Source organism: Vanessa atalanta, chromosome 12, assembly GCF_905147765.1.
Source record: "Vanessa atalanta chromosome 12, ilVanAtal1.2, whole genome shotgun sequence".
Taxonomy (NCBI): Eukaryota; Metazoa; Arthropoda; class Insecta; order Lepidoptera; family Nymphalidae; genus Vanessa; species Vanessa atalanta.
The window spans coordinates 3,167,221-3,455,578 of record NC_061882.1 but is presented as its reverse complement, the minus strand read 5'-3'; the positions used below and the strand labels follow the sequence as shown (position 1 = coordinate 3,455,578).

At 30.8% G+C, this 288,358-nt stretch overlaps 7 protein-coding genes across 12 annotated transcripts in view; 3 read left to right on the top strand and 4 right to left on the bottom strand.

Annotated features, from left to right (window-relative positions):
* Nucleotides 1–4,329, bottom strand: part of LOC125067679 (neither inactivation nor afterpotential protein G) — an 8,403-nt gene extending 4,074 nt beyond the window's left edge. The window contains exons 1-6 of the mRNA XM_047676393.1: nt 4,166–4,329; nt 3,685–3,887; nt 3,274–3,492; nt 2,302–2,514; nt 1,368–1,531; nt 458–618 (exon numbers count right to left, since the gene is read on the bottom strand). Coding sequence (XP_047532349.1) covers nt 458–618; nt 1,368–1,531; nt 2,302–2,514; nt 3,274–3,492; nt 3,685–3,887; nt 4,166–4,292 — 1,087 coding nt within the window. The 5' untranslated portion in view covers nt 4,293–4,329. The remainder of the gene's footprint in view (nt 1–457; nt 619–1,367; nt 1,532–2,301; nt 2,515–3,273; nt 3,493–3,684; nt 3,888–4,165) is intronic.
* Nucleotides 4,330–5,222: 893 nt separating this feature from the next.
* Nucleotides 5,223–6,897, bottom strand: LOC125067654 (probable ribosome biogenesis protein RLP24). The gene is made up of 3 exons (XM_047676356.1): nt 6,765–6,897; nt 6,325–6,647; nt 5,223–5,617 (listed from the first exon to the last, which is right to left on the bottom strand). The coding sequence occupies exons 1-3, from the start codon at nt 6,843–6,845 to the stop codon at nt 5,446–5,448; spliced, it is 576 nt and encodes a 191-aa protein (XP_047532312.1). The 5' UTR covers nt 6,846–6,897; the 3' UTR covers nt 5,223–5,445.
* Nucleotides 6,898–109,421: 102,524 nt separating this feature from the next.
* Nucleotides 109,422–214,129, top strand: LOC125067781. Of its 2 annotated transcripts, XM_047676543.1 has the most exons (5): nt 109,422–109,640; nt 146,569–146,617; nt 184,752–184,887; nt 210,480–210,574; nt 211,567–214,129. In XM_047676543.1, the coding sequence occupies exons 3-5, from the start codon at nt 184,852–184,854 to the stop codon at nt 212,102–212,104; spliced, it is 669 nt and encodes a 222-aa protein (XP_047532499.1). In that variant the 5' UTR covers nt 109,422–109,640; nt 146,569–146,617; nt 184,752–184,851; the 3' UTR covers nt 212,105–214,129. The 2 variants fall into 2 exon arrangements, with proteins under 2 accessions (XP_047532499.1, XP_047532498.1); XM_047676542.1 differs by lacking the exons at nt 109,422–109,640; nt 146,569–146,617; nt 184,752–184,887 and adding an exon at nt 185,881–186,190.
* Nucleotides 214,130–214,256: 127 nt separating this feature from the next.
* Nucleotides 214,257–218,881, bottom strand: LOC125067780 (zinc transporter ZIP1). The gene is made up of 4 exons (XM_047676541.1): nt 218,073–218,881; nt 215,066–215,278; nt 214,691–214,847; nt 214,257–214,400 (listed from the first exon to the last, which is right to left on the bottom strand). Exons 1-4 carry the CDS (start codon nt 218,607–218,609, stop codon nt 214,384–214,386), a joined length of 924 nt encoding a protein of 307 aa, XP_047532497.1. The 5' UTR covers nt 218,610–218,881; the 3' UTR covers nt 214,257–214,383.
* Nucleotides 218,882–219,868: 987 nt separating this feature from the next.
* On the top strand, nt 219,869–226,334 carry LOC125067908. Its single transcript, XM_047676804.1, has 9 exons — nt 219,869–219,958; nt 221,175–221,409; nt 222,062–222,198; nt 222,628–222,741; nt 224,238–224,381; nt 224,591–224,849; nt 225,052–225,155; nt 225,266–225,398; nt 226,121–226,334. The coding sequence occupies exons 1-9, from the start codon at nt 219,869–219,871 to the stop codon at nt 226,261–226,263; spliced, it is 1,359 nt and encodes a 452-aa protein (XP_047532760.1). The 3' UTR covers nt 226,264–226,334.
* A 648-nt stretch (nt 226,335–226,982) lies between these two features.
* Nucleotides 226,983–229,923, top strand: LOC125067594. Its single transcript, XM_047676246.1, has 6 exons — nt 226,983–227,082; nt 227,671–227,896; nt 228,146–228,273; nt 228,489–228,569; nt 228,673–228,709; nt 229,571–229,923. Exons 1-6 carry the CDS (start codon nt 226,987–226,989, stop codon nt 229,879–229,881), a joined length of 879 nt encoding a protein of 292 aa, XP_047532202.1. The 5' UTR covers nt 226,983–226,986; the 3' UTR covers nt 229,882–229,923.
* Nucleotides 229,924–229,948: 25 nt separating this feature from the next.
* Nucleotides 229,949–285,343, bottom strand: LOC125067593. 5 transcript variants are annotated; one of them, XM_047676242.1, is made up of 12 exons: nt 285,154–285,343; nt 282,084–282,159; nt 247,286–247,381; nt 244,856–246,850; nt 243,326–244,770; nt 235,437–235,601; nt 234,585–234,821; nt 234,154–234,291; nt 232,879–233,164; nt 232,487–232,675; nt 231,789–231,973; nt 229,949–231,544 (listed from the first exon to the last, which is right to left on the bottom strand). In XM_047676242.1, the coding sequence occupies exons 3-12, from the start codon at nt 247,311–247,313 to the stop codon at nt 231,491–231,493; spliced, it is 4,722 nt and encodes a 1,573-aa protein (XP_047532198.1). In that variant the 5' UTR covers nt 247,314–247,381; nt 282,084–282,159; nt 285,154–285,343; the 3' UTR covers nt 229,949–231,490. The 5 variants fall into 5 exon arrangements, with proteins under 5 accessions (XP_047532198.1, XP_047532201.1, XP_047532196.1 ...); XM_047676245.1 differs by lacking the exon at nt 282,084–282,159 and having other exon boundaries at nt 243,326–244,236; nt 244,480–244,770; XM_047676240.1 differs by lacking the exon at nt 282,084–282,159.
* Nucleotides 285,344–288,358: the final 3,015 nt, after the last annotated feature.

Genomic DNA, 288,358 nt, shown 5'->3' with positions numbered 1-288,358 from the left:
TTAAACATCTGTTATCTGTTATCATTCTGATAAATTATTTTTCTTTTTCTGTTAAAAAATATAATACGACAACGCCAATAGGATAGCGGGAAGCGAGTAATTATGACAACTGTAGGTAAAAATAATTGCAATAGAGACAACAAAAAGTGGGTATAGCAACTTATTAGATAATGAACCGAAACTGCATTCATCAATGGTGTAGTTGCATAGTGCAACTTTTGCTATAAACATATCTTTTTTCTGTTATTCTTGTAAATAATTCTAGATTGAAATATATTTTAAAATTTGGTCTAGAACTTTGGTCTAGTATTATTAATAACCAAGGACAATGTTCAATATGAATATTTAAAGACTACAGTCGAAGTTGTTAATTATGAATATTTATAAAATTGTTAAGCTATTCATTTTATATAAAATAAAAAACGATTTTTAGTTTTGTGAATAATGAAAATATTACCGCTATTATTCCAAAAATAATCAACCAATGTACTCGCGCTGAATACTTTAGCCAAGGTCACACTGATTGGCTTCTTGATGCTAACGTAGATGGGAAGGTTCATGTGATCGTGAAGATTGCGGCCGACCCACTCGTTATCGGTTATCAGGTTTATTTGTAAGCTTGAAATTAACAGTAATAATAATTAAATTAATTAATTAAAGCTATGGTATTTACTATGATGACGAAATTTAAACAAAAGTTGCATGTTGAAAATTTATCAAAAAACTTTTTATTTTGAAAACCCAATTTATATTTATACCTCATCTTGTACAGGAGGTTTTGGAAGAAAATAAAAAAATATTGATTATTAATAATGATATAATTATTGTATTTTGGTAACTGAACGTGATAATTTCGCCAACGCCTACGACGGCTAATCTCAAGGTAGATCGGCTTAAACGCTGGAAATCTTATAGTGAACAAGTGTGTGCGGAAACACAGGTGCACTCTCCATTCTCTGACTCCGTTGTGTCGGACAATCCGAAAAGAATTCTAGGCACGAGAAGTTGCCCAGTTCCACATTCCAGACTCCTGGCAAAACCCAATAACTTTTTATCGGCACGACCTGGGGTTTGAACCCAGGACCTTGGAATATGCGGCATTATAACTAAAATTCGTAATGGAGCCTTTCGTGCCCAACTTGATCTTGTAGAAGAGTTGTTTTCTAAGAAACATATATTCTATTATTTAAATAATAATTCTTAAGAATGAATTACAAATACATTCTGACCAATAGCATATTTTGATCTAAGATTAATGTATAAGATCCAACCTGTTGTCAACAACAAATGTTGTCACAAGTGGGCGAGTTAACAAAAATTGTTTTATGGCCTAATGTTAATGTTACATTGTTACTAAGATTTCTTACCTTTTAATTAAATTTCTTGGGCCGATACCAGATAACATCAAGATTTGGGGCGTCTTGACTGATCCAGCGCTTAAAATTATTTCCCTGTTAACGAATATGTTGTCCAGATTCCTGTGGTCTTGTAAAATATAAAGAGACGTAGCCTTTTCCTCTTCAAACCGTATCTACGTGACATAAAATCTTAAATATAATACAAAAATAAATGCTTGTTTTTGTTCCTATGTTACGAGTTTACACATCGTTCAACTGACAGACTTATAAGCGTGTACACTGAACAGTAATTGTTGGGGCTCGGTGTAGGCTACTGGTATAGTATATCATTACAATAATTAACTTATAATAGCCGGTGCACGAGGTTTTTTATGATAAACTTTAGCGGACGGGCAAATGGGACTGATGGTAAATGGTCATGACTGTCCATAGACATTAGCGCTGTACGAAATATTAATCATCATTTACATTGTCAATGCGCCACCAACCATAGGATAATATTACCAAGATACTATGTCCGTTGTGCCTGTATTTACACTGGCTAACTCACCCTTCAAACCGGAACATAACAATAGAAATTCATGTTTGGCGGAAGAATATCTGATGAGTGGGTGGTATCTACCCAAATGGACTTGCACAAAGCCCTATCCACATGTAAAGTGATTTGGAAAAGGTTAATTGTCTACAAAAATAGGTATTGGAGACAAATATGCAGTACAACAAGTTTATAATTAATATTATATTATTTTGATTGTAAAGTGTTTTCTTTATTTACAAAAATAGATATATCTTGACTTAACATGATTGATGTTCATAAAACGATCTTCCTACATTAATTATAATTTTTATGCTGTTTGCATAACGAAAATATTATCTAGTCAAAATTTTAATACTTAAATAATGGAACTACTTATAATTATAATTAAGACTGTTATAAACTTACTGATATAGCTTGCGTTTTTAACAAGACGTGTAGGTTTTTTCTCTTAAGCGCTGGTTTTAGATAAGCGTCGTATGATTGATATCTGCTGCCGTCTTTGACATTTGCTGTTGCTTTTCTAAATAACGTGTTTTTAGCAGCGAGAGCTGAAGACGCTTGCTTAAATATTGACATAAGCTCATTATCTTCATGTATTAGCTTCAGTTTCATAGGAGCCTAAAAAATAAATCGACACTTCACTTTTGTGCTTAATCCACCAAGGTAGTTCAATATGGACTGGTACACATGTGGCAGAATTTTATTGAAATTAGATACCTGTCCTACAGAATACGCAAATAAGAATTATAATTACGCATGAAGTATATGAAAATTCATTAAATATATACGATTTGCAATCATCGATCAACAAACGGTTTCTAACAATTAAGCCATCTCGGTCATATAAATCGGCTTATAAATTTCTGTAATTAAGCATAGCCAAAACTATATAATATTAGATTATATATTTTATATTTATGAGGTTTATGTAAAGGTAATTTCGAGGAATATTGAGCTAGTTGAATATTTTTTGGTTCATACGTGTGACCGCACAAATACTGATGCACTATAATAATACACTCTCATAATCTGAACTGAATCTGAAAAATCATGAACTGACACGACAGTTTATAGATCATACGAGGGGCTGGAGTTACATATGCACGGATGTGTAAAATTTCAAACATCCTATCTGTGAGCCGTTTACTAATTTCATTAGACCAACAGTAACATTGTACAAAAAGTATGTTAACGGTTATACTATACGGTATAAACTACATACCGGACAAACCTTTTTTTAAGATTCCAAAGTGCTTGTAAATTGTTAGAGCAGAAATACGTAAGTGTATTTTGTTTTTGCTTCTTAAAAAGGTATTTCAATAATAAATTTCATATTTATCTTTTTGTTAGTTCTATTCTTGACGACTTGTTACAAACCTTTGCACACACCCCTTTTGCCGGGCAGCTATCGGAGTCGAATTCGCTCCTAACAGTTCCAAAAGCCTTTAAGAAATATGGTTTCAGATCATCCATAGTCCAACCCTTAAAACCGAGTCTCGACCATCTATTGTAATCTTCAGGAAGGCCGAAACCATGGAGAAGAAAATTGATTTGTCCAGATCCACCAGGACCTTTGCCACGTGGAATTATCGGGGTCTTAAAAAAATTAGGAGTATTATTTACTTAATATAAAGGAATACATGTAAGTACATAATTAATATACTTTCATACTATAAAAATGAATGAATTTGTAAATAAACTATTTATTCTAAGTAGGCGCTTAAATACATTATTTTTATTTGTAAAATATTCTATAATAACAGAAACATTCTTATCTATTATTATTACCTGATTCCAGAGCCCGAAGGACGAGTACTTCTGAGGTGTAGCTCGTACGGACCAATCATTTGACCCCTGCTGTGAGGCAGTGGAAGTCAATGGTACTTTGGAGAAATAGCCCATATGATCTCCAGCTTCAACCAGTAGTACCTTAACTTTAGGATCCTCTGAGAGACGAGAAGCGAGCACACAGCCCGCTGTACCCGCACCCACTAAATATAATACATTATTAGCACTTAACCTTAAGAAATACCTTGTAATTAACATTAATGAAGGATTTATATAAAAATTCTACATAAACTGTTTTTTCTTTTCAATATAATCTAAAAATATATACAATAATATTGCTTGTGTGATTTTAAGTATAAATAGGTTGAAATATAGCACGCCTGACACGATTAAATAGCAAATTAACATATTTAAAAATTATTTCTTAAATATTTAACGGGATTCAATATAAGTAGGATGTCGCAATTTAGTGCTTTCTTACCGATTATGTAATCATATCTCTTCACTGGCTTAGTTATAAAACTCGTATAAACGTTTGCATATTTTTGATACACTATGTAAGAAACAAAAGCTACTAATATGCTTATTGTGTATGAAAAAATCGACATTTTGTTTCATATCACAGCGAACTAGCTGCCGTGCGTAAAAAATTACTCCTCTAACTGTTACTTAATCCAGACATTGCTACCGATACTAATTGAATTAGACAGAGCAGACAAACCTTTCAGTTTATTTCATTAAAAAAAGATGTATTTAAATAATAATTCAAGATATTGGCAATATGATTTTTTTTCTATTTGTTTATTTATATTACCTATGTGTACGTTAAATTCAACGATTCAATATTGATAAATTTCTTACAAATGTTGTGGAGTAAAGTAACTTTTTTACTTTTAAATAATCCTTAGCTTATACTCTTTTAGAATTGAGTTCAGAAATCTTTAATAATTTCGAATAAACCTCATTTTACGAAAAGGTTTGCCACCTCTGAAAGAAAACCTAAGGGGATTAAGCTATTTGATGGCGATGAAAATCAATACTTTATTTATATGATGCAATTCTTTACTTTGTCATACAGCCTTACAGCTGTATTCATTCATATTTGTAAGAACAACAAAATACAGTACAATTAATTTACATCTTTTGCTAAAAGTAAAAAAGGTAAAGTTTTGTCACATTATTTTATTTCAAAGCTATTGACATGATTTTAGTTTTTAATAACAAATTGTTAATGACTTATCTGTAATATGGTATAATGTTGTTTTATTTTTGATATTATGGTAATTGTTATACAAATAAATAAAATGATTGTAAACAAAATGGGGGAACTACGTTTAATAGTAAAAAAATATATTTTTTACAAAAATTTAGATTCATTTTCAGAATTTTAATGAAAATGGTTAAGAATTTGCATTAAAATTAAAATGCTTAATGTAGACTTGATCTTTATATGATAGGTATTTTAATAATACTTTGATCACGCCTATAGATTTATGTTCAGATAGAAAGGATAATTGTAAAAGTACCAAAACAATAAATATGGTTATAAACACATTTCTTTAATTACAGAATGAAGTATTGTATGGTATTAAATTACAAGTGTATAAAAACTTTAATAGAATGGTTTTATTTCTTTTATTTTCGAATAATTGTTAACAAAATCATAACCCCTACAATTGTGTATACTAAACTTGTTTATTTCGTTTGTATTTATGTAAAATTCAGTCAACATTTATAACAAAATGACATTATATGGTTTTGTTATAATACAACATCTCCTCCATCTTCAATCATTTCACCGGTAGCCGGAACCATGACAGGAGCTTCAATAACTTGCTTGCGACCTTTAGCATCAATGACCTGGATTGTTTCTGGTTCGACTTCCATCTCAGTATCTTCTGCTTGTTTTTGCTTGAGACCAGCAGCAGGTGATCTAGAAGGCAAATTCAGAGTAATATTTATATTTTATTAATGTTTATATTTTTTAAACAATATATACACCAATATAGATCTATTTGCTTATAAGACAATATTGGTTCACCCAGAGAAAACAATGCTTCGTTTATATTTTATCAATTCATCAAACATTCAATAAAAACTGATTTTACAATTTACTTCAAGCGTAAACTCTGAAACTCAATAAAAATTTCTGTTTATATATTTTTTTTAAAAAATCATATCATATAAGTATGTTTCACTTTGTGGTAGGGCTTTGTACAAGACTAATATGCTTCACTTACTCATCACATTACCTACCATCAGAAGATGTACCAGAACAAAATGAGATATTGTATTACTGTGTTTAGGTTTGAAGATGGCATGAGTCAGTTTAACTTCAGACACAAAGAAATTAACATCTTAGTTCTCAAGATCGGTGGTGCATTAGTGATGTAAGGTATTGTTTATATTTCAAATGGCACCAATATTAATCTTTACGACTACTTATAATTAGTTGGACAATAAGGCAATCCACATATAATTAAAATAATTAAAAGGTAATAAATTATTAAAGCCAGTAAAGTATCTAAGGGCAATAAATATAAAACAACATATTATAAATTACTTAAAATGAAACACATATTGGAGTAATTAGTGGAATATTTCACAAGTTTTAATCTCATACAATAAGCATTTACATACCTGATAAGGGATATATCTCGTTGAACTTCTCTGACATCTCTCTGCCACTCAACTTCACGTCCTTTCCTTAATCTCTGCATAATATGGTTGTTAGAACGTCTCTGTCGGATCTCCTCGACTTTCTTCATGGCCTCAATGGTCTTTGTCCAGAGTTCTCTGTTATATTTGACGGGAACATGACGGCGTTTTTCGAACTCGAACGATGGATCAATAGCTAATTCTTTCCCAGCAGTCTTACGGTAAGCTTTCGTCCATTTAGTTTTACGTGGGTTTTTCTTCTTTTTGAATGCTGCATGGCATTTTGAACGACAGAATCTGAAAATCTAATTTATAATAAAGATTATTTACACTTGATGCAATATTATGTCAAAAATAGGTGTTTCTTTTAAGTAAATATTGTGCGGAAATGTTTTGATGTAATTGAGTTTTTGGTAATTTACCTTGCAGTCGTTTCTCACGAATTGTATGCCATGGCCAGGATATATCCTGGAGGAGCAGAAATAACAAGTTTCTATACGCATTATAAACACGTGCTGTTTTGATCGTTTGACAGCACGTCAAAAAAGAACAAAGATGGTGAAATTATAGATTAAGAAGTTTGTGGTGTTGCTTCCCTTAAAATAAATAAGTTATTTCAAATTACGTAATAACAAATAAAATAAATGATAAATATTATTTTTTAATTCATTTAAAATAATATATATTAACATACATATCTGTTTATTTATATTTTAATAACGTATTTTGTTATGCAGAACCATCTAGCGGTTGTATGCGTAATATTTCCTACAAGTAATTTAACTACTGCATGATAGATGTCGCAAAACACATTAATTATTATGAGACTTAATTTTGTTAGCTACCAATAAGTTACTCGTAAAACGAGTTGGTTAGCCGGAATACCACAAAGCTGATAGGTAATTTAACTTTTCAGTTGACTGCCCGATTTATAGCTTTCCTAAAATACCGGCATGTTTACTTCGACCGTTGGATGTTAAGTGTGTAATTACTCGAAGCAACTAAGTACACTACATTTTGTATGCTTAAAACAGACCGTTACGAATGTATTTTTCACCTTATAAAGATAATTACGTAATACGGACTAATGTTTCTCCTAAATTTGGTATTATTAAGGAAAGAGAGAGTCCATAACCTTTGTTGTTTAATTTATGAACGCTTTATTTGTCAGGCTGTGTCGATGAATAACACTAACATAATGAAGGAAGTGAAAATTGTTAGTCGAATGTTTTCCTGAGAACCGCGAGCTGCGTGTTAATTTATTGATTTTGTATGAGAGCGGCCTTTTGGATCTTGGTTCACTTCATTGCTATTCACATGGCAAATGTTAAGATTGTTTTTACTGTTCGATTTATGAGTGAAATTTGTGTCAAAATTTAAAAAAGAGTTCGTGCCATAACCTTTGTGACAAGTTCTATATTTTCGGTGTCTTATTTAAAAATAGCTTTTAACTGCGTGCTAAATTAATTACGACAAATAAAAATTAACTTAATGATAAATGTATTTTGTGTTGTAGTGAACAAAGAATGTTCACTACTACTACAACACTCACTTCCATGCATGTGAATTTTTCTATTTCGAGCGACTTGACACTTAACTGGCGACGGTGACTACTTACCATCCGGCGGACCTTCTTGTCGTTTGCCACCTATAATAAAATAAAATAAAAAAGCAGTTCGGGTTAGAGAATGACATATCGACAGCAATTGTTTTGTGACATTCCTGCCAGTATGTTCATCACCTATTTTAACTTGAACTGGTAGTTTCGATCATAGGTTCGAACTAACAGTTATTCCATCCTATGCCTCACCTGATAGTACCAGCTGTAATTGTATGAACGCATAGGGCATAAAAACCCTTTAAATATAAAAACCCAATATACCTTTAATAACGGCATACAAAGTTCAAGAGCACTATGTGCATCGTAAATGTGCTTAGAAAATATTCGATTCGTTTGAATGAATGAATGATAAAACATTGATTTCTTGTAAACGAAAACGAATGCAATATTACGTTTCTCATGCAGTTATATTAATTTGCGATTCAGCGTGCGATTTATGCAAATAAAAAACGATGAGAGATTTTTTTTTTCGCAAAACTTTGGCATTATGCATGTAAAAAAATACACGTTGTGCTGTCAGTGGTGACAAACGAGGTGACATGGAAAATTACGAGAGTTGCATTGTAATCCGTAGCGTTGGTATCGAGGAATCGTTACGTAAATATTTTTACAGGATATACACCTTTAGATCCTGTTGTAAAAAGGTGAAATTCGTTTGTTTTTATTAATATTATTACATCTGTTACTTCGTTACAGAATGTACAATGAAGAATTTGATGTGGGATGCATTCGGTTCTGATCCAGGCGCCATCTTAAATATCAGCTCAAGCCAAATAACGGATTATCTTTGCTTCCATGAATATTGGATGGATATTGTTCTTATCTACAACACCACAAACACGAAGGTCTGTTAGTTAGTGGAATCGAAAATAAACGTTTTTTAAGTACACTACCTCCAACTGTATTTGTTTTAGCATAAATAACTATAAAACAGAATACGACGGGATGTGCTCCTCATTTATTTATCTTTTCTGTAACTTTATTAACTTTAATATTGAAGTTACGGAACAAATATATCATCATGTTGGAAAGACGATTTTTCAGTTTAAAGGCCTATTATATTTATTTTTATGAGTCTAAAATTAATTTAAGGACATTGAGCTCTGCAGATTTGAAAACGAGATTGTCCTAGAAAAACGTGACGTATGGCCATGCTGCACGTGCCTTATACATACTCTGGATCACATAAATGTTCCAGTAAGTATTAAATAAAAAGTGATCCATGAAAAGTAAAAATCCCTACGACCCAACGAAAAACATAACACATTGTGCACTCCATTTGCCGTCTGTTGTATATTTACAAAATGAGATTTTTGTCAATTTTTCCATTGCGTTTAATTCGATTTAAAGCAATAAGTATATTTCATACTTATTTTAACTTTTAAAGTACCTATGTTATTTAATTATATATATATATATATACATAATTTCATTAATATTCACGTCTAGTAATGAACGAAAGTATTCATTATGAAAATATAATAAGGTACTTATAGGTATAACTTTATAGAGTTTAATTATAAAGTATTATTTATTTTGGAGGACTTAGTCAGATCACCTTTTATATTATAATATTATTTGAAATAGCTGCCATAAAAAATATTTACGGCACATATTTTTTTCTAATATCTTGTAATAGTCTAAAATTAATTATAACCGTTATTATAGCCTTTACACGTATGGACATTTTGCCTCAATGGCTTTCATTATTATGTGTTAAAAGTCGCCGATCACCAATAGTCAGAACGGTGGATATATAAATCAACTTGTCTCGTTTTGTAAACATAACACATATTAACAAAGAAATGGTTGTATTATTCAACGGGAGTTAAAGTTACATAGGTATCTATGCATGAGATAAAATATTTTGAAACTAGCGAGCGCATCGTTTTCTGATTGTATATCGGCCTTTATAAATTACTTGAATTACAGTGTGCAATAATGAAATGAAAAATATATAACAAATGATAACAAAAAGGACTTCATTTAGTTTTAGTTAGGCGGACGGGCAAATGAGCCAAGCTAAGTAAAGTAAGTAGTCAAAAAAGATATTACTATAACCATTATAACCATTCCTTACTAAATACCACTAATGCGCCACCAATCTTGAGAACTAAGATGTTATGTCCCTTGTGCCTGTAGTTTCGCTGGCTAACTTACGCTAAGAGTGATTGATGCTTGGTGGTAGAATTTGTGATGTAGTGGGTGGTACGGACGGCGTCGGGTTTGCATAGAGCCCTCCAATTTAAATGGGACCACACGGGAAGTAAATGACGGAGTTCTGACATAAAAAAGGTCTTCTTTTTTTTAGTTTTTTTAATAAAAAAATAATGCTCTTAAATAGTAAATGAATTCGTTATAACAAAATGCCGGATAGTTTCGTTAAGTAATTTTGATTTCTTACTTTTGTACAATTATGAACCAAAGTTTGAATAAATTAGAGGTTATTTAGGATCTCAGAGTGGAGTTCGAAAACGATGCTACAACATAAAAGAGCAGGAATAAAGAGTCTCTCAATTAATAGGATTTATTTTATGAAATTGTAATGATCGCACTAAACTTATCTTTTATTCCTCGTCCGCATTTGTTTTGGATAATGCATTTCGGTTAGGTATTCTTTTATGAAATGCTAATTAAAAAAACTTATGTAAAAACGATTATTTTAACTTAAGCTTTAAGTGTAACAAGACTAGTCGACTCATATGAAGTTCGACTTTCTTTTTTTGGATTGAGTATTTTTCCGAAACTGAGGATTACTGTGTATATACATAAGTTAATGAAGGTTCTACTGTCCCTGCGTCACGGAGCATGCGGAAAGCAATACTGTGCCGCCCACCGAAGAGACGGATAGGGTACCGTTGTTTTTTTAGTGAGTATTCCGGTGTACTAAGCACTAAGCTTACTGGGCATTGGTGAATCCCACATACCCCCACCCCCCACATCATATGGGGGAAACGCGTAATGTGTTTTTCCAGCCAGTAAAAAAGGCTCGACTCTCCCGTACTGCTAGAAGGAATCCATCTCAATGCTCCCATGAAATTATCTCGACAATCTTAGTATCTATTTTCAAGAAGTGTCCCAAACAGCAGTCTAGGCTATATTTTAACGAAACGTACATATTATATTATTCTGCCGGTATTAACCAGTAGTAAACAAATGCGAAACATGACGCTAATCCCGTTCCGCGGTCACGTCTTTAATAATCCTTAGTTTTTTTTGTGTGATTTCATTGAATCATGTCATTGTATAGAATATATTCCAATGGTTTTATGTTTGTTATATTGATTATATTAATTCACCACTCTATTAATGTTTTTGATTTCGCTATCCTCTTGTGGTCCCTGACTTACTTCGAGTTTTATGTTAACATTTTTTAAGACAGCAAAAGACAATTCTAAGGCTTTTGTTGTCTTAAAAAAATTTAAATAAGGATGTACTACTCCGTTCAATCGTTAACTTTTTTAGAAAACATCTTGGTCTACCTTTCTGTGTCCAATAAACATTATCAATATCGTAATAATATCGACTTAAACTTTTTGTAGCTCAGATGAATATTCCTTACTGTACGAAAATGCTCTTAATAATATTTAAAACGTCCCAACCAAAATTTCCTTTTTACCTAAAAACGAATATACTTTTCAATTACTTAAAATTATTTTAATTAAAAAAATGGTGTTTAGGAGGGAAAACAGGGGAAGAGTATATGTATATTTGTGGGATATGGAAGTGAGAGTGAAAACGATATATGAGCTTCCTTATGCATAACAATAATTCCAGTAATGTCGGCTTAATAGAAATTATAGGTCAAGTCTGAAACGGGCTTACATTGTAACGGTTCCGTATTAAAGAAAGTTTGCATTTATTCAATTGTTGGTCGAAGTCTTTCGAATTGTACCGCGGTAAACGGTTGGGTTCTGTACAAGCGTAGTTGGATATTCATGATTTGCTATTATTTTAAAGCCAAAGATAATTTGTTTGTAATGAAACATCCTAATATGAAAATAAGTCAATATAATAGCACTATAATGTAGAATAATTTAAATAGTCTCGACAATATATATATATATATATATATATATATATATATATATATATATATATATATATATATATATTTATTAAAATTAAAATGAAAAATTATCTAGAGAATAAACCTTTTTTTAAAATGTATTATATATATTTAAAGTCAATAATGAGAATATGACCGAGAAATGTGGTACGAAATTGTACGTAGAAACGAAAATATACTATACAACTTCATTCAGAACTAGAAAGAACTGAACTAAAAAACTTTCTTAAGTACTGAAGACGCAGAAGGATTTTTTATATGAACATGGTACTCCAAAACCGGCCTAAGTTCGCGGCGTTAATGTCACGCTCGTCACGCACGAACTGTCTAGACGCAGTACTTCAATACCCCTGTCCCGCTGACAGCGCTGCCCTTAAACTGTCAGCGACAGATTTCATATTAATTCATCAACTTTTAACGAGACTCATTTATCAAGTGCTATTTATGCTAGTAACGGTTTGAATTTTAAGAGAACATTAAATTTCAGATTTTATTCGATTTTTTTATGGGATGAAAATAATCGCTGCATTTTTATTTTCGTATAATTAATATAAATTATTAATGCAAGTCGACCCCACAGATTGTTATTAGAAATATTTTAAAAGCGTAACAGATTGGAATTTATTTAAAAAAAAACCAAAATAATGTGTCTCGCCTCCTAAAATGAAGAGGAAGGAAGGAGCGGGACGTTTATAGGCTGTTACTATATTTTCTCGTTTTATAATTAGGAAGAAACATAAATCTAGTCGAATTGTAAAAGGCAAGATTCCACGGCGAAGATGCGTATCTGTCGAGTCCCAGCTTTATTCACTAAAAGGTTACTCAATATTGGTTCTCAGAACAAGACAGTTATCAAGATATAAGATCTCAATTATTATTATTATTATATATAAAATATTAATAATTTATTAGAGAATAAATATTAAGAAGTTGGCAACCTTCTAGAAGTGCTTGCATTTAAGAAATATATATACTTAGGACTTAAAAAATTATGTAATATAATATAGTTACTATGGACATTATTTTAATCATGTGGGTTGCAATAAGAGTTTATGTAGTATTCTTGCAGAATTTTTCTTGTCTCTGGATACTGATCTTTCTTTTTCGGTATTTTCCTTTCTGTACTCGACAAATTACTATTGTTAACAGTGTCCAATATTATGTAAAAATATAAAAAAATATATAATAATTGTTTTTCCCACTAAAAAATAATAAGAATCGATCGATGAGTGACCGATAATAAAACGCACTTAATCTATAATAAATTTTCGAAATGCGATAGTCAATAATAAAAATCTAAATTCTTATTATTTTTGGAGCTACATCTAATAAAAACTTATATTGTGTGCGTCCACTCATTCATATGGACGACACGTGTTTTTATTATAAAGTTTATCATCGATTATTGTCTTTTAAATGTATTTAGCTGACTTAATTAACTATGTAAATGAGATTAAAGTTATATTTTTATTACTTGATTGATAATTAAAATGAAATACATTTACCCATTTTTCGCTTTAAAATTTAAAATTAACAATGCAATTCATGCTATGATTGATTTAATTTTCCAATTACCATTCCTCCTTATCTTTGGTCCGTGTTAGTAACTATGATTCTACGGTCTTAGGGTAGCATGAGTTGATTTCAATGCACCGTTACTGTTTTTTTACATGTTCCGATACGTTTTATAGCTTATTCAGCTCAAATGCCGATGTTGTAGATTAAGTCCCTAAGTAAAACCTGGAGATATTAATTTGGCAGAATACAGTCCAATGTCTTGAAAAGTACTTAAAGTGGTTGGGAAGATGTTTTAGTTTCATTCCGGTCATGTCGGTTCGCCATCCCATCGGATTATAAGAGACAAAGAAATAAAGGTACGATCACAACAGCCAAAGCATCAATAGCTGGATCAGATCGATACTTACATCGTATTTTCTTCCAACAGCTACTCGGCTTGCGACGTCGAGTCTCCAGACACATGGTTGTATATTTGCTTACAAAATTAAGATACTTTCGCTATGCCTTGTCGTGGATTCCTCTTTTCTTGGGCGAGTCACAGTACTTGCCCATCTAAAAGATGATACTTTCAAGTGCCCAATAAGAATACAATAATAATGTCACCATGTTCAGAAGTCAGAGCTCGTTGAATAATTTTGCGATGTTATTACTATAGTTAGTCTATAATACACACACATCATTTATTACAAAATGAATTCGAGTATGGTATGACTATACTCTAAAAAGCACATAAACTAAAATTTTAAGTTCGTAAATTAGTGCAATGTCATATTGTAACATTCGAGTGAAACTAATATTGGTGCAAAATTTACACCACACATAGTGAATTTCACAAAAAATATTATTTTTATAAAATATAATAAAAACATATATTATATTAAAAGATACGATGTTTTACCGTAAGCGTCACGTGACGGCTAAGTTGTATCTTATCAGAGTATTCGTAAACGCATAATCTATGATTGTCCACGCGTCATTAAATGTCTCGGAAGTACTGAGGGTTATCTCCTTAACTTTCTACATAAAGTCGGCTGTATCTGTTTCTAAGCTTTAATGCGATCTAGTTTACCGCCTAACTAGATTTGCTTAACACTAGGTTTTGGTCTGATTTCTAACATTTTCCTGTAAAATGTTTTAGCATAAAACATATCTGTTGTAATTTATAGTATAAGGTTATTGATATAAAATAAAAAACGATAAATAAAATATATGAAAAAAAATATTTGAAATTAAAATGAGTCTAAAGATCTTTCTGGTCGTGTTGGATTTGCCGTTGCATCAGATTATGATACTGTACCTGTGTGTGAGTGTGTGTGTTAGCGTACACACTTGCGCCGTATAATATGTCCTGCGCTCCTGCGTTGCTGTTTTCCTTTGGGATAGGACGCCGTGTCTGAAAACAGACAGGATGACGTCATCATCAGAGTCCAAGTCTAAATTATATGAAGATGGTGAAATGTTACAGCTGTCATTATTAGTGTTAGCATTTAAATAACATTTACAACTACAGCTTTATTAGTCGTTTTGAAGACCTTGGTATTGTGTAAGCTATACATAATTAGTATATAAGTACATTTTTTTAAAACTATCAGGTAATATTACAAATGAATTGACGTAATGAGTTCGCTACATTAGCGATTAACAAGCCATTATGATATAAACTGAGTTGTTTATTACTTGGAGATCAAACATGTGCTGGCAACATTTCAAATAATGTGCACATATTAATTATGTTACAGTTAGCCGTTTATTATCAGAGCGTTTTACTACATGCTGTATAAAACTAAACCCAATACCATTACGAACACTCAGGTACATACGTCAGCTGTCCATATAATAAAACTATATTTGTGTTTAACTAAACATATTTGTATATTAGTACAATAACAAAAACGAGAGTTGGTGCGAGGACACGAAACGAAATTTATTTCGTTATACATGACGCATTGAATAAACGGCATCATCTAAAATAAATAAACACAATAAAAAAACGAAGAATGGTATGTTAATAAAATTGAATACTTTTTCAAGTTTATTGTAAAACTTTATTGTCCGCAGGGTCGTTTCAGGGTTTGTCGTCAGAGCCTAAGTATAAAAAAGTAGTCCTGAATCTTGTCTTACTTTTCAGTTCAAGCTTGCTTCATTCTAAATTTCATCAGATTTAGTTCAGTGGTTTGGTCGTGAAAGAGCAACAGACAGACAGAGTTACTTTCGCTTTTATAATATTAGTAGCTAGATTAGCTTAGACACAGTTTGTATCTTGACGGTTAAAGTTTTTACATTTACTTCGGCTTATCTCCTCTTCGCCAAGAGTGTACGTTTAGAAACCATGTTATCTTCCTTGTTCTTGTAGTTACACTGGCTCACATACCCTTAATACCGCAAAACAACATTACTAATTAATTGCCGTTTGACAGTAGAACATCTGATGAGTCGACAGTACCTGCCCAGGCTGGCTTGCAGAAATCCTTACCGTTAAGGATTATTTTAAATACATCACTGTAAGAAAGTAGTAAGGAGAAAATAATAAGTGGATATATTCCATTTATCATGTGGAATATTAATGTTCTGGTTCCAACATAATATTATACAGTACTTTTTATACAGAATGAAACGATTCTAAAGAGTTTTTAGTATGCCTCAAGTTCTATGAACGTAATTTATACATGTGATATTCATTACCTGCTTTCTCTAGGTTAATTTCGATATATCGAATAGTTTATTATTCGACCTTGACATCGACATTACGAATAATTTACGATCGTAATCGATATAACGCTCGTAAAAGCACAGTTTGAACGTAATCGAGAATTAAACGAATGACGCTGTGTTTTTGATAGGCTGATTGTACACGTTGCGACAATGACTGCGTGTCGCACAGTATTTAATATATTTTTATTTTCCTTAAAAATATAATATTTATAAATATATATATTTTTTAAATTAAACTAGAATTTTATTATTGTAGTTTAAATTATATTGTTGTAATGTTTTTAATGGGCTAATCAGTATGAACAAAAGTTTATTTTTTATTATAAATTTATTTTTTATTTTTGAAGTCTGACAATATATTATTATTAGGTATGATAATTTTTCAATTTAAAGTACTTAAGTAAATTGGTAGTTAATATTAATAAAAAAAAGATGCATTAAATTAACAGCCATAAAGTGTAAGCTACAAAATTAAAATAGTTTTGCATCAGAAGTGTTATATTTTTTATGCTATCCGAATTCAAATTCCAAAAAATAAATTAACTACAATAAAAATTCTGACAAAAAAAAACCGGATTAAATTGTCGAACATATTAAAAAAAAAAAAAAATTGGCGATCGAAAACAAATTTGTCGCATCTTATTTGTATACGCAACCTAATCAGAATATCCGAAACACTTGACTGTTGCTTGTAATATAATTCAAGGATATAAAATTTAAATAGGTTCTTATTGAACGGATTATCGCTTAACTTAATTATTATCCTAAAAATACCTAGGTTCGTTTGAACTTTTGAAATTATGTTCCTCATTAATTGTACTACAACTATACGAGAGTCTTATGAGTAAAAATAAGTTCGTAATGAGTCGCGTGTGGATGTTTTTCTGAAGAATAAACTCAGATAATAAATTCTTTGTTTTTATATACATGTATAAGGAACCTGTAACATGAAGATAGGACTTATAGTTAAGTTTAGATCGACAACAGGTTTATTTGAAATGCAGATAAATTATAATCCAAATATAATTTTGTCATTCTAGAGGATTATATTAAATTTAAAGTCAGCACCGGATCGGAATTTAGGTTTTACCGAACTGAAGTATCGACATCGACACAGTAGTTACCTAATAAGTTTCCGATGATACAAGAGTAATCTTGTCCGACAATTCATTTACATAGGAATTTAAATTTAGCAAAAACATTTACTGTGTTATTGTATTTCCGTTTTTATTTAAGACTTTCTCATTGTATTATCGACGACAAAATTGTTCATGATTTAAATATCTTTTGTTTTTATATTTTACATAGCACCCAAAATATAAACCATCTCTTGAACAATGGGTTCATTTACATTTACCTAGCTATCTAGTCTATATTTGATATCTGTATTGTCATATATGATGCGTATGAGTTTGATGTCTCTAAATAGTATAAAACAAAGTCACTTCCGTCCGTCAATGCCCTTATATCTTTTAGGCTGCGCAACAGATTTTAATGCGGTTTTCATAATTACACAGAACGTTTCAAGAAGTAGTTTTAAATGTATTACATATCCATATTATATTAGAGAAAAGCCAAGAATGTCAACTTTCCTAGCCAGAATAAAAACAAGATTTTATATATTTATGTTAGTTTTTAATTTAAAAGTTATATATATGTATATATACCCTTATTGTACCCGTGTGAAGCCGGGAAGGGACGGGACGGGATAGATAGTCGTCACGTATAATACGCATGAGTTTGATGTATAAATAATAAAGCGTTATCAGTAGCAGTACTATCAGCAACAGTTCGTAAATGTGCCACTTGTGGGCAAATACCTCTAGGACCACACTCCTCAACAGTGGGTGCCTATATACGTATTGTTAGGATCTCTCCGACACTTGCAGGTTTTCCCATACGTTTAGCATCAACGCTGAACATGAAATTAATTATAAAAACAAGTAACAATATATAATATCATATTTTTATGTGATTTATTCATTAGTAAAGTATATATAAATTAATTTTACTTTATATTTAAATATATATTTATTCATATGCATTTATGGAAAACGATATTTTGATGAATTATTTCATAACAACAAAAACGCTATTAACGTCTTTTATGTAATGTCAATTAGCCGAGATGGCCCAGTGGTTAGAACGCGTGCATCTTAACCGACGATTTCGGGTTCAAACCCAGGCAGGCATCACTGAATTTTCATGTGCTTAATTTGTGTTTATAATTTATCTCGTGCTCGGCGGTGAAGGAAAACATCGTGAGGAAACCTGCATGTGTCTAATTTCAACGAGATTCTGCCACATGTGTATTCCGCCAACCCGCATTGGAGCAGCGTGGTGGAATATGCTCCAAACCTTCTCTTCAAAGGGAGAGGATGCCTTTAGCCCAGCAGTGGGAAAATTTACAGGCTGCTAATGCTAAAAAAATGTAATGTCAAATATCAAACAATTGTTTAAGTTTGTATTTTAAGTATAAGGGCGGAATAAATCATAAAATGAGACAGAGCCGGACAGGAACGTGTTAAGTGACATTCATCATTATTAAATTTAAATGAAATCATCTTTGACTTTATAAATACTATCAGATGAAAAAGGATCATCAGAATTGGTTCATAATAGACGACGATATCGAATAATATTTTAAAAACGAATTACACACCTTTTTGTTCTTGCTTGTAAAAAATAAACTGTTACACTATCGTAAACATATTTAGTTACACCAATACTATGAATTGTAGATATATATTTCGCATGACGCTTGTTATAACTTGTTTAGAATACAGGACAATCAAGTCGGCTCTTTTGAATTTTGCACAAGCACATTAGATTTGTAGCGAATTTAAAATCTTTTAAATCAATAAGCTGTAATACTGAATATAAGATGAGTGGGTGGTACATAATCAGACGGGCTTCCAAAAAGTTCTACCTCCAAGATAACTGGGAACTAATTCACCAGCGAAAGATGCGTTCAATACAGCTTGCACATGTGTCGAGCCTAAATATACAAGAGCATTGATGTACAAAAATCATATTACATTTCTTTATGTATAGATAAGGGCAAACATATTATGACGATGACGAAACGTGACCCTACCAGACACTTCAAATAAGTTGGTTAAAAAATTACAGTCCAGAGTAGATCAAAGTTTATTAAAAAAAAACACACAAACAATTTTTGCATATTAATCATAATATCGAATACCATATATACTAAATTCATACCTAGATCTTATGTCTCCGGAATAGTGGTTATTTTTCAATGATTTTTTCGAAGAGCAATTTCACCTTAAATTTTCCCCCCAGGGTAACAGACTACACATCGGAATGCACAAATACTTTACAAGGCAAATATGTTCATGATATATTAATCTCTCTGAGCATACAATATATTTCATTATTGCGTGTATATTATTAATATTGTAATTGTAAGAATTATTGCGAAAAAAAAAAATGGTTGCTGTTGTGTTTATTTGACGTTTCGTTAAACGATTTTTTAAGGGATAATTTTCATTTATATTTTTTATATTCTGTGGTTTTTAATAGAGTTAGGACAAGTAAGTTAGTCAATCCAAATTAAATCTCATTTTTTTATGTAAATGTTAATATGTTGGATAATATGATAAAATTCATTTAATTATTGTGTGGTAAAAGAAAATATGAAGAGAAAACTCTATATTACGAACAAATATCTCAATTTACACTAGCTTGCATGATAAGTGAAATATGCAATTAAAATTATATATTATCTTTATATATATATATATATCTTGTAAAGTATAATAACGTACAATCGAATACTCATTTATTGATTCTATACTAAAGTCACTTTTTTGAAATTTTAAATATTAATATCCATTCTAAAAATCAAAATATGAATAGACTATAAAGTATCAAATCGAACGATGTTTTACTATTAAAACTACGTGTACAATGGCAATGGATAGGCGATTTTCTTTCCAATGTTGGGCTTAAAATGACGATTTTAAAACAAACATTAAATATTTAAATCCAATACTTTATGGAAGTCTTACGTCTTACGAAGTCACAAGCCGATCATAAATAGAGAGACGCATTCGTGTCAAAAGTGAACATGCGCCCGCGGTCAAAATCGGATGAAAAATTCGCCGCGCCAAATTTCCGAACTAAGGATTATCCTGTCAAATTTGACGCGCGCAAATTAAGAGCACGGTGGTCGGGTGAGCTTCAAAGGGAACCGGGCGAGGCGTCAATCTCACTTCGCCGATTTTTAGTTAGTTTCAAAATAAATGAAAAAAGTATTCAGTTTATTGCTGTCTCGCATCGGTAGCTCAGTTCGAGGTTCGAACGCAGCGCGCGCGCGCGTTCTTGTAATGACATTTCCCGCCTAGAAACGTAATTCGAATTTCAAATTTTTTAATTGTTAATATTTAATTTTTTTTAGTGTACTGTGCTTGTGATCAACTCTTTTAAGTGGTGTGTGTGATTGTGTGACTATTCCGTTACATAAGATATTGTATGTGCGTCTCTTAGTTAAACATGAAAATTATAGCTGCGAAACTTACTTTATATGGGGTGAGTAGAAATAAAAAATAATTCATCATTTATTATAAATATATATATCCATTTTAAATCAACTGTTAGTGATATTCTACTTTAGAAATTTTATCAAAACCCAAATTAATTTATGTCCAAGCAGGTATAACCCATTATATTTAACCAAAAAGGATTATAAAGGAATTTGCGTAAATTGCTTTTAATTAATTAAAAGAAAAAAAATTAAAAAAAAAAATCTTTCCGGAATAAGAATAAAATTCAGACACGACGAAAACATTCAAAAAACTTCGTCTTGAAATTACTTACTGCAACGTAAGTAACATTGTGGTAAGTAGTTTTAAGTTAAAAATACTTAAACTTAACATTCAAACGAGGAAAATGAATTAAACAGGTTATCTAAAGATAAATAGTAACAGTATTATCTCTTGTTTTCTCAACAGTACCGCGCTTATATATAATTGTTTTCATAGATTAAATGGATTTATCTCACTATGTAAATATCTAACTTTCTTCGCAAATATAACTGATATTAATACAGTTCATTTCAAATTGATGTCACAAGGAAATTAATTAATTTTAATATATAATAAATTAATTCATTTATTTAATTAAATTATGTATTAAAATTCCGTAACCGAAATATTCGTATATTATGCTCTTGTATATTAAGTTTTGTGGATTAAGGCAAAGTAAATAAAAAAATTAACTGAAGCGGGTGGCAATTATTGGACAACTTTGCAAATGCTTGGAAATTAATTATTTATCTTTTATTTTTATCAAAATGAAACAATAAAATGTTATAGATTTTTTATACTATTGCTTCAAAAAAAACCTAACCTAACAACAGGCATACAACAATAAATACCTAGCAAAAATAACCACAGAAGGCAATCAAAATCTTATTCCTGAAATATCGATTCTGATGTCAAAATGATACTTTTATCAAATTACTAATTTCTTCGAGCAAAATCATAAAAAAATATACCAAAAACAAAAAAACGTCTTTGGAAATTTGTTCCTTCAAAGACGAAAAGTATTTATGTTTGTACGCTTGATTTACATAATTTTCTTTTCTTATCTATTTAGGATTTATACAACGTACGAGCTTTATATTAAACTTTGACATACACATCGATTTTCACACTAGCATTAATTATGTAAAATTTCGACGTCCGAAGTTGACTAAATGAATAAGAAATACACCTAATTGGATGTTTGAGTATATATTTTGACAATCCACGAAGCTTATTAACATATACTGCATTACATTACGTATAGATTTATGATTATTACTTTTAGTATTGATTAAAACATTATTCAACAAAAAAAGGAACACTAGCAGATGGTAAGATCCCGCTCCATACACTTACCACTTGCACTGGAAGGGTAAGTTCAAGCTATATTTTATTTCGTTTTATTTTCATAGTTAGGCCGACACAGCTTCAGATAGTTTAGTTCCAGGCATTCAAATTTGGATTTGACCGATGCTATTTTTATCTGTATTTATAAAAAACAGTGATTTTTATGTATTTCAAGATAATTATTAAAAACACTTAGTTACCATAATAATGTACATAAGGACTATATCAATGATCGATTTAAAAAAGAAAAAATGGGTCATTTTTTTAGTACTAAGTCTGTTGAATCGTTGGTTAAAAGCTCAAAAGGTTCAATCGACTAGGCCAGTTCAGCTCTTCCGAATACGGACGAACAATCACGAACGAAATGTTCCAAATGCTTAGGATAGTTGAATGCGTTCAAAATTAGTAGCGTCACGTGCGTATGCACTAGAAGTACAACTAGAATGTTTATACGGCTTCCCTAGACCGTTGTATGCCTTTTTGTATTCGATTTTCAAAGTAAGGTGTCGTCTGCGCCCGTGTGTTGTGACCCGGTAGATCATGTTATTTCCGATTGATGTTGACTTCTTAATTGCCGAAGTTGTACGAATTAGATTTATATAATCTTTTTATAATAGAAATTTTATCGGAATTTAATTTTAATTTTAATAGTTGAAAGGTATTTTTCGTTCATTTAATTAGCATAAATTTAATACGTTTGCAAAAATATCTGTTGTATTTCTTTAAATTTGAAATAAGATTTGTCGTTTTGTGAATATATAATGTATCATTTCTGACACCAGATCTTTAAAAAATACGAAATATTAATACAAAAATGTACTGTGGGATAAAATTATAATTAATGCACTTTTTAAAATGATAAAAAAAGGTTCATGTTAATAATGTCATTAATTGAATATGCAAATAATAATATTTTTTATTCGTTGAAACGTCCAGTTATGTTAATCAAAGTACATACCTTCATTTGGAAGTAGGCAAGTGTTGTTGAATATTAAATGTCCGTGTCAAAATAACCCCACTTAATAAGCGTAAACAATGCGAGGCTACCGTGTACAATCATTAACAGTATTTACCATGTAAATAAGCTTCGAAACTTTCTTGAAGGTACAGGCGAGTGAAAAATTATAACGAACTTGAATTGTTTGTTTTTTTTTTTTAATTTTCTAATTTAATTTAGATAGATACACTGGTAAATGAGCCACCCGATGTTAAGTGATCTTCTCTGCCCATAGACATCAGCACTATAAGAAATATTAATCATTCGCATGCTTCGAATGCAACAACAAGAGTGGTCCTATATTTTGCGTGCCTCGTGCCTGTAGTTATATAAGCTCACTCACCCTTCAAACCAGTAAAATACTCAGTATTGCTGATTGGAGGTATTATATATGACAAGGGAGTGGCGGGTTGATACAAAGACCTACTACCAAGTAAAAAGTTTTATTTAGTGAAAAAATCGATAATATTATCACTCGATAGCGACAGGTTACTCTTACACCAAGATAGTTGAACAATACCAAACCTGAATTAAGTAATTACAATGTTTCGCATATTCTTCAAACCGTAACGGAGAAAAGTAAAATATTGCTCTATGGTCATAGAATAAGTGATACGTGGGTGGTACCCAGATAAGCGTGCACATAGAGTGCATTTTTTAACAGTACTTCAAAAGATATTGGGCATACTGAACGATTTTGAATAGAATTTTATGAATAGATATAATTCTGTAAAATGAATCAGAGACAAATCTTTAATGTGAAATAAATATCCTTTATAAATATTCACCACATAAAACATATCGTTTATGTTACTGAAGCATGTATCAATATATCACGGATCGTATCTTTGGTCTAGACCAAATTTAATTAGAGAAAATCGATTTAATTTTTTTTATGGTATCGGTAGGTGGTGGCAATCTAATGGTAAGTGATCACCATCGTCCATAAAAAGTGGCGCTGTATGAAATATTAACCATTCCTTACATCACCAATGCGCCACCAACCTTGGAACTAAGATGTTATGTCCCTTGTGCCCGTAGTTACACTGCCTCACTCAAACCGGAAACCCTTCAAACCGGAAAACAACATTACCGAGTACTGCTGTTTGGCGGTAGAATATCTGACGAGTGAGTGGTATCTACCCAGGCCGGCTTGCGCAAAGCCCTATCACCAAGTAAAATAATTAATTAGATTTTCTTAATTAGCTTATCGTTATATCGTTTAAAGAGTCGCAAATTAACCAAAAAAACATATTGATATGCTTTTACTCTCACGTACATTGTACAATGTACATGTTTCTGAAGTACGGTGAAATGGATGCTATTTCTAGTTGCGATAGAGTGATTTCTAATTTGCAGCAACCAAGTTTAATTAATTAGAATATAAACGAAATAAACTTAATATTTTCTCTGCATTGATGTAAGCATAGTAAATCGTGTGAGTGTCATGTATTAATTCAACATCACATTATTATGTGTTCCCCCAAAGTACACTTACCGACACATCCTTGTGTGTGCTCAAGAATAAAATAGTTGTTATCACACACTCGCATTTTGGTCATTACTATTCAACTGATTGTCATGAAATTTTGCATACAGGTTGTATGAAAATTCACACGCGTAATAATAATGTAATTGTATTAGTATTTATTTGTCACGATGTTGCTTAAAAACTGCAATATTAATAAAGAGTGTTATTCATAATAATATCATGTTAGTCATAATAAATATTGTTGAGCATTTTCGTTTCAACTGTACATTGTTTACTCCAAACTTCGTCAGATTTGAGAAGGAGAAAAGTTTACACTTAGACGTCTCGTATCTTGTTTGAGACTGATAGATGCCACTGAACTTGGAATCAATAAAGGTTAATTGTATGTAATTCATCTTTTATATATGTATGATAAGAATATTATACTATATTAATTCCTTTTTTAAAACTTTTTTGATAAAATCTGTCGTCCTTACTTATAAACATCGTTAAGCGACTGCTTAGTTAAACATATATTTGTCTCTTCCTATTACCTTTGATTTGACTTTCGAACGAAGAAGACAGAGTACGATTTCTCAAATCACACTTCTAAGAATAAATAGTATTGGGATTAAGTTAATATCAAATACTACGAAATATTTTTATAAAATGCAACACTTTCCATAAAAGGTATCTATTTCATAAATTATATATTAAAATATTTTTTACGATCGAATTTAAGTCGAAAGGTTACCTTTGCAATTCAATCGTATAACAATACTATATATTTAAATGTAAACTGTACTTACCAAGTTCGTATCTAAGTTTAGTTAAACCTATTTACGCTCAGTTCCTGAGCAATAAATTTGATCCCAGATTAAGTAAAATTGGTAGAAATCTGACAGTCGACAGTGGCAATGAATGTCGTGCACACATCAATTAATTGTCCAATGCAATTAGCTATACATTTAGGTAGAGTTATAAATATGAACCTTAATACTATTAGCATAAGAACTATACTGAAAACAAACATTATGTCTACCGGTCGTTGCAATAGAAGATAAAGCTACATGCGAATTTGGTATTTATTGGTTTTGTAATTTTGGTCTATAATTGTGTGAATAATTTATCTCTGTGATAGTAAATAAGACTAGAAAATAATGTAAACTAATAATAAAGTAGTTGATACAAACGGGGTTTGGGCGGTAGAAGTGAAATATTTCTTCCTTAGTGTTCATAAGTCAAGAACCAATTTGTTAACTTCTGCGGCGATATGTAAACACTGAATTGTGTTTTGATAGGGTTTTATATTAATTGTTAGTGTATAAAATTATTGATATTTAGTAAGCCACATTAAAAGTGCAGTACCTAGTAGTATAATAAACAATCTTAATTTAATCTATATATTATTTTTATCCACTGGATAATCCTTTTCAGTATTTTCTATAATTCTGATTAGAAAGCAAATGTGCAAAATTTCAATTTAAAATTATTTAATTAAATATAACTGTGTCGTACATAGTCTTTATTTTTTATGTCCGTTGAAATATTATATGTAATTCGTTTCCGAATTCGTTTTATTTTTATCCAATAAAACAAATTATGGAAATTGTATTATTAATGATCTTTGAAACGGTACAATATAATTATGACCGATTTCGGTTCCTAAAAGAGTTTCTAAGCTGCGCTGGAGATCACATTTAGTGAGTAACTAATTTGCACTTTGTATTCCTTCACAATACGACATGAATTGAGAGAATTAACGCGCAAGACGGCTTTACGTACTCTCTGAGATACGGAAATCTGAAGCACTGCCGACCTTTAAGCTCTGAAATACTACTAAAAATTTCTTGACCGAAAAATCTATAGTTTTTTTTCTAACATGGAATTTGGACCAAAGACCTTAAAATATGCAGCCTCATAAGCTAGCCAACAACAAGACATTCGTCATTGAAATTATTTTGTATTTGTACAGAGAAAGACATTTATTTGTGTAAATTGTAAAAAAAAAAGAAAAAAATATTGTGAAATATATCTGTCTTCTAATCACGTGTCAATGACCTCATTATACACATCGGTACTTCATCTATTTTCAAAATACTCCAAATTGAACCTTATCGGAACGGCATAAGACTATAGACAATTGCAGAACTCATACACAGACCAGACTCCCACAATGCAAGCACATCCCTAGGGATTAAGTTTTTATTTATATTAAATAATAGTCTCCTTATGTTAGACAAGCTACAAATAACTAGTTATATCCTAAAAGTATTATGACGATATAGTAAACATGTGATTTGTTGAGGATTTACATCTTAAAAATAAGCTAGAGATCTCGAAATCGGAATTGTTTCGCTTACAGTGGTGTAAAATATAATTTTAATAATATGTATGGTGATAAGCAGACGTATTAAAATATTTCTTATTTTATCAGGTTAGAAAAACATAATTATGCGTTTCCTCCACATGAATTATGGGGTATGTGGGTCTCAATGGCTGTAAGGCCGTAGGAATAACCAATATAAATTCCAGTAGTAGTCACTCTATTCCGAGAGCATCGGAGTATTTTGGTGTCACAACGGTTGGCTCACGTATGTGGCTCTTCAAGCTGGGGTTACCGGAGTACGGAGATACTTACTAACTCAATCAATATCTACGTGATTAGTGCAATGCTCGGTGGCGCTCTCGCTCTCCACCGACTACCACCATCAGAGAATGTTTCCGAGCTGCCCACATGGATGGATGGATATGGTGCATTACACTCGTGGTAGGAGAGTGATACCTGTCGCCTTGGTGTCCTGGATAGATAATTACCGAAAGAACCATGTCCAGTTAAGTAGTTTCTTCAGTCTGTAGATCAAATAGATAGATCTGGGGGCAGTTTACCTCTATTATCGCCAGGTCTGCTGAAGCTCTTATTATCCCCAACACCACGGAAACTAGACAGTGCTCGCCCTGGCTTCCACCCGAAACCGGTATACTTTTGTGAGTACCTTCACCTGGAGATCCAAGGCGGTTCGCTCGATATCAGTCTATATACATGTGTCTATATTTACACAGGCGCTCACAGTTATAACTGAACACAAAAATATTAAATATGTATTACGGTTTGGTGAACGGGCTTAGCACATAACGACAGCACGACTAGGTGAACTGCTTCTTTTTCTTCCCTTTGACTATTTAACAAAAGTAATTAAAAACAATATAAGGAAATAAAACCCTATTTACTTCCTTATAAAATATTTTGAGAGAATTAGAGCATGAGAAATACTGAATTCAAGAAAATACCTTATCGATCGAAACATTTATATTTTTAAATTATAAATGTTCTTAATAAAATATCCGTTAAGTACATGAAAATAACTGTGTATTTTTTATATTTCAAATACTTAATTAAAGTTATGCTGTCTATGTGCCAAAGTACCGCGGCTTCTTTGATCTTCCGAATCTCGACTTCGTAAACCTTCGCAGCTGAGAATTTATTAAAGAATAATAAATTCAAAATAATGACCTAAGGATTAGATAATTCTGCACTACATACGAGCAATGAAATAAATTTTGGATAAGATTCTAAATAAGAGAAAGTCGTTGATTATGTTATTGAAGTCAAAAATATTTATCTTTTACTAATTACGTATATTAAACAACTGCGTTACTGAACTACATTTATAATTTAGCCACATTAGCTAATACATTACGGTCTCATTGTATCAAATATTTACATTATATTGTATACAATTATAAAAATTATTCATCAAAATAAAATTTGTTTCATAATATGAAATGCAAAGCAATTTGAATAAATTTTATTAATAAAACGCCATTACAAAGAAAAATCGAGACACTAGTTACGATATTTAGGATTCAAAAGAAATAAATAATTCAAGTACGAGTATACCTACATATGTAGGTAATACATATAAGTTCATTTCAATATCTCAACGTATCGTATTGATAATATAATTGTACATTTATAATTTGCAAACTTGTGGGATTAAAATCTCTTATCGAGCGACGGATATTTCCTTTTTGCAACGGTGCACCAACAAATACAAAATAAGCTGTAGTTTTCCAATAAAATAATTGCGAAGCTTATCTAATACGACTATGATTAAAATGATCAATCATGTATTACGTAAATCATTTAATAAACATATATGTGTAAATTAGTAGAAAAGAGTAACTACTGATATTCGTGAAGGTTCTTGGTAAAATCTACGTTGCGAACAGGAGTTAGATTTACATTTATATTCAATAATGTAAAAAGACGACGACCTTTTATGATACTTTAATGAAGATTTTTTTATTTTAGTTTAGAATGGATGTTATGTCTTGCAACGTCTGGATGCATATTGTCTCAGAACAGGCGGTAACATATCAATTTAACTATTTACGTAACATATTCTAGCATCGTAGTTCGATAGATACTATAGTCAAGAAATGAAATTAATCGTTTTCATAGACGAGAAGATAAACAAAAAGCGAGTTTTTTATTTATCGAAAATAGTGGATCATACGTTATTTTTATTGGTGTCTCGGCCAATTAACCACTTAACACTATAGGTGTTGAAGATTTCCATCAGACAACGACCATAAACAGGTCCAACGAGTTAAAATACTTAACGAGACACGGAGGATGTGGCAATATAAATATTTAATAATGCCCTAAGATGCAATTACTCGATTTAACTACCGTTGCCACTTTTAAAGTTCAAAGGGTACAGATTTGTGCTCATGGATATTTACTGCTGATGTCGCTTTCCGGAGGAATACGGATTATTGAAGCTTAAATCATTTAGTTACTAAGAATTTTCGTATTTGTTTCTTTTTTTTTAATACAGGTTATCTATGGCAAGTGCTACGGCAAGTAGACATGATTTTTTTTAAATGCTAATTTAACTGATATACGTACAATACAATCATTATTATCTGCAATTAAACATAAATCAATTAAAACGTTCCATAAAAAAATCATCCAGTTGGCATGAAATTTTGTAAATGATTGCTACGCGATCACGGCTTTGTGTGCTATGTTCAGAATTTTAACAACACTATAAGCTCTTTTCTGATTTACAGACTTTCTACGGATCTAGATCGAAATAGCATAGCTAAGATGGAAGCGATGCATTGTTGTGATTTGTTAATTTAAAGTTATCAATCATCAGTACATAATTTGAATATACCACTTTAATTATAATACCACTTTAATAACTGTTTGTAAATCTAACATATTTATGTGTGTTGCACTTGATATTCCACTATTAATAAAATTGAAGTATCCTGAAATATATCAAGTAAATGCTGTATTCTGATGTTTTTTATCACTAAGCAGTTTTATAAATTATAATATGTTGCTTAGGTTGTACCGTGTAAGGTATCTACGGATAACGGGTTCGATTGAACATTTACGTCCGTGAATATTTGTGTCTCTACTATAAATATTCGGGCATAATGCCAAATATTATTATGGGTATATTCACTTAAAACCTTAAATTAAATATTATGTATCTTTCAAATTGATTGTATATTGTTTTCTAATCTTTGTATTTAACATAGACCTCTGTAAAAGTAGTTTACGATGCTTGATTAACTGCTACTTATTTAAATTAACAGATTACTAAAGTAATAAAATAACGATTTAATTCCGTAGTAAATTTGTAGAAATAGCTTAATTACTGAGATCTACTTTAACTATATCAATATATCTGTGACAATCAATGCTATTGACTAAAGTGACTAAAATTGAAATTCCTTAAAAAACGTGTTACTTTCATTTGTTTTTCTTTGAAGGTGAGATAAAGGTAGAGTTTGTAATTGTAGCCGAAGATCAAAATATAAAAAAAAAAAATTTTTTGAGGCTATATATATACGTATTTGTTAATTTGGGCTTAGTAAAGGCTAGTATTTTAGTTTACTTGAATAATCACGAATCATGCAACTATAATAACTTTACTTATGTCAGTGTTATTATTAGTTAACATGGAAATAAAAAAAAATATTGGAAAAAATAATAATAAGTAAAGTAATATTAAAGTACATTCGCTTATATATGTGTCATATATGTGATCTGTACTCGTATGTGTAGATAAAAGATATGTTAAAACTGTGACAATAGTGGACTGATACGTAATTCGTTTATTTTTAATCTCGTCTACAATAAAATACTACCACATATGCGAGATTAAGTGGTCAGTGCTTCGGCCACGGATATTGAAACTATGCCAATCGTGGGCTTCATCGCGGAACTCGGCTAATTTAATTGCAATGGGAGAGACCATAAATGTTGGAGAATTATCAAGGGAATTTGTGAATTCTTACTGAATATTCAATAATAATCATTCTTTAAAGGCATCATATGAGACATAAGTATAAATATGAGATAAGCAGATTAATCCTCAAAGGTGAAACGAGCTTAAAAAAATGGTATTTTTTTGAAATATGAAAAAAAATTGAATGTTTTTCTTTTTCTTTTATTTGCAAGCATGTAGATATATAATTAGATATTAGTATATCTACAACAATCGGGTCACAGTGTCTTGTTACCAAAAACTTTGTTATTAGTTGGTATGATTCTGTATTTTATTGCGTGACATATTTTTAAGTTAAATTATATATAGTATGTAAGAGCCACTATTTCAGATCTGAAAAATGTTAAGAAAATTGGGAATTGTTCCGTGGTGACGACATTGTATTCGATGTAACGGCTCATATCGCGATATTAACAGAAACATGTGAACTAGCGTGTTTGTTTAAACGTATATCTTATTTATCTTGCAGTGATGAGAATTTAGTTGAAATTAGAAAATTATTTTCTTAAAGACTAGGTATATTTAATCGTGGGATTGCCTGTGGCATCATCATTTTGAATATGCGAACCTGTTAGTATTATATGAGTCTACATTTCTACATTTAGTTTTGCCAGATTATAATTTAAATTTAGTTTACTATTTAATAATGATCTTAGTATCTTGTGCGATCGCTGTATCCGGCTAGAAGGACCAATTGACTTATTGTCCAACCCACACTCTCAAGCCCACTTGCTATCACTACTATGATTCAAATAAATAATAAATTAATTATTACTAAATATTATTCTTGTTAATAATATATGTGCCTACCTAAAACAAACAGAAACAAAATTAAAAAAAATAGTATTTTCGACATGCATTCAAAGAATATATATTTTTTTAATTTTACAATTTATAAAGTTTAAAATAAAACAACTTTGACTTTTTTAAATTTCTTAACATGTAACGGCCAAGTGACCTTAGAGTGGTACTATTAATAAATAATTATTATCTAATATGCAATACAGGACGTGATTTTGAAAACATGTTTGGATAATACTGCTATATTAAAAAGCGTGACCTGCCCATATAGTTTCATACTGACTGTAGTATATATATTCTGCAGTAAACTTTCATCTTCATTCAACATCTTTGTCACTCGGAACCCGTTCACAACCGACTTAACTCGTAGTTCGTAATCTCATTGCATATTAATTTATAGTGAATTTAAATTAAAAGCAGCTTAAAAGGTAACGTTATTTATCTGACTAGTTAGTTCGGATGCCATTAATAATATCCGTTCGATATTAAACACTAATTTCAGATAGAGAATATGGTTAATTTAATTTTATGTTTTTAATATTATTAGCAAAATATTCCATTTTACAACTAACCGTTTGTATAAAGCAGGATAACAGCAAAACTGTTTTATAAATAACGGAATGGATTTTAATGTGCATATAGAACATAAGTAAAAAAAAATACATGTTTTATTTAAGTAGGCTGTCTTCAAATCAACATATTGCAGAATTAAATTTAATACATCGGTACAATCGACAATTTTAGCAATTAGAAAGTAACTTAGTAGATATTCTTTTTATCAAATAACATATATATCGAATTTAGGATAGGCAGTTATTTAAAAAAAATACGCAGAACCGCTGACCTTGTTCTGGTCATCGGCTCTGCTATAGTTATAACAATTTTATGTTTATATTGAAAAGCAACTTTAAGATATCGTCGGCATTTATTTGATTTAAAAATAAAAAGGTGAGTATTAACAAAAATAAGCAATAGTTCAAAATAGTTAGTTTTATTTAATCAACACAGCTTTTTCTTATTTAACCAACATAGATTTTACTTACAATGTTTTCTCTTCCGAAGTCGGTAGCAAAGTGCCCCGCGTACTTAAATCGACCCTCTTTTATTAAATCGCCCGCCCCACCAGAGGCGGACATCAATAATAAAAACACTTCATTATTAAACAAACGGATGTTATAAAATCACTGTATTAGAAAATGGTTTTGACAATTCTTTTTATAAAATAATTTAATAATTTTAAATGATAATAATTAAAAGTAATTTAAACCGAATTACAGTAGCATTATCTAATTAGTAACTAAATAATTAATTTTAACAATTCATTTACACGATTAATCAATTTTTATAAAATCAATACTGAGCATATTTTAACCATACAATCATTTTAACATTTACAATAATTTTATTTAGAGTATAATAAAATTAACCTTAACAGCTAAATAATATTTGCGGCGACATATATAGTCTTTTTATGATATAGGTAGGCGGACGAGCAAATGTCAGCTGATTAGTAGTGAGTCAGTGGTCACTTTGTGGTAGAGTAGGTAGTGGTAGTCCATAGAAAATGTCCTTGTAATAAAAGTTAATCATTCTATATATCGCCAATGCGCAAACAACCTTGGGAACTAATATATTTAATATTATATCCCCTGTGCCTGTAGGACAGTGGTTCACTCACCCTTTATACCAGGACATAACAATACTGAGTACTGCTAAAAATTACATACACTTTTAATAAATTTTTATAACTAACGTTTAAATATAATAAGGTCATGGCTGAGTTTGAACTTAATGAGATATCAAAAGTCTATAAAAATATCATCAATTTAGTGACGGTTTTAATGTGAGTTTCAATGTAATTAAGATAATTTCCAGATGAAGATTAGATTATTATTCGATGATAAAAACAGATTAATGATGTTTTTCGGAGAATATCGTAAATTTAGTTTGGAGTGCATATGGAAATATATGGAAAATTAATTGTTATATTTAAATATCACAGTCAGTAAGTTGTTGTTGTTGTCAATATTTTTATTGTATTTATGCAGATATATAGAGGTATAGAGATACGTGTAAAGGTAACATATACTTTATTATAAAAAAAAACACTGTAGAATCGAATTTACAAATAGAAATGACTGTTTTCTTTACAATTTCAAGTTAATTTATTTATTTAAAAATATGTAAACACTGTATATTTTGTTTAGCCGATTGAGACAAAACTTCGGATATTTGCTCTTGGCATTTGCGTGTAGGTTTCTTACATAGTTACTACCAGGCCTAAGCCGCTAATTTATAAAAAAATAAATAAAAAGGCATTGAAACACACATGTAAGTAAGAGGTCGTTATAAATAAAATAAATAAAATATACCAAGCAATGATCAAATAAATAAACACATGTAAGAAAATTATCAAAGAAACCGTGATAAAGATAATCGCAACTAATTGATGGGAAGATCTTTTCTTTGTTGTTTTCTTTGTTGTTGTTGAAGAAAATAGTAAGCTGCATCTGCACTAGCTGCATGGCATAGTATTTTAACTTACGCCATAACATGCAACGCCTTTCAAAGAAGGTTTTAGTAAATATGTACCTACGATTTGTAGTATCACCCGCTTTCAGTTTAGACTACTGCCGTGACAAGCGTGCCTTTCATGTTCTTGTAAAGATTTGCCGTAATAATTTTAAAACGTTTACAAACAAAAACATTTGTTTCATACCACGACACATTTACTTTTAAAAAATCGTAACTGTATCCATGTTTCCCGCATAACAAGTATCAACACTATCATTTGCCGTGTCGATAAACCAACAGAATGGGAGATTGACGGAGTTTTAACAAGTGCTCATGGAATATGCATGAGGCGCCCGGGGAAGGATGTACGTAATCACGCATCGCTGCAGATTCTTAATCGATCAGGGCTGCCTGTTATTCAATTATGACTGCTTTTTCCTTGTCAAAGATAGCCCACAAATGTATTTAGTAAAGTAACGTCAGATACATACATCTTTTTCATACAATAAATCTATCAAAAAGATTATATTTAAATTAAAAAAATCTCTTAAATATTATTCGTTATGTCGTTACATATTTTGACGCTGATTATAAACTTAAACATTGCAACGGCTAGGTTAGGAACATACGGTAATGTTTACTAATATGACAGTAGCAAAAGTAACATGTAGTCAAGTTTCGGGGGCTTCAATTAAACTTTTTAAAAATTATTTAAAAATTAAATTGAATTTTGAAAAGCAAGTAAAACTTAATTATAAAATGAATACATGTGATAGAATTGGATGCCAATCATGTAATGATGATTTATACGCTTAAAACTATACATTGTTAAATTTAAGGAATCAGCAAGTTATTGGAAACTCACGGAAGGTTTGGTTCCCGGAGATTCCTTAGTTGGCAGAAACGGTGTACTGCGCAACATAACTACGTAGTATATTGTTTATTTATAAATTTTATATATTAGAAATAGCGGGAAGCTTATAATATATTTATTACATATAAACATTGATATATTTTTGTTTACTTTTATATTTATAGATATATTGAATAAAGTACCTAAAGCTTAATGTAAAGAGCGAGACAACTTGTCAGCTAAATTAAATACAGATGTACTAAAAATACAATTTTACCCGACCCTATGCAGTTATCGTAACCTGGGAAAGCTTATAGATAAGAAAACTTTGTGCTGATAAAAACGTAACTGGCTAAAATAAACTATAAATAAATATAAGAAAAAATTACAACACTATAAACAATTTATATGTTTCGTTTTAAATGTGTCATATTGAAAAAAAAAAAAGTAAAATATCGATGTGCATTCCCTTGTCTACTAGTAGTAAATTATTCCTTACAGTACAAACATATGTTGTAATAATAACAGCTGGAACTCGTAGTACTATTTAAACGGAACGAAAAGTATGGTGTCGTAAAAGCCTTATGTTTTTAATTATTGTCTTATAATGTTGATTAAAAAACTACGCCGCGTGAACTTTATTATTAAACAACAAAATCTACTATCTACTTACATCAATTAATACACGTAGGTTAAAAAATATCTTTATTAAATTTGTGTACAAATACTTTCCTTTCGTATAATGTACTATAAGTACATATTAATTTTGTAACATACAAAATGGGGAACGGGTTACTCCTTAATACAGATTATTTTATACTCTATCTAAGAGTACAACACTTCATCCACCTGATTGGAATTGAAGAGTACAAACGTTTTTTTATAATCACTACTAGGTATGTTCTATTAAATAAATTTTATTATTAATAATTATTAAAGTAGGTTTGAAAAATCACACACATACACACGTTGAGAGTACTGCTCAAATGCAGTTTGTGTATCAATATATATTTAGACATTCTTGAGAGACAAAAGTTTCACCGCGGTAATTTTACCATCCTCGGTATGCAAATTAAATTTACTGTTTATTTTTCTTAATGAATCACTCGTGTTACTCGTATACAAGACTAGTATATAAGTAATAAAATGGTTTTGGCTGAATAACTATGACCTTTGCTCATGATATGCGTTGGTTCAAATCATCACTTTTCTTGTTCTTATTAGATTCATTTTATTGGTGCATTGAGATTTTCTCTTCCATTCATCCCTATTTTGTAGTCATATTATAACTAATATGACTACAAAATAAGGGTAACCCCTTTACACATGTAAACCCTTTTAATTTTCGTCGTTTTTCCGTCTTCCTCTCGCATTAACTGTAACGCAAAACAATTTAAAAAAAAGACAACGTGTTCGTAAAGTCTCAAGTAGTAAATACGTGTGCATAAATATTGCAACTGTCACGATGGAAGTGATATTAATCACGTCACCGTCAACATAAAATTGAATGTACCGTGTCGTTTGAGTGATTATAAACATAAGTATTTAGGCGTCGTTGACATGAATCGAAATGTATACTAGCTCCTACACTATTCGAGATATGCGGGGCTTGTCGCGTGCTAAAATATACCTTGTTTATTTATAACGTTGGCCAATCAAGCTTCGTGATATAGAAAGTGTGTTAGAGCTTATCTTATCAGAGTTTAATGAGTCAGGCTGTGTTTAGTCTGAATCATAAATCTATTATTATAAAAATATAGCGTGTTCTGCATTAAGCTCGCTGTTCTTGGCATTACTTAGGCTGTTGTCACGCTTAGATAGTTGAGTGGGATACAAGTAGTATGATCCTAGATATTTATACATAAATGTTGAGGTGTTCATTGTTTTAATATACGAATGATATTATGCGATTCTAATTCAATCAAAATGTTTTAAATATATTAAATAACTTTAATTAAATGACATAATTAAATCTCTCCATTCTCACGTGATGTTCTTAAATAAGAATGTTAGCAATCACTCCTAGTATATTTCAACATGTCGGTAGTTAAATTAATTGTAATATTGAAAAAACAGGTGATATACATATACCTACATATATATATATATATATTATTAATACAATATTGAGTGCACTTCTATATATATAAGTCGTTTTGCTTTTATTCCACTGCGTACAGGACATAAACTCGACAAGATATATGAAATTAGAAAAAAATCAATTTTATGAAGTTACATTTCACTTGAATACTCTCCTATAAAGTGGTCAAATTTAAATACTAAAAATATAAGTACAGTACATAGCAGGAAGAAAATACTTATTATTTACGTAAATATGTACTACCAACGGTTACTTTCAGAGATCACCGAATGATTTTATGAAGGATATTATTCATACAATACTTAAATATGTTTATCATTAAATATAAAGTGATTACTGCCCTTATCCTTATTTATTGTCCTTAAACAAACAGTATTTTGCAAAAGATGAATAAGTCGCTGTGGCGATTTATATTTTGCTACAGAAAATAATCTTTCTGTATGTCATGAACTATTTATTATAATGTCTATTAAAATGATGATGATGTCCTATCAGACCAGTTTTGACCACAGACAATTTCAACGAGAACAGGGAAGTTGTTGTAGTATTCAAGTGTGTGTTCTGTCAATTCCTTAACCCTTATAATACCTACTATGGACTATCTTGTATAAATATAAATAAAAATGACTTAAAAGCAAGACACTGACAACGGCAATGACAATGAAACAAGCTCTGTTGACATTGGGTGCTTCTCTAGGCGCGTGTTCGAAATACGGCAAATTTCTAAACAAAAACAAGGGAAACTCTATATTATTATACTATATTATTATTTATATACTAGATCACTCGGGCAGATTTAATTTAAATATTAGAATACTATTTTCATGTCGAGCGAAGGTTTTAGCTTGATGTTAGGCAGTTACCATTCTAACTGCCTTGTTATAGTGTTCACAACTAAATATAACTAATAATTATTATTCGTGCATAATTGTTGTAGATGTAATAAAAGATACATTGGCTTTTAAAAGATGCGTAAATGAAACATTTGTTCCTGTTAAAAGTAATGTGTCAATAATGTACAATTGCTGGATGATTATTTACAAACATTGTTAAATTTTATTAATTTAAGACTGAAAGTAATGTAGTTAAATCTGGTCTGAGCAACAGCTGAAGTATAATATCATTATAAAACAATACAATACAGTTGTGAGGACAATTGCTATTAATATTGTACACCTTCATAAAAGTCATAATATTTAATTATAAATGTCACAATAATTCTCTTTTCAGACAGGTGAATATTGGCAACCCTACAAGTGACGATATTAAACGCGTTTGATATTATCGTGCGTAATTGCAGTATAGCGCCTGCGCCGAATTGAAGGCGCCCGACAGTTTGTTTAATATACGATAACTTGGTATATGGAAATGGCACGTATCGAAAATATTTATATATATAGTATCACAAGAGTAGTAAGGTTAAGTTTGATAGTAAGTTTTTTATATATTTATATTTTTCAACGATTATATTAATATAATCGGCACTGCATAATACTTTTTTACCTACTTTCTCAATTTTAATAACATACATAGAAAAATTGTAACTTAATAAAAGAAAATTGATTCGGCAAACAATTTCATAATCTTTATCTCATCGAGCTCATTTATCGAATTAATTGAATTTCGATCTATCTCTCGACGAAAGCATTTTGCGATGATGTTGATTTAACATTATTTCTAATAATCTCTCAATCTAAGGTTCAATGTGAACATATTGTGTTAGCAAGTGTACGTATGAGTGAACGTGCGCGTGCGCAGTGACATTTGTAACGATGTAACTAGTCGGATCTAAATGTCGTTTAACTGGGTACAGACACGTTGATTTTGTTTAGTTGAATTCATTCTATATTTAGTCAAATTGGAGATCACCGATGTGGAATTCGGGAAGTGATTATCGATCTTACGAGTGAAAATAAATCAGCTGTTAAGCGAATTGGCCACGATATTTAAGCGAATACAAAAAAATAGTTTATTCTTATAACGGTTCATCCAATTTTGACGTATTGTGATCGTGTCTTAGAGTACAAAAGTGTTGCGTGACTCAAGTACATGCAATTGACTACTACTCAAGTAGCCAAGCTCCATCTATAAAATGTTTCACGGTTATATTTTTAATATCAACACAACTACTTTTTAAAGACCAGACATTTGCTAGACTTGCGGCATGCGTGTTTTAAAACCAGTTTTAATTATATTTTAAAAGGTTTCGCATTTATTTTAACGAAAAGTATTTCATTTAGGATTTATTGAGTGGCAAAATATATAAGTTTGACTCGTAGTGGCTAGCGCAGTAGCCTGTACGTCTCGACGTCCTGGGTTCAAGCCACGGGTCGGTTTCTTCTAAAAAATTCTAAGCAGTATCTCGGAGTTGAAGGTTGACAACGTTTACACTCTCGTGCCTCAGAAAGCACGCATGAATGCCTGAACTCTTTCTAGTCGTGTTGAGTATGAGACATCAGACCATGAAAGTACACTTGTGTTGTCGTACTAACTTGTGTAGTATAGTAATCTCTCTTGAGATATCGCCGTAACCAAAATTAACTAAGATCGACGCTACTTTTTTACGCATATATTAGGTTATATTATTAATTTCAACTTCGTTAAGCACTTTTGATAAAAAAAGTGCTCATTAATTATGATCAATGTGCTCATTAGTGTTATACGCCTCAAACATATTTTTCTTTCTTCTTCATCGTCTTTGTTAGTAGATTGAGGATAAATGTTTTATAACGGGTCTCCTTAATTATGACAATACACGATTATATGTCTGTCGTCTTTAAATTCCTCCACAACTATGCCACGTAAAAATATCATGATCGTCGCCCCACTATTTATAAAACAATAGTGTTTCCCAGAAATCGTATCTACGATGCTATTGACGGCGATTCGGTTTATTTGCGGAATAAATTGTGAGTTTTTTCATGACGTTTCCATGTCATTTGGATCGAAGCCAGATTGTTGAGATGAGGAAATTTAGATAACACAGGATTAGTAGATATGCCTTATAAAGTGTTTGGATATACCGCGAGTTATATGGATATGTTTCTAAAACAAATACTTAATTATTATAAAAATTAAACTACATTGAACTATGAATTACTTCATACCGCGGGAGGCGCAAATCTAAATACAAAATGTATCACGGTTTTTTATATTATATTTAATATTATACACAACATAAGAAATCAATAAACAAACTCATTCGTATTTTGTGAAAGAACATTAAAAAAATCGAATTATATGTTTTAATTATATTCCGTCATTAAAGTCAAGAAATACTAAGTGATGTGGATGTAAAATTTAATTGGTTAATAGTATTAATTCATGCATAACAAACGACATAATATATGAACAATTCATTCGATCAGATTAAAACCAATGTCGGCTTGTTAAATACAAATTATAATAACCAATTATCTTCGACTTCTCCAAGTTAGGGTATTCGCACATCGACCGAGACATAATTTATCGTATGCGTTTTAATATTCCATAAATACAAATAAACTTATTGACGCACGCTTTCACTATATTTTGAAATTCTCGGAGTGATAACGTATATCTAAGAATTATTTTATTTATATAATGATTAAAGTGTCAGACATAGCTTATTACATCTTATTTTGATTTTGCATACATTCAACATTAAAATTATTGATGGAGCTGGAACACTTGCTATACATTTTAACTTCATAAGTGAAAAAGAGAAAGCGATGATTCTCATCCGATCGAAATAACAAATAGTTTAGTTAAGACATTGTGAGGTACCAGAATCTGATATACGGCATATATGAATCGCCATAAATTAAACAGAACAATACAAGCTAGACGTTCACAGGTCGTCGAAGGTTTTAGTTAGTATTTTTTTTTAATTTTTAGATGAAAAACGTATATTATAACAAACTGTCCAATTTTTAGCTTATTAAAAAGGTGGAATTTCTATGTTCGATGCCTGTCATATATATGTTTGGTGATTTCTAAGAAACGATTTGACATATTTATATTAGATATAAAAATCCATCTTTATTAAATTGTATGAATGAATGTATTCTCTATGGTATGATTATGCCTATGATATTTTTGGTCATTAGTAGCTCTTCAAATATATATAAACTCAGGCTTCAGTTCTCTTTTTATAGTGTATGTATATGCTATATGCTACGACATATGTGCAAAGACCTTTACTGACAAAGAATATCTTATCTGATTTCACATTTGAAATAGTTCGATTGACCGATATAACCGTTACTAAAATTCATATTTATGTGTCAGTTATTGCTTGTATGTAAATTAAATGTGTACTGTAAACATAATAATGTCCTTTTGACCGATTTCGTTCTTAGCGGTAATGTTCAACGAATTCTAGTCCGCTGCACCTTTACGTCATAGTTCACAAGTATTAGAAGTGATAACTGCAAGTATTAATAGCATAAAAGACGAGCTTAGTTGACGAATGACCATTTTTTTCAGAAACGACTTTAGTTGTTTAGTAGGTACTTATTTGGCCAACGTTACGTGCGATGGAGAAGAAACGAAGATATTCAATCCAAGACATTTTAGTTACAAGTTGAATTTTAGTTAAATAATAACAGCAATTTTATTTGTTAAATATTATTCAAAAGTTCATAGTTATAGTATTAATTAGTAGTAATAATACTTTTGGTAAAATCGGCTCTTAGTTAAAGCAGATATTTTTTTTATTTTCGCGTTCAGTCATAGTGTGAAACCTACCAAGGGGTATTTATGTCACTCAAATGAATAACCTAAATCCAAAAACAAGAATAAAACATTCTTTTTTTTTGTACGTTTAAGTTCTCAGTTTCAAAAAGTTCGTTTTAACGCAAGGTTTTGAAAAAATAAGTTATCGTATCGTGTTACCGTATAGACAATATATACGCAAAACGCAAACAATGTATCCATAGAAAATAATAACAATTTTAAATCTGCATTACAATACAAATCCAAAAAAATTAGAAAATAAATAAAATAGAGAGAAATCCTAATAAAATAAATAAGTGTACTCTCAAAAAAATGAAAGTCTTATATATATTAAACCGATGTTTCTACTTAGATACAAATTCACATAATATTATGTTAGTTAATTAACAGTAAGCTTGTTATATAATAAGGAAACATCGTCTGGATGTAGTAATGCAATAAATAATATCAAATAAAAAGACGCATTTATTGAAGACGGCAATTTTCAAGTGATTTAAATTAAATGCAATGTTACTATTTGGATGCTAACGAGACGAAAAAACTCAGAAGGCACTTTCTCACACTGATATATGTTGAGACTATCAACTGAACGTATAATACATAATTTTTATAATGTAAACATCCACTATGAAATATTTTTAAAAGTTTTAACCTACAGGGGTAACTTAGTATGAATATTACCAGTAAGAATTCAATTTCAATGTCAATGTAGGGTCAATATTGACAATATTATCCATATAATTTGATTAAAAAATATCCAAATTCTATTGCTGTTTAACTATGAAAATAGATTTTGAACAGATTTATGTCCATATTTTAGGCTCATGTTATTAGCTTCGTAAGGTTAAGCAGCAATTTACTGAAAATCTTATTTATTGGTAAGATTAAGTAATAAATACAGATTTCAACGGTGTTGTCTATTGGCAAAAATATTATATACCAATAATTTGACGAGAATATCCCATTAAGTAAAATGATTTGAATATAAATAAACTTGCTTTATGTTAGTTATAGCTTAATGAGACATCAGTTTGTGATAAAATTGTTATTTTCTCCAGACAACTCCTAATCTTTGAGGAATTGAAATATTTGCTATATAAATTAATTTACCGTTTTAATTTTTTTGGAAACATGTAATACCGAAAAAGAGACTTTATGGAGATTGATAACAAAAGAGTGATCTTCAAGACCTGATTAGTCTTTGATAATGAAGAAAGCTAACAATATTTTTAAGGGCCATCTTTTTCTGTATTTTCGGATGAGTTAGGACCACAAAACTTCTTGTTACATTGGAAGACACATTTGTTAGAAATACCTGATCTTCCTACTAGACTATACATATGACTTACATGACATATGACTTTTTCAAAGAATGAAGGCACGTCATATAGTCACATTGTATAAAATCACGCCACGAGATCTTAATATGCCACGTTGCAGGCCTACGACGAGATTTAACTGCGATAATTCACGCTGCATAGTATGAACTACATCTTACCATTCAACGTGGCATGTTACGGTTTAAGGAAAAAGCACATTTTGGATAGAGTACTTTCAATATATTGTAATTGTTGATAGAGAAACAATCCGTGGGAAGCTATATGACTGACCTTTTATTCATATTTAATTAAATATAAAAAAAAATAACATCTAACGGAATGCCAAGTCCTGATGTGTCAGTTATTAGAACCTGTTCTTAACTGGCGGTCTTGTATGCAAATTTAGGCTAATAATGTAATTTTTTCACATGATGTATTTGTATGAATAATATATAACGAATTATGTACCACATGTGTACATACTTTTATCGACATGTTTGTGTGTCAAAGATAAAACTCCTTAATTAATATGGCGTAACACATGCGTATCGATTGATATAAGTCTATAACTAGTCTCGGAAAGAAGTACCTCAGATAGGAGAAGAACCGATGAAAGAAACTCAGCCAGATTGACTACCTCAAATACCTCAATTATGTTTGACAATTAGATTAATGATACGATATTTATATTCGAAAGGCGTGTCAATTTCTACGATGTGCTATCATATAAGTACTCATCTATATTAATAAAGCATCATTTTAATATATCTACGTTGAGTATGTATAAAAAGTATTGTAGTATATATCTTGGGTATGCGGGAATTTCACGGTTGAATCACACACGCGCCCCGGTTTACCTGAGCAGGAAAACCTGTCAGGTATGCCATTGCGTGCATAGCCATCATTAAAATAACTATGTATGCTAAAATGTAAATAAACACATTTATTTTTTGTTTAACGTTATTTGCTAGTTTTATATTAATTATATGATAAATTCAGCCATCATTTAGGAGATAATAGCCAACATTTGTCACAATTAGCAAACCAAATTTAATTAACTGATTATATATTTTTTCGGGATCATAATATTAACGTTATTAATAAATGAGCTATTTGTCTATATTCAAATTAATATTATGGAAATATTTTAATGATGTATGGAACAGGAATTTGCTGTTTTTTTACGCTTTCGCTACACGACATGTCCGACATTATAACTGTTCTAGATTATATTATGCTGTAATTTACCTTATAAGGTACCATTTTTTTAATAAGATTAGTGCTAGCAAAGATAACATAGATTTTTAAGTGAGTATTGACGTGCGTGAGTTTATATTAATAATTTATTCCGGAATAAACTTCAAAATGCACAAGATTGTTTGAATGAGATAGTACACAGGTGTTGAAATGATTTATTTCACTACCGGTATCGGCGTATCTATGGACAGAAATGATCACTTACTGTCAGGCAGATTACCTGCATATTTGTCTTGCTACGAAATAACAATTATATGTAACTAGTTGCCGCCCGCGTCTACGCCCACTTGGTATTATCTGGTTAGTATATCCGCTTTGTGATAGTGTAGATAATATACTACATTTTATGTTTTAACTTTTAAAATTAACAACAAAGAAAATCCACAAATTTGAAATTTATGTTAAAAATGACGTCATAGGCCATTGACCTTTAATAACTAGATATTACAATAATATTTTTATTAAATACAATTATTCTCAAATTATTTTCCAGCTACGGTATGCTTAATAACCGCGTCATGGTTAAATACTTGATAGATGCATCGTGTACTTTGGTGTTTACATGAGGAATAAAATGATTGCTTCAAATTTTAGCCTTTTTATAATTTTGCTAATTCAAAATACTACAGAAAATTGCAAATAAAATAGACAATCGCATATACCTTATTTCAATATTCTAACGATGACAGTTTGGTATTTATTACTCGCGTTATTTTTATTTTTTACGTTGTAGGTTTTTTTTTCGGTTAGTTATTTGGTTTAGTTAATAGCATTAAAGAGTACAAATGACAAGAATTATTGATGAAAAACACGTAGACCTAAACTATAGTCTCGTAAGTACCAGTAGCATGGTGATTCTACTTGGCCATTACCTAGGTTAGGATTTAATTTGTTACTGGTTTAAACTTCTATAAAAAAATCTCTGCAAAACGAATAAAATAATCACTGGACTACTATAAAAACTGTTTTTTCCAAAATATTTTTGGTACCATCAGCCAATAATGAATGGATATTAATGTCAAAATATTGCTTATGTATTGCTGTATATAATATAATCTTTCTGGATATATATGTATATGTTCAGGGAGGTTAGAAACATACTCGTAGGTAAAAATATTAACAAACACGGTGTTCCTCGTGGCATAGTGATGTACGTAGCGAGCGGCAAGAATATTCTTTGGACATGTTTAGTGGTGTTCACGTCACGTATCGATAAAGTACGCATTTTATTAGTTTCGGTAGACGTAATTAGGTACGGTGAAAGTAAGATAAAATCTATCTCGCACTGATATATGTTATTCTTGTGACTGGAGATAGACATTTTTGAATGGATATGATCTGAGGTGAACGAACTTTTTATAATGCTGCGAGATTAGGAACAAACTGTTCCTTATTTTGTTTTGATGTTGTTCTTTATTATTTCTTTCAATTTCCATTTAGTTTACCTATAGAATATAGGTAAACTAAACAGATCACCATTTTGAATATAAAATATTAGTTTATTTGTATATACAAGCACAGACGCAGAATATAATGTTTGAGAATAAAAAAACGATTATTTTATGTTTGCAAATTTCGCAGATCTATTTATATAGTACAAGTGATTTAGGATCGAATCTGCGACTTTCACTTAACCAAGGTAGCTAAGAATATATTTGAGTTATAATAATGATAAAGGCGTGTCAATATCAATCGACAAATTTTATTTTCTAATAATACTTAATTGTAAATAGTTACTGAGCCCGCTGATATTATTATTATATAATAATAATGTTATATTAAATCGCGAAAAACTCAGTAATTAATGTTACGTAAACTCTTAATTGTTGTTAACACCGTTTCGAAACATTGAACAAGTCCGAGTGTGAATGTTTTGAGAAGCGATACATTTCTGTGAATCGAAACGATTCGATTGTCTCGATTGTTGATTAAACAACGCATTGTTTTATAGAATCGACGTTTTATAACATCGAAAAGATGTTTTGATTAAACTTTTTAATTTTATATTTGAGTGATTTTCGCCCGCGTGTGAAAGGGGAGAAGGGTACAAGTATTGGGTATCCTAAACCATATATGCAAACTTAACCTAACAGTTTAATGCCAAATATAATAGTGATCAGTTGAGTTGTTTATACGCAAAAGAGTAACAAATCAACATGTAAACGTACTCTCTTTCGCATTATTGGTATTAGTTATTTTTTGTTTTGTAACATTGTCTAACTCACCAGGTAGTTAGTATCTCCTGTGTGATACAAAGTCACATTTTTGTCTTCGGTAAAGTAATATTTGACATTCATAAATCTATTTCCTGATGATACACACTAGAACCTCCAATGACGACACTACGGAGGATCTATATCTTCGATGGAACAAACCAGCTTTTAATCGTATTTACTGAAGAGTACTAAAGGCGTAAGTCTTAGTTTTGAAATATATCAGAAATAATAATATATTTTATTTATTATTATTAAAAAAATATACAACAGCTCAGTTAAATATGTAACGGAATATTGACCATTATACACTTCCTTGACCATAACGTAAGCATTAAACCTTAAATCACGACGTGACGTCTAAGATCATATCGTTAACCAGACGATTTCGTTATCGATAGTTACAATGGCACAAACCAGATCTGTATTTGGTAATCGTGTTTAGCCACTTGGTGATAGCAATACTGAGAATCATTAATATGCCTCTCAATTTATTTATATATTATAACTACGAGAGTTTCGTCTGTACCTACATCATTTTTTTTAATAATTATTTTCTTCTTTTTCTTTTCGGGCTTATTCCACCACTTCGTTCTAATAAATGTTCATAGATATACAATATATAGAAGATTTTTTACGACATCTTCCTTAACGCCCGAGCGCAAAATGAATTATAAACTGACAATTAAATGATGCTAATCTGGATTTACGATTTTTGTGTTCTAATCACTAAACCATCTTGAAATCTCGATTGTAATCTTTTCTAATTAAGGTGCTATTGTTGTGGTTTACTTAAAAATAGGTCGCTGTATAAAAATAAGGGTAAAGGTTTTAAAAATAAATGTACAAAGATGTTACAATATGCAATTACAAATAATAAATTTGACGGTTAGCTGAGGATTACTAGCGGTAGATGAGTAATAAAATATACACAAATGAGGTTGTATAACTCAACAGAAAACGAACAGAGTAGATACACGTCTCTAATTGCACTCTACGTCATAAATTGGTAGGTGGTAGTCACTCATAATCAAGGCTAAGGGTCTCTCAACAAGTTTCCATAGCTCACACTTAAGACGTCTCGGATTAAAATTATAATTTGCATTAGCTGCCTTTATAAGTAAATTGAAAACGTAATTGATATTAATTATAGAAATATAAATGTTAAATAAGTGAGTATATTAAAACATTATAATATCGTACGCTGGGTATAATTCCGTGCTGTCGTTTCTAGATAACGCCGAACACTTAGCTATAGCTTGTTAGTATCAACTAATCTGATTTATCTCTTGATTGTGATCTTGCGAGTCAGCTGTCGAAGCAGTCACGTGACTGTGCTTTATTAATGAAAAATATCCGTTTATTTTATGATATTTAGTTACTTTAACGGCTTCATACTGTTACATTTTTGTGTACTTGGCAATGTTGCAGATGCTTGTGGTAAAGATTTTCAAATAGAAAGTAATTTGCTTATGTTTGCTTTTTGGTTCTGTATGTGCTAACTTTCCAGTGGTATACATATTATGTAATTTTTCATTGAAATAGGTCTTAAATAAATTTCTTCGAAAATATCTAAAATTTTACCAACACTCCTAATTCCTACTAACTTAAGAAAGAGATAAATTGCTTTTCTATTAATTTTTACAGAGTTTTTTCGAGAGTTTCTCTTTTTTTCTCTACCCTCTATCCCCGAGTGCATGCCGTTTATCTCAATAACATTCAATTTTTAAATTGTATATAACAATTCCAAGTACACACAGCATAACAAAATGTGACCGGTCTGGTCACATTGTAATCAAAAAACACTTTAATATATTTACTGTGAGAATACATAAATATCTTGATATCCCTGTCTTCCCACAATCATTAGCGTTGTAAGAGGCATTAATATGAAACATCACAGTTCAGATGACAACCACGGCAGCTGACACTATACTGAATCAACTGCCTTCTTACTTGCACATAGCAAAGCGTTGCGTTTGTGTTGTATTATAACCGGTGAGTAGGTGGTACGAGACAGTTCTATTACCACTAAATAATATAATTAAACACATTAAATCGTGCACCATAAGCAATGCAAAACACAAAGTTACAGTCACAAATGTAGACTGAACATGCAATTCGTATACATTACGATCGTAATGTCATATTTACACTCCTAACTAATAATATATGTATTTTATTAATTAATGCAAATACTTCTAAGAATTTTAATTGAATTGGTGTTTCGTAATATGTTTGATTGAAATTTGTAGCTTGATTTTTAATTATATTTACAAGCATAAATAGTCCAATGACAAATTATGTGAACGACGCTGTTTAGAAAACGACATGAAATATTTTTGGGTGACAGTTATTTGTAATTTCATTGTAAAATACGTCATTCGTTTTTATTATCAGTGAGCCGAACTTGTGATGTATGATGCTAAATTTACTGTCTGTTTTAAATAAATAAATGAATATTGGACAACATCACATACATTACTCTGATCCCAGTGTAAGTAGTACATAAGTAAAGTACTTGTGTTATGGAAAATCAGAAGTAAAGACGGTACCACATACACACAGACCCAAGACAACATAGAAAACTAATGAACTTTTTCTACATCGACTCGGCCGGGAATAGAATCCGGGACCTCGGAGTGGCGTACCCATGAAAACCGGTGTACACACAACTCGACCACGGAGGTCGTCAAATGTTTTAATGTCTCACTCACCACTAGAACCGCTGAATCGATTGATATGCCTATTCCTTTATAGACCAATATTATTGATTGCGTAAATTAGATAAGATACTGAGTTAATCTTTTCCTAATCCAATATCATTGTATCGATAGCTAGACAGTTGGCGTTTGAAGCTTTGTCATAACTTTGGTTCGAGTAATTGGTAGATTACGAATCCGAAAGTGTACGCGTGAATGATTTCTATTCGTTTTCAGGGAACTGTGTTCGTAATTGCAAATTTCTGTCTGAATATTTCATATTTAATCGCGATAAATTATGTTAGCAATGAAGGCGCCGTTAATACTTAATTCAAAACCATTAAACAAGTAATCTGCTCAACATGGCGAGAGCTTGCCACGCTGCAATATTAATTCCATTAGTTTATTGTGTAAATTAATATCGTCTTTGATTCATACGCATATTATATACATAATACTTGTATGTATTTGTTTAATTGATATTTATTGTAAATTTGTAAAGAAGAATTGTTATCACGTCTTTTTTTTTCGTCTCTGATAAATTTAATACTGTTAAAGTTGTAAGTACCGTTCGGATTAATTAGAAGGATTTGTAGTATACGTCATTAAATAATTTGTACTTTAATAAGTAATATCATAATAAAATTTGTCGAATATTTTTTAGTTATTATTTATTACTAACATAGGGAAGAGATAGCTCACATAAAGAATCGCATTACGTCCAAAAACAACTTATCTTGACCACATCGTTGCCTGTATATTTTATTATATGAAATATAAGAAAGCTGATATCTTAGCGTTAACAATGCTTCGGAATATTATATTTTTCATTCATATTCATAAATCTTATAAATTATAAAACAATTCCTTGAACTAGTAAACATTCTTTTTCTTTTTATTTGAGAGATATATATTTCTTAATAATTTATTCATTATGCGGTTGAAATTAGCCTAATGGCATAACTTACTTGATTTTTTTTCTTTCTAATAAATGCTCTCACGAGTTAACATTAAGCGATTGCTCCACTATTAGGCCTTCAAAACCTTGAAGTGAATTATTACCACCCTATTAGCGCTTTTTATTAAATTCTAACGTTATACAAACTTCCGAGCAGTAAATATTGTCAATTAAAATTTATGAAATCTCGAGAAAAAATACGACGTCTAAAGGAAACGTGCCTACCGGCGATCTGTAAAATGCATGGCATCCGCGCCATTAAGCTATGGATACAGTTAGGGTCCGGTTACACTTGTTTCGAAGAACTATATTTCATTTAATATAATAATAACATTAATGTATTATTATTGCTTATCATAATATTTATTTCATATTGTACCTAAGATATACCTAATGATTTAAGTTTATAAATAATTAGTTCAGATTATATTAAAATAACTGAAATGTAATTTTTCATACCGAACACCTTTGCCCCACTTAATAAAACCCGTAGTTATATATTGTATAAGTTAGGCTTACGTAATAGTAATTTAAATGAATTCAATAAAATACTGATGTGTGCACATATTCTATTCCTCTCTTTATACAACAAGTTTGATACACGTTAAGTTTATTACGCAGTCCACGTCTTTATTTCCATGATTTTATCTGGAATCCAATAATTGCTCATTTAGACAAGAAAAAATTCCGCTAACTTGTATCACAGTGTCGTAATCAGAACGCGGTCTTAATAAGCAGTTGTTGGACTTGTTTTTTTAGCAACCAATGGTATACGATTTGGTGTTAGCGCATAGCTTGAAGCTAATTGATTGGCTAGCTATTTGCCTAATCAGATTGACAAGAGTCTTCATTGGAAGATGCATTTTATGATCATTGATCACGATCGGTCTAAATTATATTAAGATTTTCGGCCATGGCATATATTTTATAAAAAATATTTGTTAATATTTAATGTCTAGTTAAGTATTGGCAATGAGACTACCTTTTATAATATATTTTACTAAACTTATCTTGACTTCACCGTCATTGACTTTTCACATACCCTTTTCATGAAATTTCTCCAAATCTTCCTCTCTCTTTCCATTCATAAATACTCATTTACATTTATAAATGGAATGAATATTTGGAGTATATTTGTTACTCAAGTCAATTTTGTAAAATATTTTATTCGTATTAAACGTATGTTATTGTTTTTTAGCAGTGTAAACGCAGCGTTAATGAAGCAGTGGTTCGACTTGTTTGTTAGGAACCAATGGTATACGATTCGATGTCAGCGCATAGCTCGAAGCTGATTGGTTGGTCACAGCTGTTTACTTAATCGGATTGACAGCTGGGTATGTACGTGTGAAGCAATTATATAATTCGAAGTTGTTTCAGTTAAAATGTCGTTGTAGGTGTCTTAAGGACGAGATCGTGTTTCGCAGTGCTATTTTTGGCGTCACCTTAACGATCTTAAAGATAGTTTCGACATGAACCACTAAGAGCTATTAAGTCAAGTAATAAATTCGATTCTCATTTTTGTAAAATTATGCTTTACAGGCTAAGGCATAGATCGTTGTATGTATACATGCATAATACACATATACTTATTAGTACAACTTTGATCAATTGTAAGATGCTATATATTGAGGCCAAATATTTTGAGGTTCTAGATTCAAAACCCAGATCGGGCCAATAAAATGTTATCGAGTTTCTGTCTTTAAAATCCGGTAACAGCTTGAAGCCTAGAATTGTGTATACCTACTCGAATGCCTCAGAAAGCACGTAAAGCTATTGATCTTGCGCCTGAACTAAGAATTTCCGGTATTATGAGAGAATAAATAATGCACCTATTTTTGTATCATTATTTACATTGAAGTATTAGCAACTATTTGTAATGTATTTGATTTAGTACCTTCACATCACAATTATAAGATATTTTTAGATATTCAATTTTTGAGTGATAATTTTAATTATTTAATGTAGGCAAACACATATTATACATTAATTAAAATTAAATTCTCTAACAGCTTTATTTGACAATATTTAAGAGGTAACTATATTTGGTAATGCCTTAATGCATTTGTTTCCAACTAACTTACATATGTATAAATTTAATTTTCATTTATTAATGACTTATGTTCCTCAGAAAATTTGAATTAATCGCGAGCGTTAACTAGTAACGCTCGCGATTCAGCGTTGAGAGAGGAAAGTTTGTCAGCTGATTGGATCCTTATGCCCTTCTCTGCACCCATGATGACATTTATACTTAATGTGATAATGATCGGATGAGTAATTAAGAAATGAAATAAACTCACATTTTCCTTTGTAATATTCGCTGTTCTATCACATTTACATTCATTTTACAAGTTTTGGTATAGTTTTCTTATTCGAAATACAATCTTCATAAAATGTAATTTTGAATCAGTGGTTTGCTGAATATATTTCGTCATTGATTACATAAAATTATGTAAGTATGCGTGTAAGATGTAATTGTTTATTTGTAGGCTTCTTTAAGGCATTGAAACATAACTTAATGTAACCCTAAAAGGGCCATTGCGTGAATACTTGATTTATGAATGCGTTTCAGGAACTAGTAGATTTATTGTAAGCTTTATTGAATTAATGTTGTAGGTCGAGAATATATTTGCATAAATAAACATTAGTAAGAGAAAGTTGATGTATGGAAAATTTAAATCTCATGGATAACGTCTTATTGAGCTTTGTCACGGTATACGGGTGAATACGGTAGTTGTGTTGATTTTTTCCATATTGGAATTGAATATTATAGATATGAATACCAATGCTCCTTAGTTTACCTACTTACCTACCTACCTACTACTACTCAATTACGTATGTTAGTAATTAAGACGTTCTACACTCTTTAAAGTTAAATTATTTTTATAATTAATGTTTTGTTAAATATACAATTACCATTTTTACTTAGTGACAACTTCGTGACAAATAGTATACAATATTATTCCATCGTTCATTGGGTATTCCACGTGGTGTGAAATCGATGATGTAGATGCATATATTACTTTCAGCCTTAATTTTTTACAAATTAGTTGATATGGGGATATTAAATGTGTTTTAAAATTTTTTTTGTGCAAAAGGTCTGAATTGGTATATTTTATTGCAATGTTTTGATAAGATAACTAAGACAGTATTATTCCAGACACAAGATATATGGAACAAAGAATTTGAGACATATTAAATATTATAATGGGCAACGTATTGGCATTGCTTATATTCTTTAGAGCACCTAACCTATCGAATCCCACGGCCGGGCAAAGGTCAATCCTTCTTGTCCTATTGATCTTATTAAAAGTAATAAAATATTTTTTTACAAAATATAAGTAAATCAGTTTTTCCTCTTAACTGACTGTCTATGCTGATACAGCACAGCTGTTTAATTCTGTGACATATATGTACTGTGTGACATAGACTTGGACATGTATCTGTGTGCGTAAGACGACTAAGAGTATAGACATTAAAATATACTATTTAGATTGTATTTTTAAGTTTATTTTATTTAAAAACCGATAACTTAACGTAGATAGGTGGACCTTTGTGCAATGAATAGATTTTTAACTGCCTATACATTAGTTATGACGCTGAAAATAGTTTTTCCAACTTCAGATTATTATTATTATTATTATATTTTATTTTTTTAACAGAGTGTATGAACATTATAACATTTCTAATTTTTTTATTCAAACTTACAATATCTCCTTATCACTCGTAATTTTAATTAGTTATAATGTTATACCATTAGTTGCACCAATTATTTTTACTCACGTTTAAATTTATGATATCTGTCGGAATTCGGATGAAAATTTTATATATAATTATTTATAATTCGTTAATTATGAAGTTAATGCATTTTATTACTAATACTTTTATATATAGTTGAAGTGTGTATTCACTAATTGAAATTTAATTGGATTATGAAAGTAATGAGTATTTTAAGATTCGATAACATAATTATGGAAACTTAAAAATGTTATGGCTAGTAAAAGCTTATTTCTTGAATAGGTTTAAGTTGATATGAATAGAAGTGTAATCAATTTTAAAGGCGAAAGGCGGTAAAATTTACAAAAAACTCCACGAGATGAGCTCCTCCGAGCCACGAACTGAACACGAATCTTCGTCGAAGATGGCCATCGCAATGCTATAAGTAGGTGAGAATCCCAAATAATCTGGTTACCAAGGGGCCTGGGTACCTTTCTGAAGGTTTCCAAAGGGTAAAAAGCAAAGAGTTACAAGTATAAATTGCGAGTGATATCTAACTCAACAGTAGATGAAGGAATATAAATCAAATTCAAGTCAATTAATTTTAACAGAAACTGCATTCAATAGATGTAGGTAGGTATTTTGCGCGTTGCCATATACCATTATTTATAATAATGAAGTTAATTATATACAGTTTTTGTACACGTCCAGATGGAATAAACTGTATTTACACCTATTTCCATTTGACCAATATTGTATACCTTAATTAGCTTAGGTTTTGCGTTCAGGTCAGTTTCTTTAAAACAATAGGGCACGTATTTCTTGTCCTATTGGCTAAATCATTACTTCAAACCTTATGAGTTTATAAATAAGATTTAAATTGCAATAACGTCGTAAGTTGAACCGTAATTCGATCAAAACAATGAGCGGTAGCAGCGCAATAAAACGGTTGAAATCTGACTTACTATTTACATTGAGCCAATTTGCCGTTGGTTTCCTTCGTTTTTTAATTATGGCCTTTTCGATATTTCCAGTGATGTGAATGTCAATATATCGACACCTTCGGCTTAGGTTTATCACTTCGTTTCTTGTTTTAAAATATTCAAACGAGTTTTGAATTTATCTATACAAACATATTAATCATAATATTGCACGATAATTTGAAAAGTTAGTTGCGATAACAGAACTAGTTCAATGGTTCAATTTGTAAGAGTACATTAAGTTATTTTATCTTTTAAAAATTACTCGAATGAATTAATATCGATTATTGGTTAACTATGTCCTGTTAATGTTATCTAAAATATAGTATTTAAGTATATTTCATGATATAATGCAAGAACAGTATTAAAGTTATCGATAGAAGAAGTTTAAGTTTCGGCATCTCTATTACCTTTTTTCCTCTTAGGTTTTAAAAATTAAAAACAACTTTTAAATCATCGTATATGATCTAATGAGAAACGCAAAGGTTGACTCAGGCGCAGAAAATGCGTTGTTAAATACAAAATCATGAAGTTATGAGTAACATTTTTTTTAATCGATTCAGGCTTTTTTTTATAATATGAAATGTTATGTAATAAAAAAATTAAAAGGCCTTTTTAAAAGCAACTATAGGTAACTTATCACAAAATGACGGAAATAATCTTTTTATCTGCGATTGATTTTTCTATGAAACACAATTTTTCAAGTCCCACCCGAATCCTTATAAACAAGTAAGTATAAAGTTAAGTATAATAGTACTTCTGATATAATGATACTTCCTACGTGAACTAAAAATGCTTATCGAAGACGTGTGTCGACTTCAATTTAATAAATTCTATTTTTACGCCTTATGACGTTATCAAATTTTTGGCCAAATAAATAATCGCAGTAGAGTAACTGTCAGAATATTTTTAAGCCATTTCATTGTGCTCAACAGGAATGTCTACCTTAACCTACTTTTCTAAAATTTACTTTCACCCTAAATTAACTGTGATGAAAAGGATTTTGATTTAAAATTTATATTTAATAGCTCAATAGTTCAACGACCGCCTGAGTTATATTAAAAACACGATCAATCTTGACGTTACCGCTACTAAAGCTGTTTAAATAGGTAATTGTACGTTTTTTATTTCAGCTAGCTGCCTCCCTGTCTTCAGGTACTAGATATGTAGCCGATGTGTTAAGTTAGAATAGGAACAATTTATATTCCAAATTTTATCTAAATCGGTTCAGTCGTTTCTGTGTGATTCAGTAACAAACGTTAAACATACAGACTTACAAATTTCCAATATTAGTAGGATTTGTTATTGAATAATTGATAGGCAGCGTTGTCAAAATATAATCGCTACAAAAGAAATAATTGTTTCTGTTGTAAATTAACAATGTGATATTAAGAGAACATATAAAAATAAATCGAAAGATTATTCTAGAATATAATCCCAATACGAAATTATGTTGTTATTATTATTATTAAAATTTCGTACTGTGATTCCAATTTCAAATTTTAGTTTCTGTCAAAGCTCTAAAAACTTCAGAATATAATAATCTCCTATCATCTTGTTACCTCGTTAAATCATTAATATCATGTAAACTCATTTCAAAACCACATTGCAGCCAAAAAAACATCGTAAAAACGTCATTCGTTCTAGGTTTACCCGCTAATTTGCCACAAGTCTGTCCACGCTTAATTAAATGTAACAACAGACAAAAGTACTCGAAATATCTTGTTAGTTATAAATAAGTCTATTAAGAAATGTAGACATCGTTTTCGCAGACGACTTGTTCCCAACGAGCTGTGACCAACGAACGACAAAAAAATATTGATACTACTTTTTCACAGAAGTTGTCACTTCGTTGAAATTTTAATTTTTGATCATAAATAAACTTTGGTACATTTAAGATTGAATTAGCCTTATAAATATATTTTTACTTAATTAGATTTAAAAAACTAATTAAAATACTAAACACCACGAAAAGAGGTGTGTAAAGATTTACAGTATACCGTTTTTAGACCTTTGCTGATAAAAGTAGGTATAAGCTGTAAGTATGGCTTAAACTATTAAAATTGTCTCGCTGACGAGCTGGCTAGATGTTTTATACTGCAACACAATAACAAAATAATATGCCGCTATGAATATATTCTGTTAAATAATCGATACTTTTGAAGTGAAATCTATCTTTATACGATAGAGGCTATTTGAGTTATAAGCCCCTTATAATTAATAGTCTAAGGTCTAAAGCCTTACTGTAAATTAAATACAATAAATTTAAAAAAAATCTATTGAACGTTTTTCGGCAACGGCTGTCATAGTCTACAATGTAGACTCTACATGATGTAGACGACACACAAAAATACACAAAAGCGGATGCAATTTCCATTCCCTTACTCTCTAGTCTGATAGGACGGCGGTCCGAAATGACCGTGCTTTCCGAGATAAAGGAGCAGTTTACTGCCAACTTACTGACTACTGACCACTGAGCTACTGCTGAGAAATCATTATTCCAATATTTTTTTGATTGATGCGAACCCGAGAATCATCTTAGTCTGATAATATAGCCAACAGACCAATACGGATGTTAAAAAGCAGAAACTTATCAACAAATAGCTGTCGTTTTAATTGACCACAAGATTACACAATAATGATATACAGTACAGAATTTATTTAAGGTATGAACATATTTTACTAATTTTGTATACATTTTTAGGATCTGGCAGCCCTATTGGCTTACTACGGCCGTGCCGCGCGACGTCGTCGTACGATGACGCGTCTGCAGACTAAATAATGATGCAATAAAGTGTCGCGACTCGCGGCGGACCACACGGGAGTTGCATGCCGTGTCACCTGGACGACTGTTTTATTTTAATCTCGTGCATGTAGTTACCGCTTAGATATAGTTCAAAATAATTAGGACGAGCGCTTGAGGACATCGTATCAATAACAAATTTGTAGATCTTTGTGGACTGCATTGTGGCAAATTTAGATTTTTGAGGATTCTAGTTTATTTTAAATTGGATATTTATAATTATCAAACGTGATTTGAATCTAGAATCTGCTTTAACATTAATGGACAGGCGAAAAGACCACCTAATGCTAAATGGACATCGCCGTCCATGGATTAACTCTAATTAATTTTTAAATTTCCTTTTACTACGAGAGCTAAAATTTTATGTTTCTGTAATAGCACTGGCTCGTTTGATATAATTGAAGTGGGTGCTGCCATCCCAGACAGTCTTGCGCAGAACTAATAGAAACACAATGATGTCGTTATTTCATATTCAAAGATCAACGAAATCGAGATGTTGAAGACAATATAATACAACAACGATATTATTAAAAACAACTACTACAGTCTCGTTAAAATCTGGCTGTGACCCAGAATTTTTTATTTCATGTTTAAAGTTTATTGTGCGGTAAATTCGAATAGTGGCAAATATAAAACTGTCAACAGATCACCAAGAAAACTGCCGCGATATTTCACTCACACGCCTCTGCAGTCTAGACTAGAACGTACAGAGGACTTTCCGATGATAAATTTCATATTTTATTATCTTTATATTGTATTTCTGATAACTTCATCACATTTAAAGACAGTTGTATGGATAGTAACTTATTTACGCAATAAAAATGTGAAACTAGCCTGTAAATACGGCGAACATCATAATAAACTCGGATACTCGGATAATTTATTGCACATTTTCAAAATTCGGACATTCGTCTTAAGAGTTTATTATAAACGCGTGCCGCTTTAGCGTTTGATTTTGTTTTAATGGTTCGTAATTTTGATATAGAATTCACATTTTTTCGAGTAGCTTGCCAGGTTATTCAACATTTGATCGGACAGCTAGACAACATATATTCATATTATTCTAGATTTACGGGCACAACGATTCGCTGAAGTGAACACTTTCTCTTATAGACGTGCACACAAATCACAATACAAAATAAAAAAAAAACTAAGAAACTCTTGTCATTGCACAACATTTTACAATAATAACAAACAAATAAATAACCTGAAAGCCTTCTACATTATCGTTCGTATTCCCGTGCCCTTCGAATTAAAATCAGCAGCTACCATTTTGACATTTAGACCAAAGTTTCGTTTCGTGTAGTGCTATCTGTCACCTACACATGCGTTGTACCATCCAATTCGCCGAAGCATCCAATGCGTTGATGAATATATTTAATATAATATATCAGTCTGGTTTATTATACCAAATTGTATTATGTAACTATTCGATACATTATAATCGTGATAATCGGATGAAATTGACATAGACTATTGGTTATTTTTACACGATTTTAAATATAAAAAGAGCCGAGATGGCCCAGTGGTTAGAACGCATGCATAATAACCGACGATTTCGGGTTCAAACCCAGGCAGGCACAACTGAATTTTCATGTGCTTAATTTGGGTTTATAATTCATCTCGTGCTCGGCGGTGAGGGAAACCTGCATGTGTCTAATTTCAACGAAATTCTGCCACATGTGTATTCCACCAAACCGCATTGGAGCAGCGTGGTGGAATATGCTCCAAACCTTCTCCTCAAAGGGAGAGGAGGCCTTAGCCCAGCAGTGGGAAATTTACAGGCTGCTAATGTAAATATAAAAGTAGATACGAATAATACTTAGATCGTTGACGTAATTGTCGAGAAATAATTACATATATTCCTGTTTATTACCTTTTGTCTAAGCCTTCGGAATGTCCAACAGTACTTTCAGTAATAGATTATCTTCCACCAAAATGCAGTAAAAATAAAACGCTTTGTTTATAATCGCCGATACGTTGTACTTTTTAATTTTTACTTATTAATTTTATATAATTAAATATAAGCCGAGCTTATCATTTAATAAATTAGTGCTTTAGAATTGATCTTTTGTAAATGTGAATTATATTCATTGTAAATTTCTCAATATTGCCTAGATCTGACTTTATGTTAGTTCATCCGTATCTTTCTCAGCATTTTCCATCTGAATTACAATATGAAATCTTAAAAGTCGTGTGATTGATTGTCACTATCAGAATATGACAAATGACACGCAAGAGAAATTCAACCAATCCTACTTTCGGAAATAGTGAATATGAAGTAATATAATGAATAAATAAAGATATTCGCTTCACGACAGACAGTTTATTTAAGAATTTTTCGCCGCGATTGGCTTGAAAAGAAATATAACGCCGTAAATCGTTTTCGCTTCTTTGACGCTGAGTTTGCTGGCTAATTGTAATAAAGTGTTTCTTGGTTATTAATCAATGTCAGGAATAAACAAGAATGGCGTAAACATACAGTAGGTACTAACGATTCTGATTAGTAAATATACTTATGCTTATTGTATTTGGATTTTTATTAATGGTATAGGTAGATGGACAGGCAAATGGGCCAGCTGATGGTAGGTGGTCACCACCACCCATAGAAACTGGCGCTGTTGGAAATATCAGCCAATCGTTATATCGCCAATGCGACACCAACCCTATGAACAAAGATGATATGTGTCGGTAGTTACACTGGCTCGCTTATCCTTCAAACCGAAACAATATTAAGTATAAGATTTGAAATTAACATGGTTATTTTTATTACTACAAATTTTTAAAACGGTATATTTACCATGTTTTTTTGTTATTGGGTGGAGTTCGATATTTCGACATTATCTCACGAATCACTTCACTGTAGATTAGTGAAAAACATGGTAAATATCCCGTTTTAAATACTTGTAATATCAAGTATTCCTTTTTTGTGGTAGAATATCTGATGAGTGGATTGTATCTACCTAGACGAGCTTGCACAAAGTCCTACCACCGAGTAAAAGTTACAAAATATAAGTTCAACAGGCGCACTTTAATGGGCGTAAAAAGATCGTCTAATGTATTTAGAGACAGGGGCAAAATAAGCAAATACATTCTCCCATATTTTTAAAACTGATATTATGTATACACATTGAGATAAAAAGTATCTCACTATAGATGTCTTATAGTACAATCTGTATGAAGAAATATATACCACGCTATACTATATTCGCTGTACTATCTAAAGGTAGATCTAACCAGAGAACCCATATCCTTAACAAGGAAGAAAATGACAATCGTAACTACGTCACATCAGTTGACACATACGGTAGTTTTATTCTGGCGCCAGAGGCCGTAGCGCCATGATTTATTGATACTGAGCGAATAATAATAAATAATAATAATTAAAGTAGAACTGACTAGCTGTGCTCGCGGATTTGCCCAAATTGAATTGAACGTGTTCATACGTCCATATATATATATATATATGCATAAATCTGCTCGGTAACCCTTTTTCTTCTGGTTTGCTTTTCTAGTATCATTATTTCAGCCATAAATATTATTACGGCAATAAAATATAGTCTATAATATCGTATACAGCTTTCTAATGGTTAAAGAACTATTAAAATCGGTTCAGTTGTTACAGAGTTTATCGATTACATTGGATATGCTACCGCCATGCAGCAGTATTCTTGTGTTCCGGTTTCAGCGTGAGTGAGCAAGTGTAACTTCAGGCATAAGAGACATAACATCTTTGTTCCCAAGGCTGGTGATGCATTCGTAATGTTATGTTAATGGTTAATATTTCTTACAGTGTCATTGTCTTTGGGCGTTGGTAACCATTTACCATCAGTTGGCCTATATGATCGTCTTTTGTCATAAAAAAAAACTAATCTTTATTTTTAAAATATTAATATAGATAGAAAACGTTAACTCCGGCTTATGACTTTTGTGACATTCTATCCATAGAAGTCCCTAGAAGTGTTCATAGGTTGAATTCCAAATCCTTAATATGAATAAGATACATATTCGTCTTTATTAATAAAGTTGCTTCGCTTCAGCTGCAAGAACATACTCTCTGTGTCGAAGAGTCAGAATTCCAAGTTTGTGCAGACGAAGTCGCAGATATCAGTTTGTTTTAAATAATTGTAAATAACAAGTTATTATTGAACGAGTTAATTTACACATATATAATCCACGAGCATGCCGTTTTATGTAAATAACATAATATCGAAACTTGTATTACCATAAAGATAAAATTTATTCATCATTTGAACAAAATATGAATGATTAAGTTTGTAAATGTGATTAATCGCCGGCTGACAATGAACAAAAATAAATGCGCCGTTTATTGGTAATTATAAAATAACTAAATGTTGCAGAATGCTAAGGATGTGATAATTTGTATAGACTACAGCTTTTTTACATTAAAAGCCTGTAAATTTCCCACTGCTGGACTAAGTCCTCCTCTCCCTTCGAGGTAAAGGTTTTGGAGCACATTCCACCACGCTGTTCCAATGCGGGTTGATGGAATACACATGTGGCAGAATTTCGTTGAAATTAGACACATTCAGGTTTTCTCAAGATGTTTTTCTTCACCGCTGAGCACGAGATGAATTATAAACACAAATTAATCACATGAAAATTATTATTTTTATTTATTGTTAATTGGTTCATAACTGCTCAAAAACATAGGGTTTGTAACTAACCAACTCTGACATTACCTTGGGGACTAGGTGTTATGTTCTTGTGCCTATAGTTACACTGTCTCAAACATATTTCAAGCTGGAACACAACAATACTAAGTATTATTGTTTGGTTGTTGAATATATGAGGGGATGGTACTTGGTGGTAACCTATCACCAAATATCATACACTAATAGTAGGATGGCGCATTGGCTATATAAAGAATGGTTAATAGTTTTTACAGCCTCGATGTCTATGGGCAGTGGTGACCACTTTACTACCAGGTAGCTTAGTTGCCCGTCCACTTACCTATACTAAAAAAAACCCAATCGACATTTTTCCCAAAGTTCTAACACCAAGTAAATTTTCAAGCTAACTTCAATAAGTTCTATGGATTTGTTATTAGTCTCATGGAATGAGTTGGATTCGGAAAATATTCTTCTTACATTATTAAATAGTTATTTTATTGTATTCTATCATTGTTTTATCTCACATTTAATTTATAATGTAATGTATAAAATACTTTAAAATATCATGTAATTTATCTATACCGTTAAAAGAAGACCGCTCTCAAAAAAATATACTGAATAAAAAAGTCTTTATAAAGATAAAAAAAATATTCATTATATATATATATATAATTTAACTTATTTTATAAACTATCCTAAACGTGTGACCAATGTGTTATAAGCGACAATGGTTGTTTCCGCTACGACGATGATGTATTCAGGAAAAAATCCTGTCTATCCATAATGAAAATACAAAGTAATTTTAAAATAGCATCATACTGCGCGTACTAAGCTATTTGCAATAAACTCACATAATTAAACAATCTTAACAACATAAGACTCGCAAATCATTAAGTATATTAACTATAAATAAACATCTTATGATATTTACGATCGAATATAAGAAGACGTGATAATAAATATAGAGAATCAAAGTTTTAATACACTTTCTCTCATCATAATGTAGCATTATAACTTAGGATGATAAATTTTGAAGATGCGTAAACAAAATAGAGCTCTGTTGCAAAGAAATAATGCATATTATAGCTTGAAAGTTTAATAACTCAGATAGGCTATACGGAATCAATATCGATTTGTTATATTAATAATAGATGTAACCACGTTAATCGTATAAAATGTAACAATACTTTTGTTTAATTATAATAAATAATAAATTATTTAAATGCCTTATTCTACGCCATAATCGATTTCTATATTAATTAGTTAAAAATTAATTGATCAATGCTATTCAATTGAAACATAAAATATTTGCAAGAGAAATGACAAGCAAGTTGTTATAGTTCTTTAACGCTTTAAAGTGAGCGATTCTAGCGATTGTGATAAAATCGTTTTAAATGATTCATAATTTTTACGTAAGGTAATAAAATATAAGGAAATATATTATCTAAATTTAATAATGATTAACGTCAAAACATATATATATGCAATTTTAAATGCTGTTAGATTAAAATTTACATCTAAATAAGGTAACTGTTTTACTATTAGGTACAAACATTTTCCGTTAAATTAGGTACAATAAGCTTGTAATAAATAGTAGTGCAGTGGGAATGTACAAGTTACATATCAATTTCATCATATTTGTATTTGTAGAAAACACTATAATTTTAACAAATAGAAATTACATAATATATCGATTCGTCACGTGATCAAAGAAAGCAGTGTAGTAAACTTTGACAGTTCAATAGAGGATTGCTCGAACATTAACTGTTTTATTATTTTTTAAGACAGTGAAATCATATTTCCTTTCTGCTAAATTAGTTTAACAAGACAGTTGTGCTCAAACTTACATAAATGAGAATTAATATTATATTTATTGTCACTTATTCTAAAGCCCTTAATTAAGCTATACCACAATACTACAACGTGCTAAAGACCACTATTTAGTATTGTTGTGTTCCCGTTTAAAGGAGATTCAGCCAGTGTGACTACAGCTTCAAGGATCGTAACATCTGAGTTTCCGAGGTTGGTGACGTTATGGGCGTTGGTGATCACTTGCCATCAGACCCAGTGTCAGTCAGTAAAAAGTGCTGTTTTTAGTTACACCTTGTTGTAATCAATGGCACACAAAATAATCTGGATAATTGTTATCCTTTAATACTATTTGCGCTAGTACTATGAAATTCAACAAATAATGGAAAATATCTACCCTAAATGAATTCGGTAAAACAGTGGCATAGTATCTTTCATGTTTTCTTCGAACTTACTATAGATTAAATATAATATTTGAAGCCGTTATTGATTTTTTTGTCAAAATAGAAACAGCTATATTATATACATATAAATTAATTAGTAACATACATGGTAAGTTTGCTTTATTTGAAATGATAATTAAATTTATTTAGAACAAATATAATAAAATGAAAGTACACGTAATACTTAATTCTACTAGAGAATTAAGTACTTTATAAGTCATGGATTAATTCATTTATTTGAAAAAAACAATTCTATCGAACACACACCATCCATTACCATTAAAATTAAAAGTTAACATTGAAGATGAATCACACTTAGTAGCAATATTTATTCAAAAATTGATTATTCAAAATGCTGCTTCATACAGATTCAAAAATAGGTATCCATAAGATCTATACCTAAATCGATCTGACCCATCTACCCCCGTATAATCTATGATCAAATACCCGCAGACATGCTGGATCCCTCCATATATCAATCACAAGCGATCCGCCGACATTTATTTACAACTTCACGTATTTTAACCCGTGTCTATTTTCGATTGAGTAAATCCGTGAACGTATTTGGGCTGTTTTTGTTGATGGTTAATGTTTGGTACCGGTTGGTTTCATGTTTTTGTACGGTTTAGCAGCTTTGAATGTGTATCTGCCAATACCGATTTGAATATGTTTTTTGATTCATGGCAAATTGATCTTAAAATACAATAATCTTAGGTTCATATTTGATTGTACAGTGGTTTTTAATATCTTAATTTTCCGTATTGTCTTTACTATTTGTACCATACGAAAGGAAATCAAGGATATGCTGAGGATCAGATAAATTTTCTTCTTAAATTTGCATTTGAAATTTTTGTTTCCCTACAATATTATCAATTTTAATTATTATTATTTGGAAAATAAAAATGATATGCGACTTTGTTTCAAGATATTTATTTTAAGCCCTGTGAACTGATATTATCAGCAAAATAACTTACAAGATCTGTTGGTATCGCTCACTATTACTACTAACGTATTGTATATCTGAAGCAACTCAAATTTCAAAGAGGTTTGGTAGTTACTTGATATAAACAATATAAAGATGAACATGAAAGAGTAAAATCTTTTAAATTACTTAAATATCTTAAAAGTTTGAATAGGGTGTGATAGATTGAGTTGCATCATGGATAACAGGAATCCCTTTGCAGTCCTCTCTCGCATAAAGTTTATTTGTTTAAAATATTTATATTTGCAATCTCAAAGCTTCCTCGAGCACTAAACGTCAAATTCTAAACTTATCCTGGGGTATTTACTTTCTCTGTTGCGTAAGCGCTGCGAAAATTCAACACTTCGTAACCTTTGTGTACAGTTGTGTCAGAAATGTCTGCAGATCAAAAGAAGACTACATATATAGAAGATACTTCAGTGTATGTCTGTTTGTGTTTTCAACTGACGCTTTTGTTTATGATCTGTCGCAACGAACCCATGCTGGTCGTCCGTTCAGAGAATTATTAAGTAAGTTTTATGTTTGCTTGAGATAAATTCGTTGTATCTTTATTTTCACATATTTTGGGAGTTTGTGCAATCAATTAGTTTGAATCGTAAAATCTTTAGTATTATCTAATGGAACAGCGTTTGTTCACAAAAAATTAAGTAAAGTAACGGCTAGTGAATGTGAAGCTGGGAAAGGTCCACTCTCTTGACAGATGCTGCTACGGCTGCGCTGCTCTAATGGCGGTTGATTTTTTATAAAATGGCGGATGGGCAAATGTGGCTCCTAAGTCATAACTGCCCATAGAAATTGGAAATTTTGACGTTTCCCTGCATCGTTAATGCGCGAGCAACAATAGAAACTAAGATGTTATGTCCCTTATGACTGTTGTTACATTTTCTCTACAAACCTGAACACAACAGTAAGTATTGCAGCTTTGCTGTAGAATAAATGATGAGTAAGTGGTACTTACTGGTAGAATTTCAACCTAAGCATACAACCTGTATATTTTCAGTCCAATGTATTTTTCTCCACAGCCGAGAAGAATTATAAAGACAAATAAAGCAAAAACAATAAAAAATATTACAAAATGGAAACTCAGTGGTGCCCGTGTTTTGGTCAATGTGTCATGTTCCCATTTTTTGTTTTTGTTTATACTTATATTTTATATATCAAATAACGGATTAAGTACACGACATTGCAGTATATATTTGTCCCAGTTTATAATCCAAAAAATATTTTCTTGTATTTATTATATCTATGAGGTTTTGAAAATATAGTATAAATTAAAAACATGTTATTTGTTCGCCTATAATCCATCTTATTGAGAAGACATCCATATTATTATTATACCATAAATGTTTATATTATATATTAAATCACCTTCTGAAGTAATTGTAAAATAATTAGGAAAATCTGTAATATAACCTAAAAAATAAGAAGATCTAACATGACATAACCAGTATAAATAATATGTAAAATGCTTTGACTAAGCGCAGTAGTATGTTTGTAAAAATAATGCATTTTATTGTTATTCTTGTTTTCAATGAAGTAAGTTCTTGACATAATTTATACTCAAATACCAATAACCATATTTCCATTCGTCGTGTTAATATTTGATACAATACTATTTTTAGAGTTTATTACGACACTACGTATATATAAATAGATTCTCAAACAAAGACGCATGGTAGATTTGAGCTCGAATTGATTAAGAGTTAAAAGTCAATATCCATAAAGTTCTTATGACTTTGCTGTTATATATTTTCAACCTTAGTTCTTTGAAATAAAGGTGAAAACAGTAGATGCAGTAGTTTTCAGTAGTATAGCTGTAAATTAAGCTAAATTAAAACCTTATGGCATTGTATTAGGTGCTGGAGTTATAGATGATGCTGTAGGTTGTGAAATTTATATAAAGGATGAAGTACTAGTGGGCGACCATTATGTTTACATTGACCAAAACAAGTAGCGATACTTAGGCAAGGTATCAATTATTTAGTGTCTTACAAATTGTAATTGCATTTTGAGTGTTTAATTACAATAGTTGTAAGTTTTCTCCAAGCTGATCTTTAATAATAATGGGAGTTATAATTATATAATTAGTTCAATATGACGTCCAGTATTTTCTAAGATAGCGTAAATTGTCACGGAGTATTTGAAATAAGTTTTGTGTATCTTCTTTGAGTTTTCGATGATTTATTATTTACAGATTTATATATTCTTAGAAGGATCATTCCGATCATTCAGAACGAAAATTCTCGTATATTAACTAATTATACGCGAAATTTGAAGGGACTTCTTCGGTTGATATAAATAGTAATTACCTTTAAAAACGTCTATCTGCTAAGCAAAGGTAATCATCTCCTCTTAAGTAGAAAGTTGATTCTAATTCCACAACGCTACTCCAGTATGTTTTGAACCGTTAAGTTCCAGTTAAGTATTCTATCCATCTCAATCTTAATGGATATTCGAGTAAATTCCTTTATTTCCTATAAAACCATCTTCTGCGGTCTTATTTTTAGTAGTTTGAAATGTTTTACTTTGACGCTAGTAAGTTAGAGTAGCTTGATAAAATGTCTTAACTATTTAATTAAATGCGAAAATATGTTTTGTATGTACAATTTACGTCTTAACTAACCGACCGATCGTCACGAAATTTTGGACACTCGTCGTTAAGGGCACAGAAAAGGACATAAGATACCTAACATTCCCTCTTTCTCCTTTATACGCGAAACAAGCTCTGGCGGAAATTAGTTGTTAAAATATTTATTTTAAACACTTTGCTATAACCTACCCCACAACGATTACCCTCTCGTATTATATTTTATTTATTAATATCACTAAGTACAACCACGTGGTATTAAAGATTAACGATAATTGTTTGACAAACAACAAAGTTACCGAGAGCTAAAAGCAATAATTCGTTTATTGATTGTGAGTCATTTGAAATATTTTGATTATTTGAGGGTCAAAACCAACACTGCTCGGAACCCAGTATCGTGAGATATTACGCAATATATCAAATTTATGAGGACGTTGAATTGATATTGTAAATTCTGAACCACTGCTACCATTCAATTTTATTTGTATAAAATAAATCAGGGGCGTAAATGATACTTAATACTTTACCATTATACAATTAATTAAAACCGTTTAATCAATTGAAAACATCATCCACTTTCTTTGTTTAAACTAATAAGCTTAGAGCTTATTACATACATGAATAGTAATGAATGAACAAGGGGAGTAGTATTAAATCGCTTGTCAGCGTTAACTATTCCATTGTGCAAACTTTTTCATACGTGACCCTAATTGACGTTCTCGGCAGTGTGATTTTTGCTTTACGAGTTTTAAATGAATTAAAATCTGACAGAATAAGAAGTTCTACCTCTAGTTGAGATTAGGAAGTGGTTTTTTTTTACATAATTTAATAGTAAACCTGAAAATATAAAGTAAAAAATATATGCGATTATGTAACACTGTAATATTATTATATGCAGTTAATAATTGGTTATAACTATATTGATCTTGGCTTGAAAGTAAAATTTTAGAAATACTGTTTGATGAAAGATGAGACAAAATATATCACAGGCAAAGAATCATCAAGGAATAAAAACATAAGCTGAAAAAATAAATATATCGTTAGCCAGTAAAATTAAAATATATAAAATATGAATTTTGTTTACTGAACTAAAATGGTGGAAAAGAGTAAATACTGAGTTTCTTGCCGGTTCTTGGTATACCTTCCGAACCAATGGTAGCTTTAAATTTAATTTAAGAGTGCAACATGACGATTCAAAAGTGCCTTCATGAGCCTACTTAAAAGAATATTTTGATTTTGATTTGACGTGGATCTCGATTATGATACTCGATCGTATTTCGAGCGATTTTAACATGAACATGTATAATAATATAAAGCGATAAGACACAAAATTGCGTTCACACTTTTTTTTCAACTCTTTATCTATACTTTGTGGAATGTAGGCGTAGTCGAATCAAATAAAATGCCATATTAATTTAACAAACGTCAAAATTTTAAAGAAGAATGGTAAAATTTTGACTTGTTTAGCAATTTTCAAATCTATTCATACCGTATTAGAGCCCATATTAGTATTATCATGTTATGTGTATGTTTGTTATGATTGCGTTGTACAGATAATCTCTTAAAATATAGACAATAAAATTTACTATTTGGTAGATTAAACTATAAATTACTGTAAATTAAGAATTGTAGCCCGCTAATATTATGCCTAATAGTTTATTTACGCTATAAATTTAATATCGGTTTAACGAAACGCAAAAACAGCTATGAAAGTAATAACTAATTGGTATTTAGAAAGTACGGGAAAACAGATTAAATATTGATAATAATCACCATAAATGCGAAATAAATCGGTCTACGTAGCTTCGATTTGCATCGTAAACGAGCTCAATGGATCTCACACGCGGACTCGATACTTATCGATTACAAATCGATATTTGTCTATCAACGCACGTATAAACGATTTGCAAGAGACATTTAATTCGCCCCATCCCGTTGTTAAACAGGACGGAATGACAAATGGAAAAAGGAAAGGCACCGTTCATACCATTTAATGTGCAATTTGTATGAATACCACCGTTGAAATGAGCCAATATTGTGACAAGTTAAAGACAGAGTCCGCTCGCGTATGCCAAAACAAATATTATACTTTCCACTCTTCAAATTGTGATCACCCGATTTTAAACCTTATTACAAAGTCATAAGTCATACATAACCCAAAAATAAATACATCAATATTCATTGGTAGGTTTGTATAACAGAAGGTGGCGCCACTGTCCAATATGACATTGTGTGACATGTACAGACATTCCGTAGGGCTTGGATAGGTTGAACAAAAATACTGCTTACGGAGCACATTGTAATGAACATAAAATTAGAGTTACCCATTGTTTCAGTTGCCGAATGAATGACATTTGGTAAATAATTTAAAATTTAGCTAATTGTTTTATATATATTTTATCATTACTTCCCATATATATAAATTTAACTTAATGAATATATTTCTCGTATAGTCCTATAATATGCTTCATTACGGAATATCTTGCCTATTAATTATTGTCGGTCATTGAACATTTTTGATTTCGATACAAAAAACAAAATAGATATACCTTACCGAGAGAAGACGGGTCTAAATTTGCTATTATCAAACTATCAAGCAACTGACCGGTTATGCAAACAGACTTGCAAATGTGAATCAATGCACGGTGGTCCAATACTTGCATACACACGCCGACTACGGGCGACGCCCGTCTAGACTCACGACGCCAATTTATTTTATGTTTATTCCAAACGCACTACGAATTCCTTACTAACAAATACCTATGTCATTAGATTTTTATATTTATAACTCGAGTGATCGGAATAACGATTTTATTAAATCGATTAAATTTTAAAATGTCAGTACACATAAAAACTTTTTTTGTTTAATAAATTTAAATCTATAATATCTTTACAGGTTATGATAAGCTGAGATGAAGGAGAGGATATCGTGTGAGTATTATTACCTTTTTATTTAACTAATTTAAAAATCAAAAAGAAATGATTTAACTTAAATTAGAAGGTATGCAAACTATTTATTATAGTAATAATAAATTAATTTAATTGTAGTACAGTACAATGAACAGACTGTCCATCTTCTTCTTTCTTTTTCCTTTCCTGCCCTTACATAAGTAACATAAGCAGCCCGTAAATGTCCCACTGCTGGGATAAAGGCCTCCTCTCCCTTTGAGGAGAAGGTTTGGAGCATATTCCACCACGCTGCTCCAATGCGGGTTGGCGGAATACACATGTGGCTGAATTTCTTTGAAATTAGACACATGCAGGTTTCCTCACGATGTTTTCCTTCACCGCCGAGCACGAGATGAATTATAAACACAAATTAAGCACATGAAATTTCAGTGGTGCCTGCCTGGGTTTGAACCCGAAATCATCGGTTAAGATGCACGCGTTCTAACCACTGGGCCATCTCGGCTCATTCATCGGCTCATTCCTGCCCTTGTCCCAAACTATTTAGGGTCGGCGAAGCATCTGATCGTTCACATCCATTTCTCTCATATTAATCTTTGTACACTCCATCCATGTCTTCCTTCCTTTACACTCAGCCTTTTATATGGGACAATAAAAGGATAAAATCTTGAAAGACTTTCGTGTTGGTAAGAAATATCCTTAGCAAACAGTTATAGTAATTGAGCCAACGTTGTAATGAAAGACCGATGTCATTCAAATAAAACGAACATAAAGGTTCAGTGATAGAAATACAACGCCTTCAAATTAGTAACAGTAATCTATTATAATTATGTTATACGTAAATACGTCATCAAATTTTCCAAAATAAATATATCCCTAAATAAAAAGTCAAGCTGTATTTTTCAAAAGTACGTAACATTTGTTTTAACTAATCATAACAAATGGGTTTCTTTGATCGTATCTGTTGAGCTTCAAAACCTTTAATGTCGTCTGCATAGGAGCTTTTTTGGTTTGACAATATTGTACACTATAGCCGTAAATTGCTAGGCCTACCTAATGAGATTGCTTCGGTTTACAAATTGACGATAAATTATTCGAATTAAATAAAGTTTTGTCAAAGAAAATAGGACTGTTGATGATCTAGTTTATGCTTATAACTTATAATTAAATTGAATGAGCTGTCTAGGAACGTAAGAAATAAACTGACATATGATAAAGGCTTCATAATAATATAATATATATACGAAATACTACACGACTCTAAAAAAATATTTTTTTAAGATAAAGAGAAAATGTATTGAGCTAAATAGGTTTACCTTTCGTTTTTTAAGTTTTAATAAGTTAAAATCAAATACTTAATATCATTAAAAAAACTCAACTTTAACATAATATTACAAATATTTCTTTATTTAATTGATTACATGCATCTAAAAAATTCTAGAAGACATAACACTAGCAAATAGCAGCGTCAAAGTTTAACCGTACTAGTTGAGTCACATTCGAAAATAGTACGTAGCGTGTACAATACATTTATTTGCAAACTATATCATAATATTATATTTATTTTTTAGAATATTCTAGAATATGTAGGTACTTATTTTAGTACATTCTTGATGAAAGGAATTGTGTTTTTCTATTTTTTATTTTATGATATTCGAGATTGATCAATGTTAATAATTTAAGGAAAACATAATATTTTATGATTTGTTTTTTTTTTTCTTCACCTATTTCCAAATTTTTCGCCTATTTCAAGTTCACCAATGAGTACCAAAAAAATAATTGCTGACAGAGTTTTGTCTTTGCCTATTTATAAATAGAGACACTTAACCTGTTTAACGACCTAAATTCTAATTTCTTATATTAAAAAATTAAACCGGGCAAATGCCGTTCCGACTCTCGCGCACTGAGGGTTCCGTACCTCCAGATGGATAGGCAAATAAACACAGATATAACAACAAATTTATCACTTATCGATTTTTTTCTTATGCTTTTTCTATAAGATATTGCTTCTTGCCAAATTTGATGATTCTAGGACCTAGAATCTAAGGCAACGGGAAGTACCCTATATGCGACATAAACGGTATCTAATATATTTACTAGCGTAAGCCGATTTTTGTCCCAGAGATGATAGGACGATCGATGCACTTAAAAAATTAGTTATGGTCTCATTTTGAAGAGCACCAGCCGTAGATGTGCAAAAAAATAAAGATGATTCTTAATTGCAATTCACTAAATTGTTACAATTCAACAAATAATTAATTTTAGAGAGTGGAAAATAGTTACTGGCCGGTTAACGGTTAACAAAATTCAAGTAAATTGTTAAAGAAAAACTCCAATTCTTGCAGTTTACAATTAAATAAAATAAAAAACAATCTTTTGAATAATCGCAAAGTTTCGCGGGCTACCCCCACTAGTGTATCTTGATATGGCAGATCTCTGTATATGGCATTAATTTAACTTAACACCTAAATCCGTTCCTGAGAAAGAGTGTTAACTGACTGAAAAACAAATGAACAGAAGGACAAGGAATTGATGTTAAGGGTTCCTTTTTTCTTTTAAGGTACGGAACCCTAAATATGTTTATCTCATACTATTAGTAGAAAAATAAATAATTAGTCGATAATTGGATTCTTTCGATATATCGATATCGCCGTTAGTCGATAGGATGACAAAATTGTATAAACATAGCTTTAGTATATATTATATTGGTATTAACTGTCTGCTGATGAATTATGTAAACTTAGATATTTAGCTGATCTATCTGGATCTATTAGGAGAGAGCAGAACTAAGAATAAGAACAAAAACAGATTTTATAGATGTTTACCTGTCCTAAAGCTTATTATGCACTGAATATACATTTTTAATATCAATTTAATACGTAGTTGATACAACAAACATTTCGTTTCCAATATTGTTCCATAAATATATCAAGAACTAGTCACCCTTACTCCAAAAGCATTCCTTAGGGAATCGTTAAGTTTACGAGAATTCTGAGGCCTGTCTGAAAACGCATTTCTGAAATTCTACAACTTAAAACATTGTCAAGCAATTGTCAATAGTAAACTATTAAAGCTTTTATTCTTTACGTAATAGAGGTGACGTTTGTCTGATTCAAATTTTGATTAGAAAATTGTGAAGTTTGTATCGTGGCTATGGAATTGTGTCAAAAGATCACCATTGTATGAGTGTTGTTTGGTGTATTTCTGTCTTGATGGTGTCGATGTAAATGACAAGACGGCGGTATTTTAGTACTAGTTGTTCTTATGTCGACTTTCACTTTGGATGCCTTTGTTTATTTGGTTTTAATTAGGTTTTTGGTAGATCTTCTTTCATAGTAACAGCTGCGCGCCTGTTAATCAACAAAATTTATGGTAACTGGAGTTTTAATTGAGTTTTTGTACTTTAAAATATAGGTTATAGATAGATCGATGGGTTTTTTGGCTTAGATTGTAAACGACGTTCTCGCTGACGATGACAAAGAATTATTTTAAATGTGAATGAAAACGATTGAAAGTAGTCGACTTGGCCAATCATTGATTTATATCCCCTGTTTTGAAAAACATCGATTAATACGGCTTGTTGCTCGACAAAAGACTATATTGGTAATAAAAACATATAAATAAGAAACCGAGGATTTTATTTGAGATAAATAATTATGTAATTTCATTCATATATATATATATATATATATATAAAAAAAACACTTAATTGGTGGAAATGAGTTTCTTGCCGATTACGTAGTTGTACGTTCGCTATAATCCTGTTAAATGGCTCTAAAATTACTACAAAGTGTTTATAAGAAAATCTTTAAATAAAAAAAGAATCATTGTATACTATTGGTTGGGCTTTTTGCAAGCTAGTAGTAGCAGCATTGTGGTATCTACATGAACTGCACTGTGATACCCATCAGTCGTTTCTCTGCCAAAGATTCAGACTGTGTTTTGAGTGAATGAGATGTACGAGGGTCATAACATTAGGTAGCTCAGTGAAGGTTCCTAAGCACTAAAAAGAAAATATAGTAATACAATTTGCTTGCTATAAATTTTTCCATAGGATATAAAGAGCAGTACAAATATTTATGAATATTATCTTTTAATGGATTAAAAAAAACACATTAACATTTTATTATAATTATTAAACTCCTACATATTCTTATTTATAATGCAGGATCTTGTTTAATGAATAAATTTATTTACTCATTCATAACGCTTGGCGCCGAGGTACTTCATTATCTAAGGTTTCAGTATATTTATAGATTAGCATTTTTATTTTGATTATAATATATTCTATTGATACATTTATTTATCGATCGTTGCATCAAGCATGAAATACTAAAAGTAAACCTTATTTGTATGTACTCAAGGTTTTCTCTAACGGACTTTAAACTCTTTAATAATAATATTTGCATATAAATGTATTTATTTAGTACCGACAAATATATATAGAATAATTATAACTTATTTTACGAGTGAGAACAAATATACAAATATACAAGAAAGGTTAAATAATCTTCAGAATCTACTAAATAAGATTTATGGACAAAACTGAATTTCTGAACTGATCGGTTCAAATTCGACCATAAGCGTAGCTGGTCATTTTCAAAATGCTATTTTTATGAGAGCTTAAATGAAAAAAATCTAAGTACCTTTGGTCATTTTTATCACTTTTTAACATTATAACATTTTTCAATGAGACAAATAAAGCGATTAATATTCTTCCTTAACTTGAGGCTATTTGTCCAGATTACACATCATCAGGGTTTGACTTTAGAAATATATCATAATAGACTGCATAGTAAAAGTCCAAACGAGTATATAGTAGAGCCCATATATTTAATCAATATTAAGCTCAGAAGCAAAAATATTATATATTTATGTCACTTTAATAAGACCTGTGGTAGGTGGCTGTTATTGGCGAATGACAACTGGTCCCATAATCTAAGTTCAGATAAAATCAAATCGTTTAAGTTACGACCTGTTCCAACATGTCTTGGACAGACTTTAGTGTCATTTACATTATTTATAAGCGAGGTTTTTAAATATAAACATATTAAAGGGCGTTTAAGATTATTTTAAATACAAATTAACATACGGTGTAGGTATATGCAATACGGTAAAGGAAGTCAAGTTTTCTTGATGGTTTGCTATTATTGTTCCTATGTTTCAAGGTATTATTATCCCTATTAAGTAAGTATGTATATAATATAAGTTTTTTGAATCATTTATTAAAACATAGTTATTCATAGGTCCTACTCTTACATAGCCTTCTAGCATACCGTAAAACAAAATACATAGATACAAACAAATCAGGAAATAAGATTTTGCCATTAATAAACTTAGTACTTTTTAACTATTTCAAATATTCGTAACAAGTAACAAGATTATTTGCCACAGTTTCAACCTAATGATGTGGCAGTAGCATTATAAAATATAGTGAGCTAAATTTCTTGTGCCTCTGCACTGGTGTGTGCATTATCAAAAAAATTAATATTCCCAAATGTCACAAAATTTTTGGCTTTTATTCATTTATATTAAGGAGATAAACAATTAGAAAAGTTGAATGAAGTTGATGCTAAGTCACCATTCTATATAATCTGGGATAGATGGAGTCACCTTTTCGTGTTTCCCCCTCATTATAATGGGGGGGGGGGGTTAATTTTTTGACATAAATTACTATAACTATTTCGCCTTTAGTTTGGCCTAGCACTAGCACTTCGTAATCTGCGGCTAGGAGACCATTGAGGCACTCATTTATTAATTTACTAATAATTTCAATTCAACTTAAACCCAACCGTTAAAAGACTGACCATGTAAAATTTTCGATTGGCTGACATTTAATTTAATATGTGTAATTACAGTCATTATCTTTAGTATGATTGTTCCTATCAATTGAGATTAACAGTTTTTAATATAGATTTTGTTATCGAATTTATTTCATAAAAGTGAAGGTTGAAATTTTGTTATTTATCTTACCGACCAACAAATTGCTGCAAATTTTTTGATAATCGATATATAATCGATTTGATCGTACTGCCGCCCCGAAGACGTGTACAAATGCTTCAGGCGATACAAAAGGAACTAAGCAAAGCAGTTCGAATTAACAAACATCGAATCTTAACACACCCATAAATTCTACTTAATCGGTACCAATTGAGATATCAGAATTTTGGGCATACAATGTTTTTACAAATTTGAACTCTATAACTTCGGCTAATATTGGCTATATTTGATAATCAAACTCAGTCATTTTCGTCTTCTTTATCTCACGCCGATGCACGAGCATCTGCATTGTCTCGATTGATTTTAAACTCAATATCGTTTTGTTAAGTTTCAAATTTCGAATATAACATCGCTATTGAAATTTGGTCCGAGAAGTCTTAAGGCGGTCTCACACGTCGTGATCGCTAAGGTACACGGTAATCATAAATCGAGGTCCAATAGTTAGCTCGCGTAGCCCTAAGGCGTGTGAATGAACCTTCAAAGTGGTTGCCAATATATTTTTGCTCTTTTGCGATTTCCTTGTAACTCGCTTACTTTCTTTTGAAGATGAAATCTCAAATATTTAATTTAAATGATTTATGTCAGACAGATGTGTCAGTGCTGTCAAAATTTCATTTTTTAACTTTAAATTGGAATTCGTTATGAAAATTGTGATATATTTATGATATTTATTACTAAAATTCTAGAATTTTAAATGATTTATAATTAAATTTTTGTAGCATATTGGAAATTATCATTAATAATAACATTTTGCTAATGGTAGGGATATGTGCAGTTGTCTGCGTACCACCCATTCACTAGTTTATAATATACTTCGTAGCAATGGAATGTTGTATTTCAATGGTAAGTAACAGTTTAAAAAATATATTGAATTTAATATCGCTAATAAGAAGAAAATACTGAATGGACTATCATAATTATTACTGCATATAAAAAAAATAATAGCAATGCTGTTGACCTTGAAAGAGCTCCCTCATCTGAAATCAATTCTGGGTACAATATTAGGTCTAGCTAATCACAAAAAGTACTTAGGTAAACTTCTCAGGTTAAGTTGTTCTAATTCTGTTTGCAAGATGTGACCTAAACACACTTTCACACTATATTGACACACAGATTTTATAATTAGCTCAATAAATTAATGACGAGTCATTAAAATATATTCTATTATATAAAAATATATGTGCCAGTTCATTGACACTTTCAATATCGTAGTTTGTAAATGTATGGTTTTATCGCAATCGTAAAAATGTCGTAAAATACGACACTAGAAGATGCACGTGCCATATCCCTGTTTTATGTGAAAATGATAGTATGGTGAAAACTGTTTTGTTAATCTACATGTGGCATTTAGAACTATTTTAGGGCGTTAATGCCACGGATTCGTGTGTTATGAATAAGGAAATAAGTTTTTATAACACGGAGTAACTAAAGCGTGGGTGCTATCTTCAAGGTCGGGCTTTCATAGAATCCTACCACTAGTATTGAAATTAAGATAAATATGTAAATTGTTTTGATTTTTTTTGTGCCTCTTAAGAGTTTTTACTCACTTACATCGTTTGATATGTTGTGAACATAAAACAAGCTTTAGCTTTACATTTGGAAATCGCACAACCAAAACAACATCCCCCCCCCCCCTCATTACACCTTATGCTATACCAAATGTTATTATTAGAAATAATCAACGCGTGAAGTTAATTTTATTATTAATGAGTGAGTAATTCAGAATTATTTAATTATCTAATAATAATTTTATACCATGAATTATAACAATCTATTTAGATTATTAACTTATTACTAACAAAGATATAAACAATACAAAAATTTTATAAACCTGTTATGTAGCTACAACAATATCGCTTATGAGAATCATTGGGAGCGGGCTCTATATTCGATAAATATAAAAAAAAACATTAAAATAAACTTTGTAGTAATTTTGTAAGAGCTGTTCATTAACAAGTATTTAAATAAATCACCGTCAATAGAAAATTACAGTAATAAAGTTTAAAACGCAATTAATGTATTGAACGGCGATTTAGAGGTCGTAAAGTAACCCATAATAAAAGTTAACCGTAAAATTTGATACATTTAAAACGTCTCATTCAATGTTTACATTTGAAGAATTCTAATTATTTATCTGTGGAATGTTTGACATTAAAGAGTTATAACCAAAAGGACATTGTTCTGCTTCACACGTGTAACGCGTCACTTAGAAAATCAGGCTTGCCGCGCTCTAATAAAAATGCTGTGTTTTTGAAAAAAGTGATTTCAATAGATTTCATATTCTTGGTTTATAGTTTCCCAATTTGCACTTTCATAATAAAAATAACTTATACATTTTTAGTTAAAAAAAGGCTTTGATCTATATCACACAGTAACAGACTTATATTCTAATTCTTATCTGAATATGTTTTCATTGAATTTAATTAGTACTAAAAGTTATATAACGAAGCCGTAATACTTTTTTTTTTAAATATTATATAAAGTACGTTGTGTCTTCTTATACTTTGGTTACATATCAAATTTCTATCTTTTTTTTCTTAAGTACAGATGTTGGAGGTCCTTATTAAATAAATAAATCTTCCCAGTTCTTTAGTGTCATTGCATGACAACGATACAAACTATAGTTAACTTCAATGAAGTGTTGACCGTGTGTAAACTAAATAGCTTTGATTTTTGAATATGATTTTTAATATTTTGTAACAGAGAACCGAAACATAATTTCATAACCTTACCTTAAATAAAATCAATAAATGGTTATCAGATATCAGAAACCAGTATATGGTGAATTTCACTTTCAGATTCTTCATTTAATATAATTAAATAAGTACTGTAAGATTAATGTTGCCATTTTTATTGAAATAATGGTATTGTTGAAAAACATTTCTTTAAAAAAAAATGACCAAATACATTTTTTTTGAACAAAGTATTTACTTACTGATTATATGTTATACCTAATAAGAACACCATACCAACATTTATTATTTTCGATTCCAGTGATTTAGTCTGTCCCATATTTAACCACTAATAAGTACACAATTTTCAGTGATATAAAATAATTTGATCTGTATCTCCTTTGAGATTGTGAACATTTTCGGAGACGTCCACTTGTCGTATAAAAAATATAAAAATTTACATTTTCTAAAAACTGATTGCTCACTTGCTAAGACGAGAAACAGGTTTGCTACATAAGCCTCTGCCTCCAGAACGATGGACTTGACTCTCGCTTTACTTCATGCATTTTTCAGGATATCGTAATGAATATAATCAGCGTAACAATAGCTAGCGTAACAACCTCACCTCGAAAATTTAAAATATTTCTGTAACACTTTTGTTCTCTGGTTGCAATCATTTTTAAATTTTCAAATATTCACATTAAAAAAATCACTTTTATTCAATTATTTTTGATGTTTCCAATAAGCTAATATATCCGTAGCATCTATTTGTCCCTAATAACTGTGTTGAGGAGTTTTTTTTATTTGTTTGAATGTTTGATATTATGTGGTACATATTCTGACGAGCCAACAAAAGCTTTACTATTAAGAATTCGAGCCGATCAACGTTCAAAGTCCCGCACCTTACTACCAATAAAGTTGTATCCCATTGTATTTTGATATTAAAATATCTAAGTTAAGACCTTATTATTTCATAAACTCTCTATATCACTGCCTATCTATACAGGAAACTGCTACGTCTGATTTCATTTGCTTTACGTTCTCAGGGTTTTATTTATCACACATGGAACCCTAAAAAATAACATATCGTATGCCACAAATCAGTCAACTGTTCGTAAAGTTACACATTTGTAGAAATTAGTCATTTTAAATGATATCCACGGTAAAAATACTAATTAGAGTCATTTTTCATTGGATTTTATTTTTATTTTTCTTAATGAGATTTTTCAGTTTAGTTTGTAAGTGAGGACTTTTTTTATGAAAGTCTGGTTGTTTTAATCGGTGCATTATTCTTGTTATCGTTTTGCACGCTGATCTGCACAGTCTCGGAAGACTGATCTGAGTATCAATATTCATCGAAAATATTATTAATGTTATTTATTTCGGCACCTTTGTCGTTAACCTCAAACAAATTACATTTAAATGAATATATTTTATGCGTTAGCCCTGTTAGTTTTATTTCGATATATGTTCATTAATATCGAAGAAATGTCGCCACATTTCAACCATAAAACCGCATTGCCTGATAAGTTTTGATAAATAAACGCATAAAAGAAATAAAAAGGATTTTACGACTGAATGAGATGCGGTGTAAACATGTCGACAGATTAAGTAATAAAATACGCTTTTTACTAGCGTAAAATGAGAGACCAAATCATATAGGTAGCTTAGGTGCCATTTTATTAATAAATAAGGTTCAAGGTATTAAGTCTTTTATTTAGAACTAGATGGCGCCTCTGTACTTAAGGGAGTATTAATAGAGAAGCTGGTTTTTGCGGCTTTATTTTCTTCACATTCGAAGATAATAATTTTAATCTAGCGGAATTAAATTTCAAGTGAAGAAGTCCGATATGAGGAAATGCTATATATTATGCAGGTTAACATATATTAATAATATTTTTTTAAAGGTTTTCTGGTAACAATTACCGAGAATAGGTCATCATCCATAACCGAAATTTTGCTATTTCACGTACATCCACGACTTAAACACGTGGCCAAAGAGATAAAAATACCTAGATTGATTTTTATTTTCATGCAAAAACATTATATGTGATAGTAAAAATAGTAGTTCCGTTTTGACCGAATGCATTATTCCGATCCCAGCCGTAAACTCCTTACGATTGAGTATTCTCTGAAGCAAACGTGTGATGCATTTATTATTTCAAAGTTCTATTTTGTAGGGCTCTCGTAATGTTTTCGTAGAATTTATTTCTTACCTAGTTCCCATGATGTATTTAATATTTTCTCGCACAATTCAAAAATATATATCGCACATAAAATTTGATTCAACTCTGAGCATTTTATCTCTTTTCTTGACACATATCCAAAATGTGACAGCAATATTTAATTGATTCGATTGCTGCGCTAATTATGACGTTAGCGAGCGAAGATCTCGCTGAGAATACAGTGATAAATGAAACGATAGAAGGAGCTACACTTCGTTTTTCATTATGTCAACAGATCTAGTTATATTTAAACTACATCATAAATCTCGTTTGATAGATTTTACGATGGTTAATTACATCGCAGTATCGGACTTTAAAATATCTGAAAATATTTCAAATTCCATCATATCGTGATAATTATCGTTGTCATTTCTTAATATTACGTAATAATGTATAATATGAATTAGCCCTGTACATAATAAAGTAAGATTCGAATATAGAGTTTGTTAAATAATTAAAAAAGAAATATAACAGTAGGATGAATTTACTTTATAAAATAACAAAAAAGTTTCATGGAGTGACACCCCACGACTTCATAACATAATCTAATATACATTTCGTATCTGCAATATTGACCTACTGTTTGCAATAAAATAAGCATACATATAAATAATACAATGAATTGTATGCAAGTGATAATTATTTAAATTAGTTGTGAAATTATAATACAAGAAGCAATAATGCAATATTTGTTAAAACTAAATGTACCTCTAACTGTATGCAACGTGAGAAAAATACTTATCTAGAAGATTATCTCAGATATTCCTTAGTACCGTATATTTTTCGTAAATAATATTCATTGATAACATATATATGTATACAGTTAAATATTATAGTTAAATACTATAATATTAAATTAAAAAAAAACCCTTACCAATTGCTCGTAATCGTAAAGTAACGGGATAAAATCTTTCACGAAAGTAATTTTATTATTAGTGACAATATTAAATCAATACTAATCAAAGTTTCACTCCCTTGAGTCACACCGATCTATGACTCAATGGAAATTATGATGTATAGCTTTCAGATAAAGGTGGTTGCGAAATCTTGTCGTGTAGCTTGTCAAATGTAATTTAGATATCTCAAGTATTGTGTCATACGTGTGAAGTGTTAACGTCAATTACTGATGGAAATATTCTATTAAATGTTCGTTCTTTGGAATTTATTTCACACTTTATTGTAGAACAATAAATATATATTGTACTAGAGTTGGGCTTAATGCTGAAAGCGTTTGCAATGCAGAAATATGTACTCATACATACATATAAAGTCTAAGAATCACGAAGAAAATATATATTAGAAAAACTCAACTTGTCTTTTAGAGGAGTCGAGTAAAGGAGCCTTCGAATTATCATTCGAAGGCTCCTTAATAAGATACGAGAATAAAAATAAATACATATATAGTATCCTATATATGTATTTATTTTTATGATACAATTTGTATGGTTTAAAAAGATATTACACGATTTTTTTTATTAATATCATAAGAGCAAGAAGATATATTAGCTCTTTTATGACCTCATAATTATTATCTAAAGATATGCTACGCGTATGTGCTCCTATGGAATATTCGTTAGTGTTAACGATACATAATTAAAAAGTTAATGATTGTCATTAGTTCAGCTACCTATTTTCTTTTATAATTATTCACGAAATATACATCTAAAATCGGTAATATAGTATTAATCGGTTACTAATAATTATTAATTAAATAAATGTAATTTAATTTATTTGAATTTGCGATCTTTACCTTCATTTTTCTATTTATATTTAAATTTTATTCAGTAACATCATTAAATGTACGACAATGTATTCGAAATTACAGTGACTTCAATTTCATGCTCATTTAAAGCCGATCAAGCGAATTAACGATGAAATCAATTCATCCAACGGAGACTCGTACCAAAACGGAATAAGCGTTCTTAGAAATTTAAGATACTAATACATACACGAGTTTTATTGATACTTCAGATCATAAAAGGCGTAAAGGATATTTGCGGATAATATGTTCTCGATGATTTAAATTTTTCAACTCCATCGAACTGTATGCGAACGTTCGCGAATTTCACCAAAAATAGAATTAGAAATCGAAATAAGGTAAATACCGTTAAACATAAAAAAATATAGACATAAGTTGAATTCCATATAAACTTCTATTTATCTGATTTGGATTTTCTGTCCTCTTAAAAAGATGTATATTTACTTTACGCATATCATATAATAAGATAAGACAACATATTTTCTAAAATTTTCTTTAATGTTATTTATTCATAAATCTCTGAAGATTTAATACTTATGCTAAATTTGTAAATTGTAAATAATTTATAATGGCAATGTATGTATGAACATTATTATAGAGACACAAGACTCAAGGTCCGACTTTAGTTTGATTTCAAGTTCAATCAATTCATATCTGGCAATAAATGTTATTGAAACGACAGCTGTATAATTCATCTATACTTCAAATAAATCTTCGGATAAGGCCTATTTGAAATTGCATTTAGAATTCAAATTAGAAAATTTAACGTCTATCTTATTCTTTCATTTTAAAAGTCACACAGATAAAGACAGTACATCATCAAACTTGCATAGACACCTCAATTTAAATCTAGTTCGATTCACATCAACAAAGCCTTTTGTTTTATTAACCATAAATGTTTCCGGATTTTCATTACAAAATGGAAGTGGCATTTCCAGAGTGCATAGAAACATGTTTAGACTTAATTGTATGGCTGCTTGATACGGTTGCCTGTCCTTCATACCAAATTATCTGGGACGATATAAATTCTGAAATAGCTACTTGGGTGAGAATTAAACTTAGCTACAGTCATGCTGTTTTCTCTGTAAATACTTATTTATAGAGCATATCTATTGTTTATCGATTTGCTTATTTTAATTCTCAAATCTATGTTTATATGATTAAAGTATACTTAAGCTTATTTGTTATATATTTAGTAAATTAAAAAAAATCTTTGTTCGTTATTTATAAGAAAATCCTTAAGTCTTATGGACATTTCATTGTGAACAACTCTTTGTACTAAAGATAATATTTAACAAAAACCAAACGAAAACTAAGAAAATAAAATGCACTGTAATCAATATAAACTTCATCATAATAAACGCGGTAGAAAAACATTGACAGTGACACGAGTAAACGCGATATTGGCGCGAATAAGGCTCAAGTTAAATGGAGTATTATCGGATTTACGATTAAGACTTACCTTAGTAAAACTGGCTTTAGTAGATAAAGAAAAAGCTTTGTGCCATGTTCCAACACTAAAGTTACGAGAAGCATTTGCTACACTGACACTAGCGTCCATAGAATTATAATTCACGTGTATTATACGACAGCAGCTTATATCATTTCTATGGTGGAGTTCAGTTTTGTCATGTCTGGATTTTCTTAAGCGTTTCATAACATATTAAGAGAAATGCTTTTACCATACGTTATAAATATACTATATAAATTGTATTATTGTTATTAAAATAGTTGTTTTTTTTTTGTTTTTGAAAGTATGATTTCATTGCAAGTTAGATATGTAAAATTAAATTAAGTGTTTACGCCCATTACGCTACGGAGCATAAAATTAATCTCGCATAAATAAACCTATCCAATTATACAACGTGTCAAATTGTAGATAACTTAATGATTCAATTTAACATGGTCCTAGACCACACGCAGATGGCTTACGTCCTCCCGCGCAAAGATCTATTGGCTTAGAACGTTTGTATACGAAGCGTACGCGCGTGGGCCGGATAGCTGCCTTGAGGCACGCCCGGCTAGTAGCGGTGCACTTTGTGACTCACTAAACTATAATGAAACTCTTTAGAACAACAATCGAATCAAACGTATGTATAATCATGTACAATATCTTCACATACATATATCGTCACATTTGTGTATTCCTATCCTTGCTAGTACGAGTAGGTCTATCAAATGCTCGCTATAAAACTATTTTTAGAATCGTTCGTAAAAGTACTTTAAAATAGAGTGACATCACTTACCTTAATTTAAACAGACTAAATATAATTCGCGATGCGATGCAAACAAGGGACCATTAGGTTTTATGTGAATCATTTGATATTTTATGGTGCCATTTCATGTTGTATAGATTGGACTCAATACGTATTAACTATAATTTACTCGATATTGACCTATAAGGCAATCTATCCGGGTGGTTGCAAATTTAACGAACGATTGTTCTCTTACAATTTAAAATTCTTTACTGTATTCATTTCTTAAATAGTGTCTCCGCTAAAAGGATCCATAAATTATTCAAGAGCTGTGTTAGAATATGGCGTCATAAAACAGATATCTTACTTCGATTCGTAAATAGCTGAGAGATCCTCTAGCTGCGGAAGAGTATAAATGAATCAAAATAGTTTTAGTTGTTCTTTCGTTTATTTATATATTCTTCTTATTTAATGCTTACACTTTTTTCGTCATAGTTTATAAACTATCACCGTTGATCATCGTTATATTTTTATATTTAAATAATAGTAATGCTTTGAAATTTTGATTTATTTTTTTCTTATAGTTCTTTATACAGAATATATAATTTCAAATGAAAGAACTTTGTATTTGGAAATGTTTTTTATAATTATTGTCGTTAAAAGCAGTTGACTTTAAAGATTTCTTAAAAGATCTTTATCTATAAAAGCTTTTTATCTTAAGATAATTGATTTTTGATTGTACATATAAAGTCGCAACTACATTAATGTAGGCATTTTTCGAGTCATTTAAATTCTTATTTTAACGCTAATTACACGCCCTTAACACTTAATCCTTATTAATCAATTTAATTATACCAGTCTCCATTTAATTATACCAATGTTAGAGCTTTATTGCCTTGTATACACCCACGGTTGATGTTTAAAGACTTTGATTAGCCGTTTTGTTTAAGATTTAAATCGGTTGACAATAGTTGCGTCATGTTTGAAAGTTAACGCATGAATCGAACTAATCTCATAAAAGAAAATTCGTGTGGTGATTCAAATGAGTGGGTTATTTTGTTGCTTAAGAATAACTTTTTCGTAATGCTTACAAATTTATTTAATACAAACACATGTCAAGATATAAAAATATTTAGATTTTACAAATAATAAAAATGGAACTAAAATATATATCAATTAGGAATCGGAAAATTGAATACGCGTAGTGTTTTTAATGCTAGAAAATTATGAAAAATGCGTATTTGGCTACAAGGTATAACTCTTTATCCCGCAGTCTTGATTTTAGAAATAAAATTAACTTCTAAATATGTATTTTATATAGACAAAATGTAAATTTGTGTATTTTGCTGTTGAATGTTAATAAGGCAAGCCCTGCAATAACCAGTTAAAAATACATTGATTTAATGCCATACATGAAGTAATTAGTAAAAGCTCATGTTTTTTAATTTAAAAATAGTGTTCTTATACCTACTGTTTAATTAATAAAAGGTAGCAAGTTCTCAGGCAAAAACTAAATTGTATAATTGTGTGCCTACGACTTCCTAAAGCGTGTTCAATGCGCTCTCGAACACTCCTTTTATTATTATTTATTACAATACATATATTAGCTATTGCAGCAGACTTGTCATACAGTTTACATAATATAAACCTATGTCCATTGTTATAATTTTTTCTAAGTGAGACATAATATTGATTACGACAATAGAAATTAATTCAGTGTGCAAGTGCAAGGAGCTAACTCGACTTGGTCTATTTCTGTCCAGATTATTTCTGAACCCAACGAGCCGTGCTTGTCTGCTGATTTGTGCCATTTATTATAAGCGTTTACTGAGGTATTAATTATAAATATACAAGCGACGACTAATCACGAAAATTATTTACGATTTGTCTTAAATGATGACGCCCGGTCGCTAAGACTAAATAGATACACAGTAACGGGAGTATTGCCATGACACTAGAACATATGGCTTTTAATTAAGATACATATTGATCGCTATATAGCGGCGCTATGGATTTTCTATTATGAAACTTTTAAAATAGTTTACTTTCATTATTTATTTAATGTTAACCAGTATTTTCAACAATATAGACCCCTTTGTCTTTATTTACCTTTTTATATTGTATAATAAATTAGCCGAGTACGACAAGTTTATTGCTGTTTACTAAAAAATAGTGCTGCTCAGTTTTATTACCAATCTGAAGTCATCAATATTATTATTGCTAACACGTATGAAGACAATCGTATATCAGAATGAAAAACGAAACAGCTGAGTTAATAATTTGTAAATAATAATTATATATACAAATAGGCAAAGATTTCAGTACTTTTTCTCAAGAAAGAAAAAATATTATTAAAAAAATGGACGTACAAAAAAATATGTCCGAAACTTGCAAATGAATATATCTATGTATATTTTACAAAAAATTTCGATAATTTGTAAGATCACATTTCAACCGCTGGGCGAATACTAGATAAAATATACGTTCCTAAATCGTGACGTATTCGTGTCGTTTAAACTAAACGATACACGTCATCTTATTAACTGTTTAAAATAAACGCTAGCGCCAGAGCGTATGTTATTATTATAAGCCATTTTACTAAATAATAGCAAATCCTGTAACTAATAGCATTGTAGAATGAAGAATAATGAAAATTTATATGACACTTTAACCTGATTATCTATTGTATACACAGATAATAATAAAAGATAGATAGATAACAGTCATATCAAAGTTGTCTGTGACACAACGGCTCTCGTTCACTAATAACCTGATCCTAAGCTTACAATAATAATAATACGTTGTTCTATTAAAACGGTTTAATTGAGCCATACAGCAAGTAATGTCTAAAACAGTTACATAATTTAAGAGATGTTATGAAATAACTGCTGAATATAAATATTTCTGTTTATACTGTCGACATACGATCAAATCGATTGACACTCAATAAATCGAATCGATATTTATTCGAGATGTTGATGGATGGAGTAAATATCGATTATTCGCAGAAGCTTTCGCGAAACAGCTGTCATCGTTGTTTGATTGATTATTCAAGTGGTTCAGGAAAGTGTTAGCAGTATTTATTCAAAACGTCTAAGCTCATATTACATAATTGATAAATACATTTAAATAAACTATTTCAATAAACTAAAATGTAAGCAGAAAACAGATTACAATTTAAAAATACAACGGTCGCTTGAAGGGAACAAAGACATCAATCATCGTTAAAACGGCACCGACAGTTTGTGTCTAGTAGGTTTATTGACATAGAATATTGGGCACAATACTACTAAGTAATTTGGTTTCAAGACTAACTGTACTGCATCTATGGTAAATTCACATGAATAGTTAAAACTTAATTATAATAACCGATTTTGAACAATTTTTTTTTTGAGGAAATCAAAAAACTATGTTTATTTTTTATAATTAAAAGATTTTGATTTGAAGGTATAGGATCTAAAATATTCGTAACACTGCAACAATGTAATACACAGGGAATAAATATAACATCTTAGCCATATATTATGATATTGACCGATTTTTGAAATATGGCGCGTCTAAGATACAATTTGGTATCAGATCATGGGAAAGCTTTAGAAATTTATCGTTCAGGACATTATATATATTTTATTGCATCACGTGAAATCTAGGTTATATGTAAAAATATGAGTAACTCTATTAAATCTTATTATTTTTTTGACTATATATATATGTTTTTAATGTTATTGTTGTATCTCCTCAGACGTGCTGTCCGCGGCGTTAAATATTACGAATTTTAATTATGTTTTATTAATGTGTTTGCATGGTCTTAATGTAATGAAGTATATCAATAACCTACAGAAACAACATTTCCAATATTATTGAAATTTTGCCATTATTAACGTCGCAGTGAAGAAAATCCTGACAAACGTTTAGGTTCCGCAAATTTGGCAATAGTACAAGCCATAATGCATTGGTTTACGATAAGTAGATTTAAGTCTTTAAAGTATTACGTAAATGTTATTGAAGCAAAGACTTACAGAAGTAGCTTCAACAAATAATCTCTAAATAAAATATAAATAAATGAATTGGCATTTTTTATTTTAAGTCTACAATTAAATTTGACCTATATAGTAATTATTAAAGTTTTGAAGAAAAAGGAATTACTCAGTAACGGAAACGGGATTTTTATCAACTGCAATTAGTCCTCTAGTAGTGTAGTCTATATTGCCTAAGTCGTAGTCCAATGAGATGAAATTAGACACGGCAGGAAAGAGATCAGGCGCAACACCAACAATTCTACGTACTTTCCAAAACACGGAGGTGTAAAACTGCCAACGTCCTAACTGAGTTGCCACTGAGAATTTCTTGGCAGAAAATCTAATAAATTATATTGGTCCGACATCGTTTTACAAACCGGAGCTTTATGACCTGCAGCCTTATTAGCTAGCCCCTAGACCGACGGTGTAGTTAAGTTAATCATTACAAATAATAACACTATGCCACTTGAAACATTTATATCACCATAATTCAATTTCATATAAATTAACCGTATTTATTGTTACGAACACGCCCCCAGGACACGTTGAACCAATGCGATGGGCTGATGGATTGGACGAATGAATCACATTTTTAGTCACTCTACTTTGGTGTACATTTAGATAATAATAAAACATGCTCCATAAACATATCAAAGCGGCTGTAAATCTCCACATCCATTCTTTTCTGTTTGGTCAATGCCGAATAAATGCGCAAAAACGTGGTCTTATTGTGAAACAATCCGCCGGCCCAACATCGGCTAAACACACTAGCCAAAGATAATAAATGAAGAAATAAGACATTTTATTAAAATACGTTTTAAACGTAATACCAGCTGAATGTAATAACTCATTTACGAATATTATGGCTTAATAGAAAAATTGTGATAATTTGTCTTGTTTCGAACCAAAAATAATTCTGATTGAAACCTACTTCTACTATAACAATGTAAAAAAAAAAACAAAATTCCCAAAAATATCTCAAAAGATGGCGAAGAGTAATATTATATTTAAAATAGGGACACCCATGTAAGTAAGGTGTATCATGAGATCATTCACGTGATACTCCTTATGTTGTTATCTTAGGTATGCATTTGTTTTAAGTATTTATTAACGCAATTATAAATTTTCTCGTGAACAGCGGAATGTAGCAAGAATAACAATTAATTTTGATTTTAATCATGTTGACGTCATTAAGAATTTGTCATTTTGCATGGTAGATCGAATCTGTACTGAAAATTTTCATTAAGCTATATTCCTACAATAGAATACGATAAAACATAAATTTCGAGAACATTAATGTGCCATGTCACGAGATCTTTAACTCAGAATAGAGAATTTAGTGAAAGCTACGTGTTTGAACGAGACTTTAGAATGGACTAAAGTGCATATCTAATATATTAAATCACTTCGTGTAATCGTATTTTAACTTTAATATTGGAACTTGGCATAAAAGTAAAATTTGGAATTTTTTATAATATCAAAATTGTATTTAAAAAATCTATAATATACTAGGCACGCGGACGGGCAGATGAGATACCCGGTAGCTTGTGATCATATTTGCATAAATACAAACATTGGAACCATAAGAAATATTAACCATTCCTGATTTTATTTCCCTTTGTAGTAACACTGGCTCACTCATTCTTTCAACTGAAACAACATTATTGCCATTAGGCTGTAGAATACGTGATGTGTGAGTGGTACCCAGATGGTCTGCACCAAGAAAGTAGATAAATCTGAACTATTTATAATGTACCCGGCACGTATTTGACTAATATATTTTCTTATATTTATATTTATCTTGAGTTTACAGTACTTGTTACATTTCTTTTCGTTTCTTATAGTTCCTATACTTCCGTTCATGATCATGTTTGGCCAATATTGGTCACAAAGATCATTGGTTGACCAATGGCAATGTTCGTGTGTATAATATTATGGCGCCATTTGTCGCAGCTTAGAACGAGTCGATAAAGCCACTTAGCTAATTTAAGAGCGGTCATTTTCACACCTATCAACTTCGTAACGGTTTGCTAAGCTGCTTATCTTAAATAAATCGTAGGGAGAATTTTATGCAATACCCTAGAATAGTTTTTCTAATGTACTTATCTGGACTAGTAGAAATTGTATGTGGAGTTAAATATAACTTTGCTGAATAAATATTTTAAGCTAGTAATACTTAATTATAAGAGCCGAAATGACCCAGAAGCTACGTATACGTGAATTTTATCTGTAGATCTCTGGTTCAAGACTAAGTAAGCTACACTGAGTTTTCATGTGTTTAGTTTGTGTTTATAAGTCATTTTGTGCTCGAAGATGTAAAAAATTATAATAATAACACGTGTAATTGTCAAATTAGAGATGTATCGTGGTATTCTACTTCAGAGGAGACGAGGCCTTAACTCAGAGCGTGACATTTAAATTCTGTTACTTTAGGTATACTTTTGTATCATAAAGTCCTAATTAGTCTAAAATTGGCATTTAGGTATCCGTGAGTTTGTCTTCTTTATTAAAATTTCAATAAGAAGTATTTATCGTCAATGTAAATGATATTATATTTATAATAAATAGTGTCGTCTATATTTACAACGTTGCCATATACATTCTGGCATTTTACCCAGCGTAGGTATAGAAAATATCGAAAACTAATATTGTCTCAGCTTAGTAAATTTACAAAGAAACTCAAATCGATTTATATCTATCCGTTATATTATCAGCTGATACTTTAGTAATGTTCAACATATTTTAGGTGTTAATTAGGTCAAATATTGTTTCGGTTAATTGGTTACAAGCTGTGGCGATGTGTTATCTCCTTAAAGGTCCGTTGAAACCAGATCAAATTATTGAAACAACAATTAATTAGTGAAGTTAGTTCACGCCCTCTCATAAAGTTATCTCCTTATCATTGTCAAATGTTAAATGTACAATCGTAGTATGAATCAGGCATTTTAAGTTTGAACTTTAGGATTATATAAATTGTTTACTTATAAGACTTGTAGCTGTTGTTGACTTATTCCATCACAATGTTTCACTACGATCTTAATTTTATTCGACACTTGCAAGTTTTCTAATAATATTTTTGTTCTCCGACAAGCAATCAAGCACTTGAAAACTCAGTGGTGCTTTTCCAGATTTGACCCGCAATATTTAAACAACTTTTAAACTTTAGTCATTTTAAATTTATGCCTTTTAATCCTAGAACGTTTTTGATATTTGATAGTTCTTACGAATACTAGAGACTAGTTATAAGTATCATATTATTCAGATCAATCACGGTAATATTTGTAATCTTCGTAAATTAGATTTAACACAATAATAATGACTTTTACTTCTACATGTAAAATGTATTTATATACAAATTTGACTAATTGTATTGCAAGATAAGCAGTGATAGTAAACTTGTATCTACCAGTTGTAATATTAAATATCGAAATACAATACATCTTATAAAATCTATCGAACAAAATTCGTAAGCAAGAATTCTTGCATTCATTCTTGCAAAATGTATTCACTCGTAAATACTTTCGTTGTTATCTGTACTGCAACGACAGGCATTGTTTATACTAAATACCTGTGTCTAGGTCCAACATAATTCAGTGTAAATAGTCTAGACTGATAGTCGCGTTAAATTTACGTATTTTCAGACCATTTGCATTTTATCTTGAACGGACACCAACGATTTGTAAATTCGAAGTGTGAAGTAACTACGTTTCGAACTTCTTATGTTATGTTAGTAGTTTTCACTTTGATAAGAAACCTCTATAATACTGATACGAGTAGGAGACAAAATGCTCCGAAGGAAAATATCATTTATGTACATTTTAGAGGGAAAGTAAATCAAATATTATATTGAATGTCGCTGTTTTGTTTTCACGGAAAGTCGAATTCGATAAAAGTTTTCGGGAGGATGTATCGTGATATCATTTTCAACAGTTTTAACATACAAAACACACACTGCACTTTCATAATTTGATTGGATGGCAATACTACAAGACGACGGCGAGCGAGATGAGGAACAGACCGAACAACCGGGCTACTAGCTAGCTTGTGTGGCAGTAGACCCTGGATCTGAAGCTTAGGCTGAGCCAAATAAATGTACCATGGGTTATAATTCCTTCTGCGCAGTTGGCTAGCCTTATTAGAGAATGGAAATTAATGATATCTCCGTTTGTAGCACTTTGTCTAGTGTCTCAATTATTGTCGCAGTCAAAATTGGCCTACATCATCATTATAGAAAATATAAAGCAATTTTGATGACCACAAATGTGTTGTTATTAGTTGAATTCAAAAATTTCTCAATTCAAAGGATATTTTTTATGTACGTTCAATGATCTGGGACCATCATACAAATTTAGTTAAGATCAGATAGTGGAATCCTATAAAGATCCTGATATTTGCAAAGGTAAAATGAGCGAATAATTATTTACCGTATCAGCCTATTTCACTTCTTTATCGATAGTTTCATATCATGTTATTAAAGTTGTATAATGTGATCCACGAGAATACAATAAAGGTTCGATTTTTTTTAAATAATTATTTTGCTAAATGCTTAATACATAAATATGATTTGAATGAATTAAGATCACTTGTACCAATCGAAAATTCGCATCGCCGGTAAGATTTACAACGGTTCGTTTCTCTAGGCCGCCTAGCATTGCTAAATTAGCCAAGGACGATAAACGTATAACAGCCACATTCTTGAAAGTATGTAGGGTGTTTGATTTGCAATCGAATTGTACGATATATTTGAACGACCAATACACGCGGTGTTAACTGTTATAGAAGAAAATACGGCACAGTCTAATGCTGAAAAGCACATCATTAGACCACCTTTAAATATGTTGGCACAAATAGTATATACTTAACTTATTGTTTTATTCTGTAGTAGTATTAGCCTGAATCTGCCGATCAACAAAAGTATCAATCACAATGCAGCATTAGTGTTGTGGTGCATTGGTGTGTAATGCAGGAAATACTGCAAGCAGATACATAAAAGAAAGATGAAATTCTTGTCAACAAGTTTTTCAGGTATGAATACTAAGATTATATTTAATTAATTTGTTGATGTATTGTATGAATCAACGAAGATTATAAGTAAATTTAAAAATCTAACAAAAGAACATGAACCTGAGCCCCCGCCTCAGGTCCATGTTACAGTCGTATTTTTAATATTTTCATTCTTCCAAATTATTGTATCCGTGGAGTATTTATAACATTTAAAAATTTCGTGAACACGTATCTATTTGAAACCTATTTGAAGGTCAGAAAGCTCTAAATAATGTTTTGATTCCAATTGATAAATGGTAGTGTATAGGTTGCCAATGCGAATGTACCTATTATTAAAATAAAGCTTCTCGGTTTCTTGCTGGTCCTTCTTAGTAGTAAGATAGTATAAAGTAAGATATACAGGAATTATAATTGTATTTTACTATATCTACATACACATACTTCATTAAATGTGTTTCCTCGTCGGAATTGAAATATGTTATAATTTAGAAACCTACTGTTGAAGTCCTGTGGCTGTAGCGCTGTTTAAGGGAGGATTCAGCCCTGTGACCAGCATTGGAGACATTGATTTTAAAAGGTTCCATAAATATCATTACCAAAATTTTTAGCACAAATTTCTTTCCAGTTTTCCCATAATTACTTAAGCTCGTTTATTCGATATATCAAAGTGACATTTCAATTTACAAGCGATGTATTATTAAAAATAAAAGCTTGCAAAGAATTGAAACAAAATAGATCAATTTTTAAACTGAATGGAATGCGTCATACAATAATACAAATAATAAGAGGTGTTATTTGAGAAGAACTAAGGTCAAGCTGAGAGCTTACTGAACAGATACAAAGTCTATCATCTATTTATAGTTGTATATAGATGATCTCCTCTGAATTATATTTTACCAGTGCTTGCTGGTTCAAATTAAAAACATATTTACCCAAAACTTCTTAGATTTAAATTAATTGATTAATTTATATATATAAAAGTATGTATTATAAAGTAATAAATAGATAAAGTATATTATCCGATAAAAAATTATATATGTATGTATAAATAGATGTTAAAAATACGTTCAATTTGTGTACAGAATATTTATCCCGTACAATGTTATTGACAAATGAATTTTCGTGCAAAAAATAACTAGTTATAAATTTATATCCTGTTTTTAAATTATTTTTATGTAGACGGACATGTAAATGGACCAGGCGATGGTAAGCATGCATCACCGCCCAAAGACATTGGTGAAACTATTTCTTACATCGCCATTGCGCCGTCAACCTTGATTACTAAGAAGTTATATTCCTTGTGCTTGTCACTTATTCTTTTAACCGGGAAAGTAGTAGAATAAGTGATGAGATGGTGATCTGAGTAGCCAGACGCGCTTGCCCTACCACTAAGTATTTTTCTCAATGTAATTCCAAGCCTTTGGGACCCTATACATTTCATTAATCTTCTAAATTATTTTATTCCGATACCATTTAATTTATATGTAAAAAAAACTTGTAGCATAATTCCCTTTATTTATGAAAATAGTTCAGCCATTTTGGGTTTAAATGAATCCTTTCAATTTATTGCTAGTAACTTCAAGGAATCTCATTTAATATTATTATTTAAATGTTGATCGAGAGTATTTATTTGATGTGGAAATAATTTCGTTACGAACCAAACGGGTTTAGGTGATTGGATGTCTGCCACGGTCAGAGCTTGCGTCGTATCGGGATTTGCTATTTCAGAATTGAATGAATTGAATGGAAGTTTACCGTCAGTTAACAGGAACCTTTTTATATACTTTTTACAGACGTATAATAAATCTGGAAGTGATATTTATGAAGAAATATTTCATAAATATTGATATTAATTACTATTATATACATACGTAATTATTTCGTTGTCTTTGTTTTCTTTAATGCCAACGACATTTTCGGATATTTCAGATTTTCAATAAAAAAAAATATAATTTTAACTTTATGTAGTATTATCTGATTATTGTGTTTTTTAAATGGATTAAGTATGTATTCTGATTTTCTATTTTATGAGTCTCCCGCGAAACTTCGTATTTATTCAAAATATATTTTTTAGGAATTTCGTCTACATTTAGCGCCAAAATTATGAAACCTCGCTTACATTAAATGTTTAATATCAAATACTATACATTGGTTAAGTTAGAATTGGAGTATGTCGAAAACATTTACTTTAATTCTGTTTACGTTTTTCATTTATTTTTCTTATACAGCCGTAGTAACTCTAACTGGCCAGTAACTTTTTTCGCTCTCTAAAATCAATTCTTTGTTAAATCGTAACATTTTAGTGAATTGCAATCAAGAATCCTATTTAATATTCTGCACATCTACGGCTGGAGCTCTTCAAAATGAGACTATAACCGTTTTGTTATATGCAGCCATAATCACATAAATCATAATCACTGGGACAAAAATCGGATAACGCTATTAATATATAAGATTAGAACTATACATTATATAAATAGAACTGTATAAATTAGTATTTTTTTAACAATTATATTATATTTTATTTTTTCTCAAGGTTAGCCTGATGTTTTTTTTTTATATTTAATATATAGTAATCGCGAAAACAAACTTGGTATTATTTTATGTCACCTGTTATTAAAGTTTAATTTGACACGACATTACTGTTTTATAATAACGATGTCCAGATTTTAATAATTCAGATCTAAATTGAAACACCTATATTAAGTCTCATCTAGGTTTTAATATCTTTGTAATCTATTATGTCATATGTTTTTTCTCGGTCTTTGTCGGCAGATCGCGTGTGCAACTTAATACGCCAATTGGCAACGTCGGTTGAGGGCAAATTATAGTTGTTAAATGTATCGCCTTTCACTTTTTGTGAAGGAATGAGTAGATTCGGGTAGGGGTGAATGAACTCTGATAAGGATATCTTTTTTTTTAAATTAAATTTTCTTCAATACTTACTTAATTTAATGCCAATTTTCAATATGGAAAACCTAAATAAAATTCAAGCTTTGAAATAAGTAGTATTTTTTCTGAAAGTCAATAAATAGGAAGGACATATCTGAAAATAACAGTTTAACACTTATGAAGATATATATAAACAATAAATATACTATGAATGTAAAAAAAAAATAAGAGAATAATAAAAGATAAATTGAGTAATTAAGAGAAAATATTGAGAGCCTTGATGGCCATGTGCATGTTTCAAGTGCTCAAATTGAATTTATACCTCTGCTTGGCCTTGTAGGAATCATCATGAGGAAACTAATGTGTCGTTTGAAAATTTTCCATATTTGCATCCATCGACCCATCTGCATTGATATGGTCAGAGTTTTATGGTAAGTCTACATCCGGGAGGTCCCCAAAATAGGGGTTTCTAAAACAGTCAACATTAAAATTACGACGAGAAATACCTTTTATATATAATGTTAATGTTAATGTCTTAGATTTTCGCGATTATTACACATTGAAATAAAACTAGTTTTTTTTTAACGGACGTGGTCACGGGCAGACTCAAGTCTGCCCGTGACCACGAACACTGCAAAGTGCTCGAAACGTCGGGATGTTAAAATAAAATAATTAATATACGCGATTAAATCCGTTAAAAAAAAAACCTTTTATATAGTATATAATATATACTATTCATATTATGAAGATACAATAAAACATAAGTAAGTATAACTCTTCTACTATCCACTATCTATGTTACTCCATGTTTGTTAAAATAACTAAATTTGATCTGTAGTGTTATTTAAATACATAACTTGAAAATAGTTGGAACAATTTATTTGGAAAATAATTAAGGTAAGTAATTCCTCCAAACTTTTCTGCGCGAGAGTTACTTCTAAATCTAGCCCTGTGTATTGTAGTGGAATAATCCCCAAAGCTCACTTAAGAGAGGAGGCCTTAGCCTAAGATTTACAGGTTGTTACTTTATTTTATATCATATAATGTTCCTAAATATTAAAAAAAACAACGTCAACTTATCCTACAAATTTTGACGGGGGTGAGTAAATATAGTACGTTTCAGTATGCAAATACGTCTATGCAATATCTACTACGAAGTTGGCTTTAGATCGTTGAAAATTTACTAATATATAAATTAGTGTAAATGCTTGGTAATAATACTAATGTCGTAGTTTTTTAATGTGATGAACATACAGATAAACAAAGTGTTATTTTTGAAAACAAAAAATTTGCTTCGTTTTTTTTAACGTCTTCTAAAATTAATTATCTGAAAGATTTCTTTATTATATTTTTATTTCTTGCATCCAATACAATTTTACTATAAAACATATATTGTTTGCATAATATGTATAGACAAAATATATTATTTGGTATAAAAATCGTTAAAATTCCCTCGATATCTGTTACTATGCGCAATAATATACACGTGTATCGTATTCAGAATATTCTAAATTAGTCGGCTTTAACTGGTTTCTTAAAAATTCCAGCTTAATCTTACCGGGGAGTAGAAAACGGCGTCTAAAATAAAATCAAAACATTACTAACTAATCCATAATAAATAAAAATGCGACCGCTTACAATCACGTCACGTCCAGTGTTGTAGAAGTGACTAAGGGTGCTTACAAACCACGCGATTAATATTCAAAATAAAATTAAACTTTGGGTAGCCCACTAATGTTCCACTGCTGGTAAAAGACCTACTCTCTTCTTAAGAAGATATTTGAAGACAATATTACTCTAATGGCGGTTGATCGTTAGACTGTCATGAAAATATGACTTCTATAATATGAAAATTTTATCCAACGAATAAAGTTTACTTGCCGATGTTTTCATTCGCTTTATTCAGTGCGATATGAATTATAAATACAAAGAAGCACAAGAAAACTCACCTTAGTCTCACAAACTTCAATGAAGATACACTTGTCTTAGCATAAAAGGCAGTTTTTCTAACACATTGATAACAAAAAATATTTATGCATAAAAAATTACATTACAAAAGAAAAAATGATATTTGTGATTATTATTTTGTTTATATTAAGTGTGTTATTATTACTCGTATGGTTTTCTATTGAAAACAATACATACATTTCTGTTTAAAACACGTGTGTACACAGAAATTGATAAATATTTATATCTTCTTGCTTTCAATTTTATTCCAAAATTAAAACAAAAAAAATCAACGAAAATAAATATACACATGGAATAGTAATTGCATATTTTCGCTAGCGTTCGTAGCTGTTCAGTAGTGTAGTTTGTAGGCACCCTTATTTATTTTTACGTGTGCGGCATTTAAAACTAAATGCTTTGATTTTGTTCGTAGGAGCGAGCGCTACCTTTGATCTTGGCGGTGGGCACGTAAATCTCGGTTCAGTGACAAATAGCTGAATGTTGATCGATGTTGTCTCTGTGTTTAAAATTTTCGGTCGTCTGCCATTGTGTTTTATTTGGTTTTACAATAAAATTGCAAATATTTCATTGAATTTTTACTGTTAAAATTATTTTTATTTGTACATTTTGTGTTTTGTTTTTGAATTTATAGTCTATACATAGATTTTGAATGTGTTGTGTGAGTAAAAATGTTTACTACATTAGTAATAGGTATTCGTAGTACATGTATGAAAAGAAAGTAATCGTTGGAGAGAATTTTGCTTCATACAGAAAATATTAATTCAATAAAATGTAGTATGTCTGTACTTGTAAACGACAGCTGGTTCAATTATTCCCTAGAGAATCAGAACTGCGATTCAATTTTAAATATTTGCTCGATTATGATCAGGACAAACTGATGTTTCCTGTAAATTACATATTTTAATTGTGCTTAAAAGCCATTTTATGCTTTTTTACTTAATGCATTTTTTACAAATGATTTCAATTTATGAATCGGGAAACTTAAAAATATCTGCGGAATTTTATTATAGAAACGGATACCTTGCCCCAAGGAGGATTTATTGACTTTGCGTAGTAGTAGTTATAAGCTTATTACTTTACGTCTCATGTACATACAATAATTATCATTGATTCTATCAAAGTGATCAATGTTACTGTGAATATAAATAATATTGTTGTAAGACTACCGATCCGAGTCCTGAGTTCGAATCTCTCTATTTCATATATTCTGCACAGTTGTTATCATCGGGGCAGGCGAAAATAACTCTGTCATTTTTGGAATATTTATAAACTCATCAAATATTTTGTAAGCCATATAATATTTCTATACCAAGTCACGGACACTTTATCAAACTGCCCAAAAAATATATTTAATATTTTCAGGTAATATGTATGTATGTATGTTAGTTTCTTTATTACACCATAACTTTAAATGTATAAACTGAGTTGGGTATATTGGATATCATAATAATTTTTACATGATCCTGACTGAACCTGGCATTATTTTTGCAAAATGTATGCTTTGTAGGGCTTTCGTATTATCTTTTTTTTTGCTTTGGCTTTAATTCGTCTCTGTATTGGGAAATAGTAGCCTACAATTCTTTGTAAATAAAATCTGAATCACGTATCGTGTAGATTTAATTATTTCATTTACAATTTATTTGATTTTAAACATCTAACCTACTTAGCGCAATAATTACAATGATTTCGACTGCTTGTTATTTTTTTTTAAATCCGCTTTATTTGTATTACACTATTTTAGACGGCGATAATAATTACTTGCAAATTAAGTTCCTACATTTATATTACTATGCCATTAACAAACACTTAAAACAAATCTATTGTACTGAGGCACGTCTCGATGACTTTAAAATGTTTGCTTCCATAGCTTAGCCTCGATTGCTTAGCGGTATTAGGCCTAGAGATGAGAATGACGAATACCTAATTATTCGATCTTGACCCTTGAGCTAAAGCCGTTTCCACTCGTAGCACAAGCTCAAACAAGAAATAGTCGTTATTAGTATGTAAGGACTTGTCATATTTGACTCACGCACACACGCAAACAGTTTAAAATTTAAATAATAGTTAATATATGCAATTTTATTAATGCTTTAGTAACTAGAGCATTAGTCGATTTATTTAACAAAAAACAATAATGGTTTCACAAATTTATTATGTGGAAAGTATCTTCGATATTTGGCTTTTATCTTTTAATTATTAAACCTTTATAATTTAATTATACTTACCTATAAATTATAATATTCGCTGGAAACTATTTTATATTTAACCTACTACTCAGTGTATAACCACTTTCTAACAATTACAAGCGTATTTATATTGTTTAATTTAAGGTTATGTAAATAACTGTAAACGTTTCCATAACACTAGAATTATAGTACATTGACTTTGCCGCGAGTTAAATATATTGTTATTAAATAAAGACATTCTGGTGTGCTCAACATTTTGTAAAAGTTTTATTTTTTAAAGATTAGTACTTTAAATTATTTGATACCGAAATGGTCAAGTGGTTTAGATCGAGTAGATTAACCGAAGAGCGCACTCTTTGAATTCCGGTAAGCACCATTGAATTTTTATGTGCTTAAATTGTGGTGTTTATTCATCTTGCTGGAGAGACTTACATGTGTTTAATAATATTCCAAATCATTTTTGTTTGTGCATTATAGCATTCCGCAAACGAAAGTGTTGTCGTAGCATACCCAACCAACCTTTAGTAGGAGATGTTGATTTGCAACTGAAAATGTTAACATTTTTAGTTAACAGTGATAGCTTTAATCTATATTTTTTTTTTTTTAGCATCCCGTAAATGTCCCACTGCTGGGATAAAGGCCTCCTCTCCCTTTTGAGGAGAAGGTTTGGAGCATATTCCACCACGCTGCTCCAATGCGGGTAGGCGGAATACACATGTGGCAGAATTTCGTTGAAATTAGACACATGCAGGTTTCCTCACGATGTTTTCCTTCACCGCCGAGCACGAGATGAATTATAAACACAAATTAAGCACATGAAATTTCAGTGGTGCCTGCCTGGGTTTGAACCCGAAATCATCGATTAAGATGCACGCGTTCTAACCACTGGGCCATCTCGGGTTTAATCTATATACAATATTATAAATACGAAGAAATTGTGCTAATGAGGATTACTTACTTAAATCTAAATTGAAAACGAATTAAAGTAAATAATCTAGCGTGGTCAGTTCACGAATAATAATGTAAACTGATTCGTTAAGATTTATTGAAAAAATAACATAAATAATTTCTAACATAATTCTATAAAAGCACTTAACAGTTTGATAAAAGTTAAGTCCCGGCTTAAGTTAATGAGAGACCTTATTAGGAGGCAAGGTTAAGATTACCTAGTCATTGTGCTCGACTTTGCTCGTTAAAAATCAATTACGTTCCGTTGCTTAGCCGAACAATACAGAAAATTGTTAATTATTCAACCAGTTTCATGCGTCGAAGGACTTATAAAACTAATAGAAAAAATACTTTTTGTGAATAGACTTTTTTGTAATATTTAACTGAAAAACGACTAAATCGAAATACATAAACTTTTTACCAGATTAAAACAATACCTTATAAAATGTTTTTACAAAATTAAACTATCAGACAATTTATTATTTTAATCATTAAAAATATAATATTAAATAGTTTACAGCCCCTACACTGAATGAGTTTGTATAATAATTGTTAAAATAGAAATAAGTTCAAAACCACAGTTGTTTGTTGAAGTGTTATAATAACATACGAATGTTTGTTTTTTTTTTAACGATGAACTTGGCGGTAGTTGATACCCAGAAAGAAAATCAACGGTTTCTAACCACTTCATATAATAATATAGAATGAATATAATTCGATATATTTATGTTTCTTAATAATGTGAAAAACGTATTTGACAAACCGTTAACCAGTTAGGTAACACTGAGTTAACAAAACGGACAGACAAATTTATATTGAAATTAATAATATTTTAATTCAAAATAATAACTAATCTAAATAAACTAAGTATCTAATAGTGTGAATATCCTTGAAAAGTATTTTTATCAAAGTTTCTATAATATACATTTATCTGTATACATATACATATACATATACATATACATATACATATACATATACATATACATATACATATACATATACATATACATATACATATACATATACATATACATATACATATACATATACATATACATATACATATACATATACATATACATATACATATACATATACATATACATACATGAATATATTTTAATCGAACAATATAAATAAATAAACAAAAATATTGGACAACATCACATACATTACTCTGAACCCAATGTAAGTACCTAAAGCACTTGTGTTATGAAAAACCAGAAGTAAAGAAACGAAAAATAATTAATTCCGCTTTTAAGTCCTGAATTTCCGTTTTGATTAGAAATCGATAATAAGCAAACGATTACAAAACGTTCTGCAAAGGGCTGCCTACCATGTCATGTCGACTGACTGCTAGTAGTCGACGTGAACACCGCCGCCGATACATTGCTGTCAGAACACTATGAACAGAACATGCTAGACTAGTATCCTATGTATTAAGTAAGCACGTAATACTAGATACACATAACTACCGGGAATCGTAAACGAGTTGTGTCATCATGTAGAACATCTTACACAAATCTCATCCTACTAATATTAGACATGTGAAAGTTTGTCCGTTTATTATGCAATCACGCAAAATCTTATTGGAAGATTTGAGCGAAATTTGGAATAGCTTATATATAGCTTAACATTACAAGGGCTTCACATAGCCCCTCCCCCCCTACCCTCCATGCGGACAATACCGCGGACTAAAGCTAGTATAAAGTAAAATAGGATATTGTGTTTGAGATTAATATATTTCAATTTCTCTTGACTGATCATCGTGAAAGTGGGCATATGTATGTGATTTTTTTTTAAATAGAAGGATTTTTTTATACTTTGTTGTTAGTCTCCACTAGATAGCGCTGCAACTCGTCCTCTATAACGTTAAGCCGATTGTCATACAAAGCTAAAGTCAAGTTTAATATTTCGTTTAAAATACAGAGCGGATTCCGTTAATATTACATAATACTATAAATATAAACTGATAAATTATATGAAAATTACGCTTAGCTAGAAAATATTAAGCTTATAGATATATTTATTTAATAAAGTATATTAGTTTCTTTGATTATTTATAAGCTGCTAATGCTGAGAACTGGGCAATTGTGGGCAAAAGTTGGTCACTAAGTATCTACACGCACACTTTACTGGTACACCAGTGGTAGCACGCATACCTCTAAAGTAGTATGACGTTTGGCGAATGTCAATCGTAGCTGTCATATACACCAAAATAATAAAGCTGGCACGTTAATTGTAGTTTTTTTGTAATAAATGATTTAAGATGAGTTTTATAAGTATGTTATGTATAAATGAGAAATTTGAGATTTTAAACAAAAATTGGTTAAAATCGTATTTTTATTGTCAAACTTAGGTCACAATTTGTCTACGGTTTATAGATTCAAATTTGGCTAACCTATAGCTTTTCACTAATCTGTAATAGATAAAAATAATTGTTATCAATGTACCTTAAATGATAGACTCATGCTAATGCAGACCTTTCTACGATGTTTCAATGAAGAGTTTTAGGGGGATATATCCCTTAACGTTAAGCGATAGCCATGTCCGCGAACAAAAACAGTTTTTTGTATAATACAACGTCACCGCTTAGAAGAAGTAAGTAGATACAAAGACAGAGACATAAATCAACTTTGTTTTCTACTATTAATTGATTAATAATCAATAATAATAACTTTTATATTTACACCAAGGCCACGGCTCCTGAATCTCGTCTCTCTCTCCGGTTTATGATTGAAATCCCAGTATATCCGTCTATTCACATATCCATAGACATATCAGTCTATGAGAGTGTATCTGTGTAATTAAACACACTTGTATACTGTAATATCTTGTATGGAGTTGTTTGTTAAAAGATTGATAGTAAATAAATAAAATACCAATGACGCAATACTGTATAAAACATTTACATATTCATAATTGCAAAAGCTTAAACGGTACGTACAATAACTACCATGCGTTGTGACGATCTCGTTTAAATATATTTTTATTCCCGGCTTCATTAGTTTCGAATACAGCATGTAAATACCGCTTAAGTATAACAAATCTCGAGATAGCATCAAAGAATTTCATACATCGGCCATTACATGGCGATCCTTCATACGAAAATGAATAATTCATATTACACACTGAATCGCTCTGAGGCGAGTGAGTGTGTCAAATTCAACAAGTAGGTATCAATACATTCGATATTGTCAAATAGCGACAAAATATGTAAGCGAAAAGCGATTTGTGTTAATGTCGATAGTTAAATAACTTTTTGTTAGTATGTAAAACACCACTCATTGGTTTAAAAAAAATGTTGTTATACGAGCTTTACCAGAAATATTTCGGATATTACAAGTAGATATACTATATATATACATAATTCTTATCATAAATGATAAAGCGAGTTATTATTTTACGTTACATTTTAACCACTTAACCAATCATAATGAAATTACATAGTCAGGGGTACTGAAAAGGAGATAGCCTGACCAAACATCCCGGTCGGACGGAAACGGTACGAGCCGCGTAAAGTAACTAGTAAATTATAAAATGAAGTCACAAGAAATTGGCAAAAAGTACGTAGCCCGTAGTAATAGTGTTTTATTTTGGGTTGGTTGCAATGAGGTTATCTCACACAGGACTATGAACTTAATGGCGGTGGAAAATAAATTCATAGAAATAAAATTTGTACCACACATCATAACGGTTATTACGACATGCGAACGAAACTGGGTCCTTTTGCTAACTATGATTTTGCTAGGGAAATCTGTCTGTATGTAAACATGTAACATGACAGATTAAATTAGTAAATTACACATTCAGCATGGATTTTCGTAATACTCTGTAATATCTGGTGTATGACCGATTACGATAACGATTACAAAGTGCCGCCGAACCATATTAGTGTAATACGATTAGATAAGTAATTCAGGGTTCGTGAGAACAAATAATTCATGAGAAATAACTGATCATAATAATAAATTATCTATTATAGAGTAAAATGTCATACTTAAATCAATAAATTACGACTTTCTGTGTAAATTACTTTAATCGAAATTAATCACATTTTTTTATTAATTTCATATATTGTTGCACAATACAAAATGTTCATATGTACTGAGATTGCATAAGTATATTTTTATTTATATCTATACTAATATTATGAATGCGAAAGTAAACGGAAACGGAACCAAATTTGACATAATTTAGGATAAAGCAAGCTTGAATCCCAAGGGAGGAGTAAGCATAGGAATTTTTCTGCCTATCCCCTGAAACGTAAGCGGAGTCGCGGTGATAAAAGCGATAAAAGCGGGCATAATTAAGAACTATATGTGTAGAGAATGAATGAACGAACATTTGAGGAGGAGGTTAGAAGCTGCTTCCTTCACGCTGCTCCATTGCGGATTGGTTTGGTATTGGTTGTTTTTCTTCACCGTGAATCACTTCTTTTAATCTTCATCACCATCTTTTAATTAAAGATTTTATCAATAGTCGGGAGAGTTACGACTCACCAGTCTGGATCAATTGAAAATTAAATCCGCATCTACAGAGTTCCTGCAACTGTGCATAACATCCCTATTCCCACTGGAGTCTAAATGCATTTGCATATTAGTAGACAGCTCACACGTCTATTTGTTTAAAACTTACACATTCAATTTATAAAAGCGGTGGCTCGAAACAATTACAAAACTTACAAGCCAAGTGCAAATATTCAAAGCAAACAAATCTGATGCACAAATAAAAACAAACCTTATGACCAAGCAGTGAACTCTCAAATCGCTAAACACTAAAATAATAAGCGGTTAGACAATGTGATCAAGTATAATACCCCAGGTCTGCTCTGGACCGTATTTAAACAATGGGTATTTAAAAAGGGTACAATTTGTGCGTTTTACTTGCAAATCAATATTTAGTCTTGGAATAATCCCGCGTTCAACTTGTCGTGCCGCGTTTACAAGATGTGAAGTAATATCACGAAACTCATTGAGTATTGTATAATAAACTGTTCGTGGACATTCCGATTAATTGTTCTGTGGAACTCCTTTGCGAATAGGGATTTTTTAGTTATATTTACTAAAATACGAAGTATACGTTATAAATAATAAGGATGTTTGAATTCATCCAACAAGATTAAGTGAAACTTAAAACTATGACGCATTCAGAATATAGTTTCGTTCGATTTCGGCGTCACGCACATTGAAATGATTTTAAAAAAGATCCTTCCTTAAGATTATACAGATGATAAAAATGTGTGGAGCTAATACTGGTTGATTTTCAGGAAAGATATATAAATTTGATTTTATTTAACTGACATAATTTTGTATTTAAAATGTTGGAAAAGAGCAAATATTGCGTTTCTTACCGGTTCTTCTCGGTAGAATCTACATTCCAAACCGGTGATAGCTTTACAAATCTTTAAAATGACGCTCCACATGTGATTTAAAGCCTACTTGGACAAAGTATATTTTGATTTAATTTGTCGATTACTGTTACTCAGTATCATTTTGTTTCTAATTCTTACCGTCTATATATTAATATAGTTTCCTTTAAAGGTTAATATTGTCTGGATCAATCTCATGCAGTTCAATTCTTAATGACTGTATACATCAATAACATAATTTAATGAAAAACTTTTGGGTGGTAATCCACCCAGACCACATTAAAACCTATCGCTTATTAAAACTCTTTATTTTCCATACTTTAAATATATATATAATATTGTGTATGAAGACACATAATATATTTTGTTAGTGTTTACAATACACAGTTTCTTAGGAATAAAGTTTCAAAGTTACAAAGCTTTTGCTATCATCAGCAAAATACTGACAAGTCTGGATAGTTTTCTTCCTTTGATTGATTAGCTTCCTTTAGCTAAGCTACGGCTGAAGCAGCTTACTTACAAAACGTGATTGAAAATATCTATAACGAAAATTATTTTCTTATATAAGTTTATTTTAAATATTTAATTAAATGTCGTTAAATTTAACGTGCATTAATTTTAAGAAATTCGGAAAAATTACAATTTAGTAGTTCTTAAAATGAACAATGAAACAAAATATTTAACTAAATTCATTCAAATTTTAATATTATTAATTGCTTTTTTTCTTGTCAACCAATTGAACTCTGGATTAATTGAGATAATTATTTATTTAATGTATTTAATTTGCAAAACTCGTTATAGGGTCATTATGTGAAGACTCAATAATCGTAACGGTACCACTATTAGCATTTTATCGGTGCAGCCGTAAATCGTGAAACAATTGCGAAAGCTCTTCAGCTAAGTTCAATAGCAGCGTGTGCGCAAACCATGCAGCGCGGACGCAGTGCCCGACGCACGCGCAGACAGCCAGCACGCGCGACTTGACAGCGATTTGAAAATCGAACGCGCAATTTGACATTTTCGATATTTTTTTAATTTGTACGTCGGACCTTTAGTCACGATTTCTTGGTGATATTTTGTGATGAAAATTGATTTTCGAATGTGCTGTGTTGTGAATTTGTTTGGTGTTTTTCAGCGGTATGAGCGCTTCGTTTAATTTTGTTACAGGTAACATAGATTCATTACTTTTCTAAATATATTAAGTTTTAATTCAAATCAATTACATCTTACAGCTTATATAAACTTAAAGAAACATAATATTATAAAGAAATTGTAAATACTTTTTTATACAACGATAAATTATAATATTAAAACGTTCTTGGAATATATTGATTGAAACATTATTAAAATAAAATAAAGAAGTCTATAATGGTGTATAATTGATTATTTAAATAATTAATTTAGATCAAAGTATCTAAATATATTTTTATAAACGTATTAAATAAAAAATCTACAATAAACAGCTTTAAAATTTTCGTCGCCTGAGAAATTGTCTCATAATCGATTAAACTCATAAAATTAATCAAATAACAAGCAAAGAATTAATCTAGATGACTGTGCAAATCTGATCACATTATTAGAAAAAAAAAAGAAATTATAATTCAAATATAAAAAAATATTTAAAAAATTTAAATTATACCAGTAGCCGAGATACTGACATACCTAAATATTATATTTTATTAAATGTAATTTGTGGTTTATTTGCTACATTGACTGGATTTCGAGGTATAAGATTTTCACTTGTATTAAAAACATAACAAAATAATAATTAATTAAAAGATTGCTGCAATTTTTTTATTCGTTTACTAGCTTCTCTCCCCGAATGACATAAGGACGATAATTATTTCATCCCGTAATATTTAAATGAAGCATCAAATAAGCACTATTTCTCTTCCCGTATTTAGCACGACGATTCCATTTACAAATTAAACACTTTTAATTTTTAAATGCCATCTTATTTTACACATACTAAAAATAAATACTGTACAAAATTTTTATCAGGTTAGGTTACGTTAGGTTAGATTAAACCTTTTTTAATATTTTTTTTGTAAAATTCTCAGTTCTAAATTTAAATATTTATTCTATTATGAAAGTTATACATACAACTGTTGCCTAAACACAGGTATTGATTACAGGCAATAAACGAACATCGCAGTCTTTGTCACATACGTCTTAGTGGGCGTAGCGCCAAATGGTTCTCTTACTAAGACTATGTTAATATTTAATAATATATCTTTTAAAATGCCAAATAAATTTGTAATTTGTTGTAAACTATTATTCGAGTTTTAATCTTAGTTATCGTCATATAAAAGTAGTAATAGGTTGCTTGCTATTTAATTTGCGTATCAATAAAGGAAGAGTTTTTCTAATGTTCACTTCCTAACATGTGCATGAAGTCTCGGGCTTAAATACCGAGTCCAGATTGTAAGATCATCTTAAGAAATGCTCAGGAACTGTCTGGATTTAGGAATGTTGTAATTATTACATCCTCGTGCCTTAAACAAAGTAAGTAGAGCCCTTGGTACTGATCCTGATAGATCGTTTAGTTTTAAAAAATAGCTGTTGAAACTGCTCTTAGTTAAACAACCCAAAATATAGTGATGTGCATGTCTATTTATGTACAAGTGTATCATAATTAATAGAATTGATATATTTTGTAGCAATCTTAATCAACCAATCAAACGTTCCGATCTAATCGTCAAACTCACGTCTTTTTTAAGCATCATGTTTAATATCTATAAATACTAGACCAATTTGTAAACTGAAAATTTTTTTTACAGAAATAATTTGTACCGATTAGCAAATTATTATATTAAGGTTACCGGGAAGTAGGTAAATGTAATATAACCTTCATTTCTATATTACTAAAAAACTGCTAAACCGATAACGATAACGAATACGTGATTTTGATGAAATCTCTACAATTATACGAATTATAGAATTTTGAACAGCAAATGTAACGGTTGTTAAGAAACGAAATAAAAAAAAATCGAAAAGTCTCAGAAAATAATAATGATGATGATAGTCTAATAAGAGTCAGTTATTTTTTAATGTATGTCATATGTACGCGTGTAAAACACATCACATCACGACACATCTATGCGACCGTGTGGGGGGGCCTTAACAGAATTCAGCTTATCTATTAAAATCTATTTTCTAATATTTAGTGAACATATAAAAAAAATCTTATACATCCAAAAATATATAGGCTTGATTTATCGATTACGGTACCACCGTAGAAGCTACTTCCCTAGACTAAAACCTGAAACCTATGATAATCCACGTGTATCAAATTGGCTAACTCGGTTTATTGTTAGGAATGTATCATATATAATTTCGTATTTGACATCAGTACCCATTGCGTCTCCCTTGAGTAATATTTTAAAAATATATTTAATTTACACACACGGTTCTCTCACGTTTTTATTACATGAATAGATGAGTAAAGAATTACCTCACATAAATGAGGGAACTAAAGAAATACATCGATCAGCGTGAACATTTTAAATAAGCTACGACTAGACAATTTCAAGATCAAAATACTTATAAATCAACCGGAGTCGACTTCCAGCAGCCGCACGCTGAAATGTTGATGACTTACCCTCCTAGCATCGCGGTGACACAAGGTATAAACTTTCGCGGGAATTATATTTTATGTTCCAAAAATATATGCTTTGGTGTCGAACAATATGTTTGGATTAGTGCGGTACCGACCACTCATCGTCCTAGGGCTGTAAATCTGTTAATTAGGGATGGAGCTCTATGCTTGCTTATTCGTATTGGTACCAGCTCTCTTCTTTTACAAAACATTAATCATTTGTATTGATGGGTTCCGGCTTAAAGGGTGAGTTAGCCAATTAGAAGTCTAGACTTATAGAGTCTTGACCAATTGCGAAAGTGCATGTTCAACTTCAAGCAACTGCCACTTTTTTTATTGGGTAGTGATGCGAAATAAGGACCAAAAACCTTTTTTTTTAAACCAAGGGTCCTTAATCCTGGTACATGTACCTACATGCTATATATTAGTAAATAATAAAATATATCTATTATCTATACTAGTATATAGATGCAGTAGTATAGCGACAAATAACAAGGAATCTACGTTTTGCTGCAACGTTTGAATTGTTGCCATAGTTGACCATTAACCGAGATGGGGAATAATTTATTTAATTTAAAATACGTTCCATGTTCACATTTATTTTAATTCCTTAACTAAACTAGATGACCCAATAAACAGAGTACATAAATTTTAACGGAAGAAAATCGCTGGAGCAAGAATTCCACAGGTGGCCAGCGGCGATTAAAGTCGTCATGGAACGATGGTGGAAACCTGTACATGGATAGAGTTCTAATAGTAGTATTAATCTGTAGTATAGTATATAGATATGGAATACGGTTCTACTTATGGGCAAGTCCTCGGGTAGACCTTTGTCGAATTTTGATTTTAAGTATTTTTTTTTATTGGTTTCAGTTAAATTACAGTAGATGATCTGTTTGCGGCATAGTATGGAACATGAGACTATAATTATGATTCATTTTAAGACATTTTTGTGGGACATTTGCGTAGATTGAGCACAAAGACGGCTAGTATAGAGTCAGAAAAAGTACTTCTTCATTCAGCTTACCGATCCAACTCCAACTGTATAAAACGAAATATACTGAATGATGATTTAAGACCTTAAAACCTTTAATATATATGTATACATATGTATATATTGGTTCCAGAAGCTTAACTTGCAACTCGGTAGTTAAATTATTATTTTATTGCATAAATCACACTATAATAATAACTTTTTGTAATATTTTCCAAAATCCTTGATTCATTTTTATATTAATTCATTTGATGATTCATTTTATTTCATAATTCATTTTATTTGCTCACTATTAGCTAAAAATCAGCTAATCTCTTGTATTAATGTTACTGTTAATATTAAATCTTTAAAATGACGCATCTTTAATAAATTTCTATTTCTTTTTTCTATTTCTATATTAAATAGAGAAAAAATAAACATAATTGTAATATCCATTATTTAAATTCAACGATTAAATTAAGAATCAAGACACCTGCGTTTATTTATATGAAGATGTAACACTTTTGTTAGTTTATGGTGAATAAATATGCGTTGACCTATGCATTATATTACAGATAAACAAATGGTTGAAAATGAGATAATTTGACTCGGAATATATTTTTTATCAATCGATATTTTGATATGGTGTTTTTTATGTTACGATTTCTCATTTAGGTTTTTATTGATACTTTATTTATCGCATTTATTAAATTCTAAATTTAATAACAATTTAGGAATCTAAATTATATTGAACGTTGATTTAGCCAACTGTTTCATTACTAGCGCTTTTTTATAATAATTTCAAAATAAGATGACAAAAAAACAGATGACTTTGATTGGTCGAACTCGGGAATTAGAACTTGGGGATCTACAGTCACTAGAACAAAGTGGTAGTTAACGTCATGGTGTTCAAAGATTTAAATGTTCAAATGAATACAAAAATCAAACTTAAAAGTGATGATTACCACTCGACAGAAGGATTAAAGCGGTTTTATACTATAGGTAGGCACTGGCAAATAGGCCCCCTGATGATAAGTGTACACCATCCCACATAGACATTAGCGCTGTAAGAAATATTAAACATTCTTTACACTGCCAAGGTCTCCCCAACCTTCAAACCTGAACAGAACAACACTGTGTTGGTGTTTGTCGGTAAATACATATCTGAATAGTGGGTGGTACCTACCCAGGCGGGCTTGTGCATAGTCCTACCACCGAGTGGTTAGTGAGTAAAATATAATTGGTCTAGTAATTTTGACTTTAAGATTGACTGTCGTGTAATTTGAATCAGAAGGACAATACTATGTGAGTTTTGTATTATAGAACAATTTTTATATTTTGATATGAAAATAATTTGTATATTATATAATTGATAGACCCGAGATCTTATGCATTACTTCTGCGAGTTAAGCAATAACCCAGAAAATACCAAGTTTAAAAGTACTTATATTACAATAAATTCACTACATGTGGTCTAAATCGATGTTATGGTAAAGATATTTACGGACAAAATCAGGTTCTATCGTAGTAGTTAAGAAAGATTTTATCATACAAGATATGATTGTGTAGAAACTGGCGCTTTTAAATTACAATTATCTTTATATTTTATTTTATCTATTTTGTAAAGATAAGATAAATTTTAACATCAATTATAAATGATAATATCATGGTATTCTTTCAAATTCTCTGGTATATCCGGTGGTTGATGATTAAGTTTTTTCTTTTTATGTAATAGGTTGGCGGTTCAGCAATTGGGCCAGCTGATATTAAGTGGTCACCATAGACACTGGCGCTATCAGAAATATTGACCATTCCTTACATCGCCAATAGGCCATCAACCTTGGGAACTAAGATGTTATATCTCTTGTGCACTGGCTCACTTACCCTATCAACCGGAACACAACAATGCTAAGTATTGCTGTTTGACGGTAGAATACCTGATGAGTGGCTGGTACCTACCCAGACGAGCTTGTACAAAACCCGACCACCAATTAAAGTTAACATACATATGTAATGTACAAAACTTGAACTGGTCTACCACTGTATTAATTTGTGCAAGCTCGTCAGGGACGTTACCTACAATAATACTTTGTTATTTGAATGATGAGTGAAACAGTGTAATAACAGGTATAATGGACAAATCTTAGTTCCTACGACTAACAGTCAGTTACTACAGCACAAGAAGTAAAGTATCTTAACTTCAAAAGTTGACAATGACGTCATTAGTAACTATTTCTGTAAGATGATTATTTCTCCTTTGCCTATTTCCATTGAATATCGATATATAATATTGATATCTTAAAATAAGATTTCATATGAAAAATAAATACAAACTACGTTTTTAAATTCGTACACGAACATACACGAGTAACTCAGCAACAGCCAACAGGAATAGCCAGCAACCTGTATCCGGAACAATAAATAACTTCTTTTTGTGCATTGTTTACTTAGTAACAGCCCGTGGGGTCCATATTTGCATGGATTTAGACGTACCCATATCAACTTCTATACAAAAATCACGCGAAAAACGATCTTATTTCCTTGTAAAATGAACGAAAATACCATGAATTATTTTACAGGAATGGAACTGTGTTGTTTGCTGTTATCGACAAATATGTTAGAATGCATATGACTAAATATAAAGTGAAATATATCATTATGTGAAAGACTTGTAGTCGTGGTTCCGTTTAGTTAAAATTATTCGCTTCAGCAAATTCTCTCTCAGGGAATAACTGATTATATAATCATAATTTTTTATTTTACACAAAAGTATTTTATTTAAATTAATTTTATATTATGTATGTTCATATGTTTATAAAATATTTCGTATGGATATGGTATTTCAGTGTATTTTTTATTTGATACGAGGTAGCACATTATTATTTGTATTGTTGCTTTCATCTGGAAACCATAGTTGTACGTGACGTTTACAATTAAATAGACCAATTCTACTTTTCGAGTTCAGAAAATGTGCATGTAAATAATCTCTTCTAGGAACTCCCAAAGGCAGCTGAAAAGCCAGAAATACATAATTTACGATCAATAATTTAAAACATTTTTAAGGAACTCTCCTAAATTTCGGCACTCCAATCTGATATCATTTAAGCGAACATGTTACGCAGGTATTTGTCAAGGGTTAAAATTTTCGCAACCATTGTTTCCTTAGAGAAGATATGATAGCTATCTTTTAAATCGCTGTTATAAATTTTATTGCGTGGCATGTAGTATAAAGTTTTGGCCATTTAACAATCGATAAGAACAGAAATAATTCGGGAATGTTGCCAGGTAGATGAATTATTATATAAAATATAATATCAATTGTGCAAATACAAACTGTTCGTAATTTATAACGCATATTTCATCTATACAAGTATGAATTAGTTGGTAATTTGTGTTGCTCTTTCGTTCGGCCTCGGCGTGAAGATGGTGCTAAATGGTAACATAATTATATTTTGAATGATAATCGGGATAGTTAATTGCGTATTAAAATTAACGTTTATATGATATTTTGGTTGACTATTTGGGTGTTTTAAATATATATGCAAATACTGATAATCTCGGACGATTGTGTTATAACTGGGGGTGAATTGTATATATCAACACCAACAAAATATATAATAAATAAAAACAGCTAATTATATACAATATATTCTAATACTATAAATGCGAAATTAACTCTGTCTGTACATACTCGTATATCAATCTGTTTGTCAGTCTGTACGTTTCGTCGTGAAAGAGCATGGGCAAATCACTGAATCGAATTTAACGAAATTGAATGTGAAGCAAATTTGTACTCCAAGTAAATTTAAGGCTACTTTAGTTATGCCCAACCAACTTCTAAAACGCGAGTGAAGTCGCGGGTGAAAGACTACTTTTTTTTTACATTAGCAACCTGTAAATTTCCCACTGCTGGGCTAAGGCCTCCTCTTCCTTTGAGGAGAAGGTTTGGAGCATATTCGACCACGCTGCTCCAATGCGGGTTGGTGGAATACACATGTGGTACAATTTTGTTGAAACTAGACACATGCCGGTTTCTGCACGATGTTTTCCTTCACCGTCGAGCACGAGATGAATTATAAACACAAATTAAGCACACGAAAATTCAGTGGTGCTTGCCTGGGTTTGAACCCGAAATCATCGGTTAAGATGCACGCGTTCTAACCACTGGGCCATCTCGGTTCTCGGGTGAAAGACTAGTATCCAATATATTAAAATAATATATAGAGCCCATTTTCGGACTATTTATATATATAACAGATTAAACATAATGTCTATACATGCATTACGTGACAACAACTACAATACGCTAATACCCGCGTGCTAGCCAAAATATTCCACACCGGCACTCGACATACCATCGTTGCATCTGTAGGGCTTCAGACACGCGCTGCCCACTTTCCTGCTCCCTGCTGTGAAAGTGGGCTTAATGTTAACGCGATAAAACATACGGTATAATTTTTATAACAGGAAATGAAAGAGTCACATTACTTATTCAGACATGGAACAGTCAATAATTGTATTTCCATATCGAACGTCATCACGACCTAAGTCGCAGACAGTTTATTATTTTATGATATTTAGTAATGAACGTCACAGATTTTTACCATTATTATCTCGATGAGTTTAGTTCCCTAATGTTATGACTTTCACATGTTAAAGATTTCGTATCTATACGAGTGTCCCTCCATTTGTTCAAATGACTTTTCACATTATTAATGTTCAACACTCTAAAATAGTTTCGAATTACATTTAAATAATTTAGGAATATTTTTAAGCCGAATATATATTTAAAAAAATAAAAATAAGCTATTAATAAATAGTGTATGAATGCTAAGCATGATTGCGGGTAGGTGTCGGAAATACGATACAGTTTAATTATCAACCTAAAGCCAATTTATAAAAGTGTTTTGCAATAAAACATTATTGAATTCAATACAACAAATATTTAGCATTTTGGTTATTTTGGTTTTAGCATTAATACAATTATTTGTATAATCGTCGACAAATTACTTTAAGCGTAATTTTATTACTCCTTTCCGTTAAATGTTATATTATAAGAAATATTTTGTTTGAAAATCCCCTATAAGCGATGTTTTTCAATATTTCGGGTCACGAGTTCTAAGAAATAGGGGTAACAATAGGCTCTGACGAAAACAATAAACATTGGAATGGAAACCGCATCATAAAACACATATTTCACCAACGAACGAGATAAAAGTTTGCAGCATTGTAAAGAAATATATTTATTTATAAATTTAAATTTCAAAACACACACACTCACAATACATTTTATTTTGTGGATTCATAATGCAAACTTTTTCGTGATAAAGTTGTACAGCTCCTTATTATTATTGTGCATCTCCTTAATTAAACCAATAATTTTTTAAGCTATTTTTATTCTAAATTCCGATTAAACTAATAACAGCTTATAAAACTATTCGCCTCGGGAAGGCGTGCTCGTCCACTGTTAAATAAATTATTGTCTGTGTGAGTGACTCTAGTCTATAGTCTAGGCTTACAAGCCGATGTCTTAGTGTGCGTAAGACGACAAAGAGTAAGAACAGAAAAATAAAACATACTAGATTGTATTTGATAAATCTATTTTATTAAAAAGTTATTATTTTAACGTCGCTGGTGTCTTGCCTTCGTGAGTGAATAGATCTATGTAATTAATTTTTAACCCGATAAAGTAGATTTATGTCGCAAACTACATTTGTCAGAGGAAGGTCTACAACCTGTACAGATATCTCTCGATGTGCAATGGAGTAGCTTGGTAGCTTAAGTTTCATTTGTTTCTCCTCAATATATTCATTTAGTCGTAAATACACCCACGCATATAATATAAATCTGTTATGTATATGATCACCATAGAGTTAGACGAAGAAAATATACATAGTAAATAGTTATCTTTAAATTATCTTGGACTAACTGTTGTTCTCTGTGTAGGAGTGTTACTCCGGAAAACATAAAAATGAACCTGGAAGGATCTAGAATTAAATATTGTAAGGTATTTTTTTTATTATAATAAAAAGGACGATAAGCAAATCACTGATAGCTTCACTTAATATAGTTTGTTAAATAACGATTCAAAAGTGCTTGTAAAAGCCTACTTGAATAAAGTACATTTTCATTTTGATTTCTGACTTACCTTACATAGACATTCCTGGTGCTTGTATACTCCTTGAAACACAACTAAACAGATTATTGACATTTACTGGTCAAATTTGCCTTGTCCTCAAATCTTCCATTTGACATTTTCTTAGTAATGGATCATTCATAAGCTATAAATTTTGGTGATACTAAATATTATGACAGGCCTAAACAAAGTCGGAATGGAAACATTGCCACTGCTAGTTTAAAAAACAAATAACCACTGATCTGAATAAAGAAAAAATAATCGTTAAATTTAACTCAATGACTGAGCCGTGTTAAGTCAACTTAGAATTGTCTAACTTAATAGATAAATTATGCCAAAATTACACAATGCATTGGAAACTTATGTCAACTGCAAGTAATAGCTAATAAATTGTCGATAGAGCTCTCGCCGCGGGCGCAGACATTGATAATTCGTTTGATTTATAGAACTAGTTAAAATAATGACTGGATTAGGAATGCCAAAACTCCTAATTGTTAGCTTATCTTCGACAATTAATATAAAATTGTAACAACAAAGAAACCGAATTAATTGTTTTTTCTAATAATTTAAATGATATTAAAGCGAAAGTATACATCATAAACAAAAAAATATGTATTTAAAAAGTTCATAAATAATGGAGTTTTGATGTAACAAGCGTAAAAAAATACAGCCCAATTGATATCCTCCTTTTTTGAAGCCGGTTAAAAGTAGCATTTTAGTATAAATATCAAAATCGTTAGCGTGAATTGTGATATCATTGAACATCATCATCAGTCAATCGTAAGCCAATACATCACGGCCTCACCGAAGTGCATCCAGTTCTTGACCTTCTGCATCCATACCATTACAATATATTCAATATTAAAAATTAATAGTTTTACATCTTTGATCGTAAAATAATTCCAATTACGCTAATTTCCACAGAAAAATTTAAATAATTGAATATATTGTTGTTTTTTTTTTTAATATTCTATTAAATTATACATTGTACTGAACTCAAGGCAAAACTAATCATTGTGTTCCCCATTAAAAGGTTTTAATTTATATAGTATTGCACCAAGAAATGACAATTAATTAAGGGTCATCACTGCAGCGACTTCCACAGCGCTGTCTTAAAGAAATGTCATAGGCTTTGGTTAAATTAAGCGTTCAGAGTAATTTTTGGGTAATTATGTTATATTAAAACAAATAACTACCGATTATCTCTTTCTCTATCAAATTACATTGTCTACCTAAAAGTCGAAACATGTAAAATTTTGCAATTTACATTTATACATGTATCAAAGTTCAAGCAGGTTACATCGTAATGCCGCCTTTAAATTATTTGACATTTTGACAGATTTACACTTAGCGATGTCACAGACTAACACAATCACATTTAGACAATCCTCAGTCAGGTGACTAATTACTTTAAAATTTATGCACTGCCAGGTAGATCCTATCAGCTTCTAATTTTCTGTGAATAATGGAAACTTTGACAATTTGACAAAGTTTCCGAAAAGGAATGATAAATTATATGTATATGAGAGATTATGTGTAATTATGTATATGTATTTTAAATTTGAAACATGTACCCAAACGGATTTTTCGAGTTAAATTTGTGTAAATCTAAATAACTCAGTCATTCGTACTTTCGATGAGGCCATCAGAAATCAACGGGTATCAGAAAATAAATTATTATGATGTGTCATCAAATTACTTTTCTTGTTACCGTTTGATACATTAGCCGAGGGGCTCACTCCAAATAAGTGGAAATTGTAACCTCCACCTACCCAGAGGGGCCTCGTACGAACTCGCCTGGGTAGGAACCACCTACACACCTACACTTATACTCTACCGCCAAATAGCAATACTTTGTATTGTTGGGTCCTAGTTTGAAGGGTGAGTGAGCCAGTGTATTTACACACATAAGAGATATAACATCACAGCTCTCAAGGGAGCATTGGGAGTGTTAGTAATGGTTAAAATTTCTTACGGTGACAATGTTTATGGGGAATAGCGACCACTTACCATCAACTTGCCAGGTTGCCTAAACAGTAAAAAACAAAATAAAATCAACTTTTTACAATACCAGAATTACAGATTTTTTTAATTTAACTGCATCTATACAAAATATATTTAATAATCATCATAAAATAAATATGAATTACCAATTTTCTTGATAGATCAAATGTCATCAAAAACAGTCCAATAAATGAAACCCTTTCTAGAAATCAGAGAGTAAATCGAGTCCATCGAGTAAGATTCACAAGTACCAGGAACAATAACCTATTAGTTAAACTACAAACAGGGTCTGCTTACGACTAAATAGCTAATGTCACTGTTTTTTATGTTTATGTATTATATTCTTATCTAAATCTAATATATTCTTTTAAGTCTCTATCTAGTACTGATGTGCATATATTTTTGTTAATATATTGCTCAAGCTATAATAACACAATATAATTGCAATTTAATAATAATTAATTTATCGAGTTACTTGTTAGATAGAATCCATTTGTTTTTGTTCAAGGTTACATGTGTGTGCGCTATCTATTTTAATGTAAATAAATTGAAATGTCTTTGTTTTACGCGTTTTGAATAATAATAATTAAACATAATTGCATTATATTATGAGCTATTGATTATATATTTATTGTTCTTTCGAAACTATGACAGGACAAAAGGCAACACAATGTAATTTGAAGAATAACCGTTCTTCAATACCTGGAAATGATTGGCGCCACCCAAGAATTATTGTGAAGATACCTTTAAAAGTGTAAACAAATGTTGCACCTTACTGGAAATTCTATAATACTGACCACTTTAAATGACCCAAGAATTGGGTAACTGGTCAAAATATTTGTTACGCTAAATTAACCCAAAAGGCGTTTAAAATAAACAAGGATGTCGTTTGAATTGTTATAAGAAGAACAGACGTGAGGTCAACGTATACATGTCTGGTCAATGTCAAAGTTTGTTGTTCTCTCCCATTTGACAGTAACACGACACTCCTTTGATAAGCCCAGTGTAAACAAGTGGACAAAAAAGTTGTCAAGAGCGCGCTGTCGTGCACTTTTGTCACTTTTCTGTTGAAAAAAATTGCACCATATTTAAATAAGACTTTTTCCAGCCGTCGCTAATTTACGATGTCAAGTCTTGTCATTTATTTTTTCATAAAAAGATTTTTGTTTTTTTTTTTTTCGTTACGGAAATATTTCGTTTATTTTTAAAGATTTAACATTGAAGGCTTAACAAAGTCGAAATACATTTTATACACACTTATATTTAAAACTATATATGAGTTGAATTGAATTTTATAAAATAAATGAAAATATGATCAATAATAATTTAATAAAATATTTTATTCCATTGACCTAGTTGGCCCAATCGTTGGAACACGTAAAGCCTAACCGATTAGTGTGGGTTCAATCCCAAGCAAAAACTACTGAGTTTTCATGTGCTAAATTTGTGTTTATCCCGAATTTGCCTTATTACACTAAAATCTGTAACATATGTATCAACATTACTGTACTTGTTAATTCAAAACCTCTAAATGAAGAAGAGGGGACTCACGACTGGATTGATAGCCAGCAGGGCTAGACCAGCAGCCCACCCTAAATTTTAAATAATCTTCCGTTTAAATAAAAACTAAAACCTTTACCATGTTTAATATCAATTAAATTAAATGATACATTTTGAAACAATACTGGACTCAACACAAAAATTATCATTAAACTTTATACAACTTCATATCATTAAAGAAAATATACGAAAACTCGATTCACCTCCTTTTTTGGAATCGATTATATAATAATTCATTTTCAAAAGATGTACAAACCAATCAACGTTATAAGTCTTTCTAATGTCACTAATGACTTTTGTATAGCCAGTAAATAAGTATGACATTTTATCACAGGATTTATCTTTTACGTAAACTAAGTAGCTACAAGCGTTCTCGGTTAATATAATATCATTGAGCGTATCGTAGGTTTAAATAAATGTTACAAAATTACCATAACCGAAATTTAGGTCACGTACAGTCTTCAATCTGTCACAGAGACTTATTTTGCATTGATTATGCTAATGTCTAGACCAAATGTAGCGTAAATGGATGCAGGCTCCGTTGTTACATTATTGCCGGATTTATTTAAGCGTTTGTCGATAAATTAAAATATGGAGTTGCTTTAGATTGTAACTTTGCAAATCAATGTATATACAGACAACATTTGATATTTTTTACCGTAATGTTTTTTTTTTACTAATTTAAGGAATTTATTAAAGAATTTTAAAGATCGAATATTTCATGAAACTCCTATTTAATATTCACAATAATGATGTCGTGAAGTTAGTGACAAATATAAAGACCAGATCAGTTATAACGCTTGCAGTGAAATAGTCCATAAAACTTACACCAAAACGAGGCAAGCAATTAAATGTTCGTAAAGTTATATTGACACTAAAATTATGGTGGTCATTATTTTCATATTAATAATTTAAAACCACTAAACTAGTTATAGCTGAACTTTACTATGGCTAATGACAAGTATTATTTAAATTATTGACATAAATAAGATGTGTGAATATAATTATATAGTTGGCTGTGTAATGGTTGAATAAAATTCTCTTTGATCCTTAAGCTGTCACAGTTCTATGAGTAAGAAGAGCCACTTACTATTTTGATGATATAGTGCCCTTAATGCATAAATTGTCGCTCTTTTTAAGAGGTCTTTGATAGAGGTTTAGTCACAGAGTATTTTTCACACTCAATACGATTACTCAATCTGTCAAACGATAACCAATTAATTCTGAGTGACAAAGTTGTACGTCATCACGCCAAGCCGATTCAAACCATATGGCTTTTAAAATAATTAAAGAATCTCCTTTAATTTCTGGCAAAATTAATTTGGTATGAAATATGATGTACGAACATAACAAAACAATTAATTACTTACAGAAACGTGCGATTATCGTCTGTAAGGTGTTGATTTAATGCTTAGAATACAATGTCTATTTGGTAAATGTGAAACTTGTGCTGTACTGTACATGTGGTTTTTGATACATCGAGGCCGCAACGGAATGTTCAAGTGGCAAATATTGTGATTCTTAGTCGAGAAAAACACTTAAAATGTCGCGAGAGATAAATGTGTTTACAAATAAACAATTAGCATTAATTTATACAATGGAATCTCGAGTACTGTCTGCGTATACAATGTCAAAAGTTCTATGTTTGCAAATGTAAACATATATTTTTAAAAAAAGTTTTGGTCAATTAACTTTCTCTTGTACAATTAAATCAAATGCTTATGCGTTTTTAAGTAAAAAAAATAAAATTTATTTTAAATAGTAAATTTGATAAAGTTTTGAGAATATTATTATTTTAAATGTTTTTGATTTAAATGTACACGTTTGGCTTATTTTTTTTTCGATTGCAATACTTTAAGAGTAATTTACAATTAAAAAATTATTTTTTAATTGTAAATTACTCTTAAAGTTTTGAGCGTTTAAGTGCGCTGACTAAATGAAACAAGTATCACGTAAAAAAATATTTTTCACAGCTAGTTCTGAAAATGTTCTTTTAATTAAGATTTATTCTTAAAAACGATTCAATAAAATCAATTTACAATCAGCGAAAATATTCAGTAAGTTACACACAAGAAGTTACGAATCAAGATTTCCCCGGCAGGATATATTATATACATATATAATTATATTTAACTAACCTAACATTGTATTTTAAATGTTAAAAAAGAGTTACTACTGAGTTTCTTGTCGGTTTTTCTCGGTAAACTGCACTGAAGCAGTGTCTAGTCGAAAAGGCCTCAGTCGTTTCCACATTTAAAATCTAACTCCCTAAACTTTTATTCCTACTTACTCACATGACTTTCTTTGATGTATATGCGAGAACTCTCAAAGTATACTTAATTAAAAAGAATCATTGAAATCAATTAACAACCGGCGACAGTATCGTGAAATATTTAGGCAAAACTAAAGTGATTCTTATTTTTGACACCGGTTCTAAAGACCAAATAGATAACATGATATTCAGTTGTCCTTTGCAGTGTTTCTTGGTTCTTTCTTTAACGTCTTTTAGTTGTAAATATTTTTAATATTGACTTTGATTCATTATAATCATTAGAATCGTTTAAACAGAAACCTCGACTGTTTAAAAGATCTTGTATATTGAATTTGGCGAAAATAAACTTAAAAATTATGATATTAATTAAACATTCGCCACTCCTAAGTCGTTACAAAGTCAAATCCCTGCGAGACATTAAAAGTATTATTCATAAAATTTTAAACATATATGTAATATGAATTAATAGTCAAAAGTTATTTGAGTCAGTTGAAATATAAATACCTAAGCATGCATTTTTGAAATAGAATTATACCCACGAAGTTAAGTCAACAATAAAACTTGTACTTAAAAACATTTCTTCAACAACAAAAGCTGTGTTACGACCAACAATGCAGATTTTAATAACCATTTACGGCATTGTTCGTTGAAATATAAACTTTATTGCTCTGTAACAAATCATATTTTTTCTTTTTTTTTACTTTCCATAACAACCTTAAAAATGTGATTGCAAGATTATTTGACACACCAAATAGGACTTTATGGTGATAACAATAAAAGCTAAGTAATTAGATGAAGGATGAAAATTTGTTGAAGTTTTTTCGCTAGCAATTTCAAGTTCCAAGATGGCGCCTACAAGAATACTCGAGTTGGTGGCATTTCTTAATAATACTTGAGACGAGACTGAAAAGACGAGTGTTAAAATAAATTGTTATTGATATAGGCAATGTTTTGTTGATCAATTTTTTTATAACTATACTTTATATAGTGTTCTGAAATTATCGAAATTATTTTAATTTAAGCGGAATGCTCCAAACAAATAATTTTGTTCTTATCTTGGCATCTGCCGGCGTAGTAACTTTTAAATTTAGGAAGTAATGCCGTTATGACGACGCAGAGATGAGTTTATTTTTAATTCGTTTTACTTTGTTTAATTTGAATAACATTAAACTTGTTTTTTGACGTATTTTATTTATTTATCACACCAAAGATAAAGTACGAATAATTAAATATCACATTTTAATTAAAATATAAAGTAAAGTAACAGCTGGAAATGACTCCCTTGTGGACTAAAGCCTAAAACCTAAAGCCTCCTCGAGGAAAAGTGTTGACACGCTTATGGTAGATTTTCATCTAACAGATGGTGAGTTCCTCACAATGTTTTAATTCATCGGCAAGCTCGAGGTGAACTTGAAAAAAATCAGTTGTGCTTACCTGAATTTAAACCCATAATCTTCGGCTAAGATTCTTGTGTTTCAACCTTTGGACTATCTCAGTTCTTCAAGTGGATTGTGTAATTTCATGTTTTTTTGGTTACTTGTAAATTGTGGCAGCATATTTCTTGTATTGATTCATTCGAGTAAACTTCTCAGAGAAAAATATATTCTTTGAAGACTTTATAAAAGAAATAAGAGATATAACCACTTCCATAAAAACGGTGTTTAACAGAACAATTCAAAAGAAATCCGTCTTTACAATGCAGTACAATAGTATCAAACAAACAGACAGCGTCACGGTTGAGATAAAAGAAAGTAATCAGAGGAAAACAAACCTTACAAAAAACGACATAGTGTTTAAAATGCCTTGTAAATATGCAAATTTAAAAGTCGCATTTGTGTATCGATAGAAAGCATCAACAAACATACCGATAATTTTTTCCCATAAGAGACGTCTAGCTTTTATATTGAGTAACCATTTATCATGTGTTCGTCGAAGTATCCAATGCGAGTGTACAAACACTCGATGACGCGAAAAGTTAAAGGAATCAAGATATGTGGTACGCCTACGCAAATGCCGACGATCTTAATGGTATTATCCCATTGATAAGATTTAATAAAATAAAGATAATATTTACACGATAATCAGTAAAACTCTTTTAAAAAAACATGTGCCATTAATAATTTTTTTTTTTAATTAATTAAATTATTTTAATTACCATTTCGGCGTAACTTAATGCGAATTTATACTATTACAGATCTATTCACACATGAACTTGTCACGTTAAATTAATATCTTTTTAATAAAATAAACCGAATGGATTTAATCTTATTTGTATTTTTTTGATGTATTTAATCTTAGTCTTCACACGCACACTTAGACATCTTGTAAGTATGAGCATCACTTACATTAAAGCACGCCGATATAACGTGGAGGGGCGCGCCTTCGTGACTTAGCACCACTTTACTTTGTTACGAGATTTTCATTAACAGACAATTGACACTCATACTAATAAGCTTATCTTATAAGTTTTAATTTACACCCAATTAGTAATAATTTTTGTAAACCTGTCAACATTAGAAATAGGCACGGGTTAATTTATTGGAAACAATGTAATATTTACATATGAAATTTAAACCATGCAAGATAATATAAACCTGAAAAATTAAGAATACACATCCAATTACACATTATAAACAAGTTCAGCTTACTTTCACCTCAGGTCATGCAATGTTACAGATCGTCTGGGAGATAGTCGTTCGTTCGCAACCGGCGAGCTATCAGCACCTTATCAGTAATTTAGACGTGTATTTTCTAGAATTATGGCTGTTCACTCCTGTATAGGGAAGTAGGAAGGCTCTTTGGTGAGGTTAATTATATTTATCGGGATCTGAGGTCTATAGTGCATGGGAGCTTTTGAATTGATCTCGGCTATTGGGCGTATAAATTTCATTTGAGCTAATGCTGTCTATGATATGACTGTTCAAAGAAGAATGAGATGACATGCCCCGACTTCTCCAGAATGAACCAGAAATATCTAACTTTCATGATCCTTGTTTAATTATTAAAACTTTACCACCACTTAAAAACTTTTAAGTCGTTTCTAATTATAACTAGGTATATCTGGACTAATTTTCAGAGTGATTTTAACTCACAAAAATATATTATACATATTACTTCAATGTGTCTTCAAATAAAATTCACATTATCAAATCGACACATACATGCGTTAGAATTAAACGGTACTTTATTGTAATTGAAGTGACTAATCGCAAATTACTTCATTTAGATTTATCGACGATAGAAGCCAATGATTAGAACGCTTAAAGGTCTTGTAAAATACTATTGAGATACGTTGATGAATAACATTTTGTTTATTATCCTGTTAACATTATCTATCGCTATAAAGAGACAAAAGTCACGGTCAATTGTTACCGTGAATACCTTTATATTATTAGAATTTCCTTTAAAGGTTGCTGTGCCATCAGATTCGACAGATTAAATCCATAGCATTTGACATCAGCTGATGTTAGCAATTCTTGGCGACTACCATTAAAATATTAAAGAAAAACATTTATTAGATAATTTTATACTAGTGCTTACTCTATTCCTATCTAGCCTTCAATAAGAAAAATTAACATTTTAATAGTTGTAATTGGTGTAAAGGAAATCCCGCTTAAGAAGAATAAGGAATATGTGATATCTAAAAACGATTATAGCAAGTAATTCTGAAATTAGTTAAGTATATTATTGTATAGTACAATAATACGATTTCCAAATAATTGTTTAATGTGGGTATTAAACTTTTTGTTATCGGCATATTTCAGGTGATTTTTGTCTGTGACTTTTGTATTTCCCTTTTTGGTGTTTAGATTTACTTTTTAATCGAATTTTATGTTTTGTTACCAGACATTACAATGTCAATTTTAAGATTTTTTATTTATGACTATTAACTATATAAGTTTGATGGACACCACAACTATGACTTCTTCATTGTCTTGAAATGTTGTATTCACGTCGTTTTCTTAGAATAAATGTATATTTGTGACACACAGATATATGAATTTGAATGAATTCAGTTCGAAATACTTAATAAATCGCCATCTTTTTATGGATCTATTTCCCAAAATAACCTGACCTTGTTGCTGATGATTAATTTTAAAGTCTAACATACCTAATATATATACATAAACTGCATATATATTTATTATTATTATAATTTATTTAAAAAAGCTTTGTACACATCAGCTTACAGGAAATAAAAACCTGGTTTAGGTTTTTTTACAACTTTTAATTGATTATCATAATTTATCTGCTACGAACGTGAGCGTAGAAGGCAATTCGCTGTCACTGCGCTTCAATGACTCAATCTGATGATACTTATGATTAATTGACTTCCCTATGTTGCTAATTAATAGAGTTGATACGAAGATAAGATAGCAATCGTCAAGTAAAACTGGAATATGATATAATACTCTATAATTATATTAGCCTGGTAGTTGCGTGAAAGTCATATAATAAACTATGATATATTTTCGGAGGTTAATATGAAGCTTATTAATAAATGATCAAACAGTAAACTATTACAATCAAAACAATAACAATAACCTTTAAAGTAATTTCCTAGCGCTCAGTAATGTGAACAAAATATTTTTTTAAATTTTTCTAGTTATATATTAGTATTGATTTAATTATTATTTTAAATAAACGTTTCATTTAGCATAACGACATAACAATTATTTATTAATTGTAATCGAAAATACCTCATTCACGTTTTAACCAAAACATGACTAAAGTTATAATCACTTTAGTCACCAAGTTTTAACAATTAGACGCAATGTGATCGATACAGAAAAAAAAACTTCAAGTAACTACGACTAGTATTTTTACTTACAAATACATTTATTGCTGACAATATCGTGCATGCTACTATACTGAGAGGAAGGATTAAATACGAATACAATGTAGGAAATAAATTATACCATTACAATATTCTGAGAAAGCTGACCGTGTCGAATGTTTCCTGTTTCTTTCATTTCAATCTATTAAGATATTAGAAATCAATTCAACTTGATTGTGTTATCGGAATTTATAGTTAAATTTGCAAACAACTCTTTATAAAAGCGATAAGTGTAGCGCGCAACCCAATCAATTCATTTGCTATTTTTGAAACTCACAAACTTAAAACCTTAGTTTACGTTGCACAAATTATATTTGAGAAATAAATTTTGCTGTGAAATAGTCACTTCAGATTAAACTTTAGACTTTATATAAAATACAGTACGTAAGTTCATTAGCTTGCCAGCGTTCCTCATTTGATACAGCCACTAATTGCACCTGTGTTACGTTTTCATTTATTTTTTATCAAAATGGCTTCAACATCCTGTACAGAATAATATCGCTTATAACATATTCATTTCCGACTCCGATCTAAGGAACTCTTGTGTTAGCATTGCTGAGATTTCAGATTCATTGTTCGAAGTTATGAATAAAAAACTTTAAGATGTAGTCGAATAATTCAAATCCTGTAAGTCTTTAGTTATTAATTAACCCTGACTATGTATGTATGAATGAGCCTAAAAAACTTCGGAATACATGTTATAGTGAACAGCACTAAACCCAAACTCTAGGGCAATTGTTTTTAATTTTTTACTCTAATAATGTATGACAAATCAACAACGACCGGAATGTTTGCTCCGTCACAGGACCAAAAGCAAAGGATGATTTCTGATACAAAAGCCTGTAGACACAACTAACTTTATATTGACAAAACTAAATAGATTTTTTAGTGGCACGATCCAGGGGTTGAACACACAACCTTGGAATTTGTAGCTTTGTAAGCTAGGCCTTTTACCTCATCGTATATGGAGCACATCTAAATGGGACCCCATGACCTTGTTTCATAAAGTTACCTTTGCATACCAGACGATCATTAGCCAAAATGCGTCTCGCTTCCAAGAAATATCTCACGTTGCCGTTACAAATAAAATTATGTTTATGTTATGAATCCGATACTCCACAATTAGCTTATCTGATCGAACCTTCAAATTTCAAACAGCGAAAAAAATTGCTCGATTATGTAAATAATATATCGCGGACATATATCAGATAATTCTTTAATAAAAACTTTTGTTAATTTTATATTTAAATTGGCTTAAATTAAATTTACATCTCTATGCTAATATTTATCCAAAACAACAATATTTATTGAAGCCCGTGGCTATGTTAATTACTATATACATATATGGAATTCGTAAACACAATATCATTTAAAATGATAATCTTCATTCAATTCAAGTTAATACAGTTAATTTTTATAAGTAATATTAAATTTAATAGAAGCGATTTGTTTAAAATTTAGCTTGAGGTCAAAGCAGTGGCATCAATTAAAATATTTTCTACTAATGTCGGCGACGTGATTTCGACGCATCCGCTCCACGGTGATGGGAACCGTAGTCAAAAACACGACAAGCATTCCTCGATGAATATCGTAAGTGACACCGAAACATTTAATAATAATTAAAATACTTACCGTAGTTGGTAGTTGCGGCATTTGTTTATATATTTTTTATTCAGGCACATACTGGAAACAACGTTGATATTATCAAGTGCCATTATATTTTATTATCATTTTAACACTATTCTTGCTTTTCAACCCACATACCAGCTGTAATACAAAAGATATAACATAAAATACAGCAGTCATTAAGCCAAAGCCTAAGACAGATTAGCTTATCATTGAACAAGCCTTAACTGTTCCTGGACTGGTTTCAACCTGCCTCATTCTATCCCCATAACTTATATCACCTTAGCAGATATATTCCATTTCAATAGAATTTGTACAAATGTTAAAATCAAAATTGTGATATCTGTTGGTTACGTGGTTACCAGCTCCTGTAATGTTTCAGATTGATCCCCGCGTGGGACAAATACTTGTATTTTAATTTATTTATTATTGGTACTTGATTATCATACAATTACCTTTTACATGTAATTAAAGTGACAGTTAATAATATAATATACGGCGAAAAGCATTTGTAAAATTACTGGAATAAAAAAAATAACTATCAAAATTACACGAACACCGACTCAGCATGAACTGTTATATATAAAAAAAAAACAGTATAAAAAAACAATGTTCCAACTTTCATTCATAGACTCTTTGATGAAATATAATTTTACATCCAAATTTATTTAAGTTGTTTGATAACTTTTATTTATTCTATAATTTAAGATACCTCTTGTTGAAAAAAAAGACAGTACTATTATTGAACCGACTTTGGATATTTTATTATATTTGCCCATAGACATCGGTATGTTTGGAGATGTTTATATTTTTTTACATTATTAATTTGACACTTATCATTAGTGAGCCAGTATCTGACGTATACTTAATGTAAAGGAAGCACACTTACGTCCTAATAAGCTATATTATGGTGATGAATAATTTAATTCTATTTTTGAATTATTTTATTTTTGACAGCATTGAAAAGAGGTTAGTTTGGAATTCCTTTAGAGCAAAATCTATTGAAATGGCTTACAAATCATTTGAATAGAGTATAGAATGACACGTTCTTATTTAGAGATTAATTCTATACAATTCAACGGTATAATAAATCGGTAACAACAAATTACAGTAATTGTACAATATTAAATTCATTTTGTATGTTTCAGTAGTTTGAATGCTCGCTGTATCGAGGTCGGGTATAAATATGGCGTAGAAAGTCAGTTTAAATAGGGATGTCGTAATCTACTAAGTAACAAGTCGAGACATGTAGCGACGTTGTATTGAGCTTCGATTTGCTCGTGTGGACTCCTTGGCTGGAGAACTTTTGTAAGCGATTTTGTAAATTGTTTTATAATTATTTTTGTATTAATTAAGACATCAACGGTAAGTGCTCAAATACATTATATAAATTACTACTTAAGCACTGTAGTTAAAATAAGCGTATCTCAATCGCTAAAGCGTAGAGGGTGCTATAAATTTACCTGACGTCGAATTCGAACAGTTTTGTATTATATATTTCCTTTTAATAAAAACTAGTGCAGGTAAGTAAGTCTAGAGTTTTTAATTATAGCCTGTGATGACAAAACAGTTTATTTATACGCCAAATAAATGACAGCAAACGGCTTATTCAAAAAAGGTTAAGTTTTTCTGCATTTTAAAAAATATTTGACAATTATATTGAAACTGCTTACATTTTTAAAAACAAAATCTTTTTTTTTTTATTTTATTTATCTTCATATATTTTTTTTAACTTGATTATTTTATTAAAACAAAAGATAGAATGGACCGTTGCTAACATAATCGTAATTATTTTTAATTTATTTAATACTATATATATATACAACATACGACGTACGATGCGTTAGCCTTGTATTGTACGATAATAGTAATATGCCAGAAACCTTCACGCTAGTAACAACTCTATTAAGTTTCAACTCAAGCGGAATTATGCGTGAACGTACAGAACACAAACAACGTGACAATTAAATTATACATATACTAAAAGTACTAAATTTCATAGTGATTGATTCAAGTGCATGTTTTAGCGCCATCTAGCGGCGAGCTACAACAAAATACATATGTGCCAACTATCAGGTACACATATGTATATTTTCACACATTTCAATCTCAAAGTCTATTAATCTCAAATAGATATATCAACATCCATGTTTATATATAGAAATGTAAATAAAGCAAGAGGTTCGTTAATTAGTTCTAACAGATCCTTTAATTATTCATACCTTCGTATAAGGGCTTTCCCACGGTATTATTTAGACAATACGAGTATTTACACTGGTGTTAGGACCGGACCGCGGTCACGCAGTACCAGTTTGTCACTGTTTGTCACATCAATAATCAACAAAGCATACTGAGACAAGACATTTCAAACAACTTTCAACTCTATACTTTTGAAATAAAGCTGGAATTTCGATAGTTATAAACGCCAATAGCAAATATTTACAGAGCAGGGTTGGCGATAGTCGATTCGCTAACTAACCAAGGAGTTTAGTTCTAATTAGGTAAATATTGCATTTACTCAGGGTCTGAAGATAGCGCTAAAGTATAGTGAAGTTTTCTCAAGACAAACTCATATAACTATACTAATTTTAACTCGTAACATTGTTTACATTTAATCTGTACTCGAAATTTTTAGAAAATTAAGAATTGTGATTGGCTTTGGATGGGTTGCTCATAATTACGCTCAAAGACGCTATATTTTAAATATATAACATTAAAAAATAAAAACTGTAATAGGTAAGATTTATTTTACTATAGTGTAATACATACACAAAAAACATTGAGTTCTTATAAGTTGCTTTTCATACAAGAATCCATACAGGTAGTATTTGTTTTTATTTTTTAATTAATTCATTTATTTTTATATTTGTAATGGAAAATAATTACAACACCAAATTATTCTTCTAAGCAACCATAAGTTGGTCAGGAAAAACATATATTTATATGTGTATATTTGCATAGTATAATATTTATGTTAGAATACTATATTACTTTAAAATGCTTTCGTTAACGAGTCAAATATAAATCACTTCGTCAAAGCATTGCCAACTATTCAATTTCCAAATAGCTATGTTCCTAGTGCCTCTATTAATGTCGACACAATCACATATATATACAATACACTGTTTTTAAATAAATTTTAATTAAATAATTTAAATAATGTTTTTTATATAGTATTTATTACATAATTCAATCACTAAATATTGCTTTAAAAGTTAAACATATTTTTGGTTGGTTACGTACATTACATTACATTAGCAGCCTGTACATTTCCCACTGCTGGGCTAAGGCCTTCTCTCCAGAAGGCCTAAGCACGCTGCTCCAATGTGGGTTGGTTGGTTGGTATATCTCTGGCCAATTATGTTTGGATTTAACCCAATTTACACGAATCCTGCCGTCAAAAGTTTTAAACTGTAAATGAGAAACTATAATTACAGGAACAAGGGACATGGAATATTTAACCCCACGGTGTACAGTTCTACAGTCTCAATGTATATGGGCGTGGGCGACAGCGACCGCCACTAAACTAGACAACATTGGTCCTTCTGCTTTATGAATATAAATAGGAGGAGTAGAAGGTATTAGGTACCACCCTTAAATTTATAAACAATAAAGAAAAATATGATAGATAAATGAAAGATAGATCTTTGTAGATAAAGAGGTATAATTATGACACGAAATAATCTTGTAATGGTATTTATTGTACTACCAGATACGATAAGCTTATGTTGGGACCATAATAACAAGAGCTATAACAATAATCTATTAAAATGTGAAAGTTTCATTAGAAATTGACAATGAACATTGATCTGTTACTGTATGCTGTCGGGTATAATATATTATTGTCGTCAATGTATACAAAGAAAAAATACGCTTACTTAATTTTGTTTGATGTTTTTCAAATAAGGGAGAAACATAGATATATTGTTGGATGAAATTCAGATGGGTAAGTTACGTGGATACTTTAGATAATTTCGTTGCACATACGTGTAAATTATTTTTTTAAAAACGATTTCGTTTTTTTTTCAATTTTAATAGCATGTCTTATTCATACTATACCATTCTCTCCACTATTACAATTCATGATTTATACAAAAACTATTTTTATTTTTTTTGCCTTCGTGTAAATAAAAAAAAACTTATATTATGTTTTCACGGTTATATAATAACACAAACATAAAATAATATAGTATAATTCTAAATAATATTATTTCGTAAGTTTCCGTATATATCCAAAACTACTTTAAATTAAAAAATATCAAAAATAAAAGTAATGTCTCATATGCCAAAAAAAACTTTGCTGTTCTACGGAACCCTAAGTGCCAACAAAACGTTCAACTTACCTTTAAGCAGTCTACGCGTATTAAAATATCTCTAAAACAAAACAATACTCTACAGACCATTGAACCACGGCGGCTGTTTAAATGCTAATTCGAGATCAAACCGAAGTGACAAACGGACAGACAGATGTTTCTACTCAGCTATGATTTGCATTACATAACATTGCACTTTTGTTAACACTCTGACATAACGGGTTATATATCACTTGAAATACTTAGGGTTGCCACAAGAGTAGCGATGATTGATTACGTATTTTAAATAAACCAAATAATTATAGATATAATATTGTGTAATACCATAGAACCACATCATCTTTTCCGCTCAGCATGAGATTAATTTTTTGAACACTTTATTATACGTAACAGAGATAATTTATACAGAAATAATGTCTGGGGACAACAAGTTTAGAGGCAGCACAGCACACCCGAGAAATAAATATTGAAAGAAAAAGATAAGTTAGTATCGTCGTGTGTAGCACGTACAGACGTAAATGAAATTATTGTAGTAATAGGAAAAATACCTAAGCTATTGAAATTTCAATAAATATGACATATATCTTTAACTTCTTTAAAATAAAAAATAACTGACTATTACTGAAAGAGCCAATTGTGCTTGTCCGGATTACAAATAACTACGTTCCCTGTCCGTCCGTTTTTAATTTACTGGTAATAAATACGATATTCAAAAATGTTTGCATCTCTTTATCGCAAACACATATGCTGACTATATTTCTTAAATTACAATTTCTTAATAACTAGTATTGGATGTCGGAATGTGTTTGAATTAATTTTAATATCTGACAAATAAAAAAACAAATTAAAGTGTTTTTGAACTATCTCTGCTTACTAAAAACAAAATTTAGTTTTAAGTATGTACAAACACACGTGCAGTTTTTACGGATTTCTTTACAGTATAATTTAGTTACTATGTGCCATATTTTGCGTTAATTTATTTATATAATAAAGGTAATAAGACAGTAATGTTAAAATTTTATTATGATACGTACATTGTATAGTATCTCGAAACATAATCCTCGCGCGTGCGCACATCAAGTGCTAGTTCAAGGATAGAAGGTCGGTTCAACACTGGATTGAACTAGTATGTACTTTGTGCTAACTACAATAGCTGTTATACACCCCGTGGGGCACTTATGAACTATATAACTACTGCGACTCTTCAATAATAGCTTCATTTTATTTTATTCATTTGGTTTGCTAGCGATTTTTACATTAACTATTCTTACATACATACATACATACATACATACATACGATTATAATATATCCACAGATTATGTAAAATCATTTAAAAGTAGTACATGCTAATGAAACCATTATAGCTATTGCTTGTTTCGAAAAACAATGTGAAAAAATAAAACGAAAATGAATGAGCAAAGGAGAACAATTAAAGTTTGTAGATATACACATCTTTACACTTTAAATATGAAACTAATATCTACACATTTGTTTTAAAAGTAATAAAAATTAACGCCATTTAAAAATAATATAGATTTAAAATTATTGATGTTCATGACTTTAAGCATCGAAGATATGCATATATATTAAGTATATATGTATAATAACACAATAGTTGATGACTATAACTTTAATGATTAAATTATACAAAGTTATATTTGGGATTTCATAATTGATTTGTCTAAACTTCGCTTTGTCAAATATATTATTCTTAATCACGCCAAATATTTAAAATAGTTACTGTTCGTCTCTATCATATATTTCAATAATTTATGTATCTTTAGAGAAATCAAATTTCGATTAAGATGTAGGTACAGATAAACATAAGAATTATTAACGCTGAATACAAAATTTCAAATTTATATATAAAAACATTGTTAAAATAAATAAGTTAGTGTAATTAAAACTCTGGTGGAATGTTTTATATAGTAGAACCTTTTCAAGTGAAAGACTAATTATAAAACTGGATAGCTCAGTTGATTATTGAAAAACTCGCGCCATTATTAGGAAAAAACATTCCTTTTTAAATTCATTAAAAATCGGTAATCAATTACGGAAATCTCATTATAAGCAATTGAGATATAGCTAACACGCTCGGTTTCTATATTTAACGAATCGTAAATCAGTAACAGACCGTTTTTGAGTAACGAGTGACGAACTGATTTAATCGTTATTCAACTTCAAGAATACGAAACGTTTTTTATAGGGACGTATTTGAAATACGCTATATTGACAATTCTACTATATGTAATATAGTAATCCTAACTGATATTATAAATGCGAAGGTTAACTTCTCAATCCTACCCCCTCCTTCACACGCAGGTGAAACCGCGCGCAGAAACTAGTAGGACATGAATGATAAATATATAAAGCAAAAAGAAAAAATAAGACTTACAAGCACATCAAATCTTCGAACCAGAACACTTTTAAGAAAAATGTCAATTGGACCGAAGCGTTTTGTAATACACCGGTAGCCATTAAAACTGAATAATCGTTATTTATTCCGCGATTATATCTTTTAAATAAAACCAGTTTCGTTTTGTTAATTTGGACTTTATTACAATGAGTATAAGAGCTATTGAGCTTAGAGATACAAGATCGTGATGAAATAAATATTAAGTTTTTGTGGCCGTCCATTGAAAACTTGTGAATGACTTGAAGAGAGGATGTGATGATATATCATGTGGTTTTTTAATGATTAATTAATGTTTTTATTATTTTAAAGTAAGATAAAATCTAAATATACATAATTATATTCATTTTGTACATTAATATCATTATTCATTCATTTCAGTTCTTTTGAATGTAATTTATAGGTCTAATTACGAGTAATTTTAATGAAACTTCGTTTTTATTTTGCATTTAAAATTAATACTTAACATAGATTATGCACATAATATTACTGAACAAATTTCTATAAGTGTGAAAAGAAATAGCCTTAAGTCGTACGATTCGTCATCAATATAAAATTAGTATATATCTTTATAATTTATTAATGATATATCAAATTTTTGTTGATTATATTATTTCCATTATTATTTAAGTATTGTTGTAATAGTTATTTGATAATTAAACTTTGAATGTAATGGTTTCTTGACTATTTCTTTTTATTATTTTCTTTTAAGATATTTCCTAATACACTATACTTATCATTATAAAATAATCCTGGTGATAAAAAGAAAATAATTTACACCTAATTGTGATTAAACCATTTTCAACTTTTAACGTCAATAGCTTAGCGGAAAAGGCGCCGTCTACCGATAAGAAAGTCCGAGGTTCTGTGACGACCCTTTGTGCTATTGTAATTTCGACTTTAAACAAAAACATATAACTAATATTAAGTAGTTGCTCCGCGCTACTTCACTAACGTTAATTATTTCTGCTCCGCCGCCGTGTATTGTTCTTTTTACAAATTGGATTTGCACATGCACCTAACGAATAAGTAAAGTAAGACTAGCGAATTAAAACAAGCATGCATTCAAACTCTTCGAAAGGATCACTTACTCATCCATTAAGTCATTAAGTGGAAAAACAAAAAAAAAAAACAGTTACACTTAACATAGTTTACATTTACATAGTTTATATTACATTTTTACATCATGGTCTTTCTCTATTACGGCGACAATAAATAATTAGTGCAAGTATGGTTCGCTTAAGGAACGGGCATATTCGGGGTATTTACCCATAATATGCAGTCATTTTTTTTATTTTATCATCAAGTCGATCTTTCTAGAACAAAATAACCGTAATAGAGAAATACCATGGTATAAAAATGTACTATGTTAACTGTAACTGTTTTTTTTTTTGTTTTATCCACTCATGGCATAAGGGATGGTTCAGAACTACTATTTAAAGGAGAAATGCTGATAGCATTCTTGCCACTTTTAATATTTTTATTTGTGTATAGTTAATTACTTAATGACATATACTGTAACTTAAATGAATCTCATCATTACTAATTTCAAGGAATCTAAAGTGCTAGTTTAGAGGAGAAATAGACAAAACCTAAAGTTATACTATTGAATGATATTCATTGCTAGCATGCAAGCTTGTTTCAATGCTAAATAGATTGATTGTATGATAATTGTTACATTTAATTACAGTATCGTTACAAGTATACGGCATAAATTAGAGCAATAATTACAAGTCTCGAGATTTCTTATCTTATCTATTAAGATATGACAGAAATTGAAAAAGTATTAATACTTAGTTCAGGCAATTCGTGTCTTTGTCGTTGTCGATGCTTTCTTTGACATTAAAAGATTGATATATACTAACATCATACTTATTCAAATATAATCTTACAAACATATTTTAACCGTAGAATCGTTATTTAACAAGATTTTAATAATTTTTGTAATGTACATTTCCGTTTTGGAATGTAAATTGAAACGAAAGGAAGAACTCAGGTTTTCACCAATTATTTAACATATATATGATAATGCAATACAATTCCATTATCGTGTATAGAACATTCATTAGAAATAATATAATACCTAGACATTTTAAGTCACGAAGGCGCGCCCTTCCACGCTTCATTATCGGCGTGAATTAGTATGAATGACGCTCGTGCTTAAAAATGTATCAGTGTGTGTCAGTAATCTTTACTGCTGTCAGAAACAACACAGACAGCAATATAAAATACAATATATTCATTAACTCACATTATATTAAAAAAATAATTCATTCGGTTTACTTTATGAAATTAGATAGATATTCATAATAATTTCTTGTATGATGTAAATGTCCTAGTTTCAAGAACAACAACCTTATTTATTTGATGGCCCTCATAAAGTTATTTAAATTCCATTCCGTTCGACAGATCTTATTATATATACCCTTTTTACTTCAACCGAAACTTTGCTTTCTTTTCTTTAAAAAAAACTATCTACAATCCAACAGTAAATAAGCCATCAATGCAGACGACATCAATACTTGTAGAATATACAAGTATTGATGTCGTCTGCAGGAATTTTGATAATTTAGTATTAAGTTTTTTTTTTTATTTTAACACCTTTATTAAACAAGAACACTTAATATAAACTCACATGATAAGCTAAGAGGTATTTGAATGTAATTCTATGACTAGATTATAAAATTCACACCACTGAACCAATTATTCCTTTTTTTAAACTGTTTACCTAAATTTCGATGAAATGAGTGCAATTTATTATCACGAAATATATCCTTACGATAATTGGTATGTACGACATATTAATAATTTAATGGACCATACCGACAGACGGACGATTTGTGTTAAATTTAATAACTAAGTCGTAGAGAAATACCATCGAGATGTATGTAATCCTATTACTACATTCTAAAACATCCAATCCAATCAAACGTAGGCCAATTACGTTGAAACTCATGGACCGCTCCTAAAATCGGTTAATTATTATTTAAACTGTTAGCATTTATTAATGAAATATAGTTAGTATCTGGTCATTACAACAGAGCTATACGTTTTATATCCTAAACAGTCTAACTTTGAATATTAATGTTGTTCTCGATTAACTCTTAAATTGATAAGGATTGTGTCCACGTTGAATTTATCGCGTTTTAGTCTTTTAATAGTTTTACGAGTAATTTCGGAGCGTATAAAGTCATTTCGGTTTAAATTTAAATTAAGTCCTAGATAATATTAAGGTTGTTTTAATATGAATAGAGTTGATTTCTGTCAGTTAATACATTCAAAGTTTATTATAATGTAACTAATGACTTGTTTTACTGTTCCTTTACATAATAAATATAATAACAATACATTATAAATAAATATCACGTTAGTTACTAACGAACTTACGGATTTCCGCAATAATTCCAATAAACAACACAGTTTAAGGTCTAGACGTACTAAAACAACATTGAATTTCAAATTTAAACTCAATACGGCAAATAACTATTTTTCAAATATTAATTTGATGGGATATTGTGAATGAATTCGAAACGGATCACTAAGATGAAAAAATAAACTAAGACTAAGAATGTTATTTTATTTGCATACTTACTTTTTACCACGCTACTCCAATGCCGGTTCATGGATACACATGTGACATAATATCATAATCCTTGACTGCCTCGTTAGTCTAGTAGCTAGATGTACAGCTGGAGAACCCGTTTTTTGAGTTTTTCTACCGGAAATTTCTTAGTAACAGTCCGGAGTCTGGAAATAGAAAGTTTATAAACTCCCGTACCTCGGAAAGCACGTAAAACCGTTGGTCCTGCGCGTGATCTCTTTCCGGTCGTGTCGGATTTGGCGCTCCATTGGATTATGAGAGGTTTGCGCACACACTTGTACACTATAATGTCCTGCATAATTGGATGATCTCCCGTAAGGTTGCCCGTAATGGCCGAAATTGGTCATAAGAAAGTCGTCATCATAAACATGCGCGTTTTTCAACATATTTCGCTTCGCTTCGAAGGACGAGATAAAATATAAACGCGAGATAATTACCTACATAAACTCAGTAGTGCTACGCAGTATTTAGTGAGCATATAGGTATTCTAACCTCTGGGCCGTCTCACCTTTCAAAACTACAAATGATGATTTACTATACCTGAAATATGATCGTCAGTAAGACGATGGAATATGCTGACAAATACGATTAAATTAAAAAAAAATACTCAATCAATTTTCTCGATGATGAACCCATTTCTCGAAATCAGTAAATTTCTCCTAAAAAATCCTAATCGGAAACGTATCTAATTCGTCGGCTTGTAACCAATATAACTATTATAAGCGCCGCCTGCAAACATAAAAAGTTGAAGCCCCTAATTGCTTACACATAATTGGTGATTAAACACCACCTCTTCATCTTTTTGGACGATTTATGATCGTAAAATAAATAGATTGGTTGTTCATTTGCTTTTAATAGACGTTTAGTGTGTCTTTAAAATGTACAAGCTTTTGTAGATCTTATTTCGAAAATATTAAGCTATATATTAGCCTGTTATATTTTAAATGTGATTGTTGTTTATGTATTTTCAAATGATGTACCGTTACAGTAATCGCTGTTCGATTTTGTCTTCTATAAACAAAGTTGTTTGTTTTTTAAGAAATTCGATTTTATGATGCGTTGGTTACAAAAACACTTATTTTGGGCGGAAGAAAGTGTTAAAATAAACGTGTTAATGAGACGCAAGAACAGAACTGCATTTGTTTGAGTTTAAAAAATCGAGCTGCTGATTCAGTTCTGAAACAAGATTCATAAAAGTCACATAATTTGCACATGCATATTTTAACAAATATTTGCTTGGCAGTTTAAAAAAAAAAAGGACAGATATTAATTGATTAAATTAAGTAGAACGTCAGTTTTGAAATTAACATTGAGTACTATGCATTTAAAAGAAATACTGTTGATATTTGCGATTTTATCCCGTAATATCTAACTACGATGAATAATATTATCATTATTATGAGATACATTTTAAAAATTCTTCTATATCACAAAATATTTCTCACCACTTATAAAGACAAACTTTACACATTGACACCACTCACAAAAATAATGTCGCTGGCTCTTTTGATCGTATGTAATTCTATACAACTATCTCTTTCACCCAGGAACTGTCTCTATGAGAACTTACATAATTATTTCTCAGCGAGTGTGAACATGGTTATTAGCCGCGAAGATTTTACAGCATCCTTCACATCATAAGGGGTTTAATTTGATTATGACCGAGGCGATAGATCACATTGTATCGATTGTAGTTCGATTAACGAGAGGTTATGAAAATAGTACGACTTTTTAAAAATAACAATGACTTGAAGACAACAAAAAATAAATGGATATGAAAACGCAACAATATTTTATAGGATCATCTATAAATATTTTTATTCGTTTTAACTTTTTCGATACTTAAAAAAGATCTTCTTTAAACATTCTAAAATGTTTCACAAACTTAAAAAGGTTGACATACTTGGCTTCAATCTCAATAATCTAAACTTCACAATTTGACTCCTTTTGTACGACATATTTTAAAAAAGTAACATCAAATAGTAACCGCTTCCGCTAAGCCAAACAGTTTAACGCAACAAAGAATCCACGTGAAGACTCTATCATTTTCAACATAAGCGCGGCATCCAAAAAAGAGCATTGTCATAAAATGAGAAAGGCCACGCTCAAGAAACCACCCATGACGATGTCGAAGCCACCGGCAATAAAAATGACCCACAAAAATACATTATTTACTATTATATATCGGCAAGGCGACAGACGGGCTAATCACAAACCTAAATACAAACACGAGGAACGTAGGTGTAAAAGGTACGGGCGGTGGAGAGGAATTGTTTGATGATACCATAGAAAAAGTAGCTCCTAAATTCGTCGGTAAGAATGAATAGCGTGAACCAATATTGACCGTTGCTTAATACACCCTTTCCCACGGTATCCTGATGGATATTTCTCATGTTACAAGGTATAAAACTTATGTTTGACGTTATAGGGCGCCTAGTAAGTAATCAGTAGACCAAACAAATTGAGTCTCAAATATGTGCCTGATTATTCGAAGCCTCCCTCCCTACCCTCTGACTCAATGCCGGCTTTTAACTTACAAAAGACTGCTAATTGGAACGTCTTTCGTATAATCGCTTTTACTTTAATTCTAGTTAAACTTCTTCACAAGTTTTCTACTGGGATGTTTCATTTATAGATTTGGCAGACCATTTAATCAATTATTGAAATGTCAAATGTTCTAAAAAAATCTATCTATGTTTTGTAATAACAAATATGAGTTATAATTAATAGTCAACATAACATGTCAGACGACCCTATTGATACCGAGTCCATAATCAATTCATAAAATACCATTAGAACCAGTAGCCAGATCGTTGCCAGCGATAAAGTTCCAATTGGGTATGCGGTTTCGTTAGAGTTCACCGTGTCAAACTCATTACCATTTCTCTAGAACATTCGTTTACCTTCAACTGAAATAATACGTATGTTATTGCACGTAATTTAACACTAAATTAAAAAGATTAAAAAAAAACCAGTACATAATATTTTAATGCTACGTTTTATCTTATCCTCTCAGAAACACATTAATTTTCTCCAACTAGATTTATTCAATTACAATGCCACACATCAAGTCGAGTATATTTTTATACCTCATTCGAATCAGAAAGCGATAATACCAGTTCATAATTCTCAAGTGCAATCAATTTAAAACAAATAATATGGGTTATTTAAAACTAACAATCATGATTTAACATTAATTTCTCGTGCGATTTACGCATGCATTACTCTTAACGTTGGAGTTTAAATATAATTATCGCAAATCATAGTATTTGTATTGCACTTGCTATTCACGTCCGGACAAGACGTGATATTTTGTTAAATGGACTTCAATGGTCCAACAACTACCAAGATCGATAATGCGGTGCAATTAAATTCCTTACCTACTCGAGAATATGTACTAGAATTGCTTGTATATGATAATGCAAATAAGCTTGAAGACGTCAATTTTTTAACCGACAATAATAATCTTTATGTGAATGCAGGTAAAGTTTGTTTTAATAAAAGTGATCTCGTGGGTGCAGTGATTAATGTTGTGAGTGCCCCCGCTGTGTTGTTTGTTACACTTGTCAGTGATGTAATTTTAATTTATCAGTTGGAGTAATATACAGACCTCCGATTGGATTCCGCTTTGCCAATCCTCCCGGCTATATGCCAACGTCGTATCTCACGCATGTAACTCTTAAGATATTTTATATCTAATTTATCTTAAGGCATTATTATTTACCATTCTACTTGTGTTACTATAATCTTGAATAACTTGAAAAACTAGTAATAAACTGTTTTAGCAAAGAGCACCAACGATGTTACGTAGTGGTCGGCTTAATTCCTGCGATTATATATACGATGGCAAAAGCATATAGGTTAAGCTGTAGCGATAGTGTTAAATAAATATAAATCGGACACCGAACACGGCTCGCTTTGTATTTGCGACTTTATCTAGGATTTCGGTCACGTCTCGGCAGATTATGTTCGTGACACCCAAGTAATAAATTTCAACTACATTCGGCATGTCACTTTGTCCAATTTAATCCATAACCTAAATTATATCATGATTTTACGAAACTGTTACGTGTATAGTAAAACGTTCTTACAATTAATACAATGTTAACCTCGGTGATTTATCGCTTATTTGCTTTTGCATGTGTATTTTACCAAAGACACGGGGATTATTATCAAAAGTCATACAAGGTGAAATACACTTAAATCTAAGCCTTATAAATTCGCATTAATCAAAATCATAATATACTTTATTCGAGTAGGCTCTTATAAGTGCTTTTGAGCTGTGATTTTACAAGATAAATCTAATGTTAAATATATTGCTATAGATAAGTAGAATCTAAATTTCCGAATTTAGAATTTTACCAAAAAATCAAAATCAAAATATAATTTATTCAAGTAGGCTTTTACAATACTTTTGAATCACCATTTGACCAACTATTTAAATAAAACCACCGTTTCGGAATGTAGATTCTACTGAGAAGAACCCGCAAGAAACTCAGTAGTTAGTTTTTTTCAACATCTTAAAATACAGTCACATTAGTTAAATACAATTATATAACTGACAAGACTTTTCAACTATTCTATACAATAATATAAAAAAATATATTAATATCATTAAATGCGTTTAATATGAAAAAAAGTACTTTTAAAAAAATATGTCGTCGGATTTTCGTATTACTGGTTGTTTTGTTTAATAAATTTGATTTAAATATGTATGTATAAAAATATTAAATTGATAAAATAATTTATTTTGTTACAGATACCCTTCACGGTAGTTTTGAGCGATTAAAGCGAGTGGAATTACCAAGGTATTTATTTACACGTGCCATCAATAAAGAATTTAATAACATTTTACGATCAATCGCCTCTGTCAATGAAAATACTCAATAATACTTCAATAGTCATAAATCTCGATTTAGAATCTTCTGTGAGTGTGAAGTGTTTGTCCTCATAAACAATGGTTCAGCTGTGAATGTAATGTTCTAAAACGGTATTGATTTTTGTTTTAAGTGATTTGGGCCACGTATGCCATTCTCAATAGAGACCAGCCAAATAGACAGTATAGTACACAACGGTGCGCACCATCACAAGCGCTGACTCTATTTTCTTACTCTCAATTTTCGACTGTACGACAATCAAACCAAAGGAAAAGATCCGGTACTTTCGGGGGTACATTAGCTCACTGCCGGCCAACATTATAACTAATAATGAGACAGATGATATAACACAAATTGGCCTGACCTTGGTTTTTAACATGGGTCCTTATGATCTGCTGACAATCGAGCTAGGTAGAGTTAGCCACTAGGCTAACGAACATGATATAGTACGGGGCTTATCGTTGTAGGTGATGATTAAAATTCCATAATATATTTAAAAATTCTAAAATTGAAAAAAACAATAAATAATAATTTATATGAACAGTTCTACATCTATTAATAAATCATTGAATTTATATACAACTTGACTCATTACTAATAAATAAATCGTGGAGACTAAAATGTTGTAATCTATTAATTAGCCCTTTTTTTATTTCGACTTTTAAATACGAATGATACCTATTTGTCAACTTTCTTTACCAGTGTAAAAAGTGTAGTCATTTCTCAACTGTCAACTTGGATCCAACGAATCTCGCCACCAGCGCTGTCACTAATCGTTCTAAAGATGTCACCCGACCACTTTACTCTGACAAATGAAACAGCATCTTAGTACCAATTTGTATCCTTTGTTTCTCTAAATGCCGCTTTCATTAATTTTCTCTATATCTTAATTTAGCGTATGAATGACGTCGTATTGTTGCTGTCTCTTTGACAGCTGATTTTAGTAATCATTAATTTCGCTGCCTCTTTGCTATTTTGTTGTGATTTTTATTAAAACGTGTCTCAAAGAAATACATATATGTATAAGTATAATATTGTCTAGACTATAGCACTTGAAGCAAAGTTGTCTTAAATATAATAATGTGTATTAAATAAATCACATGAGGAATATAATTTGAATTTCGAATTATAATAGAAATGTACGTTTCGGTCAATGACGTGTTGTGACGTGACCTGTTTATACATGATTTAAAAATCACTTCCGGTATAACATAATTATATAAATGATTTGATACGTATGCCTTATTAACGACACCTTATAAACATCGCAGTGAACCAAACGTTAGTGCGATTTAGAATCTTTTTTTATACCACAATTCGTAATGTTCTTAAATAGCTCAAAATCGTCTGTCTGTCTGTCTGGCTTATAATCTTTAGTCATAAGTAATTGACAGATAACACTACGCACAAGAAACTTTGAAGTGAATATTAAAATGGTAGAGCTGGCTAGTTTCATTTTTAATGACGCGGGCAACGACCTCTGCGTCACAAAAACATTGTTTTTCTAAAATACTTATATTCTTAATTTCAGTAAAGAAAATAATTTAAGGTATTTTAATTTGATTCGATTTTTTGTTTTGATTTGTGTTTACACAAGAGTGTCACTCCGGAATTGTGCCTATAAATTTTAAGTCCTGAAGTTTCAACATATCGGCCCAAATAGATCACCAACAAGTATATTCATACGTATAAAACGATGATATCTATATAATTTAATTAAATAAAGACATTAATCTATTACAAACAAAAATATTCGTTTTCATAAATTATCCTAAATATTAGGCTCATACGAATTTTTAACACACATCTGTAACAAATAGTATTCTAATAAAGAATAATGCCTAATACAAATAAATATTTTTTTAAATAAAAATTTAACGGTTTCCAATCAAAAAATGTGCTGCCATCATATAAATAAATTATTTTAATTAAAAAAAGGTAAGATTTTATTCCAATAATAATATGATTTGCAAACGAAAGTCGAAATTTAAATATTAAATAACATTCTTTTGAAATCTTACGTGACCAATAAAATGTTTTTTTTTGTCTCTATTAGCTATATAGTCTAAGAGGTAAATCATTTGGCTTTGAATGTTAAATGTATCGATAAATCAAATTAACGATACAGATGGAACTCATTATAAATTTTATTTCATACATGCTGTAAATAACAATTCCATACTTGATCACATAAAAGGAGCCGACAACAGATCACCCAAGACTTAATGCGATGTATAATTTCCGTGTTGGATTCCTGATTTTTACATGTTCGTGGCATGATTGATATTCGTTATCTCAGGAAGCTTGTTGTCTAAGCGGAGCAATATTTTATAGTTATTTAATTATGTGACATTGGGAAATTATAAGTTTGATATATGATACAATTTGAAATAATAAATTATATACAACTTAAGAACCGTTTTTCTGTTATATTTAATTATTTTTTCTCTAAGTTATTTTTGTTGTTGGCAAGGATTTGGATAACTACCATCCAATCATTAAATATTCTATCAACAAATAGCAATATTTAGTGTTGTTGTTTGAAAGATAAATAAGTCAGTGTAACTACCGGCATTAAGGATAACATCTTAGTTCAAGGTCGCTGGTGCGCTGTCAATGGGGTCGTTAATATTTCATACAGTGCAAAAGCCTACTGGTGGTGTTCACCTGCCGTCGGACAGATTACCTACCCTATCTCTTTCAAACAAAATAATTTAAAGAAAACTATAATTGATTTATAAAATTTTATTTTATTTAAGATCAGGTAATGTAAAACCATGTTGTCTATTTAAAATAGTATTATCAATTTACCTTAACGTCGAACGCGTATGTTAAAACAAAAAAACGATCTATACATGTTTACTGAGATGTGAATGGTTTTATGCGAATCGAGATAATAAGTTATGTTTTAATTACAAGTTTATTTTAATTTCATATTATCAGTGGTAGATTTATTACGGACATTATACAGCGTTTAAAGTAATAATTAATATTTTTAATAGGGAAGGTTTAAACAACACGAGTCTAGTACTACTACTATATCGATTACTACTAAGAGGCGTTCTAATATTTTTGCAGTTGCGAAAAGCAATTTTTTTTCCTAGTAATAACGATCTTACGTGTTCCTTCCATTATTTATTATACCTTGGTATTTATACAATTTAATGGCGTCGCAGATTGATATTTTGTTTAGGAGTAATTTTAAATCTCGAGTACGTAGATATCATATCGTACAATATACGACGTACATACTGCATTGTATAGATTCTACGAATAGAGATTTGATCGATCTACGAATTCAGAATATCCGGCCACTCTCTCGGCCGAAGAGCTGAAAGATGTGTGCTATTCGTGCGTAACAGGTTTTATACAGAGTGAGTAAAGAGTATGGTTATTTACTTTTACACCCGCAAGTACTCGTAACATTACAAAAATAATTAACAATTGTTTGTTTTTTAATATATTTTTTTAAATCTTGCGTCTTAAAACTTCGTTGCTTCAGCCTCTTACTATTTTTTATATGTCACACAATATACCCTTACAAATACATTTACTGTTTTTTAAATTAATTTTTCGGTGTTCTGGTGAGTAGTTGATCAAGTACACCGAAAAAAAAAAATTTGAAGTTTATTTCAAACCCTCCATATACTTACAAGTAAACAAAATTTAAACAAAACTATTCTTTACAATATTATCAGGAATATAATAAAATATTATGAGTGCATTGCTAGTAGGTATTTAAATAAACTATTATTGATATGAAATGATAACATATTAATTTGGTTCTATACATAATGAAGTCTAGCCTATACAGGAGTAAGTCATCCACCGGGGCGACAAATCTTCAGACTCAAATACAACTCAACTTTACTTGCTTTTAAAAGAACGGAAATACGCACTGCCTACCTCCACACTCAGGGCTCCTACTGAGAATTCAATAATGTTTTAGGTATTAGGAATATGAACCCGGGATTTATACTCAGTACCTCGATATCTGCTCTGTAAGCTAGCAACTGAACCAAATAAGCATTTAAAACTTGGAATAACAATGTAGTGCTAATATAGTGTAGCGTATAAAAGTTATTTCAATACTCACAAACACATCTCGGGTCAAGTTCGCCTAACGCCTTTTGATTGAAGCAGATTGTTCTTAATTCATTTTCATTTTGTACCATGCTCTCACAAAATATCCTTTCAGCATTACTGTTAACCAAATCCATGCTTTGCAAATTCGCTCCGTATTATATTACAATAAGGTCTATAATATTTTTATGTGAGTGTATATCTGTCATGTTGTAAATTGGTAAAGATGCGTCACTGCATTTCTCTTTATATTCAAACATCTTAATAGAATTGGCGCTTGACACTGTTTCATTGTCAATGTTATTCGACTTTCATAACAACGCTTCAAATAACATTCGGACTAAACCTATTTTTCATTTTTGCAAAGTTGCATTTGTCTGCTTAAAGATCTTTAAATGTATTTTCTTTTCCGAAGTGGTTCCGTTGTAGTACGTTTAATAATAATAATAATAATAAATAAATATTGGACAACATCACATACATTACTCTGATCCCAATGTAAGTAGCTAAAGCACTTGTGTTATGGAAATCAGAAGTAACGACGGTACCACAAACACCCAGACCCAAGACAACGTAGAAAACTAATGAACTTTTTCTACATCGACTCGGCCGGGTATCGAACCCAGGACCTCGGAGTGGCGTACCCATGAAAACCGGTGTACACACTACTCGACCATGGAGGTCGTCAATTTAATGCTTCTATATTGAATAAAAGTATTTTATTTCATTTGATCTGACAAAAATCATATCTTATCTCGAGAAAATTAATTAAATGCCTTTCCAGTGACACGAAAGCTCAAACGCGCTTATTGTCTGTGTGTAGTGATAGCTAGCCAAAAATAATTTCCTTTACAATTCGAGTGTGAAATTTGAAAATTATACCGTGGTATTTATTTTTAAACCATTTTTAAACTCGCGCCCGTGTGGTCGTGATGCAAGCAGTCGAGTAAGTACATTTTGTTTTCATATCGATCGATGCCGGTGGCCGGCGCGTGCGCAATAAATATAATATACTGTCATATTCAAATCATTTTTATTTAGAGCTCTTTCGCATCTCAATATTTTATGAACATCCGTGTTGAGGTATTTTCTGATATAAAATATAAAAACATTATATCAATGTATGCAGACTTTGAGTAAAGTTGTAGTTTTTAGAAACATCTGTAGATATCCGAAGAAATAAAACGTTTTCCGAAAACGTTTAGATATGATACGTGTTTGCGTGTACAATTTAAATTGTAATTCTTATTTATAAAATATGATTGATGTTTAAATCAAAGTTTTGTTCAGTTTATATGTGTGTGCATATCTACGTGAGATAAAATGGCCTATTAGTAAGAATATATTAATCTTAAACAAGGATCACGAGTTCAAACCCAGGCCATCGCCACTAAATTTCTAAGTGCAACATCAATAAGATGTTTATAATTTATCTCAAGCTCGGCAGTAAACGAAAATATCGTGAGGAATCCTATAAGTGCCATAAAAAAATATACCGCATATGTAACCACCAACCATTGTTCAAGTGACATGGTGGAATAAGCTCCAAGCTAAGTCCAGCTCTGGAATGGTTACCATACTTTAAGTTACACTTAAAATATTTTTAGTAACAGAAAACTACACACGGAATGCACATAAGTAATAACTTCATTACGGTTTGTCTTCTAAACTACAAACAACTTCGTTACTTAATTAATTAATTTAAATGAACATAGTTCTCAAGAGGTTAAGAATAAAGGTCAGGTAATTCGAAATGCTTATAAGTACAATTCGAAGATCGCAGTATCGACTAATTCTCGGAACTTCCGCATAATAAGATCACATTAACATAAAAGGGCTCGAAGATTTAATGACAGGCGCTGACAGATGGGCATGTACGTTCGTCAACGCAAGGGAGATGCCATATAAGACGGCTACAGCTTACGAGTTACAATGGCACTTTGATGTGGCACCGTTGCATTTTGATATAGGATTGATAGGCGCCGGGTATGACAATGAGTATAACCTTAAAATATTAGGTATATTCGGATCCGTATGAATTTTATTGAAATATATATAGATTTATATCTATGTGTTTATTTCGGTTCCTTTTATTTTGTGAAGTAGATAATTACAGATATAAAGGCAAAGTCAAAAATCTTTATTCAAGATTGTCAAGAAATGCCCACACCCAATATACCAGAGAGTCAATAACGACCATTTTGCAATGGATGTTTATTTAAACGCAACATTGGTGCTCGTTTTAACTAATATTTGAATTACTGCAAACATTATTAAAAAAAACTAAAGGTGAATCTTTTTTCAACTATCGACAGAAGTTTAACTATAACTTGAAATCGTTTTTAACTCAGATAAGTTCGATACTTGTACCAAATTTTACAATATTGGACGTTAGTAAAAAGATGAATACTCTTCTTTAACAAAATTCTAATTATTAAACAAATTGTATTGTTACCAGAACTGAAATTGTGTGTAAAATTGGCTGTTCAATCAGTTATTTGCAAGATTTGACCCACACATACTGAGGTGAATTTAATTAAATGCTTGTAAAATAGCAAGCAGTGGAGGCAATAAGATGGGGTGTTACATCTTAGGGAATGATTAAACAAACCTGATTAATTATTATGTAGGTACATTTGTGTATACAATTACTAATTATTTATTATCATGTTTATAATTGTATACGTTGCGTTTACTGAATAATTACGATGTTATTCGTTATTGTGTTATTAAAATTGGATGGCATTTGGAGCCGGGAAAGTTCATAGGGCAGGCTAGTAATTACCAAAGTAATTTAATGCAAAATAGACAATAGTTTTGTAACAATTATCTACAGAGTGACATATCTTCGTTATTCTTGAACTCCTTCGTAATTTTGTTCCATCCTTCTGGCTTATAACTGCTAATATTAAAAATCCTATTATTAATGTGAAAGTGTGTTTATTAGTTTATCTTTCTTCCACATGGCAATCGAGCACCCGATTTGTCAATCGGGTGATTATATTTGGACGAAGACTGTCAAAGGGTATGTAATTCCGCTGAATGTTTCAGAAATTTCGCAAAAAAAGAATGTAGGCGTATATGGTTGTGGGTCTTTGCCAAGCTCATCTATACTACACACACATCACTTACTCTACCCCGAAACAGCAATACTAAGGACCGTTGTGCTCCGGCAAGAACGATGAGAGCCAAGTTAATTACAGGCGCAAGGGACATAACTTCCAACTCTCCAAGGTTGGTTGCGAATTGGCGATGAAAGGAATGGATAATATTGCTCAGAATTTCTACCGGCGGTGGAGACCAGATACCAGCAGGGGGGCCATTTGGCAGTCCAATAATCTATTATAAAAAAGGCAATTTTAAAGTAATTCCAATCTATAAGAATTACTTGTATACTTTGTACTACTAAATGATAAATAATTGCTTTTTAGCTTCTATTTATGGTCCACAAAGACAATTATTTGCAACGTCAGTTATGCACTCTACATTAACATAATTAGGTTAGCACAATAGAATTTAAAGTTCATAAAGGCAGGCAGACTCACGAAGTCGGTCGAAGTAGATGGGAACGAGATTTTCGCCGCTGATAATAGATCTATGCCATACGTGATATGGGTTAGGCTAATGAAACAATAGATCGTACCGCCATCTTGTTTCGAATTAATTCAATTATTTAATGATTTGAAAATGTACGAGCGATACCAGTTGATCTAAAAGCATTTTCGAATACCTGTTAGTAAAGAGATAAGTTTAAAATTAATTGAGCAACTTTCGTAATTAGTGTTAATTTGTGATATATATTCAATACTATTACATAATCTACTTTTTTGAACTCTTCACGGCAATCGAGCCTCGATATGTATTTTCGATAAATTTAACTTAGGAAGGCAGACCAGCTAATGATAAGAGGTTTCCTATCACTCTTCGGGTGGCGTTAAAACTTTGGTGAGCTGGCGTACATACGCCGCATTACAGGCGTTTGTCAATTAGTACAACCATTTTAGGTACAATAGGTAGTGCGCTAGCTAACACAAAATTAAGACAAATTGAATATAGGGCTTTATTGTCTGCTTGGGTGGCTACTAATTACTGATTAGAACAATCGCCAATCGTTTAAGGGAGAGTTAGGCATTGTATTACAAGCATAAGGATCTCTTGGTTGAAGAATCATTGATGGTTTGAGGAGTTTCGTTCATCAAATGCTGGCTTAGTTGGGCGAATACGATATTTTTTATGATATAGATAAGCGGACGAGCAAATGGGCCACCATGGTAAGCGGTCACCACCATCCATAGACATATTAAACATTCCTTATATCCCTTATGCATCTAGGGACTTAGTTCCCAACGATGTTATGTCCATTGTGCCTGTAATTACACTGGCTCACTCACCCTTTAAGCCGGAAACAACAATACTCAGTACTGGGGTTTGAACCACCAAGTCATTAAACGAATCACGTTAATGAAGTCACAGCAACAGCTAGTTAATAATAAAATATTGTTTAATATTGTCATTCTATTTATAACAAGCCCGCCCCGGTTACGCTCTAGTTTATTAATGTTGAATCGGTCTATGACCTGAAATAACACTTCCTAACAGTGAATGTCCAGTGTCTGGTCCAGTAAAATTTCGTTTAGGCTGATAGATAGATAAAAAATAGATCGCTTTACAGAACACAATTTTTTTTACATTACATTACATTAACAGCCTGTAAATTTCCCACTGCTGGGCTAAGGCCTCCTCTGCCTGTGAGGAGAAGGTTTGGATCATATTCCACTACACTGCTCCAATGCGGGTTGGTGGAATACACATGTGGCAAAATTTCGTTGAAATTACACTCATGCAGGTTTCCTCGTGATGTTTTCCTTCACCGCTGAGCACGAGATGAATTATAAACACAAATTAAGCAAATGAAAATTCAGTGGTGCCCGCCTGGGTTTGAACCCGAAATCATCGGTTAAGATGCACGCGTTCTAACCACTGGGCCATCTCGGCTCAATTAATCACATAGATAAAATAAAAGAGAAGAGAAAAACAAATCAAACAAAATCTCTTTATTGTAAAAGAAAATTGACCAGAGTGTTTAATTGAATTTGTTTTTCGATTAAGCATTATATTATAAATGTTTAAAAATTAATTCGGCTATATTTACTTACAAAGCTTTATGCACATTAAAGATCTTTTGAATGTTCGTAGTAAAAAAATATCTGTCTGTTTGTATATAATCGTACCACTTCATTACAGTATAGAATATTATAACTATCTATGCAAATATGGAGGTTTGACATCATTGCCTTTTCGTTTAAGGTGATGATTATTAGTATATTAAAATAATGATCACAGTTAATAAAATATTTTATAATAGGTAATTACTTTATTTTATTCATATTACTGGATCTTCGAAAAATCCGAAGAGGGTTGGTGGATTAATTTGGATTTCAATTGTAAAGTTGTGAAATAAACTTCAATCTTTCTGAGGATATCTTCACCCAGTCCACATTGATATACGGCTTTTATTAACTAGTAACGATATAAAATATTATAGTCCAAGAATAAAATTAATCATATATACTAAATACCCACAGATAGCTTCAGAAAAGTCGTTGTATAATTTTTATGAACTTCCATGATTATATTAAAAAAATGTTTTTATAATATTAAATGAACTAAAACTAATTACCTTATCCCAATTGTAATGGAATTCGTAACGCTTTCGATTACTTGCTCATTTAAACTAAAACAATTGAATCGATTCGATAACAAACTCATTATGACATTAAATTGTTTTCATCACATATATCAGACCAAACAAGAAATGAATATGTATATAAAGGTACAACTTGCGCAAGTAATGGCCCATTAGTCCAGGCAGATCTGCGTCGCTAATGAGATGAATTGGAGCGTAACCCGACATTGCATTGCTGACAAGTTAATATTTCAACACAAATATAGCGATAATTTGCCCTAAGCTCGACTTACTGCTAATTAAATTTGAGTTATAAATGTTTAGTGTTTCTAGGCTTTACATTCTAGAATACTGTAGGTTATATTTCTCAATCTTATCTATTTTAAATTGTAGACTTTTATCTATCTTTTATCTTAGCTCACTCGGTAATTGATTTTATATCTTTACATAAACGCATAAACAAATAACATGTGTACCGATAATGGCAGCATATGTAATTTGTATGAAACTTATTTGCATTTACTCAGCAAAGAAGTTCAGCTCGTCTGAGTAGTACCCATATAATTTCGTCATATTAAGAAAAAACGACAAGAAAATAAATGTGTGCACTAGGCAAAGGTGTTCGTTGAGGTGATGGTTTAAGGCTCGCGTAACTTCAATATGGAAAAAAATGAAGTAACAAAATCATACTAGTTTTTTTTGTATATTTTAAGGTGTTATGTGTAAGTAAATGATATACTCTATTAAAATAACATATTTGTGTTGGTTCAATTAAACGGTGTCTCTAACACTATCTAGTTTGAATTAATATTTAAATAAGAATTCAACAAAGAATTTTCCGATATTATAGAAGACATACTTGAGAACAGGGCCGGATCTACTATATGGCTTTTTGGGCTAAATTAGCCCAGGACCCCGCGGATTCAAGATGGCCCAGCTAAGTCAAGTCAAAGTCAAAAATAGACGATAATGCGACAGAATCCATAACTTTATTAAATTAAAAAGATCGTATGGTTTGTAGCCCTGCGAGTCCTGCCATTAATCAAACCAGTTCAGAATCAGATTCAGAAATGTCTTAAGTGGGCCCCTAAGTAGTGTTAGCCCAGGGCCCCCTAAACTTACGGTCCGGCCCTGCTTGAGAATTTTAAAGAATATCATATAACAAATATAAAAATGTTAAATTCATAAACTATGACATAAAATTATAACAAGTACGATCAACTTTTCAAACCTCTATCTTAAATGCATATAATATTAATACGACGAGTAACGTCAAGTGTATAAATCGTTAGCGGCTAAATCGCGTCTCTATAGCGGCTCGTAATCGTGATAACCATCGGGGAGTGGCGCCCGGGCGAGATATAAGACTTACAGTACTGTCAAAGGAAAAAGTGTAAAATATAAAAAATATATATTATTTTTATAATAACCACCACAATATACCAAATATACTTAGATTTCATATTTTATTTTTACTTTGGGAAGTGGAAAACACTTGAAGTTTAAGTACTTATTAAAAAATCTGTAGCCATTCATAAATGACATCATATATTATACAACAAGTTCCACCCAAAAGAAGTTTCAAATCAACATTTCCGAAGCTCGTTTCCGAACCAAAAATCATCTTTCATATCAAATCGAAGATCTAGCAAAAGAGAAAACAACTGTCTAATAGCTAATTAACTTGTTTGATGGAAATCGAATTTTTGTCGAAGGGACACTCAAGCGAATTTTATTTTCTAAGTTATCTTATTTAATAAAATTATCTACGTATCATACAAATAACATTATATTGTTTTTTCAAACTTTAAAAAGTTACATAAATAACGAAAATATTACATTTATTAATTACCTCGATAACGTGAATGTAATTATCGCATGGCTGTCAAATGTTGTGCGCAAGTGTAGCGATGTTAGCGAGATTCGAATCTTAACGCATTCAGCTGAATGTCTCAATTAAGGCGTTATTGGCCAATTTGCTCTGCACCGCCAAGTATTTAATTGTACATTTTTAGTGTGAGTTGTCGTATATAAATGCATTATAATTTTGTTTTAGCGCTTTATATCAAGACTGTACATCAATGGTTAATATGTCTTATTTTTATATGACTTTTTTAATTGTACATATGAAACATTAATTAATTTATATTTATTAACTTATTTCTTATTTAATTGAGGATTTGTTATAACATATTACAAGGAACATTTTGGAAAAATTATATCGTTCTACAGTGCCTGTAGATGTCCCACAGGTGGGCTGCTTCTCCCTTATTATTCTTACCCCACCACGATCAAATGCCGGTTCGAATGCGGGTTTGCGGGTTTCATCTTCAGTTAAAAATCACGTGTTCTAGCCACTGGTTAATCTCGGCTCTCGATATAAGCTCGTATGAGTTGCTAATTTTCTTATTCCGAGTTAAAAGTTACTATTAATACTTAAACCAGAAGTTCTACTCTGTAAGAAGTAAGTTCATATCTCTTATATGAAATATTTAAAAACGACTTAATGTGTTTAATGTGATATTCTATTTTGATGCTTGTATCCTTTAAATGTTTTAATTAATATAGCCATTGCAGCTTATCATTCTCTGATATTTCACGATTGTATTTTGCGGTGAGTTAAGAGCATGTTTTTGATCAGACCGCTAAACAATATTATATGACGATGTTGACTCCGTACTAATTATATCCGACGGTAGTTGCATAATTAGCGGGTGATAGTTTCAGGATATCAATATCATCTCGTAGAGCGTGATAAACAGTCTTGACAAAATTATTCTCACTTTTTTCATTTCTCAAACCAATTTTAATAAATTAAACCTTTTTTCTACCCGTCCCAGCATCGCTTCGGTAGACTAAGGGTGTACATAAAAGCTATATTACAGGACAAACGTACGAAGATAAATCCTTTTTATTTTAGACCAGGGCCTTCGCTGGCATACACAGAGCGACTCAGCAAGTTTTATCACAATTGAAGGAATACTTCAAAAACACATTTGTTAGTGGTATTTTGAACGAGGTGTGAGCATTTAAAACAAAGAACTACATATATATCTACTACTAATTAAGTTATACAGAGGCATTGAAGCTCAGTCTATGCAGAGTAAATTTAAAATTAGTAAAAGGTTAAGCTTATAAATAAGCTGAAAAAACAGAGTGTTTTCCTGCTTAAATAATATTTAAGTCCTTGTTAAACAAATTCTTTGACTCACACAGTTAATGGAACGAAACGGAATTCTTAAGATTTTATTACCAAGACTTCATCAATTGTCTCGCGACTTTTCACAGCTGCAAAATAAATGTCAGATTTAAGTTGAAATATTCAACGCACAGACCACATACGAAGTGAACAGTGTAACAACCACTACGACTATAAACATAGAGAGCATTGTCTATAAAATAAGTTTATTTATATGTGAAAAAAAATACAGCACTTTAGTCCTTATGACTTTTGTCTTAAAGAAGTTTTAATAAAAGAGCAGTGAACTGAAGATTCATTCGCATATACATTACTACAGTAAGGTCAAATAGCCTATTTCGTACTGAACTCTTAATAGAATGGTGATACATTGGACCACCATTCAATGTTGTGTTTCAACACGTTTTATGATAATAATAAGACAAAATCATAAATATATTTTTGGCTAGTAGGCTCTTACAAAAAATGTTGAATCAGCATTTATGCAACACTGATTTTTGTATCACCTACAATTTATATCACTTTTTACTTTAAAACTTTAACAAAATAGACTATTTTTAAAAGTAATAAATTTAAATTACAGTTTTGTACCTATGATAGGTACAAAACTGTAATGTACCAGCGAACGCTATTTATTAAAAGTACTACTTTTAATAAATAGTAGTAACTGTAGGTGACGATTTACATACTAAATAGATACATTTTTGGCTTTTCATTATTTTTAGTTCTTTTAAATCACCACTGTATCATATAAAGTGATCAAAACAAAACAAATATTATTCAAATCGATCGAGCTGTTTTTGTATTTTAGCGAAACTAACGAACAGCAATGAATACCTCCCTACCTCTATTTAATAAAGGAGGAGGAGACGGGAAATGGAAATTCAGGCATTGAAATAATTATATCATCAGCAGAAAGTAGTATAGCAGAAAAAAAGTTTATAACCTAAATTAAAGTTTTTATTACTAATAAAATATAGAAGAGTTAAAATATATATAAATAAAATAGAGCCCATACCAAATGTCATTTCGTAATTTTTCGCCCTAAGGGTGTTTTTTTTCTTCAAATTTACATGGAACCAAACGGGTAAGAGTAGTAACCTTTTCCAACAAAAGTACCATACCAAATCTTTTCTTCAATGACGGAGTTATATAGATATAAAAATAAAACCGATTTAAGAACTTCCTTCTTGAAAAAATATCATTAACAATAACAACTACGTTAAGCGGTCTTTATAAATATTAGACATATTTTTTACAAGCTACTTAATGGAACAATTATCAAGTCAAAACCTTGTATGAATATGTATATAATATAAATATACCTAACCTGATATAAACATACTATTTATCTTAGAGCTTGTTGACACGAAAAAACATTATTCACAACGTTTCCTTGTTCACGATGATGAATAAAGATGTTGAAACGGAATCGTTACAGCAATTATTTTAACATTTACCTTTATATAAATAGTTAATCGTGATATACATATAACAAACTCATTTATACGTATACATACGCTATATATATATATATAAATAAACGTGACTCATTTGCAAATACAACATTAGCCTTTGGAAAAAGTTATCATAGGTCTTTTATTCTAGGTTTATAGAATTTTTTAATAGATATAGAATAAAAGAATAGTAGCAATACCTCAAATTAATTAAGTTTTTACAAATATTCCTTTTTATCCCACCTTATCACTTGTGTAAGAAGTAGGGACGACAATAGATAAAGGGGGGAGAATCCATCCTACTTTTTACATCGCTAGGCATCCCGTAAAACATTGGCCTATTGAAGCTCAGTTTTCTTCTCCCAATGCGATTTCAATATTTTTTGTATAAGTAACGAATTTCAAAAATAAAACTCTTTGTAATATTATTATTTTAAAAACAGGTAGTTAGCAATTTTCCCGTCACACAGGAAGCTTTATAGTCAGGTAAATGTGCAAGCGCAGTAGATCACTAAGCTGCAAGTTATGTCCGTTATACAAGTTCCAAGCCCTCGAGCCTGAATGGTAACAAAAGGTTATATAGCTTATAATATAATACTCAATACAAGCTCTCATCTCCAACTTCTATTGTTAAATTATAATTAAATAGGCGTAGGTTTCGTACAGAAAAACCTTTAAAGTTCTTCTTCTTTCTTCTATCGTTACAAAATAAATTGACCTGGAAATACCGGATCTTAGCAATGTGCAAGACTCGAAACAATTACAACGAAGTGCCTCAAACATGTACTCTTTTCAAGTATATTATTTCCGAAATATTCGTAGTCCAGTCATTATAGTTTGGAAATGCCAATGAACCGAGAAAGCTGACTTTTGGATATGTTGTGGGATAGAAAAGCTTAACTTGAAATTTTTTACCTCGATTTCCTATGTGCGTTCGCCGCCATCTGGAAAAAAAGGGTTGAATTTATTTTTTTGGCAATAACTCAACTGTGCGTTGAGATACGAGAATTATTATAAGATACTTTTTTGTTGCTTCATTTACGCCCCACAGTTTAGGTCATATACATTATTTACGTACCGTTGACAGTTATTGGTCGTAATTCGACTTGTTCTGTAGTAACAGCATGGTAAGAATACTTATAGCAGATATAAGGGCATACACAAACATGCATGTCACAAAACTACTTATCACTGTTCATTGGACATTACGTTCCAAATTTGCTCCGCCCCGAAATTACGATTTGTTTTTTTTATGATATAAATAGGCGAACTGGCAAATGGGCCACCTGATGCTAAGTGGTCACCGCTGCCCATTATATGTTGGTACTGTAAGATATATTATCCATTCCTTATATCGCCAATGCGCCACCAACCTCGAAAACTAAGATGCTATGTCTCTTGTACCCAGTAGTTACACTGACTCAATCAGCCTTCAAACAGGATAACAATGGAGTATTGCTATTTGGCGGTAGATTACCTGATAAGTGGGTGGTACCTTCCTAAAAGGGCTTGGAGAAAGCCCTGCCCCTAAGTATATGCCAAGACGTAGAAAGATGATGAAGGGGTTAACGTATAAAAGCGTATAAAGATTTATATTACTTTATGTTTTTTCAATATGTCAAGTTTGGTTTTATTCATCAATATTAATTTAAATCATGTGTTTCGAGCTAACACTTAATAGAAGCCAACAAAACTGATATGAACTAGTTTGAATCGTTTTTTTGCAAATTCGTACACGTGAGTGCACTCACGCATAAACAATAGTTGGCGTTGAGACTAATTACAAACCCGTATACGTAAGCTCTAAGCTCACTTTTGCTATCTAGTACGGCCAAATTGCAATTCCTTGTATTGCTGTGTTTCGATATAAAGAGTAAATACGCTATACACCATACGTACCTGTGTGAAATCTGTATAGACTATTATTTACTAATTATATTAATAAGAATACGAATAGTTTAAAAAACTAAAAGAACATGCCTTTAGCACGCACTAAAAATTACAAATGGAGCGTTTTGTCCAAAAATTATATTTTTTTCGTATTCCTGACAGCAAACCCTTCTTTCATTTGATACGCATATCATGGGAGTGCATTTCAATTAGCCTGTCCGCCATCTTGGACAGCCGCCATATTGGATTTAAGTCACGTGAGTATTTTTTTCGTATTCCTGACAGCAAACCCTTTCATTTGATATCCATATCATGGGGGTGGATTTCAAACACCCTGTCATCTTAGGGAGGCCGCCATATTGGATTTGTAATGACGTTTCTTAGCTAGTCATGTATTGTCATCAGAAGTCAGAGCGTGTGCAAAATTTCAACCTAATTATGATTCTCCCATCCTAATTCAGTGGGTGAAATTAAGATTCCAAGATTTTCTTACATACATTAGTTACAAGTTACTTAGTCACATTTTATTAAATCATACAAATAAACCACAAATAGTAATCGCGTCAATTATGACATTTTCTCGTCTGACAACTATCAATAAACAAGATAAGCGGCACGATTACCATACATGAAGAAATGTCGCTGAATGACGATTATCCAATAAAAAGTAATTGTTATGCGGTGTTAAGTGTAGTTCGTTGAATCTTCGATCCCTAGCATCGCTTTAAACGTGCCTGAAACCGGTATCAATAAGAACATTAAGCATGGCGGTTATATCAAGACAGTAACCATTCTTGACTCTTCCTATCAATTGGTAAAGTGGCCAAAAATGGTTTGGTAGTGGTTACCGCCCGGGCAATTAATCTGACGTTAATGGATGTGTAGGTACCACCCTTCATCAGCTATTGCACATTAATACTTTCAATCGTTGTGTTTAAATGTGAGCGCATTAAGTTTTGATTAGCTTAATTTATGCATTTTTTGGATGTAAAACTGCCACATGTATATTTACTAACCTGCATTGTAGCGTGGTGGAATAAACTCTAAGCCATTTCAAGAGAAGGTTATGTCTTTGCTTAGTAAGCAATTTGCAGGCTGTTACTGTATAGAAATATATTATAACTTTTGTGTTTCTATAAATTGTACTAGTGGCTTGGAATTCTAAAATTTTCTGAAATATTATGACACTTTAATCTAAGCCTACGAATACTAGCTAGTTTATTGTGTAAGCCGTTTCCTATTTTGTAAATATGAGAAATTTACGGTATAATTTCGGGCTCTGTCGAACAACGGTTTAATTGCTTTATAAGAGCACGCTGCTTAGGTACTGCTGCAACTATTTTAAAATATTTACGTTACTCTGGTATTGCGAAAGTCCTACTGCAGTGCCAAATTATATTTGTAAACTCAATCAGGATGAAAGTATTAGCTCTCACGATTAAATCACTTTAAACACCTTGAAACCTACTATCTGTCTAACATACCTATAAAAAGTAACAGTACTGCAGCTTAAATATTAACGCTTTTTGTTATAAATTAACAACAACGTTTTAAAATTTATGAAATCAGTTCGTAATAATAATTCATTAATGCATATTTATAACAGTAGGTTAAGAAAAGTCTAGACGCATTCATTGCTAATAGTATTCTGAGAACTTGAATAAGAAATGGTCCCAAAATTATATTAAAGACTATTATCAAAACAAGGTATTAATTTAAAAAAATATTTTCAATCTAACCACGTGTAGGAGAAGCTCTTAATTTAAACTGGAGATTAATTATTATTAATCTTCCACGATAAAGACAGTCATATGAGATTGACGACTCCATTTTCAGTTAAATCTTTTCAATTCTCTGTTAGAAATACTACCTTCTATATCTTATCAATATTATATTAATCATTTTCATGTTTAAATTAAAAAAATGTCCAAAGATTATTGTATTATATTATATTGGCTTATACTTGTTAATGTTCAAAATAACGTTGACAATTTGCATCACAAACATCCAGGCGAGAACTCTAAGAGATGATGCATGAACAATTTTTACTCACGTCATAAATAAAAGTTGATAACAGGACCGATTGGCTGACATCAAATAACTTTCATGCCTTTTATAGACCTGCCTCATGTAACCACTTTGTGTGGCTGATGGACCATTTATTAAAGATTTAAAACTGGCTCATAATGATAGTGTGGAAGATTCAATTTGCACTTGCTTATAGAGGTATTTTAAATTAGTCGATTTCTGCTTAAAAGTCATTATGTATAGTTAAAAGGATATTTTGTCATCGGAGAAAGTATAAATATAATTAACAAGAATAATTTAAATGCTTAAAGTGAATTTAAAGATTTAAATTACGTGTGAATGACAAAAGAAAATAACTTGCACGTTACATACCTAGTGATAACCTGATAGATCTGGCGCGGGCCGGTGCTATCGACCCAACGCACGCTACTGAGGTGGCAATTTTGAAGGATAGAGCAAAAAATCCTAGAAGAACTACATACTGAATAAGGATAGAAATATGACCGGTTTTATATTTAAAAAATTAAATCAGACCTACATTTTATTTAATAAATTCTTGAAATTCTTATTCATGGAGCGTTTGTTGTTTTAAATGATTCGTTAATAACTTTGAAAAAACAGTTTTTATGTTTCTTTATTTTTCGATTAAATGAAACGGCATGATGAATTCCCCTAATTTTTATTAGATTACATAATATTTTATTTACAATACTTTTCTCGCCAGGCTTAAACTGCCAGGAATTTATGCTCATCGAATTTTAGTCACGATGACGTCAAAAGACATTGAAAAAAGGGATGGGCAACATTGTAAGGAATCACGTACGTTAACACATTTGCCAACTATGGCATAAAAAAGACCAGTCTCGTTTTTAGGAACGGTATTAAGAGCTCATACTTTTGGCATTGAATGTATTTTGAATGAATTGTGTTTTAACAAATATACCTTGCCTATAGATTCATTAACAAAAAAACTAAAGTAATTCGGTTTCTCTTATCTGAATAGGTTTACCTTATCTCGCTTAAACTCCGAACCTGTTTGAAATCATGACTGTAAATATTTTTTTTATGTTTTTATATTAAGTGTTCACGTAATGCACGCAATATGCTTTACATTTGACATTGGAGTAATTTTAAGTATTTTCTATTTTATTTTTTTTCATTTCCAATTCTAATACTTTTAAGCACTATAATAGTATTTGAACAAGGAAGTATCTTGTTGAAGATGTCACGTACGACCATTGATGTGACGAGACTGGGTCACAAGATCAATACTCATGTTTCGACCTTCACCGTGAAATTAGTACATTGACCTAACAATGGATGTTCATCACATAGTTTCAGCCTTATTTCATTAAATTTAAGAAAGCGTCTGAGGTCAACAACCTTTTTTTTTAATAATATACTTTATCAAATAAAATTAATTTTATAATTAACATAATATTTTGTTTACGATAATTTTCTCGTCAGGTTTAAATAAAATGTATGACGTTATACGACTACGGAATGTCATTATTTTTTCATATATGTTATATATAAGTACTACAAATTTAAAACTGAAATGTTTAATAAGAATAATTCAAGTGATTTTTTAATTTATTTATGAATTTAGAACAATGTGAAACGCTTAAAATCAATTACTCACGAAGGTGCGCCCCTCCACATCAAATTGTAGGCGTCAATTGTAATTTAAGAGCAAAGAAAATAAAATCTAATATGTTTACCTACGTTTTTAAATTTTACGTGGAGTGGGTTGCCGTCATGTGTGATTAGATCTATATGTGTCATAAATTATATAAAATTGTATAATCATTTAAAAAAATACTTAAATCGTGCTAATTTGTCTCTAATTTATATATAAGACTTCAACGACATTAAATTATTTGAGCTAATTTTGACGCAGGAATGAGGTTATTTATGTCTCAAGATAACTTAACATTCTATTTAACTGCAAATGAATTTAAAGCCAAGTTACGTGCAACATATAACGCATATTAAAGTTGTTAAAAAGCTTATTCTCTTCTGCGACTAACGTATGGACAAGTTGTTTCTGTAATATTTTCATTTCAATGCTGATTTTACTCGATTACCCAAAAAGCAGACTAATGTTTTTTCGAATGAGTATATATATACCTGTATACATATGTACGTTTATCTGCGTAATCTTAATGTGATGGAGTTTATAACTATGAGGTGTCGATTGATCTCTCTTAAGGATGTTTGACTCTCATGCCTTCTACTCCTACTGTATCTAAAATTGAACGTCTCTTTCGGCTTTGATTGCATTAGTTTTTTTAATGATAACATATTTATTATGTAATCAGACGAAACCTACATTTTTTTGTTCAATATTATATAACTTGATTATTATTAAACTACGCACAATAAATATAAAGAGAACTTTGGGTACTTAAACAACAACAGATTTATATATATATAAATATAAACTTTAATAAAGTGATAAAGCTGGCTCAATTCATATAAGTTGTGGTATAAGTTATTGAAAAGTTTTTTTGTGCGAGTGTGCGAGAAAAGCCCGCCGTGTGCACAGAAATGTCAAAGCTGCTTTATAGATGTAATCGTGTTAACTCATAAATATCGTATAGCAATTATTGCTACCATAATTCTGTCACTAAGGTATTTCGCCTCGGAAGGCCGTTTTGCGTTTAGTTTCTATTCTTTTAAATAATAACTAAGCTGTCATCGGTCTCGTTTGTGTGATTGATTGTAAGTGACGTAATTACGTAGATAAGTTACGTTGAATGTGTCATAATTACACGTTTTTAGAATATGATTAATTGTATGAAACTTAGCAATGAATATTATAAACAAGGCTTAAATCAACGCTGTACACTATATTGATATGTATCTGACTATGTATTGCATCTACAATGAAATAGTATATTTAATATAATTTATTATTATTACAGGCATTATATTTCTTGTTAATTTATAACACAATAGTCGTGCAATATGTATTATATGATATTTCGTGAACCAAAAACATTGATTGTACCGAATTTGCTCAAATCAGCTTCTATTTTTTCTTAATTCAATCATTTTAACAATCAATATTTTTTTCATTGAGTCTTCCACAATCACATTATTATGAATATTATAAATTTTCGTTTGAAAAGCTTAGGTTTATTGTTAATTCGACTACTTAACACGGATATCGAAAATATTAATTTCGTACCGACCAACGTCGCAGCCGCTGTGCTATAGAAGCGTGACTAGTCAAATAACAAAACGTACCTGTCGTTGTAAACATACAGCAATATGTTAGAAAACAAGCACTATTGTAAATCTTACCTTTAAACACAGACAGATTCCTGTCACTTATTATTTATAGATCAGCTACCAGAATGCAAATAACTGAACTTATCTAGCGAGCTATTTTCAAGTAATGTGCTAACATTCATCACCTTGTGAATTCTAAACGCGATCATTATTTAGCATAAAGAGCGCATTTTACGCGGAGTGATTATGGCCCGTCACATTTATGGCGAAGTGTGGTGGAACCGGTGTATCAATTATATTAGCTCCCAGTTTATTCTAAGTCATATACATCCACTAACTCGCTGTAAAAGTGAGAATGATTTAGCTCTGGTTTATAGTTTTTACACTTAGCTAATTCTAAGCTATATGCTCGTAAATGATGCTGACTAGGGCGCTGCATATAAATTGAGTTCTGAATCACTGTAACCAGAGCTTGTAAATTGAGCTCGTATTGAGCTTCCTTTAACATATCCCTTATGTTAATATGACATTAACAAAATGTTTTTCGTATTAATATTTGAAGTGTTAAGTTAACATTTATTACCATCATATAAAAACAGAAGGATCCGTCGTGATGATTACAAACATAATAAGCATAATCGATATGTTGTCAGAAAATGTACCAGTAGGAGGTCTTAGCCTCCTCTCTCTTTTAGGAGAAGGTTTGGTTGGTTTGTTTGGTTCCACCAAGTTGCTCCAATGCGGGTTGGTGGAACACACATAAAGAATTTCGTTGAAATTAGACACATGCAGGCTTCCTCATGATGTTTTCCTTAACCGCCGAGCACGAAATGAATTATAAACATAAATTAAGCACATGAAAATTCAGTGGTGCCTGCCTGGCTTTGAACCCGAAATCATCGGTTAAGATGTACGCGTTCTATCCACTGGGATCGGCCGATCGGCCATCGCATCTAGTAAATGACTTGTCGAAATTATATTGCATTAAAAATCATAAATGTTATTTGTAAATATCATTGTACTTATTTATGTATTAGTATAGTATGTAAGAAATGTAAGCGAGTTATGTTATGCATTTTTTAGAATCACATTATACATTTAATTGTTTCTTGTAAATAATATATCTATCTTAATCGTTTTGCAACTAAATATTATATTTAATGTAAGTTTTATGTTACTCGATAATAAAACATTTAATTCGTTACTGTGGAATTTCTTGTCCAACTAAATATAATTTTCAAATTGAGTCGCACTAGTCTAGATGGTTCAGTTATTAGAACAAACTATTCTAAACGGATGTCATTGGTTCCAACTCAGATAAGCATTCAATTTGCATGTGCTTGATTTGTGTTTATGATTCATATCGTGCTCGATGGCGAAGAAAACATGTGGAGCAAGTGGAGCAGCGTGGTGGAATAAGGTCGAAACCTTCCCCTGAAAAGAGATAAGGCCTTAGCACAGTAGCCGGATATGAAGAAGCTGTTATTATTTTTTTCAATCTGCGTTATTCTTTGAAATCTGACCATGAATGAAATGAATGATATGACAATAATACTCTAATTTGGTTGCTGCTCAGCTTACTCATGATTATGTTAAATATAATTTCAAAACGAACGAAGTGTGGCTATAAAACTAGCTAATAAAAAATAGGATTGAATTATTTTCAATAAATAAATATGTTTTCTTAAAAATATGAAGGTATGTGCAAACGTGCCAACGAGCCGTGTAGGAGCTGAACTAATAACAATTATTGGTACGTGCCGTTAATTGCACATAGAAATTACTATACCAGATAAAGGAAATATAAAATGTGGTCACATTAAAACATAGAAACATTGTATATTAATGGTTAATTAAGTATATTTTTTTACTTAACGGCCTCCGATTGCGGACAGGGCGTTCACCATAATACATATATATCAACAAACTATTATATTATAAAGTCTTTATCACGTCCGTGTCAGATAAATTGTTTGACGTTTTCTTTTAGATCTCGAGTGGTATGGCAAACGGTGAGTGTAAATTGAATTTAAAAGACACATTACAAATTTGGTCACGCTAATAACATAAAATGACGATTTCAAATCGAACGAGCGAGATTCCGACATTAACATGACATCTTCATCTGCAGAGTGATACCATAAACGTCATTGGAACGACAACTTATTCCATTAACAAAATAGAGCTAAGTTTAAGTTAAATAAGAAGACGACAGATCTTAGCCGTATTTCGAGAAGCAATTAGATGCATTTTAATACTACTCTATAAATATTATCTAAAAATTTAAGTGGTTTAAACATATACAACTTAATTTCATACACATTTAATACGACTTAACTTGGTTTTATAAAGATTTTACCGGACAAATGCGGGTAGTGATTGCACCAACTAATTATGGTTCAAATTATAATAATTTTATGTACTGATTTAATACATATTTAGTCAAGTTATGACCCAAGTATAAGCCCGTTTAAATTTGAAATAAAACTCAGATATAGATTGGTGAAAGATAGATTACACGGTTAGTCCCTTTATTTTCTAAACAGCGTTTTGTCATTAAGCTGACATGCCGTTATATTTCTTTTTTTTAAGGAATAGAAGCAATGGTAAATCTAATTAAGGAATTACTAATATTCCTATTTACCCTTTAAAACTTATCGCTTGTGTTAGGAGTAGAGACGACAATAGCCCAAAGAGTCAATATCGATCCTCGTAAACCATTGCGCTATTGACGTTTAAGTATTAAAATAAAATAATACATCGGTATACAAGAAAAATAATATTATATTTTCTCAATATGGAAAACAGTTTATAGTAACGATAATAAAAAAAACATATTATTAATACCCGAACTTAATCAATTATAATATTTATATTTGGATATAATTCTAATTTTGATCTTTTTATGGCAAATTCTGACAACGACTTTGACTCACGTGTACAATGTTATGATGTTCGTTACTATTTTCATATATATTTTAGATAAAAAAAAAGTGTATTACTTTCCATCGTCTTGGTACACGTAGCTTATAACTTTTCAGGTCACGATATCTATGTCACCCGAAGGATTACAATAAATCCAGTGATACCCTATATTTCATATCACTTAATCCATTCTGCTTCTAAGACGTTCTGTCAGGACACACAAATTTAATATCGATGCATATTTACGAATAAAATATATGATAAAGTAATTTAACTGCATAATCATTATAAACATATATATACTTTAATGCATTTTAGTAAATTTGTTCATAATATGTTACAATTTCCGATAAGTACTGTATACAGATCAAGATAATCAGAATTTCATATATATATTAATATTTTCATAATTTTTCTCTGGGAGTTAATCACGTTAAATCAACTAAACATTGATGTGACATATTGACCAATCAACACGGAAGATTCGTCCGTAGATAGGCCAATATATTTTTTTAAATTGCGTTGATATTTCCCTTTTTATTTTAAATTTTATTTAATGATCAAGATCAGGTGGGTGAGCTAGTTACATATAGTGTATGCTAGCTTGCTTATCCCTGCTTCAAAAGGTATACCCGTAATTAATGGGTCAATATCCCACTATTATATTGAAGCATAAACATAAAAAAATCTTGGTTTTTTCCGGCCTTGTGAAGTTGAAATCAGTTTTGCTTTACTATAATGCACGTATTGTGTATATAAACTTCTTCTCTTAAATCACTCTGTTTGAATAAAACCGTATTAAAATCCGTTGCGAATTTTAAAAGATCCAAGCGTGCGGCGGCGGAAAGCGAATTTATTTTATACTATGTAGAGATTCGTTATTTATGTGGCTGCATTATACGATGAAACTTGTTATTAAGATAAATATTAAAAACGTATATCGATTAAATAATAAATAGTAAATTATTGTTTAATGTTTTTGAAAATATATAATGTTAAATAGTTCTTAAACAGGATAAAGATTATTATCGCCACTGACACGTCAGCAAATACAATACTATGTATATTTTATGCAATTTAAACGTTCACTCATAATCTTATCGTAAATACATTTAATCACGCATACAAGGTATCTTGCGACCACGTAGAGTATGAACTCAAAAGTTATTACAAAATATTAATTTATATTTACATCTAATAAAACTGTGAAATTAATTGTCTTGTCTTGTGTTGGCTTGGTGATTTTCAACGAATTTGATCGTACGTGTATCATGAATATAAACTGTCATATTATATTTAATTCGTATCAAGTTCCATCAAAATATTATTGGTAGTAGTTTCTTGACAAACAATAGGTAATTGTAATAATATTGAATCAATACTTTGTCTTTTACTATGAAAAAAATAGGTAAAATCACCACCAAAAATATCGTATTGAGATAAAATTGTAGGTATATATTATACCTATGTGTTGTTCTAGGTTAAGGATTAACAAGGAAATTGCTACTACTGTGCTTGTCTTCAAAATTTAGTTTGTTATCTAAACCATACCGATCAATTTCATTCGTGTCTTCTTCATCCAACGTGATATTGGCGAAATCTGTGCCCTGGCGGCACAACTAAAAGTCTTTAAATTAAGAATTGAATTGAATTGTATACAAGTATCAAAGTAGTTAAGCTATATTAAAATTTGAAAATTATTATCTTTAAGCACAATGGAAAAAAATGATTAAAACGGTGTGAACTATTTAAATAATAACCTCAATTGTTTATAACATCACATCTACATATGCATAATCGATTTTAATATCGGTCACCATTGTCTGAAAGTAGTAATAGCATAAACGAAGTAATATGTCGCTACAAAAACAAGTTCAGAGTTTACGCATGCGCGACACATCGACATGCAAGTATCGCGTCGGCGCCCGCGCCGGCGTCGCATATGACAAATAGCTCCTTGTATAATTCAACACAAATGCTGTCTATAACGATTCACTATGGATTTCGCACAATCGATTACGATTAATCGATTATGAAGACGTGTGTATCCTTCATCGAAATGTTATGATTTATTATAATAACTTACTATTATCACACGCATAGCATACGAACGCTAGGAATATTTTATATTGGTTGTACAGTAAATATTTTGGTCATCTTTTTTTCTTTTTAAAAAGTTTAGTTACTTTACCAATAAGTCTTGTAGATTAATTACTATCATATATATTTTTCTTTTTGCGTAATCAATCGACAATAATTCAGCCAGTTCTGTAATAATGATCTATTTCATATTTATCTTCAATATCGCGATTATTACAATTTAAAGCAAGTAATTCCCCAACTATTTAGTACTGATCTATTATCTGTACAATTAAGATAGCGGTAATAATCATAAAGCTATTTTTAACTAAAACTTCGTACGTCATGTTTGGTGTACTTTGGACGTAATGTAAAAATTATTGAATTATTTTTAAAATTGATGAACATATTTTACTAAGACCCTACTGGACCAAATTATGACGTCACAGTCCTGTAAAGAGATCGCATAGTTGAGTTTCCGATCTACTCATTGCTGTTAAATCCCTTTCTAGAAAACTTACCTACTAAAAATTATCACCAACAAGAAACTCCTTTCAGCACTGGAATATATACTGTATTCAGTACATATTTCTTCTTTAGTAAAGCATGCTACTTGGGAGCCTTCAAGAAAATAACGTACCCATTTCTTAAATAACGGCAACGCACCTGCTGCTGTTGCAGATTTCTATGGGCGGTGGTAGTCACTTTCCATCAGGTGAGGCTCCTCCTTATTTACCACCAAGAAAATAAGAAAAAAAATACTTATCTGATATGCTGTAGATTACCATGATCTAATTTATTGTTTTGGTGGTAAAGTGCTACGGTAGCGACGTGACTACCTACAAAAGACTCAAATCCCAACTGACGCATATAAAAGTTGCTCAAGAAATCTTTATTCATTTCCGGTACCTTTCTATTAACGTTTAACATTCCCAGTAAACCCTGCATTCTTCACATACAAAATGTATTAACATAATTATACACAATTATTTCAAATATATCAATACATTTGGCAGGTTTAGAAGTCAGTAATAATTATGGGTAGCAGAATCAAGGTAATATTAGAATTTAATTAAGATAATTCTAATAGCTGATCGTTAATCATTTGAACGTTCAAACAAGTAATAAATTGATAACTGTGTTAATTATATGTTTTGTCCGCAAAACTATGTACCCTTGAATTAGCAAAAGTTACAATTGTTTAAATACGCATTCATTTATCGTACAGGTTGTTGCACTAAATTTACAGAATTCTACAATATCTGACATTCATATATTTTGATAATCGAAATTAGAAACTTTATATATTAAAAAGTAGAATTATTATACCCATTTATAATCTGAGTGTCTGCTGCTATTTCACGGCAAAACCACTGAACTGATTTTGATGCAATTTTGTATAAAGCAAGCTTTAAAAAAAAGGAAGGTTATAAGCAATGAAGGACACGTACCACTTTTTTATGCCTAACAATTAAACGAACAACCTCTAAAATACGAGTAAAACAACGGGTGATTTTATATAAAACTAACGTATGTATAACTTTACTTGGTTGTTAAGCTTTGAGCAAACCCGTCTGGGTAGTTACCTCCCACTCACCGGATTTTCGACAGCTAAATAAAATAGTAAAGCATTGTTGTGTTCCGGTTCGAAGAGTAAGTAAGCCAGTATTACTACAGGCATAAGATCGTAGTTCCCAAGGTTGGTGGCGAATTGGCGATATAAAGAATGATTAATATTTCTAACAGTGCCAATATTGGTGACCACGTACCAACAAGCCCATTTTCCCGCCCGCTAACCTTTTTCATAAAAGAAACATCACACAGTTATATGGCTGAAACGTGTTTGTAAAGCTGTCTTTGGTTCCCTAGTAACCTATTTTGGTCTACTAGTTCCCTGTGTGCTGGATTGTATAGGTTTACAGTTTTAGGTCACGATATGCATTGACACTTTGAACCGGCCATAAAATAATGTCAGGGAATTAACGTTAAGGGACAAAACCCGGACAGACATTTCCGACGTGGACAAGCAGCACAAATATTCGTGCCGAATTCCAAAATCCATAATTCTGCCGTTTACGGCATAAATCTTGAAGAAATATTGCAATGGAGAGAATCGAAATTCCGATTTGTTTGCATTTATTTGAGATCTCGATGTTAAAATTGTTATGTAGATAAATTGTATAAGCGTTTACAATAAGTATCATTTGACTCCTAATCCATTAACAATAATAATTTGTCAAACTTAACTGATTCCATCGCACACGTCAATTTGAAGTAATATTTAGGGTCAACGCCCACTAGAAATCGTACTAACATGCAAACCACATGCGAACACAAAATGTTCTTCCAACTGTTGAATCAGATAATTGAAGGTGTAGGTCTGTTGTTAAATAGAAATTACGATACCAAGTTAAGTTGCGTTAAAAAAAATTCTTTGATTTGAAAAAAAAAATTGGAACTTTTATTAGTACAATACACTTATTCCCCATAATTAAACTATAACATAAATTGATTTGTCATGAAAATAAATTATCTAAACACAAAAGTTTAAAATCTAATAAATTTTGTACTCTGTTCGTACATGCTAAAAAATAGTTTTCATTAAAAAAGTATTAAAAAGGTGTATGTCTTTAATTTCAGTGGGTGGTTAACCTTAATCCGTTATCGACAAATAAAATCAATTCTGAAGTGGCGCCATCTTGACACGTCTTATTAATGTTGTTGCAATTATTTATATAACAATTGTAGCAAATAAAATGAATTACCTCATTATATTATGTAGAATTTTATTCACGCTTATTTATTTATTACCGTGGAGTCCTTGGTATATTGTATTTTAAAATCATCACGTGTACCTTTACTTTGTAATAAGAAGTGATAATCAACCCTTCAAATTGTCTTGCCTAGGAAAATTTTACTTTAGCGTTTGAAGCGTTATGTTTATATGTATTTTTAAATGTCAGTAAAGCGTAGCGATCCATATATTAAGAAGTCAAACTACAAAGATCATCAAACAAAGTAAAGGCTTTATACTATGTATTAGAATATATACGTATGTCTTGAAGAATGATTGCGAGTTACTTCTGAGCTTCTTTCCGTCAGATAATATAAGAAAGGGACAGAGCACCTAAAACAACCGAGTTCATAATTTGGGTAAAATTAAGTTTTCTTTGTGTTTTTTTATAAATACATTGTAAACGTAGATTGAAATTTTCATCAAAAATCATACCTAAAAAATGTCAAATTGCACTACTTAATGTTTACCAAACCCATTTTCCGATATGAACCCAAATTCGCCTGTATCGCAATCGTTAGCTGAAACACGATTATAAAGGTATAATATAATACAATTATACTCGATAAAATAATTTACATATTAATGCGGTCCAATGTAGTTTTAACAAAAGACGCAAATATTGTAAATCAATAAAGTCGTTAACCAGTAAAACGTCAGAGTTAATACCTAGATTAAAAGGTGGCGAACGCGGCGCCTCGGACTGGCGCACGGCGGCCGCGTGGCGATCGTTCTCAATATAACAACAAACATTATTAGAACTATAAAGTATTGGATAATTGTAATTTCAATATGATATGTTCATTTATTTCTAGGACTTCATTCTGTTTGTCTAGACGATTGCATGTTCGTTTTGAAAATCGAAGAGAAAAGTTATTTTAATTAGCATTTTCATTAAATACACATATTTTATATAATAACTAATTACAAAAAAAATAGCATAAAAATGTTTGCAAGAATTAGTGCTAAATAATATTTTCATATCATTCATTTTTAATATACTTGCAGTTCAAGCCAAATAATAAGATCATATTCTTTGGTGTAGACTCAAAGGAGTGGAACTTATGTTATAATTATTAATACCTACCTACTTAATAGTGTGATGTAACAAAAGCATGATTACTTTATATTGAGCAACATAAGTAGCATACAAAGTCTTTCTAAAAATATAAAGTAGAATTTAAATTAATTGCATGATTATAATATTAATTGCAAACTCGATTTAGGATTCCAACACAACGATAATATTCAAGATAATGAACACGTCATGGACCTCGTCATATTTAATATCTATTTCCAAAATTCCTTGGAATGTTAAATGATTTTTTATCTTTTATAAATACTAGAGAACGCAATCAATAGGACATCTGAATCTTGACAGATAACCGCTGGTAAAATTCCAATCGATATTTAAGTATTTTTTTTATCATTCGTTTCGTGCTTTACAGTGAAAGAGAACGTAACGTAAAATATTCTCCTGAATAACAGTAGTGGAACATTAACGGGGAGCTACTTTATAAATACGTTGTCACCGTGTAGATTTTCATTATAACCGGTTTGCAATGGAAACAGTCATCGTTGTATGGCTTCTATGTTGATTCGACACTGATATATTGTTTTCACGGCACACAATACGAACTTACGGTAATTGTTACTTGACTTATTGAATTTGCAAGACGATTAAATATTATATTGTATTTGAAGTTCTTCCGCGCACGATGTCTTGATGAATAAATTAACAATAAACTTAATTTATTTGAGATATCTGATATGTTTCATTGACTTTGATTGATGTCATTGACATACAAAGTTAAAGCGGCGTTAATCTTTGTTTTCGAATAATTATTATCTATGTAATTTATTGATTAAGATGTAAGTGATAATATTTTGAAAACATTTAAATCTCAATCGATAACATTCATCGTTTACGCGAAACTGTGCTCGCCATTTGTTTATACTTTATCTTTTTTTATAACGTATGGTACTGAGGTTTCAGCCAACCATAATTTGGCTAAAACTTTTCATATTATTCTCTTCTCCTTCTTTTCCTTGGCCTTCCCACAAAGTATTTGGCGCAGCATGTCTTACTTCCATTTTCTTCTATTATTCGTCATCTGATCGTTTACATCCATCTCTCAGATACTCCATTTATTTTCATAGATCCTCTTCCCCTATATCTCTCTACGCTCTTGCCCATCACACTTTTCGTAATTTGTGTCTGCTCTCTGCGCCTCACGTGTTCATATTATTCTGTATCTATATTTTTAATAATTAGCATTAGCATTAGCAGCCCGTAAATGTCCCACTGCTGGGATAAAGGCCTCCTCTCCCTTTGACGAGAAGGTTTGGAGCATATTCCACCACGCTGCTCCAATGCGGGTTGGCGGAATACACATGTGGCAGAATTTCGTTGAAATTAGACACATGCAGGTTTCCTCACGATGTTTTCCTTCACCGCCGAGCACGAGATGAATTATAAACACAAATTAAGCACATGAAATTTCAGTGGTGCCTGCCTTGGTTTGAACCCGAAATCATCGGTTAAGATGCACGCGTTCTAGCCACTGGGCCATCTCGGCTCTCTCGCATCTCGGCAATAATTAGACGTTTTATGAAACCAAATTCCTACTCAACTAAACCAGCACTAACTTTTATATTTCGGTTACAATCACGAATTGTCATCAGATAAAAAAATATATAATTGGAGATATTCAATAATAACAGTTATAATATATTAGTTTTATATTATAACTATGTTATATGACTTATTATTTGCGTTTAGGAATCGTTAAACCGATTGAGAGAAACTATACAGTTGCTGGTGCAATTGCGTAACGTTTTAAGCATATAACTATCACCATCGACAAATACAATTAGCGCCCATTGCGTATCAGATAATTGTTAATTAAAAATAAAGCAGTAATCCACCATACATTAATTAGTTTATATTAGATTAACTAGTGCAATGAAATGCATATATTCTATTTAGCGTAAAAATAAACAAAAGACTACAGGAACTTCCTGCGAGCGACTTGCAGGTTTCTGAGGAATATGTAATATGCTAATATTATTACGTTTTCATGTCCAGGTTCCAGTCCCCACACTCGTATTTACGAGTACGGAAGATAGTAACTAGATAAAATATACTTATTTTATTTGCACTATTGTTTCAAGTATTGACACTATTCGTATTATCTTATCTTTTATTTCAGTTTCGTGTAGGACTTCCTACATGCTGGTTTATAAGTATTTATTCAGGGATGTTTTGATTTATAGCAAAACATATTATCTGATATTATTTAAAATAAAACATACCACAGGGAGTTAAATTACTACACGTTAAATGGCAAAATGTGTCTTAAGGATTAAAAAACAAATTGCATAAATGAACACATTGCACCAAACACATAAAAACCAGAATATTTTTCTTTTCTGGTATCGACGGGAAAAAACTGTCAAAAGACCCTTAACCTATTACTACCCTAATTTATTTATTTCCATCGATTTTTTTAAAGAATATATTTGGCACTTCCGGATATTTTAGGCTGTAATTTCATATCATATTTCCGGTGACGTCATACTGCCATTACATTCATTCACATCTAAAAATAATTGTCTTACTGAAGCGTTAAATAGGCAATGCCTGGTAATCAATCCATAACTTAAAAATTAATAATATGATAGGACTTATGCTAATGGTTGATCTTTATCCATAATAATTGATAACTACGTCGTAATATTACTGAGATTAGATTTTATAATACATGTCTATTATTATTGATATCAATGAATTATGATTAAAAATATAAACCACCAGTGGATTAATCCAATTTAAAACTGGCATCTTAAACTTTGTAATCGAATACATTCGTCTGAATATTATTAATAATGTTTAAAGAAAGTAAACAAAACATGAACTTTATTCAAGTAGGCTCGTATATGCATATTTAAATAATCGGTTTACGCTACTTACGTTTGTACGTTTTAGCAAATGGCAAAGCTATCCGTTTAGAATGAACATTCTTCAGAGAAATACTGAGGAAGCATCTCAGTATTTACTTATTTGATTAAAGCAAATTTATCTTGATAATATTATAATAATAAAAGCCAAATTAATTAAATTTTGCGTAATATTATGATATGCCCTTCCTTGGCCAAGGTTCTTAATTCCATACACCTACACCAGCCTACTGGTTATGTATTTGTTAATCACGAAATCATTGAATCTTTTGAGTTGGAGTATAATAAGGCTTATCAAAAATTACACATTTTGTGAGCCCTAAAGAACTGTTCAAGAAAATGCAGGTGTAAAATAAACAAATTATAGTCTACGTAAAGCTACTCTCAAAATATAGGTTCGTTAGTGGGATATAATTCAGGATCTGACAAACTTAGGACAGCAAAACCAGTACTATTATCCTACTCGGGAATAATGTCAGCCGTCTTGGTACAATTCGATCAGTACTGACGACTAGTTTATTTGTTTCTGTTATACGTTTTTTAATATCTTATATGTAAATAAAGTTATATGGAAAGTCGAAAAATGCACTAATAATAAATGTGCTATGAAAAAAAATAATAAAACACGTAAATAATCCACACATTATAGGAGAAAAGTGTCAAAATTTTAGTACAATATGCCAATAAAGAGTAGATAGTATATAAATTATCAACCGAGCAGGTAATATATACAGTAATAACATAGCGTCCATACATATAGTAATAATGTATAGTAAGTACATAGCGAAATTCGACGTTATATGTTGTGTGGGTGGACGCCACAATACCTTTATTACTTTAAAGTAGTACAGACACTAAAAATATTCCATAAACCCCGGAAAAGTTGACTGGGCTAGTCAACACAAGTTTAAACACAAGCCCACAAATGAAATGGCGGTTGCTATGATTAATTGTAATTATTATTAAGTTTTAACAGTTTGTATAGTTCAATACTATGCAATAACGTAATCTATAATCTTCGACATAAACCTAATGATTTTCTCGCTGATGAATGATAGTGATTAAGAGCGCTGTAACGAGAAATGGCATCAAACGGATTTTATATTATAAACTGTAAACTCGCAATATTAAGTAAATATTTAGCTATCGGTAAATAAAGAAGAATTCGTCGTATTTAATTAGGTATATATTACGTTACTATATTTTATTAAATAACACCTAATAGATGAATAACTTTCAATGTAGGCATGAGTGGACTTATACATATATGTGTATTGGCTGAACTAGTGATAGAGAGTGTAGTAACACTCCTAACAATTTGTTCTCATGGTTAATAGCGCATTGTCGACTTAATCGACAAAAGTTAATATTTTTTACAATACCACAAAGTTTTTACAAGTTTTTTTTTAAATTTAAATATGAATATTTAGATGAAACTAATTTTCGCATGCTACTTTCCCCGCGTGTTTTTGCAGTTATAAAATATAAAAAAATAACTTATATACTATTCCAAACTATATTCTATCTCTAAGCAAGCAATTTTCATTTAGATTCGTTCAGCCGTTCCGGCGTGATTGACAGTAACAAACATCCATCCATCCAAAATTTCGCTTTTATAATATCATATATTTGACTTTACTTATTTATACTATTTCCGTCGTAGTCTGTGTTCCTAGTATAATGTTTGACCAATTAGGTCGTAGTGTAATGGAAGGAATAATTACAGTAAACAAGAAAATTGATTTGATCCCAGATTTAATTTGTTCACCTGCTTGTAACTTGCTTAAAACGATTGAAAGATAAATAGCTGTTCTCTCTTACTTAAGTATACATTATATAATAAATGTAAGGGAAATACATTCAGTTATAATATAACAACTGTTTCGCGCGGTTTCACCAACGATGTTGTCCTCTCGGCTGTCGTTGATTGGAAACGATATATTGAATAACGCACAAAGCTTTTTCCGGACTGGTCTAGATCTAGATCTTGAAACAAAGAATTATAGTAACGGTAATTTAAAATGTTTTTTTTTTCATTTTATTTAATATTTGTAGATGGCCATGCCACTAGACCACCTAATGGTGAGTGGTCGCCACCGCCTGTAGATATCGGGTCGTATGATATGAACTACCACTCGCTACCAACCTTGGGAACTAAGATGTTATGTACCTAGTGCCTGTAATTACAGTAGCTAAATCACCTTTCAAACCAGAACACAACAATACTGAGTATTTCTGTTTGGCGGTAAAATATGTGATGAGTGGGTGGTACCTATCCAGACGGGCTTGCACAAAGCCCTCTATCAGCAATGAAGCTTAATCAATGTAATTTAATCTTGTAAAACGACGTTTCAAAATTGAGTAAAGTATATTTGGATTTTGGATAAACAATCTATTCAATCAAAAGCTCTATAATTTGTACATGTGAGATTGAATTGCGACAGAGCTATATCTTCATCTATCCAGACTGTTGCCCAAAAATATTATTAAAAAAAAAGTTCGTCTGCATTCCTTTTTTAAATATATATGAAGATATTGATTGGTAATTAAAATTTTATTACGCGCTATCTGATTGTCGCTGCATTCCTTGCTTTATCGCGTCCGACGTACTTATTATAGTTATCTGTTGTCATTTAGGACTTTGATATCTGGAAACCTGTTACGAAACAATTTGCGGGTGGTATATAATCACTTAAATACTATTATAAAATAATTTATACTTTGAATATCTCTAGGATATAATCAAATGTTGCTATATTTAAAATACTTTCAATATTTTCAATAGAAGATTTTATTTAAATAAAAATAGTAAAAAGATTATTTCCAATGCTTTTCATACAGTTTTCTAATCAGCAATTTATTTTCTTATTTATTAGTGTTTAGCTATTCATGCGATAACTCTCATTAAAAGTGACGTAATGTCTTATCTAAAAATGTTAAACCAAATAATTACTGAAGTATGATGCATCATTGTGCAAGCGTCAATAACTCAAAGATGGTTGCATAAAGAATTGTATTTATTTATTGAAACATCGAGAAGCCGTAAACCTGTACTAAAGAAGGTTATTTTAAGAAACAAACTATAATTTTTTGACGCTGTGGGTGTGAAATATTATTTATTTTATAAGAATATATTTTCAAACTATAATATGGTCAAATTTAAGTAATCACAATACAATACTGACCGGGTATACGATTTTAAGAAAATAAGGAAGGTGATATACTTTATGGTGGTATACTAAGGATGGTGAAAATAAGGAGGTCACTGATTACTCGAAAAAGCCGGGTTCGATTTGAATAATGTTTTTATAATCAACGCTTTAAGTTAGAAAAAATATATAGCTTTTTCCTTAAGAGTGGAATTTCTTGTACATATGAAATAAGCTAAAGTAATTTTAATACATATTTTTTTACTTTACAAAACAAACCATTTTTTTTTTATAACTGCACCTTAATTAGTAGTCATATCAGTAGATTTTAAATAAATGGCATAATGGAAACGGTATCTCGAGAATCGTTATAATCTATGGATTGCAATTTATTATTTATTTTTATAGGAACCATATTACGAAGACGGCTAAATAAATAAATGTTGAATTGACTTATTGACTTCCACATATTTTGTATCTGAAATTACACATGTGTTAGTCACGTCTAATTTGACAGTCAATTTCCTCAACTTAAAGTATTCCTGAAGTAAATTGGAATTTCATTAACACGAAGCATGAATCATAACACAAGTATTTTTAATTCATTTCTTCGATAAACGCCGGCGCCAATATTATCAGATAAAAATTTTAAACTCACATCCGGAAAATGGTTCATCGAAATATATTTATTATAAAGAAAAATAGTGTACAGTTACCTGTAGTTACGTGTCAGAATCGTGTAAGCTTTTGACAATCAATTGGTAATCTTGGTTGACTATTCGTATGAAGTGGAGGTGTGTGCCATTAGTGACATCAGAGAAGCTTAACAATTCTGAAAATCACAGAATGAATTGGCGAGTTCTTTAACAGTGACATCATTACTCACAACAATTTATCATAAATTATAATGCTTACTTATATAAGGATATCTTCCATGCTACTTTTACTCAAAATAAATTCGAAAACAGTTTAGTCGGCAAAATTTCGTTACAATTAATGTAGAAACAATTTCATTGATTTCCATTTTAATCTAATTCAGCACCTTTGCCATTTAGAATTTATTTACCTATTGTATACATAGGTTTTACTTGGAAAAAGTAAGACAGCCAATCATCATATAAAATTTGTGTCTGTTATTAACAGAAATACATACGAGGTAGGTATGTACATAAAGTTGCGGTTGACTTGGTGAGTATCTTGTCAACAACGAACCTGTTGACCTCCTCACTACTTTGATACCGTTGGTCTAATCACTTGTGGTTTATAATGCTGGCGATGTCGCAGTTCTCGGCAGTTAAATACTAGGGAAAATCAATAAAAACTTTTGATTTTTTGTAAAGAACATAGCAGTAGTATAACGGAGTACAAGAGTTGGCAGTCCTTACCCTATGATGCCTCAGAAAGCCCTACGCCTGTTGTATCATAGTGCAATCATAGACTAGTTACGTTACTTTATCCTGCGCAGATGGCTAGTCTCCATTGAAAATGGATTTCGTGGTGGAAATCTTGTGGATCTATTTAATAAAAAATATATTTGGCTATTCTAATATTTATTTAATTTGATTGTTTTTATTCCAGGTGCGCAATGCGGGTGCAACGGTGGTAGAGGGCCGGAGGGCGGCCGGACGGGGCTCGCGCGCGCCCCTCCGCCCGCCTGCCCCGCGTAGCGACACGCGCGATGCTTATGGCAAGCGCCCTGCCCACTTTGCTCGCGGTAAGACTATATTATTTTTTTATAAAGAAAGTATAAGTTTAAAGGACATAGGTATGAAATAAAGATGCTTTCGGGGATGGTATTTTGTACAGGTCCCATTGGTTGAGTATGTACCACATACTCCATATTCTACCATCAAACGTCAACTTAAATTGCTAATCGTAATCGTAAGTAACAAATAAGTAACAGGCACAAGTTATATATAATTAATAACTTATATTCAGGATATATTAACTTTGCGAAGTCGAAAACTAGCTGTTATTGGTTTACCATTCCTGCCCAATGCATTACATTACAAACATTATTGTGAATAAAATACCTACATAACATGTTGGTGCCGTGTTAGCAGAAGCAAGGCATATTTATCTACAAATGAAGACCGACACAATAAGAAACTAATCAGGTAGATATTTTAAATAATTAAAAAACAATATTTGATATTTCGAGAAAAATCGTATGAATGAAATTATTTATTTAAAGTTCAACAATAAAATATACTTTTTATATTCTATGTAACAAAAATGACCTCGATCAACTTTTGTTTGATATTTCCATTAAGAAACAAATAAATATCTCTATATCTCTGATAGAACATGTTAAAAGCATCAAGAGAAACATTTAATTGATATATTTTAATATTAGTTTGTTGTTTCTTTCCTCATGTGAGAGAACAGTATCGCCTGCTCCAATTATGTATAATGGCTTTATAATGGATGCGGCGTTAATTTAAAGCATTAGCGATGTTTTTATTTTAAATTTGGAGAACTTAATTATAAGACATAAAATGTTTAGATCGTATTATTAAAAAGTCAATTTAATTACATAATTATTATGACATTAATTTTATTTCGCCACTCTTGAAATGCGTTATATATTTGCCGTTTAACTTTTTATCGCGTACGACAGAGATATTTCAACAAACTAGCAAGTAAAATAAACACCTATGTTACACTAGGGAGCGTGATTCCCGTGGCAGTATAGCGCCGGCCGTTAGCAGCTCGAGTCGTCTATAAAAAAAAATAATCTGTCCATGGCACGTCCGTCATTGTAAAAGCGCGCGCCTTTTCTTCGAAGACTGAAAAGACGCGGAATGAATTTAAAAACTTATAAAAGTGATACGATAATTTTATAGCAATAATTATATTATATTAAAAATCAATGTGTTAAAATGTCGATAGATTTCGTTAGAAGTGAGTCGAAAGTGTATTGAACATCAAATGAACGGAAGTGTTAGCCTCAAATTTTATGTATGATTTATTCAAGACCTTGGATAAATTTACTTTTGCTCATAGCAATTAAAATGGTAAGTATTTTAATAATTTACGTGTTTAGTTAAACGTTTACTGCAAGATGCTTAAATTATGTATGATAAGAAACGTTTTACGATACCTTACATCGTAATATTAATTCGATTAGTTTAATCATATTCTACAGAACAAAATATACTTCTAGTTGCCAGTGTTGTTTTCACGTATTCGCGAGTCATCAAAAAACGAGAAAATAATAATTTAAAGCATTTTTTTTTATATTTGTAACATGTGATATTATTATAAGTTCGTATATATTCTTTTTGCATGTAGTTAAATATACCAAATTTTATATAGATTATAATTTAATTTAAATTATAAGCTAGAAAATTATTAATAGAAATATTATTACTCTTAACATACTCGAATTCGTTTAATATCGCTGGTAAGAAGTACAACCTATAGATAATTATTAAAGAACGATCAGTAGACGATTTAAACAACATAATGTGATAAATTCTTATACATAAAATATACGATTCATTTCCGGTTTCTATACAATAAATCGACTTTATTCTAAATAGGTATTTAATTCGGTTTATAATTGTTTCAGACAAACAATTTGTAAGGTAATTTATTTAAATGTTTATTCAATGTTATAATGTAACTTTGCATTATCAATTACAATGACATTCTAAAACGTAGCTTTATTTTCAAATCGGTCTCTTTTTTACATATATGGGATATGAATATCATTCTTAAAATAGATAGCTAAACATCAAAAAACTGCAAAACAAATACATACAAAAACTTAGAACTCCGTATTCAAAATAGTGTCGCAAGTTTCGATCGAGTTAAATCTGAGCAACATTCGATTTTCGAAATCGAACACTTTTGATTAAAGAAAAATATAAAAATAAAACTTATGTAACCATAGACATTCTAAAACTGGTATACTAACACTGGGAAATTAATGAGTTGTAACATTTAATAGACAAAACGTACATATAATAAGTATAAGCATTGAATATAAACTTGTAATATTTCACGCATCTCTTCAATAATGTCAAACATTTTAAATAACATTAACAAAGTGAACGTCTCTGTACCATAAATCAGAAGCGGTAATAGCTCAACATTAAGTGTCGGCTAGGTCCTATGTGGCAGGCTAGCTTGAACGTTTGAATTATCCTACTACACGTACATTACTAACGTAACTATTGATATACTATCTACATTATAACACAATTTTGGTTCCGTATATTTTTTTTCGGAATTAAAAGCCTATGTCACAAACTGGGCCCTCAACTATTACTCAGATTTAAATCAACCGATTGCTTACTTGTATACTAAATTAGATCAAATACCTGATTGAAATTAATTCGCAAATATTGATGTCAAGTCATCTTCATAAAAACGCGTCCATGTCAATATGTATTGTAATTTTAATTCTATACTCATCATTAACACGAGAAACGTATGTCTCATTTATCTCTATCGACAAAACTCGTAAGTAGACTACATGTATGGCCTCCACAATTGACACAAAATAACCAGAACGGTATCTTCGCTTACCCACCCTTTGATAACTAGTAATATCACATTTGTTGCTAAAATGTTACATTTTAAAACTCTTGTTAATAAAGCAATCGTTTTGACAATAAATCAATTATAATGCTTACACTAATTGAATCACATTTGCACATAAATCTATTAGTGATCGTTTAAAAACTAACCTTTAACCGGACACGTAGAACAATGAACCAATTCATTGACCCTGAGTGTGTTACGCGCGATATTGCCTACTACGTAGCTGTTATGGCTTCGTTCATATGCAATTTGTTAAACAATTTTGCTTTTAGTTGTTTTTGAAATTATTCCTTATTAAAATCCCAGAATTATATTACCTATAATGTATTCGAAATACTTTTATTGTAATATTTAGTATTCAATTTCATTTAATAAAGGTAACATTTTGATGATTACTTTTATAAAAACTTATGTTAAAAAAAAAAAAAAACAATTTACTTAAAAAATTATGATTTATATTACACATTTTATGACTCTACATACATCTTAAAGTTCTTACAGATAATTTATTGGTTGGACATTTATAACTAATTTAAATTAATCTTTAATTCAATTTATCCATAATTCAATTAGCAATATCGTACAATCTAAAGATCAAGCTGAATGTCTTGTCTGTTTATAAATGACAGGGCTGAGCTTCTTTATGTACTATAACGTTAAATATAATTTATATATTTAATCTATCAAAGATCGTGTGATACAAAGTTACAAAATAGTTTCGAGAATTTAAATTTCCGTTGCGCGTTTTCGCTGAAATATAGGAAATTCCTTTAGTTTGATTGTAATTTCCACCCGTTCATTTTCAAAATAGGTAGGCAGACTGACAAGTGGCCCGCCTGATATTAACCATCCCTATATGTACCATTACGACCTCCGTGGTCGAGTAGTGTGTTCACCGGTTTTCATGGGTACGCCACTCCGAGGTCTCGGGTTCGATTCCCGGCCGAGTCAATGTAGAAAAAGATCATTACTTTTCTATGTTGTCTCGGGTCTGGGTGTTTGTGGTAGCGTCGTTACTTCTAATTACCATAACACAAGTGCTTTAGCTACTTACATTGGGATCAGAGTAATGTATGTGATGTTGTTCAATATTGTCCAATATGCGCCACCGACCTTGGACACTATGTGGCCATGATCCTTGTACCCGTAGTTACACTCTAAACTGGGAACACAACAATACTAACTATTGCTGTTTGACCATAGAGAATATTATGAGAGGCTTCCACAAACCCTGATGGGTAAAGTAAATGTTTTCATTTTATTACCCTACCTGTTTAATACAATTTGAATATGTTATTTAAAAAACATTAAAAAACAACATTAACTTATGATGAAGAGATGAATTACATTTTTATCAAGCGCTAAGACTTGATCAGCAGTAGACATCTTTATCAGAACAAAACAAGTGATTTATTGAAGGCTTACACAAGTAAGTCGTTACCATTTTCTTTGTCCTTTCCGTTGCCGATTGAGGAAGTAACCAAATTTTACACAACATTATATAGTCTTTTGTTTACGACTTTGCCACTTGAACATATAGTTACCAATATTCCTTTCGATAAATGGAGAAAAAAATGATTCAAATCAATCAAATTATTTATTGCATTGCAAATTACAATAAGAAAAAGGTTTTTTTCGCTAATATTATCAAAACATTTTTGTTATTTTATTTTATATACCATCGATAGAAAATATACGTATTATATATGTAATAACAAACGAAAATTCATAGGTACATAACTGTTGGTGAATAGTAAAACATAATCCTTGTAACGAAATACCCATTCAGATGACCATTACCAACTCAACCTGGGCAAGGTTTAATATTCTCGTTAATAACGGTTTATTAACTGCCTTTATGGTTTTAAGTTAATGTGCTATAACTTGCCGCATCATTAAACTCAACCATTCAATGATATGTAATATAAAAATAAACATATCGAGCAAATCTTTCAACGATCTAAATAAGCATATAAGAATATGTATATGCTTCTTTAATTCCTTTTCTTAATTAATTTTATATTAGCATGGATTTATATCTATTAGGTTTTTAAACAGAACGTTTGTCATTTGATCTATGAAACTGTTTGTGTCTTAATAATAAATATATATAGTTATATGACAAACAAGTTATATAACCGAGTCATATTATATAAAAATATACAATACAAAGGTACGTACGTTAAATTAATTGAAAGAGAAATAGGTATATATATATTTTTAATTAAATTTAATTCATCAACACGCATCATTCGGTACTATAATAAAAATAAAAAGTATAATAAAAAGCTGAAGAGTTTTCGTTTGAAAACATTTCTATAACCAAAGAAACTGAACTGAAGAAACTATTTGGTCTGGCCAAATAAAAAAAACACGTTGAATTAGTTACCCCGTCTCTTAAGAAAGTTTCCATAGGCATTATATCTTCGTACTTAGCAACTATATACGTCAACCTCCAGCATTCGTTATGTGTATGAAACGGGCATCTAATTAAAAACAAATTTATCGCTATTATTCTTTAAGGTCATTGCTAGCCAACAAATAAAGGACGATTATGATAACAAGTTAAAATACTACCGCGGTAAATGTTGCACGTCCTACAAGAACAAAACCTGGACCGATAACAGTATCTTTAAATGGAAATCGAATCTGTATGCAAATTAAATCAAGTTTTATAAAAATGTAGGGGTTCGTTACATATATAACTTTCTTAAATTTAAATTTAGAACGCGAATGTCGTAGTCAACTGACTATAATTATTTGTAGTAACTTTTAGCGACGGATTTTTTTTTAATAGCCAGTACGAGGGAAGTACTATATTCCTCGTAAAGCTCGGTATCGAGTAATTAGGCTAGGACGTATAATTATCACTCAATAATTATTTGGCTGGTAATTGAAAATTACAATCGTTGGCCGATCACGATTTTGGATTTATGAGTGGCAAACAATTTTAATTACATTCAAAGCAGTGATGGAATCTATATCTAATTATAGACTCACCATATTTGATATTCGATAATTGAAAATAACGATAATGTCACACTAAATAAATTAATATTATCATTGAATAACTTTGTCTATTAAATAATATTAATAAACAAAAAGCATTTAAAATTTTAATATCATTATGTTTTTACGTCAGAATTTGACAGCAGTAATAGGTCGTAATAACAAGTACCCATACTATATAAATGACACTAAATAATATGTATTTAGATAGATAAGAATAAACGAATTTTCCTCGCAGATTCTTCACAAACATCTTATCACATTGATCACTATGTCCTAACTATAATTTATTTGCCACTGTTAAAAAATTCTTAAAAAATATCCTATTAAATAAGTCAAATGTATCATATGCTGGAATTCATAGATTATATTATAGTTTGGAATTCTATAAATATTTCTATAAAGACATTTTAAACTGGCGCGCCCGCTGGCTAAATGTTTGCTAGTGCTGGTAAGTACGAATAGATGAAACAAATAGATACGAACGAACGCTCGCTATAATTTAATAACAAACACTTAAAATCCTTAAGCGCGATAAATATTATATCTTACTTTTATCATTATGATTTTTTTACACTTCTATATTGATTAATTGTTAACTAGAAATTTTATTAAATAATTGCAATAATTTGTTAAATAATTGAAACTAGTTTTTTTTTTTCTATACAAGCTCTCTATAAAGTAACTAATTCACGCCTAAATATTCAACTGAGCTGTAATATTTAAATATTTGTATTTGGCAACAACCAAATACCCTTTTCTAAGTTCACCTGTTGTTAAGATTGGATCAAATCTTGGAATTAAATTTTAAACCAGTTCCTGTAACTGATTGAGCTAAATTTTGCGTATGATTTTGGTGTTCACAATAATACAATCTAGTATACTACTTCAAATTTATATTTTTTATTTGACAATCTGTATTTATAAATAAGCAAAAAACAAAACAGTTCAGTACCTTTTGCCTCGCTGTCAAACAAAACCCTTTGTTAAAAACGTGCTCGAAATTTTGCAAGGATGTTTTTTTGAAATTATCAATAATGATTATAACGTGAAATTTCGACCACCGACAAATGTCAAGATTTGAACACAGGTGAGATTTTTTATTATAATTTAATTATTAATTTAACAGACAGCTGTTATTGCTATATATGCAGATAATTTTACACGGCTTACCATGGCATTAATGGCCATCGTACACCACATTTATAACAACCTCCACGTAAAATGAATGTCCGTCTTTATGACTTGCAATTTATACCGTGTGTATCAAATGAAGTTTACGTCGCTTCCTTATTGATATTTGAAAAATATTATTGACGATGATAATCGAAATTTTATAACCTATGAAATACACATAAATTTCTTTAACATAGTGAAATATGTTTTGTTATTTATTAAACAGACACTTATACCTATATCATATAATTTTGACATGATATTTATAATATTTTACGGAAAAATGTTTGTCCCAGTACAAGCGGATACATCACGCGAGACTGATCATTAAAGAAAAGGGTTAAAACCCCATATATGATTACTAGTCCGAAGTCTCAGTAGAAGAATCAATTTGTATAATATTTTTAAAGCAGCATTATAATGTTTCACATCAAACAACATTTTTCTTACTGCAGCTTTTAGTTCATTAGCATGGTACAGATATTCGGTAACCGAAACACAAATGATAAATTCCGGTTATAATTATTACGGATCAAACCTCGACAATAATTACAATCATATATTTCTATTTATACTGAAATTAAGCACATTAAAATTATAAAATAATTCTTAGACAAACTACAAAATAAAAAAAAGAATACTTTTAATAATACGTTGTAAAAATATATTCCAATATAAAAAATTGCAAAGGAGCAAAGATCAACGAGTAAACATTTCCTTATCTTAGTCGTTTATCAAATCAGGTAGTTTCACACAGTTGTTAAACTACTAGCATATACTAGTATGAACTAAACGCAACCACGATAGCTTCATTCACTCCTGACCGACCTCCAATGTCATTATCATGACTGATCATATGATTTGTCAAACGAGAAATCGACCAATTTATAGCCCTAACGTGTAACGTTGACAATACAACGTAATGACTACGAGGTAAGTGACATGCGGAAATTGAAAATTGTTTCCTTAAGTATTTGTATTATATGGTATTTATATCAATGGCGAACTCTCCCCTATATAAAACAGAAGTATATAAGCTTTATTCCTTTTGTATAGTTATATGAATATAATTCAATAACATATTACCATATATAAAATAAAAGTAATAATTTCCTCAGAATTTCAATAGGTATTTATTGATAGATAGTTAAAAAGCTCAGAAAATTCCGAGGTGAGAAGAACCGATGCATGAAACTCAGCCTGGTATATTTTTAAATATAATTATCATTAAACAATATTATTTTAATTAAATAAGTAGTCATCGGAAGTATATATATTCCAATATTTTGGTAATTACGGACAGATATATGAACCATTCCAAAGCGAAAATTAATCTTTTAAGAATTTTCTTTTAATCCCTAAAATTTCTAGTTATACTATAAATATTTGCCTATTAAAGGCACTAAATATAGTTTATTGTAGAAATCTTATTTTTAATATATCATTTCCTGAAACAAAACACTATTGTCGATCATAAAACGCAAAAGAAATTACCTATTAAATTAAAAGCAATAAAATGATTAAGCGCCGTTGCCGCGATTGATACACCATATTAAATAATATATTTATGTTTCTGATACTGAAATTCCACAGATAATAATTCGATTTATTTGGCAGAATTTGACACACCCGCTCTTATCATCGTGATAATGATATATGGTAACATTGCATAATAATAAAAAAAAACATAAACGACTTTGAAAGAAACCGAATATTAATTAAAAAAATTGATTTTTATTAAAATGTTTTAAATTTACTATAATATAACAGATACAAGGAAACAGAAGAAAACGATGCTTTTCAAATTTTTATTATATAGAATATTACACAACGTGATAAGAACACAAAACTCTCATAGAATTTACATGTCGACGCAGTACATTAACGCCAACATTTAGGTTTGATTTACCCCACCACCGCTATAGGTGGTTGTGGCTTATAAATTATGGATGGGTTGAGAAGCAGTGGATTTACTTTTATTTTAATTTGTTAAGACATATATATACAAATGACATTTTATTACATAGCAAAAATACTTGGAAATTAATGGAATTATTATCATATTATATCGTACGTCATTAACTGTTATTATTTTATAAATGAATATTATTTTATCTTTTATTATAAGATAATTTGATAATTTTTACAATACAAATATTTATAATACTGAATTGCGGAAAAATACAAGTAGCCAAACGCTTAAATTTATTATTAATCGGCGTCTGGGACCATTATCTCGTCTGCATTCCTACATAATCAATAAATATTCATTCTTATCTTATTGCGGAAAATTGTATTTATTAATAACATAAAAGATTTTTCAAATAACTGAAAGCAAAAAAGGGATTTAAAAGCTTAATAAAAAGCTACTTCAGTCTCTAGAATGTATAGGTTGAAAAATAACACTTCATTTAACACTGACTGACGGACTGTATTCATGTTCACATTGAAATACTGAATTCGTTCTTGTTCTAGTATTGAAATTAAAAGTAATCTAAAAGACATAACAGGCTGACTTAGTCGGAAAGTTTATGAAATGTGAGTCTGCTTTTACACCATACACACAGTTTTTTATTTACTTGATTTAACACGCCTTGCGGACAGAACACCACCAGCTTAATCGAATAATTAAGGTTTAGATGCGGAGATTTTACGTATTCAACTATCGTTAATCTATTATAAGTATGTCTCGATCTCGTTTATAGAAAACATCATGAGAAAACAAAGATTAAATTATGCCAAATTTACATCACTAACTAATATGTTCCCAACATTCTGCGGAAACGAGACATTTCCGAATCGCTGTTGCTGAAATAAGTTCGACGAGTACATTAATAATAATTAAAATCAAATAAGCTTATTTACTATATGTTAAGTTAGTCAAAACAAAAACCTACCGTAAAATGTGACATCAACTCCATATATAAACATAAGCTGTATATAACTAACAATATGTAATGTAACGCAGCAATATCCACACTAATCAAACATTAGAATAAATAGATACACAGACCACACAGCGATTGCAATAATCAACGCTAATGTCTCGTCACTCGAATACAAATGTTATTAATTGCAATTAGCTGATTTTAAATCTGTGTTCATCATTCAATTGTAGTCTGGTGAACTAAATGGAAGAGTGGATAAATTCAATTCCTTCAAAATAAAATGAATTTGGGTTATTCAAGACGATTGGATTAAAGTGGCAATTTTTTCAGAACCGATTTTAAGCAGAGTTTACGAGATTTCAGTCAAACGACATTTATACGAGATGAAAGAACTTTTTTCGTATTTTTTTTTGTAATCATCTCCAACCATGTGTTTATAGCATTATGTAATGTAATAAGATCGCAACGAATGTTACACCGAAAGCAATTCATACAAGACAACGGCCAACTCTAAACGGTACACAATACGAAGAAAGCAATAATGCGGGTGTCCACTAACATGTTAACATTCCATACAATGTTTGTTAAAGCCCTTATCGTGTGTAAACAGGAAATCGATCTCAAACCGCCCGCAAGGTGTCTAGACAAATGTTTTACGTACACCATTGAGTTGGACGCTTGTTTGTCAAACGTTTTACCAAATATTGGGATGACACGGTCCCTTTGGATTACGGGAAGCGTCTCTGTCAATAATATGTTATTGAGTAAATTTGGGGTAAACATTACCCATTCATCTTCTTTATAGGTAATTTAAAGGTCAAAGTCGATACAAGACTGAACATTTACAGTTTTTTATAGCCTCGACCACTATAAAATATATGCACATAATATTGTTGTGTTCTAATTTGAAGGGGGGAGTGTTACTAACTACACGAGCATATAACATCTCAGCTCTTGACGTTGTTGGTGTATTGGCGAAGTAAGGATTAGTTAATATTTCTAACTGCGCCAATGGCTATTTTCGGTGGTCACCACTTACCATTATATGGCCTATTGATCCGTTTACCTACCTGTATTATAAAAGATAATAATAGATTATTTATTAATTACACCACAACTCTTTTCAGAGCCGCGTGGTATAATATGTTTAAAAACTTCTCTTCAAAGGGAAGACTTTACTTACTTACTTAACTTTTATAAATTCTATAAACATTTATACTTTTTTTCAATATGCTATAGGTATATGTTGCAAGTCAATGATCTTAAAATAACAACGGCTATATTTCATATGTTTATCAAAAACGACATTTAAATTATTCCTGTCAACCATTTCATTCGTGCACTGTTAAAAAATAAAAAACCTTAAAGCTTATAGCGTAATCCTTAAAGGACACCGCGTAACGTCTGGATAGATTGCAATGTCACATAAATCAATTTCAATTTCTTAACGATAAATACCCTTGTTTCGCATTCACACAACTTTTGTTTGTTATACATCGTTTTGTTTTATTTATTTCTTTGTTACTTTACTGTTTACGATTCCAGTTTACTGTTACGATAGTAATAAATTTTAGATGAGGTATTTTTAGCACATTTTCGTTTTTTTTTTTCATTCTCGTTAAGCAATAAAGAAATTACCATACATTATTTATATGTATATAGATAGAGTATTGAACTACATAATAGCTAAAGTAAACAAGCCAACTATATTATCTTAGTATGTGTGAGAACTCCACTGGACACTCGCCGCACGTCATACTACTTCATTAGTGTGCGTGTACTGTAGTGGTCAACAGTTGGCCACTATTTTTCGACGTGTTTTCTGCTTTGACAAATAAACAAATAATCAAAAAATAAAGGAAAATAGTGAAAAATATTTTTAAAATATTTCTTTCTGTTGTTATGTCTATAAATACATAAAAAGGTTGATAATTTTAAATATACGATTTAAAAAACAACTTATTATATTTTTGTTCGGTATATCATGCTACTCATATAACGCTAATTTATCCCGTGAACACTTCCTTATTAGAAACTCCCTTAAAGCACAATAATCCTTAACGCGCAACGTTGCTCTTTATAAGCTACTTCTTTAATATATTTATTTTACCGAAGTATATTAAATATCGTTTATGCGGACACCAAACATTTACGATCCATATACTCATGTAATCTATTTACAAGGCGATCAGCCTCATGTAACAATGTTCTTATTGACTTTAAGTTTTACAGGTTGAATTATCGAATTCCATTAACAAAAATGTATTAGTAACGCTTTCACTCATTATAGGAAAGAGTGCAAGTTGATATAAATGTTAATAAATTATAATATAGATAAGAAGAACGCATACAATCGCCTCCATTATTCAAAGTTTACTTTAAGCTGTGATGTACGTTTATTGATTCATTGTCGGTGTTTCAAACAGGGTTGGCGATTTAGGTAGGTATCTACCTACACTCGATTAAAATTTTACACGAAAAACTTATTTTACTTCCGTGTCTTGTATGTATATAAGTATATATATTAAATAAAAACAAACTGCGGGTAATAATAATTTATTAAATTATATTTAGAGATGTTTTTAATTATTTTATTAATATTTTTAAATATACCTATAAACTTCAAATAGTTTTTGCAAAAAAAAAATTAAACATAAATAATATAAAACTATATGAATTATAGAAAAAAAAAACACGCCGTACAAAAGATTACTTGTACCTCATTAGCTTGTACCTTTTGGATTTTCTACCTGACACGAATACACAGTTATTACGTAAAATAATAGGCTTCAAGACTGAATCAATAATGATGTTATCTTTATTATATTTAGAAACAATTAATGAACTTACAAACATTGTTTTTTTCAAAGTATTAAACAAAAAGAAAAAGAAAATATCAAAACATAAGCTTCTACATTAACTAGATGAAAACATCTTAATAAATAATTAATAAAAAATAATGTAAAAATATAAGGATACCATGTTTTGTACCTTGTGCTCTATTGTGGCAGCCCTAGGGAGGGCGGTAAGGAAATGAGATAAAGGGCATATATTTCTCGATTAATCCCGATACACATAATTCAATGTCATCGGCCTATGTTTGAATATTTAATATATGACTCACATAATATCTTAGAGATGGACAATTATACATACAGTTATGTGCGCTAAACACAACGATTTATAAGATATTTTACTATAAATGAAAACGAGAATTTATTGTTAAGTTGGAGTTAGTACACAAATATTGATACATTAAATTATTCTACAGGATTTGAGCAGTGTTACGTGGTCACAGGATTTTGGCAATCAATGCCAACGAATAGAATAATTATAGGGAATCCTAGACATGGCCAACGTTGGCCAAACACACAGGCCAACGTATATTAAGGGAAGGCATGACTATAGCCTCTTCGGGTGATATTATAACAGACTAGCGTATGTTCAAATTTTATTAATTAATTATATATTTTTAAATAGAGAGTTAATTATAAATTTATTCAATATAATGACTGTAATTTATAAATCTAAGGCTCGTATTAAGATATGAAAAAATGCTAGCAATTGCATAACTGTATATACATATGTCCAAACCAATCACATCATATTAAAAATCGCAAAAAATCGATTACACCACACACCTTCATGTCTCTTAAATACGGATTATTACGCGCGCGCATGTTTGACGTACAATTATTCACGCTGCAAGGATCCGTCTATCAGGATATTTAAGTTATTAACTTTGCAAGTAGGGTTGCCTTCACTGAAATAATTAAGCTTCTTTTACATATAAGCTTGAATGTTTTTACAGAATATTGTGTTATTAATATTTATTTTTTTGGTAACTGTAAATATGCCTCTCCTGGTACTTAATTAATCTTAAATAAGCTATTACTATAGGGAATTATATTCAAACAATTATTTTTTTAAAATGATGTAAGTTTGACTTTCATTTGGCCTTTAATGGTTTTTATTTTGTACATACATTGAAATATAAATACCTACTCCATTATATGAGGAAATTACGCGTATACTAACTAACACACACGTACATTACGCGCTAAGTTCTAATTCTTCAGCATAATTAATAACAGTTTTTGATTCCTTGCTAATAATTAATGATTTTATTATTATTAAATGTATTCTATTTTTTTTCCTACTACATACAAGTCACTCAAAAATTTAAATGTGTAATTTAAGCCGAAGAAACCCGAATGTTAGGCAGCCCTGTTTGCATGAGCTTAAAGAGTGACGTCCAATTTCGGTTACCGATTTCGATTACTCGTGTCTCAGTTGCTTAACCCGACGCTTAAATAATTCAATTTCACACAAGAGTAAAAGAAAGTTGGATAAAATGTTGATTGCGAACCGAAAGCAAATCGCAGAAGCAAAAATAATGTTTTTTTTTTTTCTTTAATTAAGGAGATATATAAGCGAAATCAGAGCCGTACAAGGAACGAAAGAACTGAGAAGATTAATATATATTTTGTTTTAAAAAAACTCGATACTCGAAAGAGATCACGACCCTTAAATGTCAATATGGGATATGCGACATGGCCCCAAGAATTGTAATATTTAATGGATATATGCATAAAAATAGATCACGTCGATACGCTGTTTTGATTCGGGATTCGAGGCGGATTACAACTTTTTACGATCGGGTCGAGCATCGAATGTCAAATTTGCTTCTTTAAAAGAAGATGTACTGAGAGTTTATACCTTAAAACAAAGAAACACTTTCATATAAATACTTCGACTACAAAGTATCGCAACAATATAAGTTAGGAATAATGGACTTTAAATTAAATCAACAGTAAAATAAATCACTCCCACATTTACAATCTATCTACAAACGTTTATAAAATTATAATATGATAAAGTGACATCAAGTCACAATAACAATTGTCACAAATCGCCCGCACATAAGATAGATAACCAGATAGAAATGGCGTCAACCTTAATAAAACAAGGTATAATTCAAGTTGATGATATACGTAATTAAAAAAAATCTAGTTTTAGAATTCAGCTCTGACATATTAAATTGCGCAAATACCATATAAAAAAAATGTTCTTAAAGACATTATTATACGTAGTAAATTATTTTGAATTGTATATTTTTATAAATATAAATTATAATATCGTCCTCTTGTATGTGACGATTTTCTGTCGCGATAACTAGATATTATTCTAAGTATGTGTGCAAACACAACTGTGATAAGTTTCTTCATATATTGATATCTCAAAAATTTAAACTCAAAAAAAATATTATGATCTGAAGAGCACTGGTGCCACATCGAACCGTGAAAGCAACGTGTAATAACGTACAATTTTTTTTTTTAATCGTACACACTGCTCCTTTTGCGAGCAAATTGTACTAAAGTAAACTGTGAAGGATTGGAAGTGTTGATGGACGTGTTTTCCAAACTACGCGAAAAGCCACATGAAATTGTGATTAAGGGATAAGACCGCCAAAAATATTATTAAAAATATTAAATATTAAGAAAAGAAAAAGCTGTCATGACACTTCCACTACATATTAAACTTTCAACCAGATTCATAAAAGCTTAATTTCATTATGATTGGTGTTGACAGTTTATTGATATATTGTTACCGATCTTTAATAGTTTCTCGATTTACTTACTTCTCATTCTACTTCGTTGTCAATTAATTATAAATTAAGTTTTATTAACTGATCACTGACCTTAACCTATTACCTTGTATTACATACACGATAGTCGTATCTCAGAACCCCAATACGTTTATGTATGTGGAAAAGTATTTTATACTTTTTTTCCACACTTGACCTATCTAACATCGACAATATTCGTCTGTTAATAAAAATAAAATGTATTTCAAATTGAAATTGTTATTAAAATTTTTAAATTATATTATATAGGATGACATTTATAAATATAATCTTAGATGTTTTACAAAGATAATGAATTCATTCAAAGTTATAAAAATAGTTAATACTTGCTCTAACTTAATGAGGTCATTTCTCAACGATGTTTTGAGTATTTTATGTTTTAATTCTGAACATATCAAAAGTCATCAATTTTTTTTTTTAAAAAAGCTTTTGAAAGCTTAAATTGATTATATCCAAGGAAACATAAAATTGAAATTTTCTTTTACCTAAAGCTTACTCATGAATAATAGTTTAAACGAGCTACCTAGCCTAGCGCTTCTAACAATACTCACGGCTCAGTGACCTTCGCTTTCAGGCCGGCCCCTTTCATCTTTATCTTAAGTGAATGTTGCAATATGCTTTTCGCACTCCATTATAAGTGGCAGATTCTGGTTCGGATATCCTTTCAATAAGACTGTTCTTTTTAACTTATCTTCAAAATGTCTGGAGGATATAAATATTCACACATTCGTTTACATTATTTAAAGCTAAAATTCATAGATGGCGTTGGCGATGGAAAAATGATACGTCAGTCATTAATTATGATTAAAATATGAAAGTATTACAAGGCCTTGTAGGAATAAGTTAATTACTTTTTAGTGCATATCTATAATATGTTGTATATATATATATATATATATATATCTACCAAAAACAATAATAATATTCTATATTAAAGCCTTCTCCGAAACGAGCTGCATCTCGTGGTATAAGGTGGATATGTATATGGTTTGGTGGAGTTTTTTGAGTAAGGCGTTACATAAACATGTCTCCTCATTAGTATAAAGTAATTATTTTTCTAGGTATCTAAGAGGTAACTAAGAAGGTACTAAGAAGTATATGTATGAATCTAACTAAAATTGACGTAAGCAAACAAGCGGCCATGTCGTGCATTTTGCATATAAACCATAAATAAATCCACTCGGAATAATATTATAGCTATATATTACCAACTGTATGACAAACTGAATTGTCGCACGGTAAATCATTATGTTTGACAAGTTCATTAGCAACGACAATAGATTGAAAAGGATAACACACAGGCGTGTCTGTTTATACAAAGCATTATCTAACTAAGGAGCTAAATAAGGATAATGTTGTTATTTCATAAAGTTCACGCTTTGTGTGACTTCGTTTTCAACATTTCAACATGGACATATACCTTGTTTTAGATTATCGGTTCACTAATAAACGTATACCGGGTGAATAATTATCGTTGTGTCTCTTTCTGATATTAGTAAATTGACATTAGAAATAGATAAATAAGTACATAACTGTAACGACGCTATCAAATTAACTCTATAATTTATTTTCAATCCAACGATAAAAGTGTAAAAATGTTGTCATAAGCTCGTATTAAATAAGTGACACTCTACTCTTGCGATTTACCTACCTACACGATCGTAAACCGCATAGAAAGATATATGAAGCTTGGAATGGGAAACCTCATTGGCAAATAATATTGGATAGACATATATAAGAAAAAAACAAAGAGAGTATCAATGAACAATAGCAATAATACATATACATATATGATATAATATATTTCATTAAACCCTGTAATTATAGTAATAATTAAAAAATCTGATTGTTACTTGTTATACCTTATGTGCCAAACATATTGTCTTTTATTTCAACAAAATTTAGTTTTGTTAAAATAACGCAAAATTTATAATTGCTTATTCCAATTACATTTATGACAAACAAACTATATAGTAAAAATTGTTAATTTAATTAACTAATTAAGTGTATATAATATTCGTGAAAGGTATATATATGTTTGCGCTCATAAATAATAAAGAATTCATAATCAATAGCCATTAAACAAACAACTGAATTGATTTGAAGTTAATATTGTTTAAACAAATTCCTATCGCGATATTTCTGATCTTGATGATACCACAGTTATCACGGACTAAATTCTTAAAGAATTTTTATGTTAGCCTCATAAAAAACGGAACATTTTTTTTTTAGTTTTACTTTCAAGTCTATAAAGAAATAGTTTAAAACCACTAAAATATTTTAATAATATCATAAAGTTGCTGTACGTTTTCGAAATATTTCTTTCTTCCAACACTAAAACGATCAATCGGTAACAATTTTGACGTATTCCTGTAACTATGCCATTAACGCTCTATGTTATCCCTTATAAATTTCAACAACAGGGTTCAACACCCACACCCTTGGACTAAGCCAATATTGAGTTCATATAAATCTTTAAACAGTCAAAACAAGCAGTAAAACCACCGTTTATTCGTATTAAAATTTTATATCGTTCACTTTAATAGTTGAGATAAACTCCGAGTTTACGAGGCGAGTGGATTTCATTTGATTTACGATTCTTAACATCTCCTCGACTTAACCTTACGTTTTGTTTAAAAATATATATTGTAATTTAAACCTTAATGCGCTATTTTATAATATAATATTGCTTATTTACCTTCCTGATGTAAGTACCTACTACCCTTAATCATACCTAAACAGTGTTTAAAATAATGAAAAATTTTATTCATCTTGCTAGACGCACATTCTATCTACACGTATTACATACTATATTAAAACCATAATAAACTTATTTTAATAAATGAATAGCCATTTTACTAAATTTTACAAGCGGATCACAACCAGAAACTACTAATTTACAAAACATAATATTTAATATCATTCACTCATATAGACATCAAATTTAATAGCTTGTATGATTTTATACCATATTAAGCTTCTGGCAATTTAATTTTTCAAACAACTCAAGGTAGACGTCACACGTGCGCGACTTTGTACTGCGACTATGCGTCTCCACTGAAATACTTTGCTATATCTGAGTTTGCGACTTTAATAAAATTATACAATATCAGTTATTCACCAGTGCGAGTTTCCAGAACTATACTTTTTAATTTTGCGGAAGTAAAAACGCAGCTTTACAAAAAAAGACATAAAAATACAATCAGTTTGTCGTAGCATAAAATATAAATTAATCTGCTATTACTTGTTGCGTATGATTCTTCCTATTCCATTCGTTTATTCCTACTTCGTAATTCAAGTGGTAGTTTAAAAATTACATTTGAGGGACTTATATTATATTATATTATATATTATTAACGATTTGTATTTTTTTTTAATTAAAATCCGTACAGAGTCAATTCATTTCATCACAGTCAATTCATCGCCTACTTGTGGTTTGCAATATGACTAAGCTTGGATTGTTTTAAATATTTCGCTAATATACAGTATTATATTTTTCTGTAGAACGGTTTCCAACTTAGCCTAAGGTGCTTTACGAATTAAGCTGATGGCCTTTAACATAACTTATTACTATGATTATATTTATACCTAACTGTTTTATAGTTTTAGTAACTAGCTTATACGGCTGCATATACGAAGGTTGGTTCGAACTCTTAGTTGAGCCAATAAATGTTATTGGATTTGTTCTGTCAAGAAATTATCAATGGTAGCCAGAACTCAAAAGTTTGTTCCGGTACACATACATATAATAACGTAAGGATTGTTCATTGGAATGAGTTTTTATGTATTGAACTAGTTTAGCCTTAGTGTATTTTTACTATAATAGTATTATAAAATGTTGTCAGAAATATTTAAACGACTAAAAAGGTGCTCATATTAGTAATGGCTGTCGCTATATGCTACATAATACTTGTCGCTATCCAAAATTAATAATCGAAATAAAAAATAATTCAAAATTATCGAAACCTAAATTTACATAGTCGAAATTAATATTCACGACGTTAGATGAGCGTGAATTCGAAAACAGATTCTCAGCTGTTTCATTAATTTTCTGTTTAAGCGATATAAGGCTGATGTTACACGTTGACGTGTGATATAGTGCGCGATAAAGCGCTATAATGCTATATATAAAAATATTCAAATCGATCTAGATTGAAAGACATTAAAGGATCAACTAGCATAATTTTTGTAATGTTTAAAGAATAGACACACCTGTGGCAATGATTAATATTTACCACCATACAAATATGGTGGTACATATTAATTGGTGAACCACTTCCGTGGATAAAGTATAATACATTATCAAAAAAAAAATCACCAAAGGACACTTCAAAACAGAGTCACAATAAGTCACTTATTTTGAATTAAAATATTAGGACTAACGAATCATCGAGTATCGAATAAGTATCTTTAACGTCAATGCGTAAATACTTAATCTGATAGTAGGATTTACATAAATTAATAGTTTGAATTTAAACATTGTTAATATAGCATTACAGTATTAACAAATATGTAATTCTTATTGCTTTTTAAACAAATGTTAGACTTCACAATGCAGTTCAAATTTGCTTCAAATTCATGCTTAAATGTTAAAACTTGTTCTGGGAGTAGGCACGAAAATAGCGCCAGGAGTTAGCATCGAACGACTTCCGCATAGGTCCAGCTGCAGCCGTGCACTTGTTCAGGTTAATCGAACTGTTAATTGTATTTTTATTGGAAAACTAGAAGCAAAACATTCATTCGTTCATTTTCATTTTAAAACCATACATTTTACAGTACACTCATTTACTTGTTTTCTAGTCATTGTATTTATTTTAAATTATTTATTTATTGGATATGCAGTGAGCGTACATAAAATATGTAGGGTTTTTGTTACAATTACAATATGTTTATTGTTTATTTATAAGGCAGTATACCGATCGTATCTTATATTACTTACTTGACATTTCCGTGAAGCTATATATCTATATTAAATCAGCTGATGACTAACACTATCTTCATTATTTAAGATTATATTTAATTAGTTATTTACATTATTAATTCGATTTTTGAATGTGTAATTAATTTAAAAAAAAACACAAATATAATCATCACTTATACTTATAATAACAATGTATCATATGAAACAATTAAATCTCATGGATTATTATTTTTATATAAAACATATAAATAATCTGCACAATATTCTATGATTCGTTGTAGGACTTTTTTAATCTGTGCGTACCACTCATTTATCAATTATTCTACCACCAAACATACATACTTTGAAATGTAATTCCATAGTTTGCATTTACAGTCTAAAAAAATGGCAGTGTTGATCAGGGGCCTTTCCCTCGTTTCAAACGACGTTTGCCATTATTCATTTAATTGTAACCAATATTGTTGTATGAACAACTAGTTATCGCACGCAACTTCGCTCGCAGCTTAGGGTTGGTCGTCAGGTATTTGGTATAAAAAGCCCTATATTCTTCCCTGAAGTTCAAGCTTGTTTCGTACCTAATTTCGTCAACAGACATACAGCGTTACTTGTGGATTTACAATATTAGTATAGATAAGCTATCTATCTGGGTTGACAATATTATTTTCCAAACTGGATAAAACTGATGATATTTTTTTGACAGATTGTTTGTTTTGTAGGACCGGAGGTTAGGCACACTTACTATGTTACGTATCTCATAGTGAATGAATAGCCTAAAGTGTACTCACAAATTTAATTCGAAATATACAATTCGAGCATCGAGACAAAAATGTATATTTTTATGATGGCTAATGTCGTAATATTATTCCAATGGGCATATTAAGAAATTAAGCTTTGCTTCCCGCTTGTTCAACACTAGCATCGCGTCAATGCATTCGCTTGGAACAATGTAATATATTTATATATAAACTGATATCTATCAATGTTGATGGGAATGAAATGAAATGACTAGTTGTATCATCGTGTTAGAAGTTATATGTAATATTGCCAAATTTATAGCATTTTTAAAATCAAACATCAATTTGAATTTATTGGTAAAAACCACTCCATAAGAGAAATCTCCTCACATACAATTAGTTACAGGTTGTTAATAAAAATACATCACGTGAACAAACACGAACCCAATACGATTTTAATCTATAGATTGGATTAAAATTTTGACAGCACAATCGATACAATCCAATTAACTAATATTATTGAGTAATAAATTAACTTATTAATTGAAAATTTCACTAAATTCTAAACGGAATATCGATTTCGTTTAAATATTTAAATATCTAGTCATTATTGATATTTATTTTAAACGAATGACATAATTTATGAATACTGCTATTGAATTAAGTGTTAAAACATCCGAAATTAAATGAAAACAATATAGAGATATCATTTGGAATAAAGGATTGTATATATTTTAGATAATTAAGGAAATGGAATATATTATAGCCTGCGGTCGGACTGCATTTGGACAGATAATGGCTTTATATTTTTAGCTTCTTAATTATTGAAAAAGATTGACTAAATGTGGCAACTTTTACCTTACCCGCATGACTGCTTGTTTATAGCGTGATGGATTAAGTTCAAACCTTCTCCTCTAAGGGATAGAAGCCTAGCATCGAACAATTACAGTTTTTTACTTTACATTAAATGTTATTTCATATTTTGATACATTTAAAATTAACTCTATATTCGTAGCTATAAATATTGTGAATTATTAACTAAAGAAATATACAATACTTTTATAGCGTAACGTCAATTCAATAAGTTTTAACAGATGTTGCACTACGCCTAGACCAATAAAACCTTAAGCTGTGATAATATTGTTCTAGTATAACTTCAGTTTATTCATCCAATTATAAACTCAAATTTCCGTGCATGTATAATCTGTAATATAAATATGCAATTACTTTAAAATTAATTAGCAATAACTTTTTTTAAAGGATAATCTCACAATGCTTCTTTTCTGAGAACTAACGTATATATTTATACACCACCATGATATGAACTAGCGACTTACACAGTACTAAGTTAAGCCTGAAAGCGATAGAATACTTACGTTTATAACTAAGCAATTGCCAAATGATTTTAGATAGTCAAAAACGTAGGTTTCGTTAATATAAATGATATCGTTTTTCGTTTCTTTAAGTCTGATTCAGCATTTATTGTTTGTAATTTATTAACCCATCGTATTATGATTTTCTAAATCAGAAAAGCATAAATATTTGAATGAATTTCTGAACATAAGGAATCTAATAGTAAGTCTGTAACGTTTATTTGCGTAACTTACAAGTTATTTACCTCCATTGTCTATGAGATTACAAATATATTTCCGATAGTGTTGCTGGTTGAATTCTAATAAATCCAGAGATTGAAAGATATAGGTCGGTCTGAACGCAGCCGAGGTTGGCTCGCGCTGTCACAACAATTTTGACATGAGGAGCACGTCGCAATCGCTACTAATGAAACTCGAATCGATTTCTAAACTAAAAATAGACAAATGAATTTTGAATTATTGATGTTATTGGTATGATATGATTGATAAATTATGTAATAATTGTGAAGATAGAGAATTCAATTATACTAATATGGCTATGATTTATTCCTCTGCATATCTGAGGTTTTCTTGTCCGAAACCAGTAGCAGTTATTTAACTATATCTCAACTGTGTCAAATTATGGTTTTTATTTGATTGCATTATATACATATTGTACATATGTATGATTGTTATATTGTTACATATAATTGTTTAGTAAACGAAAATTAACTTGAAAGTCAATATTACGAAACTTATTAGACAATATAGTAAAACTTGACATAGCTAAGTACCTTTAGATCTAAAATGGTAACTCGAACAATTAATAATCGTCTTCAAATCGTAAATCGAATCCATAGTAACGTTAAATTTTGACGCTGTTACTGAACCGATTGTTTTGTCTTGTTGAAGCTACTGAACCTCACTGACATATCGCAAACCGTAACTCGATCTACAGCATATCTAAAATATACCTTATTCCATTGCAATAAGCCTTAAATAAACCGTGACATTTATATATATATTTTGACGTGCAATGTTTCAAAACATTGATACAGTAAGTCATTGCATTAGTCAGTTCTCTTTGTTACTTTATATATGATATTGCAATGGACTATATCTGACATCGAAAATAGACCTCAACTGTGTTTCATTCTATCAAATTTTTGTCGCATCTGTGGTAGGTACTTAAAAAGAAATCTTGAATGTGTATGTATGAGGTAATTAGTGTCATAGACGAAACCACGAAAGCATAACTTGTGTCAACTGTGATCATTACTTTGCTGTCATTATTTAAGTGGTCTTCCATTGGTCGAAATTCAAACGTAACTCATTACAATGGACTATATTAGACAACGAAAATAAATCTGGACAGTAAATCTTGCTAAAAAATTTATTTCGCATATATTCGGTACTTATTAAAAGAATAACTTTATCTGAAAGATATTAATTAGTGTCGTTAAAGAAACCACAACAGTGTAACTTGTTAATAAACTATGACCCACAAATCAATTCCTTTTGACTATTTTAATTTTAAAAATATTCTTATGGTGGTGATCAGAGTGGTGAATTCAATATTATCGTATATTAGGTAATTAATTATATGCTTTTTATTCATAATATATTTTAAGAATCTTAAAATTTCATTCTAAACTCCGAGAAAAAAGCAGCCATGCTGTAAAGACAGGCGAAGTAAATTCGGATTATTAATTTATACAAAACGATTCAATATATCGTCAGATAACAAATGTCAGAATAATTGTTTGTTTTTTTTATTTACAAAGACAGAGATAACATTTAGTCTACCTATGTCAATCGAAATACCATTATCAAAATACACATTCACTAAGAACTAATTCGTGAAATGTTCAAAATTGGCTAACGGTGATAAGTGATTTTGAAGAGAGATAAAATGTTATGATTTCACTTTCGCTTATGCAGCGTTTTTTATAATTTTTTTGTTTGTATCAATATATATCACTAATATTTATATAAATAAATACTGTTAGATTATAATCTATCCCACGAGATTCTAATATGTCGATTTTTTTAAAATGAATCAGTCTTCTTACAATTTAACACATTACTTTTATACATATATTTTATAATCTATCGATGTGAATATCAGTTAAAATAAAAAGTCTAACCTAACCTAATCGAAAAAATATTAAGTACCTACGAAACACCGCTCACATGCTTTCGACAATTTAAAATCTGGCGAAATAGATTACGATAATATTCAGCCAGTACATATTTCAATATTACTCTTGTCTTGACTATGACCTGTTGCGTTGACACAATAAATAAATGTAGAACAATTCCTTGTTTGCATCAAGCTTTTACGGCAAACATTTCTAAAGAATGTAACAATAACAACAGAAAAAACAAAAGTGTCTCAGTTTGCGTAGTGCTGCTTTATTTGATCCGGTTGTTGCCCGATAAAACAAAAAACAAAATAAGAATATTATTTTGCTTTATTTATTATTTTGTTTACAAAAGAATATTATTTTGTTTTTGTTTTATGGTAATTGTCTTTGATTGCAAAATATAACAATCTATACTAATATTATAAATGAGAAACTCTGTTATCTCTTCACGCTTGAAACACTGAACCGATTTAGATGAAATTTGGTACGGAGATAGTATGAGGTTGGGGAAGGACATAGGATATTTTATAATGTGACGATTTGTATGCTGCAGGTAAAGTTTTAAAAATTTAGCTCGGTTAAAATCCCGGGTACACCAAGTAAGACCGTATATCAAAATTTACTCAATATATAATATTTACACAAAGGCAGTTCCGATCTTTTCGTGACCAAAATATCCAATCCAATAGGATTAAATTAAAATGTACCATCCTTTTATCAATAAAGATACAATTATTCAATATTTAGTCATACCATAATATCAAAACAGTAAAAATAATTTAAGTCTTTTTTTTTAAAAAATTATAGATCACGAAAAAGATTGAGCGTTAAAGTACTCACTATGTGAAACATTAATATATATATATATTTTAATATTCCAGGTGCTGTGTGGGGCAGTGGCGGGCGCAGGCGACGTGATGGGAAACGCGAGCCGCGTGCGCCGCACGCCCCAACCGCACCACGCACACCGCGTGCTGTAAGTACCTCAACTGACCATACCCACATAATACCCTGGTGTGTTTATGGCAATAAATCTCAAACTCTAGTCTACATACCATCATTTATTTTCTAGTATTTTTCCCCATTTATTTGATATCACAAAATGGATTCGAAATGTTTTTGCTAGTGGGTAGATAATTCATACAGATGGTAAAAAAGCGTGGAAGTACTATTACTACAAACACTAATTCAAAAATTTCGATTGTAAGGCTGCCTGCTATTAAAAACAATAGATTTGTTCAAAAAAAAAAAGAAGCAAAAAACAAAGCACTACTACTACGAATAAACCTACTCTTATCTACATACGTCCTGGCTCTATAATTAGATTAATTACTAACATAAACTAAACTCTATGGTACCAAATATTAGAAGTGCCATACAAGTTTTAAAAAAACGTAACAATAAGAAGTAATAAACGAAAATGTTATAATTTTATTATTTATCAGTCAATATTTTGGAACGACTTCACGCAGACCGCATTATTAAGCGGTCATAGTAGAAAAAGAAATATTAAAATTATCTTTACTGTTTATGTTCATCGTTCACGGATGTCCGCTCATTTAAAATTCATTCATTATTATCAATTCGAGATACTAACGTACCTGTTTTAATTAATCGTTTACTAGATACACGTAGATACCATTTAAATTTTCTATCAGAAGACCTCATTTGCATTCCTGTATCTCTTATCTTAAATTACAAAATATGTTATGACTCAGTTGAAATTATTCTTAACGCAGTTCGGCAGCTTGTCAACTATTTGAAAGTTAGTTCTATTTTAAATGTTCCGTTGTATTAATGTTTTATTGCGGTATCTCAATAATTATTTACTGCCAATTTAATTATTTCGTACAAAACAAAGGTAGGTTAGGACTGTTGATGATAAAATCATGAGATTTAATAAAATATATTACATTTAAATGTCACTATTTACAGTTCGTCTCTATCTAGTTACGTAATATGTTTCAGAACGGACGAAGAGTTAGACTCGACGGCAGCGTGGAAGCGGTCGCACTGGCGCGAGATGCAATCGATACTGCGGAAGGAAGGCTCCCAAAGGGACGTTGTCGAGTGCTGTCCCTCTGTACTCGAAATGGTCGCCAAGAAAGGCGGCCGAACACCGACCGGCCTCTACGTGGAACTATACGAGGACGGTGAGAACAAGCAGCGGCTCTATGAGCTCTCCTGCGCCCCGGAGGTCGTCGACAAGCCCTGTCGTTTCGTCGACGCTCGCCTCTACAACCAATCGAGGTGCGTCCAGAAGTATTCCTACTCCTACGCGCTGGTTCGGTACTCGGCCGCCACGGAGATGCCACAGCGGCATCGGCCCGAAGGACATTTCTCAGTGCCCGGGTCGGGCGGGTGGTCCATGGACTATGTTATAGTGCGTGCGGGTTGTGAGTGTCAAATAACGCCGCCGAAACGTAAGAGTGCACATCGGAAGCGCCTCGAGAGGCACAGGCAGAGGAAGAGGAACAGGCGGTTAGAGGAGGACGACGATACTTGATTTGTGAGTGTCGATCCAGTGGACTTTGAACAAATTGCGGAATTCCCGACATAGTTTTTAGGAGGTTAGTCGTAGCATCTGGTATTTAGTGTTTACAATTGCGTATTTTTGATATAGTATATATGCTGATCGAAGCGACGCTTGTATTATTCGTAATTACAACATATATAGTCGTTGCTAATTCTTCTTAGACATGATCTAATGTTAAATTGATAGTAGTATGCAGGTTGTATAATTCGAAGTTAGTCGGATGCTGCGACGCGTAACCTCACCAACGTTACCGATGCCATCAAGTAAGGCGTACGCTTGGTACATCAACTATCGGTACTTCATTGTATTTATTATGAAATTTTCGTCTATTTAATACGCTTCTTGTCTTGTGAAATTAACGTTGATCTTATGAAACAGTGCCTTCACTTTGTGCCTTATCTAGTATTTCTAGTTTATATGTCAATTGTAACTCGCTTTACAGTTTCGTCATTTGTAACAATTCATTTTGATATACATGTTGAATTATTCATAAGTGAATTTAGATTTCCTTTAGTTTTTTGTTAAACATCACATTTGTTTTTGTGGAACCGATATTCAGTGAATGTTAACACTATTACTTACTTAACTTTAAAATCGATATATATAAGATATAATCTTGAATACATATACGAAAATAAACTCACGAGTATTTGTCAGTTGAAATTATACATCAAAATTATATTTAATCCTTAGATTATTTATATATAAAGACGAAGTGTCACACTTCAATAGAACTGAAACAAACGAGCCACTTTTTTATCTTGGTGTGCGTGACAGTTACGTTTGATACGTGTCAAACGTCATACAGTTTTACTAGTGTGCGTTTAATTAGTTTTTTTTTCGAGAACGCGTTCTATTCGACAGTCTATCTAGACATATAAATAATCAAAGATTTAATCTTAAAATTAATACGTAGCTTGTAACTGGCACAAAGTGTGTTTCTTCTGAATCACTGCGCATACTGTTTATACCATTTATTTAAAAGATATAGTACAGGAGTGACGATAGTCAGTTTAAATACTATCTTCACGTTATACCATACTTACTAAAATTAATTGAAAAAAAAACTAACGGCCTTACTTATAAAACCTGATTGGAGGGGTTTGTTTAAACACATATTTATCTCTTTCTGACATATCGATTTGACATTTAAAAGAAATAGACAGCGCTATTTCAATGATCACTCTTAAACAAATTGAATAAGAAGCCGTGAATGTCTTATACAACAAAATTATCATTATTCCAACAAAGCGTAGCGCAGTGATTATTAATCGTTTCATGAATGCTCTCTCATTACATAAAAATTAAGAATATTTATTCGAGATTTTTTTTATAATTTTTTTTTGTTATCGTATTTTAAATGTATTTCCTTCGTAGATTTAAGTGTCGAGTCAAAGATCTGTATTATTTTCTATTTTGTAATACTTTTATTGTATTTAAATATTAGTTTCTAAGGATTTATTCATTTATTTATACTGTGTAATACGAGGTATTCCGATATTTGTATGGATATTGTGTATGTAGAGGTCGCTTCCATAATTATATTCATGTATATAATAACAATAGTATTATGGACTGAGATTATTTTGTGCATTTAAATGTGGTAATGGAATTGTAACGCAACATTTATTTTGTAAATTCTACATAGTAGAAATTAATTCCGTGCAGCGCCATCTATCGTCGAGTAGATAACTTTTATTTTACGTCAATATCCCACAGGTGGCGTACCAAGTCTCTTTTTAATTTTTTACGCTAGCAACTTACACAACAGTGCCATGAGTAATTTTTTAGTGAATCGTAATTTAACAACGCTATGAAACATTTAAGTCGATGTTAAAGATTGTTGTATTGTATCGAATAGTTTTACAAATCCGAATTGGGCGTACTTATGTATTTATTTTCAAATTTTACTCATACCAAATTAAACGTGCTTAGATTATTTAGGTATTATTTTCGAAATCTACTTAAAATTAATTATTTATTTCAAGGCAAAACGGAAAAAAAATGAGTAAGATTTGTAAAAATTAACGAATTAACATCACAGACGATGTAAAAATATTTGTTGAATTCAAAAATACAATTTAATAAAATAAAAACTAAAATAAAAAAATACATATTTTTATTGTCAAGTATTCCATTTTTTATTATAATTTTATATCTAATCAATACCAGGCCTTATTCCTTCTCTGCTAAGTGCTATGTCCAAGATACTATATATATAAAACTTTTACAATTTTGTAATATAATAATTATGCAGCATCGTGATCTGAAAAGGAAATACATATTTTAAGCCTTTGATTATTAATAAAGGAAATTATTTTCAATACTTCAATTTGCTTATCCAAATTAAAAATGAAAATATAAATAAATACTTTTAATTCACACAAAAGATCCAAAATTGTTGAGACATCGTGCTCATTAGGGTCTAAATTCTAATTTCCACTGATACGAATACGTTAAGAAAACAGTCAGCTCATTTGAAAAGTTATTCATCTCTAAAGAATGCACTACCACTGCATTCATAAAATTAAATACATAAGGGTTCATTATTCTTACCCAGATACATCGTCGACAGGTACATTAAAGCGAAGCCAGCGGCTACGGCGACGAATTGCGCCATACCCGCTCCACGCTTCCGCTCATGCCAGCGCGCTCGCTCGCGCGGTAACACTTCGCTTACAGTGACGTACAGTAAAGTCCCCGCTGCGAGCGACTGAAATTTAGAAATTCAAACTTTTTCGTTGTTTAAAATTAAATTAAATAGACAACTATTTAATATAATCAGTAAAGAGCGGAATAACGGAAATGAAACATATTTTATAATGACCTCAGAATGATGTTAAGTAGTGAGTAAGTATGCAAATAGGTAGGCAAACAATAAGATATGACTTGACTAGAATGACCGTACCTGCAGAAAAATATATGAACTACCTGCATAATAGGCACAGCCACAGAATTATTGAACACGCTGACGTTATCCAAAACGGCACCCAGAGCGATGCCGGCCGCCGAGCCGCCGCTGAACAGCGCCACGCACGCCACGTGCGCGCACACGCGCCCCGCCGCGCTCGCGCACAGCTCGGCGCCCAGGCAGAAGCCCACCACGAACTTGTGGCTCGCCACTGCGCCGAGGAGAAGCAGAACCTGGACAGTATTTTATATTATATTTAAAGTAAATTGATATAAAATATCACAAAACATTTAAATAAATTAATATATCATTTACGATAGACTCATACGGTTTTATAGGATATTGTGAATTAAAAAAATGTAGCCACAAACATTCGACAAACGATCGGTACTCGGCTTATTCTGACATATTTGTATCATGATCATACTTATGTACTGCTTCTTAAAATTGTCTCATTATACTGTAATTAGTATAATTACATTTATTATAATTATCTCATTTGTTCTTCTGCAAATCCTCGCTTTGTATATTTAAGTCGTAAATGAAAACCTGAAGATGAAAACGATCGTTTGATCGTTTTAAGATACGATAACGAACCGCTTGACGCGTTTGTCTCATAGACTCATATATGTTATAGCCGAGAACATGCGACTAAATTTACGAAACGAGTCGCTTCTTACATAGAGAAGACGCACAACTCATGTCATATCCTGAATTTCGAAACAAAACGGACATTTTTGGCTAGATGGTTAAAACATGTAAATCATATAAACAACTTTTAAATAAATAAATACATTATTCTTATTATAGATTAAAATCTATCTAGTACACGGCGCTGAAGGATAATATCGTTAGGATACCTGCATAAGTCGATTGAAAATCTGTACCTGACACGTGATTATACACCGTTTATAATCCGCATTAAACAAGCGTTATGAAATGAACTCCTCAACTCCTCTTCAAAAGGACACGAAGTCTCAGCCGAAGAGTATGACATACTTATTGTATAGTCTATCATACACAAGAAAACCATACACAAGTCCTTTGTGGTTCATTTGTGGTTCTTTTGAATAACAAAAGTAAAATAATATACTGAAGTTATCTCAAATTTAGTTTTTGAGGTTCGAATTAACATGCAAACAGACATTTTTATACTTTACTAGTTGTCGTCCGCGAATTTGTTCGCGTTTTAGGTGTTAGGTATAAACAAAAAGCCTATAATCCTTCCTTGGAGTTCAAACTTCCTTCACACCAAATTTGATATAGCCTTGAAAGAGCAACAGACAGACAGATAGAGTTACTTTGGCATTTATAATAAAAGTATAGCTCTCTGTCGAAGAATATTCTAAATAGAAAATGTGCTACTAAATATTTTAAACATTTAATGCGTTTTGTACCCAGCACTCGAAAGTGTGCACAGTAACCTTGAAATGATCTGACCCAACCCAACGAATCGGAACAGATTATAAGGATAACTCAGCAATCGCAAAATAAACTGATAAATGCCAAAGTTCGCAAATTTGTCGTATTCAGAAGTTATGTGTCTCACACTATTTAACATAAATGAACATTAGCACACAAAATGTAATTTTAAATGTAAATTTTTGCGATAAGTATTAATACTAATGATTGACATTTTAAATTTAAAAAAGGCATGTGTTGTTATAAATTTTTGAAGTGCGAAATCAATAACCACGGAAACAAATTATGAATGCATTTTACAAACTGGCCCCAAACAAATAGGATACTATCGAACGAGTTATAAAACGAGGAACTTAAAAAAAAAGTTGCAATACAACAATATAAAAAAATAAACAAAAATTATTGGCATATGAGAAACAACAAACCAACCTTGATTTAAAATGATACCTACAAATTAGTTCGGGAAAATCCCTCAACACAAAGACATCACGTACCTACTATGCAAATTAATAAAATTATTTTTATAATGTTCGAAAACGTGGATTTAAGTTATAATATAAGTCTACACGACGTAGCCTTTGTTTTACTTTTAACTAGAGCACGTCTATGTATGGATTTTTAACAATTGGATAACAACGTAACTAGATCGCCGTTAGAAACCATATCATCAGCTATGTATCGACAAATATGTAGGTATACGTAGCCTGTTGTATTTATACAAGCATACTAATAGTTTACTCGGTAAACCAAAGTATGATTGTCTAGAAGATCTATTGAGTCATTATTTTTAGAATTATTATAATAAATGCAATACTATTTTATTGTAATTTTTTCAACAAGGTATAAAAAATTTGATAAAGGACAACATATTTATTAATGTGGATCTAGAAACTGGATAGTACAATTTAAAACACGTACCTAATAGTCGCCTTTTAAATAACACAAAATATAAACATACCTTTAATCTTTTATAAAAAAGATAATCTCTGATTATATTGAGCTTAACAACTCTGATGGTTTCATAATTCTACTGACTACAATTTGATCAGAGGTTGCAAACTTTTGATAATATTTTCATGTATATATGCTATCATGTATGTATGTCTTTTTATGGCCATTTCACGTAAATTATAATGAACCACTTTTATTATCTATCAGTATCTCATATATAAGATCTTTTAATTCATATTAAAATTCATATACATTCATATATTTAAATAGCTCGGCGACTTAAGAATTCGTTAGGAATTTTAAGCGTCCCTTACAGTTGCGTTATGATAAAATGATAAATCAATAATATAATTGAATAATTCTCTTACTAATTTTAACCAAAGGTTGTATACAACTGTAAAAAATACTAGTTTAGTGTTTTGCATTTGTCAACAATGCTATTGATTACATTTTGGGTCAATAGACAGATTAACTATAACAGTTCTCAACAATAAATTTGGTCAGGTTTTGATAATAAAATTATTGTACTTATCTAGCATCGAAAACATTTTATTTAAACATGATTTATCAAATAGTATAAGATAGAAGAAAAGTATAAATACATACATATAAAGTTAATAAGTAAAAATATTAAGCATCTTACGTAAAACTTACCTGAGAAACAGTTTCTTGCAAACCAATTGCCAATCCTTCCAATAAACTGTGCACGAACAATGCACATAATAAACCGATAATTCCAGACGAACTCTTATTGCACGGTTCCGTGTGACTCACGTGACACATCCTCGGATTCCCCGAATCCCCGCAGCATCGCTCCCTCATCTCTGCGTCCCCTGATCTAGTCACTAGAAGACTCGTCTCCTCCACTGTTCCATAATTTCTCATATGACCTCTTTCACTTTCCTTAGTACCGTAAAAGAAATGAACAATTTCATCTACAACATATACGAGAAAGAAACCCGCACACAGTAACAAATCGGCATAATCCGGTAAGTTCTCCCTTGCCTCTGGCAACATATGTAATAGAGAAGTTGAAAGAAGAACGCCACCGCCGAAGCAGAGTAAGCAGGAGATTAATAGGGGATGTCTTTGTCTTGCATTCTGTGATATGCAAGCGGGAATCATACCCACTATGAAACTTCCCAAACCTAACACTAACATGGATATTGCTTTTGCTGTAGTTAAATCCATGTTGATATCTTAATTCACTTCTTTGATATTTCACAATTAACATATGATACGTGATTCATGTGTATTTATTGAATAACATATCGTTATTCGCGTCGCGACGTAATTGCTTTAAACTTACTGCTATAAATGTATCGTTCATTCGTTACACTCCGTTCATTTTATCTTTTATTTACACACGTTATCAAATTCATAACACTCACACACGTGTTATCTGTGAATGATTTCCTTGACTGTATTATGTTTAATCAAATTTAAAATACGTCCGCGTCATTTAAAACATTGATTCGTAATGCCAGCTTACCCTCAAGGAAATGCTAGTTGATTGTAAGCCAAATGATTTTGAACTTTAATGATATCGTAAAGAGTTCAAATTCTAGCTGTCGACTATTAAGATCCATTTTGCATTGTATTGGAATTTATTAACAGGACAACTTATTTCACAATAATCCTAATTCAACATATGCAAGTTATCACGGTCAAGCGGACAAAGGACAAATAACTACTACAAATAATTTTTATTATATCAAACGTGCCTCTAAAATAAAACCGTCTTAAATTTTATTCAATTTAATGTAATACAATTAAATATTAAAACCAGAACATTTTTTTTCTAAATATGTCTCTTTGTTACTAACAAATGATAATGTGATCGATAACGTTACCATGTGTGGTCGTTTAAATTATTATGTATTTTAAAATTCGTAAATAAGTATTACTCTTTATACGTTTATTTTTGACCTTCAAATATACGTAAATTACCCAGTTTTTTGAGCTCCTTTATTTATATTAGTATTTTGTTGCTGATATAAAAGATCATTTCATTTTATATATAAAAATAAAACAAAAAATAAAATAGCTCTTCTTAAGGTGGAAGTGTCTGTTGGGCACACATTGCAGAATTTCATTCGATACGTGCATGTTTCTCAACCTTCGGAGCTGATCCTCATTAATTGAAAAGTTAATCTGGACTATAATTAAAAATATTGAGTTTTTTAATATGAAAGTATTAAAAAAACCTCTCTTGAGTATACTTATTCAAAATGTGCTGTCACAGATCTAATAATATATAGGTTAAGACAATTAATTATAATTAATTAGTTATTGCTATTAATAATTTAAAAGATAATATGTTCGTCTATAATTTTTTTTTTATTATTTCACCTGTAATCATAACTAGCCACAAATAAAAAAGCAAATAAAAAAAAAATCTTTTCGCGCATTGTCATGTCAAACTATACCAATATCGTTACATAATAAAAATGAATGATTTGTTACAAAAACATGGATGTGCCAACGTATTCTCTGTTCCTGAAGGATTGAAAGAACTTATGTCCGATGTAACACGAGAAGTGAGTTGTATGTTGTAAGTAGTTAGTAGTTAGTGATTACATTATATAAGTTGTTAATATTATAGAAAAAAAAATGCAGACATGAAAACTTGAAATGAGGAATTAGGCATTATTTGAAGTAATTAATATCTAATTGCATAAGTCATCGATATACATCAGCTGTTTGTATATATACATTATCAGCATCACATTCCATTTTTTATTATTTTTTAGTAGCCGAAAATATCTTCACTTTGACACAAAACTTATATATATATGCAATACAATTTTACCAATATTAACATTTATTTATATTGATTAAATGATTAAAATATGATACATAATATTTAGCTAATCATGAATTAGTAACAGCCCTTAAATGTCCTAACGCTGGGCAAAGTCATCCTGACCTCGAATATACATTAACAATTGTACACGTGGCAGAATTACATCCGATGCCTACATATGTATTTTTTTTAGGACTTTTGTCCTACACAGGTACGTCAGTCCAATTGTCCCTTCTTCCTTTTTGTTTATATATAATTTAAAATTAATAGCCATTAAATAGAAACTTAGGTGCATCCTAGCAGATTCTGATAAAGGATCTGATAGAATACTCTGAACAAATCCAACATCGAACAAACATGCTTTTAAATTACTTAAGACTAAACACATTTGTATTTACTCACTCGTTTTCCTCCGCCGTCGAGCACGAAATGAGTTATAAATATTAATTATACACATGACAACTATATAGAGTGTGTGTCAGAATTTTAGATCTTTGGTTAAATAATTTAGGTTTATATTTAATATACTTTTATCTAAGAATATTATCGTAACCAAGTCCATAGTAATATTAGAAGCTTAATAACCTCATCGTTAAACTTCTTTCAATCAGCTGCAAAGTAATAAATAATGCTTCTAAAACTCCCTCTGTATTATAATTTTTATAAAATGTATTATGATTATCCAATTGATTAAGCTGTTGTGAATTTATTATATATATAAAATGGATTACACATTTACTCCAATAAAATATTATATCCATGAATTAAGTTAATTGAATTAGTATTGAATAATTAATTGTTATTATCAGATTGAGACTCGTAAATAGTGATTTAATGATTATAATTAATTATGTCAGATATAATTTAAGATAACACATGACTGCGAATCTATCTTAAACTATGACTTTATAATTGATTACTATCGGTTGCGAATTTAATAAATATTTCAGGTGTTGCGTGAACAGCCTCCAAAAATTTACGATTTTATTTCCAATTATCTATCCGTACTACTCATAACACGAGAACATGGAATAATGGCTGTAAAGATCATGGATGATCTCTGCGATTGCAGACCCTCAGTGTCAGAGCACTTGATACAATTGGGACTACAGATAGGAGAATCGCAAATTTTATCTGAAATAATCAAGGAAGAAATTGAAGGATTCCAGCCGAGTGAGGGAAAAGGTAAAACAAAGTAACCACATAGCCTAAAATATAAAGTAATTAACTAAATTAAAAGCAGCTTCATTGTGTGTAACGCTTATTTATTACATTATACCAATCAGAGGTATGCTTTATAGTATGTTCTTATACAAATTAAAACTACGTTAACTCGTAATGACAAAGTATTTTAAATTAAAAAAGCCCATATGGGCTACCTGATGAATAGTGCTCACCACCACCCTTAGACATTGGAACTGTAAGATATATTAACCATCGCCCATCACTAATGTTCGACCAATCTTGGGAACTAAGATGTTATGACCCTTGTGTCTATAATAACACTGGCTTACTCACCATTTCAACTCATATAAAAAAATACTAAGTACATATTGCTGTTCGGCGAATGAATGATAAGTAGGTGATTCCTACTCAGGCGTCCCTATTGAACCCATAGACATAAGGAAGTGTCAGTGTCGTGTTATCTGAAAAGCTGTTTATTATATAGGAACTTGGCAGGCCCATGTCTCCATCAAGCTAGAGCTTTTAATCATGAAACCACTACTGGTAACTCTGCTGTCAGACAAGGATGTTTCGTTTGGGAGAATTTGTGTTTAAATGTAATCTTAATTTTGTAATTGGAACATAAATATTGCCAATGTTATTTTCTTCACAGAAACAATAAAAGAATATGATATAATTAAGAAGATTCTTAAAAAAATTCCATTAGATGAAGTAATGGCGGCCAAAGTGTGTCAAGTCGCAAGGAACGCGTTTCGAGACTACTGGTATAGGAGGCAGACTATGGAAAAGGTATAGGGTACATTACTCTAAAACCCCGGCTATAATTTTCAATATTACTGCACAAATCTTGCACTGTTAGAGGAATTAATTTAAGTGATGCTTCAATTTCAGTTTTCTTTTCTTGCCCGTGCACCCAAGACTTTCAGAGTTCCAAAATCACACAAAATTAACCATTAAATATGTTTTTCTGACAGATTTTCTTGCCATTTTTTTATATCCAGAATAATATATTTCAAGCCTTTGGTGATATTACAATCAATTTAATCGTGTAACTTGTGACCATACTTAACATAACAAAAGCCTACGTTAATTTAAAAAAATATTTTGATTAATAATCGCCATGCATTTCAAAACCAAATCTTTGCTCTTTATATTTTAAGCAAAACTAAGAAAAACAATATTTCGAAATAACTTAATTGTATTTGTTAAATTTTTCAGCTTAAAATTAAGCCGAAAGAACCATGGGAAGTCGCTGCACAAAGAACACTAGAATTATACAAAAGAACCAAGCCATCTCCGAGTGAACTGGCCAGGGCCACTGAGAAAATACAGGTCAAATTAAATTACTCAGTAATCGAATATCCGTCAAAGATCAATTGAACCTTGACTCCAATATTAAGTGATAGGTTCAAGTTACTTTTACTTTATTATAAAGTAGATCTATATCATATTTATATTACAAATCTGAACAGTTCATATAGTTGGAACTCCTACTCTCTGGAACTTTATTTTGCATAGGTTTAATTTTTGATAAAAAAACATCGCTAAATCGATAATCGATAAATTAAGTCGCTTCGGTGCAACCATATATATCCACCAATATAGCAAATCTGTATGTTTAATTGTATAAACCAAACTACAGCTGTGTGTTGTATAAAAGTCTTATATCATCTACCTTTTTTATAATAGCCTATATATTATTTAATGAAAATCTGTTATAGTCATATACGCTCACAGATCCCACGAATCATTTACTTTAAAGTGTTTAATTCTAATCCAATAAACTTTTGTTGCACAACTTTTTGGAAAAAAACTTTCTTTGTGTCTTCCCAAAAGGTCGAAAAGCGTTGATAATGTAATAATTATAATCTTCGTATTGTTGTAGAATTAACTAAGCACTATTAGGACTAACTATTATTAAAATATATATGTGTTATATATATATATATATATATATATATGTCGCAGCTAAGTTGTTTGATTAACGTTTTAATTAACTGCCTAGCCATTTTACTAAACGAAACCTTTTAAATAGCGGCCTCAGTACATTCAGCCAATACATTTTTCATTCATGGAATAGTGTTAATTAGCTTTACTCCCTCAAATTATGGCTTACTTATTAGCTTTGGACGGATCTTTCTTGATCACCACCTCCTAGTTACTCATTAAATTAAAATATTAAATCGGTTAGGTTAGAACATATTTGGTTAAATCAATTTTTTTAATTAAACTTTCTGCGCATAATTCGTACGGCTGTGTCTATTTTCAGAAGCAAATTAAGCTATTCTATGAACGGAAGATATTTTGGACTTTTGGCTGAATGTCATTCAAACCACTAATAGAACGGCGCCGCTTATTAAAAAGGGCTAGACCGTAAATTGAATTTAATTAAGCTAGTTGACTGCGAAATATACATAATTATTAAAACAACTTAATAATATTACCTGCTATACATTTGCTAACGAATTTCTCGTATTTTACCTATATAGAAACAATCTTTAATATTTTGCTTCGCTATTATTATATACATATGGTATTAGCCACAAGCCCGTCTGGGTAGGTACCATCCAATCATCAGTTATTTAACCGCCAAATAACAGTACTCTGTATTGTTGTGTTCCGGTTAGAAGGGCCAGTGTAATCACAGGCACAAGGGACATAACATCTTGGTTCCCAAGGTTGGTGGCGCATAAGTGATGTAAGGAATGGTTAATATTTCTTACAGCGCCTTTGTCTATGGGCGGTGATTATTACTTACCATCAGGTGGCCCATGTGCTCGTCCGCCAACCAATGCCATAAAAAAAAATGTATAGATTATTTTTTACAGGCCGCTTATAGAGGATACTACGTTCGTCGAAATCTCCTTCGTCATTTACGACCTAAATCTAAGAAGAAGAGTCCGAAGGTAAACTTGCCAGGACCCCCGCTCGATGTTGCAGCGTCAAGAGAAATTGACTTAGGACCATTGATTGTAAGCTTATATCAAATAATAAATATTACGTTTACTTTTTATTATACCCTAGTAATTGAAATTGTTTGTCAATATCACAATAAAAAAGGCTTTGCTCATGAAAAGTATTTGTATAGCATGACTACTTAATATGTTAAGTTTTTTTTGGCAATTATTAGTATCTTTATTTGCCCTCAAGTCGTTGCATATATTATCTTAATACAATACAGAATATAAAAGTTCGAGAGGACAACATCAATGCAATGTTTAATGAACACGTAACTGAAAAACTCGGACTGCAGTATGATCCAATGAGAGCGTTAACACTTGTCCCCGATGAAGAATATATAGAAGAAACAGATTTTCCAGTACCAAGGGATAGGCTGTCAAGAGCTTCGGAAACACAATCGCAGATTCCAATGACGTCGAGTTTTATTGGCTCTCATCGCAGTCGAGCACCAAGCGCTGTTCCAAGTCAACAATCTGATGGTACATTTATTTATTACATTTTTCAGAATCAACATAAGATAATATATGTGTATATATAATATTTACAAACTATTCATTCATATTAAGTTCCATAGAAAAAGCTGAACAAGATGTTTAGTTTTTTTCAAGAAATTACATAATATTCGCTATATTACTATGTTGTTAGTACTACCGGTAATTAAAACACGATTTTTTATTTTAGGAAAACGCCAGAGTCGCTTACCGAGCCAAGCAGATGCTCATCGTAGCCACGTAGGAAGTAAAGTTGACGCAACTGAAACGATTCAAAAAATTTCATTCTCAGATGTACTTGCAATTTTAGCATGTTGATGATGTTTTAATTTTAACATTATTTTAATTTAATTAACGTCACTTTTAAATATTGAATTCCCAATTTTTTTCGCTACTGACTACAGGTACCACCCGAGGTATTTTCAGATGACCTGGCCGTTTTAGAAGGTGATGTTGAAATCAAGGAAGTATTAGCGCCGGAGTCTGAACCCATTGAAACTGAAGTATTGGAAGCTGATGTTCCAGAAGATATACCAGGTAAAGTTGGATCTAGATTCGTTTTTGTAAATATAATGTGTCAGCGAACAGTACACCGAACAACTCTTATGTCAGTGAAATGGAAAATACACAATCCAGACCTAGGGTTTTGGACTAATCCTTCTTAGTTGACATCATCTCATTACTCATTAAATATTCTACCAGCAAATGTCAATACTTTGTATGACTGGGTTCCAGTTTCAAAGTTAGACTGAGTCTACGATCTGGTACAAACGGTACGGACGCATTGACGTTATAAGCAGTAGTTTATGTTTGTAGTGCCTTTGTAGTTGGGTTGGCGGACGATCAGATGGGCCACCTGATGATAAGTGGCTACCACCTCTTATAGACAATGGTGTTGTAAGAAATCATTCCTTACATCGCTAATGCACCACCGATCTCAGGAACTAAGATGTTATGTCCCTTATGCCTGTAGTTACACTGACTTACTCATTCTTCAAACCGAAACACAACAATACTGAGTACTGCTGTTTGGCGGCAGAATATCTGATGAGTGGGTGGCACCTACCCAGACGGGCTTGTACAAAGCCCTACCACCGAGTAAAATAAACAAATAAATTTAAGTACAACATTTCTTAATGACTGATGGTAACAAAAGGTTAATCAAGTATATTTGATATCAATAATAGATTTTTCCTAAGAATATGTAAGTAAATCAAAAAATTATGATAAATATTCTCTACAAACCAATTTTTGTATAGATGATCGTATTGAAGATACTGAAGGTGATGAAAGTGCACCAATTGAAACCATTCCATCATCAGCCCCTGAAACTGCTAACACGACTGATATTGAAGACGAAGCCGCAGAAGAACTTATCGTTACCGAAGAGGAAGAAGGTTAAATGATGAAGAGTAAATATTGAAAAAAAAATTAATTTTTATTGTTTTATAAAATTTTCTATTATAAAGCATTATTTATATTCGAATTAAAATTATTTTTGGTTAAAATTTTAGAGTAATATGATTTTATTTTATTTTGTTTTAGTGATTTTTAAATTAGATTAAAAAACTTAACGACTTACATCGTTTTTATTTTCGAATTATCAAAAAAAAAAAGTATTTCGACCTGAATTTTAAACAAATGATTATTCGTTTTAATTAAAAACTAGCATTAGCATTAGCAGCCCGTAAATGTCCCACTGCTGGGATAAAGGCCTCCTCTCCCTTTGAGGAGAAGGTTTGGAGCATATTCCACCACGCTGCTCCAATGCGGTTTGGCGGAATACACATGTGGCAGAATTTCGTTGAAATTAGACACATGCAGGTTTCCTCACGATGTTTTCCTTCACCGCCGAGCACGAGATGAATTATAAACACAAATTAAGCACATGAAATTTCAGTGGTGCCTGCCTGGGTTTGAACCCGAAATCATCGGTTAAGATGCACGCGTTCTAACCACTGGGCCATCTCGGCTCAGTGAAAAACTAGTCTATAAACAAATATTGTGTATCGGTATTTAATGAATATTTTTAAGTTAATAATCTATTAAATTGATGAAAGCGTTGCTTACTCGATTTTGACGTAAATTTGAAAATTTTCGGACATTACAACATCACTAATTCACAATGGATAATAATTTACTTCGGTCACAAATCCATGAAAATTGCAAATTAAGTTTGCCTGAAGGCTTAAAAGATTTAATGAGCGATATATCGAGGGAAGTATGTGTTAAACAATTATGATTATGTTTAGACCGCTACGGTGTATATGTAGTAATTTTATTTATTCTTGTTAGTAATTTTATCAACAAAAATAAAAATAAAGTTCATAAGAAATTGTTGCGCGATAGCGCTATGCGATATCTAGCGGCGTGTTACAACAACAAGGGTAGTATAAACATTTATGTATTAACATTTTTGTTGAATAAAGTATGTACTTATATGAGCCAACTTCAACTTATCAACATCCATCATACACAAGATTATATTAAAGTATTGGCGTTTATTTCCAGTGATTATATTAGCTTTAATTTTATTAACCAGTTAAGAATACAGCATATTGAAATAGTATAATAATAATTTAAAACACTCTTCGCATAGATTACAACTGCTTTAAGACTATAATAAACGTTATGTGCGGTCTTTCATTCAGATCAAAAAGTGTCTTATAAGTATCCAGAACTGTATTTGGCTTTCATTAAAAATCTGCCAGATGGCCAAGAGGTCTTGGTCACCAGTTAATTGCATATAAATGCATACAAATTACGTTCCAATAACTTCAGTCGTACTTATTAATATTCGTCGATACAGGTTCTAAGAGCCCAGCCACCGAACGTATATCAATTTGTGGCAAAGTATCTTGAAGCTCTACTAGAAGTTAGAGATGTGTTATCTATCGCTTGTCACATTTGTGATGACACCTGTGAATGTGCTTGCGACCCAGAACTGCACAGCGAGTTGAAAGCAATTCCCTTGGATGAGGATGATCTCGATAAGGCCGTGGAAATAATTGGGGCGCACTTAAAGAAGGAGTCAGGTGTATATATTGTCTTAATAATTGTGAATCATTTTATTAGATAGTTACCTCAATTAAAAGCCCAGTCAAACGAATAGAATAGATAATTTTTTTATCAGATTTGACAAATTCTTTTGAAAATAAATATAAGGTTTTTTTAAAAACATAGCATAATAAGTACTATACAGGTAAGACAATAAAAACTGCAAAAAGAACCAATTAAATGTTTAAAATTAAAATACATTAAAATATATCAACAATGTTTTTCAGTAAATGAATCGAGTCTACTTGCGAAATTGGTAAACAAAACTAGCATTAACGATTTATACATACCCACCATCCAGGGAGCAGTGCAGAGAGCGTTTAAACGTCAACGACTAAAAAACACTAAAGTTAAGGTAAAATTAATACAACACGAACTTCACCAAAGTCAAATTATGTTACTCATTAATCGCCTACTTCAATGAAATTAATAAAACAAACTACATACAATTATTCCATGATGTAATCTACGTATTTACCAGTCATAACAACAAACGTTCAAAGTAAACTTCTCTATTTGATTACTGTCTTGTTTGACTGCTTATACGTATAACATACCAAATGTTCTTAGTACTCGAAGAATGACCCGAATGATATAACGACGAATGCTGTCCAACACACCATTCAACTTTATCAACGAGCCAAACCTAAGGTAGGCCTCAGTACCAATGTTTACAACGAAGTGCATATATTTCGGCTATTCTTTGTTTTTAGAACAGTTAACAATATACGAATTCATTCGTTTCTTTTTTCAGCATAAAGAATTCTTCGCACCAACAGACCTTAAACTATGTAAGCATCGTTCGTATCTTTTAATAAGCTATTACGCAAATGAGATGCAAATTCTAAGAAAAGTTTGGTATCCTACTAATATTATAAACGTGAAAGTTTGTATGTGTGGATGGATGTTTGTTACTCTTTCACGCAAAAACTACTGAATGGATTTCGATTAAACTTTCCAATAATATATTATACATCAGAATAACACATAGGCTACAATTTATAAAGATACTAGCTGGTGCCCGCGACTTCGTCTACGCAGGATTAGTATTTGGAGTAGCTTATATTAGCGTGGTGTAGAAAAGAACTGACATTATGACATAAATATGTTTTGAGTCGCATTTGAAAAATATAACTGCTTGACAATATTTTAACATAAGAAAATTGGCAATATAATAAATATACGGTAATTAGGCACTGCAGTTAATTACTGGCATCAAAGTTACTGTCTTAAAAGTAATCAATTTTAAAATAATATGTAACCATCGGTTATTTGATATTGTAACAGTTATCTAATAACAGCAATCAATGTTTTTAATGTTAAGTTGGTAGTTATTACATTTAAAGGAAAAAAACATACGGATAAAACCGCACTGCGACTTGATACATAGTGATATTTTCAATCTGAAATGCATGTATGTATACGTATTTTTGTGCAAAGCGGGCTATCATTTGAACGAAACTGAAGTTATAAAAAAGAAAGTTCTATTAAATTCCGATCGTTACTTTAAAAGATTAAATATATCAAACAGTGTTACTAGAATAGTACTCCAAAATGTATGTTGCAATCACCTAGGTAATTATAACAAATATTACAACTTATTTATTTTCTATTGCATTCTTCAAACGTCTTCCGCTTCGTCATACGAGAAGGTATCGAACTTAAATCTCACACGGCTGGGAATGTTGACAAACCATTTTTTCAAGAGCAGGGTCTAGAATTATCTTTGAATAATACTGGTGATGAAGGATTTACTAGCCCAAAATATGTTACATGCTATAAAAAGGAATTAGAAAATCATCAAAATTATGATTTTAATCATCCAAAGTATGTCATTGAAGATTTTAACGAAGATATACAAGAGGAAATTGACGAACATGAAAAATCAAGGAAGACATCAATCGTTTCATCTGTTGACGAATCTTTAACAAACGGTGACGACAGTGATGATGAAGTAATGTGAATTGTTACAAATATTTGTTCTCTTTCAAATAAAAAACATTTCTTTTTAATTAAAATTTATTGTGTCTTACCATCTAATCGTAGGGCAGATATAAACAATTTCGCTAAAAAATAGATATTTTTGGTAAACAATATGCTATAAATAAACTGTACAGCAAAGTAATAATTAAAATGTATGTGTATTTTTTGTTAAAATGATATATCATTAAACACTTTAGCACAATAAAAATATAACCAATTTAAAATCTATATAACATTTAATATATATCAACATAACAGATATAAATGTGAAAATCAACAAGTGTTTCACTTAAAAAAAATAAGCACACATTTATATTATACATATTATAATTATACAAATCGAGTATTACAGTGTTTAAATTCACCTTATGACATTTTCATACAAAATTACAACTAAAATACTATACAAAGTCATTTCCGTGACCTCATTTATAATATACCTAATGTTTATGTAAATACTGTGTACAATTATGTATAAACAGTTACATATATTAAAAACAAAACTTGTTAATTATTTATAAAGGTTTAACTTAGAAAAAAAAAATAGTAGAAATCACAGCTTATCTCGATAATTACTAACAAAAGTAATTTATATCTGAAAGGAATTAATGATTCGAAAAAGGTAACATTAGCAGCGATATATTTTTTTGGTAAAATCTTTAAAAAAAGAACTAAATAGACTAGCGGTGTTGCTATGAATAAATAATAATAATTGTTCGTTAATTACAATCTACCGAAATAGTCTAATAATGTCATTAATAAAAATATCTTACACAATAAAATTTATATTAATATTATTCATAGTATAATCCTTATACACACTTAACCTTGAGCGACCAAAAATTTTAGAGATCTCTTTACACATACTTTGGTATTATCCAATATCTAGACCAAACACGCTGTGTCTAGAAATATCTAGCATTATTTTATAGACAATCATCAAAATCTTGCATATGTTGTCACTATGCTGTTTTAATAATCTGTGCAAATTATGAATGTTGCCAGTTAAAACATTACCATTGATTTTTTTACAAAATATAAATCATGTGAATTAATATATTTATTTTAAATAAAACTAGATCGATATTACAGTGACACCAATGCTATTTATACTTATAAATTATGTCAAAAGCACCACAATGGTTATATTATTTAGGTATATATTTCAATATAATCTGCATAATATATGAGTAGGTTCTTTACAGTAGACTAGCAGTATATATTGGTTTATTAAAATTGACAGCTATTTGACGACTCTTGTTACGATTTATTTATTACTATTTATTATTTTATTAAGAATTGATTGCAACATTTATTCAAATGAAGTACATGACTGAATATTCTTTGTTTATATTTACCAAAATATATGATGCAATAAAAATAGGAGCAAGAAAGACGACGTTTATTATGCATTGTGTGTCAAATGAATCTCTTCACTACAACAGATATACTAATGCTTAAAAGAAACATATAACAGCTACACTATCTATGTATTAAAGTTTCCAGTAAATATTTGACGTTTGCTAGGGTACTGGTAAATTTAATACCTAATTCTAACTTGTTTTACTTTTCTAACTTACAAAAGATCTTCAAATCGTATCCATTCCCCCTCCCATCAGTCTGTTGCCATATTCGCTCAGCAACTGTTGAAAAAAAGTTTTTGTAAAAAATGCACATGGGATAATATATTAAACTATCAGAAAATAATAAAAAATATACAAAATTTAAGGTAACAAGACACGACAAGGATAAATTATAACTTGAAATTTGAAACATAAATTTATAATACATTATTTTAACTTCTTGCAAACAATGTATAGTAATTCCGGTTACCTAGCAGATAAATAATTTGTCGTAAACGATAAAGAAATACGGTTCGTATCTGACCTTGTACAAGAAGACGTAGTGGTGTCGGTTGGAGAGCGCGTGCGGTCGCTGGTCGCGCAGGCGGCGCACCACGCGCGGCACGTCGGCGCGGCCCGCCGCCAGCGCGCGCGCGCACAACTCCGCCGCCACCACGCAGCACGAGCGCCCCGCGCCCGACGCGCACACCGCCACGCACGGCCGCACACCTGCACGCACGCCGACCGCTCACGTCACACGTATTCTCGTAAAATCTCATTGTACTTTGTTATGTCCATCGACGTAGACTTCATCACTGTACTTGAATCAGCTCAAATAAACGATAGATGTGTCTTGTTTGTGAATTCATTTTTGCCTCTTAGTAATAAGTATCAGATAATTTCGTAACAGCTTCATTGACAAAATTCAATTTAATCAAGTAACCTCTCTGCAGGATAAAATGTAAGGCCATAACTTTCACACCATTTTTAAATACAAATGTAAATAAAGTTACAAATGTAAAAATATATGAGTTTATGAAAATTCATACATTGTCAATGAAAGGATGCAAGTCGAAAACTTGGTATTATATAGTAAAAAGAGGTTTAATTTTGTGTTTCTGCTATTTTTGGCATGAATTAATAACCATAAAATACGTATATTAAAAATACATAGAAAACCTAAAATCCCTATATAATAAAAAAAAATAACTATCTCGGTAATCTAAAACAACCAAAACTCACTTTCAACCTCCGACGCAGCCTTCATTTTTCCTAATGTACCATTATTTGGGTTCCCCCGCCTCATCATCTCCTCGGCCTTGGCGGGTGAGTACACGTTAACTCCGTTGCTCGACCCATTCTCCTCGCTTCGCAACTTCGACAGATTCTGGTAAGATGATCTGCTTTGGTCTTGATAAATTACTTCCACACCTGTGACATATTTTATGCAAATGAAGTATAGTCTGATGTGATAAGGTGTTAGAATGATCATGATTTAAATATTTTCATAATTTATTTTAAGTATCGTATAAAATATTCACGCTTATGAAAATGACAAGTAGCAATAGAATAAAATAGAAAAAGATTTTTTTTTTTCAATATAAAATGTATTCAACCAACGCTTGTAGGGTTACCTTCTTCATCATACTCCTTCGCAGTTTGTGACACCTTCATATAACTCCTCATTTCCGATAAAAAGTCTATCACGGAATCATAATCGTCGGGGACACCCTTTGCCGGCCAGAAGTACCACAAGTGAGTAACTTCTCTCCAGGTTCTCGTGGCCAGGTTAATGAGCTGTACGCTGGATATGGCGTACTTGTCTCTTTGTTCTCTCTTTTTGAGAATAATCTGGTAATCACCAAAGGTCCTCTTGTTGTCCGATATTTCAGACGGGGGCAGATATTCATAGCATTTTTCCTAAAAATAATTGCTTAAGGTTAAAATACTTTTATTACAATGAAGTATTCTTCAATTCTTGATATATAATATAATTTGTATTATTGTAAACTTAATATACCAATAAATATTACTAACTAGCCGGGTAGCCGACGGAATATTCCATCGGAAATATTATACGGAACCCACCGAATTTTCTTAAGTACAAGAGTTTTGGGGCGTTGACTATAGGCCAATTCCCATATTTGGAATTTCACCTTTAACCATCTTAAAGGATATTTTTTTAAATAAAACAATTTTGTTTATTTATAAACAGAAGCATAATGATTACTATTTTCCATATTACTCTCTTCAAAAATGAAAACTTTTGGACAATTATTATTCCCAATTTTACCCTTTTTAGCGACTATTTTAAAAAAATGCTGTATCTGATGTCCTTTAATTTTAAAAGAACCCTAAATATCGATTTCCATATGTATAACATCAAAAATAAAGAGATTCCGTATGTATTTTCAAACACCGATTTCCAATTCTATCTTTAAACAAAAGGCAAATGTCGATAAAAACTTTCATCCAATTTCGAATCTTTCCTCTGGGTGATGAATCTTCAAAAACATTCTATCAGTTTTTTTCAATTTTCAAAAATACTCCTTTACTCAAAAGTAAAAAAATTGCCACCGATTTCCAAAAATTTTCGGAAAAGACGAACTTTGCATACAAACTTTCATTCCCCATTAGGAGATGAATATTGTAAAATTCTTCCTTAGTTCTCATAGACCATAAATTAATCATTATAAGCCCAGTGGTCTATACTGTGCGTTGTATAACAGTCAGTCATTTCAAAATTTAATTAAATATATTGAACGCAATATCAAAATGTTCAAATTTTTTATACGATACTAGATTTTTTTCAATTATATATTAATGTATTCGTTGTACAAATACAAATATACCAGAAAAAAAAACGACTTTAAAAATTATATAATGTAATAAAACAAAATACAACTCACAACCCCATTTTCCATATACTCGGTGAGCATCACGATGAGACGCGAATTTTGTTCCCAAATCATCCTCCAGAAGTCTGTAACAGTATTGGACAGTGGCGCTTGACACGCGATGTAATAGTTTCGAATACTGCCGGGACCCTGAAAATATGATAAATTAATGTTTAAACTTTTCATATTAAGATGGAAACCTTATCTGATTACGTTAGCTCAAATCCGGATTAGCATTTTTTTCTATTCAAAAGTAGTTTATTTATTACACGAAGATACTGCGGTACTTCTTCTTAATATGAGTTCCTATAACTCAATTTGTATTAAAAACGGCTATTGATCGCATATTTTATAAAAAATAAGTCACTCTGGAAACAATTGTCCATACTTTCTAATTAAAAGTTTTATTTCTACCCAAACAAACTTAAAAACATCACACTCACCATAATATAATTAGCGTTTATGTACTCTGTGGTCGGGTCATTTCCGATCCTCTTCAATGGAACTCTAGTCTCTGGAAGGGGTAGCACATTAGAGTATCGGTTCTTGTCTTCACATCCTGGGGGCACTTCATCCGGACGAACTGTTACTGATGGGATCTCTGCGAACTCCGCAACTATTGAATCGATATCTAACGCGAAGTTTGCCAGCGCCGCGTATTGCATTGGATGTGAAGTAACCTGGAAACAATATGCCAAATTTGAATCATATGAATTCATGTCAATTTTGTATCCGAACCGATTTTGGCAGTGGGGGTAGATTTTATAGGACACTAGACATATTCTTGTACGGTACATTAGATGTTTATTATTATATTGAAATTGCAAATGTTTGCGCACTGTTCACAAGAACAAGTACAGTCTTATAATCACTTTTGACTCCCAGGCTCCGGGCTGCTGCTGAGAATTATATCGAAAGAATCATCAAATAACTTTTTAGTAGCCTAAACCGAGGGTTTCAACTAAGGATGTCGGAATCTGCGGCCTTGTACGCTAGCCAAAGCAACAAGCATATTGTTTGATGATATAAAAACAACTTTCATTTCTCGCAAAACCCTCTCTAACATAATTGATGCTTGAATACATTGCATATAGTTTTATTATTGTAAATCAAAAGGTACTCAAATTTGAACAATAACAAAAACTATATCCTAAAATACTTATTTATGTGAGTTTTAGAATGGTGTTCGATCTGTGTGTGACCGTTATTTAGCTTGAAAAATAGCTGACATTAACTGAAGCTTTTGCTGTAACCGTGAACTCAATAACTAAAATTTTAAAGAAGATTTTACAAACCTCGTCATCGTAAGCAGGGTTTCCATAACTACGCTTGCTGGCTCGGAGTCGATGGTTGCCCTTTCTGTGACCGACACTGACGCTATCTAGACTGTAGGCATCCAAGGAGACCGGGGTGCATCGCTGAGCATATACGCCACGACGTCCGCGACGACGCACTATCAACTATAATAACACAGGCCATTTAAAAAAATATGTATATGAAGTTTTAATTTGTATCAGTCATTTGATTAATAAAATCAAGATAATAATAAAATAATGCAAAATATTTGATTTACCAACTAATTTATTATTCAATATCATCAAATCTAAAAATGATTCACAAAGATAAAAATTTCATTGGGCTTTACACAAGCTTGCTGGGTCGATACTCAGTGTTTATGCTGACACCTAATAAGATCGTATCGTTTTAGTTTGAAGCGAAAAGAAAGTAAAGAAAAGTGAGCCAATAAAATTATTGGCATAATAGACATATCAGATAAAATTTCTACAAAACAATTGAAACAAAACTAACATCGAAGCAATCATATAAGGTCATCACATGTAATAATGTAATCACTCCCAGGTAGGTTATCCCAGAAAAAATTATAACATGATTATATCTAAATTGCTTATTTTATAATAATAAATACACACACACATTTGTACAGTAACTATTTTTATTTTTATAAATAATTAACTACATGTAAATAATTATAATGTAAATAAAGTGGATTTTGTTAATTAATCATCATTCAGCAAAAATTTAAAGCGTATCTGTGATAAGTTAGAGCCAGAAGAACTTCCACCTTTTTTGTTATAATGTTATAAATGACAAAAAAGCGCTTTAAACGAGCGAAACCATAAGTGTTAACACGCTTAAAGTAAAAAATGCAAACCAATAATTTATGATATAATTCTACAACCGTAACATTTTTAAAGTCAGGGCACTTCAAAACTTTTTTATGCCGGTATAAAATGATTCACAAAATAATATCATAATTTAACTTTAAACATAACAAAATAATTTTGTTAGTAATATTTTTTATTATAAAGCATTATTAACTACTACTTTATTTTACGTTTAGGCTTAACTGAATCGAAATTGTATTATATTATTGCTATAAGTGGAGTACCTAGTGTTTCAGTTAAATGATAATATTTATGAACATTATAATAGAGCGGACATGATTTTGACAGCCCCTGGTTGATTTATTTAACTCATTAAAATATTTGACTGACTAAGAATGTACGCGTCGATTAGCACTTTTCTCATGGCACTTCTAGGTAAGGTGACGATGATTTTAGGCCGACAGTTGTACTTGAGATTTGAATTTATGACCTAATAAATACGCTTGTCCATTGTACAACGACATTTACTATGTCATTAGAACGATATTTTCTGCGTAATTGTAATATATTAAATATTCGGGCATTCTATATTAATTTAATTTAAAAAATATTTTTATTACTACGATAGAACTACTGCCTCGTATTTGTAGTAATGTATATTTTATTTAATGTGATTTTTAAATGATAGGATGATCAGACAAATCTGATCATTGCAAAAAATCCTACGATTACAAGGGATACAATAATTGGAATCAAAGGAAGTTTTACACAATCTGCAATTTTTCACAAGAGCAATTATTCGAATCATCATAAAAATAAATCGCCGTACTACTGTATGGAACTTAAACATGTCATGTAACATCGTAAAATTAAATATTTTACGAAGACGTTCCATCAATGTGAAACATGTTAAATTTGCTAGATTTTTCTGTCGTTCAATAAAATTTCGTTTACTTTGGTTTTATTACCGTATCGTCTTGTAACATAGAGGCCAGTGGAAACACGCACTAAAGGTCCGTCATCAACGAGCGTTGTTTGCAGTTCGAATTGTAATAACATCCTTCGTGATACGGGTTAGCTTAGTAAGGGCCTTTATGAGTAATTGTGATTCATCTAGAAAGTTTTGTTATTATTTACAATCAAACTTATATGTGGGAGCAGCATAACATTTATTTTGATAGTCGAAGATGTTTATTTAAGGCGATTTTTTTATACATGTTTTATTAATTATTTTTGACCGGTTGTTGGAATCAAAAAATATATAATGAGGTGTGTAAACTAATATTCTAAATAGAATTTTGCCTTTGAATTATTTTGCCCAGAGGATCGGAATTGCGATACAACGGAGAAATGCATTCTGGCCACCATTCCACTCGGTCAAGATTTATAAAGTAACTATTTTTAATTCATTTTTATATAAATTTAAGAACTTAATATTAATAATTCTAATTTCGGTTTTACAAGAGGTCGCTCGACAACTGATGTGGGAATAGAACCTCTTAAACATATTTACGATGCTTGGGAAAAATCACTGAATGCTATTGGAGTATTCTGTGATTTATCTAAAGCATTTGATTGTGTAGAGCACGAGACGCTTCTTTATAAGTTCAAATACTACGGTATTAAAGATAAAGCTATTTATCTTATTGCTTCATATTTAAGTCAGAGAGTCCAGCAAGTTTTCTTTAATGGCATAAAGTCTTCTGGATTTACGTTAAAAATGGGTGTTCCACAATTTTTGGTCCCTTTTTATTTCTAGTATAAATAAATAATCTTCCTTTCTATGTTAAAGGTATTTGTGATATAGTGTTGTTTGCTGTCGACACTTCACTGATTTTTAAGGTAGACAGGAAAAAAACTAACTATGACGATGTGAACGGTGCATTATCACAGATACACGATTGGTTTACAGTAAATAATTTCATTTTGAATACTCGAAATACAAAATAGTAGTTTTTACCGTATCCAATGTTAGAAAGCAAAATTATAATATATATTTAAATTGTGGCTGTCTTGATGTAGCCGATACTACGGTTTTTTTTGGGAATAGCATTGGATTCCAAACTTCAGTGGAGTCCTCATTTATCGTCCCTGGTTAGAAAAGTTAGACAACTAACTGATATTGATACCCGCTAGTCTAGTATATTTTGGTTATTTTCACAGTATTATGTCATATGGCATATTACTTTGGAGTAATGCTGCAGATATTGAATCTGTTTTTATTTTAAAAAAGAGAGCAATCCGGTCTCTTTATAATCTTGGAGCTAGAGACTCTCTTCGGGATGTTTTTAACAAAGTAGGAATACTCACTGTTGTGTCACAATATATTTACAACAATATTATGTATATTCACAGTAGCATTTATTACTTTGATAAAATCAGTGATAAACATTATATGTGCACAAGAAGTAAGGATAAGCTTAGAACGCCAAGTTTCTGACTCCGCAAAGTCAATAAATCATTCTTGGGGCAAGGTATCCGTTTCTACAATAAAATTCCGCAGACATATTTAACTTTGTCGTTTCATAGATTCAAGTCATTTGTAAAGAATACATTGGTAAAGAAGGCATATTATTTGACACAAGATTATAATGATGATAAAAAAGCGTGGATGATAAAAATGCTTGTCGACTTCCAGGCAGGAGACATAACATACATATATGATTAACTAACATGACTGTATTTTTAGATGTTGGAAAAGAGTAACTACTGAGTTTCTTGCCAGTTCCTCTCGGTAGAATCTACATTCCGAACCGGTGGCAGCTTTACTTTAAATAGTTTGTTAAATGACAATTCAAAAGTGCTTGTAAAAGCCTACTTGAATAAAGTATATTTTTATTTGATTTGATTTAAAGAAAATCCATTTGGTTATAAAAAAAATAGAATTTTAAAAATACCATCACTCGTTGCAAATAATAAAAAATATACACAAAACTTTCTAGCTTCATCGCCAAAGTGAAATCAAAATGCTGCCCTAGAGCGCGCCGAGCGCCCTGCGCAAATACAAACTCACAAATCATACGTACGGCGTTTGGGTTGCGCACGCGCACCTTACCTCGCATAATGTATTTGTAAATTTAATTTAAACTTTTTCTAATGAAGTAACTCCACGTTTTAAACGTAAACTTTCTTAGTTGTATGTATTGTTTGTAAATATTTTTTACTAATGTCTGAAGAAAATTACTTTTATTAAGTTTTATTGGTGAAAGGTTCAACGAGGGACAGGTAAGCGGAAATACCAATTTTTTTCATAGCTTAAAAAACAATGTTTAACCAAAAAATCTTTTCTTTAAATATTCTTTAAAAAAATAAATTTCAATTTTAATTACATATACTTATTGCATATTAAATTAATCATTTAATTCATTTTATTCTAAGTATTATTAATGATACAAATTATATTACGTACGAAAACGATTTTGAAACTATGAGTTTCAACTAAAATTGACAAAACTTAGGTAAACCATACTTCTATATAGTAATTTAATAAACAGAGATTAAATAAATATTTTATAAGCGGTATAATATTTAAATAAATGATGCCAATAACAATAACTTGAATTTCCTTTGAAGATATATTAATAATTAAACATTATAATAATTGGTTGGTTGGTTTACTACCAATGCTTTATGGAAGCCCGGGTCCGGGTAGGTACCACCCATTCATTAGATATTCTACCGCCAAACAGCAATACTTTTTATTGTTGTGTTACGGTTTGTACGGTGAGTGAACTAGTATATAGGCTCAAGGGACATAACATCTTAGTTCCCAAGATTGGTGGCGCAGGAATGGTTAATATTTATTGCAGCGCCAATGTCTTTGGACGGTGGTGACCACTTCCTATAATTTGCTCACGTCAGCCTCCCTATTACTATTTACAGCAATCATGGATACATGTCTGCACTCATACGAGCAAGTTAAAATTGATTGCTGTCGTAAAATTTATACTATATTTATAGTTTAAACTACTAGTATTTTACAGGGCTTTAATTAAATTAGACAAGATTAATTATAAATGTAGGATCAGAAAGTGTTTAAACACGATCAAACTCCTTACTACAGCTAACGTTTGAAACCGGATTATGTAAAGTTTGATGTGTATTCATTTTGATGTGATTTTTGAAAAACCTATGTCAACTTGCGGTGTCTGCCTTATAAAGTATCCATTAGATCGACACGGTAGTATTCGCCCCACGATATAAGTTTTTCAATATTTACAACATCAGTTCATGAAACATTAATTGTTATATATTTAATTTCTAGATTCCATGATTATTCTAATAGCGCTCTGCCAGTACTAAAATAACTATATACTATGAATTCCCTAAAAAAATACTTTAAAGTACCAAAAATGTTACGTAGAAATGAATGAATGCTAATTATGTTTTCTTTGAAGCTAACTTTTGACCTTAGCTAAGAAATAGTAAAATTATCTTTAAAGATCTTCTGAAATTTCTTTTTTTAAATTACATATCAAATTAATCCGTTTGATTAAGTTATAAATAACGTACGAGGATGCAATAGCGAACTCAATTATAAGAGTGTAGTTGGACACCAACAGTTTTAGTAACGACCATAAAAATTCCTTGTTCGGTAACCCGACGTCTATGCGCGTCACCTGATGCCCCTTATCGTGGTTGCGAGAATTCATACTCGGTCACACTTAATGGGATACGGACCCTTCTGTACTTATGATTACTCTAAACATCCGTTGACATGTTATATTACACGTACATTAAATGACAATTAAATTTCAGACTTGTGTATTAACGAATCAAGCTGGCGTATGTCATTGTTGAATACGATCGACTTTTTATGTTTATTGGAAATCCAACATTGTTTTAATATAACAATATTAAATAGTATTCGTTGATTTCCATAGAGTAAATTTAATTGTATTTAATCAACTATGCTTGGATTGGAGACGGTGGATAGTGTATTTTACTTTTAATTAAATACTATAAAATTAGGATTCAAAGTTGCTTTTATAGACCTACACGAATAAAGAATATTTTGATTTGATTAATAAATTTTTAAAGGATTATTAATTCAAGTAAGTAACGTTAAATGAAGTATTGTTTTTATTTAGTGACTTTTCTACTTTTAGGATATATCAGTACCTCACAAATATTTATATGAAATGCTATATCTGATAGTTATAGGAATGTTGTATACTACATAAAGATATACTCATTACGGTCACAATATATTGTTGTGTATTTTGAATTATTTTATAATATTTCATGATAGTCTTATTTTAGTTCAAGATTAATAAATTACTGAATTTTCTAATGAATTGATATAATTTATTATATTTAACTCTTACAAATCAAATTAAACAAAATAATAATTTCATTTTCAGGTGCATTGGAAATGCAGTGAAAATTGACAAGAGAAGAAAAACAGGTAACTATTTAAAGATTCATTTTGTGTAACAAATATATAAAACAAGTATAAAATATTTTTCTAGAACAGCTGATGAAGCTCAGTGTATAAGACAAAGTCTTAAGTGAGAATGTGGTTTCAAATCCGGACATTTACTATAGCGATTTGAAGTGCATTCCTATTCATGTTCAGCAATTGTTTACTTAGGAGCTTTTACTACATAATCATTAGTATTATTGATAACAAATTATCTTCTTGGTTTACAAATGTGGATAACAAATTACAAAGCGAAATAAAAAAGAATATTTATATTGACACAGTTTATTTCCTAGGTGTGGTTAGTTACATTTCGTTAACGTTAACAAAGAAATTTGCGGACAGAATTGCGAGCATTCTTGAAAAACTCATTTATCAATTGATTCTACTGAAAGATAAGAACTCCGAGTACATTGAAAACAGTTAAAGTATATTTTAATAAGATTTAATGATATTTAAGATACAAAAAGTAATTTTTCATGTCTCAAAAATGTATTAACATAGTAAAATAAAATTCTAACTATAGACATGATATGTTTACGTAATATCCCATGTAAAACAATGCGTTTTTTTGTGGTGATCGCTTTATAATATTAAAAGTAAAGTATAACTTTCTCTTTTGCCTCCACTGGGGGACAGGAGGGTTGGTTCATTTTATGCCCAGAAAATCAGATTTGCAATTCAACGGGGAAAGCTATAACATTTTTACCACCATTCTAAAACTACTATTTTAAACTCTTATTTGTATAAAATTATAAACTATTATTAACTGGAATAATTGAGAAACGATTTCAAAAAAATATGCGCATCATTTGGAAGTCAACGAATTAGTCACACGCTAGCGCTTGTCTAAACGAGACTGTCAAATTTTCGAGCGCGACTATCAATTTCTTTCGCAGTATTTTACCCGTGTCATGACAAATTTTAAGCTTTGATCGAATGTATTTGATACATTAATAATGTTATCATACCCGACTAATAATTATTATAATTAAAAACAGAAATAGTTTTACATCACTTAAAAAAATATTTGTCAGCCGTACGGACTATAGCTTCGTCAAAAAGATTAACGATTTCTACTAAATCAAAGAAACAGTAGATAAAAGAATCAAATTTTGCTAAGCCGAATAAGACATACCGTACATCTCGCATTCAATGTTTAACTAAGTACCGAAAGGACGTATCTTCCTGAAGAGTTTGTGCAACGACTTTTAAATAGATTATTGATATTGTTATAAGTTTGTTTTATTTTACAGATTCATCATGTGCCATTACAATTTAATCGGCTACATTCCCCAAAGTAGTGAACGTAATTTATCGTGAGATCAGCCTGATATTATGCTCATTACTTTGGATATGTTGAACGATATTCCATCAGTGGAGATAAGAACTACAGGAGGAGAAATTTCAAGATCATGAAAAAGGCTTTTTAGTTCAGCTATATTGTTTCATATGTGTTTTTAATCATTCTTAGATTTTTGTGTAACAAACGATTGCATATATTATATCCTTTATATACTAGCTAGCGTTTTCTGAAATTTTATGTAAATGTTGTTACTTGTGAGTGATTAATTTTATTAATCTGTTTGCAATGAAACAACGCAAAAATATACTTAATGTATTGAAAACCACTTACCAGTAATCCAACTAATAGAACAAGAGCAATGACACCAATCGTGCTGACAGCTATAGCAATAGCCGCACCCGATCCTGCCTCTTCTTCCAATACTCTCGAAGACGCCTCTGTGGTAACGTCTCCTGCAAAACTCGTTAGATCCTCTAAGTCATTCACTGATTTTGTCGTCATATCCGTTGCGTATTCTTCCGTTGTTATTCTTGTAGTTTCAATAAGACGTGCGTCCTGTTGAGTTGTTGTTTTAGTTTCTGTAGTTGTTTGCATTTTTGTTATTGCAGTATCTGTCGTAGGTTGCATGGTATTTGCTTCTGTCGTTGTTGTTGGCACTTGGGTAGTCATTATAGATGAAGTCACAATTGTGGGTTTATTATCCTGTGTTATCACTTCGTTGTTCTCAATATTTTCTTGTGTTGTAGTATCAGCATCAATTGTCGAAACTGTTTCGGTATTATAAGGAGGAGTATAAATTGTAATAGGAACTCTTTCAGAATTTATCTCTGTCGCAACAGTAACCACTATCGTGGTAGTTTCTATTGGCATAGGGGTAACATATTCCGTTGTCGACATTTCAGAATCCTGCATAGTACTTTCAATTGTACTTACATCGGGGGACGTTGGACGATTTGTTATTTGTGTGCTTTCTTCCACGAATTCCGTAGTAGTTGTTATCTCCTTTTTGGTGGAAATTTCAACATTCTGAGGCGTGCTATCCGTGATAACTGTAGTCGTTTCATCCAAAATCGGCTCAGTCGTTGTCATATATTTTGGTCTATATGTTGTTATAGGGCTATCTTCTATAGTTGTTGTTCGAGTTCTTGTGGGGAATACAGGTATCCAGTCTGTAGCATTGCTATGCTCAGTCTCTTCAGTCAGCTCTTCCGTAGGCACATAAGAAAATCTTCTTGTGGTTATTTCGTAGTCAGTTCTCATAGGTATATTATTTGACTCTTGCGTTATATTCTTCATTTCTGAAGAAGCCGCTGTTTCGTCTTTAGGAGTCGTTACATCCGCAGGTAACTTCGTAATAGATTCAAAACCAGTTGACTTTGTTGCGTCAACTGGAGGAATTTTATCAGTGTTCAAATATTCTTCTACATTTGTTTTGTCACTTATCGTTTGATCTCTATAAGTTACTGGAATCCACGAAGTTTTATTTTCTATGTTCTCATTAATAGCATCAGTTATCGCTGATTCCTCTTTCACTGGTTCTGTACTAACAGGCTCGGGACTACTTTGAATAGATATATTACTTTCAGCAGGTACTCTTTCCGATATGGTTTCAGCAGCATTTTCACTCGCATCTCCCACAAAATTGGATTTCGGAGGTAATACTGGTTTCCAGGGTAATTTATTTTGATATATTTCCGTTATATTTTTCGATAAAAAGTCATGGTGTACATTCACAGGAGTAGTCGTTGTCGAGCTTGTGGTCGTTTCTTTCTTGTCTGAAATAATAATTTTATGGTTACAAAAAAAAAACTCACCCGTAAAATAAATAAGTATAAATAATTTCAAACCTTAATGACTCACCTAATATTTCTCCGACCTTTTGCAGTTCATTTTCATCGACACTTTTTTGTGTCGATCCAGTAGCATTTACCACACTGCTTGACAACGATGGAGGACTGCGCATACTAGCCAAAGCCCACGCAGTAAGCGTAGGAGGTATTTCCATATCACTAATACCACTAGAGCCTTCTGCAGATGTAGAAGTCGATGTTGAAAATTTAGTTGAGCCTCTTTTCCATAAGGATGGTATACTATTGTCAGATATGGATTGAGTGTGAACTATTTTTTTAACACTGCTTACATCACTTTGTAAAACGGGATCAATTTCCGATGACTGCGTTGTTAAAGTTGTTCGTGTTGACAATTTTGGTTGATGCGTACTTAACATTTTATCTTTTATATCAAAATGTTCTGAATATATAGTAGTTGGAACTCTTGGATAGGCAATTCTAGAAGAATTCTTTCTTGGAGCCAACCATATTGGCTTTGTTTTTGGTGTTGTATAATGGAACCTTCTTGTTTGTGGCTTATAAGCTAAATTCACAGGTGCCTGTTCTGTTTGGAAAGTGGGAAACACACTATTTGGAGAATCTTTGGTACCAGACAAATTAAGTCGTTTCGGAAAGTTTCTGTTTCTATTATAACTACTGGAAAATATTCTAGATGTTTCAGTGGATGATACAATATTTTGTGTTGAAATTGGAATGGGTCCTAACGAACTGAGAATCGATTGAGCTGTAGCACTAGGCATTAGGTTCATCGTCATCTCAGATAAAGATACAGCACTTGGTTCCGAATCCGAAAAACTCCGTCTAGTTGAAGTTTCAATCAATTTCGGAAGTTTAGCATTAATCGATTTTATCTCTTCTTTGACAGGTGTACTTACTGTTGATGAAGTTTGACTGTCATTATCACAGTCGTCATCATTCGTTTCCTTAATATTATATGTTTCAGTAGATAGAACGGTCATTTCATAATATATACTAGTACCATGTACATCGGATAAACCTTTGTTATTAGAACCAGCTTTATCATTATCTAGGAATCGAATTTCTTTGGTATTCTTTATAAAAACAGTTGATTTATTAGAAGGAGTATTGTTACTTAATTTCTCAAAATCTACATTTTGTTCAACGATTTTGTGAACATTCGTAATATTTGGCGGAGGTGATTTAGATTTGATTGTATCTAAGTGATTTAAAATACTCGATGATACTTCCTGATACTTTTTGTCAAAGAAATCGTTTTTAGGAGTAGTAAGATCGGAATCGAAATTGAAAAATGAATCTGACGATTTATATGATTCCTCTTTCGTACTATAAACATTTTTTGGAAAATAAGAGAACGTTTCGAATGATGGAGTACTGTAATCATTCTTTGGGATTTTATCTGATACATACTTTTGTTTTTTAGTACTAAAATCATCATCGTCAAAACTAGGAAAAGTAAAAAAACTACTTTCGTCAAATTTAGCTGACGTATACTTTTCGTAAGATTCTTTATCATCGTCGTCTTCTTCTTCTTCAGAAAATTCTTCCTCATTTTGTGTTTCTAATTTAAGTGCTGCAGGTTCGGTAGTGCTAAGAACTGTAACTGCCGGCATCTTTGTTTTCTTATAAGTTTGCATGCTGCTTATAATCTGTGCAGGTTTTTTTACTTCTGCGGTTGGTGTTACTATAATAAAATCAGGTGCTTGCGTAAAAGTTGCAGCTCTTTTCAAAGTGCTCTGTGTCGTAGATTTAGATTGTAAATTAAATTTAACCCTTCCTCTATCTTTGTATTTAGCATTTTTCTCTGTATGTTCTTCACTTGTTGAATCTTTAGGATGCAATTCGTTTAATGCTACGTCAGGTAATTTAGACTTATTTCTTGCAACCCACCCGGTGCTGTTAACTCTACCATATTTGAGGTTTCTCTCGTTCCTTCCTACTGTACTAGAATTATATTCGTTCGGCAACGTATTAGCTGTAACGAATGTGCTGGTTATTAGTAGTAGGTTTACTACTAATGCTGCACCTGAAATGGATAGTAATTGAAATTAGTTTTGTATCATAACTGTATTAATTGTTCGATTGTATGTATGTCTGGAACTAATCATCAGTGTTTATGACTGCTTATATTTATCTAATACATTATACGATAAGTAAGCATATCGCTAAGCAGTTTTCTACATTTGATGATATTAAAATATGTATTAATACATTAAAAATATGAATGACGATAACAATCGAATAGAGATCTGTTCGCTAACACAAGAAATTTAGCGTGAAGGGGCACACCTTCGTAAGTAATCTTTAATCTTGAAATCTTTATTCTGGACTAACTTCCAGTAGCTAAAAAGCTGATCTAAGTTATCGACTGCGATTAATTCATTTTAAAGTAAAATTACTTTTATTAATTATTAAAATTACTAATTATTAATTACATTATTATATAAATATTTCTACAAACCTATACATATTCTGACTGGTGATTCCATATTTATATCATTTTGCTATGTAGCAGTGGTTTTAGCAGGTCCGACCCATTTCGTGTTTATAGATTACCCTGAAACAAAAAAATGATTATAATTTATATGTAATACAAAACATGTGCCCTCGATTGTAAAGTACAAATCAATTATTACATTTTAATAATTTAAGCGCAACACAAAACATTGATAGGTAATAGCAGGAAAAACAACTTTGACATTATTGGCCGATTTCTACCAATATCTATTGGTAGCAATTGGATTCGTGAAACAATGGTACAAGTAATAATGGTAAATGTTACTGTTGTAGCCTAACTTATTCCCTATTACATCAGCTATCTGCCAGTGAAAATCCCGTCATAACCGGTCCAGCCGTTTCAGAGAGTAACCGGAACAATCAGACAGACAAACACACAAACAAAAATTGCAAAAAATGCTATTTTGGTATATGTACCGTGTGTGCATACACATGTACTTAGTAAAAAGCGATTATTTTAATATTACAAACAGACACTCCAATTTTATTATACTTATGTATAGATTTGTATTGTTAAAGATATATCATTAGAACTGGCTATATTTCTTAAATCATTTGTATGTAAGTAGCCCGTACAATATTTGTAGACGTGGATATAACACAACCCTTTGAATTAAGATGCTATGTCATTTGTTCACTCACCCTTCAAGCCTGAACACTACCATACTAAGTATTACCATTTGGGGGTAGAATATCTGATGAGTGGGTGATACCTGCAGAGACGAGTTTGCACCAAGTCCTACAACAAAGTAGACCTTACTGGAGAAACTGACCTTATGATGGTAAGATTAAATTTATACTTGTACAAGAACATAACATTGACATTTGTCACGTAGTTACTAATTTTATAATATTATATACTAAAACATTTCCGGAAACGCACTGCATCTTGTATAAATTGTTCTTATATTAGTTTAGTAGTATTTCTGTTATACATTATAAAAAAAATCAGCTACTCGTTTATTTGTATTTATTATTAGATTTCTGTCACGTTTAATGTATAGTTATTGATTTTATATTATAACTGTTTCTGTGTTCCTTTAGTTATCTCGACTTTAGTCGCAGTAATTGCTCTCGTGTATGTAAACTATTTATTCCAATTTTGTGCATTACTGATTTTTTTATTCACGGAACTACATCTTACGCTACCGTAATAGTTTTTATGAGAACTTGATAGTTATCAGTTTCAAACGCACGTGAGAAGATATTAAAATTGTTATTAAGTTATCAATTACGCTAGTCGAGCTGGTACAGTAGATACAAAGCCTGGGTTATAACATATGTTGTATTTTGTGCGAGATTCATCACGTACCTCTTGTTAATGTTGCATTACTCTGATGATGAAATTTCATTCTCAAAATTCATATTCAAAAACTTCGATTGTTCAATTAATTAAAACCATTATTTTAATTGTTATTTATAAATTAAATTGTTTTTTTTTTTTCAAAAACAGAAAATCGAAACAGGTGGAGTTAAAAAAAAGAAACATAAATAAAATAAGGTAAGTACATACTTATTATTATTGTACAAAAAATCCTTTCTTAAGAAAGAAATATTTATTTCTTTCTTAAGAATGGATCCTTAAAAAAGTTAAGTTAGGCTACGCTGCGGCTCGGCTGCGGCGTCATGTACACGAAATCTTATTGTATTAGACTTTTAACCGTCACATAAAAACCTTAATCTATTTATTTCGTTCCTAAGTTCAACATGAATAATCGTAACTGTAATCAGGAGTGTGTAAATTACCGACCATAATGACACGTTGGTAATAACAAACGACATTACCTCCTGAAGAGTTAGTTCCATAATAACTTCCGATCATAAGGTCAGTAGGACGACGTAGGTCACTCATAATGTATAATAAATACACTCAGCACTCCAAGTTTGTTCGGATACTCTAAGGGATACATAATTATAATTTTTTGCAATTGTTATTTTCCATCAATTCTAAATACATTACAGAAATATTTTTTGTAATGTGTTCTATCGAATAGAGCCGAGATGGCCCAGTGGCCCAGCTTTTTAACAACTTTAATATGCGTTATATGTTGTACGTAACTTGGCTTTAAATTCATTTGCAGTTAAATAGAATGTTAAGTTATCTTGAGACATAAATAACCTCATTCCTGCGTCAAAATTAGCTCAAATAATTTAATGTCGTTGAAGTCATATATAAATTAGAGACAAATTAGCACGATTTAAGTATTTTTTTAAATGATTATACAATATTATATAATTTATGACACATATAGATCTAATCACACATGACGGCAACCCACTCCACGTAAAATTTAAAAACGTAGGTAAACATATTAGATTTTATTTTCTTTGCTCTTAAATTACAATTGACGCCTACAATTTGAGATGGCCCAGTGGTTAGAACGCGTGCATCTTAATCGATTTTGGGTTCAAACCCAGGCGGGCACTACTGAATTTTCATGTGCTTAATTTGTGTTTATAATTCATCTCGTGCTCGGCGGTGAAGGAAAACATCCTGAGGAAACCTGCATGTGTCTAATTTCAACGAAAATTCTGCCACATGTGTATTCCGCCAACCCGCATTGGAGCAGCGTGGTGGAATATGCTCCAAACCTTCTCCTCAAAGGGAGAGGAGGCTCTGCAGTGGGAAATTTACAGGCTGCTAATGTTTATTCTATCGAATATTATTTAATTTACTAAGTAGGATTTGTTGAAAAATATAGACTTAAAACTATAGTCACAATAAACATATTTTTTACAAGTGGTGAACTGTTTAACATTCCCTTTTAAAAATGCTTAATATTGACTCAAAATATATATGAATATATAAATATTATTGTACAAAATCGGACGACGTATACACAAACTAACAACATGCGTGTTTTTAAACTTATTTATCAAAACAATTTTAACTTTTATAAAATATAAAAACGACAACAAAGCTAGAATAAAGTTTCGAGACCTTATTTTATTCCTAATAAGAATACATTGATAATAATCACTTCAATGAAAATATGTTCTCATTGAAGTGATACATTACTTTACGTAATTCCAAATTCACATATCACCGTATGGTCTTACTGCATATTAAAAAAAACGCGTGATCCCCTGTCACGGAAGCTTGGGATTACGTTTTCGCGCGAAGTTTGGGTGCTTCGAACATATTTGTCAATTCTCAAGTCAAATCCAATCAAATCGAATGTATTTTATTCAAGTAAACTTTGAATCATTAAAGAGTGTTTAAATCGTCAATATTTGAACACTACCATCGGTTCGAAAAGTAGCCTCTAGCGAGAAGAAACGGCAAGAAAAAAAGAGTATATATTTTTTTTCCTTTTTGAGCATTTTCACTTCTGTTTGATAAGAATAGGTATGTGTTTTAATTTATTTGCACAACCTTTTTCCCACTAAACAGATTCGTCTTTAAATTAAGATATCGCGCTTTTTTGTTAATGCATTAGGTCAATACATTTTATTGCCATCAATAGGCCTGGTTTAAACACTTCCACAAATACAGGAATAATGTTTTAAGACTAAGTTGTCTTTTCTGTGTAATATGTACATACATTAAAACAATGTCTAAAGTATACATTAAAACACTATTATAAAATTATTTCAATGCGTTTTTCTAATATACAACGTAAAGCAATATCTCTTTGAACTACTAACATAAACTAGTACTGAGTACCGTAACATTACACTTAAAAGCTTTGAGAAGCTTAAAGCTGAATGCCTGAATTAAGCTTTCAAACCTGTTGGTATTACTTGAGCACTAGATGCAAATTGCCTGACCCCAATACTGAATAAATCCCAATGACAGAAGTAGAAACTGTAATCATATAAGTTCCTATGTAAAATGGAATTATTAATTATTATTTACAATATACTTACAATACACGAATTAAAACACGTCATTACACGAATCAAGTCGTAAAAAAATGATTCTCGGTAGTAAATTTTCGAATATCATATAAAACACTTAGTTTATACAAAGTTGTTTAACAACTCTAATTAGTGTGCTAAATTCCAAACGAAAACCAGATTGATGCGTGGTAATCCCCGATCAACGCAAATAAATTGTAGATATTTTTCTTGAAATAAAGACCGTACTTCTTATCGACATGTTTTTATGTATAGAATAAATTGAAATAGATTAAAATGAGCGGTAGTTATTCACAAGTACAACCATTAAACAAGGACTTACGTTCATACGTGACCTTTACAGAGTAGTTTTATCAACCCACGCCTCGTTGATTGCCCTACTTCTGAAGATGCGCTAATTTATCACACACACATAGTACACACACATACAAAGAACTTTTCAATCGTCATATTTACTGTTTCTATCTCATCCGCAACGCATACAAGTTCAACATGAACTCACTCAACTGACGTGATAAAGAAAATGTATAAAACCTCTGAGTTGAAAATATTGTGATGGATGTGGAGTCACTAATAGAATGAAATGATTAAAGATAGCGTCCATGACAGAAAGAAGGTAACCGATGGACCGTGTGATGCTGGGTGTAATGTTGGGTATGAAGCAAGAGATAGAGAATAGAGATTTTTTTCATTCAACTGTCAACAAAGGAGTAGGCAACTAAATTACTTGCCAACGTGGTGTCAAATGCAAGAATCAACAATTGATAAATTGACAAAACATAATGTATTAGAAATTAAAGTTAATATCAATAATATTACGATCTATTCGCGATTTATAAAAGTTTATAAATGAAATGCTTATGCAATGTCCAATGATGATTAGTGATAGCGCAGAGGTTTCGCCGACGGTCCTAGATTTGATTCCCTTTATAACAAATATTGTATAATTATGTTGGTTTAGGATCTGACAGAGTTAGTATTTAATTACTCTTTGTCAAATATGTATATTAACTGTTGATACTTTTGTTTATAATAATAATAATAAATATATTAACTAAATACAGAAATATGTTATTAGTTATTACGTACTGCAATGTAAATCATTTTCTAGGTCAATTTATAAATTTCAAAACATCTCTAAGCTCAAAAGTCATTATAATACAAAGAAGTCGTTTTGTCTCCCATTATATGTATATACTTGAGCAATAAGTAATTTTGTCAAACAAAGAACAAGCATTTCTTGTTTTATTTCCCTCTTGACATTAAGCCAGCACCACGTTAAACTTGTAAAAATATTTAAGCAAAACTTAGGTATTCATTGGTTTTTTTAATCATTTCAAAAACTTACATCAGATACAAAACTGGCAATGTAAGACAGTGGCGATGGAATTTCATAAGACTGGTTATTAATGGTAGCGATTCTTGACACAGGTCGTGACAGAATGCGCTTGCGCTCCCACTACTAAAATTAGTGCTGTGACAAAGAAAAATCGATACAATAAGTAAAAATCAAATTACATAATAGTTAATTTATTATGTGATGTTATTCGATACTTATTACATTTTTAAGTATCGAAATACTACTTAGTTACCAATTATTCATGAAAGGTAAAAATTACCTATTCTTAAATTAGTTCAAAAGCTTTAAATTAGTCTAAAAATGCACAACATTTAAAAAGAGTATTTCTACATTTTTACTTACTTTGCAGTTATATATATTTAAAATATTGCCATTATGCAACACAGTATTACAACACTACCTTAAATGAAACAACATCGACATCGACATAAGCGCCGCCCGAATGTTAAAAACCATTCACCGTAGTGTACTTGCTCTTTACCATTGTACACTGCGCCTTAATAATATTATATGAAAAATCTTAGCTATAGCAAAGTCTACTTATTGTATTATTAATATGAATGTTATCTAACAAATGCAAAATATTAAAATTAAACTAACTGATCATTTTAAAGAAGACATGAAAAAATACAGCCATTTATCTTCGCCAGCCATTGTCATCTATACAATGTTAGTAAGTAGGACTACTAACGGATCCAGCGCTACTCAGGGGATTCGCGGCCCTTGATAAAAATAAACATCAGGAGACGGACCAATATGACGCTTCCTCCAGCCCTATTTATAATGGAAATACTGAAAAGGACTTATCTTTTATATATTACTTAATATATAAAATCAAAAATTAAAAAACAAAATTGTTTTGGAAATGAAAGCGAAACCAGATTAAACCGGTTTTCGCTAAATATACATTTCAGATCTGTATGTTATATAATATTTACCGTCATTAGTTTACTGTGTTATGTCAACATAACATTTATAAATATATTCTTCCGGCTGTACTCAATCAGTACACAAAGCACGCCGCACGTTCGACACGAACTCTAGTACACACGCCCTTTCAGAGAACAACTGATGCAACAAACCAAGGCCTTAGAGGCTAAGCCAAGCTACTAAGTCTACTATAATTCCTATTAGAATATCGAGATATATTTTTTTAGATGATAGTATCTCCACACGATTATTATCCGTGCCTTTTGTGTTTCTATTTTATAATTTGTTAATAATATTTAATGTCCCTGTTTTTATTACCAGATAGGAGATAAATATTCAACTCTCACCAAATTCTTTGACGAACAATATTCTTTTTACAATCGTACATTCTATGGTTTTATTTATTAATCGGATGAACTAATACATATGTACGTGTGTACGTGCAATTAAATAAATGTATTCCCAAGCGTCCGAGACATCCTGTGGATTTCTTAGTAAGAGCTTTAAGAATACATATAAATTATACATAGACAGTAATAATCATAAAGCTCATTTTATTCTCTATTGTTCGACAGTATTCCACATTGCTTATACGTTTTACTTATACATACATATCAAAGGTAGTACAATGGATTAAATCTCACATACCGCCAGTTTCAGAAACGTCGATCAAATGAATTAATTTAGTCTAATTCTGGTTGGTCGATGACAGTGGATGTCGCAATAGGCCACCAATGAAAGTCAAATTAAATCTGACATTAACTAGTTCTTTCATAAACTGGAGATTAATTTTAAATAAGGTCCAAAGGTCACTGATTTGAATCGAGGCAAGTGCCGACTTATTTTGCTAATTTTCTATTTCTACGTCGTCTCGTGTGCGATCTCATAAACAAAGATAAATAGAGCATAATTAGTCAGTCGTGACAGATTAAAACATTTTTTTATAAATAATATGTCCCAATTGTAATTTGATATGTTGATATCTAATATCACAAATTAACACTATTGTTCTATTGCATAAAATATCTCTGAATAATCGATACTCGTTTATTAAACAATATTAATTATTAACCATGTGTTGAAACATCATTTGACAATAAATTACGAAAACTTTAAACAATTTCTATTTAATTTTTTGTGTTATTAATTCAAGACAATTGCATTAATGAAACAAAGTACCCACGCTGCGTTTAGAAGGCTTTAAAGTTTAACAGATTATTTGCGTAAACAAAAACAAATTATTAAAAATGTATTAGTTTGAAGATAATTGTGATGAAAATGATTGCACTATTGTATTTCGCATTAGAATGAATAGAAGTCGAAAGCGCAAGTTACGAAAATGAATTGCTTGTCAGCGTGTAGTGACCACGCGAGTCGTTTGTCATAATGAAATAGACGGAGACGTGAAATGTTTGCTTTCAAAGGCTATCAAGGACACGTCATTCATTTTCTATTATTCCATTTAAAATATTGATGTTATTTAAGACATAGTGCGTTGTTTATGTTACGTTAAACACCCATAGTTTAATTACATAGAATCTAGACTATTTTAATTATCATTGTTGATTATGAAACATTGTAATATATTGAACAAATACAAATAAATTTGTCACGAAGATTTGTACATATTCAGCTTGACTGTCAGTCAAGTAACATTATATACTGTTTGGTATAATCTGTAAAAAAACAAAAGCAGACGTAAGAATTGGAATCATAACATTGGTATAAATAGTGCGTGCCTAATTCAAATAATCCGACATAATTTATACATACGCAAAGAAAATGTTCGTTTGTAATTCCAAATCACAGATCAAGCTATTACATGTTCCAAAAAAATGCAATAAATAAACAATACATAAAGATTTAGAAGCTTCAAGCCATTGTTTGGTAAGGTAATACCGTCGATCTATTAATAAAAGTGCCCAAGGGTGTATCGTCAGAAACTATTGTGATTCAACGTAACGCTAACAGCGAAGAAGATCTAATTGCTTCTCGCTCCGCTGACCCCAAATTACAATATTATTTTCACTTTTGTTTAACTTGTCCAGGGAAAGTGAATGAAAAACTTCTTAATATTAAAATTACATAAGGTCGCTGACCATAAATTGTTTACATAATATAAAGAGTATTTAAAGCATAACTTTAAAGTATACTAGAAATGCAATATATTTTCATAATATATTTAAATATAATATTTTACTACAAATTACCTAGTAACATCATACTACATCTATAATGCACTGTTGTATATTATTTATGTTATACTATACGTCCATAGTTATGTATTATCAATTATTAATTACCGCCTTTATGGTTTTGTGTTTGACCTAAAGGTTGACTGGCAGAGAATGCTTCAGGCATTAAGCCGCCTTTTGTTCCATTTACTTTGTGGTGGTCAATAATGTCTTTAAATAAATAAATAAAATAACATTCTTTACAACTAAATATAATTGTCAAATAGTATTATCAATATGATTATAGGTTATAGTACTAATTTATATTTTATATAACAAAAACAATCAAGTAACAGCCAATAGATGTCCCACGACTGGGCAAAAGCATGTTTTCATTATCAGAGTTTTGGAGTTTATTCGACCTTGCTGTTCTAATTGTTGGTAAATACAAATATGGTCGAATTTATTTGTTTTCCTTTACCGCCGAACATGACATGAATTAATAAACAAAGAGAATTTTAGGTCATTAAAGATGTAAGGCTCGTGTGCCATCTCGATTTGTTATTTCTAATTGTAAAACAAAAATGAAATATTTAAAACATTTCTAAAATGTCCAACAGTCAACTATTTTCCGCTTGATGTAACAGTGGGCGTAAGTGTCTCAGATTACACATCTGGTAAATAATCGAATGTGCAGTGAGCTATCTACGTCACGAGGCGTCACGTCAGTCATATCTGATATGAAATTCCGAATAATGCAAATTAAATATTCAAACACTTGTTTAAATTACGAATACTTATTTGTATTCAATTAAAATATAAAAAAAAAGTTCTTGAATAATAGAGTTTTATTCGGAGTCAGGGCGGAGGGGAGACGGGGGGGGTTGCTTTCGTTGTTTGTGCGTGTCCGTATTGATAGTCCCATTCGCCAATTATTCGATCGCCAAACAGCGATAGCGCAATTTTTTGTATTACTGTGTTCCGGTTTAGGTGCATAATTAGATAAATCCTGTGTCTGGCGATGTATTGACGAGGAAATAAGTGGTTTATACTTCTTATTCTAAACTCTCTATGGGGGAAGCTGACTTATCGTCGGGTCTACTTAGTCTTTCAAAATAAAATGAATTTAAGATCTAACACGATGTCATCTGTGTTGCAATATTATTACGTGTAACTATTAGATAATACTTAATCAATAAATGCGTTTAATATATTTCCTCAATTTTGCTGATCTCTTATACATTTATGCTAAATATCAAAATAAAAACATATACAGTTATATTAGTACTTATTATGTGGTTTAATCCAGTAAAAACACAACACGCTCCAGTCTGTTCGAAATGGCATGCTCACAAAAATAAAACTAGAATATTCTTAACTTATCTTACGTAAATAGTCAAAATATTTTTATCCGTGTTACCAGTAAATTTAGCTAGGAAATAATTTTAAGAAAAAAGTGAGAATAATAAATGTTTATGAGTAAAATGAGCCCTAAAACGTACAATAAAGGACGCTTTGTCGTACATTGGAAAGTGAAGCAAATCAACAAAAGACGTAAATCTTCAAGATCGAAAGTGTTCATGATTTTGACACTTTCTTTAAAAATACAATTGCTCCGAACTGAAAAAATAGAACGGCTTAAGCTACGAAACATATACATTATTAGACAAACTGTCATTTATTCTGATATATTATTTTAGTGTGTCATTTTTAAGATGGCGCTTGAAATAAATAAGTAAATTCTTTTCACTTTTCTTTGTTAACGACGCGTGACCGTTTTCAACATTATTAATGCTAACCACACATAACTTAAATAAATTAATTAATTAGAGAGATTATTACGGATGTTAAACAAAAGTAAAAAGTTAAATGAAAATACTTTTTTAGCAAATCTTTAGAATAATTTGTAGGGAGTAATTGTTTCGAGTCGATAATATATTTTCAATTATAATATAATGTTTTGTTCAAATAAAAAAACCATATAAAACATGCATGTCCTTGAGCCTCGGGTAAAACCAGCCGAGCCGTCTTCTAACAAACAACATTCACTAACACAACCTAAGAGATGTTTCATTTAGAGACTCATTTCGTTAATATCATCAATATTGTCGTGACATCGCTACCATTTTTATCTTCAAAAAAAAGAAGAATTTTACTATTTTTCTGATGAGCTTGGTATTATAGCCTCAACGCAGTTCGATCTCAATTTCATTGACAATGGAAATTGTTAAGTCTTTATTGGACAAATTTAATGTAGGTCCCGCTACTTTCAAGCAAATTTATATATAGTTTCGTTTAAAAAAAATATCTGACAATTGAATTAAATATCTAATACATTTAAAATCGAAGCAGATACAGTTGCATCTATATTTTTAATTTATTTATAAATTTATTTTTTCTAATTTTCTCGCACCTTTTTTAAGTAAAGTTGGAAATCATAGGCAACAATCAAGCCTCCCGCTGAGAATGAATCTAAAAAGTTCACATTAACCGATTATTCACACAGCCATGAAAAACAATCGAAAGAAGGCCACATTGCAAAACATCGACTGAATCAAATTCGTCTCCGTACAATTACCTTATTGATAACTGTATAATTTGGTTATAGATTTATATTGAGAAATAAAAAATATATATTTAGGCTTCATATTCCCTACAAATGTTTATGAAATAATTTGATACAAATAACGAATTAACGTAATTGTGATTCAAAATATTTATTTTTTTATAAAAATACACATAAACACTTAAAGGAAACTAAAATGCTAATTTTATAAATTTACGATAACATCATGACAATTCTTAGTGCATATTCTGCAAGACATGCCAATTCCATCACGAAGGGCAAGAGCTTAAATAACATTTAAATTCTTAGCATTTATTTAAGTCTACATAAATCTAAATTTTAATGTTCGCTCTTGACACAGATGTCAGTAATGTTGAGTACATCGATCACGTTGTGTAAGCGCTCAACAAATCAACACTTCCTTATCAGTAGCCTTTGCTTTCTCTAGACTGGATCCATCTCACTGCCATCGCCTTAATTATAGTTCGCTGTTGTTGTTATTTAATTTAAAATGTTACTTAGATTTTTATTGTTTAGTCATCCCTTTCGTTACTAACACAACAAATAATTTTGCGGAACGGAACACAATCACATGTTGGCGCAAGTAAATAAAGTTTGTCATTATAAATTAAAAGCCTTACCTTACCTTAGTGATCTTGATTTTTTCTGGTTTTATTTGACCTCGTGATTATACAACCCACGCACTATATACTACCGCTAAACGACAAGATTGTGTTGTGTTCCGGTACAAATTTAACAGTGTTGGAACAAGAAATCTGGTGTCTTGCATCATGGTTGCTATCGATATAAAAGTTTTATACACATTTTTGTAATAATGCATTTACACAAGTCCTATATTGACCAGAAAGCCTAGATTTCAAACCAATGGCTATGTACATTTAAATTAATATGATATTAAAAAAGACAATGCCAAAGTGCTTTTAACGTCTTTATTAAGCAAAGTAAGTGTTGATTGATTGATACATACTTCAAAATTCTTAAACAATATTGCATTTGAACACCTTGAAACGGTAACTTTTGATTAACGTCACGCTATCAGCGCATGCCCATTATTGAAGGTGTTTTATATAAAAGAGGGACGCAAAGACCGCGACAAGAGCAGCGAGCTGATTTGGAGACGGTCTAATTCACTGACATTTTTTTACATAGAATTCGCAAATGGAGACTCTATACTGACGACATTCTGAATTAATTTACTTTTTAAAAAGAGATTTAATATTACGACGAATCCATGAATATGAAGAACAAAGAATATTTATTTATTTATTTTATAATAATATATGTATTATTATTGGATTTTTTTTAAATAAACTGACATTAATTAATTGAATGGTGATTTGCCTTTATTCCATTAATAAAATATATATATCAATTCTGTCAGAAAATTAGTCTTGTTCTAATTCCGATGTAGTTCTAGGGCATGATGCACCACCGTGCATAAATTTAATGACATCACTCACGTAACACTGCATAGTATCCAAGATACAATAGTACCTACTAGTAAAGTATACCTGCTCGTCAATAAATATCTCATAATTAGTTACATTAAGGTTACCCTTCATAAACACTAATTGAATCAGAAGACTTAATTAAACGATGTAGGGTAATTATTGGATGTCACAGGTATTTTCTTGTTGAAGCACAATTCCGAGTCTCTGAATAAAAAAATGTAAACTAAAACTTCTGTTGACAGCAGAGACAATAAGATGAAATGTGAAATCGTTTATATTTTTTGCATTAATACACCAAATTTTACTTCAAACCAATTATTAATGTTTCGTATTGCTTATGTTACGGGTATTATTTTTTTAATAAAATAATGCAATGAAAACGAAATAGATTTCAATAAACAATTATTCGCATATCACACTCTAATAGCATTACATAAGCTTATACAAATAATAAAGTTCGAAGACAAATATTGATAAAAAAGGTGAAACTGTTCCGTAATTGCATGAACCCTTCGAGAATTCAGCAACACTTATGCAACTATACTGTGGCCTTCGATATTTATAATAATACAATTTGATACATCAGTCAAGAATAATAGAAGTCAAAAGTTGAGCCTCTTTAACCTGAATTAAGAAATATAAATTCGTTTTAACAATAAAAACGGCGCATCTAAAATATTAAACGAAACTGTTGTAATACTACAAATTAATAAAATAAAATCGTTGTTGAATACAACCACACAAATTATTAAGACAGTGTTTTGTTTTTTTCCAGATTGCCAGAAAAAACTTCCAACCTGATTGACATGAAACTTCTAGAATTATATTCCATTCGCGTACACTTTGGCATTGTAGTATTACAATGATGTTTATATACTTTTTACATTTACAGAGTTCTTGTCAACGAAATAAGAGAATATATAAGTTTATTTTGAAGTTTTATTTTGCGACTGGGGATAATAATTTGTACGAAACCTTCTTTCTATGTTGGTGACCTTGACTTATGAGTTATTCTAAGACCAAAAAGTCTGTACTTTATTCATTTTGAAGTGTGCGAAAGGTGGGAAGTGATCGAGTATTACTAAAAACCACAAAAAACTAATTAGAAAAATATAATATATAATTAGGTGACCCTTTCTGATTACAAATGTAATTAAATAAAATTAAAAAAAGAACCTTTAACGAGAAGCTTTGTATCACAAGTAAAACATTTTTTTAAATACCAACGTAAGGTTACAAAGAACACGACGCAAATGAACGTTCATTATACTGAACTGCATTGTAGGTTATCAAGATCTGTGTTATTATTTTTAGCACTAAAGTGATATATGTTTTAATTGAAGTGAAGTCGTGGAGCTCATATACTGCTATGCTTGAAGACGTTATTCGAACAAGCCGAAGTTATTAGATATTTATTCGGACAAACGCCACTAAATTTAACTAGTAGTTTGATTTATCTTACGTCTTGAAAAACATACTAACTCCGTTTACTGTAAGTAGAAAATATTTCTATCCTTTACGAGACATTATTTACTATTATTATATTTAACTACTCTTTAATTCACTTAAATGTAGCATTAATTATATTCGATCTACGTATTATATTTTAATCATTTCTTTAAAATGCTAAATAAATAAATTGCAATATACATTTTAAAATAATATATCACGGAAACTCAACCAATATTATATAATAAATTATGCAACGAACAAGACATTTACTAACATGATGATTTTAATTTTAAATATTATACATAAGTTGATCGTGTTATTGGTACACTAAAAGCTCTGACCTAAACTAAGAAAAAAATAGTTTAATGATATCTGACAAATCCAGTTACATCTAGTACATACTCGTCCTAATGGTCTAGTCCACTAGCCTTTTAAAATATGTTTAATGAATTGATTGCTCTTGTATTCTTTTAATGGACGCTAACTTTAACATAAAAAATGCGATCTCCTCCGCACACACGTAATCCTGGTACTTTAAATATTAACGTGATTCATTTTATTGCATTGATTCTGTTATAATAAAATGATCTAGATAGTTTTATTTTACTAATTATAGTACAGGGCTACACAAGATTTTGGTACTTATGTGATCCTGGTACACGAACGCTGAAACATTGTAACTACCTGTCTCCAAATCTCCACGCGTGCTGATCGCTCAACGTCGCGGTCCAGCGCACTTTACGCTTTCTCCATTCCTCTCGGCACGATAATATATATAATGATCGTACACATGTACTGATTTCAGCAGAAAAAATGTTTGTTTGCTTAGTCTAAAGCGTACTCAAGCTGTTAAATTATTAATGCTAGTCACAAAGAAGATAATAACAGCTTTAGCATTTGACTGACGGTATTTATTTTATAGGCTGATATTAAATAAATATAATAAAAGGATAATAACTAACTCCTTGTAAACGGTTTAGCGGGTGTTTAGTTAAGCACTCATTTTTCTTTTTAGGTCATCATTGATTTGAAATTTACAGGAGTAGAACAAAAGATTGTTTAATAACTAATCACTAATTATCACTAATATTTTCCCACACGTAATAACAATATACTTATTTAATATGAAATAAAAGTATAATAATAATAGCTGCAATAATAATAGAAATCATTTAAATGTGCTTTAACGCTACAATTCTTTTTGAATTTATTACATACTATTTGTTTGTTCCTATCAGTAGGGTGAAACAAACAACAAACCTATTATTGAAAATAAACTCATAATGTTATTAAACGAAATTATTGCCATATTAAATTATTAAGATTCCCTTTCTGTTTCCCTAATCCAGAGTCGAACATGGGAGTTGAATTGAATTGAGTTGACTTGTCAAAATACCCTGGAAGTATTGAAATGTTAACCTTATGGCTCTCCATTGTTTGATTAACGGTTTTGCAAGTAAATGCATGGAAAAATCAACGATCATGACGAAGCATCATTATGCAAGTTATTACATGATTTCAATGGACTCTAAAAATTACACATTCGTCAAAAACATTTATGTAGTAATTTGTATGAAGCATACAATAATAGAAATAAAAAAGTATTCTCTGTTTATGTAAGCGTAACCATAACTTGTAATACCTTATCGATTATCGCATGAACTAAGCAATACATAAAAACTACAATGTATTAACAGAACCCAATGTAAAATTACTGACCAACGTTGACTATTAGCTTACAAAGAGAGGTCACTTGAAAATGGATAAAGGGTATCAAATTAGTGCATGTAAAACCATATATCATAGAGCGCACATTTATTAATAACCACTAATGATGGTATGACAGACAATGGCAGGTATTGGTCACTGACCCACTGTTAGGGTTGATACTTTTTTAAAATACCCCTTAAATTGTAAACTCGTACTAGTTATACCGCAATTCCCATATTTCTTGTTGACTAAAATACGAGATTAATAATAAAAAACTATAAGATATTGATACGCCTCTGGCAAACCAAGTTTGATTGAAACTAGCTCAAATTACCCTCACTTTTACATTATTAATACTTCGAGTAGGTACTAACTATACTTTTACTCTTATTTGCCAACCCTAGGTCAAAGGCTCGTAAGGGGTGGTTTGTTGACCTTTAATTACACTTAATTCTACATAGATGTTCGTGTCAGGCGCAATACTGTTTTATGGTTTTTTTTCTAGTAATTGCTTTCATATCTGTTTTATTGACGGAAGATATTTTGTTATTTCAATTTTAACATTAAAAAAACGTGTCCTATTTTACAGATATGCATCATTCCAATGATTTCAAGTAGTTTTAAACTTAAGTATAGACATGCAAACGGACATATTGACGACTATACCATTGCAAAGTGCGTTCCGTGCCTATGGATAGTGCATCCCATAAGCGTGGACGCTCTCATCGCACAAACCAAACACCGGGACACCCATGTCGCTGTCCCGGTAACAGTAGATGCGATTCAACCACACATACATTTTAGCAAGAAAATGGATCTTGTAATGAGTCTGGAGAAGTCATCCGTCTGCTACGAGTATTGCGTGGAGACGAACATTGTTATATTAGTATAATACCACAGTATCTTTGCTTGTATTTATGTTAGTTTAGTTCTAAGTTGACAGATAAAATCATAATATACTTTATTCAAGTAGGCAAGCACTTTTCATCGTCAATTTACAAAACTATATTTAGTGAAGTTACCACCGATTTGAAATATAGGTTCTAACGAGAAGAACCAGCAAAAAACTCAGTAGTTACTACATACAAAGTTATGTTATATATATATATATATGTTGTATATATTCTGTCTGAAAGTCAACAAATATTGGCTCCAAGCCTTTTTATACATATAAGCAAGGTATGTATACAGGCACACACTCTATTCTTTCAAATCTCTGGCCAAGTTGTTTAGTTAATGTTAGAAAATAATTCTTATTATATATTAGACAAGTACCAGGCTGACATAAATAACGTGTCATTGTGTAAGAAAGGTATAGCCTTTGAATCCGGTTCGAGGCAACATAGTGCTTGCGATCCCTTCCTTGTTACTCGGACAAAGCAGTGATTGTAAGCTTCTATTGTACAATAATACATAACCAAATATTTCGTTGATCTCAAAATTACTTCCTGTGGAAATGGTATTTATAGTTTATTTTTACTAATTACCTCTCGACATAAATACCTCAATACATATTATATTTATTGATTTTCGAATACAAACGTGCTTTACTATAAATTATTTGAAAGACATAACATATCTTTAGTAAAATATAAATATGTACATGTATCCATGACTGTAAAGCTTACTGACTCTACAATATATTTTTTAAGTCCAAAGATATTTTTCAAATTTCTACACTCAAAAACTGTGCACACATGTATACCCAAAGGATTTAGCGTAGCTACAATTTGTATAAATTTTATATATGCTCTCCTCAGAGATATTGTCTGTGAATTGGCCCTGTATGTTTTTTTCAAGCTGCATCACAATCGGGATTAAAAATATATAAGTATAGTAATATGGTTTTAATTTTCAAGCAAATCCGAGTACTCAACATATTTTTTTTTTCAAATTACACAAAAGAACATTGTTACTGATATACAATTAAATTATAAAGTAAAATAAAAATAGTTTAGTTTTATTAATTATAGAAATATTATTATTATTACTAACATATAAAGTAATTTAATAATAAAAGGTGAAAACATACCTCGACTATATCTATAAAATTTATGATTTTAATGAAAATAACGTCTAACTATTACATTTTACTAGTATCGCCTAATTTGTTCCAGTGCACTTAAATTGAATGAAAGTATGACCTCGGGCAACAATACTTTCGTATTCTATCATTTATTTTAAGATTTATTATCTTAACCTCGATACAAGTTGAACATTGCATAGTGATTTAATTTACGAAAAAAAGTTTAATAAAATCTATACTTCTATACTGTATACTATATTACTATATATTACTATATTTACTATATAATATTATAAATGTGAAAGTAGCTCTGCCTGTCTGTCTATCGCTCTTTCACTGCCAAACCAATGAATCGAATTTGATGAAATTTAGTAAAGCAAACTTGAACTCCAAGGAAGGGCATAGGCTACTTTTTTTCCAACAAACCCCTTTAAACGCGCGGGAAGCCGGGCGACAACTAGTAAACATATAGTTTATACGAAACAAAATCATTGAAAATCATTATGTGGAGAATGCTACTAGTTTCATAGAGACTTCGCAGAAGAAGCATGCGCGGGCGCAAGTAGCGTGCAACGAGAGAAATCATCCAGCTATGCATATTGATGCCTATGGCTTTCTCCCTCTAGTATTTAAGAATTATTTGAAAATAATTATATCAGTATAACTAGCCACCTTTCTGCTATTGATACGATTAAATTATTGCAAAATTAGTGATCAGGGTTCAACCTATGGACGCGGTCTAAATACGGCAGGCGACCACTACTATACGGACCCCTGTTTATTACAGTAGGTAAGAGGTAAGTCAAAATATTTGATTTCTACAGAAGATACTTAATTTGCTTATTAATAATCGAAAGTAAACCACCGGTTCGAAAAAATACCCCGCCCTGAGAAAGCCTGTTCTTACAAATAGGTTAATGACATATTTTTTTCAAATGCTTCAAAAATTATGTATTTAAGAATAATGACGTGTGATGATTTTAGCCTTAAGGACTATTTGAATGTATATATGGATTGTAATATTAAATTTATAGTTAGTTACATACGAAAGAACCTTTGAAAATGAACGTCGTTTCCATAACAATTTGCTGTTTGGTTTTTCGTTGTCATTTTCTGATGTATAATTGTAAAATAAAAAACTCTGTAAAACTTACGTGTTTTCACGCCATTTTCACACTATCATGATAGAAAATGTGTAAAGTATGAAATACACATACATATATATTTATCATCTCGCTCACATCTCTAGCGCTTTCTATTTTTTATTTTTTTTTTTAATCTAAAATGTATTCGTTTTTTCTTATTACGATTATACAAGCTTGAAAAAAACTCTACTCTTTTGATATTCCGTCTGTTCTAAATATCGGGTTGTAAGAAATGGAGACAGGCACGACAAAGATCCTTTTTTTGTATTGTTTTTTCGCCAAGTCATTGAATCACTAGAAATGTGATTTGAAATACAAAATTGAATAGAGCGCCCGTTATTTATATGATATCTATAATTGCCCGTGTCAACACCGTACGGTTAATAATAAAGATTGTATCTCGATACATTTACAACCAATCAACTAACTTTAAAATATATATGAATCTTAAAAAATGATTAGTCAGAAAACTATCAGACCATATAAGCTAGTTACCTCTCGGTAACTAGCTTATATGGTCTGAGCCTATAAAGGTTAATACTAGAATTAAAAAAAAAATCTTCAAAATTGTTCAAGCAGAATTAGGAACACACGCATACAGGATTTTATACAAATATTCTTATTATTATAATAAAAGAAAAATCCACTATTCTTGTAATAAGCATTACATCTACGTAAGATTGAGACGATTATAAATCAATACGTACAATCGGAGTAATTTATAGTTTTTTTATTGGCATTCCTCGTACAAGTTGTTAGCGATTACAATCATTAACTACTTACGTAATGATTAAACCATCGTTCGATTTAAGCAAATAACAAGACTTGCTATCATTGAAATTACAAACCGTATAAAAACTTACTTTGTCTAGGAATTATCGATGTATAATCATTTGTTTAATATTTCGATCCGTATGTCGAAGCAAGTGGTCCGATTTTATTCGGAAATATAAAGAGAGCGAGAAATTATATGACATATGCATTAAAATATTATTTCTAGAATAGCACCAAGAAATCGAGTTTGATGAAAAATATGGATTTTTTTGTTTTTAATATCATTGCATCACTATCAAATGATACGAATATTTTTTTACAAGAACGAATTTTGACACATTCACTAAACTGGAGTAAAGCATATAAAACCTCTGAAAATTAGTAAAAATGGCATTCGCCATCGCAAATGCCTACTGGTGGTTCCCTATAATTTACTATGAATACTCTTTTTATAATTATACCACTAAAAACAACCAACGTTTATTAATTAACATTTAAGGTGAATACAATTTATCCAAAATCCTAAAATAAAAATACTGTCAAATATTCGTAACCTCTCAATAGTTTGATACTTTAGTTACTGCATAAACTGACGATCTGTCAGCTCAATGTTCAAATCAAGTGATTTCTATGTTCAAGTTTTATTTATTAAGAGTAATATGAAATTACATTCTTGAAATCGTTACAAATATGCACAAGCATCAAATAAAAATTAGCTTATTAAAAAGGATTTTCCAATTTGTTTATATATTGTGTTATTTTATTAATTATAAATTTTAGAAAGTGCGCTGACTTTTTGACGACTGGGTCAGAGATGAGGCCGATGAGTCCATGTCATTATTGTACTGAGATACATTCTTGGGCTTCCTTTCCAGTAAAAACACTTTTGGTCGGAAAATAATTCTGATAACACATGCACATTACTCACGATTACACACAGAACACCTGTTATTGTTCTAAAATGATTTCTTACTTATACGTAACGTTATGGAATAGACATAATGTAAATGAACGCATGAAAATAAATAAGCAATAATAAGAAAGTTAAAGCGATAGGAAATCAAATACAAAAATGGAAAAGAAAATGCCATTAGACATATATCTAACTATTTTGTTTCCATAATTTTCTCTTTCACTATGATCACTGATGGAAAACCGTACTTATTTATAATGATGGCGAATAAAGTGCACGAGAGTTTTTTTTTTTTATACTAACTAGTTGTTACACGCGATTTAGATCGCGTTGTATTATAAGTTATTTTGTTATAATGAGTTAGGTTGTTACTTTTTTTATGCTTTTGGTGGCATGGCTCGCCGGCCATGAACATCTGCACCGGGGGGATTGCAGGTGCCGTGCCGGCTTGTGAAAATGTGTAGGTTTTTTCTTAAAGGTTCCCAAGTCGTATCGGTTCGGAAAAACGCCAGTGAAAGTTGATTCCACAGAGTGCATTTAAGAGGCAGAAATTGTTATTATGCGACAGGATATTTTGTGCAGCTGCGTACGTTCAAACACATATGAACTCTTATGATATGACATGACATGACAGGAAAGGACAGAAGGGTGGCCAGGCCAAACCAAAATACCAAAATACCTTAAATGTTCTTCAAGACACGAGATTGTAACGCAGCTAACTTCCCAACAGTTTGTCAAAGTTTTATTTATTTTATTTATTTATTTGTAAGTAAGTGAAAAAAACAGCATATAGTTATTTCAGTAATCATTTTATCACAAAATATCAAAAACCTGTATTGCTGTAAGTTGCTTTGAAAGATGACAAATGATAACAGATAAAACATCCATCCACGAATCTACGATGAAACTGTAAAAAACTAAGGCTTAACTTTACAATAACAAAATTGTTTTTATTATTAATCGTACAATACAAATTAAAACAAGTTCAAGGTGTGTCAAAATAATATTTTTTATGTTAATTCAAAAGAAAATATTTACATATTCCGATAAATAAAAGGTCGATCAACCCAAGCGACAATTAAAAACCTATATTTTCACATTACATCCACGCGTTTATAGCTGCGATGCTTTTATGATATAGGTAGGCGGACGGTAAATGGGCCGCCTGATGGTAAGTGGTCACCACATAGACATTGGTGCTAAATATTGCTGTTTAGCGGTAGAGTATCTGATGAGTGGGTGGTAACTACTAGACGGGCTCGGCCAAAGCATTACTCTATCAAGTAAATTACTCATTACTAGTATGTTTCGTATAAACTCAAGTAACAGTTCACTTTATAAAATTTTGACAACTCGATTGAGCGTCAAACACAAAGTAAAGAATGTCAAGTTTTACAATTCAAACGATATAATATATATCTTGATATGAGATGGACAGTAATGGCGATGAGAGGTCATGAAGACAATAAGAGGTATTTATAGATCTCGACCGCACCCGCCGAATGGACGACTGCGCCATAGATTCTTTTGAATGGATGTCTCTTATAAATCGATAATTGAGCTCAGAGTACTAACATCAATTTCAATATCATTTGGAATATAAATAAACTATGAACTATAAACAAAGTGACTGGCGGTGGAATGATTTATAAAAAAATATTTAATAACTTGTAATCCTTATAAACTGTAAAATTTGACAAACCTTCACGTTTAAGATCTACTTTAATTCGGTATCTGTGGGAAAGGAAGTACTTGTGTATCTGAAAGTGTTCTTACGCGAGAATATTTGATAATAACCTTAAATAAATTTTACCTGTAGAATAACTGAATTAGATGAAATTTGATATAAAGCAAGCTTGAAGTCCAAGTAAGGACTGAGGCTACTTTTTTGTGCCTACCATTACCTGTCTATACCTGACAACAAAACTTTGCTACTGTACAAATCATGCGTGGTCTGAATGTTAGGTGTCTGTTGAATTGCAATTCTGATTTTTGTGATGAAAAAAAGACCTGGGTGTTATTTTTTTTAGTTTTTATTACAAAAAAACCAAAAAATCTTGATAATATATTACCCTAGAATATAGATAATAGATTTAAACAAAATGTTTTTACTCTCTAATTAACAGAATATTTACATAATGATTTATTAAATATAAAAAGTTGCATTAGGTGTGGCGGGCGGCCTTATCGCTAAAGCTGCGATCTCTTCCTGGCAACCTTTGGGCAAAGGACCAAATGTAAAGATATACACGTGGGCAGGAACAAAATAAAAATAAAATTCAATGCACAGTTACTTAAAAATGAAAATATCACTAATCATTTACATTCATATGTACAATTATCCATACTAATATTATAAACTCATGTCGATATATATGAAATTTGCTATGGAGATAGTTTGAGTCCCGGTGAAGGACAAAGGGTAGTTTCTATCACGGTAATAACCCCTTAAACTTTTGAAAAGGGAGGTCGAAATTTGAATGGTGAATCAATAAATGCTTGTTTGGGGTTAAAATGGGAGTGAAGGGTTGTGTGTTATAAAATTTTATAAATTTAGAGTCAGCTAGTATTATGTAAATATTTTGAATATATACGCCAATACTATCATTGGCAAAATTAAAAACACTTTGAATATTTCGAAATTCTCTAGATTATTATCGAACTAATTGTTCAATTAAAAATAACAATAGGTACTTACAAAGAAACGCAAGTGTTTCTTTAACTAAAGTATCAAAACCGTTTGTACAAAATTACTTCAAACATAATATATCTAAGTTATTGCCGTTTATATTTTTATTAAGACAAAAGTTCTCAGAAAGTAATAAAAACAAATCATCCGTACTACGAAACAATCTTAACAATTCCATCACATCTCGTATACGCTAAGGAAATACGGCTTTTGAATTTACAGCTTTATTTTCAAATCAATAGAAATGATATTTCATTGCCTTAAATTGTACTATTTAACCTTTTAACATTTCATAAGAAACGTTTAAGGAATAAAAAAACGTGTTTCCGATGCTGTTATTGTAATAATTGTCAAGATTGTTTTTGCAGATCTCGATTCCTCGTGACTTCTGAGAGCCTGGTACGCAAGTTTGAATAATGATTAAAGCTCAGAAGAGCTTTTATTATTTTGCTTTATGAACTTTATGTATTTTTATATCCGTATTCATCATGAATGATAAATAAAATATCTTATGTAACTCACATATTTATACATTTGTATATATATGTGTACACGTAGCCAAACTACTAAATAATACAAAAAAAAAACAAAGAATATCGTATAAAAAAGTTAAACAATTTAACCAAGACAAATTATATAGGTACTCAATCAACGATTAAATATTACATTTCTTTTAAAAACTTTATGATATACAAAAATCATAACTTACAGAACTCAGAACAAAATCATAACAGAACTCCGACATCATTATGTATGCATGACCGAAAATACTTAGTTGCGAATTAGTCAGAACTGTTTCACTTAAATTAACAGTTAGTTTTGTTAATCCTTCAGACGAGACAGATCATGACAATATCGGGAACAGTGGGTCAATCGAAAATCAAACCGGTTATGAGTGACACGTTCGGAACTGAATGACTATGCTGCTATACTACTCATACTTTTTGTTTCGTTTTTCGAGTACTGTTTATGACTTATGTATACTATTAGTTCTATATTATTTTATAAGAATATTGATCAAAACAATATTATTAATTAAATATGTTTGTTTGTATATATCCCATTGTTAGACGCAGTAATACTGTTGGGAAGAAGGTTTGGGGCGCATTTAAGATTCTGCTCCCGTGTACTGGGTTCATAGTATCTTAGCCATTGTAACATAGTATATACTCGTATACGATATTGAAACATCGTGTTATACATACAGTTCACTATGCTTTCCTTCACCACTAGACACTCGATGTATTATAAAAACAAAGATCTAGTGCTCTTCGGTTTATCGAGGTCTTTACTGCCTTGCCTTGGATGCGTCTTTATAACGATATTAAGCTTAAATGTTTTTAAATAATTTTAATTCTAACTATACTTTATTAATTACTAATTCAACAAATTACAGAACAGTGTCGTCGAAAATGTACTTACTTATACTCGTTTACAAGTTAAGTTTAAATTTTATCTAACAAAGCGAAGAAAACGTTATTCATATTTTAGTTTTTATTAATTTCAAAGACAAAAAAGTTACTATAAATATTATATTTTGTACGATGTCTTACAAGTTGAAGCATTAATTTGTCTTTAGATGCAAAATGTACATACCTAACGTTGTTGTACGCTGTAGTCAATTAGACAAGTATGTAGGTAACTTATGTAAACTGACCTTTAATACTCGAAAATACAAAGTGACTAAATAATTGAAGGTAATCAAGTACGGTATGGTCACTTGTGGACTCCATATGAACCCCCCGTTACACAGTCTTAATTAAAGAAAGCATTTCACTGCCGAATAAAATTAGTAGCCTGAAGCGATCGAGCTACAAACTTATAATTTATTATGAACTACAACCTCTCATGGAGAGCTGTCGATTAGCAAACACCTTCGTTGTTCACTCTAACTGGCTGCAGAAGTCTTAAAAATATATATAAAACCCATTTTTTTTCTTCAACTATATTATGAACGAAATACGTTACCCAACAGTTTTATTTCGTTTCCATAGTTTGTACATATACCAAGTTCAGATTTTATAGTTATTGTTCACATAACCTACTACGTAACAACAATATATTATTACTAGATGAATACCCGGCTTCGATCGGGTAAAACAAATAGAACTAAACAAAACCGTTTTATCATTTGCTTTTTTTATATACTATCCAGGTAGGCATGCGACTTCACTCCACCTGATGATAAGTGGAAGTGGAGTCCAAACGCGAAGTCGACTAATACAGTCAGCAAAAATGAGGTGCACTAGTCGCCCTCGCCATGCTGGGCCCCAAAGATGCCTCTTCAGGCCTCGTTTGAAGGCACTCAGGTTATATAACCTAAAACTTTTTAATAAACGCTATTAGCAAACATTTATAACATCACCCGTAAACGTCAAACATGGCCGCCCGTTCACCTGTCATGTCAATGATTTTTATGGATTTAATACCGAAATATCGAATTTTGCGGATATATGTCGTAGACTAAAAAATCATTATATTTTAACGATCTATATTTATGATAGGTTTCGTTCAGGTCTATCGTAGACCTGCACGAAATTATTAATATAGATTTACTATAATAGAGTCACAGTAGAGTTATGTTTATTGATGTTGAGACAACGATAGACAACTGAAAATACTTACTGTGCATTGTCTAAAGTCGATCTCTTCTATTTACCAGTTTATAGTTTTTCCAGCATACTTTATATCATACAGCTTAAGTAACAATAACACATTACATAGCTGTTAAAGATGCTTGAAAAGCGGTCCAACTGGTTCCTATTACAGAAAATATTAGATGTTGATTACACAGTATTATTTACACACTTTCAAGCCTCGTAACCGCGATTCGATGCGTGAGCGCACGCACTTAGGTACATTATAAATTAGGAGCTTTGCATATTCATTATACGAAATCAATTAATTGTAAACAAATTAAAAAAGATTAATAGTTAAGTCTGTTCGTATTATAATTAAAATATCATTCTATTATTGATAAGAAAAAAGGGGCATATTGGTATACGTAAGTAACCAATAAGCCCCTTATTGTATACTTTTCTCATTTAAATATTTCTTTAAGTATATTTTGTCTCCTGGCAAAGATCTTCTTTAACTTTCTACACTGTTTGTTGTCTGGAACGATGTTCCTACCATTGTTTACGTTATTTTTTTTTATCACCTCGGTTACCGATTAACTCGGTTACCGATCAGCTTCAATTTTCCTGGTAAGTTCATAACAAATGGTATAAGTGGCATAGTTTGCAATGCAATTTGTATTCATAAGCTGTTATGTATATATTTTTAGTAAAATGTAATAATTATTCTGTATTATTATCAAATAATTACTTTGATAACAGAATTAACTTTGATAAAAGTTCAACTTTTTTATTTTTTTATATAATGAGCTTTCGTGTTAGCAGATTACGGAAACTAAGCTTACGACAATCTAGACAAGTACCACATGCAAATGACTTAATCTAGAAATAAATCTCAATGTCATCTTCAAGGTTCAAAGTTGTATTTTTTACACGTCATGAATTTCGTACAAGAAGTCAACGCTCTATTGGTTCAGAAAATAAAAGCAAAGCAATGGCGTTTGATTTTTTTTTATGTGAAACAGTTAATATTCAAAAACGCTTCACGCTTGTGAAGTTTACTCGAATAAAATTGATTTTTTTTGATTTGATTTGAATACTTTTTTTATAATTGTTCAAACATGAACGCCAAGTAAACCGATAACCGAAGGTGGCAGGTCTCGAATGGATGTGGAAGGTGGAGATAACCGGAAATTATGGCACATCTTGGGAAAGGCCTATGGCCAGCAGTGGATAGCGATTGGGTGATGTTTATATTATAATTATATAATAACAAGCTGTCTGTCCCAAATTCGCATTCATTTGACACCATAGAAGTTGAAATTTCCAAAAATGCTTTCTTAGTAAGTATTCTTAGTAAGCTTCGGAGATCTCCTAATTAGTCAGTTTCTTTTTTTATGTTATAGTTATGCGGGCAAAAGAAGGAATCTGATGGTAAGTGACGCTGTCACAAATATTAAATATTACTTCTATCACCTATGAGAACTATGATGTTAGTTACACTGACTCACTCACCCTTTAAACTGGAACACAACAATACTAAGCATTGCTATTAGTAGAATATATAAAGAGTAGATGGTACCTACCCAGACGGGCACATTTCTTTACATATATATGACATTTTAATTTTATTATAGTTCGTCTTAGACTGCAAACATAATGATAATAAATACTAAATTTTATTTATTTACATTGAAACATCTTACAAAGTAGGATAATACATTAAATACTTACATTATTACACAAATATGGTCATATATAATACCGGTACAATATCCATAAACTTCCACTGCAATATTACATAAGAAACATGTATGTTTAACAAATCAAACGTAGAAATTAGTTTTATGCTTAAATATACAAAAAATAATGTTATTCGGTTACGTATCCGGTCCGATTTTGTCGAAATGCATTTTTTTGTCCGATTATACAAAATATTTGTACATCGCATCGACATATTGGACCGATTTTTATTGAGCAAACTATTGTAATTGTTTCCTTTTAAGAAATCGTAACGCAACATTGAATGAACGTTAAAGTATTTTGACGGAAAAAATTAAACGATTTAATTAATTGCAATGTTTGATAGAAATTTGATTTCAAGGTTTTATAAACATTTAAGAAGACACTAAAGAACGAATAGTTTTTTATATTATACGATTTTTATGGTTTTGGTTGTAATTTATTAATTAATTAAAAAATTCAAAGTGCGCTAAAAAAAAAAATATTAAGGTACGTTATAAAGTTTTTTATGTTTTTTTGTCAAATGAAATTGTCAAACAACGCAAATCACTCATAGTTTGTTACAAATCTATAAAAGATAAAAATTGTTATTATGAGTGTATCTTAAAAGATAGACATGCTATCTTGGTTTTCACACAAATCTTCATTCAAAAAGCGCCTTTGTTCTAAAATATAGATGACTGACTTATTTATTACTGAATATTATCTATATGTGTCCATGAGATGTAATCATGAGAACATCTTTTTATTTTTTTAATCTATATATGAATATTTATATCAAAGTACACTTACTGACATATATTTTTTATTAAAATATGTACCGACCTCTATATCTGTATATACTATTCAGTTGTCAACTCTCTACTCGCGTCATCGTATAAAAACAGCGCTCAATAATACTTCATTTAGAATATGATATCTTAAACTGAATTTACAAGGTCACTGTAAAAAATAATCTAAGTTTTACTTTGTATTGTATCGTGAAACTTTGTGGCAGTTTTACCAATAGGTCAAGATTACCTAACAGCCCAGAGTCGTATTTACAGGGCGAATCATTAGAGATACATCGATTTTTTTATGATATTACTAGGTGGACGAGCAAATGGGCCACCTTATGGTGAATGGTTACGACCGCCAATAGAAAATAGCGCTGCAAAAAATATTAACCATTCCTTAGATCGTCAATGCGTATGTAAAATATGTTTAAAAATTAAAAGTTGTAAATACAATAACGTGATTTGAAATAAACAATTATCGCATACTTATTAATTGTAAAATTATTTTTAAAGTAAACTTATATTGTAGTCAAATTTGGTGATACTATTTTTTGTTAATCATTTTGTCAAATCTATTTACAACCTGATTATTCTTGAAGCGTATTCACTTATCAGCTCAAAACGATGTTGTATTTGTACAGTAAATAGTAAAAAATATTTAGGGGTAGTTGGTAACACAACGACGCAATGAAACGAGTAGTAAATGCTCCAAAGGCATTTTCTACTGAGATACGTTCCCATGGCCTAATAATCTCCCCTTTCGAATATATTTACCACGCAAAACCGTGATCGGTCACTAGTACATATTTGCATCGGCAGTTGTTTGAATGTCAATCCATAATAATGAGATCTGTCGACACAATATCAATAGAACCATTCAAGTTATCATCGCATGGCACGGGCCGGCACCGGCGCATCTGGTCACAATACAACTATCAGAGGTCAAACACTAACCAGTGACGAACTGACTATATTACAATCATTATCACAAATAACAATGTCACCTTACCTATAGACATGTATACACATATGACCCCCAAGTAAATATCTAAATCAACGTATCTGTATTCGGTTTAACACGCCTAAAAGTATGTACTTAATTTGTACTCTACACAGAAAGGCACGCCCAAAAAGTTTTCAAATGTTATTGGTCACATCTAGCTTAGACAAAAGACATAAAAATCAATATACGAGCATTTATAATCTATAAAAAGTGTGGGTACATGAATATCAGACTTTTTTGGTAATCATTTATTATGAAAAGTGACAAAAAGGCTAAGAAGTGCAAGCGAATTTCAACCACATGAATACTATTATATATTTACTTAATACCATTTTAAAATAACTGGCACAATAGCCTAACCGGTGCATATAACAAGATGCAATTTTGTATAGGAATTTCAAATGGAACGAAAAAGAGAACAAAAATTGAAAATCGTTATGTATTTGTGTTACTAAATCATGCAGTCAAGATCATTGGTACAGGTTTATCGTTTACCCAGGTCTTGAACTATATATTAGGTTACAGCATTTTTTGCAGTTGTAAAGAAAACTATTAACCCTATATGAAACATTGTTTCATTTATCATTTGATTAACTATTTTGGCCGTAAATAGTTAGCTTCCTTTCTGTTTAGCATTTTAGTAAGTTTTTGTGGAAGTTGCCGTAAATCAATACAAATATTTGACTTCCATGAATTCAAAATAAGGTATACCGTTGATTCACTATAGAGAATTATTTGGTAGCGGGGTTAACCAACCATGGTCGTTGAGGGTATTGGTAAAGCAGGGCTATCAAAAAACTCTAATAATTAAGAAAGTTCGGTTTGTTTCTGTATAATTGTTACTCGGCTAGTGTAAATATAATTTTTGTAGACGTCGCACAGACTACACATTTAAAATTTGAAAATTTGTGATACAATACAAATTAATATTTTGTGAAATATTAATTTGTATTGTATCGTGAAATTTAATATTTCACAAAATATTTTTCACGGAGCATTGGACTCTTAAGCTTCAACTCTATTAAAATGTCAGTCTATTTAACTCGCCAAGATAAACAGGGCTATTCTGTAACAAGAAACTCGAATCTCGCAAAAAAGGAGCATGAAATGTCAGAATGTTACATGTGATAGTGACTATAATAATAATTATAAGATCTGCCGTGCACTGTAAGTCGATTGTCAACCTTTCACGTGTGAGATACGAAGTGAATTCTTACAGAATCGCACTGTTGGTTCGCAATTATTATTAAATATATTATAACTGAAATAAATCCTTTTGAAGTAAATATGTCATAAGTACGTACATATTATTTTATTTATATGCCAAAAATCGAGTACAATATAAAAGTAAGAATGAAAGGTCAATGCCGGTTTTAAATTGTTCGACCTTGTTACCAAGCCTTTACCATCGGACTCTCGTTTTCATTCGATCACTTTGGTCACAAATATAAATAAAATATAATACATTCAATCAATAGATAACTCATTGTAATAGGCGTGATCAATATTGTCATTTTTGGTTTGTTTGAGGAAGCCTGATAAATAAAATCATCGATTAAAGTAGACAAACTTGCATAGAAAATCAAGAATAATATATTCTGAACCACAAGTAATATTTACCTAAGTTGTTCATACAGGTTAAAACTTAAACTTTTTATAAAACATGCTTGATTGTTTTTCTTCTGATATTGGCGTGGGTCACCTCGCTTGGGAGCCTGAGAATTCATTATCTAAGTTATTTTTAGGTCAAATAGTTTTACAATTTGTATAATTTCATTTGAAATAGACTTCAATCACATTTCATCAGACGGAATAGCGTGTTACAAAATGTTACGTTGTAGTAACCAGGTCGATTTAAAAACGATCATCTCGTCACTGTTGTACGCGCTTCCGCGTAAATAGCTAACGAGTAACAACTGTGTCGACGGACAGAGTGCGCGTCATTCAACGTTTAATTCATCTTATAGTCTATTATTACATCGGTATATAATATATGGTAACGTTTAAAATTATAGGTATTCATCGATAATTTTAAAAGCTGTCTATGTGCGTACGTACGTTGATTTGTATGTTTAGTACACAAAATCAATCCATAGCACAATTCTAGTATTAAATTGTTTATGAATTCTTCGACGGTAAATTAATTGAATCTTCTTTCAAAAATTACCGATTAGTGTATTTAATTTATAAAAGTAATTTCACACATACATTAAGGATATTATATCTTAACCTACTTCCTACTTCCTTTGTAAAATCAAATCACTTTTACAACATATAATCCGAACGAAAACAATTCAGTGTAGAACAGTGATAAGTATCAGTTAAAACAAAAACGATTAAAGATACCGTGGGAAAAATAAGCATGCATTAGTATAAATGCGCATCCATCACAGATCATAATCGTAACTCGGTTGACGCGAATCGATTTCAAATCGATGTTTTGCATAATTTAGATCGCATATTGAATATTGACGGACTATAATCGATACGTACTAACGTCCCGTCCCGTTAAGGCGGACACTTGTAGTAATACTTTATGCGATACGACTACGAAATATAGATTGTTAAGCCACACATAATATCATTGCGACATGCGTTATGTCAGACAAGATAGATCGGCAATAGACATGTATAAGTGTACTTCGTAATCTATGTACATGATAGAGATTTGGCAGTAAAGTCTTAAGAATAAGCTAAATAGGCATAAGTCTTTATTCAAATAGGCTCATATAAGCCCTTTTGTATTGTCATATTATAGAATTAAATTAAATGTAAGCTACTGGATCCGAATGTCGTTTCTACCGAGAATAACCGGCAAGAATTAGATACTATTTTTACAATTAAATATTATTCGTACCGCTAAGGAGCAACACTTACTATTGTTGTGTTCCTGTTCGAAGGGTGCGTGAGCCAGTGTAAGTACTCACCAGGGATGTAACATCTCAACTAAGAAAAGATTAAAATTTCATTCGGCGCTAAAGTCTATGTGCAGAACAATAACATCAGGTGGCCCATTTAGCCAGTTCACCAACCGACGATATAAAAAAACCTTTTTTATTATCTATGTACCGTTATATTGAGTTTTTGAGTAATAAGCTAAAGTTAAATTAAAAAAAAAACATCATCTAAAATTAAGAAATGGAAAAATATTCCAATTTTTTTTAAGACAAACGTTTTTGCTACGGATTTAGCTAGTTGGTTGGTTTTAACACCCTACAAGTTGATTAGCTATCAAAATACAAAAGTTATACGTAATTGCGTGTTTTAGTCTTAAAACTAACAAAAGAAACCTTAGAATTAAATTATGTTAATTATATTAGTATAATTAATCTTATTAAACAAAATGCCACAATCGAACCAAGCGTAAACCTTTCACACAAAACAATACCAAAGTCATATCTTAAAATGTTATTTACATCTGAATCGAGTCGGTTAAGAAGGATTTCCTCAAACCTATCATTGCATTCACAATCTCAACATAATGGAACCAATTGCGATTCAAATATATTCACAATAGACTCCGAGATACAGTGTTGTGCAACCTTTGGTACTATCAATTTTAATTTCATTTCGCATTCTAAAAACCCACTATTGTTTACAATAAACCTTGTCACCAGCCAATGAAATTGAAATGATTTCATATCTGTTAAACAAAATACACAATTATATTTAGTATGATAATTAATCAATAACAAACCTATTTTTTTGCGAAATTTAAAGCAATAGCAGAACTAGTTTTTGTAAGTTTTTTTATACAAGCAGTATACAACTACCGATTACTTTTTTCGTTACATTCTAAACGATTTATTTGTAAATTGTTACACACAAATGCACACATTACCAAGTCAATATATTGTTACAGATTGCAAAAAAAAAATATATTTAAGGAAATAAATAAAGCATGACGTATTCATCGTATTTTCATGTTATAAAAAAATGTTGTTGTCCCCTAAATGGTTTTCGTATATAAGCTACACGTGTATTACTATTACACATATTAATTATAAATTCATTTATTTAAATCATCATTAATCGTTTATTGCGTACTTATAGAAGCAAGCAAACAGTAGATGTGATGTTTAAATTTTATTCATTATTAGTATAACGTTGCACAACATTATTAAAAAAAGATTTTATTTATTTTTTCTGGCAAAGACATTTATGGGAATGCTCTTGTTATTGATCATTCTCATTTAAAACAAATAGAAATTCAATAGAGAACGATCATTAAAGTAGCATTCCGCACGACACTGGCTATAAAATCATTTCTGCAACATCCAAAGACATTTACAAAAAAAAAAAACAATCGGAAAAAGAAGGAGAAAATTAAAAAATCTTACAAAAATAACCGCTTCATAATATTGAGTCAATAAAAATTAATAACGACGACAAATATAGCAATAAAAATTAAAAATATAATCACTAGATATAGATATATAGATACAAATCGTCACAATAAATATACTTCATAATAATAAAAACAACATAATACACGGAGTGTCATAGGTCCTTTTTTTAATAAATATTATAAGTTATTTTATTAAGAAACTCAGCCTTGGATTGCTTTAGATTGGATGAGACAATACAAGACGGAAATTGTTGCTGATTTTATTCTTTTGTTGCAACGATGTTTCTGACAAGGGCATGATAGCTAGGCAAAAAATACCTAAATAATTTGGTAATATCTGCGTTTGTCAGGTACTATTGCACTAATTTTTAAATAGGTAATTATTGCCTACTGTCCTTGCGAATTAAGTGGTTGTTCTTATAATTAAACGTAATTACAGAGTATAGTAGATGGCGTAGTATAATAAAAACATACCAACTCCACAAAATTACGATTATGAAATTTACAATTTGTCGAACCAAGATATTTCAAATTGAGTGAAATCATATTTGTGATGAACGTTTCAGAGGAGAAACCATCTCGTCGAATAAAATATTTTTGTTTAAAACAACGAATACAATCTAATACTATCTAATACTAGTATAAGTAATTAAGTAATAATAAACATATTCTAATATTTATTATCCCTTCCTGTTAAGTGTACTACGTATTTCCGGAGCGAGTACGAGTATAGCCCTACGGTAAATATAAAATTTGCGACTTTTACATTGATAGATAGCTGTTGTATCATTGAGCTATTGAGGCTATATTATACTTGTCTTATATCAAATAACATATTGGCGTGATTTACTTTATTTAATTGAGTACAATAATCTTATGACTTTATGATATTACAATAAAAACACTAGAATAGAATCGAATCATAGAGTATTTTAACTATAAATGTATTACTCGTGATTTATTTTAGATCAGTTTCTTGGACCTGCAGTAGTTTACACGTTGTGTCAGATAGAAATATTTGTATTTTTCGCAAATATATAGGTATATTTTAGTATTGACATATCCGTTGTAAACTCAAATACAAATTCTTACACAGAAAATATAACCGTTTAATTTTATGATGCAACAATGTAATGTTGGCAAGATCCATAGAATATAAGGCAATATCTTATTTCATCATTATTTTTACTTAACAACATAAAAACACTACAAAAGTCATCTAACCTCGACGCTGAGCAGCCAGGTCTGAAGTGCAGATCCATAGCGCCCGCTAATTATACGTAACGGGGCTGCAATCAAACTGCGGAACAATGACTGCTATTTATTCATTTAATATGATATATAACGATTGGTTTTTTATTATTAATACACAAGATTGTATTCTGATAGCAGCGTACGAGTTTCATTTGCTTTTTTCAGGTACGTTTTGTAATAGGTTATAGCAAAATAATTTAACAAAAATAAAGTTCTATTTGTCCAAGAAAAAATAAAGATTAAGATTATTAAATTTGCAACATGCATATTTAACGAATATTTTTTAAAAAAGCGAAATTATTTTTATAGAATATGTTTGGTTAACGTGCACAAAAAAATATCTAAAACTGAGATATTAAATTGTCTCTTTTGCTAAGAGTTGGCCATAAATAACAAGAGCCAGTGTTACCAATATTATATTTATTTAATTGCCTTTATAATAATGTCTTTTAAATATAATTGCGTCAGAGATTTATACCATAAATAATGCATATTTAATTATTTATGTATACGGTATATTGAATAATTTTATAAAGATAAATTTGCTAACAATCACTTTAATTGGTTTTAAAGAATACGATTAAAATAACCATAAACCATTAAATAATAATTTTGTAATAAAATCTTGCGCTTACTTGGACTACTTTCTTTGTAAACAATTCTTTTACCGCCTGAGTAATCAAGTACATACTTAAGTAGTTCACGCCAATAACATCCAATACAAGACAAACGTATAAAACCCCACATCGTAAACTAGTAGGTACATCATTAAACACGAAACTTTTTTATTAACGTGCAACTGTTTTGGTTCACACAAACTTATTAATAAATAAAAAATAAAAGTTTTATAGGTTTAATACAATAATGACGAAAATCATCTCTGTCATGCAGGAGCATTGCAAAAAGATAATTTATAAGAAATGTTTGAAATCAGTCTTATAAATATTAAAAGGCGTTTCAAAATACGCTACGGACATTTCAGTAGGCCTGCAATTTTCTAATACATTGTTTTATGTATCTTCTAAATGAAACATAAAAATGTTTACCCATTTTGTACAATATATTTACGAATTAGGAGCTGTCCTGACTTTGTCCAAGTGAATTAATAATTGTATGTAGTATGTACTTCCCGATTGCAGCGCCGTCTGCATCCAATCAAAACTAACCAAGAACCCACTCAAGTACATACAAAAAAATTCAACGCTAACGGGCCCTCGGTTTAAGAGTTCAGTTACATACACACATAGACCTTAATATGCATAAAGACATCTAAAACCTCATTCGTTTATCGCTCTTTTTATTAGTAAAAACCGCATAATAGCCCGTTAAGTGGTTTAGAAGAAGTTAGCGAATATACGGACAGAAACAGCGACTTTATCGTATAGTATATATGTAAAATTGATTCAAAAAACATTTTACTGCCCTAAAAGTATGTCAGGTACTTTCTATGCAACTTACACGCTGCACTGACGCCAAATAAATGGGATTAAAGCAATTCTACAACTACGATGTAGACGTATGTAACTGCCTATCAAAAATATTCATTAAAAAACAAATTCTATAGTGGTCCTTTAACTTAAAAGAACAGAAAAAAGAATTTCTTAATTCTTACTCCAATGATTATAGAAATTTCTCTACATTAAATCTTATGGTCTTCAATTATATATAAACACTCTTTTAAGAGTAAAGTTATCTCGAGGCCAATAGATTAAAAGTACATACTGGTGTACATTCACGTACATGTCATTTAAGTTTAACTTTCTTAAGATATTTCATTGGATAAACATCACTTATATCGCTACTTATTTTTCTATATATATCGTATTGTATCCATCGACAATAATCCTACTAATATTATAACATACTACTATTATAAAGAGTTATTATAAAGGTAGTATTTTTCTTTTTTCGGATTTTTTTGCATAAACTAATAATCATATTAGTTTATGAATGTTTATAGTTTTAAAATGTACACTACAAGTGACCATTTATGTTTAGTTTAGCTTATTGTGTTAACGTTGTGTACGCTTTCCAAGCAATCATTGCCAAAAGTATAAAAGATATTTGAAAGATATGCAATACAAAATAAATAGGTTAAACAAAAGCAACAGCGTATTTACAAAAAAATATTTAAGTATCGTAATATAGCTGATATGATCCAGTAGATAAAATATTAATGGAAAAAGACATGTTTAGGATGAAATTTTAGTACCTACCTAATGAATATTTATCCAATGAATTTTCTTAAGAGAAGCTACTCTTAACCCTAACTCATTCGACTGTTGCTATTACATTATAATATAAAGTTCTTCAGAATTATTTCAAGATATAAATAAATATAAAAAGTTATTGCAGAACAAGATGACTAGAAGATTTAAGCGAAACAACAATTACTGATTACGATTTATGTTGCATAAATATTCTAAGCAAGTTTCTCTATTTTAACATCTGCCCTTTTGTTTCTCATTATCCTATTTTCAAACATATGTTTTCTACTTTTACAATATTAATTTACTAACCGACTCAAAAAAGGGAAGTTACATTATGTTCGGCATGCATGTTCACCTCGATATACTCGCAACATTCTTTACCAATATAAGCTTTATTCTATTAGAAGACTCTGGAGAACTATACTTGGAGTGTTGGACACTCGCTTCTTTTTCTGACTGATTTTTAAAACATTAAGTTTATTTAAAATTAATCTACGATAAGAAAAAAAATATTTTGATCATCATTATTATGGTTGACACATAACAAAAACATTGACACATAACAAAAAAAAAACTAAAAGTGAAAATAGCTCCGTTGGGTTGTTTATTAAAAACTTTAGTACACACTATTGAAGTCGGCACCAAACAAAAGAATATTATTTCGGTGAAAGTATACATAAGAATATTATTTTAAAGACAGCCTACAAAAGATTACATTATTTAATCAAAGTAGAAATATAACATTCTTGGAAAACAAGACACTCGCTCATAAACCAATGAGATATCAAAGAGCAAACGTGCTTAAAAATCAAATTAAAAATCTTATTTACCTCTGTCTCTTGCATCCGGAATTGACAATTCAAATATAGGTATGAACACGTTCACAAAAGCACTCCGAAACTACGGAACACAGAAAAAAGTTGATGCACCACTTATTTAATATAGGGCGTAATTTGCGCGGGATATTGTTTATAAATTTATCAACAAAAGCGTACAACTACATCGAAGCGCGCGAGCCGACTGGCGAGTGAACTGGTTTTGACCACTAGACCGGCTAGCTTAGTAGCTCTCATGATTTTCATTGAGATAATTGCGTTAAACGGATCGCTGTTTAGAAGACAGAGTTGCAGCTTAATAGAATAGAGCATATATTTTCTGGGTCAATTTTTAAATGTTTTTAAAGTGAAACGAATTGTGAAACATTTAAAGTTAGAAGAGAAACTGTCTCTATCTTCAAAGCTACAAAATTCAATTACAAAATTCATCTACAAAATTCACCAAAAGCAAAATAGCTGTAAAATATAAATAGTATGTATTTGTGTAAAAATTAAAATATATAGGTAGTAGAAATATTTTTGCTACTGAGTCGGAATACAAACACACATGTTCTTACACGGAATGTTATTAAAACTTTGGATATTGCCAAACATTACAATCTCGCAGCTAGAACTACGCAAAACCTAAATCTCCATTCTCCTATCACTATTTTTGATCCGCACGTTAAATCTTCCAAATATTTAAATCCATTAAACTTGACGCGTCTCGCGTCTTGATCGTCATTTCCTTCCCATAATCTCGAAATATATCCGGACTGGTGAATCTAAAACATGTTAATGATTTTAATATAAATACATATATTGTTTCCCCTGCAGTATTAGCACTATACTTTTCAAACCATAACCGGACGTGTTCTATTGACTTATCTTACCTCCACAGCCGAAAATCTCCAATCCGTCCTCACATGCTCATATAGCATAAAATCCCGGATTTTAATTTCTTAGTAGCAGGCCAGATATGGGAAAGTGACAATGTTAGACGTATAAGTCTAACATTGTCACCTTCCCAAATCCTTGGTCCTGCGGTTAAAATAATTTTCTTATTCTTTTGTTAGATTCACCTTTGTGCATCCAGTGCAACGTAGGTTACTTTTAATAAAATTCCTTACCAATAATATATTCAATTAAGAGTTTGATATTCAATTATTCGTAATCAACCAAGTTCTTGTAGTTCGTTTTTTATTCGAAAACCGTGTAATATGCTCCGCTGTTCTAGTTTCCCAATTTTAATAAAAGGGCTATATGTCTGACTGTTTAAATAAAATATTCTGTTTTTTTATTTTATCAGAAAATCAAATTAATTACGTACATGCAGAAAATTAACATACGATTCGATTGTTTTGTCATTACCATCAGAATTACTAACTTTAAAAATCAGCTTTAATTAAACTTGAGACCTGTGTATATAAGTTAATCAAAATTAACGTCAAATTACTTCACTCCACATTAAACTAAATAATTTTTAATTTTAATTAAATTTGACAAATATTTAGTAAGATAAACTTAACTAATTTGTGGATTTTTTGTGCTCTTAGTCATCTAACGCACACTAAGTCATCTTGTAAGCAAGACCGTCAAGCATTCAACTAATGCACGCCGATATAATAAAAAAATTACATGGACATCAATTTCTAAACTAGTCACCTACTTAACATTATTGATTGGTAAAGCTAAAAGTAATTTGGTAACCATCGTGGTTACAATACAAATTATGTAATCTAAATAATGAAGACGAATACTGATGCCAACTATTTGCCAACAGAAATCATAATTAGTGTTCGGTTATTTTATTCGCAAAAAGTAATCTCCATTACTTCACTAGGGTTTTTATGTTTTACGCTCAATTAATATTACATATTCACAAAGAAGTTCAAAATTTAATTCTACAAAAGGTTGCATGTGTGGAAAAAGTCTGTAACTTTTTAAGGTTAACTGGTGATAGGGCTTTGTGCAGGCCCATCTGGGTAGGTTACTCTCATCAGATATTCTACTGCCAAACAACAATACTTAGTATTATTGTGTTACGGTTTCAAGAGTGAGTGAGACAGTCTAAGTACAGGCATAAAAGACATAACATCTTAGTTCCCGAAGTTGGTGTTACATTGACGATGTAAGGAATAGTTTACATTTCTTACAGCGCCAATTTCTACGGCGGCGGTGACTATTTACCATCAAATGGCCCATTTACCTGTCGACCTACTTAAACAATTTTAAAAAATACCTATATTTGATATGCCGCGTAGTAAAGAAGAATCCTCAAATCAATCATCCCGTAGCACTCGTTATCGTCGAAGGGCATGTTTTATTAAGAGAATCCGTCAACATGGATGAGGACCCCCATATAGGAATAGCCATTAAACAAAGGAGGCAGTCTAAAATTCATTGTACGAAGAAGCTTCTAGCCGGTTTTCCTCGACTCACATTCTTATGACCATATGGAACGACAATAAGAGTTAAGGCGACTTTCGGACGTATTAAGGAATCAGATAAAACGCTTTTCGGACGTATTAAGAATTTCTTGTCAGATAATCTCAATCCCTGTTTTATATTCTCAAGAACTCGAGATCAGCAGATTTATAAACCAGCCACCAGCCAACGAGTTATTCAGTTAGAAAAGGTATAAAATTATATTGGTAGTTGGGAATAAAATTAAACGCATTTTTTTATTATTTATTCATCATTTTTAACGTACAAAAGTACAATTGATCAAAAAATTGTTTAGTACATTTTACTAGAAACGTTATTATTAAATAAATTAGAGGATTAAACAAAATTAGTTAACTAACTACTTAATTAATGTCATTGGGTGCATCAGGTACGATATTGGTAAACAGAACAATCACAAACAGTAGTTTTATGAAATATGTTTTTTTTATTAATAAATTGACGAAGGTGTCCACGAAAATTTACTTTTTCTTTCAACCACTTTCAGTTTTAAAGCAGACCTTACGCATCCAGTCTTAGAATGAAAACTATAAAACTATAAAAAGTTTCGATATTAGTCACATCACTTTTCACTATAAAAACATTAGAAATTAAATCAAATCAAAATTTAGCTAAAAGAACTATATTACAACAAAAATATTTAAATGATTGTAATAAAGTAATATTTCCGCACAAATATGACCGATCAAAATTTAATTCAATATTAAAAAAATGGGTATTACCAATTATATAATCTAAAAAAAATGAGAATTCG

Bases quoted from the DNA above. Each gene is read 5' to 3' on its own strand.
- LOC125067654 (XM_047676356.1), bottom strand. From the start codon at position 6,845: ATGCGTATAGAAACTTGTTATTTCTGCTCCTCCAGGATATATCCTGGC. The intron at 6,648-6,764 runs GTAAATTACCAA...ATTATAAATTAG, and splicing joins TCGTGAGAAACGACTGCAAG to ATTTTCAGATTCTGTCGTTC. The intron at 5,618-6,324 runs GTATGTAAATGC...TTTGCCTTCTAG, and splicing joins CGAGATATATCCCTTATCAG to ATCACCTGCTGCTGGTCTCA.
- LOC125067781 (XM_047676542.1), top strand. From the start codon at position 186,137: ATGATTTATTCAAGACCTTGGATAAATTTACTTTTGCTCATAGCAATT. The intron at 186,191-210,479 runs GTAAGTATTTTA...TTAATATTCCAG, and splicing joins TGCTCATAGCAATTAAAATG to GTGCTGTGTGGGGCAGTGGC. The intron at 210,575-211,566 runs GTAAGTACCTCA...AATATGTTTCAG, and splicing joins CACCACGCACACCGCGTGCT to AACGGACGAAGAGTTAGACT.
- LOC125067780 (XM_047676541.1), bottom strand. From the start codon at position 218,609: ATGGATTTAACTACAGCAAAAGCAATATCCATGTTAGTGTTAGGTTTG. The intron at 215,279-218,072 runs GTAAGTTTTACG...AATACTGTCCAG, and splicing joins TGCAAGAAACTGTTTCTCAG to GTTCTGCTTCTCCTCGGCGC. The intron at 214,848-215,065 runs GTAGTTCATATA...TCTAAATTTCAG, and splicing joins TGGCTGTGCCTATTATGCAG to TCGCTCGCAGCGGGGACTTT.
- LOC125067908 (XM_047676804.1), top strand. From the start codon at position 219,869: ATGAATGATTTGTTACAAAAACATGGATGTGCCAACGTATTCTCTGTT. The intron at 219,959-221,174 runs GTGAGTTGTATG...TAAATATTTCAG, and splicing joins TGTCCGATGTAACACGAGAA to GTGTTGCGTGAACAGCCTCC. The intron at 221,410-222,061 runs GTAAAACAAAGT...TTTTCTTCACAG, and splicing joins CCAGCCGAGTGAGGGAAAAG to AAACAATAAAAGAATATGAT.
- LOC125067594 (XM_047676246.1), top strand. From the start codon at position 226,987: ATGGATAATAATTTACTTCGGTCACAAATCCATGAAAATTGCAAATTA. The intron at 228,570-228,672 runs GTAGGCCTCAGT...TTCTTTTTTCAG, and splicing joins ATCAACGAGCCAAACCTAAG to CATAAAGAATTCTTCGCACC. The intron at 228,710-229,570 runs GTAAGCATCGTT...TCATACGAGAAG, and splicing joins ACCAACAGACCTTAAACTAT to GTATCGAACTTAAATCTCAC.
- LOC125067593 (XM_047676242.1), bottom strand. From the start codon at position 247,313: ATGGAATCACCAGTCAGAATATGTATAG. The intron at 246,851-247,285 runs GTTTGTAGAAAT...TATCCATTTCAG, and splicing joins ACCAGTCAGAATATGTATAG to GTGCAGCATTAGTAGTAAAC. The intron at 233,165-234,153 runs GTGAGTTGTATT...AATTATTTTTAG, and splicing joins AGTATATGGAAAATGGGGTT to GAAAAATGCTATGAATATCT.